This window comes from Ranitomeya imitator, chromosome 1 (assembly GCF_032444005.1).
Source record: "Ranitomeya imitator isolate aRanImi1 chromosome 1, aRanImi1.pri, whole genome shotgun sequence".
Classification (NCBI taxonomy): domain Eukaryota; kingdom Metazoa; phylum Chordata; class Amphibia; order Anura; family Dendrobatidae; genus Ranitomeya; species Ranitomeya imitator.
The window spans coordinates 246,921,392-247,162,671 of NC_091282.1; the positions used below are offsets into that span (position 1 = coordinate 246,921,392).

Here is a 241,280-nt window from a genome sequence, read left to right on the forward strand (position 1 = left end):
TTTTCATCCTCGTTTTTCTTCTGGGCAGGTTGAGCCTTCTGATTGTCCTGGTGTTGATTCTGTGGTGGACAGGCTGCTGCAGATTTGGACTCATGTGGTGGACAATTTGATGTTGTCTCAGGAAAGGGCTCAACGTTTTGCTAACAACCGTCGGTGTGTTGGTCCCCGGCTTCGTGTGGGGGATTTGGTTTGGTTGTCTTCTCGTCATGTTCCTATGAAGGTTTCTTCTCCTAAGTTTAAGCCTCGGTTTATTGGTCCTTATAAAATTTCTGAAATTATTAATCCGGTGTCTTTTCGTTTGGCTCTTCCAGCCTCTTTTGCCATTCATAATGTTTTCCATAGATCTTTGTTGCGGAGATATGTGGTGCCCGTTGTTCCCTCGGTTGACCCTCCTGCCCTGGTGTTGGTTGAGGGAGAGTTGGAATATGAGGTTGAGAAGATTTTGGATTCTCGTTTTTCGAGGCGGAGGCTTCAGTATCTTGTCAAGTGGAAGGGTTATGGCCAGGAGGATAATTCTTGGGTTGTTGCCTCCGATGTCCATGCCACCGATTTGGTTCGTGCTTTTGACTTGGCTCGTCCTGATCGGCCTGGGGGCTTGTTGTGAATTCTGTTGTCGGGCTCCCTCCTGTGGTCATGAATGGTACTTCGGCTGGTTTTGTCCATGGACTTCCTCTGGTGGGTGTTTCTGAGTTTCACAGGTGACGAGGTTAATTCGTTAGCTGCTGCTCTATTTAACTCCACTTAGATCTTTGCTCCATGCCACCTGTCAAAGTTCCAGTATTGGTCTGTTCACTCCTGGATCGTTCTTGTGACCTGTCTTCCCATCAAAAGCTAAGTTCCAGCTTGTATTTCTTTGTTTGCTATTTTTCTGTCCAGCTTGCTATTCAATGAGTCGATGCAGAGGGTCTTTTTGCGTCCTCTGCGTGGTCTTTCTGTATGTTTTTGTGCTGACCGCAAAGTAACCTTTCCTATCCTCGGTCTGTTCAGTAAGTCGGGCCTCACTTTGCTAAATCTATTTCATCTCTGTGTTTGTATTTTCATCTTTACTCACAGTCATTATATGTGGGGGGCTGCCTTTTCCTTTGGGGAATTTCTCTGAGGCAAGGTAGGCTTTATTTTTCTATCTTCAGGGCTAGCTAGTTTCTTAGGCTGTGCCGAGTTGCATAGGGAGCGTTAGGCGCAATCCACGGCTATTTCTAGTGTGTTTGATAGGTTTAGGGATTGCGGTCAGCAGAGTTCCCACGTCCCAGAGCTCGTCCTTATTATCAGTAACTATCAGGTCATTCCGTGTGCTCTTAACCACCAGGTCCATTATTGTCCTGACCACCAGGTCATAACAGTACAGGTGGCCCAAAGTACTAATGCATCTCAATAGAGGGATAAGAGAAGTTCTGAGACCATTTTTTTTTTCTTTGCAGTGTGTTTTGTCTCTATTTTCCCCTTTACCTCTGGGTGGTTCAGGACACTGGTGTAAGCATGGACATTCAAGGTCTGTCCTCTTGGATGGATAATCTCACTACAAGGATACAAAACATTCAAGATTTTGTGGTTCAGAATCCGATGTCAGAGCCTAGGATTCCAATTCCTGATTTGTTTTTTGGTGATAGACCTAAGTTCTTGAATTTCAATAATAATTGTAAATTGTTTCTTGCCTTGAAACCTCGCTCCTCAGGTGACCCTGTTCAACAAGTAAAGATCATTATTTCTTTGTTACGTGGTGACCCTCAAGACTGGGCATTTTCCCTTGCGCCAGGAGATCCGGCATTGCGTGATGTTGATGCGTTTTTCCTGGCGCTTGGATTGCTTTATGACGAACCTAATTCAGTGGATCAGGCAGAGAAAATCTTGCTGGCTCTGTGTCAGGGTCAGGATGAAGCGGAGATATATTGTCAGAAGTTTAGAAAGTGGTCTGTGCTCACTCAGTGGAATGAATGTGCCCTGGCAGCAATCTTCAGAAAGGGTCTCTCTGAAGCCCTTAAGGATGTCATGGTGGGGTTTCCCATGCCTGCTGGTCTGAATGAGTCTATGTCCTTGGCCATTCAGATTGATCGACGCTTGCGTGAGCGTAAAGCTGTGCACCATTTGGCGGTACTATCTGAGCATGGGCCTGAGCCTATGCAATGTGATAGGACTTTGACCAGAGCTGAACGGCAAGAACACAGATGTCGGAATGGGCTATGTTTTACTGTGGTGATTCCACTCATGCTATCTCCGACTGTCCTAAGCGCACTAAGCGGTTCGCTAGGTCTGCCACCATTGGTACGGTACAGTCTAAATTTCTATTGTCTGTTACTCTGATTTGCTCTTTGTCATCCTATTGTGTTATGGCATTTGTGGATTCAGGCGCTGCCCTGAATTTGATGGACTTGGAGTATGCTAGGCGCTGTGGTTTTTTCTTGGAGCCCTTGCAGTATCATATTCCATTGAGAGGAATTGATGCTACGCCTTTGGCCAAGAATAAGCCTCAGTATTGGACCCAATTGACCATGTGCATGGCTCCTGCACATCAGGAGGATATCCGCTTTCTGGTGTTGCATAATCTGCATGATGTGGTCGTTTTGGGGTTGCCATGGCTACAGGTTCATAATCCAGTATTGGACTGGAAATCTATGTCTGTGTCCAGCTGGGGTTGCCAGGGGGTACATGGTGATGTTCCATTTTTGTCTATTTCGTCTTCCAATCCTTCTGAAGTTCCAGAGTTTTTGTCGGATTATCGGGATGTATTTGATGAGCCCAAAACCAGTGCCCTACCTCCTCATAGGGATTGCGATTGTGCAATTAATTTGATTCCTGGTAGTAAGTTTCCTAAGGGCCGATTGTTCAATTTATCTGTGCCAGAACACGCCGCTATGCGGAGTTATATAAAGGAATCCTTGGAGAAAGGCCATATTCGGCCATCGTCATCACCGTTACGAGCAGGGTTCTTTTTTGTGGCCAAGAAGGATGGTTCTTTGAGACCTTGTATTGATTACCGCCTTCTTAATAAAATTAGGGTACCGTCACACTATAACATTTCGATCGCTACGACGGTACGATTCGTGACGTTCCAGCGATATCGTTACGATATCGCTGTGTCTGACACGCAGCAGCGATCAGGGATCCTGCTGAGAATCGTACGTCGTAGCAGATCGTTTAGAACTTTCTTTCATCGCTGGATCTCCCGCTGTCATCGCTAGATCGGTGTGTGTGACACCGATCTAGCGATGCGATCCAGCGATGCGTTCGCTTGTAACCAGGGTAAACATCGGGTAACTAAGCGCAGGACCGCGCTTAGTTACCCGATGTTTACCCTGGTTACAAGCGTTAAACTAAAAAAAAACAAACAGCACATACTTACATTCTGGTGTCCGTCAGGTCCCTTGCCGTTTGCTTCCCGCACTGTGACTGCCGGCCGTAAAGTGAAAGCAGAGCACAGCGGCTGTGCTTTCACTTTCACTTTACGGCCGGCAGTCAGTGAATGCGGGAAGCAGACTGCAAGGGACCTGACGGACACCAGAATGTAAGTATGTGCTGTTTTTTTTTTTTTAGTTTAACGCTTGTAACCAGGGTAAACATCGGGTAACTAAGCGCGGTCCTGCGCTTAGTTACCCGATGTTTACCCTGGTTACCCAGGGACCTCGGCATCGTTGGTCGCTGGAGAGCTGTCTGTGTGACAGCTCCCCAGCGACCACACTACGATTTACCTACGATCACGGCCAGGTCATATCGCTGGTCGTGATCGTAGGTAAATCGTATAGTGTGACGGTACCCTAACAGTCAAATTTCAGTATCCTTTGCCGTTTCTGTCTGATTTGTTTGCTCGTATTAAAGGGGCTAGTTGGTTCACCAAGATAGATCTTCGAGGGGCGTATAATCTTGTGCGTATTAAACAAGGCAATGAATGGAAAACAGCATTTAATACGCCCGAGGGCCATTTTAAGTACCTGGTTATGCCATTCGGGCTTTCCAATGCTCCATCAGTATTTCAGTCCTTTATGCATGACATCTTCCGAGAGTACCTGGATAAATTCCTGATTGTGTATTTGGATGATATTTTGGTCTTTTCGGATGATTGGGAGTCTCATGTGAAGCAGGTCAGAATGGAGTTCCAGGTCCTTCGTGCAAATTCCTTGTTTGTGAAGGAGTCAAAGTGTCTCTTTGGAGTTCAGAAGGTTTCATTTTTGGGGTTCATTTTTTCCCCTTCTACTATCGAGATGGACCCTGTTAAAGTCCAGGCCATTTACGATTGGACTCAGCCGACATCTGTGAAGAGCCTGCAAAAGTTCCTGGGCTTTGCTAATTTTTATCGGCGCTTCATCGCTAATTTTTCTACTGTTGCTAAACCGTTGACTGATTTGACCAAGAAGGGTGCTGATGTGGTCAATTGGTCTTCTGCGGCTGTAGAGGCTTTTCAGGAGTTGAAGCGTTGTTTTTCTTCTGCCCCTGTGTTGTGCCAGCCAGATGTTTCGCTTCCGTTTCAGGTTGAGGTTGATGCTTCTGAGATTGGAGCAGGGGCTATTTTGTCGCAAAGAAGTTCTGAGGGCTCAGTGATGAAGCCATGTGCTTTCTTTTCTAGAAAGTTTTTGCCTGCTGAGCGTAACTATGATGTTGGTAATCGTGAATTGTTGGCCATGAAGTGGGCATTCGAGGAGTGGCGTCATTGGCTGGAAGGAGCCAAGCATCGCGTGGTGGTCTTGACAGATCACAAGAATTTGACTTATCTTGAGTCTGCCAAACGGTTGAATCCGAGACAGGCTCGATGGTCATTATTTTTCTCCCGTTTTGATTTTGTGGTTTCGTACCTTCCGGGCTCTAAGAATGTGAAGGCTGATGACCTGTCAAGGAGTTTTGTGCCTGACTCTCCGGGTGTTCCTGAGCCGGCGGGTATTCTCAAAGAGGGGGTAATTTTGTCTGCCATCTCCCCTGATTTGCGGCGGGTGCTGCAAAAATTTCAGGCTGATAGACCTGACCGTTGCCCAGCGGAGAAACTGTTTGTCCCTGATAGATGGACTAGTAGAGTTATCTCTGAGATTCATTGTTCAGTGTTGGCTGGGCATCCTGGAATCTTTGGTACCAGAGATTTGGTGGCTAGATCTGTTGTGAATTCTGTGGCTGAATTCACTCCTGTGGTCACAAGTGGTACTGCAGCTTCTGAGCTTCCTCCCTCAGGTGTTCTGGTGAGCTCGTTAACTGCTTCATTACTTAACTCCGCCTGATGCTGCTATCCTTGCTCCTTGTCAATGTTTCAGTGTTGGATCTGAGCTTCTCCTGATTGTTCCTGTGACCTGCTGCTCTGTATAGCTAAGTGCTTTTTGCTTTTTTGTTGCTTTTTTTCTGTCCAGCTTGTCTTTTGTTTTGCTGGAAGCTCTGAGACGCAAAGGGTGTACCGCCGTGCCGTTAGTTCGGCACGGTGGGTTTTTTTTGCCCCCTTTGCGTGGTTTTGCTTTAGGGTTTTTTTGTAGACTGCAAAGTTCGCTTTACTGTCCTCGCTCTGTCCTAGAATATCGGGCCCCACTTTGCTGAATCTATTTCATCCCTACGTTTTGTCTTTTCATCTTACTCACAGTCATTATATGTGGGGGGCTGCCTTTTCCTTTGGGGAATTTCTCTGGGGCAAGTCAGGCCTATTTTTCTATCTTCAGGCTAGCTAGTTTCTTAGGCTGTGCCGAGTTGCCTAGGTAGTTGTTTGGCGCAATCCACAGCCGCTTTTAGTTGTGTTTAGGATAGGATCAGGTGTGCAGTCTACAGAGTTTCCACGTCTCAGAGCTCGTTCTTGTATTTTTGGGTATTTGTCAGATCACTGTGTGCGCTCTGATCGCTAAGCACACTGTGTTTCTGGATTGCCTTCATAACACCTGTCATTAGCAAACATAACATAGATCCTTCTGGTGGCCGTCTTTGTCGCGGGATGTGCGTTCTTTTGTGCAGTCCTGTGGGACTTGTGCTCGGGCTAAGCCCTGCTGTTCTCGTGCCAGTGGGTTGCTTTTGCCCTTGCCGGTCCCGAAGAGGCCCTGGACGCATATTTCTATGGATTTTATTTCGGATCTCCCCGTCTTTCAAAAGATGTCGGTCATTTGGGTGGTTTGTGATCGCTTTTCTAAGATGGTCCATTTGGTACCTTTGTCTAAATTGCCTTCCTCCTCTGATTTGGTGCCATTATTTTTCCAGCATGTGGTTCGTTTACATGGTATCCCGGAGAACATCGTTTCTGACAGAGGTTCCCAGTTTGTTTCAAGGTTTTGGCGATCCTTTTGTGCTAGGATGGGCATTGATTTGTCTTTTTCCTCGGCTTTCCATCCTCAGACAAATGGCCAAACCGAACGAACTAATCAAACTTTGGAAACATATCTGAGATGCTTTGTTTCTGCTGATCAGGATGATTGGGTGTCCTTTTTGCCGTTGGCTGAGTTCGCCCTTAATAATCGGGCCAGCTCGGCTACTTTGGTTTCGCCGTTTTTCTGCAATTCTGGTTTCCATCCTCGTTTCTCTTCAGGGCAGGTTGAGTCTTCAGACTGTCCTGGTGTAGATACTGGGGTGGATAGGTTGCAGCAGATTTGGACTCATGTGGTGGACAATTTGACATTGTCCCAGGAGAAGGCTCAACGTTTCGCTATCCGCCGGCGCTGTGTGGGTCCCCGACTTCGTGTTGGGGATTTGGTTTGGTTGTCGTCTCGTTATGTTCCTATGAAGGTTTCCTCTCCTAAGTTTAAGCCTCATTTCATTGGTCCGTATAAGATTTCTGAGGTTATCAATCCTGTGTCATTTCGTTTGGCCCTTCCTGCTTCTTTTGCCATCCATAATGTGTTCCATAGGTCGTTATTGCGGAGATACGTGGCGCCTGTGGTTCCATCCGTTGATCCTCCTGCCCTGGTGTTAGTTGAGGGGGAGTTGGAGTATGTGGTGGAGAAGATTTTGGATTCTCGTGTTTCGAGACGGAAACTCCAGTACCTGATCAAGTGGAAGGGTTATGGTCAGGAAGATAATTCCTGGGTTTTTGCCTCTGATGTTCATGCTGCCGATCTGGTTCGTGCCTTTCATTTGGCTCGTCCTGGTCGGCCTGGGGGCTCTGGTGAGGGTTCGGTGACCCCTCCTCAAGGGGGGGGGGGGTACTGTTGTGAATTCTGTTGTCGGGCTCCCTCCTGTGGTCATGAATGGTACTTCGGCTGGTTTTGTCCATGGACTTCCTCGGGTGGGTGTTTCTGAGTTTCACAGGTGACGAGGTTAATTCGTTAGCTGCTGCTCTATTTAACTCCTTAGATCTTTGCTCCATGCCACCTGTCAATGTTCCAGTATTGGTCTGTTCACTCCTGGATCGTTCTTGTGACCTGTCTTCCCATCAGAAGCTAAGTTCCAGCTTGTATTTCTTTGTTTGCTATTTTTCTGTCCAGCTTGCTATTTAATTTGTTGTCTTGCTTGCTGGAAGCTCTGGGACGCAGAGGGAGCGCCTCCGCACCGTGAGTCGGTGCGGAGGGTCTTTTTGCGCCCTCTGCGTGGTCTTTCTGTAGGTTTTTGTGCTGACAGCAAAGTAACCTTTCCTATCCTCGGTCTGTTCAGTAAGTCGGGCCTCACTTTGCTAAATCTATTTCATCTCTGTGTTTGTATTTTCATCTTTACTCACAGTCATTATATGTGGGGGGCTGCCTTTTCCTTTGGGGAATTTCTCTGAGGCAAGGTAGGCTTTATTTTTCTATCTTCAGGGCTAGCTAGTTTCTTAGGCTGTGCCGAGTTGCATAGGGAGCGTTAGGCGCAATCCACGGCTATTTCTAGTGTGCTTGATAGGTTTAGGGATTGCGGTCAGCAGAGTTCCCACGTCCCAGAGCTCGTCCTTATTATCAGTAACTATCAGGTCATTCCGTGTGCTCTTAACCACCAGGTCCATTATTGTCCTGACCACCAGGTCATAACAGGGGCTCTGGTGAGGGTTTGGTGACCCCTCCTCAAGGGGGAATACTGTTGTGAATTCCGCTCTTGGGCTCCCTCCGGTGGTTGTAAGTGGCACTTTTGTGAGTTCTGCTCTTGGGCTCCCTCTTGTGGTTTCTAGTGGTATGGCTGCTCCTTGGAGTTAGCTGTCATCAGCTGCCTCCACTTATCGTCTCTTCTGCTTGGCTATTTATGCCTGGTTCTTTCTTCAGCCAGTGCCACTTGTAAATGGTTCCTGGTTGGATTCATATCTCTTTGGAGTTCCCTGTTATCCTGACCAGTTCAGCTAAGCTAAGTTTTTGCTTGCTCTTTTCTGTCCATAGATTGTGGACTTATCCATTCTGTGCTTTCTATGTTTGTCCAGCTTATCAGTGTAAATTTATTCTGTCTTGCTAGAAGCTCTGGGAGGCAGATTTGCCCTCCACACCTTTAGTCAGGTGTGGAGATTTTTTGCAAACTCTGCGTGGATTTTTGTAGTGTTTTATACTGACCGCACAGTATTCCATCCTGTCCTATCTATTTAGCTAGACTGGCCTCCTGTGCTCATCCTGGTTTCATTCTGTGTATGTCTTTTCCCTCTCCACTCACAGTCATTATTTGTGGGGGGCTAATCTATCCTTTGGGGATTTTCTCTGAGGCAAGATAGCTTTCCTGCTTCTTTCTTTAGGGGTAGTTAGCTCTTAGGCTGTGACGAGATGCCTAGGGAGAGTTAGGAGCATTCCACGGCTACTTGTAGTGTTGTGTTGAGCTTAGGGACTGCAGTCAGTACAGTTACCACTTCCTTCAGAGCTCGTTCCATGTTGATCCTAGACCACCGTATCACAACAGGGTATATTATATTCAACTAGATGGTGGCCCGATTCTAACGCATCGGGTATTCTAGAATATGTATGTATGTATGTACGTCGCGCTTAGCACAGCCACGTAGTATATAGCACAGCCACGTCGTATATAACACAGCCACGTAGTATATAGCACAGCCACGTAGTATATCGCACAGCCACGTAGTATATAGCAGCCACATAGTATATAGCACAGCCCACGTAACACAGACAGCCACGTAGTATATAACACAGCCACGTAGTATATAGCAGCCACGTAGTATATAGCACAGCCCACACAGTATATAACACAGCCCACAGAGTATATAACACAGCCCACGTAGTATATAACAGTGCCCACGCAGTATATAACACAGCCCACGTAACACAGACAGCCACGTAGTATATAGTACAGCCACGTAGTATATAACAGCCCACGTAATATATAGCACAGCCCACGCAGTATATAGCACAGCCCACGTAACACAGACAGCCACGTAGTATATAGCAGCCACGTAGTATATAACACAGCCCACGTAATATATAGCACAGCCCACGCACTATATAACACAGGCCACGCAGTATATAACACAGCCCACGTAGTATATAGCAGCCACGTAGTATATAACACAGCCCACGTAATATATAGAACCACCCACGTAATATATAGCACAGCCCACGCAGTATATAACACTGCCCACGTAGTATACAGCAGCCAGGCAGTATATAATACAGGCCACGCAGTATATAGCACAGCCCATGCAGTATATAACACAGCCCATGCAGTATATAACACAGCCCATGCACTATATAACACAGCCCATGCAGTATATAACACAGCCCACGCAGTATATAGCACAGCCCACGTAGTATATAGCAGTGTGGGCACCATATCCCTGTTAAAAAAATTTTTTGTAGATTGGTAGATTCATTTGAAGCTTTTATTAGGAACATTTTACATAACGCTTAGGATCACATTTATCCTGCACTCTACACTGAGCACTTACATCGGGGTTTCCATCTAAATTTCCAAATGACGTAATTTAGATGACACGCCCGACCGGTCCATTCACTATAATTAGGCTCCCTGATGAAGGCTCTGCCGAAACACTTGTCAGGGTAGACGCATGTCCATTACAGCCCCGGTAGATGTAGTAACGCTTGACCATAGTTTTTACTACATGTAATTACATGCTATACTATTAGTATTTTGTTATCCTGGGGAATAAACTGATCAATGATAATATGATAAACTGAGGCTGTGCCATTGTGCACTGACACTCATATATACCCAACATTGGGATAATATTGTGACGCTTGACCAAAGGTTTTTAGTATCCATTAATTTTAATATGTGTTATTATTATTATACTGCTACCCTGGGGTCCTGGGGAATAGACTAATCAGTGATCATTTAATAAACAGAGGCTGTGCCATTGTGCACTGACATACTGTATGTATACACATTAGGATATTTTATATATAATTATTGGTATGTACCTGTATGTGATCTGCGCCCATTTTCTTATCATGTGTGTATATTTTCCCTCCTCTCCCCCCTCCCTGATCCTTAAATAAACTTTTGCACGTTTGTATATTACATATGGACATCATAATGTTCTTTTTTATTTGTCTGCTCTAATTTGCTATTTAGACGATTTGTCCTATGTTCAAATTAGTCAAATTACATGAAGTGCATGTTATACTTACTAATTTGTATTTCTAGATATAGATAAGACATGCTATATTTCCTTATGACTAATTTTTACTCTAATAAGGCTGCAGAGTAAGGCTATGTGCACACGTCAGGATTTTCTTGCAGAAATTTCCTGACAAAATCAGGACATTTCTGCCAGAAATCCGCATGCGTTTTTTTGCGCGGATTTTACGCGTTTTTGTGCGGATTTGTAGCGGATTTTTTGCGTTTTTTTCCGGACACTCCAATTTAATGGGAAAACCGCAAAAAATCCGCAAAAATAATGAACATGCTACTTCTTTTTGCGGAATGCGTTTTTTTTGCGGAAAAAAAACGCAAACATGTGCACAAAACATGCAGAATGAATTCTAAATGATAGGATGCATATTGTTTGCGTTTTTTTTAGCAATTTTATAGCGTTTTTATCGGGAAAATTCGCAAAAAAACCTCCCAAAATCCTCACGTGTGCACATAGCCTTACTCTGTTCTCTGGTGATCGATATAGATTGCAGCATTTAGGGTTTTGAACTGCCAGGAGTGTTGTGGGCATTGCTAGCAGAAAGAGCCGGGTATCAGCTGTAATGAACACCCTGCGTCTGAGCACAACTCCTGAAAGTCCTTCCCATCCAGGACGTATATATACTGCAAATGTTGTGAAGGGGTTAAAAATGCTGCTTCCAATCTGCACCAAAAATGCATCAAACAAGGCTACGCTCCACGATGAGATTTTGGAGCGTTTTTGAGTATTTTTGCTGCCTCAAACTCATGTTCTTACAGTTCCAGCAGGGCGGATGAAATTTTTAGGGTATGTTTCCACGGTCAGTATTCACTGCGGATTGGACGCTGCATACATCCGCAGCGTCCAAATGTTACAGCATAGTAGATGGGATTTTATGAAATCCCATCTCCACTATGCCTGTAGGGAGGCGTCCCTGTGTAACCGGACATGCGGCACGTCTTTCTAGACCGCAGCATGTCTATTTCTTGCGGAGACGCTCAGTCTCGGCAAGATCAATATCACTGTCCAATTATAGGATGCGGTGATTCCGCATGGTTCAATGAACACATGCGGAATCACTGCCCGTACAAAAGCCGGCAGCGCTTTGGACAGAGCTGCGTCCAAAGCACTGCCAATCTGGACTGTGGAAAGATCTCATGGCCACTGTGCTTTTTATTTTTTTTAATACTCGGCGTAAACTGACCTGTGGTGCATGTTTCAGATTTGCAGCATGTCCATTTCTCTTGCGGGTACAAATGTAAACCTAAGCGGAAACGTATCAAAAACGCATGTAATCTGCAATGTGTCAATAAAGTTTTGTTAAAGCCAAATACCAGGTATTAAAAACAAGCAGCTGTATTTATAACACGACACTGCAAAAAGAGACAAAAACGCAGAGTCAAAAACCCAATAAAAACGCATATTTAAAAAAACACAATGAAAAACCCGGAAGTAACCTAATCTAAATAATAGGAGCAGAAACGGCGCAGAAATTCTGCAGATCAAAAATCTTTAAGTGGAAAAGGCATCAAAACCGCAATAAATATTTTTGCAAAAATCAAAGATGATTGTTATTGCATATTTTGTCTTTTGACCTATGTTTCAAGCTGAAAAATCCACGCCTGCTTCTAAAATACACGTGATTTTTGCTGATGTTTTATGAGGCATTTTTTCTGGTGTGGGTTTGTTACTTATAATTTGGGGCGTACTGATAACGTGTGGTGTTTTCATGTTTCTTCTGAAAAAACCTCACAGAAAACACCATAAAAACTTATGTAAGCAGATTTGGGATATGTGCACATGTCGGATTAAGCCCCAAACCGCACCCATAAAATGAACATGCGGACTCTGCGCAAAAACCGTAAGAAGGACTAAACTGCTGTGTTTATCTGGATGGGGTAGCTTTCCAGTCAGCACGTGGATTTCTGAACCAGATGGCAGAAACGTCAATGAATATTCCCCAACAAAGTACTTCTGCTAAACGCACAGAAAACGCACCAGCTACACAGACTTGAGTGAGAACAGCAGCTTTTGTGCTGAGAACACCCTGTGATATAACTGCACTCAGCCTGTGCAGCAGGAAGCCAGAAAGCATCATGTGCTGAGGAAAATCCGCCGACTCAGGAATCAGGGAGGCTCTGAGGGAACTACTTGTTATCTGTACCAGGGCGTCACATTACAGCGGAGGAAGGAAATGACTGGGATCAATCCGCCGCGACTTAAATGGTTAGTGAAAACTAAAGTTTGTGAGTGAGAAGTCAGTCAGCGCGGACTGCGGGCACCTAGCGCCACCTCTGCTGTGCGGTGAGTAGGACCAGCTATGGCACCCGTGGTGTGACAGAAGCCAGAGCTCAGTGGCGGGTATTATCCAGCTGTGCACTTACTGCTGTCTCCATGGCAAGTCCTGGCATCCTGTGCTCTGTACACGGCATCTGTGCTCGCATGCATGCTGATACCAGGGTCATTTTCTTCTGCTTCATAGGCTATGTGCACAGGTTGCGGATTTTGCTGCGGATCCGCCGCTGCAGATTCGCAGCAGTTTTCCATGAGTTTACACTACCATGTAAACCTATGGAAAACAAAATCCGCAGTGCACATGCTGTGGAAAAAACGCGCGGAAACGTAGCATTGTTTATTCCGCAGCGATTTACACCTGCTCCATAATAGGAATCCGCAGGTGTAAAACCGCAGGTGGAATCCGCACAAAAAAAACAGTAATTCTGCGGATTACCTGTGGATTTACCAAAATCAGTCCGGAAAAATCTGCAGAGTAATCCGCAGCGTGTGCACATAGCCTTAGAGTTTTATACTTCAAAATCAGTCAGATAAATTAGCACTTATTAACAAGAGTCATGGTGACTGGAAAGCCCACTACAGGTGAGATGGCACCCAGTGGCCAAAAATGGACAAATGTGCAGCACAGAAAAATCTGCACTGTGCAATGTGCAGATGGAGGGTCTGTGTAGGCGTAAGGGCTTGTGCCCATTAGTCTTCTAGATGCTGGGCATGGATGCAGAGCTTTTGAAGCAGAAGACATTTCAGGGAACTTCTGGCTGTGTGTTCACTGAAAAAAAACAAAAAAAAACGCACGCATCTGCGAAATTGACAAGCAGGGTAGCACTGAGCTGCGCAGTACAGGACACATCTTTAATAAGCTCCATAGCAAGTGATCATCCCTATAATTGCCCTTTGGACCATTTGTGATCCATGATTAGAGTATGTGCACACAGAGGTTTTTTTTAAAGGGCACCTGTCACCCCGAAAATCGCGGGTGAGGTAAGCCCACCGGCATCAGGGGCTTATCTGCAGCATTCTGTAATGCTGTAGATAAGCCCCCGATGTTACCTGAAAAAGGAGAAAAAGACGTTATATTATACTTACCCAGGGGCGGTCCCGCTGCTGGTCAGGTCGGATGGGCGTCTCTGGTCCGCTGCGGCGCCTCCCATCTTCTTTCCATGACGTCCTCTTCTGATCTTCAGCCACGGCTCCGGCGCAGGCGTACTTTGCTGTGCCCTGTTGAGGGCAGACAAAGTACTGCAGTGCGCAGGCACCGGGCCTCTGACCTTTCCGGCGCCTGCGCACTGCAGTACTATCCTCTGCCCTCAAGAGGGCAGAGCAAAGTACGCCTGCGCCGAATGCTGCAGATAAGCCCCTGATGCCGGTGGGCTTACCTCACCCGCGATTTTCGGGGTGACAGGTTCCCTTTAAAGGCTTTTGGAGTGAGGCCACTCTGAAAAATTTTTGGAAACGCATTGTTGTTCAGGTTTTTGAAAATGCCTGGTGGGGGGGAAAAATGTATGTCACTCCTAGGAAACAAACTCCTTGAGAATCCCCCACCTCCTAAAGAAGAAGCGGTTTCCAATAGAAAACTTGTAATTTTTGATCTCCAAGAGTAGAAAAACTGTGTGTGTACATAGCCTTATTGTGACAAGCTGGGCTCCACCAAAGGATTCCTTGGCACTGTGACCAGACAAACCATGCTTGTGAGCTAGAGATAAAGTGATATCACACTGCAGACACAAAGAAGAGGGAGCCCCACATCAAACCTAGGTCTCACCAGCCTGGCGCAAGTGGGTTCTGGGCATCAGAACTGGCATCAAAGTGGGCAGACAGTCGATTTTTGGCAATTTGAATAAGTAACTGGTGTTTTTAAGGGGTGTATTCTTAGTGTGAGATCAGCAGCGCAAAGTAATTTAAAGGGAACCTGTCACCCCCAAAATCGAAGGTGAGCTAAGCCCCCCAGCATCAGGGGCTTATTTACAGCTTTCTGGAATGCTGTAGGTCAGAGGTCCCCAACTCCAGTCCTCAAGGCCCACCAACAGGTCATGTTTTCAGGATTTCCTTTGTATAGCACAGGTGATGCAATTATTACCTGGGCAAGACTAAGGAAATCCTGAAAACATGACCTGTTGGTGGGCCTTGAGGACTGGAGTTGGGGACCTCTGCTGTAGATAATCCCCCGATGTATCCTAAAAGATGAGAAAAAGAGGTTAGATTATACTCAGGTCCCGGTCCAGTCCGATGGGTGTCGAGGTCCAGTCCGGGGCCTCCCATCTTCTTACGATGACGTCCTCTTCTTGTCTTCACGCTCTGGCGCAGGCGTACTTTGTCTGTCCTGTTGAGGGCAGAGCAAAGCACTGCAGTGCGCAGGTGCTGGGCTTCTCTGACCTTTCCCGGTGCCTGCGCACTGCAGTACTTTGCTCTGTCCTCAACAGGGCAGACAAAGTACGCCTGAACCGGAGCCGCAGCGTGAAGACAAGAAGAGGACGTCATCCTATGAAGATAAGAGGCCCTGGACCGGACCGCGACACCCATCTGATCGGACCCCCTGCCCTGGTGAGTATAATCTAACCTCTCTTTCTTATCTTTCAGAATGCTGTAGATAAGCCCCTGATGCCGGTGTGCTTAGCTCACCATCGATTTTTGGGGTGACAGGTTCCCTTTAACTCCTAAAAAACATCAGTTACTTATTCAAATCTGTGAAAATTGTCTGTTTGCCCACTTTGATGCCAGTTCTGATGCCCATAACCCATTTGGGCCAGGCTGGAGAGACCTTTGATGCAGGGCATCACTATCTGTGTATTCTTAGTGTGAAATCAGTGGAACAAAGTCATTTAACCCCTTAAAAACACCAGTTACTTATTCAAATGGCCAAAATCGACTGCCCACTTTGATGCCAGTTCTGATGCCCAGAACCCATTTGGGCCAGGCTGGAGGGACCTGGGTTTAATATGTGGCTCCCTGTTCTACAGTATATGTCTGCAGTGTGATATCAGTGGCCCAAAGTCATTTAACCCTTTCATTAACACCCTTCGGTGCCCACTTTGATACCCATTTTTGTGTCAGTTTTATAATTTTTGTAGCTTTTTTTCGTTTTAAAGGGACACTGTCACCTGAATTTGGAGGGAACAATCTTCAGCCATGGAGGCGGGGTTTTGGGGTTTTTGATTCACCCTTTCCTTACCAGCTGGCTGCATGCTGGCTGCAATATTGGATTGAAGTTCATTCTCTGCCCTTCATAGTACATGCCTGGGCAAGGCAAGATTGCCTTGTGCAGGCGTGTACTACGGAGGAAAGAGAATGAACTTCAATCCAATATTGCAGCCAGCGGGTAAGGAAAGGGTGAATCAAAAACCCCGCCTCCGTGGCTGAAGATTGTTCCCTCCAAATTCAGGTGACAGTGTCCCTTTGTGTATTCATATCAGGGCCCCTCACTGCATCGTATGTTATTATTGTGATACTTATTTTTGGTTGTTAAACCTACAAAAATACAGAAAAGAAAAAATGCCGAATAAGAAGCCAACTTCAGCCTCGTATGCATATGCAATATTTTTTTTTTATTCTGCAGCAGCATGATGGCTCAGTGGTTAGTGTCGTTGCTTTGAAGCACTGGGGTGATAGGTTCAAATACTACCAAGGACAAATCTGCAAGGGGTTTGTATCTTCTCCCCATGTTTGTGTTGTTTCCGCCCAGTCTCCAAAGACATACTGATAGGGAATCTAGATTGTGAGCCTCAATGGGGACATTAATGATGTTTGTAAAGCGCAGTAGAATTACTGGTGCTGTATAAAGGTACCGTCACACATAACGATACCGTTCACGATATCGTTGCAACGTCACGTTTTTGGTGACGTAGCAACGATCCCGCTAACGATCTCGTTATGTGTGACAACGACCAACGATCAGGCCCCTGCTGGGAGATCGTTGGTTATTGGGGAATGATCAGGACCATTTTTTGGTCGCTGATCACCCACTGTCATCGCTGGATCGGCGTGTGTGACGCCGATCCAACGATGTGTTCACTTGTAACCAGGGTAAATATCGGGTTACTAAGCGCAGGGCCGCACTTAGTAACCTGATATTTACCATGGTTACCATTGTAAAAGTTTAAAAAAAACAAAAAAAAACTACATACTCACATTCTGATGTCGGTCACATCCCCCGGCGTCCACTGTGTCAGCGTCGGCCGTAAAGCAGAGCACAGCGGTGACGTCACCACTGTGCTCTGCTTTACGGCCGGCGCTGACACAGTCAGTGCAGGGAAACTCTCGGGAGCAGCGCGTGCATTAGCAGCGTTCTTGCCGAAAGCAGTTTTAACCCTGTGGATGCCTGCGGGGGACGTGACAGACATCAGAATGTGAGTATGTAGTGTGTGGTTTTTTTTTTACTTTTACAATGGTAACCAGGGTAAATATCGGGTTACTAAGCGCGGCCCTGCACTTAGTAATCCGATGGTTACCCGGGTGCTGCAGGGTGACTTCGGCATCGTTGAAGACAGTTTCAACGATGCCAAAGTCGTTCCCCTGATCGTTGGTCGCTGGAGAGAGCTGTCTGTGTGACAGCTCCCCAGCGACCACACAACGACTTACCAACGATCACAGCCAGGTCGTGATCGTTGGTAAGTCGTTTAGTGTAAAGGTAAGTAAAATAGTCATGTAGAGGACCATTTACAGTTTTCTACAGAATTGCAGTGTATCTGTTAAAATCGGACACTACACAGTGGCTCCACATGGCAGTCGTGGGTTTTTTTGTTTTTTTTTTCACTTTGCAAAAAACCCCACAAGGGGTCATGTCTTTTGAGTCTAAGGCCGGGGTCACACAGCCGTTGATTCTCTCATGCAAGAGAATGGGACCTCTTGTGCTAATGACACTCAGATCAAAGGCCCGCCTCACACTCAGCGTATAAAAATACGGTCCGTAATTTACGGCCGTAATACGCAGAAAAGTCCTCAAAATAGTGGTCCGTATCTCATCCGTAGGCAGGGTGTGTCAGCGTATGTTGCGCATGGCATCCTCCGTATGTAATCCGTATGGCATCCGTACTGCGCTATTTTCTCGCCGGCTTGCAAAACCGACATATGGACATACAATGCATCCATGTGCTCAAAAAATCGTAAAAACATATATACTGTGTATCTATATCTATATCTCTCATAAAGCGCTAGATAGCTTAAAAGCCGGTAATTCAATTGCCGGCTTTTGCTATCTCCTTCCCAAACCCGACATGGTTTACATACAGTAAACAATCTTATATCCTTTTTTTTTTTTTTGCATATTCCACACTACTAATGTTAGTAGTGTGGATGTGCAACATTTGGGCGCTCTAGCTATTAATTTAAAGGGTTAAATCACGGAAAAAATTGGCGTTGGATCCCGCGCAATTTTCTCTGCCAGGATGGTAAAGCCAGTGACTGAGGGCAGATATTAATAGCTTGGAGAGGGTCCATGGTTATTGGCTCCCCCCTGGCTAAAAACATCTGCCACCAGCCACCCCAGAAAAGGCACATCTGGAAGATGCGCCTATTCTGGCACTTGGCCACTCTCTTCCCATTCCCGTGTAGCGGTGGGATATGGGGTAATGAAGGGTTAATGTCACCTTGCTATTGTAAGGTGATATTAAGCCAGATTAATAGTGGCGCACTGGCTCCACTCCTTGTGTTGGGTATCGTTATAGCTGTGACGCTTTCACCTTATACCATTACTTCTTACCACATGGTATGCTACATATAGTTTAAGCTTCAGGCTGTGTGCACACGTTGCGTTTTTTTCACGGGTTTTCCCGATAAAAACGCTATAAAACCGCAAAAAAAACGCATACAATAAGCATCCCATCATTTAGAATGAATTCCGCATGTTTTGTGCACATGATGCGTTTTTTTTTCCGCGAAAAAAACGCATCGCGGTAAAAAACGCGGATTTCCCACTACAAAATGCATTGGGAAGTGTCCGGAAAAAACAACGGCAAAAACGCGTCAAAACCGTGGCAAAAACGCATGCGTTTTTTTTGCGGATTTCTTGCAGAAAATGTCCGGTTTTTCTCAGGAATTTTCTGCGAGAAATCCTGAACGTGTGCACATAGCCTCACCGTTGTCACAGGGAATATCCTGGCTGCCAGTGTGCACTTGTCTGTTATTCTTGGCTAGGTCCTGTGTACGGCATTGTCCTATTGGGGTTGGATGCCGCCGCTGTTACAGGGGTCACCCTAGCTGTCAGTGTGCACTTGCCATTTATTTTCCGCTAGGCCCTGTTACGGTTGTGACCCCCACCCTCCCCTCCCCTCCGTACTTTTTCTTCACCATATGTTGCTTACCGCTTACAGCCACACTATGACCATCTTCTATATTATAAAGGCACAGATGATTGGCCTCGGGGAGACCAAAACATCCAACGCCGCGGAGACACCATCACGTGTTTCTCAACGCAGTGATTCCAGAACACTGCCCCCATCCCTTATGGGAAATATGCAGATGCATGTAAAGAAGCTGCGGAGACACCATCACGTGTTTCTCGACGCCAGCAGTGAATAGCTAGGCCTTTCCCTGGGAAGGAACAACCACGGGAAGGGCAGCATCCTATGAAGAAAAGCCACCTATGCCAAGCATGGTATCCATCCACAGACAGCTGTGAATAGCAAGATTCCTACTCCACACTGATGAGGGGCAAAAACCCCGAAACTTTCCTTCATGCATCTGCATATTTCCCATAAGGGATGGGGGCAGTGTTCTGGAATCACTGCGTTGAGAAACACGTGATGGTGTCTCCGCGGTGTTGGATGTTTTGGTCTCCCCGAGGCCAATCATCTGTGCCTTTATTGCCCTACTGGTATGTCGGTGGGGAGGGAAGGGATAGCTAAACCAATGGCTCAGTAAACCTGCCATGCAATCAACTCTTCCAGACAATTTTCCATCATTGCAACAGCTGAAATTGTTTTTCCGCTTTGCCAGCTTGTTTTTGTGAGGGTGGAACCTAACTGTACATCCAGCCTAGTAGAAGCTGTAAGTGTTGCCTAGATCATAGTCATAAAAAATGGTGTTGTATCATGATGGTGTGGATTATTTTATTTATTTTTTTTTTTTGGGGGGGGGTGTGAATGTGCTAGCCTCAACTCTTGATCCGAATAGGCACTATTTCAAAGTGTTAGGGTGAGTTCACACAGGGCGTTTTTGCTTTTTTTTTTTTCCTGCAGCAAAACCTGATCTTCTTGGCAGGAAAAAAGCTGCGTCAAAAAGGCAGGTTTAGGTGCATTTTTGGTGCGTTTTTTTTTTGTTGGTGTTTTTGTTTTTCTCTTTCTCCATGCTGATGTCCTTGAATTTTCAGCAGCAAATAGATACCTGCGTTTTTACTGCGGTATTTTTCCAACACCGATTCAAGTCAATGGGTGAAAAAACACAGAGCATGTCACTTCTTTCAGTGTCCAAAAAACGCAGCAAAGCACAAAATACTGATCAAACAAAAAAGCATTGTGTGTGCATGAGATTTCTGAAATCTCATAGGCCTTGCTGGTATTGTAAAAAGCAGCTGAAAATTAGCATAAAAAAACAGCAAAAACGCCCTGTGTGAACTTACCCTTATCCTTATTGGCATAGTCCATGCTGTGAAACCTTTACAGACTGTCACCTGAAATTGCATTGAAAGGGAAGGGGGGAATTCTTCCAGATGTGTTCTCATAAGCCATGTTCATTTTCCATTTGACCCCTTAACCCCTTAATCCCATAAGACGTACTATCCCGTCCAGGTGACCTGGGACTTAATTCCCAGTGACGGGATAGTACGTCATATGCGATCGGCCGCGCTCACGGGGGGAGCGCGGCCGATCGCGGCCGGGTGTCAGCTGCCTAGTGCCGGATGTCAGCTGCGATATGTGCCAGGAGCGGTCACGGACCGCTCCCGGCACATTAACCCCCGGCACACCGCGATCAAAGATGATCGCGGTGTGCCGGCGGTGCAGGGAAGCATCGCGCAGGGAGGGGGCTCCCTGCGGGCTTCCCTGAGACGATCGGTACACGGTGATGTGCTCACCGTGTACCGAACGTCTTCTCCCTGCAGTCCCCGGATCCAAAATGGCCGCCGGGCTGCATCCGGGTCCTGCAGGGAGCACTTCCGGGTCAGGATCAGGCTGCAGCTGCAGCTCTAATCCTGCCGGCTGTATGTCAGATCACCGATCTAACAGAGTGCTGTGCACACTGTCAGATCGGTGATCTGTGATGTCCCCCCCTGGGACAAAGTGAAAAAGTAAAAAAAAAAAATTTCCACACGTGTAAAAAAAAATAATAAAAAAAAATTCCTAAATAAAGAAGAAAAAAAAAATATATTATTCCCATAAATACATTTCTTTATCTAAAAAAACAAAAAAACAATAAAAGTACACATATTTAGTATCGCCGTGTCCGTAACGACCCGACCTATAAAACTGGCCCACTAGTTAACCCCTTCAGTGAACACCGTAAGAAAAAAAAAAAAAAAAACGAGCCAAAAAACAACGCTTTATCATAACGCTGAACAAAAAGTGGAATAACACGCGATCAAAAAGACAGATATAAATAACCATAGTATCTCTGAAAACTTCATCTTGTCCCGCAAAAAACGAGCCGCCATATAGCATCATAACCAAAAAAATAAAAGTTATAGTCCTCAGAATAAAGCGATGCCAAAATAATTATTTTTTCTATAAAATAGCTTTTATCGTATAAAAGCGCCAAAACATAAAAAAAAAGATATAAATGAGGTATCGCTGTAATCGTACTGACCCGAAGAATAAAACTGCTTTATCAATTTTACCAAACGCGGAACGGTATAAACGCCTCCCCCAAAAGAAATTCATGAATAGCTGGTTTTTGGTCATTCTGCCTCACAAAAATTCGGAATAAAAAGCGATCAAAAACTGTCACGTGTCCGAAAATGTAACCGATAAAAACGTCAACTCGTCCCGCAAAAAAACAAGACCTCACATGACTCTGTGGACCAAAATATGGAAAAATTATAGGTCTCAAAATGTGGAGATGCAAAAACTTTTTTGCTATAAAAAGCGTCTTTTAGTGTGTGACGGCTGCCAATCATAAAAATCCAATATAAAAAACGCTATAAAAGTAAATCAAACAGACAGCGTTGCATGGCGAAAATGTCACAATTAACGCCGTGCAACGGGTCCGTTAGCACACCCATTGACAGCAATGTGATTTTCGGGTGTAGCGCATCGCTAGAGCGTGCCATTTTCGGCTCGCGCTAGCAAGGTGCCGTTCTTTTGTGGCGCGCCTCGGACGCTGCTTGCAGCATCCGTGGCGCGCCCGAGGTCCGATCCCCGATCTTCCAGAGCGGGGACGTTAACGCGACCACTAAACACGACACCTAAAAAGACATTGCGTTAGCGCAATCCGCTAGCGCTAAACGGATTTCCCTAACGCAATGTGAACCTAGCCTTAGGGAAAAATAATAAAATTAAAAAAATGTATTTATTTCCATTTTCCCATTAGGGTTAGGGCTATGGTTAGGGTTAGGCCGGGGACACACACAACGTATAAAAAAACGGTCCGTTTTTGACGGACGAGAATCGCACAATTGTTACCAAAACAATGATCCGTGTGCAGTGCGAGGATGCGATTTTCTCGCATTAAATGATCCGTGTGACATCCGTGTGACATCCGTATGGCATCCGTATGGTGAGATTTTCTCACACACTTGCAAAATGAGCAAATAATGGCTGAGCCTTTCCTGTCACCTGCCCAATGCCTGAGAATTTCTCGCAAGTCACACTGATGGTCCGTGTGCTGTGCTATTTTTTCTCACCCCCATAGACTTTCATTGGCGATTCTCGGCCGAGAAACGCTGACAATCGCAGCATGCTGCGATTTCACTCGGATCCTGAATACGGCCGAGAAAATATCGGATGATGGGAGCTGCCCCATTGATTAACATTGGGACGAGTGCTATGCGATTTTTTTTTTTTTTTTTTTTTTTTTTTTTTTTTTTTTTTTTAAATCGCCTTGCACTCATCCGTATTACGGTCTAGTGTGACCCCGGCCTTAGGGTTTGGATTATATTTACGGTTGGGATTAGAATTAGGGGTGTGTCAGGGTTAGGTGTGTGGTTAGGGTTACAGTTGGGATTAGGGTTAGGGGTGTGTCAGGGTTAGAGGTGTGACAGAAAAAAGAAAAAAGACTCGCACATCCAAACTAGTGTGAATAGGTGCATACCAGGAGCAGCTACCTCCATACATAAATATACAAAAAAGGTTGCACTCTATCGTGCAAAAGCATGTCTAATATGAAATATATGAAATATGAATAGCAAAATGGCTTTAGAACATTAGGAAAATATTTAAGAGACGCTTTGCACAGAATTTGATATAATCAAATAGTGTGAGCCCATCAACCAATCGTCAAGGTGGTCTCATAAAACTGATGGGTCCCTGATCTCCCTGTCCAAATGTGAACACTTACCGAAGGCCAATGTCTGTATGCCTGGGTGAATGTGGACACCTCTGTTCAGCAAAGCCTACATATGGGTTGACCGGGACCAAGTGTGATGAGATGCAATTAAAAACCACATGGTGATGGGAGGAGTGCGCAGTCAGTCAGCTAACACAGAAATGACAGAAAAAAGACTCGCACATCCAAACTAGTGTGAATAGGTGCATACCAGGAGCAGCTACCTCCATACATAAATATACAAAAAAGGTTGCACTCTATTGTGCAAAAGCATGTCTAATATGAAATATATGAAATATGAATAGCAAAATGGCTTTTGAACATTAGGGTTAGAGGTGTGGTTAGGGTTACAGTTGGGATTAGGGTTTCATTTATAATTGGGGGGTTTCCTCTGTTTAGGCACATCAGGGGCTCTCCAAACGTGACATGGCGTCCGATCTCAATTCCAGCCAATTCTGCATTGAAAAAGTAAAACAGTGCTCCTTCCCTTCCGAGCTCTGCCATGCGCCCAAACAGTGGTTCCCCCCCACATATTGGGTATCAGCGTACTCAGGACAAATTGGACAACAACTTTTGGGGTCCAATTTATTCTGTTACCCTTGTGAAAATACAAAACTGGGGGCTAAAAAATAATTTTTGCGAGGGGAGAAAAAAAAAAAAAAAAAAATTATTTTAACGGCTCTGCGTTATAAACTGTAGTGAAACACTTGGAGGTTCAAAGCTCTCAAAACACATCTAGATAAGTTCCTTAGGGGGTCTAGTTTCCAAAATGGTGTCACTTGTGGGGGGTTTTAATGTTTAGGCACATCAGGGGCTCTCCAAACCAACATGGCGTCCCATCTTAATTCCAGTCAATTTTGCATTGAAAAGTCAAATGGCGCTCCTTCCCTTCCGAGCTCTGCTATGCGCCCAAAAAGTGGTTTACCCCCACATATGGGGTATCGTTGCACTCAGGACAAATTGCACAACAACTTTTGTGGTCTAATTTCTTCTCTTACCCTTGGGAAAATAAAAAATTGGGGGCGAAAAGATCATTTTTGTGAAAAAATAAGATTTTTTTATTTTAACGGCTCTGCATTATAAACTTCTGTGAAGCACTTGTTGGGTCAAAGTGCTCACCACACATCTAGATAAGTTCCTTAAGGGGTCTACTTTTCAAAATGGTGTCACTTGTGAGGGGTTCCAATGTTTAGGCACATCAGGGGCTCTCCAAACGCAACATGGTGTCCCATCTCAATTCCTGTCAATTTTGCATTGAAAAGTCAAATGGCGCTCCTTTCCTTCCGAGCTCTGCCATGCGCCCAAACAGTGGTTTACCCCCACATATGGGGTATCAGCGTACTCAGTACAGATTGTACAACAACGTTTGGCATCCATTTTATCCTGTTACCCTTGGTAAAATAAAACAAATTGGAGCTGAAATAAATTTTGTGTGAAAAAAAGTTAAATATTCATTTTTATTTAAACATTCCAAAAATTCCTGTGAAACCCCTGAAGGGTTAATAAACTTCTTGAATGTGGTTTTGAGCACCTTGAGGGGTGCAGTTTTTAGAATGGTGTCACACTTGGGTATTTTCTATCATATAGACCCCTCAAAATGACTTCAAATGAGATGTGGTCCCTAAAAAAAAAAAAAAAAAATGGTGTTGTAAAAATGAGAAATTGCTGGTCAACTTTTAATCCTTATAACTCCCTAACAAAAAAAATTTTGGTTCCAAAATTGTGCTGATGTAAAGTAGACATGTGGGAAATGTTACTTATTAAGTATTTTGCGTGACATATCTCTGTGATTTAAGGGCATAAAAATTTAAAGTTGGAAAATTGCGAAATTTTCTAAATTTTCGCCAAATTTCCGTTTTTTTCACAAATAAACGCAAGTTATATCGAATAAATGTTACCACTAAAATGAAGTACAATATGTCACGAGAAAACAATGTCAGAATCGCCAAGATCCGTTGAAGCGTTCCAGAGTTATAACCTCATAAAGGGACAGTGGTCAGAATTGTAAAAATTGGCCCGGTCATTAACGTGCAAACCACCCTCGGGGCTTAAGGGGTTAAAGGGTTTTTTTTCCCAGATCTGCCTTTAATGGCTGGGACAGTAATGTCTCCTTATAGCATTAACACAGCTGACTGCAGCTGCCGTACGCTGTTTGTGTAACTCCCAAAGAAGGGAATAGGCGTTACGGAAATGGTGTAACAAAGCTATCTATGCTGTTGATGTAACTCGTGAGTCGCAGATGCAGTGTAGCTCTGTGTACTACATTTTATTTTGTAGCTCTTTTTTTTTCATTTTGTAGGGCGGCTCGGCATAGCTGTATCTGTAGCTTTACATCTGGTGACAAACATCAAGAAGTTATTCCCATCTCGCCCATAAAAGGCTGAAATGGGAATAACATTTTAAAGCTTTAAAGGGAACCTGTCATCCCCAAAATCGAAGGTGAGCTAAGCCCACCAGCATCAGGGGCTTATATACAGCATTCTGTAATGCTGTAGATGAGCCCCCGATGTATCCTGAAAGATGAGAAAGAGGTTAGATTATACTCACCCAGTGGCGGTCCCGGTCCAAAGAACGTCGGGGTCCGGGGCCTCCCATCTTCTTACGATGACGTCCTCTTCTTGTATTCACTCTGCGGCTCCGGGCCTCTGACCTTTCCCAGCGCCTGCGCACTGCAGTACTTTGCTCTGCCCTCAACAGGGCAGACAAAGTATGCCTGCGCCAGAGCCGCAGCGTGAAGACAAGAAGAGGACGTCATCGTAAGAAGATGGGAGGCCCCGACCGGACCGCGATGCCTATCGGACCAGAACCGATCCGGGACCGCCCCTGGGTGAGTATAATCTAACCTCTTTTTCTCATCTTTCAGGATACATCGGGGGCTTATCTACAGAATGCTGTAGACAATCCCCTGATGCTGGTGGGCTTAGCTCACCTTCGATTTTGGGGGTGACAGGTTCCCTTTAAATGCTTACAATTCTAATGTGCTTGAAACCACAATCAATTTTGCAATTATTAAAACTATCCTCCATTCTCAAAACTGGAGGGATTTTTAATTCTATTTACAGAAGATCTCAGAGTGGCTACTTACCTGGGCAATGCGATCTGTTTAAATTCTGCAAGTTTTGAGGATATATGCACACGTATTTTTTAGGATTTTTCCGCAGCGGATTTCAGAAATCCGCAGGTAAAAGGCTGCGTTTTACCTGCGGATTTACCACGTTTTTTATGCGGAATTTGTGCGGATTCCACCTGCGGTTTTACACCTGCGAATTCCTATTATGGAGCAGGTATAAACCGCTGCGGAATCCGCACAAAGAATTGACATGCTGCGGAATGTAACCCACAGCGTTTCCGCGCGTTTTTTTCCGCAGCATAGGCACTGCAGATTGCGTTTTCCATAGGTTTACAATGTACTGTAAACACATGGAAAGCTGCTGCGGATCCGCAGCAAAATCCGAAACGTGGGCACAGAGCCTGAAGCTGACTGGGTCCAGCCAACTTCAGTGTCCCTGTGATTCACCAAAGTTATTGCTTCTATCAGTATGGGAAAGGTGTCCATTTGGTGCAGCTGCGCTATGCCAGTCTGTCAATCTTAAGGCTGTGGAGAGGTGTTCTCATGAAGAAAAGATGAGAACATTCCTGTTTAAAGGCGAGGTCCGTCACCTAAAATGCATTTTCTAACTATCTTTACACCCTAAACACTTTGGAAATTTTCTTTATTATACAACACCCTACACTTTTTCCCTAACTAATCTCTAAATGTATATTTTTTATTTTTACCCTCACAATGACCGCATCGGAGGGAGGGGGTTGGCGGGATCTGCCCCCATTACTGGACGGGAAGCCTAGAGCATAAAATATAAAGGCAACTCCTACTTCTTCATTCAACGTGGTTTCCTGTCCTTTGGATGTAGAAGCCTTAAGCAGCTGTGAATCATAGAACACTATTGTGTGTTCTATAGCAACCTTTAGTAAGAATGGCAATAATAGTATCAAGGGTGTGAAGAAGACAGAAAATTTAATTTTTCTATCTTCTCCTTTGTCTGAGTCTGCGGATGTCAGACTGACATCTGAGTGCAGTCCAATGTTAAACACGCATACGTAGACTTGTATGGGTGCATGTGATTCAAATTTCTGGAGCCACTCGCAGCATGCTGTGTTTTTATTTATTTATTTTCCTCTTGCTAAATCTGCATGAAAAATAAACCGCAGATCTGCAGTGCCGCATAGAATAACATTGGTCTGAGTGCTATCTGATAACTTCAGATAGCACTTGGCCGTATTGTAAGCTGTGGTCAAGCCCTCCCACAGAAATTTATATTGCCTATCTACTATATAATTGTCTAAGGGTCACTTCCGTCTGTCTGTCTGTCTGTCCTTCTGTCACGGTTATTCATTTGCTGATTGGTCTCGGCAGCTGCCTGTAATGGCTGCCGCGACCAATCAGCGGCGGGCACAGTCCGATTAGTCCCTCCCCTACTCCCCTGCACTCACTGCCCGGCGCCCGCTCCATAATCCCCTCCGCTCACACAGGGTTAATGGCAGCGGTAACGGCCCGTGGTGTAACGCACTCCGTTACCGCTGCCATTAACCCTGTGTGTCCCCAACTATTTACTATTGATGCTGCCTATAAAAAAAAAAAAACAAAAAAAAAACCTGCTATACTCACCATCCGCCGCCTTTCCCGCTCCTCGCGACGCTCCCGGGACCGCTCCATTGCAAGCGGCAGCTTCCGGTGTGCGACAAGGACCTGCCGTGACATCACGGTCATGTGACTGCGACGTCATCACAGGTCCTGCTCATACCAGCCCTGGGACCGGAAGCTGATGCTTGCAATGGAGCGATCCCGCGAGTGTCGCGAGGAGCGGGAAAGGCGGCGGATGGTGAGTATAGCAGGACTTCGACGGGCCTTTGGAAGGTGAGTATATGTTTATTTATTTTTTTTAAGTCTCTATACTACGTGGCTCTGTGCTGTATACTCTGTGGCTGTGCAATATACCGTACAACGTGGCTGTGCAATATACCGTACTACGTGGCTGTGCAATATACCGTACTACGTGGCTGTGCAATATACCGTACTACGTGGCTGTGCAATATACCGTACTACGTGGCTGTGCAATATACCGTACTACGTGGCTGTGCAATATACTACGTGGACATGCATATTCTAGAATACCCGATGCGTTAGAATCGGGCCACCATCTAGTACCTGTATAAATGTACTGTATATACTTACTGCCTTCTTCTCCAGTTTCCAGCTCCAATCTGGTCCTCTTCTGGATCATTTGACTTCTATTTTGACTTGTCGGCTTACATTGGAGTCTAATGGTGAACTGAAGTTGCTTTTAAAAGTTTTCCAACTTGTTCTGATGCTCCATAGGCTTACATTGTAAGGGCTCCTTTCCACTTGCGAGGAAAACGGACGAGTGCAATCCGATAAAAAATCGGATTGCACTCGGACCAATGTTATTCAATAGGTAACATTCCATTTGCGATTTTTTTTCTTTTTTTTATTTTTTTATTTATTTATTTATTTTTTTTCTCTTCTCGCACCCCTTACAATGCAAGTCAATGGGTGCATTTTTTTTTTTTACGCACCGGTGTCCTTTGAAAAGCCGGCAATTCAGCGCAGTGTACAGTACAATCACACTGACTGGTTAGATTACAGTAGATATATACACATAGAATAGGCATATATATGCCTATTCTATGTGTATATATCTACTCTAATCTAACCTGTCAGTGTGATTTTACTGTACACTGCGCTGAATATAGCACCACCAGAAAAAATCAGTGTATAAACGTCCACAGACTATTATTGAGGTCACAATACATAAAGTTTATTGAATACATAAAACAGACCACAAGACAAGGCAACGAACAAAAGGGCAACAGATCTTCCCACATAGCAAGCAGGCGGAGAAAGGGCCATATGTGAAAACACCCGGGGGACAGTCATACAATCATACATATATAGGTAGGTATAGGCAGGACATCCTGCACCAAAGACATGTCCCACATCACATACCTGTAGATAATGACAGGGTCACATAGAGGCACTCCCGCCCTCCCCCGAGTATTGTGACCTCAATAATAGTCTGTGGACGTTTATACACTGATTTTTTCTGGTGGTGCTCGATTTATGGACGTCAGTGTGTCCGTATATGTCCAACAATATACTATGGGTTATTTCTGAGAGACATCTTACTAATATGTGTTCCCATAGTTTCTTGTGGTTTCCGGTTTATTACTGCGCTGAATATATATATATATATATATATATATATATATATATATATATATATATATATATATATATATATATATATATATATATATATATATATAATTTATTTTCAATTGCCGGCTTTTGCTATCTCCTTCACAAACCCGACATGATAGGAGACATGGTTTACATATCCCCTTTTTTTTTTTTTTTTTTTTTTTTTTTTTTGCATATTCCACACTACTAATGTTACTAGTGTGTATGTGCAAAATGTGGGCGCTCTAGCTATTTTATATTTAACCCTCCGTCAGGAACAATATTCGCACTAACTCGTAATGGAACAATGTGCCTGTCAAGCGCAGGCTAAAAAAATGCCTAGAATATCTAATTTTCTCAATTTTAGTGATCTAAAAGTGATCATAGACCTTCATTGGGATGTAATAAGAGACTACACATTATCAGGTGCAAAACAAACCCATTTACTCAACATACAAGTAAAAACTTTGATATACACAAATTTCAAAACTCCTGAGAAGCACACTTTCATTTGTAAGAAAATCTGCCTTATTTATATGAAATATCCACAAACCTTTCTCTATCCATTCATAAAACAAGCTAAATAAACAATAGTAATGACTAATGACTAAAAACATTACATACCAACCTTATAAAGTGTGATGTGTTCGGGACCAATGAGCCTGAGAAGCCAGCACAGCTATATCTTCCTTCCTAAAGCTCTGCAGACCAACTGTGGTATCAGGTTTCACACAGCAGCTAGAGCCAGGAGACTATCTAGAGGGAGGGGGTTTCCTGAAAATCTGGTGAGAAGGGAGAAAGTAGAAGAGCTGCGCCTGTCAGATCCATTGTTCCTGACGGAGGGTTAAAGGTTAAATCGCGGAAAAAATTGGCGTGGGCTCCCGCGCAATTTTCTCCGCCAGAGTGGTAAAGCCAGTGACTGAGGGCAGATATTAATAGCCTGGAGAGGGTCCATGGTTATTGGCCCCCTCCTGGCTAAAAACATCTGCCCCCAGCCACCCCAGAAAAGGCACATCTGGAAGATGCGCCTATTCTGGCACTTGGCCACTCTCTTCCCATTCCCGTGTAGCAGTGCGATATGCCATAAAAATGGAGAGGCGTCAATTATGACACCTATCCATTGTTAATCCAATTGTATGAAATGGTTAAAAAACACACACACACATTATTACAAAGTATTTTAATGAAATAAAGACACAGGTTTTTGTAATATTTTATTATCCTGGTAATCCACCTGAAGACCCTCGTTCTGTAATAAAGGTAAAATAAAAAAATAACAATATCCCATACCTTCCGATGATCAGTCTCGTCCCACGCTGTAAATCCTTCTGAAGGGGTTAACTAATTTTACAAGCAGAAGCTCTGCTAATGCAGCTGTGCTCCTGCCTGTAAAACCCCGGGGAATGAATGGAATGTAGGTCAATGACCTGTAGTTACCTTCAGTGGCGGTGATGCGCCCTCTGCTGGATGTCCTCATATGAACTCGAGCGTGGGAAAATATTCTAAAAAGTTCCCAGGCTCGAGTTCATATGGCTCCTTTCCACTTGAGAGATTTTTTTCTCACACTCATGGACCTCAGTTTGACTTGGTAAGTCAAAATAGAAGTCCCATGGCACAGCAGAGGAGCGTAGCGGCGCAGGAAACCGAGGAAGACCGCAAGTATTAAGTACTTGAACACACTACATGACATACACATTTACATAGATTTGGGCAATAAAGTTTTTAATTTATGCAGCTTTTATGTTTAAAGAAGCATGCCCACAAAACTTTTTTATTTTTTTTAAACAAAGTTTGCAAACCCTTTCTAACACCGTGCAATGAATGATGACATCTGTCCTTTATGTGCGATGGGTGACTTTTCAAATGCTGCTGGCCACCAGAAAATGTCAGAGAAAAGTAAAGTTAATCAGCACATCCAAAAAAAATTACATGAAATCTTCAAATTTATTCTACTTATTTCAAACAAATAAAGCCCACAGTTTTTTTTTTTTTTTTCTTCTTCTTCGGTAAAATACATGTATTGCACTAAAAGAGAAATTCTCCCAAAGATGATTGAACATGTCCTTTTAAAGGTATCTTACTATGAAAGATAGTATCTGTCCTTTAGTACAAAGTGCCCTGGACCACCACTGTTTACTAGCATTGGAATCCTACTACCCCTTTCTAAATCACTGCGCTTGAACGGCATGGCAGCATATAACTGCTGACACTAAATTTGTCTATAGGAATGAAGCAAATGGCCAAATGTTTGTTTCCTTTCCATAGACCATAAATGGAGCGCATTATTGATACAACAATAAGGGATGCCCTCCATTGGAACCTTTTGTTCTAGCGATTGTTGGGGTCCTAGCAAACTTCCAGTGATAAGACATTTGCCTGTGGATAAAAGGGATCCTGAAAGTCATATAGGTATGTCAGCTGTACCGAAGAGAAATGGGCTAATGTTTCTACGTTGTTACCTCAAATTTAGAAATCGTCCTCTGCCAGTCTGATAAATTTGATGCATTGTATTTTGTTAGCAAGTAGCTACAGATTAGTTACAAATAGGGAGAAGTTAGGTGTTGTAAAAGAACTTGATGAATGTGGAAAGGGAATCTTTACTTCCTAATTTACTTTAGGCAAGAGTGCTAATGAAATATGGTAACCACACTGTGTTGAAAGATATTTAGTAGAACACTCTTGGGAAAGAAGTCGTAACAAGTCTGTGAGTAAAATGGCAGTATTGGGGTATGTTCACATGAGCGTATTTTCAGTTCAAGTGCTGTCAATTTAAAAAAACAAAAAAAAAAACTTCATACCAATAGCTTTCAATTAAGTTGTTCTGATAAGTTTTCTCTTTCTCATTCCCACAGACTGTGTCATTGTGAAAAAAAAAATCTCATCATGTACTAGTCTCTATTAGAATGTCGATAAAACTTGCCTATTCAATTCTGTTGGGGCGCTAACTGTATTGCATCTTATGCATAGCATCTGATTTTTACAGACACATTGCAACTCCCAATTGATATACCGTATATACTCAAGTATAAGCCTCCCCTCGCCCCCCCAATTTTGCAACAAAAAACTGGGAAAACTTATTGACTCGAGTATAAGCCTAGGGTGGAAAATGCAGCAGCTGCCGGTAAATGTCAAAAATAAAAATAGATACCAATAAAAGTAAAATTAATTGAGACATCAGTAGGTTAAGTGTTTTTGAATATCCATATTGAATCAGGAGCCCCATATAATGCTCCATACAGTTCATTATGGACCGATAAGATGCTCCATATTAAAATATGCCCCATATAATGCTCCATGCAGTTCATTATGGCCCCATAGATGCCCCATATAATGCTCCATGCAGTTCATTATGGCCCCATAGATGCCCCATATAATGCTCCATGCAGTTCTTTATGGCCCCATATAATGCTCCATGCAGTTCATTATGGCCCCATAGATGCCCCATATAATGCTCCATGCAGTTCATTATGGCCCCATAGATGCCCCATATAATGCTCCATGCAGTTCTTTATGGCCCCATATAATGCTCCATGCAGTTCATTATGGCCCCATAGATGCCCCATATAATGCTCCATGCAGTTCATTATGGCCCCATAGATGCCCCATATAATGCTCCATGCAGTTCTTTATGGCCCCATATAATGCTCCATGCAGTTCATTATGGCCCCATAGATGCCCCATATAATGCTCCATGCAGTTCATTATGGCCCCATAGATGCCCCATATAATGCTCCATGCAGTTCATTATGGCCCCATATTATGACATCACCATGGCAACCTCTGACATCATCGTGTGTGTATGTATGTGTGTGTATATATATATATATATATATATAATTTCAGCTATATACTCGAGTATAAGCTGAGACTTTCAACCTAAAAATGGGCTGAAAGTGCCCCTCTCAGCTTATACTTGAGTCATGGTCGGCGGGTGAGGGGGAGCGACGACTGTCAAATACTCACCTGCTCCCAGTGCTCCTGACACGGTCCCTGCATGTCCCACGGTCTCCGGGCGCGGCAGCTTCTTCCTCTGTTCAGCGGTCACTGGTACCGCTCATTAAAGTTATGAATATGGACTCCACTCCCATAGGGGTGGAGCTGCATACTCATTACTGTAATGAGCGGTACCATGTGACCGCTCACTACAGGAAGAAGCTGCCGCGCCCGGAGACCGTGGAACATGCAGGGACCACGTCAGGAGCAGGTGAGTATTTCATATTCACCTTTCTGCGTTACACCGACGCTCCGTCTTCCGCGTCCTCGGCACTGACTGTTCAGGTCAGAGGGTGCGATGACGTGTTAGTGTGCGCGCTGCCCTCTGCCTGAACAGTCAGTGCGGAGGGATGGGACGCTGAGGGGCAGCGAGAGGTGAGTATGTCATTTTTTAAATTTTTTTTATTTATTTTTTTTTTTTAGTGCAGCAGCAGCATTACATGTGGGGCATCTATGGGGCCATAAAGAACTGCATGGAGCATTATATGGGGCATCTATGGGGCCATAAAGAACTGCATGGAGCATTATATGGGGCATCTATGGGGCCATAATGAACTGCATGGAGCATTATATGGGGCATCTATGGGGCCATAAAGAACTGCATGGAGCATTATATGGGGCATCTATGGGGCCATAATGAACTGCATGGAGCATTATATGGGGCCATAATGAACTGCATGGAGCATTATATGGGGCCATAATGAACTGCATGGAGCATTATATAGGGCAGCACGGTGGCGCAGTGGATAGCACAGCAGCCTTGCAGCGCTGGGGTCCTGGGTTCCAATCCCACCCAGGACAACATCTGTTCTCTCTGTGTTTGCGTGGGTTTCCTCCGGGCACTTCGGAGACTTTACAACCCCATGTGTGTATTTCGTTAAAATACTTTATTCATAGTGTGTTTATTATTAACCCTCTACTACTATTAGGTGGCTGGGGGCAGATATTTTTAGCGAGGGGGGGGGGGGCCATGGTCCCTGGCTTTCCCACTCTGGCAGAGAAAATTGTGCAGGAGCCCACACCAGTTTGTTCCGTGATTTAACCCTTTATTTTAACACCTAGAGCTCCCAAACTTTACACACAGACACTTCTAACATTATTAGTGAGGAATATGTGTTAAAAAAAAAAAAAAAAGGGATATGAAATGGTTTACTGTATGTGAACCGTTTACTGTATGTGAACCATGTCTCATATCCTGTCAGGTTTGATAAGGAGATAGCAAAAGCCGGTAATTGAAAAAAAAATAGTGTGTGTGTATATTTATTTGATCTATTCTAACCTGTCAGTGTGATTTTACTGTACACCGCACTGAATTGCCGGCTTTTCTATAGAACACCGGTGCGTATTTCTCGCAAGTCACACTGTTGGTCCGTGTGTAATGCGTATTTTTCTCGCCCCTTAGGGTATGTGTCCACGTTCAGGATTGCATCAGGATTTGGTCAGGATTTTATGTCAGTATTTGTAAGCCAAAACCAGGAGTGGGTGATAAATGCAGAAGTGGTGCATGTGTTTCTATTATACTTTTCCTCTAATTGTTCCACTCCTGGTTTTGGCTTACAAATACTGACGTAAAATCCTGACCAAATCCTGATGCAATCCTGAACGTGGACACATACCCTTAGACTTTCATTGGTGTATTTTTTTTGTGTAATACGCTGACAAACGCAGCATGCTGCGATTTTCTACAGCCGAGAAATATACGGCAGATAGGAGCTGCCCCATAGAGAAACATTGTTCCGTGTGCAATGCATAGTTTTTGCACCTCTCATACATCCGTAAAACTCTCTAGTGTGACCCCTGCCTAAGTCTTAATGAATCAAGCCCTATATATGATAACAGCCAAGTGCAGCTAAAGTGAACCTGACAACATTGTTTGTATAGTCTCTCAATACAGACACATGGGGAGAGACCTGTCAATCCAGCTTCTATAAAATCTGTTTCAGAGGTTGCTTTGGGGGCATGCGTGACCACTGCAGCATTTACATTTTGTCCGAACCAGTTGAAAGTGTTTAAAAAAGCTCAAAGTTTAATGGATAGGTGCTCATCTTGGATGATATGGACACTTTGTATGGTATCTATAAATATATTATACAAGTTTAAAAAAAAATTATATTTCTTCCATTCTTTTTTTAGGTGAACGTTACTCACATTGTTTGTATTCTGTCTGTTCTATTGTAGACAATAAAAAATGTGCTTCGTTTGTGACGCTGTGTGTTTTTATAGCAGTTCTTTATTCCCCTTTGTTTTGGGTTTGCTGAACATAAACATTCCTTTTGCAGTGTTTCATCATAATTTTTATAAATATTTTTCACTTTTACTAAAGGTTTGACCTGCAGTTAAGTGAGATTGTAAATGTGTTCTATTTAAACATCGCGACTTTACTGCCGAATTCCAATCCTGTTCCGCTCTTGGCCTATGTAAAGATGAACACATGAAAGGTCACTTGACATCCCTACATTGGCATTTTTGTGCCATATTATGTGTAGCACATTATGTGATGTTTTGCTTATTGTACAGTTTAACCATAATTGTCGATCATGGATTTAGAGTGTAAATGGGATAATTGAGTTGCAGGCTTTGTACACACCAGCCTTGTATCCACAACACCGCAATCTATTTTTACTAATATTGATTTGGAATATAAACAACATTAAAATGACTGTTTTACGGTTCTGATAAAGTATGACTTATTTTTTATTGCAAGGTGTTTACTGTTTGAAGTTGGTGTTCCCTCAGCTACACATAGAAAACATATATTCTTGAAAATCCACCATATTGCCTACTTTCTGGTAGGATACAATAAATATTAGTGCTGATTAGGAAATCATGGGCAACAACAACCGTTAACCCCTTACCGGCATCGGACGTACTATACCGTCCGATGCCGGCTCCCCTGCTTTGATGCAGGGCTCCGCGGTGAGCCCGCACCAAAGCCGGGACATGTCAGCTGTTTTGAACAGCTGACATGTGCCCGTAATAGGCGCGGGCAGAATCGCGATCTGCCCGCACCTATTAACTAGTTAAATGCCGCTGTCAAACGCAGACAGCGGCATTTAACTACCGCTTCCGGGCGGCCGGAAATGACGTCATCGCCGACCCCCGTCACATGTCCGGGGGTCGGCGATGCGTCTCCATTGTAGCCATAGAGGTCCTTGAGACCTCTATGGTTACTGATTGCCCGTCGCTGTGAGCGCCACCCTGTGGTCGGCGCTCACAGCACACGTGCAATTCTGCTACATAGCAGCGATCAGCAGATCGCTGCTATGTAGCAGAGCCGATCGTGCTGTCCCTGCTTCTAGCCTCCCATGGAGGCTATTGAAGCATGGCAAAAGTTAAAAAAAAAAGTTTAAAAAAATGTGAAAAAAATAAAAAAAACATAAAAGTTTAAATCACCCCCCTTTCGCCCCAATCAAAATAAATCAATAAAAAAAATATCAAATCTACGCATATTTGGTATCGCCGCGCTCAGAATTGCCCGATCTATCAAATAAAAAAAAGTATTAACCTGATCGCTAAACAGCGTAGCGGGAAAAAAACTCGAAACGCCAGAATTACGTTTTTTTGGTCGCCGCGACATTGCATTAAAATGCAATAACGGGCGATCAAAAGAACGTATCTGCACCGAAATGCTATCATTAAAAACGTCATCTCGGCACGCAAAAAATAAGCCCTCAACCGACCCCAGATCACGAAAAATGGAGACGCTACGAGTATCGGAAAATGGCGCAATTTTTTTTTTTTTTTTTTTAGCAAAGTTTGGAATTTTTTTTCACCACTTAGATAAAAAATAACCTAGTCATGTTTGGTGTCTATGAACTCGTAATGACCTGGAGAATCATAATGGCAGGTCATTTTTAGCATTTAGTGAACCTAGCAAAAAAGCCAAACAAAAAACCAATGTGGGATTGCACTTTTTTTGCAATTTCACCGCACTTGGAATTTTTTTCCCGTTTTCTAGTACACGACATGCTAAAACCAATGATGTCGTTCAAAAGTACAACTCGTCCCGCAAAAAATAAGCCCTCACATGGCCAAATTGACGGAAAAATAAAAAAGTTATGGCTCTGGGAAGGAGGGGAGCGAAAAACGAACACGGAAAAACGAAAAATCCCCTGGTCATGAAGGGGTTAAAGAACTTTTTTTTTTCTTTTTTTTTTTTCTTTTTTTTTTATAAAACATGTTCTAATACTATATTATCTTTTTGTTATTAACCCTCTCCCTGCACAATGGCAAATCTGTAGCCAAGAATGTATGGTACACAGTACTTGTAAAAGTTTGGAGACACCTGTTTATGCAGTGTTGTGTTTTTTTGTATGTTATTGTAATGTGCACATTGTAGATTCAGAATGAAGGCAGCAAAAGCACTTGGCAATACATATGTAAACGAAGAGCAAAGCAAAACGTGTGAAGAAAACTAGAAAATGTGTTTAAGGCTAAGTGCACACGTTCAGGATTTCTTGCAGAAATTTCCTGAGGAAAAACCTGAAATTTTCTGCAAGAAATCTGCATGCGTTTTTGGTGTGTGTTTTTTTTTTTTTTTTTTTGCGGATCTTTACGGACATTTCCCAATGCATTATATAGTGGGAAATCCGCAAAAAATCAGCAAAATTAATGAACATGCTGCGTTTTTTACCGCAATGCGTTTTTTTCATGGAAGAAAACGCATCATGTGCACAAAAATTGCGGAATTCATTCTAAATGATGGTATGCATAATGTATGCTTTTTTTTTTCCCCGTTTTTATAGTGAAAAAACACGATAAACTCGAAAAATCAGCAACGTATGCACACAGCCTAAATGTTAGGTTCTTCACTTTTACACTAACAGCTTTACACAATTTTGGAATTATTTCAGGCAGTGCACTGAAATAGCTTCCAATGAACAGATATGCCCCATCACAGTTAATTTGTGGAAGCGCCCACCTTCATAATGTGTTCACAACCATCAGGTTTGTGTTTTGCAGCTGGGTAGTGTTGGTACACAGTTCCATACATTGCTGAACTTTATTCCACAATTATTTTGAGGCATAGTATGGCAAGAACCACTCATCTAAGTAAAGAAGAAAAGTTCATCACTTTAAGGCCGGGGTCACACTAGCGAGTTTTACGGACGTATGAGCGCAGAAAATACGTCCAGAAAATACGCATTGCACACGGCCCAATGATTCTCTATGGGGCAGCTCCTATCTGCAGTATATTACGGATGCGTATGTTACGAGCGTAGGAAATCGCAGCATGCTGCGTTTGTCAGCATATTGCGCAAAAAATACGCCAATGAAAGTCTATGGGGGGGAGAAAATTACGGATAACACACGGACCATGCGTGAAACTTGCGAGAAATACGCAGCGGTGTTCTATAGAAAAGCCGGCAATTCAGTGCGGTGTACAGTAAAATCACACTGGTAGAATAAATGTGTGTGTGTGTGTGTATATATCCTGAGGTAGGTGCTCTCTCTACCCCCCCATAGACTTTTGCAGTGACTCATGAGCTGTGCAGAGAAAACTGAAGAGCAAAATGAACACTTTGGGTAGCATAGGAAAAGCACACTGACCAATGCATGTCAATGTGGTGTCCTGCGTGCAAAAACATGTATGTCAACTATTTGGCTATGCGCACACGTTGCAAAGCTGCAGAGGTTTTTCACCGCTGAATTACACCAAATCCGCAAAGGAGTGCTCAAGCAATGTTAATCAATAGGAATCCAGAATTGGTGTGCACATGCGGAAAATTCGGCACTGATTTGCAGCATTTTATTTTCCACAGAATGTCAATTCTTTTTGCGTTTCTGCACCCATTGACTTACATTGTCAGTTAAATCCGCAGCCAAACCGCAGGTGTGAAAAGGTGTGCGGATTTGCATGCCAAAAACGCTGCTGAAAAGGAGAAAGTGTGCGGGCGGAGAATATGTGCATGCGTGTCAGTCTGTGGGTGTTTGTGTGTGTGTGTGTGTGTAGCCAGGCATCGTCTGATGGGACTACTACTCATATCTGGCTATGTCTTCTGTCACATAAAACAATGACAGCATGAGCTTAAAATGAGAGAGTAGTCCCATCATCTGGCGACTGTGTTCAATTGTAAAACAAAAACCATTCATGCTCACCAAACGCCTAATCCCGCGTCTCCTGCAACAAAAAAATAAAATAATAAACCAACGTATACTCCCTGTCCGCCGTAATCCATTTAATAACGAGTGTCTCAAGACGGTCTCACATGTAGAACAGTCACATCGGGAGATGTGACCACTCTACCCGGCCTCCGGCGATACACTGAAAGGAGGTAATCCCTCCCGCACTGAGAGTTCACTGGAGTGCGTGAGAACCGGAGCTGATCAGCTGATGAACTCCGGTGAACTTTCACGGCGGCGCAGTGACACACTGACAGAACGTAATCCTCCCACAGTGTATAACTGCGCCGCCGTGAGAGTTCACCGGAGTTCATCAGCTAATCAGCTCTGGTTCTCACTTGCGACACCGCAGCGTGAGAAAAATCTCACGCAGTGGTGCCGTAAGTGAGCGCACGAACTCCGGTGAATTGTCAGTGGTGCACTGCGGGAAGGGATTACCTCCTGTCAGTGTATCGCCGTGTTGGTTTATTATTTTATTTTTGTTGCAGGAAATGAGGGCATCAGGGATTAGGCGATGCAGTAAGTATGGTAAATTAAGATTCAATAAAGGTGTGATTATTTCAATTAAAGGGAACCGGTCACCCCCTCCCCCACCCCCCCAGGCGCTTGTAACTTTACCACCTTGTCAGTGACCACCGCGGTGCGTCCCTTGCTTCCCAGATGGCCTTCCGTGGTCGGAGCAGCAGCCACAACAACGACCACTTTGAGGAAGTCAACACGCAGCAGTTGCCGTGTGTTCTGCTGCAGCCCCGGCGCCTGCGATGTAAGTTCGAAGGGCAACGCAAACCGCGGTGGTCACTGACAAGGCGGTAAATCCGGGAGCCCCAATGGGATGTCAATGAAGGCAGAGGAGGTGGAGCCCTGCGCACAGTATATTGAATGACGGCTGGGAGGCGTTTGTGTCCGGGTGAAAAAGACATCCCCCCCCCCTTCCTGGGCAAATTTGAGATATCAGGAACAAATTATAAAAACTATTTTAGCGTTGAAAGGGACCACAACTAAAAGAGCCACCTTGACAATGCAGCATTAGTGCTGCACAAGGTGGCTCTTTTAGTTTAAAAACGCCTGGGTGACAGGTTTCATTTAAAGGACTTTATTCTGGCCGTGTCTATATTGACTATGTAACTATAGGATTAGTAATTGATAGGTTTCTTGGAGAGGCGTCTATATTACTAAAACGTGGGTTTGATGTCACCGGACAATACAAAGGTGAAATAAACCCCACAAATATTGCCACCGCTACAGGGCAAGTGGGAAGAGTGAGGCTAAGTGCCGGAATTGGCACATCTATAAGATTCGTCATTTCTGGGGCGGCTGAGAGCTGATGTTTTTAGCCTGGGGGGTGCCAATATACATGGCCCCTTCCAGGCTATTAATATCAGTCCTCAGTTGTCTGCCTAGCCTTTGCAGGTTACATTTTTTATATTTTGTTTTTATATAGGGGGACCCCATGTCAACTTATTTTTTATGGGGTTCCCCAGTAAACTAAAGGTACCGTCACATTAAGCGACGCTACAGCGATATAGACAACGATGCCGATCGCTGCAGCGTCGCCGTTTCGTCGTTGTGTGGTCGCTGGAGAGCTGTCACACAGACAGCTCTCCAGCGACCAACGATGCCGAAGTCCCCTGGTAACCAGGGTAAACATCGGGTTACTAAGCGCAGGGCCGCGCTTAGTAACCCGATGTTTACCCTGGTTACCATTGTAAATGTAAAAAAAAAAAAAAACACTACATACTTACATTCCGGTGTCTGTCGCGTCCCCCGGCGTCAGCTTCCCTGCACTGTGTAAGCGCCGGCCGTAAAGCACAGCGGTGACGTCACCGCTGTGCTCTGCTTTACGGCCGGCCGGCGCTGACACAGTGCAGGGAAGCTGAAGGCGGGGGACGCGACAGACACCAGAATGTAAGTATGTAGTGTTTTTTTTTTTTTTTTTTTTTTACATTTACAATGGTAACCAGGGTAAATATCGGGTTACTAAGTGCGGCCCTGCACTTAGTAACCCGATGTTTACCCTGGTTACAAGTGAAGACATCGCTGAATCGGCGTCACACACGCCGATTCAGCGGCTGATCCAGCGACTAAATAAAGTCCTGGCCTTCTAGCTCCGACCAGCGATCTCACAGCAGGATCCTGATCGCTGCTGCGTGTCAAACATAACGATATCGCTATCCAGGACGTTGCAACGTCACGGATCGCTATCGTTATCGTTCTAAAGTTGCTCAATGTGAAGGTACCTTGAGCCAGCAAAGGCTAGGCAAACATCTGTGAGCTGATTATTAATAGCTTGGGAACCTTTATTGCTATTGGCTCCTTCTCAGAATATTATCATCAGCCATCGGCTTTCCCTCTGCTGGCTATGAAAATTACACGGGAGCCCACACAATTTAAATTTTTTTTTTTTTTTTTTAAATAACAGATGTTGTGTTTCACGCAAATTTCATGTTTTTTTTTTTTTTAACCTTATGTACCATTTTATTAATGAGGGTATCTGGCTGATATATATTCACCTATATTTGTTTTTTGTGTGTAAACATTGTATTTGAGCATAGTATGTAATGATATTATGGTCTTCAAAGAAGAATGAAAAAGAGGTTGCAAAATCCGCGCAGAATTTTACAAAAGCAAATCCGCAACATGTGCACATAGCCTAACACCGCTGCATTGAGAATCAACTACTACAAAGGCATTATTTTGTAGTCTTAATGCTGAAACTTCTGTGTACACATCCTGCAGATCCTATATAGAGGAAGTCCTTTTCATGGAGCGCAAAAGTATAATTCCACACATTTGTGGTGTTGTATGTAATGTGCAGATTCTGCAACAGGTTTTTTTTTTTTTTCTTGTTTTTTTTTTTTCAACTGTGTGCATACAAAAGCGGTTCAATCACATGGTTTTACATTGTGTTGATGATAACAAATGTCTATCTTGCAAGGTTGGGAAAGCCTTTCCAAACACTTTGCCCCTAAAAATATGTACTGCAACAAAGCCTTGTGTGCATTGATGCCACAGCTTTTAGAGTGATTACAGAAAGGTATTAAACAGGAACTGACTCTGGCACAATATTCATCATTGTGGGAACGTATTTATTTTACTGGCTTCTATAGCGACATTATAATCACTGTCCCCATTGGGGCTTGCAATCAAAATTCCCTTAACTTTGGTGTGTGGGAGGAAACCCATGCAAAAACGTATACACAGATCATACAAATGCTTTACAGAGGTCATTGGTGGGATATAAACCCTGGACCCCAGCGCTGCAAGACTACAGTGCTAACTCCTGAACTACTGTGCTGCCGACACAAGAGCTACGGTATATTATAATAATCACAAAATACACAACATTAATCAGTAGATAATAACCATAAAATCTCGAGATCCCGTTCATGTCAGAATTGTTTATGGATATTGTCATTTCTAGGGCTTGTTAAAATTGCCTTTTTAATACATAGTATGTTTCTGCATGCCTCAGTGGTTTACAGATGAATCTGTTAGGGGGGATAAATGAATGGCATGTTCATTCCCATGGTATATCTCATTAGTCCTAGGATACTATAAATGCTGCACGGGCACCATATGGCAGTGCAAGGTGCGCCAATGTGAAACTATAGGGGCGCACACCCACCATGCACTGGTCTAACGTGTCCATATGGTTCTATGCCCAATATGAGAAGTGTGACAAAGTGACGTGGAAGTATCATGGATTATGACTAGAGAATTTTTTTAATGGAAACCGTGCCAGGTGTTTTCCGAGTCCACAGTAATTTTGCAAAAAGCAGTCATTATGATGAATAGTAAGTGGAGGGCTTTTTTTTTTTTTTTTAAATTATTTTAAAATCACACAATTTGATGGGTGCATATATAAAGCTTATTGATACAGAAAAGTTTGCGATTGGTCAGTTCTTCAGATGTTCTTTATAACCTCCCCACTTTTTTCACTGGTCCGTGTGTTTTGTAAACGCGAAGCTGCTTCTCTCCCAGATCTCCTAGATAGGTGTAGCATTACACCACTTCAGTCCTTCTGCTCAGTGATGAACAATTAGCTGCAGTCATGTCCAAGTACTTGAAGCATTTCACTTCTGTTGGTGACAATCATAATGAAAGTCAGTGGAAAGAAGATGACGAGAAGCAGCCAGTAGAAGAAGAGCCTCAAAAGACTCCCCATCCATTTATCTCTTCATATACCTTCAGAGACGCTCTAAAATGGCTCTTCGGTTGCCACAAGTTCCATGTAAGTTATATACTGTATAGTATAGAATATTTTCTATCTGCGCGAAAACAAAAAAAAAAAAAAAAAAAAAATATATATATATATATATATATATAATTACATTTTTTTTTTTTTCTTTTACAACTTTGAAAGTCATGAGACTTTTTTATTTATTTTATTTTTTTAAATTTTCTTTTTTTAACCAGCATTTTCCTTTTGCATCCATGACCTTAAAAAGTGACAACAGTTTTAAGAAATTTTCAAGTAATGTAACTATGGTATACATTTTAATTTAAAGGGGTTGTCCACTACTTGGACAACTCATTCTCAATCAGTATGTTTCACCCTTTAAAATAACAGATATACTGCTCTGGTGCCAGCGCCATTTGAGCTGTGTCTGCACACATGGACATCTGGCGGTAGTGAGCTCTGGAGGAGAGTGAAATGGCCACTGACTTGCCACAGGGGTCGCGTGACTTAATGTCACGTAAGCCCTGGGATAGCCAGTGCCAATACTGCTGGAAAGGCACCAAAGTGAGTATAGCTGTTATTATTTCACGTGGGGAAAACTTACTGATTTGAGAAGGGGGATTTTTGTGTTAGTACACTTGTTGTGTTTTATCTTGACAAATGCTGAGATGTGAACAGTCCCTTGTCTCTAACTGATAGTTCACTGTTTTTACAGATTCTTATTGTATGTCTGGTTATCTTGGATGCTTTGTTTGTTCTTATTGAGGTCCTTTTGGACTTGGAACTATTAGAAGAGAAGGTTAACAAAGTTGTACCAGAGGTAAGGACCTTCTTTATTCGACAGCAGCATTGAAACCCCTTTACATTTTATACTTGTAACTGCAAAAGCTGAGAGCCCAGTTATCCAGTGACTAGCATGTTGGGCATTGCATCAACACAAGAGTCAGTATTGGAATAACTCTGCTGATTTCATTGAATAGAAATAATATTGAATAGGACGATGTCCACTGCGCTGGTGCTTTATACAATCATGCTGGACTCCTGAATTAAGTTTTATGTTTTGTAACACATTTGGTTAACCAATAAGGATGCTAGATCTGAATTGTCTGGATAGTTTAGGTGCCCACCACATATCTCTGTCATTTGTTAATGGCATGTCCTAAAAAAAACATTCTGGAAAGTCTCGTTTTAAACAAGGTTGTTAAATATGCATCCGACTGTGAAGATTGAGGTTTCCCTGTGACGTGCGTGATTCATGGTTAATGTCCCTCACGCGTGCATATGATGCATTGATACAGATGACTGTTTAAGTCTCAGTAGTGGAACCTCAGTTTTGGGGTCTGAAGCTTCAAAAAATTATATTTTATAAAAAATGTGCAAATTTTTTTTTTTTTTTTTTTTTTTTTTAAGCCTATCCATTTTCTTGGCAGGCTTATCTTTTATTCTTACATAGAGATTATCTACACATGAGTGAGTTGTGAGTCCCTCATTCTCCATGTACATGATTTGTGTGCATTACACAAAATCTGTGTAAAATACATAACTGTTGAAGGCGTAGTTCAGCCATAACATTGTCAAGTGAAATGGGCAACAGTGATCATCTTGCAACAGTGACCTCGGTCAAGGGCTGGGTCTATATGTGAGCAAGTAAATTGTCTGTTCTCCAAGTTTGTGTTGAAGCAAAAATCTATTCGCAAACGTAAGGAGGTGAGCAACTTTGATAAAGGTCTTAATTGTAATACATGGATTATTGGGCAAGAGCATCTCCAAAACGTCAGGTACTCCTGTCACACAGTAGTTAATATCTACGATAATTGGATCAAGGGATAGATCCTGGTGTGTAAGGCTCACTGATGCATCTGATCCCACAGACGAGCCATTGTAGGATAAGCTGTTCATCCTTGTGCTATGAAGAAGGTAACCTGCCAGTTTGTGAAGCAAAACTGCCATTGCCTCTAGCCTTCCGGTCCCACTCCTACTATTCTGCTTTTCTACTGTTTTTATTGCAATTTAGTAAAGTTTTGTTTTTTTTTTAAAATATTTTCTGTCAGCATGATTGAGCATATATGGTATATGCTAGAAAAACAAAACTGATCCATTGAGGCACCACTTTGCAACCTTATAGGATCTGGTGCATTGACAGATACCACAGGACATATACAACGGTCTTGTGGGCTCCATGCTATTCTGCTGGCGTGGGACGGGCCTACACAATGCTAAGCAGGGAGTTTGTATCTGGTGTGTGTATATGTCGTATTTGGGATTTTTGTCTATGCATAAACTAATGAGTGTGTTTTTGTTTTTCTTCTTCTTCTTTCTCTCCAGATTTTCCATTATTTGAGCGTTTCTGTATTGTCCTTTTTTCTGCTGGAAATTGCTGGTAAACTATATGCCTTTCGACTGGAATTCTTCCACCACAAGTTTGAGGTTTTTGATGCAGTTATTGTTATAATATCATTTATCATCGATGTGGTCTATTTAACTCGGGAAGACTTTTTCAGTGCAGTGGGCCTATTAATCTTACTCAGACTTTGGAGAGTCGCCAGAATTGTGAATGGTAAATATGTAATTTTCATTATGCAGTTTTTATTTAGTGTACAGTACTTTATGTGGTGCACTGATTAGGTATTCATAATGCAGCCTGCTGACAGGTCACTGATCCCCCACTGACCTGCCACCTAGTTTACATAAATATAATATTCATTATCTTTGGGGGGAAAAAAAACCTTTCTGCAGGCACTAGCGTCGGAGCCTGCGCTGCAGCATGATATGTACTTTGTATATAATTAATTTGTTTGCTGTTCTCTTGATGAGCATTAAAAAAAAAAAATCAACTTAAAAATGGCACCAGCTATCAGTGATGTGATCGCTGCTGCTGCGCAGGTGCCATCTTCCTTGAGAAAAAAAATTTCCTTCACCAAGATGGTGCATGCGCTGTAGCAACTGCGCCGATAGCTACTACTGCACAGGCGCCAGCGGCACCATCTTGGAGGAGGACCTCTTCTTCTTTATTTTTTTTCTCTTCCAAAAGAGAATGAATATTATATTTATGTAAACTAGGGGGCAGGTCTGTGAGAGATCAGTGACCTGTCAGTAGTCTGCATTATGAATAGCTAATCAGAGCACCACATGAAGAAAACACACACACACACACACACACACACACACACACACACACACACACACACACACACACACACATACACACACATATCATTAACTAAACACTGAAAATAATGATATCGGTCTTGTTTGTGGTTGTTTTTAAGCAAACAAGGTATCATTGTCAATAAAATGGTCCGTATAGTTTTTGTGAAACGATAGCTGATATTTATAGTTGATTCAGAATAAAAATTCTTCACTACCTCATGTGGGTCATTATGACTTCCTCTTAATACTGAAGGACAAGAAATTTAACTAGGTAGGCAAATAGACTGTGGCAATTTTACTTTACTCCTTCCTATTGGTCCACATCCATCTTTCTTTAGTTTTTAATAGCCTTCCAGTCCGAGAAGTCCCCTCCCATTGATCTCCAGCTTCAATGCTATGTAAGCTGTAAATGCATAGTTCTTCTTTATTGAAATCTATGGGAATAAGGCAAATGTTGCACTTGTAAGCTTTCTTAATTTTCATACATTTTGATGGCATGGCATCCTCATGGAATTCAGGAATCCTTTATTTGTAGCAAAATTGCATGAGTATTAAGAATATTCCCCTCTTCTATTATCTTCATGCAGCCAAGTGCAGATTTAATTATTTTTTTGCAAACTTTAAAAGATGAGCATCACTCACCATCTGTATAACATAGTTTGTCCGATTTTTCTCTCTATAGGTATATTTCTTAGTAAAATGTAAATTATTTTATGCTATAAACTACTGACAACATGTCTCCAAAGTTCCAAGTACTAAATTTTGTATTTATTTTCAGAACATGAGAAATGGTCAAAATAAGAAAAAAAAGCATTGCTTGCAGACCTCAAATAATGCAAAAAAACAGGCTCATAATCCTTTAGCAACAACAATACTAATGTTTTAACTCGGGAAGAGTTCAGAAATCAATATTTTGTGGAACAACCATGATTTCTAATCACAGCTTTCATGCGTCTTGGCATGCTTTCCACCAGTCTTTCACACTGCTTTTGGGTGACCTTATTCCATTCCTGGTACAAATATTTAAGCAGTTCTTCTTTGTTTGATGGCTTGGGACTATCCATCTTCCTCTTGATTACATTCCAGAGGTTTTCAATTGGGTTCAGGTCTGGAGATTGGGCTGGCCATAACAGGGATTTGATGTGGTGGTCCTTCATCCACACATTGATTGATCTAGCTGTGTGGCGTGGCGCATTGTCCTGCTGGAAAACCCAGTCCAAAGAGTTGGGGAACATTGCCTGAGCAGAAGGAATCAACTGTTTTTCCAGGATAACCTTTTATGCGGTTTGATTCATACGTCCTTCACAAAGATTAACCTGCCCAATTCCAGCTTTGCTGAAGCATACCCAAATCGACACCGATCCTCCACCAAATTTCACAGTGGGTGCAAGACACTGTGACTTGTACGCCTCTCCATGCCTCAGTCTAACCATTAGACAACCAGGTGTTGGGCAAAGCTGAAAATTAGACTCATCAGCTAAGATTACCTTACTCCAGTCCTCTATGGTCCAATCCTTATGGTCTTTGGAAAACTTCAGCCTGGCTCTCCTTTGCTTCTCATTGATGAAAGGCTTTTTTCTAGCTTTACATGACTTGAGCCCTGCCTCTAGGAGCCTGAACTTCACCCCCACCTGCCATTTGCCATTCCTTTTGTAGGTCACTTGATGTCATCCTGCGGTTGCTGAGTGACATTTGAATAAGATGACATCATCCCGGTCAGTGGAGAGTCGTTTTCACACTCTGCGGGACTGTAGCTTTGTTGTCCCCAATGTCTGCTGCTTGACCTTTTTGTAATGGACTGCCGTCTTATAAATTTTAAGGATGGAGGCAACATGATGCTCACGGTGTCCCTCTGCTAGTAAAGGCAGAATTGAGCCCTTCTTTTCCTCACTTCAGACATTTCTTTTCAACTCCTTTGGCATGGTTGTTATTTTTTCATTCCTATTACTTTTGGGATATTACTAGCACTTGTTTTGCCATCCAGCTTGTCCTATTGCAAGAGGACTGTGAACACCACAGGAGGTTTTTTTTTTTTTTAGACTTTCCCTCCCTTAAATAAGATTTGGTTCAGGTGATCACCTGATCAGAAGCACATTAAGTAGAATGAGGTGTACTCTGGTTGGAAATCAACTGACACTGGAATGGTATGGCTGTCAGACATGTAGAGAAGCTGTGATTTTTATAAAACTGTGCAGTGGTCTCCTAAATTTTGCCAAAGCTGTATGTATATATGTATGTGTGTATGTATATGTGTATGTATATGTGTATATATATATATATATATATATATATATATATATATAGTACATGAATCTAGGTCGTGTGAAAACAGACAAATATTCAATATGAATTATACTTCTCAAATATTTTTCATTAAAAAAAAATTCAATTTTTTTTTTCTTTTCATAAAACTTAGTTATAGATGAAATGAAGATTCTTAGTGCATAAATTGGCCAATTCATGTGTGCCCATCAACCACGGCAAGGTGATCTCCCTCTGATGGGTCCTACACTACCATACATGCAGGGCTATAGCCTGTTCAGAAATGACCTTACAGATAAGCGAGGGGGAGGGGTGCGTCTGTATGTAAAATCGTCCTTAAAACCCATCCTGCGTGATAATATAGGTGAATTTAATGAAAATGTAGAATCCCTATGGGTGGAGATAAGGGGAGGGGGAAAAAATAATAAATTACTGATAGGGGTTTGTTATAAATCTCCAAAAATAATGGAAGCAATGGAGAATATCCTCGTAAAGCAAATAGATGAAGCTGCGACTCACTCAAGGAGAAGTCATTATTATGGGGGACTTCAACTACCCTGAAATAGATTGGGGAACAGAAACCTGCAGTTCCAGCAAAGGTAATCGGTTTTTGACAACTATGAGAGACAATTACCTTTCACAACTGGTTCAGGACCCAACAAGAAGGGGGGCACTGCTAGACCTAATATTAACCAACAGGCCAGACCGCATATCAAATATAAGGGTTGGAGGTCACTTCGGGAATAGTGATCACACAATAATAAGTTTTCATGTATCCTTTAATAAGGTGTGTAATAGAGGGGTTACAAGGACACTAAACTTCAGGAGGGCAAATTTCCAACGGATGAGAGAGGATCTTGGTGCAATTAACTGGGACGATATCCTGAGACACAAAAATACACCAAGAAAATGGGAGACATTTATTAGCATCCTGGATAGGACCTGTGCACAGTATATACCGTATGGGAATAAACATACCAGAAATAGGAGGAAACCAATATGGCTAAATAGAGCTGTAAGGAGCGCAATAAGTGACAAAAAGAAAGCATTTAGAGAATTAAAGGATGTAGGTAGTGAGGAGGCATTAAATAAATATAAAAAATTAAATAAATTATGTAAAAGGCAAATCAAGGCAGCAAAGATTGAGACAGAGAGACTCATTGCCAGAGAGAGTAAAAATAATCCCAAAATATTCTTTAACTGCATAAATAATAAGAAACTAAAAAATGATAGTGTTGGCCCCCTTAAAAATAGTCTGGGTGAAATGGTGGAGGAGGATGAGGAAAAAGCCAATATGCTAAATGACTTTTTTTCATCAGTATTTACACAAGAAAATCCCATGGCAGACAAAATGACTACTGATAAAAATTCCCAATTAAATGTCACCTGCTTAACCCAGCAGGAAGTGCGGCGGCGGCGTCTAAAAATCACTAAAATTGACATCTCCGGGCCCGGATGGGGTACACCCCCAAGTACTGCAGGAATTAAGTACAGTCATTGATAGACCATTATTTTTAATCTTTAAAGACTCCATAATAACAGGGTCTGTACCACAGGACTGGCGTATAGCAAATGTGGTGCCAATATTCAAAAAGGGGACAAAAACTGAACTCGGAAATTATAGGCCAGTAAGCTTAACCTCTACTGTGGGTAAAATCCTGGAGGGCATTCTAAGGGATGCTATACTGGAGTATCTGAAGAGGAATAACCTCATGACCCAGTATCAGCATAGGTTTGCTAGGGACTGTTCATGTCAGACTTATTTGATTAGTTTCTATGAAGAGGTAAGTTCCGGATTGGACCAAGGGAACCCAGTGGATGTAGTGTATATGGACTTTTCAAAAGCTTTTGATACGGTGCCACACAAAAGGTTGATACATAAAATGAGAATAATGGGGATAGGGGAAAATATGCGCAAGTGGGTTGAGAGCTGGCTCAGGGATAGGAAACAAAGGGTGGTTATTAATGGAGCACACTCGGACTGGGTAGCGGTTAGCAGTGGGGTACCACAGGGGTCAGTATTGGGCCCTCTTCTTTTTAACATATTTATTAATGACCTTGTAGGGGGCATTCAGAGTAGAATTTCAATATTTGCAGATGACACTAAACTCTGCAGGGTAATCAATACAGAGGAGGACAATGTTATATTACAGGATGATTTATGTAAACTAGAAGCTTGGGCTGATAAATGGCAAATGAGCTTTAATGGGGATAAATGTAAGGTCATGCACTTGGGTAGGAGTAATAAGATGTATAACTATGTGCTTAATTCTAAAACTCTGGGCAAAACAGTCAATGAAAAAGACCTGGGTGGATGACAAACTCATATTCAGTGGCCAGTGTCAGGCAGCTGCTACAAAGGCAAATAAAATAATGGGATGCATTAAAAGAGGCATAGATGCTCATGAGGAGAACATAATTTTACCTCTATACAAGTCACTAGTTCGACCACACTTAGAATACTGTGCACAGTTCTGGTCTCCGGTGTATAAGAAAGACATAGCTGAACTAGAGCGGGTGCAGAGAAGAGCGACCAAGGTTATTAGAGGACTGGGGGGTCTGCAATACCAAGATAGGTTATTACACTTGGGGCTATTTAGTTTGGAAAAACGAAGACTAAGGGGTGATCTTATTTTAATGTATAAATATATGAGGGGACAGTACAAAGACCTTTCTGATGATCTTTTTAATCATAGACCTGAAACGGGGACAAGGGTGCATCCTCTGCGTTTGGAGGAAAAAAGGTTTAAGCATAATAACAGACGTGGATTCTTTACTGTAAGAGCAGTGAGACTATGGAACTCTCTGCCATATGATGTTGTAATGAGTGATTCATTACTTAAATTTAAGAGGGGACTGGATACATTTCTGGAAAAGTATAATGTTACAGGGTATATACACTAGATTCCTTGATAGGGCGTTGATCCGGGGAACTAGTCTGATTGCCGTATGTGGAGTCGGGAAGGAATTTTTTTCCCCAATGTGGAGCTTACTCTTTGCCACATGGGTTTTTTTTGCCTTCCTCTGGATCAACATGTTAGGGCATGTTAGGTTAGGCTATGGGTTGAACTAGATAGACTTATAATCTTCCTTCAACCTTAATAATAACTATAACTAATACATGCCACTTTTGGGCCACCAGCCTACAACTCTGTAGGTTTAGCCCGAAGTGACATGTTTTGTCCAATTTATGGGCAGGTAGAATAGATTACCACCACCTGCAAGGTCAATGGGAGGAGTGCAGGATCAGTGGGGATGCAGCCGCATCCATACATCAAATATAGAAAAAAAAACAACCAGCACTCCTAATGTGAACACGTGCAAGCTGCATCATATAGATAAAGAACAACACAGCAGCACATGTACATGAATCTAGGCCATGTGAAAAGACAAATATTCAATATGAATTGTACTTCTCAAAAATATTTTATATAATATTATTATTATATTTTTTTTTTTCTTCAAAGAAGCTTTATTGGCAGGACCAAATAAACATCAGTTTTGCCAAAGCACAAGTACAGTAGGGAGTAGGGACCGTGGGAACGATGGATCGGGTGAGGGTGGGGGAAGTCCATGGCATATCATGGCTGTCTTTCTCGCAGTCTATGGCACGCGCTCACATTCTGCGCTGCTATCTCCACCGCGCTGTCTTCTTCCCCCAGCAGGATATGTTTTCTCTTCCTCCTTCATGGAGCTGAAATCCGGGAAGAGATCGGAGAGTCTCCTGAAGTGAGTGTCCCTCACTGCTGAGTATTTGGGGCAGTGTAGCAGGAAGTGGTTCTCATCCTCCAGGGCCTCGAGGTCATAGTGTCCACACAGTCTGTCCTCCCTGGGCCTGTAGCTCTGTCTGTGCAGGCCGACCTCGATGGCTAGATTGTGGGCACTGAGTCTATACCGGCTCAGGATCTGGCAGTCTCTGGGGTCCGAGAGTGTCTCCAGATATGGAGCCAGTCTGTAGTCTCTGTAGACTCTGGTACATGGACAGTTTCTCTGAGCTGCTGATCTCGTTCCTCCAGATATTGACGTACCTCTCCTGCCCCTCCTCTACCATCTTCCTGATTGTGGCTTTTGTCAAGTTGTTTTGGTTGACGGTTGGGTTTGGGTGAGCTGTTCCGGGGGTCCTGGTTTGTGGGGACCACCTATATGTAGCATGGCTTTATGGTGATGGGAGCTTGGGTTGCTACTCTGTAGGTGAGCCTGAAGGACAGCACCCTCTTCAGGACTGCTAGGTGCAGTGGGAATCTGCCCAGATCAGCTCGACAGGCATTGTCGGTGGTGCTCCGATGGACCTGGAGAAGGTGTTTACAGAATTCCAGGTGGAATATTTCTGTTGGACTGAAATCCCACTTTGACCAGTCTGGGTATGTGTGAGGGCCCCAGACTTCACTGCCGTATAAGAGGATTGGGGTGATTATGGCATCGAAGATTTTTAGCCAGACCCTCACTGGTGGCTTCAGATGGTAGAGCTTCCTTCAGATGGCATAGAAGGTTTTGCAGGCCTTGTCCTTCAGTGTCTCTATGGCTTGTTTGAAGCTCCCTGACTGGTGAATTTCCAGGCCCAGGTATATTTGTCCATTTCTGTAGATGTGGTCGGTAGTGCGATGGTTTGGCATGAACCCCGCTTGGCTTTTGCTGATGACGTTATGCTCGGTGAGGAAATTAATAGCATCCTGAACAAAAGTATCCTTAAACAGTTTCCCCAGGTTGCTGCTGACACATATTCCTCTGTAGTTGGCAGAATCGTACCTGTCCCCACTCTTGTGAATGGGTGAGATGAGCCCTTGATTCCAGGTACGAGGAAAGTAGCCAGCACTCAGCACAATATTGAACAATTTGACCATTGCTGCCTGTATTTCTGGTGGGCTGTATTTCAGCATTTCTGGTGGAATTCCATCTGGGCCTCTGGCTTTTCTACACCTTATGGAAGATGTTTTCTCTGTTATTTCCTGAAGTATGATTGGTGTATCCAGTGGGTTTTGGAAATGTTTGACTTTTTCCTCCATAGCTTTTAGTTTTTCCGTTATGTTTTTGTTTTTTTTGGTTTAGTTCTTCCTTCGGGATGTCTTTGTAGAGGTCTCTGAAGTACTGACGCCAGATATTGCCATTTTGGATATGGATGTTGTTTTTTGTGCCCATGTGGTTCCATAGTTCCCAGAAGAAGTTGTTTTGGAGGGCGTCTTCCAGTTGGTGGACATGTAATTCTGCTTCATCCTCTGAGCTGTGCGCACAGGAGCCGTTCTGTCCAGCGTGTCCACATGGACATTCCTTTTCTCAATCCTGCTCATACAGGTATTGTACATATGACCAGGTTTTAAATATATCAGATAGGGATTACATACATTAGTTAGGACTGCTCTGATATGGGTATACCTTAACGTTTGGTAGAGCGGCTTAATATACATTTTTTTTTTGCAAAAAACGTATCAACCAAATACCGTTTTTTTCCATCTTTTTACTAGCACTTGCTGTCCACTGTGATTTTTTTTTTTTTTGCAACAGTGTGTTTTTTGGTTTTACTGTTTTTTTTTTTTTTGTGTTTTCAAGTCTCTTGGTGGTGTGAACATGTCTCTAGGGGCTTGTTCACTGTGCACGCAGCTCATGTGTTCTGGTTTCACATTCTTCCCCTGAGGGTGGTTTTGTATTGCCTTTTGTATGGAGTCATAGGCAACCCTCAGACCCAGATGGTTGGGATCTCTGTGTTTCTTGTTTGAGGCTGTTCTCAGGATCTTCCGTATGGCTTTACATTCTCTGTCAAACCAACCATTGGTCTGTTTTTCTTTTGGCCTTTTATAGTTGACTTTTTTTAAATTCGGACAGTTCGGCCATGGTGTAGAATATATCATTGAGGTCTTTTGTAGCTTGGTTCACTCCTTCTGGGTTAGGCTTGCACTCGTAGTTGTAGAAGTGGTGGCGCATCTCAGGTATTCTGGGTCTGCTGGGAGCCTCTTAATATTTATTGCTGACGTCTTGGACCATTTATAGGATGGAGGCAGGTTGAAGAGGCCGCTCTGCTGAGGCTTTTGTGCCGATGGTTTCTCTGTAGATTTTATGTACAAAAGAAGTTAGCTGTGATCTGACAGGTGTGTTTCTGGGGTGACTATGAAGCCGCCGATATTTTCCATGTCCATATCTGTAATGGCGTAATCTACTACACTCCTTCCTACATGGGAGTCTAATGTATATGTTCCTAGGGAGTAGGACTTGGTACGGCCATTAAGAATATGAAGTCCTAAACTTCTACATAGGTTCAGGATCTTTTTGCCACTTTTGTTGACTGTACTGCCGTAGCTGTTTCTCTCCATGTGTACTGAGTCATGGCTGTCAGCCTCTGCTCCAAGAATGTAGATGTTTCCATCCATGGTCAGAAAGTCTTTTTCTCTTCCAGTTCTTGCGTTGAGTTCTCCGATGATGAGAACTTTGCCCAGGGCCTGAAAATGGGCGGCTTCTCCTTGTAAGATCTCAAAGCTCTCTGGATTGAAGTAGGGTGACTCTGGTGGTGGTATATAGATGGCGCAGACATAGAAATCAGACTGAGAGGTGAGGATGGAGCTACTGATTCTAAACCATATGTGGCGGTCTCCTCTTTTCACCGGTTTGATGTACTGGTGGAGCTCTTCTTTATGCCAGATCAATATTCCTCCTGAGCAGCGGCCCTGTTTAATGTTCTTATTTCTTAGGGCAGGGACACTATTTCCCCCCCCCCCCCCCCCGTGCTCCGATCCAACCCCCCTGCACTCCGATCCACCCCTCCATGCTCCGATTTTCCCCCCAACCCCCCCCCCCCCCCCCCGTGCTCCCCACCCCACCCCATCATACTTACTTACCGATCCCCCGCCGAATCTGCCAGACGGCAGATTCGTTCCAAAGTGCATTTTGATCACTGTGATAGGTTATATCACAGTGGTCAAAATAAAAAAAAAAAATTTAGTAAATGACCCCCCCCCCCCCCCCCCTTTGTCACCTTCATAGGTAGGGACAATAGTAAAACAAAGAATTTTTTTTTCTTCCCACTAATGTTAGAATAGGGTTAGGGTTTCGGTATGTGCACACGTATTTTGGTCCTCTGCGGATTTTTCCGCTGCGGATTTGATAAATCCGCAGTGCTAAACCGCTGCGGATTTATGGCGGATTTACCGCGGTTTTTCTGCGCATTTCACTGCAGTTTTACAACTGCGATTTTCTATAGGAGCAGCTGTAAAACCGCAGCGGAATCCGCAGAAAGAAGCGACATGCTGCGGAATGTAAACCGCTGCGTTTCCGTGCAGTTTTTCTGCAGCATGTGTACAGCGATTTTTGTTTCCCATAGGTTTACATTGAACTGTTAACTCATGGGAAACTGCTGCGGATCCGCAGCGTTTTCCGCAGCGTGTGCACAATCCTTTAGAATTAGGCCATGCGCACACGGTGCGGATTTGGCTGCGGATCCGCAGCGGATTGGCCGGTGCGGATTCGCTGCAGTGTTCCATCAGGTTTACAGTACCATGTAAACCTATGGAAAACCAAATCCGCTGTGCCCATGGTACGGAAAATACAGCGCGGGAACGCTGCGTTGTATTTTCCGTAGCATGTCAATTCTTTGTGCGGATTCCGCAGCCTTTTACACCTGTTCCTCAATAGGAATCTGCAGGTGAAATCCGCACAAAAAACACTGGAAATCCACGGTAAATCCGCAGGTAAAACGCAGTGCCTTTTACCCGCGGATTTTTCAAAAATGATGCTGAAAAATCTCACGCGAATCTGCAACGTGGGCACATAGCCTTAGGATTAGGGTTGCAATTAGGGTTGTGGTTAGGGGTGTGTTGGGGTTAGGGTTGTGATTAGGGTTATGGCTACAGTTGGGGTTAGGGGTGTGTTGGGGTTAGTGTTGGAGGTAGAATTGAGGGGTTTCCACTGTTTAGGCACATCAGGGGTCTACAAACGCAACATGGCGCCACCATTGATTCCAGCCAATCTTGTATTCAAAAAGTCAAATTGTGCTCCCTCACTTCCGAGCCCCGACGTGTGCCCAAACAGTGGTTTACCCCCACATATGGGGTATCGGTGTACTCAAGACAAACTGTGCAACAATTACTGGGGTCCGATTTCTCCTGTTACCCTTGTGAAAATAAAAAAAATGCTTGCTAAAACATCATTTTTGAGGAAAGAAAAATGATTTTTTATTTTCACGGCTCTGCGTTGTAAACGTCTGTGAAGCACTTGGGGGTTCAAAGTGCTCACCACATATCTAGATAAGTTCCTTGGGGGGTCTAGTTTCTAAAATGGGGTCACTTGGGGGTTTCTACTGTTTAGGCACACCAGGGGCTCTGCAAACGCAACGTGCCACCCGCAGACCATTCCATCAAAGTCTGCATTTCAAAAGTCACTACTTCCCTTCTGAGCCCCGACGTGTGCCCAAACAGTGGTTTACCCCCACACATGGGGTATCAGCGTACTCAGGAGAAACTGGACAACAACTTTTGGGGTCCAATTTTTCCTATTACCCTTGGCAAAATAGGAAATTCCAGGCTAAAAAATCATTTTTGAGGAAAGCAAATTTTTTTTAATTTTCATTGCGTTATAAACTTCTGTGAAGCACCTGGGGGTTTAAAGTGCTCAATATGCATCTAGATAAGTTCCTTGGGGGGTCTAGTTTCCAAAATTGGGTCACTTGTGGGGGAGCTCCAATGTTTAGGCACACAGGGGCTCTCCAAACGCGACATGGTGTCCGCTAAAGAGTGGAGCCAATTTTTCATTCAAAAAGTCAAATGGCGCTCCTTCCCTTCCAAGCCCTGCCGTGCGCCCAAACAGTGGTTTACCCCTACATATGAGGTATCAGCGTACTCAGGACAAATTGGACAACAACTTTCGTGGTTCAGTTTCTCCTTTTACCATTGTGAAAATAAAAAAATTGTTGCTAAAAGATAATTTTTGTGACTAAAAAGTTAAATGTTCATTTTTTCCTTCCATGTTGCTTCTGCTGCTGTGAAGCACCTGAAGGGTTAATAAACTTCTTGAATGTGGTTTTGTGCACCTTGAGGGGTGCAGTTTTTAGAATGGTGTCACTTTTGGGTATTTTCAGCCATATAGACCCCGTAAACTGACTTCAAATATGAGGTGGTCCCTAAAAAAAAAAAAAAAAAAAAAAAAAAAAAATGGTTTTGTAAATTTCGTTGTAAAAATGAGAAATCGCTGGTCAAATTTTAACCCTTAACTTCCTAGCAAAAAAAAAATTTGTTTCCAAAATTGTGCTGATGTAAAGTATACATGTGGGAAATGTTATTTATTAACTATTTTGTGTCACATAACTCTCTGGTTTAACAGAATAAAAATTCAAAATGTGAAAATTTTCGCCAAATTTCCGTTTTTATCACAAACGCAGAATTTATTGACCTAAATTTACCACTAACATGAAGCCCAATATGCCACGAAAAAACAGTCTTAGAACCGCTAGGATCCGTTGAAGTGTTCCTGAGTTATTACCTCATAAAGGGACACTGGTCAGAATTGCAAAAAACGGCCAGGTCATTAAGGTCAAAATAGGCTGGGTCATGAAGGGGTTAATTGTGTTACTTTACCCTGTGGACGCATGTTCTGTGTGGAGGACTCCATTATCTATCTTCGGCGTCTCATTGCGCCTACTGCGCATGTCTCAATACGTCACCACTGTAGAATGGATGGCCGGCACTTGTTGTGTGGCACTCTCAGAACGCGCATGCACATGTCATCTCCTCGGCGCCATATTTTGTAGAGGCTTGTTATCTCCTCCCATATTTCTTTTTACTTCGCTTTCGCAATTTCAAATGGAGTGGATGCCCGTTTCCTCTTATATATTATATTACGCCCAGGGCCGTATTTAGAGTTTCTGCTGCCCTAGGCACTCTTAGTGCTGCCTCCCCCATTGGTGAGTATGACACTATCCGCAGTGACTTTGGCAAGAATCGCTGTTGTGAAAGTCGCCTTTTGCAGCAGATCGGGCAGTTTTTCTGCATCTGCCGCATAACGGATCACTTATGGCAACACTGCGTTCGGCCTCATTCATTCCCTATGGGATTTGCGGTACTTGCTGTGATCTGGCAGATGTGGTACCATACCTCCCAACTTTTGAAGAAGGGAAAAAGGTGCAAAGGTTGCGGCAAATTGTAGGCCACGCCTCTGACCACACCCATTTCACAACTAATCACGCCCATATCCACGTCCCAACCACACCCATTTAGCACTGCTGATCACACTGTTTCATATACAATAATTAAAACCAAAAAAATATGGCCACGCAGTGCTCCACATACTGTATAATGGCCACACATGATGCTCCATACTGTATAATGGCCCCACATGAATGCTCAATACTGTATAATGACCTCACATGATGCTCAATACTGTATAATGGCCGCACATGATGCTCAATACTGTATAATGGCCGCACATGATGCTCAATACTGTATAATGGCCGCACATGATGCTCAATACTGTATAATGGCCGCACATGATGCTCAATACTGTATAATGGCCCCACATGATGCTCCATACTTTATAATGGCCCCACATGATGCTCCATACTGTATAATGACTGCACATGATGCTCCATCTATATATATATAATTGTCTAAGGGTTTTTCCGTCTGTCTGTCTGTCCTGGAAATCCCGCCTCTCTGATTGGTCGAGGCCACCAGGCCTCGATCAATCAGCGACGGACACAGCATCGACGTAGAAATCCCACGTCTCTGATTGGTCGAGGCCTGGCGGCCTCGACCAATCAGCGACGGGCACAGCGATGATGTCATAAAGGACGTAGACATCCCGCGTCTGATTGGTCGAGGCCGCCATCTAGTATATATATCTATCTACTAGATTGTGGCCCGATTCTAACGCATCGGGTATTCTAGAATATGCATATCCCCGTAGTATATGGACAATGATGATTCCAGAATTTGCGGCAGACTGTGCCCGTCGCTGATTGTTCGAGGCAACCTTTATGATATCATCGTCGCCATGGCAACCATTATGACATCTACGTCGATACTGTGCCCGTTGCTGAATCAGAAACGTGGGGTTTCTACGTCCTTTATGACATCATCGTCGCTGTGCCCGTTGCTGATTGGTCGAGGCCGCCAGGCCTCGACCAATCAGAGACGCGAGATTTCTACGTCGATGCTGTGCCCGTCGCTGATTGGTCGAGGCCGCCAGGCGATATATATATATATATATATATATATATATATATATATATATATATATATATATATATATATATATATATATATATATATATATATATATATATATATATATATATATATATATATATATATATATATATATATATATAAATATATAAATATATAAACCAAAATTGGAACAGCACAATTGCTCACCAGTCGGGTGCCAAGCCTCCTAAGTAGAGTAGTCCAATCCTCTACCCAAAATTACACAAAAAGAAGCAAAAGGAGGCAGCACTCCAAGTCCTTGTCAGGGTGAAAACAGTGAGGTTTATTCAGTCCACATCTCTGTGCGACGTTTCGGCTCACACTGAGCCTTTTTCAAGCAGTGAGTGGTACCAATAGCAGTGTTTTTATACACCTAATCTACAACCATTTACATAATTATAATTAGAAACAGATTATTACAAATACATATATTCAAATGTGCATATAAATATATACTTTGTGTCATCATTAAAGTGCATAGTGCAAGTGTACAGTACTCTTCTATATATCTTCACTCAGAATTATATCTCCCTTATTTTATACCTCTTTCTATACATTACTTCGTGTACTCCTCATATTATCTTAATGCTTCATATCTGTACAGTTACCTTTCCCTGCCGCCCACAGTGCACACCACATGGAGGACATAAAACGCCATTATCGGCGTTCCTTACTTCCTATTGCGCATGTCTCAGCGTCACAGCACTCGGCCACGCCTATCAGCCAATACAAAGTCTCCCATAGTGACCTTCCACTTGCGCACGCGCACTCGGCTCTCATCCGCGCCGCGGCGCCATCTTGGTTGTGGCTAACTTATAACTATTATTAATCTTTGGTGATAAGTCTGTTTTTGACCAGCGGTACATATAACCGCAATCGCCTCCTTCTGTATTTCATTATGTTCCGGGATCATAGGTATTATATGGCTTAATAATTTTGCACTTTGGTAAAGAGGACATAACCTTATTCAGGCCATCCCCGCCCACCAATGTCCCTTCAGTTAGACACCTGGCCTGTTACAGCCAGACATCATCACCAAACGGTACATCTAGGTGCTACTGACTTGCCAATTACCCACGTATATTCCATAGGTCATCAGACTCCACTCTTTTTATTATATTCCATTTCTTTTATTAAGGCTTTGTACTGGCCGACAAAAATAACAAAATACAAAAAAATACAGAAAAATAGCAAACATAATAATAATGTTGCGCAGAAAGAAAAATTCTTTGCGCTGAAAAAATTTTTTTTTAACTCAACCTCCATGTGGTCATGCCCATGTATCAGCAGGGTATATCGATAATCTTGATAGGTGTGAAGATATATCTACAAAGAAACAATAATGAAATCACATTTACAATTAAAATTGGAATAACGTTATCATAACACTATCCAAATATATAACTAGTAGTCCATATACACCTAATCCCCCAGGCATACTATATACGGGGCTAATACATATTCGGTTGAATTTTGAAATCCACATTGAGTCCCTTTGGTTTTAACGTATTTAACTCATAAATCCATTTAAGTTCTTGCTTTTTCAGGAGAGAGACTCTGTCCCCTCCTCTTCTCTGCACGGGGATTTTATCAATTATTCTGAATTTTAAATCCTTTTCTGTGTGTCCCAATTCCGTAAAATGTTTCGAGACCGGCAGGTCAAGTCGTTTTTTTCTAATTGAATGTCGGTGATTGTTGATACGCACTTTTAATTCGCACGTCGTCTCCCCTACGTACCACAATTTACATGGACACTCTAACAGATAAATTACATAATCGGAGTTACATGTTAAAAATTGCTTGATTGTGTATATTTTGTTTGAATCTGGATGTTTGAATTCAAAACCTTTCAACATATGGACACAATTTACACATGACAGACATGGGAAACAACCTTTCCTACCTGTCCCAGTGATTGTTGTCTGACAACTATTTTTTAAAGAACCAATGTCAGATTTAACTATATGGTCTTTTATACTTTTGCCTTTACGATATGAAAACAGTGGGGGATTCCTAAATTCTTTTATACTTGGAAGACAATTACCCAGCATACCCCAATGTTTTCTGATTATTTCTGCTATTTTACCACTTTCTTCTGTGTACGTCATTACGCATGGTAATCTGCTTAGAGTTTCTTTTATTTTTATTTTTTGTTCACTCCCCAATAATAATCCTTTTCTATCCTTTTCTCGGACTATGTTTCTTGCTCTGTTCATTATTCCCCGTGGGTAACCCCTCTTCATAAATTTCTTTACCAAAGTGTCCATAACTCCATCTATATCCTCATCTCTTTTAACAATCCTACGTACCCTCAGTAGCTGACTTAGCGGGATAGATCTGATCATACTCCGAGGGTGCTGGCTGTCATATACCAACAGATTATTTCTATCTGTTTCTTTTACAAACAGAGTGGTTACCAGTTCCCCATTAGTCTGTTTGACCAAGACATCTAGGAACTGTAAATCCTTCTTAGAAGAGATCAATGTGAACTTGATGGTCTCATCAATTATATTCAAATATTGGTGGAAGTCCTGAAGTTCTTTTTCTGTGCCATTCCATAGGAGGAAGACATCGTCTATGTATCTCCACCACACCAGTACATGCCGGAAGTGGTGGGACACATAGACGAGGTCTTCCTCCAGGACACTCATCACCAGATTAGCGTACGCGGGGGCCATATTGGCCCCCATTGCTGTACCCCGTCTTTGTGTATAATATGTATCTCCAAATAAGAAATAGCTCTGATTCAAAATTAACTCCAATAGTTTTTTTATGAATATCTTGCCCTCATTTGACATTTCGACACCACCCAACTTTTTCTCGACAGCTTTAATCCCAGATGTATGTTCGATCGAGGTGTAGAGTGAGGTGACATCAAATGATGCCATGATCACCTCCCCCCTCAACTCTACCGACTCCAACTTGTTTAAAAAATCGGTGGTATCTTTAATATATGAGCTTGCTTTTTTGGCAATGGGGTTAAGAATTCTATCCAGAAATGTGCCTATTCGACTAAAAACTGAGTCCACCCCTGACACTATTGGTCGCCCAGGTGGATCGACCAAAGATTTGTGTATCTTTGGGGTTATGTATAATACTGGAGTCCTGGGGAATTCCAAATATAGATAATCCATCAATTCCTGATCAATTATTTCTTTTTCCCAAGCATCTTTCAGGTAATTTTTTAACTCCTCCATTATGCTAAATTTAGGGTCACTTGTTAATTTTTGATATACATTTTCATCCCTCAGTTGTCTATTAATTTCTGTAATATATTTGGACTTGTCCATGATGACGACAGCACCCCCCTTATCTGCGGGTTTAATTATGATGTCGTCATCATGGACAAGCTCCTGCAATGCCTTATATTCCTCTTTCGTTACATTTGGTCTTTTGAATTTATCAGTAACTCCGTCTCTCACTTCCTCAATTTCTTTTTTTACTATTTTTTCGAAGGCATCTATAATGGTAGAATTCACAGGTGGCACAAAGTCGCCACTCTTTCTTAATCCCAGGTTTTTGGAGCTAAACTCACTATTCCTTATTGTACTTATTGCATTCTTATCTTGGAACCATTCTCTAAGTTTGATTGTCCTGAAAAACCTCTCCATATCAACACGTAGATCAAACCACTTTGTATGTGAACAAGGAGTGAACGATAGTCCTCTACTAAGTATGGGTATCTGTGGGGGTGTCAGTACCTTATCTGATATATTGATCACAAGTTCTAGTCCTTCTTCCTTGACGTTGCTTGTCGCTGTGGCTGTGACCTGTTCTTCTCTGGTTTTCTTTTGATACCGGCGGTGGTGTTTACCTCCTCTCCTCTTGCGCTTGACTGTCCTTCCATAGCACTGTCCTGGTCTATAGGGAACAATGTTATTATTGATCATTAGTACATTATTACCCCTTTCATATTTGTCCATACAACCACCTTTCTTTATATAGAAGAGTACTGTACACTTGCACTATGCACTTTAATGATGACACAAAGTATATATTTATATGCACATTTGAATATATGTATTTGTAATAATCTGTTTCTAATTATAATTATGTAAATGGTTGTAGATTAGGTGTATAAAAACACTGCTATTGGTACCACTCACTGCTTGAAAAAGGCTCAGTGTGAGCCGAAACGTCGCACAGAGATGTGGACTGAATAAACCTCACTGTTTTCACCCTGACAAGGACTTGGAGTGCTGTCTGTCTGTCTAGGAAATCCCGCGTCTCTGATTGGTCGAAGCCTGGTGGCCTCGACCAATCAGCGACGGGCACAGCGACGATGATGTCATAATGGTTGCCATGGCAACGATGTCATAAAGGTTGCCTCGATCAATCAGCGACGGAAACAGTCTGACGCGAATTCTGGAATCATCATTGTCCATATACTACAGGGACATGCATATTCTAGAATACCCGATGCGTTAGAATCGGGCCACAATCTAGTATATTATATACCTGTATGTCATCTCCTCCTGTATATATTATATACCTGTATGTCATCTCTTATATATAGTATATACCTGTATGTCATCTCCCCTGTATATAGTATATACCAGGATGTCATCTCCTCCTGTATATAGTATATACCTGTGTGTCATCTCTCCTGTATATAGTACTAAATTGGCAGCCTGATAAATCCCCAGCCAACAGGAAGCCCTCCCCCCTGGCAGTATATGTTGGCTCACACATACACATAATAGACAGGTCATGTGACCGACAGCTTCCGTATTTCCTATATGATACATTTGTTGCTCTTGTAGTTTGTCTGCTTATTAATCAGATTTTTATTTTTGAAGGCTAATACCAGACTTGTGTGTGTTTTAGGGCGAGTTTCATATGTCAAGTTGTGTGTGTTGAGTTGCATGTGGTGACATGCGTGTAGCAACTTTGTGTGTCGAGTTGCATGTGACAGGTTAGTGTAGCAAGTTGTGTGCAGCAAGTTTTGCGCACGGCGAGTTTTGCGTGTGGCGAGTTTTGTGTGGTGCGTTTTGAGTATGTGCAAGTTTTGAGTGAGGCAACTTTTGCATGTGTTGCAACTTTTGTGCAGGTAGCAATTTTTCCGCAGGTGCAAGTTTTGCGTGTGGCGAGTTTTCCATGATGTGAGTTTTGCACGTGTGGCGAGTTTTGCGTGAGCCTAGTTTTGCATGTGGCGAGTTTTGAGCGGCGACTTTTGTGTTTCGACTTTTATGTGGCGAGGTTGGTGTATGTGTGTTGAAATGTGTGCTAAGGGTGGTATATGCGTTCAAGCACGTGGTAGTTTGTGGCGCCTTTTGTGTGTGTGTTCATATCCCCGTGTGTGGTGAGTATCATTCCCTTCTTTTGAGGTCCACACCATCAGGCTCTTCCGTCCCCTCTCCCTCAGAGTAGCGGTCATATACCGGTCCCTAGGCTCACCCACCCACTTCCTGGACCACTTCTCAGCCTGGCTGCCGCACTTCATGTCCTCAGAACTACCAACCCTTATCCTGGGAGACTTCAACATTCCCATTAACAGCCCCACTTCCACATCTGCATCCCAGCTTCTATCACTAACCACTTCCCTAGGCCTCTCACAGCTCTCAACCTCTGAAACACACAAAGACGGTAACACCCTGGACCTGGTCTTTGCCTGGCTCTGTTCAATCTCTTACCTAGATAACTCACCACTTCCCCTCTCTGACCACAACATTCTCTCCTTCACACTCTCACAACTCCTCGCCACACACACACACACACACACACACACACACACACACACACACACACACACACACACACACACACATATAGTAGCGTTTCACCCACTACGTGTCTTGGGGGACACTCGCTTGGCAGCAGAATAACCATAGACAGGGACAAACACATGTGAATGTGTAATATGAATATATTAGGCTTAAATGTCAAAAATAATTTTGCTTTTATTTTTTTGTAATAATATATTCGTCATCTTGTTTTTAATCATGTTACTGGCGATGATAACCTGTGAATAAGGTCAGTCTCTGAGAGCTCAAGAATGCCGACATCATGCCATACTCAAACTTGTGGTCAAATTGTTACTCGAAATGACAGTCGTCTGGTCGCAACCCGCGAGTTTCCTTGCTGCCTGTTCTATTTTAATGGACTCTCAATACAGGTTAAATTTTTACAGATGAGTGACCATTTTCATCCACAGTTTGCATTGTCTTCTGTCTTTGCTTGAAGTCCAAGTGGTCAACAATAGTGATGAGCGAGTATACTCGTTGCTCGGGTTTTCCTGATCACGCTCTGGTGGTCTCCGAGTATCTGTGACTGCTCGGAGATTGTTTTCCTTGCCGCAGCTGCATGATTTGCAGCTACTAGACAGCTTGATTACATGTGGGGATTCCCTAGCAACCAGGCAACCCCCACATGTACTCAGGCTGGGTAACTGCTGTAAATCATGCAGCTGAGGTAAGGAAAACAAAATCTCCGAGCAGTCACAAATGCTTGGAGACCACCTGAGCAATGAGTATACTCTCTCATCATTAGTCAAGAACCATGATATTCGGAGACTTCTGTTCTAAGGCGGGTTAGATCTCCCATTTTCCTGATTGTGATAGGCTGTTCTTTCTGTCTTGTGTGCAATTATTTTTTTTAATTTTGTTTTACAGGTGTCATTTTGTCTGTGAAAAGCGGAGCAGAAGAAAAGATTAACAAGTTAAAAGAAAAACAGGAGACCCTGCTTGCCAGAGTGTCACAACTGGAGCAGCAGTGCACTCAGCAGGTACTGTTAATCTCCAAAATAGGCTCAGATTTATTTAACACAAATTGGCAGCACTAGAATACCAGTTGTATTGCAAACTGCTTTTAAGTGGCAATCACTTCCACAGGTTGAGTCCTCCAAAGATGCCGGCATTGAGGGAAGCCTGTCCCTGATTCATGCTCCTCGTGGTTCGGTCAGCATGAATCATCTGACACTGCCTTTAGCCTTAGAGGTGAATTTGTCGGCAGGAAACGCTGTCTCTTGTCTTTTGGTTGTAGTGAAAATTGCACTATTCAGTACTATTGGAGTCTGAAGCCTCTGTGACTCTGCTTACACTTTTTTTTTTTTTTCCTTCATTTTTCCATAAAATGAAGGCAGTGTGAGTCTACCCAATAGTAAGGCTTTAGGCCATGTTCACACGATCCTTTTTTTTATGCGGAATTGCCGCGATTTTCCCGCTGCGGGTCCGCAGCTGTTTTCCATGCAGGGTACATTACATTGTACCCTATGGAAAACAGGAACTGCTGTGCCCACAATGCGGAAAATAAAAAAAAAAAGCCGCGCTGAATAGCTGCGGGAAAAAAGAAGTACCATGTCACTTCTTTTTTCGGAGCCGCAGCGGTTCTGCACCCATTGACCTCCATTGTGAGGTCAAACCCGCAGATGAAAAAAATATCTGCGGGTTTTACTGCGGTTTGTGGTGCAGAACCGCTGCAGCAGGAAGTGCGGGGAAGCGGGCGGAAGTGCGTGGGCGGAGTGTGGCTGCCCCACCGTGCTCCGATCCCGCCCCCCCGTGCTCCAATCCCACCGCCCCGTGCTCCAATCCCACCGCCCCGTGCTCCGATGCCCCCCCCCAGTGCTCCGATGCCCCCCCCGTGCCCTAATCTCCCCCCCCTTATACTTACCCGGCGTCCCGGTGTCCGTCCGGCCGTCTTCTCCCTGGGCGCCGCCATCTTGCAAAATGGCGGGCGCATGCGCAGTGCGCGCGCCGAATCTGCCGGCCGGCAGATTCGTTCCAAAGTGCATTTTGATCACTGAGATAGATTATATCTCAGTGATCAAAATAAAAAAAAATAGTAAATGACACCCCCCCCCCTTTGTCACCCCCATAGGTAGGGACAATAAAAAAAAATTAAGAATTTTTTTTTTTTTTTTCCACTAAGGTTAGAGTAGGGGTAGGGTATTTTCAGCCATTTTAACCCTAAAAAACTTCCTAGAAAACACACACTCTGCATAGAAAACTGCATAAAAAAAAGGATCAAAAAAAGGATCAAAAAACGCATCAAAAAACGCATCAAAAAAGGACCAAAAAAAGGACCTGCATTTTCTGCCAAGAGCTGCAGTTTTTTAAAAAACAGTCCTGAAAAAAAAAAAGGATGGAAATCAGGAATGTGTGAACATACCCTTAGACTACATTCTAACTAAACTATGTGCAGCAGTCACATGACCTATGACTGGGCAATTCTTTATTCAAGACCTGAATATTCTACAAACGTGATATAATAAAGCAGGTCAAACCTTTTCCCCCACGCACAAAATACATGTTTGTATAACATTTTTGTATAATGTTCGGTCCATAGAGAGAAAATCTTGCAGCAACAAACAGGTGACCCTTTTAACTCCTTTCTTACATTTAAGTCATAATAGGAAATGTCTTCCCGAATTATGATGAACAAATATGTCATAGTGACTATACAGGCATTGTCCCCGCATGATCATTACTGAGAGCTCAGCTTAGCTGATGGCCGATCGCCTGCAACAACAGCAAGGGCCACCGCTGACGCTGTCCTTTTCTGTATAACCCTTTCAATGCCACAGTTAATAACAACCGCAGCATTTAGAAGGTTGTGAGATGGAAGGGGCTCCCTATTAGGCTGGGTTCACATTGCGTTTACAGCAGCCCGTTCAACACATATGGTAACGGGCTGCTGTAAACGCAAGTGCCGGTATGGCAGCACGCTAGCGCAGATAGAGCATCTGCTAGCTCTACTTGCGCTAGCAGTGACAGACCCGGAAACACTGCCGCCCGCGTCTCGGGGTCCGTCACTCAATGACAGCACATCCCTAGCGCACGCCCATTGTGGGCGTGCGCTAGCGATGCGTCCGACATAGGAATTAATGGCGGCCTTAACGGACAACATTACACCGCGTTTATGTCGTGGTGTAACGTAGTCCATCTAACGTGCCATATAAACGCAGTGTGAACCCAGCCTTGGAGATGAGCGAATTTGATTGGGTCCCTGCTTATTCGGCAAACTATAGCGCTTACAGAATAAGCTGCAGAGGGAACCTGGATACATGGAGCGCACCGGCTGATGAGCTGTCCGGCGCCGCAGCTGCATGCATCGCGGCTGTTTCACTATTACAACACATGCATGGAGAGCCCAACACACAGGCTCTGCATGCATGTATTGTGACAAATCACTCAGAAATAAAACAGCTCGAGACACTTACTAGGAGCTGAAGGCACATGTAGGGAAATTGTCACGCAGAGCCGGAAGTGATGTAAAATAGGAACCTTAGCAACCATAATGCTGGAAGTTATGCCCAGGCATAAGGAGAGAAAACTCTGAGCGTTGACAGCCCATGTCAGAGGCATGTATGCGCTATATCGGAAGTATCATGATGTCAGGTGGAAGCCTAGCAACCAATATGCTGACCGTTAAGCGCAAACGCACAGTAGAGAGGATGTAAGCTCCGATCGTGCCTGTCCGAGGCGCTGTATCTGGAGTAAGGAAACAAGTTGTTACGGATGCATACAGTTGTGGCCAAAAGTATTGACACCCCTGCAATTCTGTCAGATAATACTCAGTTTCTTCCTGAAAATGATTGCAAACACAAATTCTTTGTTATTATTATCCTCATTTAATTTGTCTTAAATGCAAAAACACGAAATGAATTGTCCTAAAGCCAAATTGGATATAATTCCACACCAAATATAAAAAACGGGGTGGACAAAAGTATTGGCACTGTTCGAAAAATCATGTGATGCTTCTCTAATTTGTGTAATTAACAGCACCTGTAACTTACCTGTGGCACCTAACAGGTGTTGGCAATAACTAAATCACACTTGCAGCCAGTTGACATGGCTTAAAGTTGACTCAACCTCTGTCCTGTGTCCTTGTGTGTACCACATTGAGCATGGAGAAAAGAAAGAAGACCAAAGAACTGTCTGAGGACTTGAGAAACCAAATTGTGTGGAAGCATGAACAATCTCAAGGCTATAAGTCCATCTCCAAAGACCTGAATGTTCCTGTGTATACCGTGCGCAGTGTCATCAAGAAGTTTAAATCCCATGGCACTGTGGCTAACCTCCCTAGATGTGGACGGAAAAGAAAAATTGACAGATTTCAATGCAAGATTGTGCGGATGTTGGATAAAGAACCTCGACTAACATCCAAACAAGTTCAAGCTGCCCTGCAGTACGAGGGTACTACAGTGTCAACCCTTTTCATTCAGATGCCGACAGATAGTACGGGACTGTATGGTAGGAGTGAATCAGGTGAAGGTGTTAATATAGCATGTTGCCAGCCACAATGCCTTTGATCATTTAACCACCCCCTGGTGTGCTGGCCCCAGCTGCCAAATTATCCCCACCCTGGTCCCATAATCCATCTCTTCTGACCCATCACTGGACTATAAAGGTAGAACCATCCTTAGGGGGGCACGCAAACATCACAGAAGCAAAGCGTCACGGAAGATAAGCGTCCTGATACAGCAGTTATTTCATGGCAGTTAGTCAGGGCAGGAGTCAGGTAACCCACACTCTGTTCTCCCTTTTATCCATGTGCTTTATTCCTATCCTCCTATGCTCCCTTGCAATGCACATTCACTGCCCAATCCCCCCTCCACCACGACTCATACACATCAGCTCCTCACTGCTTCCATCTCCTATGTACAGCTCCCATGCACTTCTCACCTTCCTGAAAAACCTCAGCCCATCTTACCCAAACACACTGCACAAAAAAACGTCAAACATTTCAAAAAACTACTTGCTTTTTATCTTGTTACTCCTACTGATTTCGGGGGACATATCCCCCAACCCCGGTCCCCCATCCCCCAACCTCAACTGCTACCCTACCTCATATCAAAACCATACTAACCTTATTAATATTACTCGCACTCCCTTATCTCTCTCTTTCAATTGTGCCCTTTGGAATCCACGGTCTGTATGTAACAAGCTTCCTTTCCTGCACAACTACTTTCTGAACAACTCTCTGAATCTGTTGGCCCTCACTGAAACCTGGATCCAAGACTCTGACACCGTCTCCCCTGCTGCCATTTCCCATTACAATTCTCCCATTCCCCAAGACCCACAAACAGACCTGGTGGTGGAGTCCCCCCAATGCACGTTCCAGGTTATACCCCCAGTTCCTTCACTTTCATTCCCTTCTTTTGAGGTCCACACCATCAGGCTCTTCCGTCCCCTCTCCCTCAGAGTAGCGGTCATATACCGGTCCCTAGGCTCACCCACCCACTTCCTGGACCACTTCTCAGCCTGGCTACCGCACTTCATGTCCTCAGAACTACCAACCCTTATCCTGGGAGACTTCAACATTCCCATTAACAGCCCCACTTCCACATCTGCATCCCAGCTTCTATCACTAACCACTTCCCTAGGCCTCTCACAGCTCTCAACCTCTGAAACACACAAAGACGGTAACACCCTGGACCTGGTCTTTGCCTGGCTCTGTTCAATATCTTACCTAGATAACTCACCACTTCCCCTCTCTGACCACAACATTCTCTCCTTCACACTCACAACTCCTCGCCCACCCCAGCACCCTCCTACCTACCACACATTCAGAGATCTATATGCCATTAACCCTCATACACTTTCAGACTCCTTACACTCATCATTGTCCCCAATCTCTTCTTTTTCATGTCCTGATCTGGCTGTACATTACTACAATGACACTCTTAGAAGCACCCTAGACCAAGTAGCTCCCCTCACCCTCAGAACCTCCAAACAAAGAGTGAAACAGCCCTGGCTCACATCGCAAACCCGATTTCTCCTACGATGCTCCAGGTGTGCTGAACGCTTATGGAGGAAAACTCGCACCCCAGAAGACTTCATACACTTCAAATTTATGTTAAGGACCTATAACTCTGCCCTTCACCTTGCCAAACAGACCTACTTAACCACTCTGATCTCCTCACTATCCAACAACCCCAAGAAACTTTTTAACACCTTTCACTCCCTCCTCAGGCCAAAAGCACAAGACCCTATCACAGACATTTTGTGCTGATGACCTGGCCTCCCACTTTATAGAGAAAATAGACAATATCCGTCAGGAAATCCGCTCCCAGACACGAAGTGCAATGACTCCCATTCCTCCCTGCATCTCCCCTGGCTCACTCTCCGCATTTGATCCCATCACAGAAGAAGAAGTCTCCAAGCTCCTCTCCTCTTCTCATCCGACTACATGCACCACCGACCCCATTCCCTCACACCTCCTCCAGTCTCTCTCTCCAGTCGTCACATCTCACCTAACAACAATTTTTAATCTCTCCCTCTCCTCTGGCATTTTCCCCTCCTCCTTCAAACACTCTGTCATTACACCATTACTAAAAAACCCACCCTTGACCCATCATGCGCAAACAACTACAGACCGGTCTCCAATCTCCCCTTCATCTCAAAACTCCTGGAGCGCCTAGTCTACTCCCGCCTTACCTGTCACCTCTCCACTCATTCCCTCCTAGACCCTTCACAGTCCGGGTTCCGCCCCCTACATTCAGCAGAAACTGCACTTATCAAGGTGACCAATGACCTTCTGACAGCAAAATGTAACGGTGACCACTCTCTGCTCATTCTCCTCGATCTTTCTGCAGCTTTCGACACTATTGACCACCCTCTCCTACTCTCTAGGCTCCAGTCACTAGGCATTAAGGACACTGCTCTCTCCTGGTTCTCTTCCTATCTTTCTGAACGCTCCTTCAGTGTTCTGTTCTCCGGCTCCACTTCATCTCCTCTTCCTCTCACTGTCGGGGTACCTCAGGGCTCAGTCCTTGGCCCCCTTCTCTTCTCCCTCTACACAGCCCCAATTGGACAGACCATCAGCAGATTTGGCTTTCAGTACCATCTTTATGCTGATGACACACAACTATACACGTCAGCCCCTGACCTTACCACCGCTGTACTACAGAACGCCACTGACTGTCTGCAGTCTCTAACATCATGTCCACTCTCTATCTGAAACTCAACCTCTCCAAAACTGAACTTCTTCTGCTCCCGCCTTCTACTAGCCTCCCTAAATCTGACATTTCCCTCTCCGTGGGTGGCACCATAATAACGCCTAGGCAGCAGGCACGCTGTCTGCGTGTTATGTTTGACTCCGATCTCTCCTTCACCTCCCACATACAATCTCTTGCCCGCTCGTGCCGCTTACATCTAAAGAACATCTCTAGAATCCGCCCTTTTCTCACCATGGAGACAACAAAAACTCTCACTGTCGCCCTAAAACACTCCCGCCTGGACTACTGCAACTCTATTAATTGGCCTCCCCCTCACGCGACTTTCCCCTCTCCAGTCTATCCTTAATGCAGCAGCCAGGGTTCTCCATCTGGCTAATCGCTACTCGGACGTGTCCGCTCTTCGCCAGTCGTTACACTGGCTGCCCATTCATTACAGGATACAATTCAAAGTACTTGTTCTCACCCACAAAGCTCTCCACAGTGCGGCACCCCCTTACATCTCCTCCCTCATTTCTGTCTATCGGCCTAGCCGACCGCTGCGATCTGCAAACGACTTTCGACTAACCTCTGCACTAATCCGTACCTCCCGACTCCAAGACTTCTCCCGTGCTGCGCCAATCCTCTGGAATGCTCTACCCCAAGATATTAGGACCATCCACAACTTGCATAGTTTTAGGCGCTCGCTCAAAACTCATTTGTTCAGAGCAGCCTATCACGTTCCCTAATCAGTCATTTTATGTTTGTGTGTGTGTGGCCCATTCACCATCTCCATCTACCCCCCACCCCCTGAAGATGGCTGGACCATCATTGTAAATACATCATTGTAAATACACACCTGTACTTTGTATCTCCCCCACCTCATTGTAGATTGTAAGCTCTCACGAGCAGGGTCATCTTATTTTGCTTTATTACTGTATTGTTAACATTGTTACCTATGACCAGGCTCGGACTGGCCCACCGGGGAACCGGAGGATCCTCCGGTGGGCCCTGGCACTGACACCTGCTGGCAGGGCCTCCCCCCGCTCCAGGCCCCCCCGCCTTGAATACTCACCCTGCTCCAGCGATGGTCTCGGCGTCTGCACTGCAGCTCGTCCTGAACGCGCAGTCACGTGACACCGCTCATTAAGATCATGAATATGCGCATATTCATGATCTTAATGAACGGTGTCACATGACCGCTCAAGCAGGAAGAAGGTGCTGCGCCGGCGCTGCCGCCTGGAGTCGGGAGAGAGGGCGAGGGATGTCAGCATGGCCGTGCAGTGGGACAGGTGAGTATGAGGGACGGGGGGGATGAAGGAGGACATAAGCCGGCGCACCGAGCAGGAGCGGGTGCGGAGAGATAAGCCTGCATACAGGGGGGAATATAAGCCATGCAGAGGGGAATATAAGCCATGCATACAGATACAGGGGGGAATATGAGCCATGCAGGGGGGAATATAAGCCATGCATACAGATACAGGGGGGAATATGAGCCATGCAGGGGGGAATATAAGCCATGCAAGGGGAATGTAAGCCATGCATACAGATACAGGGGGGAATATAAGCCGTGCATACAGGGGGGAATATAAGCCGTGCATACAGGGGGGGAATATAAGCCGTGCATACAGGGGGGAATATAAGCCGTGCATACAGGGGGGAATATAAGCCGTGCATACAGGGGGAATATAAGCCGTGCATACAGGGGGGAATATGAGCCATGCATACGGGGGGGGGGGGGGGGGATATGAGCCATGCATACATGGGGAGATATGAGTCATGCATACAGGAGGGGGTAATATGAGCTATGTATATGGGATAGGAGGGAGATGAGCCATGCATACAGGAGGGGGGTCATTATACAGTATTGAGCATCATGTGTGGCCAATGGACATTATACAGTATGGAGCATCATTTGTGGTCATTATACAGTATTGAGCATTATGTGGGATCATTATACAGTATGGAGAACTGTGTGGCCGTTATACACTGTGGAGCACTGTGTGGGTGGTCATTATACAGTATGGAGCACTGTCTGGCCATTATACAGTATGGAGCATCATGTGTGGCCATTATACACTATGGAGCATCATGTGTGGCCATTATACAGTATGAAGAACTGTGTGTGGCCATTATACAGTATGCAGCATCATGTGTGTCCATTATACAGTATGGAGCACTGTGTGGCCATATTTTTGTTTGCTTATAATTGTATATAAAACAGTGTGATCAGCAGTGCTAAATGGCTGCGGTTGGGACGTGGATATGGGTGTGACTAGTTGTGAAATGGGTCTGGTCAGAGGCGTGGCATAAAATTTGCCGCGGCGCACTACGCGCGCCGCAAACTTTATACCTCCTTCCCATCTTCAAAAGTTGGGAGGTATGGTACCACATATGCCAGATCACGGCAAGTGCCGCAAATCCCATAGGGAATGAATGAGGCCGAACGCAGTGTTGCCGTAAGTGATCCGTTACGCGGCAGATGCAGAAAAACTGCCCGATCTGCTGCAAAAGGCGACTTTCACATCAGCGATTCTTGCCAAAGTCACTGCCGATAGTGTCATACTCACCAAAAGGGGAGGCAGCGCTAAAAGTGCCTAGGGCAGCAGAAACTCTAAATACGGCCCTGGGGGGGCTACATTATATTCTGTGGGGGGACTGCATTATTCTCTCAGGGGACTACATAATATTATGGGGGCTACATCATACTATATGAGGGGGCTACAGTATACTCTATGGGGGGCTGCATTATATTCTGTGGTGGGGCTGCATTATTCTCTCAGGGGACTACATAATATTATGGGGGCTACATCATACTATATGAGGGGGCTACAGTATACTCTATGGGGGGCTGCATTATATTCTGTGGTGGGGCTGCATTATTCTCTCAGGGGACTACATAATATTATGGGGGCTACATCATACTATATGAGGGGGCTACAGTATACTCTATGGGGGGGGCTGCATTATATTCTGTGGTGGAACTGCATTCTCTCAGGGGACTACATTATATTCTGTGGTGGGTGGCATTATACTATATGGGGGGGCTGCATTATACCCTATGGGGTGCTACATTATAGTCTATGGTGGGGACTGCGTCATACCTGAGAGTGTTGCATTATATTTTGTGGGGTGCTGCATTATATTCTATGAGAGGGGACTGTATTATATTTTGAGGGGGCTACATTATATTCTGTGAGGGGGCTACCTCAACCCTTGCTACATTATTAAGACGTGAACTACCTTATATTATACCCGGATATTAGCGCTTTTTACCGCACAATTGGTGGTCTTGTATCTATTTCTATGTAGCTACATAGTGGGCCCCAAGAATGATTTTCTCTGGTGGGCCCAAAGTGCTCCAGTCCGACGCTGCCTATGACTGTTGTGTTTGAAACTGTTAAACTGTAAAGTGCTGCGGAATATGTTGGCGCTATATAAATAAAGATTATTATTATTATTATTATTATTATTCTGAGACCCAGGAAGACCCCACTTCTTAACCCGAGACATAAAAAAGCCAGGCTGGAGTTTGCCAAAACTTACCTGAAAAAGCCTTAAACGTTTTGGAAGAATGTTCTCTGGTCAGATAAGACAAAAGTAGAGCTTTTTGGGCAAAGGCATCAACATAGAGTTTACAGGAGGAAAAAAAGAGGCATTCAAAGAAAAGAACACGGTCCCTACAGTCAAACATGGCGGAGGTTCCCTGATGTTTGGGGGTTGCTTTGCTGCCTCTGGCACTGGACTGCTTGACCGTGTGTATGGCATTATGAAGTCTGAAAACTACCAACAATTTTTGCAGCATAATGTAGGGCCCAGTGTGAGAAAGCTGGGTCTCCCTCAGTGGTCATGTGTCTTCCAGCAGGACAATGACCCAAAACACACTTCAAAAAGCACTAGAAAATGGTTTGAGAGAAAGCACTGGAGACTTCTAAGGTGGCCAGGAATGAGTCCAGACCTGAATCCCATAGAACATCTGTGGAGAGATCTAAAAATGGCAGTTTGGAGAAGGCACCCTTCAAATATCAGGGACCTGGAGCAGTTTGCCAAAGAAGAATGATCTAAAATTCCAGCAGAACATTGTAAGAAACTCATTGATAGTTACCGGAAGCGGTTGGTCGCAGTTATTTTGGCTAAAGGTTGTGCAACCAAGTATTAGGCTGAGGGAGTTTTGTGTGAAATGATCAATGTTTTGCTTTTTGCTTCATTCTCTTTTGTGTTTTTTCATTTAAGACAAATTAAATGAAGATAATACCAAAGAATTTGTGATTGCAATCATTTTCAGGAAGAAACTGGGTATTATCTGACTGAATTGCAGGGGTGTCAATACTTTTAGCCACAACTGTACATGGTCGTGCTTGCGTTTAGGTGGCGGAGACCTCTGTCACTATCTATGTTCAGTAGGTTAAGTTGACAAAAGATAGCCCTAATGGGGAAACTGCAATAAAACCGTATACATCGTGACTCACAAGTGTCATTTGTTCTTGATTGAACAAGTAATTATTGGCATACCTAAAAATAGCAGACACTGTTGGATCAATGTGATCTGTGCCAAAGATAAACAAAGTTGTTAGAAATATTATTCTTTGTCAGAATGTGGATACACGCGCACAATGCATATATTTTAACAGTTGTATCGAGCCACAATAAATGGAGGTCTATAAAAGTTATATTAACTGAACAATCAATAGTCTTGTATTTTTATATGCACAACTTATTATAGTAAAAGAACACATTAAGGCTATGTGCACACGTTCAGAATTTCTCACAGAAAATTCCTGAGAAAAACCGGACATTTTCTGCAAGAAATCTGCATGCGGTTTTGCTGCGCTTTTGCCGCGTTTTTTTCCGGACACTTCCCAATGCATTTTGTAGTGGGAAATCTGCAAAATTAATGAACATGCTGCGGTTTTTACCGCGATGCGTTTTTTTTTTCGCGGAAAAAAAACGCATCATGTGCACAAAACATGCGGAATTCATTCTAAATGACGGGATGCTTATTGTATGCGTTTTTTTTGCGGTTTTATAGTGTCATCGGGAAAAAACGCGAAAAAAAACGCAACGTGTGCACACAGCCTAAAGATCAGAATCGAATATTGTCATGTCTGATCCAGATGGCTAGAGTAAGGAAAAACATATCACTAATACACCACACCTAGTGGATTCTAGTGCGTCCAATAGCATCAACATCTGTTCTTTTATTTCTGGGTAATTTGGCTCTATCTTCCGTCCCTGAAGAACAAGCTTCAGGCACATTCCTCCTCTTCCTATGTGATTCTGACGCTTAGTGCCTCCGGATCTTTGTGCTCTCCTTCCTTCTACTGGCTATGCAGCCTCATTTATTGAAGAAAAATCAAAATAGCATTCCAGCTATTAGGCATCTTTGTAGAGTTTGTCTCTCACTTGGGTATTTTATTTGTATTCATTTTTGTTATCTTATTGTGTTTCTCTACAGCTAGGCTTTTTTTTTTTGCACTCGCAGTACATCTAGAGGTCTTTGATATACACTTTCCATGGGCGGTCATTATTATCTATTGTATGGTTGCCATTTATTGCATAGGTGCACTTTAGCAGGTCATATTATATGCTTGCATCCCTTGACTTGGCTGCTATTATTTTTGTATTAGTCATATCCATTGCGGTAGAGAGGGGAGGACAGGAAGGACCTAGCCCTTATATGTTCATTGATGTTGCGCTAGTATTTTAGATGTTTTTAATGTATTGTATCTTATGCTTTTGACATGATGCACAAAAAAACGTTTGCTCGTCTCCAGCAGTGTACACCCCACCATCTGGCACTTGGTTAATCAGTTTTAGCTTCGTGTCAGTAGAAGGTGGATGCAGGCCTTTCACTAGACCCATATCTACCTCAGTTCTTGAGTCATTTTTTCCCTTTTTCTTTTTCAAAAGGTTTTCCGCTTCATATTCCTTGAAGGGAAACCGTGTAAACAATCACATTGTTTTCCCACGTATAGACAGTGAGTAAGGCGTGGAATGACTCCTCGTATCCTCATCTGTCTATCCAGCAGGACCCCAGCCCCTAACAGTGTTCCCCAACTCCGGTCCTCAAGAGCCACCAACAGGTCATGTTTTCAGGATTTCCTTAGTATTGCACAGGTGATAATTGCATCACCTGTGCAATACAAAAGAAATCCTGAAAACATGACCTGTTGGTGTCTCTTGAGGACCGGAGCTGGGGAACAATGCCCTAACACATCAAGAGTGTTCAAGTGATCCGAAGATTGGTCTTGTCCTCTTTCCCACCAGAGGCTGACTGTTTCAGGAGGTACAGATGTCCCATAATAGGAGTTCCTCTCGCCTCCTCCCCCCACCCACCCTTTTTTATGGTGAGGTCTAGACACCTGATCATATTTCTGGATATCTTCAGGGATGAAGAGGTACCCCCTTTATTTTTTTTCTACAGGTTCCCCCTCCTGTCATGCATGATATCAGGACTCTTTATTATCGTACTATACAGGGTTGTGTGTGTGTTTCTGTGTGTATGGGTCGGCCCCAAGGCCTGCCCTTCACCTTTCTTTCAGACATCTCTCTTGCTCCCTCCATCTGCGCCAGGCCTCTCCTAATACTCTAGGCCCCAGTTTCTATGTGTCCTAGCAGCGTCATTCGGCTCAGCCCAACTTCTTTCCTTATTGCGCGGGCTTTTCTTTGCCCGGAACAGACACGCCCCCCTCTCCTCCCTCAGTGGTGTGGGAAAGCTGCACACCTTTCTCTCTCAGGGGACCCGCCTCTTCCTTTCCGTGGCTTCTATTTTCCTTCATCCGATCATTTAGCACCACAGGAGCCTCTCCAGCCAAACCTTCAGCACCGCTAAGCCCTGGTTCAGTTCTACGGGTCCTCAGCACTCCTTTGGGTAACCTCTGCTCTGCAAATGGACACTCTCTCCTCAGCAACTTTTCTTTTTTTTCCCTCTGTCCCCTAACCTTTGGCATTAGTGAGTCTGCCTTTCTTCTGTCATGTCTAATTCAAAAGGAGAGCATTCCCATCCTCCGGTCAAACACTTTTTGTTCCTGTAAATGCAGACTCCCTTCAGGTCAGTCTTCTTCCCTCTGTCAGGATTGCAGCAATCCCTAGACGCGCAAGTGGAACCGGATTCTGCTTCCAAAACAGATTCGGACCTGGACTCTGACTGGGCCTCTAACATGAGGGATTTGGTTGAGAGTCTGTGTGGCAGTTAACCAGACTCTTTAATATGAAGGATACTCATACGTCACCTGCTGAACAGTCTGAGTCCTTCAGATGGACAAGACTAACTCCTAAAGTGTTTGCTCCCTATAAGGAATTTGAGGGGGTTCACGCCAGAGAAAACCCAACCTGACTCTTCCAGAGAAGGAAGTGGCTCGATCTCCTGTATGTGTTCGCTTCAGATCTTCATGAATACTGGGCTGTTTCTTCCACTGTGGATTCTCCAGACTATGCACCAACACGGTCCTTCCCCTTACAGACGGGACATCACTCAAGGACCTCAATGGCATACTTACTGAATCCTTTGCCAAGTCAGCCTTTGAAATGGCAGGTTCCACCCTATGCCCTGCCATTGCCACCACATGGGTGGCAAAGTCTATATCTGCATGGGCTAAGCAACTCCCAAGTGGGAAAGTATGTTGTGGCCGCCTCTCTGGACGTCGCCTCTTGTGCAGCTCAAGCGTCCTGTAATATTGTAGCCATTTGCAGGACCATATGGCTTAAGGCTTCGCAGATTCTTCTCCATCAAGAAGTTTCTGACTAGTGTTCCTTTTCCAGGGATCACGACTGGAACCAGATTGGACCAGATTATAATGGAGGCCACCAGAGGGAAAATCTCTCCTCTTCCTCAGGCCAAACCTCTGCGTCCTCCCCCTAAGTGGAAATAACGGCCCTTTTTAGTGTTTCTCATCTGTGGAAGATTCTTCCCGCCATGAGAGGCCACAGGCACAGCAGGAAAGGAGAAGACCCTCTTTCAAATTGACACCCCCGTCCCCTTGCGTCCTCGCAATGCAGATCCTCCAGGAACAGGCCTAGCAGATTCTCCTCTGCATGACTCTTCTCTGCCTCCAAGGGAATTTCCCAGGGTGGGTGGGTGGTCCTTCAGGTATGCTTGGCTCGCCTCTGTCGACGCCTGGGTCAGAGAGGTGGTAATTTCAGGATACAAAATAGAATTCATTTCGTGCCCCTGAGACCGTTTCTTCTAATCCCGTCCCCAAGGGACCCCTCCCTGATTCCAGGTTTGTTCGCGGCCATTGCCTCCCTTCTCTAAACAGGCATCATCATTCCTGTTCCACCTCATGAGAATTTTAAAGGTTTTTATTCAAACCTCTTTGTACTTTCAAAGAAGGACAGGTTTGTTAGTCATCCAGAATCTAAAGTCGCTGAACAGAAGAGTCTGACTATGACATTTCAGGATGGAATCCCTTCAGTCAGTAATGGCTTCCATGGAGTCGCAAGAGTTCCTATGTTCGGTGAATATCAAATACTCTTATCTCTATGTCCCAATTTTTCAGGGTCAGAGACTCCTCCGGTTTGCGGTATGGGAGTACCATTTTCAGTTCGCCGCTCTTCCTTTTGGTCTGGCAACTACGTCCAGGGTCTTTACAAAGATAATGGCAGTGGTGATGGCCATCTAACTAACAAACCAGAGGCCTAGTAGTCATACCCTATCTGGACAACATCCTCCCCCCTCAGCCCAGGAAAGCCTGTCAATCGCTTTTGACACTCGCTTGGCTGGATTGTCAACAGGTCAAAGTGTTCGTTCTTGTTAAAGGAAAATGTATTGACTTGCATTGAATTTTTTGTACCAGTCTGGTGTTTGTGTCAGACTGTTACATTCTGAATATGTTTTAATAAAAATTACTTGATTGAAAAAAAAAAAAAGTACCAATACCTGGTTTTAAAACAGGATCACTGTGCTTGATTGGCCAGCAAACTCATCTGACCTTAACCCTACAGAGAATCTATGGGGTATTGTCAAGAGGAAGATAAGACACCAGACCCAACAAGGCAGACAAGCTGAAGGCTGCTATCAAATCAACCTGGTCTTCCATAACACCTCACCAGTGCCACAGGCAGATCGCCTCCATGCCACGCCGCATTGATGCAGTAACTGAAGCAAAAGGAGCCCCAACCAAGTATTGAGTGCATTTACTGAATATACAATTCAATAGGTCAACATTTCAGATTTTAAAATCCTTTTCAAGCTGGTATGATAAAGTATTCTAATTTACTGAGATAACGACTTTCGGGTTTTCATTGGCTGTAAGCCATAATCCTCAACTTTAACAGGAAAAAAAAACACTTGAAATGGTCCTTACAGAGTGATCTATCCAATATGAGTTTCACTTTTTGTATTTAAGAACTTAAATTAACTTATTGATATTCTAATTTTGTGAGATGCACCTGTACCATTCCATCAAAACCTGCACTCCAAAATGACGATCCTTTGTGTGTTCTTAAGCAGTAGTTTCTGACCACATATTGGATATTCAGGAGAAATTGCCTTACAAATGGTTTAGTGCTTTATCTTCTGCTGCTCTGTACACAAATGAAAATTTGGGGCATAAGCAATATTTTATTGAAAAATTAAATTGTAATTTTTCACAGCCCAATGATATAAAATTCTATGAATCGCCCATGTTTAAAATGCTTACAACCCCCCTCAATGACTGTGTCTAAGGCCGGTTTCACACGTCAGTGGCTCCGGTACGTGAGGTGACAGTTTCCTCACGTACCGGAGACACTGACTCACGTAGACACATTAAAATCAATGTGTCTCTGCACATGTCAGCGTGTTTTCACGGACCGTGTGTCCATTTGAAAAACACGGAGACATGTCAGTGTTCGTGGGAGCGCACGGATCACACGGACCCCTTTAAAGTCAATGGGTCCGTGTAAAACACGTACCGCACACGGATGTTGTCCGTGTGCTGTGCAGGAGACAGCGGTACTGTAAGCGCTGTCTCCCCCACGTGTGGTGCTGAAGCCCCATTCATTTCTTCTCTCCAGCAGCGTTTGCTGGAAAGAAGGAATGAATAATTTTTTTTATTTATGTTTTTAAAATAAAGTTGCCGGTAATCTGCCCCCTCCCACCCCCTGTGCACCCCCCTGGCATTAAAATACTTACCCAGCTCCCTCAGCGCTTACATCCTTTCAGCGTCGCTGCTTGTCCTGTATGAGCGGTCACGTGGTGCCGCACATTACAGTGATGAATATGCAGCTCCACCTCCCATAGGTGGGAGCCCTCTGCTGGTTGTCCTCATATGAACTCGAGCCAGGGAGCTTTCTAGGAAAGTTCCCACGATCTAGGAACAGCCAGCAGAGGGCGCCTCACCGCAAATGCAGGTAAATATAGGTCAATGACCTACTTTACCTACATTCTCCGGGGTTTTGCAGACATGAGCAATGTTGCATTAGCAAAGCTCGTGGCTGCAAAATATTTTAACCCCTTCAGATGGATTTACATCGTTGGACTTTACAGATCTGCGGAAGGTAAGGATATTGTTGGTTTATTATGTTTTTTTTGTTACAGAACGAGGGTCTTCAGTGATTGGATTGGGCGTTCAATAAAATATTACAACAACCTTTGTTTTTACGTCATTAAAATAATGTTTAATATTGTGTTTGTATTTTTTTAACCCTTTACTAGTATTGGATTAATAATGGATAGGTGTCATAATTGACGCCTCTCCATTATTAATCTGGCTTAATGTCACCTTACAATAGCAAGGTGGCATTAACCCTTCATTACCCCATATCTCACCGCTACACGGGAATGGGAAGAGAGTGGCCAAGTGCCAGAATAGGCGCATCTTCCAGATCTGCCTTTTCTGGGGTGGCTGGGGGCAGATGTTTTTAGCGGGGGGTGGGGGAGGGGCAATAACCATGGACCCTCTCCAGGCTATTAATATCTGCCCTCAGTCACTGGCTTTACTACTCTGGCGGAGAAAATTGTGCGGGAGCCCACGCCAATTTTTTCCGCCATGTAACCCCTTAATTTACTAGCTATAACGGCCACATTTTGCATAGACACACTACTGACATTAGTAGTGTGGAATAAGCAAAAAAAAAATGGTGATATGAGATGGTTTACTGTATGTAAACCAGGTCTCATATCATGTCGGGTTTAGGAAGGAGAAAGCAAAAGCCAGTAATTGAATTGCCGGCTTTAAAGCTATCTAGCGCTGGAAGAAATATATATATATATATATATTATATATGTGTACACATTTATTCTACCTATTCTACTGTAAGCTGTCCATGTGACTTTACTGTACACCGCAATGAATTGCCGACTTTTCTCTCTAACAGCGCTGCGTATTTCTCGCAAGTCACACTGCTGGTCCGTGTGTGATCCATATTTTTGGGGCTTCCATAGACTTTCATTGACGTTTAATTTGCGCAATACGGTGACAAACGCAGCATGCTGCAATTTTCTACGGCCGTAGAAAGCCGTATAATACTGATCAGTTTAATACGGCAGATAGGAGCAGGGGCATAGAGAATAATTGTGCCGTATGTTTTGCGAGTTTTACGGACGTAGTTTCTGCGCTTTTACGTCCGTAAAACTCGCAAGTGTGAAGCCGGCCTTACTCTATATAAATGTAATGAATGTGGCCAAAATATGCAAATCACACACTCAGTCACACGCCTGGCAGATCTCGTTGCTGGAACCTGAGAATCCTGACAGTGTGCGCTATAAGGATTCATATGGCTGAGGTCACATGGTGATTGCAGACTAGTAACCCAAGGCCAGACAATCCCTTTTAACACCATTACTCCTCCCCCAGACCCTCCCCTTCCCCCCAGCCTGTTTTCACCTTCATGGCCTGGCCAAATTTTACAATTCTGACCAGTGGCACTTTGAGGTAATGACTCTGGAAAGCTTCAACTGATCCCACTGATTCTGAGACTGTTTTCTCGTGACATATTGTACTTCATGATAGTGGTAAAATTTATTCAATATGACCTGCGTTTGTTGGTGGAAAAAAATTTAAATTTGTAAAATTCTGCAATTTTTTACTTGTATGCCCTTAAATCAGTTATGTCACACAAAATGGTTAATAAATAACACTTCCCACATGTCTACTTTACATCAGCACAATTTTTTTGTTAAGGGTTAAAACTGGATCAGCAACTTCTAATTTTTCCATTTTGTTTTTTTTCGGACTGCATCACATTTTCAAGTGACTTTGGGGGGCCTATATGGCAAATACCCAAAAGATACACCAGTCTAAACACCACCCTTCAAGGTGCTCAAAACAACATTCAAGAAGCTTATTAACCTTCAGGTGCTTCACATGAATTAATGGAATATGGAAGGAAAATGAACACTTTTTTTTCATAAAAATTTATACTTTAGACCCAAATTGTTTTTACAAGGCTAATGGGAGAAAATGGACCCCAAAATCTGTTGTGCAATTTTTCCTGAACATGCTGATACCCTGTATGTGGGGGGAAAACTACTGTTTGGATGCTTAAAAGGGAAGGAGCACTGTTTGACTTTTTGAATGCAAAATTGTCTGGAATCGAGAGCGAACACTGTCGCATCTGGAGAGCTCCTGATGTGCCTAAACAGTGTAAACACCCACAAGTGATGTCCTTTTGGAAACTAGACCCCTCAAGTACTGTATCTAGTTGTGTGGTGAGCACCTTGAATCCACACGTGCTTCACAGAAGTTCAGAATGTAGAGCCGTGAAAAAACAAAACCAAATTCTGACGTTCTTTAAGTCCCACATTTTTTAGGAGAAATTGCACAACAAATTTTGGGTTCAATTTTCTTCTGAGCACTCAGATACCCAATATGTGGGGGGAAACTACTATGTGGGCACACGGCAGGGCTTAGGAGGGAATTTGATGGAATGATGTGCGCGTATCATTGTCATGTTTGGAATTTATCTAGATGTGGGGCAAGCACCTTGAACCCACAGGTGCTTCACAGAATTTTAGAACGTTGATCTGTGAAAAGGAAGAAAATTTCTTCCCACAAAAATGTTTTTAGCCCCAAAGTTTCTCATTTTCACAAGGATAGCAGGAGACAATGGAGCCCCGAATTTGTTGTGCAATTTCTCATGGTACACAGTATCCCCCCCATATGTCGTCAAACTACTTTTGAGGCACAACGCAAAACTCAGAAGGGAAGAAGCGCCATACTGGAGTTCAGAGTTTGCTGGACTGGGTTTGAGGTTGCCATGTTACATTGGCAGAGCCCCTGGGGTACAAGAACAGCAGGCACCCCCACCACACACCCACCTTCCCCTATAAGGGACCTTCTTTTAGAAACTACCCCCTCCCCAATGAATTCATCTAGGGGTGTAGTGATCACATTGACACCACGTGTGCTTCACAGAATTTTATACCATTGGGCAGTTAAGAAAAATTACATTTTTAACGCTAAAATGTTGTTTTAGCCCCAAGTTTAATTTTCCAGGGGATAGTAGGAAAAAATGGACCTCAGTTTCTCGTAAAAATTTCTCCTGAGTGCACCAATACCCTACATGTAATCGGGAAATACTTATGCTACAGTGCAAAGCTGAGAAGGGAAGGTGCGCAATATTATAGTGCAGAGTTTACTGTTAAGGTTTGCTGGTGCCATGACTCACTGGTAGAACCCCTCGTAAATGACCCCATTTTACGAACTACACCTCTCAATGAATTTATCTAGGGATGCAGTGATCATATTGGACACCACAGGTTTATCACAATGTTATACCATTGGGCTGTAAAGAAAAAATTGACACAAATTTAGTTTTAGCTCCAGACTTAAATTTTGTTGCAATTTTTACCCATTTCCCCGAGTAAAAATATTGTTTCACAATTTCTGCTGAATGCAGAAATTCCCAGTATGTGGCTGTGCAGCACTGCTTAGCCATATGGCAAGACCCATCAGGTGACTCCAAAAAGAGTAGTTTTAAGTACTGTATATGCTGCAAGTTTGGTTTGTTTGATCATGTCTGAAAGTTTCATCTAAATTTTGTTCTTACACTTTCTAGGAGCAAGAAATTTCAAGACTCCAGACATTATTACAACAAAATAACATATTTCCGGAAGCTTTCAACACAAACATTGCTTGAAGATATGAAGGATCTTGGAAAATGTGTTTTAGCTGTTTATATAGATGTTGAGTAATGAGCCAATGCAAAGAAACTTTGATTTATTAATGTTTAATCTCCCTGTATAAATCATGTACATTTTAATAAATATGTGATTTTTGTACACTCCAAATGAAGTACTAAAAATATACCGTATGTATAAAATGTTTTATTGGACCAAAATAAAGTTTGATGGACCAGCCACCAGATGCAGATTGTTTCAAGTATTTTTCTTTCTTCTATCTGCTACAGTCTTGTACTTCCCCGTCAGATACAGATGCCAACTTTAAAGTGCCTCTTGATGAAATCAAGTGGAGGTGTCTATAGGGACCATTCAGATGACAGCTGTGCTTCTAGCATCCGATAAATGAAAGAGTCAATCTACAACCACTATCTTCGTGAATGCAAGTTGTATTGTTTACCGTTGCTAGGTAAAGGGCGCTGGAGTAAGATTGACAGATAGAAAAGTACCTCTCTAAATTACAATAGGCACATTTGCCAGTAAGTCATATCTACACCTAATCTGGGCTGGCATAGATTTGCACTTAAATTCAGTGTAGATTGACAATGTGGCATAAATTGGTGTCTATGCACCTTCTCCTAAGCCCCGCTCTCAAAATCAGCCACAGACTAGACTTAAGTCCATATGCTAGCCACTTATATTTTCGTGATGGGTGTGTTTTGTTTTTTTTGTAGCATCCATGTTCAAATCGCCATCACTGAAACCGCAGATCTAAAAGAGATGAGCTTAAATGAGGGCTTGATAAAAAAAAAAAAGCACAAAATGCCATACGATAAGTTTTCTAATGTAAGCAGGATTTCTACAAGACTTTTGCAGGATTGTCTGTACATTTCTAAAACAGTGGTGGCATATTTACACCATTTACATTTTTAATAAGATGGAGTGTTCTTATAGATTCCATTTTTGTTGTATTACAAAAAAGTTAAAGCTTTAGACTGCAGAAATGTTAAACCGAATCTGTCATGTCCCCCATGACCTCCAACCCAGCAGCATTCGTATATGTATTACTGAATTCTTTACCTAACCAGCCCTTAATGTTTGTCACTTAAATCAAAGTTAAAGGGAACCTGTCACCCCCAAAATGGAAGTTGAGCTAAGCCCACCAGCATCAGGGGCTTATCTACAGCATTCTGGAATGCTGTAGATAAGCCCCCGGTGTATCCTGAAAGATGTGAAAAAGAGGTTAGATTATACTCACCCAGGGGTGGTCCCGGTCCGGTCCGATGGGCGTCACACGGTCCGGTACCTCCCATCTTCATAGGATGACGTCCTCTTGTCTTCGCGCTGTGGCTCCGGTGTCTGCCCTGTTGACAAAGGTGTGGACAGACGACCAGCTAGCGGCTCTGGTTATCTGTTCGATGGAGGCGCTGGCTTTTTAATGACTCTCTCTGAGAGACCCTTGGCCTTTAGAGTTGAGAACTCAGAAGCCAGGCTGCTAGATGCAAGTTCTTCATGTCTGGATGGCAGAATTGCCCCTGGTGTAGGAGATCCCTGACTAGTGGAAGGATTAGAGGACCGTCTACACACAGGCTGGTTATGGTGCCGTACCAGCTTCTTTTCCGCAAGAGGGGTGCCACCAGAATAACTCTGGTCTTCTCGAACCCCATCTTCTGTAGAGTCTTCGGTAAGACCGGGATTGGAGGAAAGGCATAAGCCAGATTGAACCGCCACTGGTGAGCGAAGGCGTCTATGCCTAGACACATGTCGTCTGGGTTTAGTGAGAAATAGCCCCGGCAGACCCCACGCACAGCCCGCAGACCCCAGCACTGCCCACAGCCCAGTCAGTCACTCTTTGAGTGACCACTGTCTGGAGGCTGGGTCACGCCTGCTGATGTCATGTCAATTTCCAGAGTCAGGAAATTGACGTGGCGACGGCGGATATTAGCATCGGCTGCAGCCTGGGGGTCACGTGACCCGGACTCAGCAACCGGCATAGCACCGCTTACAGACATTATCGGAAACAGAAGGTATTTACAAAATTCATTAGGAGCTCGGGGGGATACATTGAGGGGGTTAATTGAAAGTAGTGGACAACCCCTTTAAGTCGGAGGTACAGAAAACTGTTAGTTTACTGGCCCATTCAGAGGATAGAGGCGGTAAGGGAAATAAAAACTCAAGACTGTCCCCTTCAACACCCGAGGGTTCTACGGTGTCAGAAGAGGGCCTGTGGGGATATAACTAGGGATGACCGAATATACTCATTACTTGAGACTTCCCAAGCACGCTCGGGTGTCCTCCGAGTATTTTTTAGTGCTCGGAGATTGTTTTCATCACCTCAGCTGAATGATTTATAGCTTTTAGCCAGCATAAGTACATGTGGGGGTTACCTGGTTGCTAGGGAATCCCCACATGTAATCAAGCTGGCTAGTAGCTGTAAATCATCCAGCTGTGGCAAAAAAAACTAAATCTCCGAGCACTAAAAAATACTCGGTGAACACCAGAGTGTGCTCGGGAAATCTCGAGTAACGAGTATATTCGCTCATCACTAGATATAACCAGACTGCCATCTCGTCAGATAGCACAGAAGATTGTCACTGTTTTCCAATAGAAGGAACTGATAAACTGGTGAAAGTCATAAGGTCCATAAAGGGTCTGATAGACCAAAAAGGACAGATTAGGGCTTCATGTTCAGAGGCCTTGAGCAGAGGAAACGTAGAACCTTCCTAGTAAATGAGCAGATACAAAACCTCATAAAGAGGGAATGGGAAAAGCCGGATTGGAAGGGACAAGGTTTGGCTTACTATAACAGAAAGTACCCTTTTGAAGAGAAAGCATCCTCTTCTTGGGATAAGGCCCCTAAATTGGATGTAGCAATGTCCAAGATCTCAAGAAGATTCTCCCTGCCCTTTGAGGACTTTGGGTCGATAAAAGAACCATTGGACAGGAAAACTGACAGCTTCCTTAAGATACCCTGGAAGTCCTCAGCGGGGGTCCCAAGACCGGCCACTGCGGCTACATGCACAGCCAGGTATCTGAAGGTCTGGCTGGACAACTTGGAGGACCAGTTGGAGCAGCAAGTCCCAAGGAATACCATCCTGGCTTTGATTCCAACCATTAAAGGGTCAGACACCTCCTGTCCAATGCAGGTCGTAGGGCAGTCTCGCTAAAATGTTGGCCAGGAGACATGCAGGCAAAAATTAAACTTTGTTCTCTCACCTGTCAAGGAAAATTCCTGTTTGGACCAGCCCTCGACGAGATTCTCAAAGGCAGGGAATAGGAAGGAAGGATTCCCTAGAGCACCCTTTGGGCAGTCCTTTCGGAAGGGTCGCTATTCCCACAAGAAACCACTCAGGGAGGAGAACAAACCGGAGCGACTGCCTAGGGGGAGGCACAGGTTTCTTTGGAAAATCCTCCCGGGAAAACAAAAAACCCCCTCAATGACTTGATTTCCCAGGTGAGAGGGAGACTCACTCTTCCTCCCGTCCTGGGAAAAAAATTCCTCCAGTGCCTGGATCCTTCAGATCATAGGATCAGGCCTAAAATTTAAATTCCAGACCCAGTTTCGAGAGAGATATATGTAAACCCCTGTGCAGCCATCTTCGCACAAACAACTGGTGCTGAAAAATGAGGTCCTGTCTCAAACAAAAACATGTATTGGAAGAAGTTCCCACAGGGAAGATAGAGAAGGGGTTCTACTCCCCTCTATTTCTGATTTTTTTTTTTAAAAAACAGACGCATCCCTGAGGACCATTAAAAATCTAAAGGCTTTAAACAAGTTCTTAGTCATCCCTTCATTCAAGATAGTCGCTGAGGACAGCAGTGAAGGTTCTCTTCCTGGGCTATTATATGGCGGTCCTTGACCTCAAGGATGCCTATCATGTACCAATTCACAACCAATATTGAAGGTTCCTCAGAGTAGCATTGCAGCTATGGTTGGAAATCAAACACTTCCAGTACAGGGCTCTCCCCTTTGGGCTAGCAGTAGCTCCCAGGATATTTACGAAAGAAATTTCGGAAGTGATAGCTCATCTCCGGGAAAAGGACATACTGGTGATACCGTATCTGGACGATTTCCTGATCATGGGGAATTAGTTTCTTCAGTGTCAAGAACAGGTCAGCATGGTCAGATATGACTTAGAGTCACTGGGATGGCATCTAAACTTAAAAACAAATCCAGGCTACAACCAGTAAATATCACAGGTCTTTCTGGGTCTAGTGATTCAGTAAGACAGGAATGCCGTCTACCGGAGGAAAAGGAGAGATATCAAAAGCCTCATCTCATCGATGGTAGCAAGTCCAAAGATGTCCCTCAGGAAAGTAATGTCCTTATTGGGCTCTCTGACCGCCTGTATACCAGCAGTCAAATGGGCAGAGTTGAAGAACGAAGCAATCTTGCAGGGGTGGTTGGAAGGCAAGCTGATCCTTCCAGAGACAGTCATCCATTGTCTCAAATGGTGGCTAGGTATCGACTAAGCACCGAGGGGAGTTCCCTGGGTAAGCAAAGTATCGAGTAGTCATGGCAGATGCCAATCCCTGGGGGTGGGGAGCCCACCAGGACTAACACTGGCTACAAGGGACCTGGTCGCAAGAGAGGTTAGCCTCCTCAAACATCTGGGAGCTCCTTGCGGTAAAGAGAGCATTGGATGGGCTGCTGCCTTTTCTACGGGGCCACCATGTGATTGCTCTCTGACAGCCAGTCTACTGTAGCCTATATAAACCACCAGGGAGGTACTCGTTCCCATCCACTAATGTCGGTTGGAGAACGGATATTTGTACTTGCAGAAATGCAGGTTAGCCTCCTCATTATAGGCCCTGCGTATCAAAGGGGCAGAAAATATCACGACAGACTTCCTAAGCCGCAATCCGCTACGTCAGGGAGAATGGTCCCTGAAGAGGACAGTGTTCAATCAGATTGTGGACATATGGGGTCTTCCTCACATAGATCTTTTCGCCTCCAAGGACAACAGGAAGGTCCAAAAATTCTGCTCTATGCTTTTTCCCCGGTCTGCCTCATCCCATCAGTCTTGAAGAAGATCAGAGAAGAGAGGGCAAGAGTTATCCTGATAGCCCCCTTTTGGTCAAAAAGACCTTGGTTTTACTGGCTGAGGACAATGCCAATATTGGATCCGTGGCTTCTCCTGGAAGATCAGGATCTTCTATCCCAAGGGTCTTTTCTTCATCCTCAGGTGTCCGGGCTGCATTTAACAGCCTGGAATTTGAGAGGTCGATTTTAGAGGTAAAGGGTTTCTCGGCTGAATTAATTTCTACCCTTCTTAGTAGCAGGAAGCTGGTAACCACTAGGATATATTGGAGGACCTGGAGGAAGTTCCTATCCTTTTCAGGGGTGAGGCTGGGAGAAGTCCCTTAAACATCTATACTGGAGTTCCTTCAGAGGGGGCTAGAATTCGGCCTGTTAGCACCTTTAAAGTGCACGTCTCAGCCCTAGGGGCACTATACAATTGTGACCTAGCGAGTAACAGATTGCCAGGTTCATCAAAGCCTGTCATAGAGACAGATCGGTCCCTACCTTTAGAACCCCTCAATGAGATCTAAATTTAGTGTTGACTGCGATGACAGAGCCCCTTTTAGCCTTCACTTTCCGCCTCGAAAAAATTATCTCACTAAAAACATCCCTGCTGGTGGCCCTTACATCAGCCCCCAGGATGAGCAACATACAGGCTTGATCAGCAGACCCTTCTTACACTCAGGTCCTGGAAGATAGGGCGGTTTTAAGATTAGACTTGGCATATCTCCCTAAGGTGTTTACAAAATTTCACAGGGCACAGGAAATAGTATTACCATCTTTTTGTTCCAACCCCAGCAACCATAAAGGAGAAATTACACACCCTAGATGTTAGAAGGTGCTTGCTGCGGTATTTAGAGGTGACAGAGCCTTGGAGGAAACAGAGGGCCCTGTTTTTATCCTTCCAGGGGTCTAGGAAAGGCCTTAAGGTATTTAAACAAACCTTAGCGATGGGTCAGGGAGGCTATCAAGTTAGCTTATGTTAGTGCAGGCAGGGCCATTCCTGAAGGTTTGAAGGCCCATTCTACTAGAGCCATGGCGGCATCCTGGTTAGAGAAAGCAGAGGTCTCCATCGACCAAATTTGTAAGGCGGCCATATGGTCCTCTCCATCTACCTTCTATAGACTGGATTTGTCTGCTTCCTCTGACCTCACATTCGGGAGAACGGTTCTACAATATGTGGTCCCTCCCTAAGATAAGTCTCTGAAATTCTCTCGTGTTATCGTCATGGGTGACTGAAAAACACTGATATTACTTACCGGTAATGTTTTTTCGTATCCCATGACGGCACCCTTATATTCCCTCCCTGTTTAATCACTCTTTTGATCGGTGGATCTTGGTTTTGTTCATACACTCTTTGTGGTGTTGTGGTTGAGGATGAGTAAGAATATAGGTATATGATTTGCATACAATAACCTGGGAGTTTCCTCCCATGCTCTGTAAACCATTTGATGTGGAGAGAGGAGCCGCCCTTTTTATCTTTAAAGGTTTCCTGTCCTTGAAGGGGGCAGATCCCCTCTCTCGTGGTGCCGTCATGGGTTACGAAAAAACCCATCACCGGTAAGTAATATCCATGTATCACTCCCACAGAGGCATGATAACATGCAAAGAGGGCAGACTAGTCTGGGAAAACAAGTGCCCCATCGACCAGTCAAAGGACTAATTAACATAAGAAACTGAGCTTAAATACTTTTTTTAAACACTGATTTAAGTGACCAACATTATAAAGGGCTGGTTCGTAATACATATACAAATGATGCTGGGTTGGAGGGCATGGGAGACCTGACAGGCTCCCTTTAAGTTATTAAATGCACACACCAAACAGAAGGCATCGAGCTGCCCAATCATTTACAGAACTTCATAAATATTTGACTCCATAAGCCAGATAACCAAGTAATGTTTTACCTGTGCTTTTATAGAAATGGGTGGAAGAAATCAAAGGGCAATTTAGCATCAATGGTAGGTCGAGCTTTGTAGCCAGGACTTGCCGGCTGTGACAAATCAAAGAACGTCACCGAGGAAGCAATTTGTACAAATCTTGTACCTTCCAGATTATTCTGTAAACAAAATGCATTGTATGGTTACATGGTCCTAAAAATATTTTTTTACTATACCTACACATTAAATATTTTAGTGGTTATGCTCAAATCTAATATGTATACATAAAAATAGTACCAATAAATTTCTACTATAAAACTAACTACTTACTGGGAAAGAAGAATAGGCAATGTTCTTCTCCACACTCACAATCTGAGCCTGTGGGTTTTCCAAAGAGCCAAACTTTGTCCATCCAACTTCCAACTTTAAAGAAACTGGGATTGTGCATAAACCCTTGAAATTAAGAACAAAATGATTTTAAAAAGTTGGCTACGAATCTAAATATGCACAGCCTTGAGTTGTCTGAAGTGTATAATACACTGTCTCCTACGACTGCACTGAAACCCCTTTTTAAGCTCTTTAATGCAAGCCCAACTTTAGCAAAGTACAAATGACCTCAGATATCTGGCTAGCCGATAATGGATGGTAACTGCTGGTAATAAACAGCCAATTTCACAATACTGAGGTAATGCCCTTTAACCCCTTCATGACCGGGGGATTTTTCGTTTTTCCGTGTTCGTTTATCGCTCCCCTCCTTCCCAGAGCCATAACTTTTTTATTTTTCCGTCAATTTGGCCATGTCAGGGCTTATTTTTTGCGGGACGAGTTGTACTTTTGAACGACATCATTGGTTTTAGCATGTCGTGTACTAGAAAACGGGAAAAAAATTCCAAGTGCGGTGAAATTGCAAAAAAAGTGCAATCCCACATTGGTTTTTTGTTTGGCTTTTTTGCTAGGTTCACTAAATGCTAAAAATGACCTGCCATTATGATTCTCCAGGTCAGTACGAGTTCATAGACACCAAACATGACTAGGTTATTTTTTATCTAAGTGGTGAAAAAAAATTCCAAACTTTGCTAAAAAAAAAAAAAAAAAAAAAAAAATTGCGCCATTTTCCGATACTCGTAGCGTCTCCATTTTTCGTGATCTGGCATCGGTTGAGGGCTTATTTTTTGCGTGCCGAGATGACGTTTTTAATGATAGCATTTCGGTGCAGATACGTTCTTTTGATCGCCCGTTATTGCATTTTAATGCAATGTCGCGGCGACCAAAAAAACGTAATTCTGGCGTTTCGAATTTTTTTCCCGCTACGCTGTTTAGCGATCAGGTTAATACTTTTTTTTAATTGATAGATCGGGCGATTCTGAGCGCGGCGATACCAAATATGCGTAGATTTGATTTTTTTTTTTTATTTGATTTATTTTGATTGGGGCGAAAGGGGGGTGATTTAAACTTATTTTTTTTTTATTTTTTTCACATTTTTTTAAACTTTTTTTTTTTAAGTTTTGCCATGCTTCAATAGCCTCCATGAGAGGCTAGAAGCAGGCATAGCACGATCGGCTCTGCTACATAGCAGCGATCTGCTGATCGCTGCTATGTAGCAGAATTGCACGTGTGCTGTGAGCGCCGACCACAGGGTGGCGCTCACAGCGACGGGCAATCAGTAACCATTGAGGTCTCAAGGACCTCTATGGTTACCATTCACAAGCATCGCCGACCCCCGATCATGTGACGGGGGTCGGCGATGACGTCATTTCCGACCGCCCGGCCGGAAGCGGTAGTTAAATGCCGCTGTATGCGTTTGACAGCGGCATTTAACTAGTTAATAGGTGCGGGCAGATCGCGATTCTGCCCGCGCCTATTACGGGCATCAAACGGTATAGTACGTCCGATGCCGGTAAGGGGTTAAGCAGCCTAAAATGTTTAACTGTCAATATAGAAAAGTTTTTATATATGACATGTGCTGCACAGTCCGGCTGAGCAGTGGGGGTTACAGGACCCGAACCAGTCAAAATACTGCTCTAACGTCTGCATTTGCTGCACGTACAGAGCGGTCTATGGGTCTGTAAACTGCTCGGAGACAGTAAATGTGTGGACCCAAAGACTTACTATTGAGCCGCTCACACAGGAACAGCGGATGTCAGAGCGTTATTTTGACTGGTGGGTTTCTGGGTCCTATGACTCCCACCATATGAGAAGCACTGTGCAACGACTATCATTTATAAAAATCATTTATACAGTTAGGGCCAGAAATATTTGGACAGTGACACAATTTTCGCGAGTTGGGCTCTGCATGCCACCACATTGGATTTGAAATGAAACCTCTACAACAGAATTCAAGTGCAGATTGTAACGTTTAATTTGAAGGGTTGAACAAAAATATCTGATAGAAAATGTAGGAATTGTACACATTTCTTTACAAACACTCCACATTTTAGGAGGTCAAAAGTAATTGGACAAATAAACATAACCCAAACAAAATATTTTTATTTTCAATATTTTGTTGCAAATCCTTTGGAGGCAATCACTGCCTTAAGTCTGGAACCCATGGACATCACCAAACGCTGGGTTTCCTCCTCCTTAATGCTTTGCCAGGCCTTTACAGCCGCAGCCTTCAGGTCTTGCTTGTTTGTGGGTCTTTCCGTCTTAAGTCTGGATTTGAGCAAGTGAAATGCATGCTCAATTGGGTTTAGATCTGGAGATTGACTTGGCCATTGCAGAATGTTCCACTTTTTGGCACTCATGAACTCCTGGGTAGCTTTGGCTGTATGCTTGGGGTCATTGTCCATCTGTACTATGAAGCGCCGTCCAATCAACTTTGCAGCATTTGGCTGAATCTGGGCTGAAAGTATATCCCGGTACACTTCAGAATTCATCCGGCTACTCTTGTCTGCTCTTATGTCATCAATAAACACAAGTGACCCAGTGCCATTGAAAGCCATGCATGCCCATGCCATCACGTTGCCTCCACCATGTTTTACAGAGGATGTGGTGTGCCTTGGATCATGTGCCGTTCTCTTTCTTCTCCAAACTTTTTTCTTCCCATCATTCTGGTACAGGTTGATCTTTGTCTCATCTGTCCATAGAATACTTTTCCAGAACTGAGCTGGCTTCTTGAGGTGTTTTTCTGCAAATTTAACTCTGGCCTGTCTATTTTTGGTATTGATGAATGGTTTGCATCTAGATGTGAACCCTTTGTATTTACTGTCATGGAGTCTTCTCTTTACTGTTGACTTAGAGACAGATACACCTACTTCACTGAGAGTGTTCTGGACTTCAGTTGATGTTGTGAACGGGTTCTTCTTCACCAAATTAAGTATGCGGCGATCATCCACCACTGTTTTCATCCGTGGACGCCCAGGCCTTTTTGAGTTCCCAAGCTCACCAGTCAATTCCTTTTTTCTCAGAATGTACCCAACTGTTGATTTTGCTACTCCAAGCATGTCTGCTATCTCTCTGATGGATTTTTTCTTTTTTTTCAGCCTCAGGATGTTCTGCTTCACCTCAATTGAGAGTTCCTTTGACCGCATGTTGTCTGCTCACAGCAACAGCTTCCAAATGCAAAACCACACACCTGGAATCCAGGTTAACGAGGGAGACGCCTTCAGAGTTAATTGCAGCCCTTAGAGTCCATTGTCCAATTACTTTTGGTCCCTTGAAAAAGAGGACGCTATGCATTACAGAGCTATGATTCCTAAACCCTTTCTCCGATTTGGATGTGGAAACTATCATATTGCAGCTGGGAGTGTGCACTTTCAGCCCATATTATATATATATAATTGTATTTCTGAACATGTTTTTGTAAACAGCTAAAATAACAAAACTTGTGTCACTGTCCAAATATTTCTGGCCCTAACTGTATAGTGAATGGCAACTACACTTTACAGTTTTTTTTTTTTGTTTTTTTTTAACCATCATGCTTTTTGGGGGCAGATGTCTGCCTTACTGGTATTTTTATACAGATGCAGTGCATCTAGAAGGTTGTTTTTTTTGGTTGGGCGAGCATCAAGAGCTTTGTGGTGCTAAATGAAGAAGCGATACTTTTTTTGATGGCTTGTGAAAAATCTATCGCTTTGGAGAGCAGAAACAGGTGTGTTGCTTAGAAATTTACAAAGCAAAGGCTTCTCAACTAGGATTGAAAAAAAAATCCAATTTCTTGGATCTGCAACTAGCCTCAAAATGACTAAAAACAATTGCAATGTTTTTTTTCAAAAGCTGTCTAAAAATTATCCCTTTATATTTATTGAATAGGTTAGGTATTTTGAAAGTTGAGATGCAATGGCTTGTCAACAACCCTGTAAAGAAAAAAAAAAAGATTGCTATTTTGGGAGCAGTTTCATACTTTTTAGCCTTGAAGAAAGTATGCTTACCAGCAATACAGTTTAGCTCTACAGACCAGGAAAAGAGATGTAGGGCAGTGAAGTGCCAGCAATAGCAGAAACAGTACAGTATAGATGACATGATGGATAAGGTGTAGATGTCTGCCTAGGCATAGCCCATCAGCACTGGTGGCAGAACGGTGTAGAAGACCACACTCAGGCAAGCAGAAAGTATGGCTGATCTAATCACTGGCATCAGGCAGCAGTGATTCAGGCCTGATTCATTTTCACAAATGTAAAGTTTTCCACATTTGCAGAGGTTAACTTGGTCCACTCTTGAATACCCTTCCTAGCATTACATTGGACATAACAGCATGGGCCAGTTCTTGCTGCGGGTGTAATCTCCCGAGACAGAAGTCCATAGTATCAGGGCATTTGCCAGAGCAAGGACACAGTCAAGGTATGGCTTAGCATCGCTGTTCAGCTGATGCGATGGTTTGCTGAAGTTCATCAGATTAGCACAACGTCAGAACATCTGGTTCATAACATCAAATATGCTATAGCTGTTGTCACTGACTCTGCTACTAGTTGTAGGCCTAATGTTGGCAGGGGAGAGAAATCTCCTGGTCAGTTGTGCGGTCGGACGGTGACAGCTTTAAGCAAACATTGCCATGCAGGGAACACAGCTTATCCTAATGATAGGCTAACTTGAACTCCCTTTTAGAAGATGGAAAAAAAATTCCCCATTTTGCCTTTATAGCGGGTATGTAAAAGCATAGCTATCCAATAGTCATACCTTTGCTTGATGGTAACAAAATGCCTGTCATTCCAGCATATAGCTTGAAAGCAGAACAGAGGGCCCCATTCATTTACTTTAATCCCCCTGCTGCGAAGGTTGATTGTCATAGCCAGCGTTGTCATTTTGACACTGTTAGCCTCGTCACCTGCCAACTCAACATCCACATTCGTCTCTTCATCCACTTCCTGCTGCATGTAACATTGTCATTGAGGTTCCCCAACAGCCACAGGATGGGAATGAACATGTACAATCCTGTTTTTCCTCCATTCTGGTGATTTATTTATATTTTATGATAAATATGAGCGGAATAACCTAGTTGAATCCACAGTTGTCCCTACTGACAAATTTTACCTTTTGGAAGTGCTTGAGTGGGCAATACATGACCCTCATTAGCAACTAATGGCAGATCTCAAAGTAACCCACGCTCAAGTTTCACTACTACATGACTTATTCGGTCACCAAATTTCAATGTCGCAAATGATGCTGCAAAAGGACAAAACATTCTGCTCTTGCAAAGCCAGGAGGGTGCGTATGACTGTTCTCAACTGCTTTCAAGTTGTAAAACTGCTTTGCAGCAGTTTACCTAGAATGAAAAGAATTAGGGTAGATTGTGGATTCAATGCTGTGCCCTGTTGCGGTTGTGGATGGTGCCATGTCTGTTGAGAAGATGAGACAGATAAATGCTGGTGGAAACGAGCATAGTTCTCAGTCACTGAGGCTTAACCACATGTCCTACTTGCTTTGTTGCATCGCATTCACCCAGTGGGCCTTGAAAAATCATGTATTGTCCCTGCCCAGGGTTGCTGTTAAAAGTGTCTATAGTGAAGTGCACTTTGGAGCGAAAAGACAATTAACAAGGCCTACATTCTCCTGTATGTGAGAGCAGAGTGGGCACCACCAAAATAATGGCAGCTTGAGGTAAAGTGCATGAAATATCTCGAAACACAGCCAAATCTATAAGATGGTATGGCAGAGACTGCACCACCAGCAACATGATCAGGAGAGTGTTTACTTGGTGCACAATCAGGTGCACCTGTGTGTTTGCCATCATTTATCGGGTCCGCTGCGCCCTGCTGGTGCATTTGGTTGGAGGCTTCAGCAGGTAAACATCTCTGCTTTTTTCTCTGTGACAGTCAGATGACTGGGAGCATTCACCTGTTTCCTAGGCACACAATCAGGGATAAAGATCTGCTGATGCAATAGAGAAGGCTAAGGTTGTGTGCTCTGAAGACTACAAGCAGTAGTGCTGGATGATGGTGATGATGACACTGACTAGGGGAAAGAGCGACAACTTGAGGCTTGCTCGGTTTGTTGGCCGGCTCGATTTGCCCAAATGAGCAGGTCATGTGCTGATGGGAGTAACGTAGTTCATTTTCTATATGAGCCCGGGGCATCCGCGGTTTATATTACTTTTGCAGAGCTTGAAGGCTGCTGAAGAGGCATTTAGTGGCAAAGTGAAAAAGAACTCCCACACAAGATGCCCGCACGTATGAATTGTTACCACAACAACCCAAGCTTTCACTCACTGTTGAGCCTCCACCACTGACACCACATGCGGCATCCTCTCCTCCGCAAAACCCTACTCCTGAGGGCTTATTCACACTTGCCAATGAAAATATGCATGCATAATACTTTTATTTTCCAGTGTTGTGTTCTAAATAGAGTTGACTGAATCTTAAGAAATCTGAATTCTATTTGTCGGATTTGTATTGTATTCTAAGGAGTGACACGCTCATTCTTCACAGTACAGAGCAAGAGCAGCTGCAAGAAAGATGGCAAAGCTACTTCAGGAAAATGAACAGCTGGGACAACTTGGTGGTCCTGGCAGTGTCTAAAAGATGCAGTGTATACATAGCCTTAGCTTTATATAATAGAAATGGTTTTAAAAATAGTAATGGTAGTAATAAAACTTTCATATTTTCATCATGTGCTTTTCACTACCATTTGATAAACGGGGAGATTACCTGAACTTCAACTTGATCCGTAGTAATGACATTAATTGGTACCCAGTCTAATATATTTTCTGGCTGAGAATTCCCAAACTGGGCCACATAGCTTGGAAACTGCTGTCCTTGTAGCACATTTAGAATAGCGGCCCCAGCAAACTTACAAAATCCATCACTAGTATAATTGACTCTATGGAGGAAACAAACATTTCAGTCAAATTTGGGACCATTTTTTTTTTTCAAGCAACTGATGTGCAAGTTTTTTCCACATGAAAAATCAAAGCACCCTGTGCTCTATAGTAATTTTTTCCTATTGAAATCAATGAATATTTAACCACTTATTTGTTTAATCAAAGGATATTTAACCCTTTCCTGCTGATGCCAGTTTTTAGCTTCCTGACCAGCTCAAATTCTCAAATCTGGCCTTTGTCACTTTATATGGTGATAACGCTGGAAAGCTTCTACATATCTCAGCGATTCTGAGATTTCTTTGACACATTGTACTTTATGTACTATATTGTGGTACATTTTAGATTGATGATTTGCATTGTTTTATATTATATAATATTCAGAATTTAGAAAAATACACAATTTTAATATCCTTTAACCCCCGGCCTCCACAGTCAATGTTCATTTTTATATTTGCATTTTTCCCACCTCTTCTTCCAAGAGCCATAGCTTTTTCATTTTTTCCATTGACATAGCTATATGAGGTCTTGTTTTTTTGTGGGGCGAGTTGTAGTTTTGAATGACGTCATTCATTTTAACATTCAATGCACTCGATAACAGGGGAAAAATTTAAAGTAGGATGAAACGGTGAAAAAAAATGCAATTCCAACCTTGCTTTTGGGGTTTTGGCTTCACAGTATTCATTGAATGGTAAAAGATTACCTAGAAACATGATTCTCCAAATCATTATGATTACAACAATACCAAACTTAAATTAAAAAATAAAATCAATTTAAGTGATAAAAGATTACCGTAATTTGTGCTGCCATTTTTAACTCCTTCACGACATATGCTGTACATGTACAGCGCATGTCGTGTCCCTACCTTTGATGTGGGCTCCGGCCCTGAGTCCACTTCTTTCCAGGGACATGTCAGCTATTTTGAATAGCTGACATGTGCCCCTAACAGCCACAGGTGGAATCACGATCCACCAGCGGCTGTTAACCTGTTAAATGCCGCTGTCAATCTCAGCATTTAATGTGATTGAGCGGGAAGCGCGTCACTATTTCCACTCATTGGTGCCCATGTCACATGACCATGGGTCGCCGATGGGTTGGCATGACAACTCGGGGTCTGCAAGAGACTCCTGTGGTTGTCATTGCCGGATTGCTATGAGCATTTCTGCTACACACAGGCGATCTGATAATCGCCTGTATGTAGCAGAAGTGATCGGATTATTGCATTTTCTAGTCTCCCATGGAAACTATTGAAGCAAGTGAAAAGTTTAAAAAAAATATTTAAAAAAAAATATATAAAAAGTTCAAATCACCCCCCATTCAAATTAAAATAAAAAAATACACATTTGGTATCGCCGCATTCAGAATCTACCAAGATACAAGAATTATTCCAATTGGTAAACAACGTAGCAAAAACAAAAAGTGAAAACTCCAGAATTACATTTTATTGGTCGCCGCAACATTGCATTGAAATGCAATAACGAGCGATCAAAAGATCGTATCCACACCAAAATGGGATCATTAAAAATGTCAGCTTGGCATGCAAAAATTAAGCAGTCACCCAGTCCCAGATCACAAAAAAATGGAGATGCTAAGGGTCTCGGAAAATGACGCAAATTTTTTTTTTCACCATTTAGATCAGTGATTTTCAACCTTTTTTGAGCCGCGGCACACTTTTTATACTTAAAAAATCCCGAGGCACACCACCAACCAAAATGGCACAAAATGGTGTGTCCAGGTTTGAGATGAAAGTCTGCAGTCATTCTATGTGACTGCAGGCTTCTGAATTCTCACAGCGCAAGCACTGCACACTTTCAGGATTCTCCCTTGCCGGTGGCCAGAGTGGACGGTCATGACAGCACAAGTATGTGATTTGGATACTTCTGGCCACATTCTAACTAGACGTGTCCGGCCTCAGTCAATTCATTTTCATTGAATGAGGCCACACATGTCTAGTCAGCACGTGACCGCATGTATGTAAATCACCAACATCAGAGAATTATGATAGCAGTGTGCACTGTGAGAATTCAGAAGTCTGCAGTCACATAGTATGACTGCAGACTCATCACAACCTTGGACATCCCCTTTAATGTTCCTAACAAATAAAAATGAGAATTAGTATCACAAAAAAACACATTTACATCCAGGTACCTGATAGATGACGTTGTTTCTTTTCATCTTCACCTTGCCATGATGACTCTTCTCATCCACCGGCAGAGCTCGTTTCTGCAGACTTCCATCTTCTCCTGTCTTCTGCAGCACATCCCGACACAACACCCTTAAAGATAGCAGTGTTATTATAATGCTCCGGAATAACAATATCTGCCCTAGGCTGAGCCCCTGAGTAAATAATTGCCCCTCACTTTATTCCCAGCACATAATATGACCCTCACTGTCCCTCTTATGGTACATGCCATCCACACTGCCCTCTCTCTCTTTTCCATACTTCACGCTGCCTTCTCATACTGTGTCCCTCATAGAGAGCCCAGTCTCTCTACTGTGCCCCTTCATTACACTCCTCCTACTTGGCATACTGTCTCCTCCTGGCTGTTACCCTCACACTACTCAGTATCTATTATGTGTCCACTCACACTTTCATCCCCCCATACTGTCTGCACACATTTCTAATAGCCTACTCCTGTACATCCCCCCCTGCTAACATACCCCTTTGCTCTCTCCATATTTCCTCCTCACACATTCCCCCGACTCCCCATACTGTTCTCACACATCCCATCACCGTTGCTCCCAGTACTGTCAGCACACATTTTTCCCCTCGCTACTGTGTCCACCCCCATCTCCCCACTCACCCCCACAGAATATATCCATTGCCCTTCCGATAGAATAAATCCATCCCCTTCCACAGAATAAATGCACCCTGCCCCACACAGGCTAAATAAATTCCAGCCCCCCCCCCCCCACACACACTGAATAAATCCCCCCCACACACTGAATAAATCCCCCCCACACACTGAATAAATCCCCCCCACACACTGAATAAATCCCCCCCACACACTGAATAAATCCCCCCCCACACTGAATAAATCCCCCCACACACTTAATAAATCCCCCCACACACTTAATAAATCCCCCCACACACACTTAATAAATCCCCCCACACACTGAATAAATCCCCCCCCACACACTGAATAAATCCCCCCACACACTGAATAAATCCCCCCCACACACTGAATAAATCCCCCCACTCACTGAATAAATCCCCCCCACACACTGAATAAATCCCCCCACTCACTGAATAAATCCCCCCCACACACTGAATAAATCCCCCCCACAGAATAAATCCCCCCCACACACTGAATAAATCCCCCCCACACACTGAATAAATCCCCCCAAACACACTGAATAAATCCCCCCCAAACACACTGAATAAATCCCCCCACACTTAATAAATCCCCCCACACACTTAATAAATCCCCCCCAAACACACTGAATAAATCCCCCCCACACACTGAATAAATCCCCCCACACTTAATAAATCCCCCCACACACTTAATAAATCCCCCCACACACTTAATAAATCCTCCCACACACTTAATAAATCCCCCCCACACACTTAATAAATCCCCCCACACACTTAATAAATCCCCCCACATACTCCCCATAAACCCACCCCAGGCTGAATCTTTGGTGTCTTCAGCTCCACAGCACAGGAGCACTTACCACCAAGTGTCTTCTGTCTCCTGCGCGCCGGATAGTGACGTCAGCAGCGTGATCACATGACTTGATCACGCTGCTGGCGTCGCTCTGGCCCAGCGGTCAGAGCCTCAATTGTACTCGCAGCTGGTAGATGTCTGCGAGTACAATTGATCTCCGGGAGCCGGCGCGCTGCAGCTTCTCTGTGCCGGCTGTCAGCTTGACAGTCGGCACAGAGAACAGCTGACTCCCGTTCCCCGCGGCACACCCGACCATGTGTCGCGGCACACTGGTTGAAAAACACTGATTTATATAAACAACCTATACATGTTTGGTATCTACAAACTCGTAATGACCTGGAGAATCACATTTCCTAATGCCACCCCCCCCCTCTTTCTCCTATTTTGACTCTTCAAGATGTAACTGGCCCCATTCCCCCTAAATTGCCTAAAGTCTCCGATGCTGCTTTGTCTGACTCGGAAGACCTCCCAATCTCAATAGATCAAGTATTCTTAGATGGCTCTTTGATGACTATTTCAGAGCTCCAAGCTTTTAAACCTTATCTCATATCCTTTCTCCATATTAATAGGATTAGAGATTATTGTACCAAATATAAGATTTTTTGCTCTACCCCGCCCGACCTCTCATTTTGAACAACTCTGCGCCCAACACAAACCTCCAAAAAAAGTCTTATCCAAATTATATAATTCTCTGGTCACAGAAAAGGCTGACATTAAGAGAGCTTTTGTTGGACTTTGGGAAAAAGACCTGAATGTTCACTTTACACCAGATCAAATAGCCTCTATATACATGAGGTCTCACGGCCTTTCCCAATGTGTGAAAATTCAAGAAAATTCTTATAAAATAGTAACTCGGTGGTATTGTACACCAGCTCAACTGCATCAATGGTATCCCTCCGTTTCAGATGAATGTTGGAGATGCAAGGCAGACTTAGGCACCTATTTTCACATATGGTGGACATGTCCAGTGATTATGACCTTTTGGCAACTGATTGGTGAAATAATTACGGAAGTTTTGGGCTGAGCCCCTCTGATGAAACCTCAATCTGCTCTTCTTAATCTACCTTTATGGCCAGAGAATCGCTCAGCTTCCAAGATGGCTAATATTATTATAGCAGCATTGGGTAATACCCAATTCCTACTAGATGGAAGTCAACCCAAACCCCCTCCAGAAAGCAAGTCCTGGAAAAAAATCGATCTATTGTTTCACACGGCTGAATTAGTAGCCAACACACAAGAATCCTCATTCTCTTTCCGCAAGACATGGGAACCCTGGATTCAATTTAGATCCAACCCTAACTTTATACTAGAAATATCTGATAGTTGACCTGATAATTAAAACCTCTCACCCTATTTTTATCCTGTTCATTCTCCATCGGGACACCCCCCACCCCCCTCCTATAATCTCCCACCTTCCCACCACCCCTCTTACCCCCCTTTTTTTCTTCTGTCTACTCCCTGTTCGATATTACCACCTCTTGAATGTTTCGTTTACTTTGTCATTAATATCACTAGTTGTTCCAGGAAAACTAATAACATTTTTTGATTCCACTGATTCTCTTAACACCTGGACTTATAATTAATGTTTTAGCTTCCTAAAGAGGACTCTGCTTCGAGACTCTCTTCACAAATGTTTAAAGTCCTTTGTTCTCATGATCAAGATTACTGTATTTTTTCTGTTCTTTGTCATCTTTTACTTAATAATAAAAAGAACGTTGAAATACCTGGAGAATCACAATGGCCAGTCAGTTTTAGCATTTTGCGAACATGGTAAAAAAAAAAAATTCAAAAAACAGTTGTGGAATTACACTTTTTGCAATTTCACCGCACTTAGAATTTTTTTCCCATTTTCGAGTACATGACATGGTAAAACCAATGGTGTTGTTCAAAAGTACAACTCGTCCCGCAAAAAACAATCCCTCACATGGCCATATTGACGGAAAAATAAAAAAGTTATGGCTCTGGGAAGAAGGGGAGCGAAAAACAAACACAAAAAGGGCTGTGTGGGGAAGGGGTTAAAGATCTGTGATGGGTGAATGGAGGTGAGAGGGAAAGGCGATTTGAATGTTAACTTTACATTTTTCATTATTTAAAAAAAAATTTTTTTTTTGCTTTATTCTTTAGTCCCCTTAGGCCGAGTGCACACGATCTGGAAGTAGCAGCACGTTGGACGCAGCGTATGTTCGCTGTGTCTAAAGCGCTGCCATCTATTGAACACCGCTAAATCCGCATGTGTTCACTGAACCTTGCGGATTCACAGCGTCCAAAACATTCCATTGGTGAAATGGCATGTCGGTCTCCGCAGGTAAGCCGCAGGCGTCTCTGGATGCATAGTGGACATGGGATTTCTAGAAATCTCATCCACTATGCTGTAACATACGGCCGCTGCGGGTTTGACGCTGCACAAGTACCCAGCGTCCAACCCGCAGCAATTACCGATCGTGGACACTTACCCTTAGGGGACTTGAATCTGCGATTATCTTATCACAATACTGTAGTCTATAGTAAAAATTGCAGTCTTTTATGGCACTACCAATGGCTGAGCTTCACAAGAGTAACAAGATGGCACCAACAGGGCCTTCAGCAGGTTCCTGGCTGGAATGGTAAACTATCGGTGCCTTGCGATCTCGTCATAAGGGGCTAATGGAAGCTGATGCCCCATTTTACAAACTACTCCTCTCAATATATTCAAAACCACATTAAAGGGAATCTGTCGGGTCATTTTTGCGTACCCTACTAATAGTATCCTGACAGAGTTTGGGTAGCCCTTTCAGGATATGCAACTTTTATTTTTGTACGTTGCTATAAGCCCTGGCAAAATTTATTGTTGTGTGCAGGCTGGTCAAAAGTATGTTAATGCCAAATGCATATCCACCCCTGCCCACCCTTCTGCCAGTGTCAGTGACTCAGTCAAGTTGCCATATGCCGGAGGTTTGCATGGCAATCCTCAGACTGGCCGTCTGCGCTCCTGTTAGCAATAGTCTGTTGCTAACAGACTATTCCAGAGGAAACAACCAGAGGACACCATATGGAGAAATCCCTTACCTTCTTGTGAAGGTTAAGGGTGAAGAATGCACAATAATTTAGACTATTTTCCATGGTTTAAACCCAAGTTATATTTCCTAATAAGGATTGCAGTCTTGTCTGAACTGGCATTCAGAAAAAAAACATAAATTAAATCTGCTTACCGGAGTTTGCACCCAGACATCATGTTGTAACCAAATAACACCGGAGTCCTGCTTCCTTCTTCTGCTAAACAGTTTTGGTCATTTGAGCTCTTAAGCAAAGTCAGTTGCCCAAACCTATTGGTGCTCTGAATAATCCCCGATTTATATAAAGCTGTTAAGGACACATTTGACAGGAGAGAAAGTAATACAATAAACTTACATAAAGATTGAAAGGGTCCCCCTCCAAAACGTGTATAAATGTCCGGAAGAAGCATCAGCGAAACAACATTGGGGTCGGGAGGCATGGCTGTTGCTTCGGTCTCTATCTGGTTACGTTCACCATCATTAGGTAATGCATTGTTTACTTAACTCTTAGGGTAAGTTCACACAGGGCCTTATTGCTGCGTTTTTTATGCTAATTTTCAGCTGCTTTTTACAATACCAGCAAAGCCTATGAGATTTCAGTAATCTCATGCACACACATTGGTTTTTTGTTTGATCAGTATTTTGTGCTTTGCTGCATTTTTTGGACATAGAGCATGTCACTTCTTTCAGCGTTTTTGCTGCGTTTTTTCACCCATTGACTTGAATGGGTTTGGAAAAAAACGCAGGTTTCATTATTTGCTGCCTTTTTTCTGCTGAAAATCCAAGGACATTAGCATGGACAAAGAGAAAAAAAAACGCACCAAAAATGCACCTAAACCTGCGCTTTTGACACAGCTTCTTTCCTGCCAAGAAGATCAGGTTTTGTTGCAGAAAAAAAAGGCAGCAAAACGCCCTGTGTGAACTTACCCTTACATCATGATTATTATATTGCACATCTCATTACACAAATTCTTGTCAGTAATATTTGAAGACTTTGTGGATTTACCCTGATCACATTGTAATGAGGGATTACTATTGGTTTAATAGTTTTGCACTTTACTAATACCCCTCATTGATAATAACCGGATTATGTCCAGCTATCTTTCTATCATTTCTTCATAGAATTGAGCTTTATTCTATTTTGTGCATCTATCTTCCCTTTTTTGCACTAGCATTATGTGATTTGTTATTTCCCAGAGGAGCATTGGGCTTTAAGTCTCCTCATCTTGGCATGCTTAGCATGTCAATCTCCGCAAGGTGAAACGATACTTCTTGGATATTGTGTCCAGATTGCGCTTTACTAAGTGTCTCCCTCTTTTTGGAGGTCTATATCTCTGTTTTTTATTCTAACTGTTGTTTCTATATATGGTTTTATTGATTATGAATTAATAAATATTTTTAATATTTAGCTAGAATCTCTTTATTCCCTTAGCAATAAGGTTTATTGCGGGGATTTATGTATTGATGTATAGATTATCGTAATATAAAATCAATTGATCAGATAAATGACCATCTTAAAGAATGTAATACAAAAACTGGTGAATGTGCCCTCAGGAACCAATACATTTCTAGAAAACTTTTTTTTCCTAATGCAGGCTATATAACAAACACTGTTATATCTACACTGCAATAATAATAATTACTGAAAACAGCATTGTGTGAATGGAGAATGTTGACCCAACAGATATTTAAACTGGCTGGAAATTCTGGATGTGTTGCTAATTACGGATATTTTTTTTTTAAATTTTATTTATATTTTTGGACTTTAGAATAGATTTTTTTATTTAGTGAATGGAGGCTCAATGCATACCCCTGTCTGCAGGCACTTTTCCCTCACTCAGGATTGAGTGCACTCCAAAATAATCTCAAAGGTAAATGGACCCTTTCACTGTCAGGGCCTTTTCAACAATTTGTGCCAAAATTGTTTCTGCACTTTTGATGTCTACAAATAAAACCTAAATTACAAAATACATATTTTTATTATTAACCCCCTCCCCTCCCCCATATAGTTAAATATTCTCTGAAGCTAGACTCCTGGCACAATGTAAAAGTGCTACTCAGCCCTTTGCATCAAAGTTGTATGAAGGTGCCTGAGCATGTAAACGGAATTTTTTTTTCACCTAAAAAATGCATATAAATTGAGATTAGCAACTAAATCTTTATAAAAATCTGGTTGCATGCTGAAAATGTCAAATCTGGTTGCATGCTGAAAATGTCAAATCTGGCATGTGTCACTTTTAAATAATAACTTTGAAATTCCTAAACACATATCCCCGTAGTTCTGATAGTCGTTTTTTCATGACATGGTGGTGTACATTAGTTATCATTTTAGATCAATAGGTTTTGAATTTATAAAAAAACAAAACCCTGGAATTAATTAGATTCACAGAATGAGCCCACTAATTCTAATTTCTTCTTCTGAATCCGTATACCTATAAAAGGATAAATAATTATAATTACACAATAAATTTGTCTGTATTATGTCATTCCAAACCGATACCCATCATGTGCTGTACCATGTGGCAGTCTTATTAATTTTGATATTATACAACATGTGACTTTCCTTGGCGCCAGATTTTGAATGTGGAATCTATATAAACAGCATGTAATGGTAGTGTACATTTGTATCATCCCCTGAAGAAGAAGTCCTAGTGACTTTGAAACGCGTTGGGAATAAAACCACCATTTATATCTCCAATAGGTCTAGACATTCCGTTTTTGCAGCAGCGCGGGTAATATCCACGAATCTCGCCATTTAAAAATTCTGAAGTGGTCATTGTCTGACCAGTGGATCTGCGGCAGCTGCAAAACTTTGAAGAGTTTCCTTTATGCCATAACTCCGAGAAATATCAGGGGAGTGCAAACTCATTTATACTCTGTGATTTCTATCGGATAAGTCCCTATTGGCGCTTTTCTCCCCTATATTTCAATTTGTTTGTGGTGACCTGAAACATTTCAGTGAAACAAACATGCAAAATAAGAGGAAATCAGGAAGGGGGCAAACATTTTCACATCACTGTATTTAGTTAACACTAGCTGAAGAGCCCGGCGTTGCCTGGGCATAGTAAATATCTGTGGTTAGTTATAGCTCCTCACTTCTCTTATTTTCCCATCACGCCTCTCATTTTCCCAATCACATCTTTCATTTTCCCCCTCACATCTCTCATTTTCTCCCTCACATCTCTCATTTTCTCCCTCACTCCTCTCATTCCCCCCTAACACTTGTCATTTCAACCTCACATCTGTCATTTTCTGATCACTCCATTATTTTTCCTCACTCCTCTCATTTTGCACTCACACCTTTTCATTCTCACCTCACACCTCTCATTTTCACCTCATCACCTCAGTATATACATGTTTGTCATCTCCCTTATATATAGTATACATCTGTATGTCATCTCCTGTATATAGTATATACCTGTATGTCATCTCCCCTGTATATATTATATACCTGCTGTGTGTCATCTCCCCTATATATAGTATATACCTGAATGTCATCTCCTTCTATATATAGTATATACTTGTATGTCATCTCCTCCTGTATATAGTATATACCTGTGTGTCATCTCCCCTGTATATAGTATATATCTGTGTGTCATCTCCTCCTGTATATAGTATATACCTGCATGTCATCTTCTATATATAGCATATACCTGTATGTCATCTCCTCCTGTATATAGTATATACCTGTAGGTCATCTGCTCCTGTATATAGTATATACCTGTGTGTCATCTCCTCCTGTATATAGTATATACCTGTATGTCATCTCCTCCTGTATATATATGTACCTGTATGTCATCTCCTCCTCTATATAGTATATACCTGTGTGTCATCTCTCCTGTATATAGTATATATCTGTGTGTCATCTCCCCTGTATATAGTATATACCTGTGTGTCATCTCCTTCTGTATTAGACCTCGTTCACACGTTATTTGCTCAGTATTTTTACCTCAGTATTTGTAAGCTAAATTGGCAGCCTGATAAATCCCCAGCCAACAGGAAGCCCTCCCCCTGGCAGTATATATTAGCTCACACATACACATAATAGACAGGTCATGTGACTGACAGCTGCCGTATTTCCTATATGGTACATTTGTTGTAGTTTGTCTGCTTATTAATCAGATTTTTATTTTTGAAGGATAAGACCAGACTTGTGTGTGTTTTAGGGCGAGTTTCGTTTGTCAAGTTGTGTGTGTTGAGTTGCGTGTGGCGACATGCATGTAGCGACTTTTGTGAGATGAGTTTTGTGTGGCAACATGAGTGTAGCAACTTTTTGTGTGTCGAGTTGCATGTGACAGGTTAGTGTAGCAACTTGTGTGCAGCAAGTTTTGCGCATGGCGAGTTTTGCGCGTGGCGAGTTTTGTGTGGTGCCTTATGAGTATGTGCAAGTTTTGTGTGAGGCAAATTTTGCATGTGTTGCAACTTTTGTGCATGTGGCAATTTTTCCGCGTGTGCAAGTTTTGCGTGTGGCGAGTTTTCCATGAGGTGAGTTTTGCACTTGTGGCGAGTTTTGCAAGAGCCTAGTTTTTGCATGTGGCGAGTTCTGCGCGTGGCGAGTTTTGAGCGGCGACTTTTGTGTTTCGACTTTTATGTGGCGAGGTTGGAGAATGTGTGGTGAATTGTGTGCTGAGGGTGATATGTGTTCAAGCACGTGGTAGTGTGTGGCGCATTTTGTGTGTGTGTTCATATCCCCGTGTGTGGTGAGTATCCCATGTCGGGGCCCCACCTTAGCAACTGTACGGTATATACTCTTTGGCGCCATCGCTCTCACTCTTTATGTCCCCCTTGTTCACATCTGGCAGCTGTCAATTTGCCTCCAACACTTTTCCTTTCATTTTTCCCCATTATGTAGATAGGGGCAAAATTGTTTGGTGAATTGGAACGCGCGGGGTTAAAATTTCGCCTCACAACATAGCCTATGACGCTCTCAGGGTCCAGACGTGTGACTGTGCAAAATTTTGTGGCTGTAGCTTCGACGCCTCCAACACTTTTCCTTTCACTTTTTTCCCCATTATGTAGATAGGGGCAAAATTGTTTGGTGAATTGGAATGCGCGGGGTTAAAATTTCACCTCACAATATAGCCTATGACGCTCTCGGGGTCCAGACGTGTGACTGTGCAAAATTTTGTGGCTGTAGCTGCGACGGTGCAGATGCCAATCCCGGACATACATACACACATACACACATTCAGCTTTATATATTAGATGTAGGTTTTAATCCACTGTACTCTGTGAACGTCTATCCAACAGTAAACTGACACCAAGTGCATAGTATTACCTCCTACAGATAATGGATTCATGTCAAGCTCCACTGTAGACTATTGCAGTGTCTCTCCATTAGACTACTTCACCCCTACTGGATTCTAGATATTAGGTGTATTGTCTAAACTCCTAATGTCATTTCAAATGGAGCAACTGAAACGCGTTGAGGGTTAAGATACTTTAATCACATATCAGTTATGAATCAGTTCAGTTGCTCCATACTGCATAAGACCTCATTCACACGTCAGCATATTGCATCCATGCTTATATTCTAAATCCAGGAGTGTAACTTCTAAAGAAAATCTATAATTGTAGGACTGACAGCTGTTCTGTGTTTTGGAGACACTCCTGGTTTTTGCATACAATACGGATGAAATACTGAGTTTAGATCAGGAGACCCACAGTCAGTCCAAGTATTTTGGTCCGTGAAATACACCAGTCTGAACCTGGCCTAAAACTGAAATTGACAATCGCACAAATAGTTAACATTTCTAATACACTGTGTGCAGAATTATTAGGCAAAGTTGTATTATTTTGATCACATGATACTTTTTGTACATGTTGTCCTACTCCAAGCTGTTCAGGCTTGAGAGCCAACTACCAATTAAGTAAATCAGGTGATGTGCATCTCTGTAATGAGGAGGGGTGTTGTCTAATGACATCAAAACCTTAAATAAAGGTGTGCTTAATTATTATGCAACTTCCTTTCCTTTGACAAAATGGGTCAGAAGAGAGATTTGACGGGCTCTGAAAAGTCCAAAATTGTGAGATGTCTTGCAGAGGGATGCAGCAGTCTTGAAATTGCCAAACTTTTGAAGCGTGATCACCGAACAATCAAGCGTTTAATGTCAAATAGCCAACTGGGTCGCAAGAAGTGTGTTGGGCAAAAAAGGCGCAAAATAGCTGCCCATGAATTGAGGAAAATCAAGCATGAAGCTGCCAAGATGCCATTTGCCACCAGTTTTGCCATATTTCAGAGCTGCAAAGTTAAGGTACCTTCACACTAAACAACTTCACAACGATATCGCTAGCGATCCGTGACGTTGCAGCGTCCTGGCTAGCGATATCGTTGTGTTTGACACGCAGCAGCGATCAGGCCCCTGCTGTGATGTCGTTGGTCGCTACAGAAAGTCCAGAACTTTATTTCGTCGCTGGACTCCCTGCAGACATCGCTGAATCGGCGTGTGTGACGCCGATTCAGCGATGTCTTCACTGGTAACCAGGGTAAACATCGGGTTACTAAGCGCAGGGCCGCGCTTAGTAACCCGATGTTTACCCTGGTTACCATCGTAAAAGTTAAAAAAACAAACACTACATACTTACCTTCTGCTGTCTGTCCCCGGCGCTCTGCTTCCTGCACTGGCTGTGAGCGCCGGTCAGCCGGAAAGCAGAGCGGTGACGTCACCGCTGTGCTTTCCGGCCGCTGTGCTCACAGTCAGTGCAGGAGGAATGCAGAGAAGCAGAGCGCCGGGGACAGACAGCAGAAGGTAAGTATGTAGTGTTTGTTTTTTTTACTTTTACGATGGTAACCATGGTAAACATCAAGTTACTAAGCGCGGCCCTGCGCTTAGTAACCCGATGTTTACCCTGGTTACCCGGGGACCTCAGGATCGTTGGCCGCTGGAGAGCTGTCAGTGTGACAGCTCTCCAGCGACCAAACAGCGACGCTGCAGCTATCGACATCGTTGTCGGTATCGCTGCAGCGTCGCTTAGCGTGAAGGTACCTTTAGTGGAGTAACAAAAAGCACAAGGTGTGTGATAGTCAGGGACATGGCCAAGGTAAGGAAGGCTGAAAAACAACCACGTTTGTACAAGAAACTTAAGATAAAACGTCAAGACTGGGCCAAGAAATATCGTAAGACTGACTTTTAAAAGGTTTTATGGACTGATGAAATGAGAGTGACTCTTGATGGGCCAGATGGATGGGCCAGAGGCTGGATTAGTAAGGGGCAGAGAGCTCCACTCCGACTCAGACGCCAGCAAGGAGGAGGTGGGGTACTGGTATGGGCTGGTATCATCAAAGATGAACTTGTGGGACCTTTACGGGTTGAGGATGGAGTGAAGCTCAACTCCCAGACCTACTGCCAGTTTCTGAAAGACAACTTCTTCAAGCAGTGGTACAGGAAGAAGTCAGTATCGTTCAAGAAAAACATGATTTTCATGCAGGACAATGTTCCATCACATGCCTCCAACTACTCCACAGCGTGGCTGGCCAGTAAAGGTCTCAAAGAAGAACAAATAATGACATGGCCCCCTTGTTCACCTGATCTGAACCCCATAGAGAACCTGTGGTCCCTCATAAAATGTGAGATCTACAGGGAGGGAAAACATAGAACAAGAATCAAAACAAATATAACAAAATACCCAGGCTGAGAGAGGCTATGGCCCTGTTCCCTACGTAAATGCATATGTGCAGCCAAATACGGTAATGAGTGTACTACTCCCAGAACATATAAAAACACTAGAGAACATGGAGTACAATAAACACCGACAGATTGAAAAGATAAAACAATCATTATATTAATGCACTTAAAATGTACAATACCAGCCCAATCAAAGGGCAAAATACAGAAAAGAGGAAAAATACAAGGAACCTGCTAGCACAGCAGGCTATCTGGACCAGTAGTGCAACATATACATGGGTAAGTACAGCAAAACCTGAAACAGGGGAGGGGGGAGAAAGATTATAATCCAAATGGATCAAACATCAAGGTTCTAACCATAGACTCCTGTAGATGCTACCATAAAGCATGGAATCCCCAAACTCCCTACAAGTCCCAATAGGATGCCATCACTCACCCATAGTCGACAGTGTCCTAGGTCCTCCTGCTGTGACCCCTTAAGGTCATTTACAGGAGTTGTTTGTTTGTGTTTTTATTCTACTTTCTTGTTGTACTTTGTTGGTGTTATACACTCAGTACACAGGGACAGAAAACACTCAGCTCCCCTATTGACCCCTCTCCTCAGTCACAGTGGTTAAAATCAAGGGGGACGGGTGGGGAATTTACCATGCTGTATCGCAACCTAGACTGCAGCTACAGAAACGACCCAAGGCTTGGGTCTGTGGTGTTATACTGATTAAAATGATACCTTGGTTGATGAAATATGTCTTGTGCTTCTTTTTTAATCCTTATTTTCAGTTTGCAGTTAATGTTATGCTCGTGCCTTAAGGAGGGCCTGGAGTGAGGGTCTGCATGTGGTGCTCTGATTAGGTATTCATAATGCAGACTGCTGACAGGTCACTGATCACTTACTGACCTGCCCCCTAGTTTGCATAATTAATATATTGTGAGGCAGTGACCCGTGTCACAGGTAGGGGTCGCTGTTTGTTCTCCCCAGGATTCGCACAGAGGCATAGTGAGGGCATGAGGGGGCATTGCAGTCGCAGGTGTAGCGGTGATTGCAATGGTGAAGCCGTGACCGATGTCACAGGTAGGGGTCACTGTGTGTTCTCTCCAGGTTGTGGATGGAGGCGTATGAAGGCCATAGGAGTGCATGGCAGTCACGGGTGTAGCGGGGGCTGCAATGCACGCATTAAAGAATAAAAATAAGTGTAGTCTTGGACATGCAAGTGTCCAAGGCAGATGTAGGGAAAACTTGCTCTGTGATGTTGTGTTGTGATACAGACTGCAGGATGGTAGTCGTGCTGTCCGTTTCATTCCAGGCCCGGGTTTTCCATGTTGCTGAAGGCCACAGGTCTCTTTGTTAAAATCCCTGTAGTACGGGGTATGGGTGTGTTAGTGTCAGGTGTAATGTCAGTGTAAGTCTGGTGTTCGGCGGGAGTGCAGACCCGGAGGCCCTGCAGAGCGTTGGCTGTTTTAAAGGCAGGGCCGGTGTCAGCACCCGGCGCACCCGGGCAAGTACCGGGGCCCTGGCGAGACAGGGGGCCCACTCACGCTGTCAGAGATCCATCTGGCCGTTCAATTTGCGCTGGCACAAGCATCTTCTCAGTCAGTGCAGGGCCAGGCACATAGGGGTTAAGAACGCAGCCAGTGTGACATTGTTTGTGGGCGGAGAGAGCACGTTCTCCTGCTCTGCTCTCCCGCCCCTCGCTGGCTGCACTCACTGACTGCTGAACTTACCAGATTCAGGCAGATTCCGGAGGAGCTCCTACCCGCCCTGAGTGAGTGCGATGTATCGCTGTATTCTGACAGTCTGGGTGACCTGGGGCAGCCACAGCTGATATACTGTATATTATATACTTAAGCAGCCGCCCAGGCCCCCAGCACCTGTCCTGTATATGTATATACTGTATCTATACAGCCTGTATGACAGTATATATAATATATATACAGGACAGGTGCTGGGGGCCTGGGCTGGGCTGGGCGGCTGTTGAAATATATACACTGCACAGTACCACTGCCCTGTATATATACACTGCACAGTACCACTGCCCTGTATATATACACTGCACAGTACCACTGCCCTGTATATACACACTGCACAGTACCACTCCCCTGTATACAGGTCCTTCTCAAAAAATTAGCATATAGTGTTAAATTTCATTATTTACCATAATGTAATGATTACAATTAAACTTTCATATATTATAGATTCATTATCCACCAACTGAAATTTGTCAGGTCTTTTATTGTTTTAATACTGATGATTTTGGCATACAACTCCTGATAACCCAAAAAACCTGTCTCAATAAATTAGCATATCAAGAAAAGGTTCTCTAAACGACCTATTACCCTAATCTTCTGAATCAACTAATTAACTCTAAACACATGCAAAAGATACCTGAGGCTTTTATAAACTCCCTGCCTGGTTCATTACTCAAAACCCCCATCATGGGTAAGACTAGCGACCTGACAGATGTCAAGAAGGCCATCATTGACACCCTCAAGCAAGAGGGTAAGACCCAGAAAGAAATTTCTCAACAAATAGGCTGTTCCCAGAGTGCTGTATCAAGGCACCTCAATGGTAAGTCTGTTGGAAGGAAACAATGTGGCAGAAAACGCTGTACAACGAGAAGAGGAGACCGGACCCTGAGGAAGATTGTGGAGAAGGACCGATTCCAGACCTTGGGGAACCTGAGGAAGCAGTGGACTGAGTCTGGTGTGGAAACATCCAGAGCCACCGTGCACAGGCGTGTGCAGGAAATGGGCTACAGGTGCCGCATTCCCCAGGTAAAGCCACTTTTGAGCTACAGAGAAGCAGCACTGGACTGTTGCTAAGTGGTCCCAAGTACTTTTTTCTGATGAAAGCAAATTTTGCATGTCATTCGGAAATCAAGGTGCCAGAGTCTGGAGGAAGACTGGGGAGAAGGAAATGCCAAAATGCCTGAAGTCCAGTGTCAAGTACCCACAGTCAGTGATGGTGTGGGGTGCCATGTCAGCTGCTGGTGTTGGTCCACTGTGTTTCATCAAGGGCAGGGTCAATGCAGCTAGCTATCAGGAGATTTTGGAGCACTTCATGCTTCCATCGGCTGAAATGCTTTATGGAGATGAAGATTTCATTTTTCAGCACGACCTGGCACCTGCTCACAGTGCCAAAACCACTGGTAAATGGTTTACTGACCATGGTATTACTGTGCTCAATTGGCCTGCCAACTCTCCTGACCTGAACCCCATAGAGAATCTGTGGGATATTATGAAGAGAAAGTTGAGAGACGCAAGACCCAACACTCTGGATGAGCTTAAGGCCGCTATTGAAGCATCCTGGGCCTCCATAACATCTCAGCAGTGTCACAGGCTGATTGCCTCCATGCCACGCCGCATTGAAGCAGTCATTTCTGCCAAAGGATTCCCGACCAAGTATTGAGTGCATAACTGAACATTATTATTTGATGGTTTTTTTGTTTGTTATTAAAAAACACTTTTATTTGATTGGATGGGTGAAATATGCTAATTTATTGAGACAGGTTTTTTGGGTTATCAGGAGTTGTATGCCAAAATCATCAGTATTAAAACAATAAAAGACCTGACAAATTTCAGTTGGTGGATAATGAATCTATAATATATGAAAGTTTAATTGTAATCATTACATTATGGTAAATAATGAAATTTAACACTATATGCTAATTTTTTGAGAAGGACCTGTATACACACTGCACAGTACCACTCACCTGTATATACACACTGCACAGTACCACTCCTCCTGTCCTGTATATATACACTGCACAGTACCACTCCTCCTGTCCTGTATATATACACTGCACACTACCACTTCTCCTGTCCTGTATATATACACTGCACAGTACCACTTCTCCTGTATATATACACTGCACAGTACCACTCCCCTGTATATATACACTGCACAGTACCACTCCTCCTGTCCTGTATATATACACTGCACACTACCACTTCTCCTGTCTTGTATATATACACTTCACAGTACCACTTCTCCTGTCCTATATATATATATACACTGCACACTACCGGTCCTCCTGTCCTGTATATATACACTGCACAGTACCACTCCTCGTGTCCTGTATATATACACTGCAGAATTTTCCATAGCTATCACTCATGTAAGAAGTGAAATCTGGCATTGTGCTATAGCTATATTTCTCTGCTGTATCTGGGCATCATGAATCATGGTATGTGTTAAAGGGGGGGCCCACTGAGACTATCGCCCGGGGCCCTCAAAAACCTGGAGCCGGCCCTGTGTGAAGGGACAAAAGCAAACGGTGCCGAACAGCCAAGGCAGCTAAAAGGTCTAGTATCCACAACGTACACAGCGGTGCAGATGCCCACGGAAACAGGTCAAAGGAGGACTGGTGTGTGTAGTGCTTGTAAACAGGATGATATGGTTCCCAGCTGCTATCCGGAGGATATCATGGACTGTGTTATGCTGTGAGTAAAAGAGACATTGACACGGCGGTACAGTCGCCCACGGTAACAAGCCAAAGGGAGGTCCAGCGTGTTTAGGGACTGTAGTCTAAAGGAGGCCGTGTACTATGTAGTGCTATGAACTGGACATCAATGCTATGCACTTGTGTGAACTGAACATTATTGCTAAGCAGTTGTGCCAATTGGACCTTAATGCTGTGAAGTAACTGCATTAAAAGATTTTCAGTTTGAACTTTGTGGGTCACTGCGTAAGTGTGCTACCGCGGCACTACAATATGTACATACAAAAAAAAAAAAAAACAACCCTTCTGCAGGCAGGTGCCAGCCGTGCCGCCTGCGCAGTAGCAGCCATCGGTGATGGTAACCTGTTTGGTACCCCCTCCATGAGTCAGTATGGTGACCTGCCACATATGATGTGCATTTACTCCAGTGGATACAGCACGTTCTTGGTTTACACAGTTTGCCATACATTTTGATAAACCAAATTATGTCTAATTTCCTTGTCACAGTTTTCAGGAGAATGTATGGCTATATGTGGGGCTAAAACAAGCAGTACACCAGATTCTACTAAAAAGTGGGTTTTCTTTACAAGACAAACCCTACATACTAAATATGTATAAATAACAGTACAATAGTGTTAGATGCAAAACCCCAGATATGTGACCTATAAAACCATAGTCAAACACCAAATTAAAAAGGATATTGTGGCAATCTAAAGCCAGCAACCACAGGTAGCCCAAATACGTAGCCTGGATTTCCACTGATAGGGATGGGTGTCGTGCCATTCTGTAACAGAACAGAGGGTTAGTGCTGTATTTGATTAATACAAACGAAAACTTAGGTCAATAAGATAATGTTGACCGTGTTGCATTCATGTTCCATTCCTTTCATCGCAAAAAAACAGTATTTACATCAGACACAATCTGTACCGACGACTATGAGCAATCAGCAACTGTTTCTATGTCGGGTTAATGATTTCAAAGGACAAATTATATAAATAATAATCCTTTCTATTAATCACTGGTTATCTCAGGTAAGCGAACAAGCACTGGATCAGCCATTCTCCTGTACACTATATTCCCTAGATCTCTTGCATATTTAGCTGTACAGCATCCAGACAGAAGCTCAAAGTTGCAACTATTAAGCCATAAACGCTACATTTACTGATATAAAAGACATTAGGATTCTAATATTTCAGGTCTATCGCATCATATCTATTAACTATTTGTAATCCACCTCAATGTCTACAATATACCAAATTAATATCGTATTGTGAGACCATCCCCATTATGGTATACATGGCCGCCTCCTCCGCCCTATCATGGTATTCATACCCCTCTCATCCCCATCCTGGTATGCATGGCTTCATTCAGAAAAACATAAAAAAAAAACATTTAACTTACCCTTCCTGCGCTCCCTTGCAGCGTCATATTGCCGTATTGTGGTGCTCTGCTGCTGGAATACTCACTGCTCCCCAGCAGCAGATGAAAAAAGTGTGTGCTATAGTCCGAAAAATACGGTATGTGTAATAATAATAAATGATACAGGGAAAAGTAATGAACACATGAGGTGCAAAAAGCCTAGGAAAGTCATGACACCAGAAAGCAATCCTGCCACTTAGTAAAAAATATCAACTGGTTCAACTGATGGCCTATAAAAAGGAGTCTCATTACCAAGGTGCCACACAAGACACATCTCATTATGGGTAAAACCAGAAAAATAAGAAGAAGAATATTGCACGCCACACTTTTCAGTTTTTGAATTTCCACAAAAATGTAAAATAACCAATAAATTTCGTTCAACTTCAGAATCGTGATCCATTTGTTGTTGATTCTTCACCAAAATTTACATTTGGTATCTTTATGTTGGAAGCCTGATATGTGGGAAAAGGTTGAAAAGTTCCGGGGGCTGAATACTTTCGCAAGGCACTGTAGATAGTTGTGTCCCTTGTCCTTGATTCCATGAAGAAAGTATGCCTTTTTGAATGCAAACTAAACATGTTCGTGATTTGCTGCTCTAAGTTTACTTGGCTGACGACTGTATCTATGGTCCTCAGTAGGGTTGAGCGACTTTTCATTTTTTGAGATCGACTTTCTCAAAAGTCGAGTCGAGTGAAATCGGCCGATCTTATTGAGGGGGTCGGGGATCGGCCAAAACACAAAACCCAATTCAAAGTCAATGGGAAATTTTCTTTTTTATATTTGCTTCAGCGTGATATGTCAGAAAAGCCGGTAATTCAATTGCCGGCTTTTCATTTCTCCTGCCCAAACTCGACATGATATGAGACATGGTTTACATACAGTAAACCATGTCATATCCCCCTTTTTTTTGCATATTACACACTACTAATGTTATTAGTGTGTATGTGCAAAATTTCGGCACTGTAGTTATTAAATTTAAGGGTTAAATCGCGGAAAAAATTGGCGTGGGCTCCCGCACAATTTTCTCCGCCAGAGTAGTAAAGCCAGTGACTGAGGGCAGTTATTAATAGCCTGGAGAGGGTCCATGGTTATTGGCCCCCCCCTGGCTAAAAACATCTGCCCCCAGCCACCCCAGAAAAGGCAAATCTGTAAGATGCACCTATTCTGGCACTTGGCCACTCTCTTCCCACTCCCGTGTAGCGGTGGGATATGGGGTAATGAAGGGTTAATGTCACCTTGCTATTGTAAGGTGACATTAAGCCAGATTAATAATGGAGAGGCGTCAATTCTGACACCTATCCATTATTAATCCAATTGTATGAAAGGGTTACACACACATTATTAAAAAGTATTTTAATGAAATAAACACACAGGTTGTTTTAATATTTTATTGCTCAATCAATCCACCTGAAGACCCTCGTTCTGTAACAAATTAAAAATAATAAACCAACAATATACATACCTTCCGTTGATCTGTAACGTCCCACGCTGTAAATCCAGCTGAAGGGGTTAAAATATTTTACAGGCAGGAGCTCTGCTAATGCAGCTGTGCTCGTGGCTGTAAAACCCCGGGGAATGAAGGTAATGTAGGTCAATGACCTATAGTTACCTTCATTCGCGGTGATGCGCCCTCTGCTGGATTAATTGGATTAATAATGGATAGGTGTCAGAATTGACGCCTCTCCATTATTAATCTGGCTTAATGTCACCTTACAATAGCAACATTCAACATTATCTCACTGAAGTAAAATATATATATATATATATATATATATATATATATCGGAACCTGACTTTGGAGTACAGATCGCCGACCGCCGACCCGATCCCAGAGTGGGATCGGGTCGGGTTTCACGAATCCCGACTTTGCTAAAAGTCGGCGACTTTTGAAAAGTGCCGATCTGTTTCGCTCAACCCTAGTCCTCAGTATTGTCCATTTCATAGTGCTTCTTCCAAAGAGCTTGAACAGCACATCTTGAAACACTAGTCTGCTTTGAAATCTTTGCCTGGGAGAAACCTTGCTGGTGAAGTATAACTTCCTTGTTTCTTGCTGTTGCGCTCAGTCTTGAAATATTGTATGACCTTGAAATAAAACAGTATTCCACAACCTCACCTTTGTAACAGAGTTTGGCAATTTTAAGCCTCCTAGAGTGCGATTTCTGATTCAATTACGGTAATTACTATGTTTCGACCAATATGCATAATAATGCTTCTTCATTATCACCTCTTTGGTTACACGTACATCTGACTGACTATAAGCCTACAAATTTTGCATTCAAAACAGCATCAATTTTTCTATTTACACTTGAAGAAAGGGTGGTCACAACAAATATGGATTTGATTTAGAATTCTGTTTAGTTCATTCACTTTGCTTTGTTAATGGATAACAGTAAACTAGTGACACTTCTATTTTTGAAAGAATTCTTACTTTGCAGAAACCTGTTTGCCCACACTTGCCGAAAACGTTTGCTCTGAACCATATTAAAATACCCAAGTGTTCATCATATGTGACACATACACATAAAATAACGTGCACTTCCACAATAAAACTTTTATGGAGAGGACAAGGTGATCCACTGGAATGTGGAAGTAACAGGCAGAATGTTCACAAATTATTCTTGTCTACAATGTCGTGAACGTGTCCTTCTCTCTGGGTGGTAAAGCAACAGTCAGATAGCCGCGTTCAACCAGTCAGATTATTCAATGCATGCAGTGTGCAGGAATCCTACAACCAACTGCCCCTCTACCTCAAAAGCAATTGTCACGACACAGCTGTCGGGTGACCCAGAACCAGGGGCTCCTTCCCCGTCCCTAATACTAGGGGGTGCCCCAGCTCGCCCTATTACCCGGGATACTTCTGAAGGTGAAGATGCTGGGGCCTCCATCCTTGCCTTATCTCCTGATACAGCCTCTGTCTGTTCTCTTCCCCCACCCAGGGAAGAGGGGCGCTACTGTGCACTGTAGTACACCAAACCGATAAACAAGGCAACACAAACAAGAAAACTCCAGGCATACAACATATTTACTCACATGTAACAGAGGAATACACCAGGGAGTGGAGGTAGGGGAATAAACCAAAATAGAGAAGGATAAGAAATTACCACATATACAAACCAAACAACAGTCACAGATAACTCCTCCAACTCTCCTTCTCATAATTACTCCTCTCCCACTGTTAGCTATGCAGCAAATGCTAGCTCTGACAAGGATTTGCATCAGAGCCCAGATGATAAAGGGGAAAGGAGTGGCTAACCGAGCCCAGCTGAGAGCATAGGGATTTCCAACAAGGCCGATTAACCCCTGTTCTGCCAGAAGGAATAAATACCATTAAAATGAAGGAGAAGTGCTTCTGCTCAGCGCCAGAGTAGGAGAAATTAGATGCTACAGTTTTCTGGCACCACATTGTCATGGTATCCCAGTGACAGCAATGGTTCAGCAAAAAACACAGAGAAGCTTTAAAAACATAAATAAAGGGGGGGGGGGGATTGTATGTTTCGCCAGAAGATAATTACTCCATCACAGACAAGCCAACTCTGCAGTGAAATGTTTCAAGGAGCCAAATATAAACATGGCATTAAATATCTACAAAACAATACTAAAAATGATGTTGACAGAGATAACATACAGACAGCAAAATAATATGTGAATTGTTATAGTAAGGGAATGCATCACTGAAGTACAACACAAAATAAGAGTGCAAAATGCATTATGTCCTAACCAATAATGTACCAAGATGATCCACTCAGTTCATATTTTCTTGTACAATAAAATCTCTTCTATAGCTGGCTGGGAATCTCCAATGTAGAACATATGAGGTTTCGTGTATAAAAATCTGTCCAAAACCAAGTACGGTATAGCACAATTCTGCCAAATTTTGCACATTCTCGACACTTTTGAAAAGAGCAGAGTAACCGGTTTTGTAAAATGAAATGTGACATACCAGAATTTATCAGAGTTAATATACGGTACATTTTATACTAAAATACTTCCTGATCACTATCTTCTCCCTTTCCCAGTGCCATTATGATCCTCTTCTACATAATGTGACTGCAGTTCTGACTATCCAGGTCACATTGCATCGTATGTATAGATAGAAAGTTGCTTTCTCAATGTTAGTGATTGACAGCCATGATGTGAGTCTCATAGATTTAGATTGAGAAAATGACTTCAGGTCCACACAGAACACGTTGTGTGAGACGGCCGGACACAACTGCAGGCATGTGAAAGGAACAAAATGGTGAACAAGTATTTTAGTACATACACTGTGCACATGATACAGTAACTATGGCTAAGGGGATAAAATAGAAAAAAAAAAACACCACCAACAGATGCTACAGTGCTAGTTTTATCAATTCACGATTAATGCATTCCCCCCCCCCCCCCCCTAACCAGGCAGATTTTCAGGTTTTATCTCATGCACTTTTAACGTCTCCCAAAAAATTCTCTCATTCGGATATGCAAATAATTTACCCTTTTTTGCAATATATGGGACTTAATTTTTATATTCCTTATTTTAATTTTTTTTTTTTTGCTGATATTTGGATAACATGTAAAGAAAATCTTAAATTTTATTTAGATTTTCTTTTTTACCACAAAGTACAGCTAAAACATTTTAAATTGCATTCACAACAGCAATTCAGACTGGTAGTGTATTTTTTTTAGTTATGCTTTTTTTCTGTTTTATTTTTTCATCTACCGTATGTATTTTTTTTTTTTTTCCACAAACTGTGTCCTCCATAAAGTCTTAAAAGATCTTTTGGAGGCATTTTAACATATCATAACATTCTTTTTGTTGCCACTTTCTTCTGCAACTGGACATGGTGTGTCAGGGGAATGTCAGCCTTCTGCCTGCAATGTAGAACCAACTGGGTCTAAGATCCAGTAGCTCTAGCTCCCTCCTTACAGCAAGTGATCAGTACTTCCTAATCTGCATACACAAGCTCTGGTTCACTTCTTTGTAAATAGTTCTATGTAATAAACCATGTTTATCTTCTCTGTGGGGGGAGGTTTGGAGTCTGGCTGTGTCTGTTAGGTTACTTCACACTAGCGTTTTTTTCAATACGTCGCAATGCGTCGTTTATGGGAAAAAACGCATCCTGCAAAGTTGTCTGCAGGATGCGTTTTTGCCCCATGGACTAACATTAGCGACGCATTGCGACGCATTGACACACGTCACACACACACACACACACACACACAGTATAGACCAAACGTTTGGACACACCTTCTCATTTAAAGATTTTTCTGTATTTTCAGGACTATGAAAATTGTACGTTCACACTGAAGGCATCAAAACTATGAATTAACACATGTGGAATTATATACTTAACAAAAAAATGTGAAACAACTGAAATTATGTTTTATATGCTAGGTTCTTCAAAGTAGCCACCTTTTGCTTTGATGACTGCTTTGCACACTCTTGGCATTCTCTTGATGAGCTTCAAGAGTTAGTCACCGGAAATGGTCTTCCAACAATCTTGAAGGAGTTCAAAGAGATGCTTAGCACTTGTTGGCCCTTTTGCCTTCACTCTGCGGTCCAGCTCACCCCAAACTATCTCGATTGGGTTCAGGTCTGGTGACTGTGGAGGCCAGGTCATCTGGCGTAGCACCCCATCACTCTCCTTCTTGGCTAAATAGCCCTTACACAGCCTGGAGGTGTGTTTGGGGTCATTGTCCTGTTGAAAAATAAATGATGGTCCAACTAATCGCAAACTGGATGGAATAGCATGCCGCTGCAAGATGCTGTGGTAGCCATGCTGGTTCAGTATGCCTTCAATTTTGAGTAAATTCCCAACAGTGTCACCAGCAAAGCACCCCCACACCATCACACCTCCTCCTCCATGGTTCACGGTGGGAACCAGGCATGTAGAGTCCATCCGTTCACCTTTTCTGCATCACACAAAGACACGGTGGTTGGAACCAAAGATCTCAAATTTGGATTCATCAGACCAAATCACAGATTTCCACTGGTCTAATGTCCATTCCTTGTGTTCTTTAGCCCAAACAAGTCTCTTCTGCTTGTTGCCTGTCCTTAGTAGTGGTTTCCTAGCAGCTATGTTACCATGAAAGCCTGCTGCACAAAGTCTCCTCTTAACAGTTGTTGTAGAGATGTGTCTGCTGCTAGAACTCTGTGTGGCATTGACCTGGTCTCTAATCTGAGCTGATGTTAACCTGCGATTTCTGAGGCTGGTGACTCGGATAAACTTATCCTCAGAAGCAGCGGTGACTCTTGGTCTTCCTTTCCTGGGGCGGTCCTCATGTGAGCAAGTTTCTTTGTAGCGCTTGATGATTTTTGCCACTGCACTTGGGGACACTTTCAAAGTTTTCCCAATTTTTCGGACTGACTGACCTTTATTTCTTAAAGTAATGATGGCCACTCCTTTTTCTTTACTTAGAATTTGTATTATGGCAAGAAAAAAGCGGCTAACAGACTATTCAGTAGGACTCTCAGCTGTGTATCCACCAGACTTCTGCACAACACAACTGATGGTCCCAACCCCTATATAAGGCAAGAAATCCCACTTATTAAACCTGACAGGGCACACCTGTGAAGTGAAAACCATTCCTGGTGACTACCTCTTGAAGCTCATCAAGAGAATGCCAAGAGTGTGCAAAGCAGTCATCAAAGCAAAAGGTGGCTACTTTGAAGAACCTAGAATATAAGACCTAATTCCAGTTGTTTCACACTTTTTTGTTAAGTATATAATACCACATGTGTTAATTCATAGTTCTGATACCTTCAGTGCGAATGTACAATTTTCATAGTCATGAAAATATCGAAAAGTTTGGACACACACACACACTAGATGGTGGCCCGATTCTAACACATCGGGTATTCTAGAATATGCATGCCCACGTAGTATATTGCACAGCCCACGTAGTATATTGCACAGCCCACGTAGTATATTGCCCAGCAACGTAGTATATTGCCCAGCCACGTAGTATATTGCCCAGCCACGTAGTATATTGCCCAGCCACGTAGTATACGCACAGAGCCACGTAGTATACTGCCCAGTCACGTACTATATTGCCCAGCCACGTATGTAACAGGTTAAAAAAAAACAAAAAAAAAACATATACTCACCCTCCGAGGGGCCCGTTGAAGTCGTGTCGCCTGTGTGCGGTGCACGCGGCAGCTTCCGGTCTCAGGATTGGTATGAGCGCAAGACCTGTGATGACGTCGCGGTCACATGACCGTGACGTCGAGGTCACATGACCGTGATGTCATGGAAGGTCCTTCTCGCATAGCATCTTTGGAACCGAAACCTGACACTTCTACTGCCGAGGACAGGACGCACGTCGGAGGGCGAGAATAACCTTTTTTTTTTATTATTGTTATTTTTAACATTAGATCGTTTTACTATTGATGCTGCATACGCAACATGAATAGTAAAAAGTTGGTCACACAGGGTTAATAGCTGCGTAACCGGAGTGCGTTACACTGCGCTCCGGTAACGCTGGCATTAACCCTGTGTGAGGGCTGACTGGATGACAGGAGGGGAGTATGGAGCGGGCACTGACTGCGGGGAGGAAAGAGCGGCCATATTGCTGCCGGACTGTGGCTGTCGCTGATTGGTCGTGGCAATGGTCGTGGGCGTTTTGCCACGACCAATCAGCGACTTGGATTCCATGACAAAGGCCGCGACCAATGAATATCCGTGACAGAAAGAAAGACAGACAGACAGAAGGACATTCAGACGGAAGTGACCCTTAGACAATTATATAGTAGATAAATATATTTAATTTATTTAATGGTTTAACGGTAGATTTCTTTATTCTGTTAGGAGGGCTGCCATTTTGTCTGAGCTGATGTTAACAGCATTTTGTTCAGCCACAAGGAGCTGATACTGCAGAATCTGACTTACGGTCTCAAATGGGGGACTACTCTAGGCGTGCTCGGCGGCCTGTGCATCAGACATTATCCATGGAAAAGGAAATAAGCTGTGACCATCACATATTGTGAATAGTATGATCCTGTGTTAAGGTACCTTCACACTCAGCGACGCTGCAGCGATACCGACAACGATGTCGATCGCTGCAGCATCGCTGTTTGGTCGCTGGAGAGCTGTCACACAGACCGCTCTCCAGCGACCAACGATGCCGGTAACCAGGGTAAACATCGGGTTACTAAGCGCAGGGCCGCTGCAACGTCACGGATCGCTAGCGATATCGTTCAGTGTGACGGTACCTTTAGCTTGTGAACATAGAGGCTGTGTGTCACTGTAACCCAACCTATTATTACTACTGGACATATTCATTTAATATGAGGCTTTTCAAGAGGCGAGTTGCTTTTAGTGATAGTGACATGGAAAATGTAAAAATTACTCCCAAAAATCTGTAAAAAAAAAAAAAAAAAAAACCTAAAAACTTGATTTAAACAATAGGCCATTTGCTGACGACACGCTCCTATTAAAAATGCAGCATTTTGTACCTCAGTGAAACGTATCTGGAAGTTCTGTTGGACAGTGTTCTTATCGATCGCTCCAAGAAGAAAAGATGCGGCAATGCTTGTGATCTCGCCTTTATCTGTATATGTGAATGTATAGCTTCCCTAAGGAGAAAAATGCAGGAAATCAACCACTAAGAAGTATTCATACCTACGGTACCTAGAAAGAAAAAAGGTCACCTTGTAAATGTACAATTACTTAGACATGTACTAGATGAACTACTCCTCCCAACAAGCCGCAAAGCACAGGATGTTTGTGTAACTTCTTTATCATACTAGATTGTACAACTGCCTTGGAAAAGTTGCCGTATGTTGCAATATCCATGAAGCAAAAACTTTTTCAGCTCTATGATCTTTCCTAAGGTTTTAGTCCCGGCCTCAACTTTTGTAAAAAAAATAAATAAATAGTGCACTTGGTATAGAAAGTGACTTATAACCAATAAAATGTCTATGATGAGCAGAACAAATAGGATGTGGTGCTCGAAAGAGTGCTGTAGTCCCTTTATTGATAATGTAGGCAAAATGCCATACAGGTGTAGCTGTACCAGGTAATGCAGATTAGCCCATTTTAGATGAATAGAATATCATATAGGGGAGAGGTGTGAATGACCAAGGCACACGAAAAATGCAATAAAAAGTACATTTTTATTAATAATAATTAAAAACAGTGAAGTTACCACAGTTAGCCATAAGATGACGACACCAATGGTTTGCAGGTAAGTATAAAGATAACTAGATGGTGGCCCGATTCTAACGCATCGGGTATTCTAGAATATGTATGCGTAGTGTATAGCACAGCCCACGCAGTACATTGCGCAGCCCACGTAGTACATTGCACAGCCCACGTAGTACATTGCGCAGCCCACGCAGTACATTGCGCAGCCCACGTAGTACATTGCACAGCCCACGTAGTACATTGCGCAGCCCACGCAGTACATTGCGCAGCCCACGTAGTACATTGCGCAGCCCACGTAGTACATTGCACAGCCCACGCAGTACATTGCGCAGCCCACGCAGTACATTGCGCAGCCCACGTAGTACATTGCGCAGCCCACGTAGTACATTGCGCAGCCCACGCAGTACATTGCGCAGCCCACGTAGTACATTGCGCAGCCCACGTAGTACATTGCGCAGCCCACGTAGTACATTGCGCAGCCCACGTAGTACATTGCGCAGCCCACGTAGTACATTGCGCAGCCCACGTAGTACATTGCGCAGCCCACGTAGTACATTGCGCAGCCCACGTAGTACATTGCGCAGCCCACGTAGTACATTGCGCTGCCCACGTAGTACATTGCGCTGCCCACATAGTACATTGCGCAGCCCACGTAGTACATTGCGCAGCCCACGTAGTACATTGCGCAGCCCACTTAGTATATTGCGCAGCCCACGTAGTATATTGCGCAGCCCACGTAGTATATTGCGCAGCCCACGTAGTATATTGCGCAGCCCACGTAGTATATTGCGCAGCCCACGTAGTATATTGCGCAGCCCACGTAGTATATTCCGCAGCCCACGAAGTATATAGCAATGTGGGCACCATATCCCTGTTAAAAAAAAAAAGAATTAAAATAAAAAATAGTTATATGCTCACCCTCCGGTGGCCCCCGGATCGAAGCGGTTTCCGATGCTCCTCGTGCGCTCCGGTCTGAAGAGTGCATTGCGGTCTCGCGAGATAATGACGTAGTGGTCTCGCGAGACCGCACGTCATCATCTCGCGAGACCGCAATGCATGGAGCGGTCACCGGGGCGTCGCGAGGAGCGGGAAAGGCCGGTTCTTGATCCAGGGGGCCACCGGTGGGTGAGTATAAAACTTTTTTTTTTTTTTTTTTTTAATTATGTTTAACATTAGATCTTTTTACTATTCATGCTGCGTAGGCAGCATGAATAGTAAAAAGTTGGTCACACAGGGTTAATAGCAGCGTTAACCGAGTGCGTTACACTGCAGTCAACGTTGCCATTAACCCTGTGTGAGCGCTGACCAGAGGGGAGTATGCGGGCGCCGGGCACTGACTGCGGGGAGGAAGGAGCGGCCATTTTCTTCCGGACTGTGCCCGTCGCTGATTGGTCGCGGCAAAACAGCCTCGACCAATCAGCGACTTGGATTTCCATGACAGACAGAGGCCGCGACCAATGAATATCTGTGACAGAAGGACAGACAGACAGACAGACGGAAGTGACCCTTAGACAATTATATAGTAGATAAAGGTAAAACAAGCATCAAACAAGGTAAATTATGACTGATGACCACAAGTGAGATGCGACAAAAAAAAATGGCATGTAGCAGACAATGCTATAGGGTTAAAATGAAGGTGTCTCAAAACAAAAGTGGGCAAAGTAGAAGAATAGAATGTAGTAAATGGTTACCAGAAATGCAGTGTGGCGCTTGGAGTCCCTACGTATGTTTCGGTGTACAAGCCTTCTTCAGGGAGAACTGGATGGAACGCTATTTGCCTACTGGTGCGCAGATTTACCTAAAATACTTTGCAGTGTCCATATACAGAGCCCTTTAGTGCTAGAAGCACAGAATCCCCCTTTCAGTGACCCTTGTGCACATAGCCTTAGCTGACTAAATGTGATTGCCACACGTCTGTTGCTGGTTATCTTTGGACCTGATCTGTTTACAGGACATCTCTCGTCAGGTTGATGCTAGTCTGTGGTACATTATTACACAATAAGACACGTTGGTAAAAGGTGGAATTTTATTTTATTTATTTTTTTAGACCCCAATATCAACCCCTTTCCCAACATGACAATTTTCTGCTTTTGTTTTTTTTTATTACGAGAGCCATAACTTTTTTTTTGTCATCAACATAGCTGTAGGAGGGCTTGTTCTTTTAAACTCGTTCATTTTACCATTCAATGTACGGGAAAAGCGCAAGGAAATTGCACAAAAAAAATAATTTTTTTTTCTTTTGTTTTTATGGCATTTATTATGCAAAAAAAGTGACCTCAACACCAATAATGTATCCTATTGTGGTTTAGCCAAATATGAAATAAACACCTACAGAGAAAGGCACCACCGGTCCGTGAGCAATATCAGAGCCACCATTGTCTAACAGATAACAGCTAAAAAGCCTAAACAACAAGTGTTGCCCAAATGATATTGCTCACGGACCGGTCTATATGGCCTATTTAGCCTTATTTAAGTACTGTACATGCTGGTTTTGTGTGCAATATTTGTGTCATTCTCTATGTTAAACTATGTGCGTTTCCTTTTTTATATATTGAGTATTAACCATAGCACTGACTATTAATCATTATTGATAAACGCCTTGAGCCTTGTCACTTTATTCAGTATGCCTATGTCCTAAATGTGATTTATACCGTCACACTAAGTGCATTTGTATGTTTTATAGCTACCTCCAGATTCTTTCTGTCCACCATTGTTCTGTGTTTGTTGTGTCTCACCTTTGCCTGTTTAGGCAATTTTATGACCATGTTGTGGTCTTTTTGTTATCAATAAAGTATTTTTTATATACTAGTCTGTGAGTGGTGCCTTTCTCTGTAGGTGTTTATTTACTAAAAAAAGTGACCTGGCAACAAGATTCTCCAGATCACTACAATTACCAGCAATACAAAACTTATAGTTTTGTTTATTTTTATTTTTTTTTTATTTAAGTTGTAAACTAACATTTGTATGTTTGTAAAAAAAAAAAAAAATCATTTACATCACAAGTTTCTGAAACCCGTAATGTTTTCATGTTTTGTTCGATGGAGCCGTGTAGGGCAGGGGTGTCAAACTGCATTCCTCAAGGGCCGCAAACAGGTCATGTTTTCAGAATTTCCTTAGCATTGAACAAGGTGCTGGAATCATTCTGTGCAAGTGATTAAATTATCACCTGTGCAATACAAGGAAATCCTGAAAACATGACCTGTTTGCGGCCCTTGAGGAATACAGTTTGACACACCAGGTGTAGGGGCTTTTCTCTGTGTGGTGAGCTGACGTTTATTGATTTTGGAGTAGATACGCTTAAATTACATTTTTTTCACGGTTTTGAGGTGGGTGAATTGGATTTTCATTCACGTATTTATTTCTGAACTAGATGGTGGCCCGATTCTAACGCATCGGGTATTCTAGAATATGTATGTATGTATGTATGTATGTATGTACTAGCTGTTTCCAGCCAGCTAACGCTCGGCACGCTCATTGATATCTAATTAACGCTGCTGGTGATTATGCAATTAAATGTACGTTTACCTTGGCTGAAGTGGTTGAATTGCTGCGTGTGGTAATGTGGGGAGGCAGAGCCTTGTGTGGTAATGTGGGGGACGGAGCCTCGTGTGGTAATGTGTGTGGACGGAGCCTTGCGTGGTAATGTGGGGGACGGAGCCTCATGTGGTAATGTGTGTGGACGGAGCATCGTGTGGTAATGTGCAGGGATGGAGCATCGTGTGGTAATGTGCGGGGACGGAGCCTCGTGTGGTAATGTGTGAGGATGGAGCATCATGTGGTAATGTGTGGGGACGGAGCCTCGTGTGGTAATGTGTGAGGACGGAGCATCGTGTGGTAATGTGTGTGGACGGGATTATGTGAGGTAATGGGGTGGGGGGCGGGATTATGTGTGGTGATGTGGTGGGGCGGAGCTACTGTGCAGGGGGCGGGATTAGCGAGTAATCACGATGCCTCTTATATATAGATGTATGTGTATGTATGTATGTATGTGTATGTATGTATGTATGTATATGTATATGTATGTATGTATGTATGTATTGTAGCATAGCGCCTACTATGTGTCTTGGGGGACACTCGATTGGCACGGGATTAACGCACTCACGCACAGATTTCTATCAAAACACAGTCTCTTAGGTTTATTTCACATCCACATAAACAACATCTTCAGGAACTTGACAACAGCATGAACATCGTCTGTACATATTCAGCTTTATCACAGTATCTCACTGATCCCGATCAGCATAACGCACGGTTTTCAGACCGTTACACGTTGGCAACCTACACGGGTTCCTGGACACCTCTTGGCCTCAGAGATGCCCCAGACACAATGTCTCTCTTTGTCTTTCACTCTGACCCCGGTGAGCACAACACGGATCTCCATCCGTTATCTGTTGGTGCCGCACAGGTTCTAGGATACCTCTCTTCCTTAGAGGCATCCCACAGACATTTTCACTCTTCCTTTCATTCTGACCCCGGTCAGTACAAAACGGATCTCCATCCGTTACCTGTCGTCGCTTCACAGCTGCACAGGTTCTCGGATACCTCTCTTCCTTAGAGGCATCCTTCCGACATTCTCACTCTGACCCCAGTCAGTGCAACACGGATCTCCATCCGTTCCACAGTCTGGTCTGTGCGAGGTCCAGAGCCCCCAGCCATGTGGTCTTCAGGGAGATGACACTCCCTACATATGGGACTCTCCAGGACCTTCCAGCACAGACCATTCAGGACCACACTCAGAGCCCATGTGACCAAACCTCAGTCCCATTATATGGTTGTAACCACTCCCATAGGTGGGAGTGTGTGTGGCTAGTCTGACCCTCCCATCTCTCAGAACTAGCCTGCCAGCCTCCCTAGTTAAACAACACACTTCACTTGTAGGACTACAGGTCCCAGAACATCCTTACTTCAGGCTGACAGTGCAGAGTGGCTTCCTCTGCGACACACACACCGGCCATTCACAACAATGCCGGACTTTGACTCATCACCACAGTTACACCTGCGATTGCCATCCATTCCTATGGCCTCAATACGCCTCTATGCGCACTCTGGGAAGCTCAAACAGCGCCCCCTACCTATAACATAGGTCACTATACTACATATTTCCCCCCTCTGTTGAAACCCGTAGGGTTGAACACTTATCACACCCCCTTGCTAGGTTTCTCAACATGTAAGTCTTGAATTCCAGTCTTCAAGTCACCATCTGTCTGTGTCAACAGACCTTAAGTCACCACATTTCGGGTCAAATGTGGCAGCCATCTTCCATCACTTGGAGGGCTCCTTCTTTACTGTACTCCTTTACTTCCCCAGAGTCACAGTCACCCACATAGTCTGTGCCATACCCCACAGTATGGTGAACCCCCAAGTAACACTCTTTCTGGGTGTCAGCTCCACACGTTTTATCTACCACATCACAAACAGTCATATTGTGGAACACATCAGGTGACATCATGTCCGTAAGTTGGCACCGTCCACCATTTTCCTTCGTCACGCCTAACTTAGGACTGTCAACTATAGGGGGTGCATTCTCTGCATTAATTTTCATACACATTAATTCCACAGACACTTTATCCACCAGTCCCACAGGGTTTCCAAATCTCACCCTATTACCAAAGTGTACAGTAAGTCCGGGACTACCCTTACATCGTGGCACGTAGACTTCTCTGTCATGTCCTTTAACGTCCCCCACCTGTGTCATTCACTCTTGTCCCTAACCCAGGTGACACAGTGCATTCAGAAGGGGTTCTCAGCAAAGTCGCTTTACTCCCTGAGTCTATCAGTCCCATCACACATTCTCCATCCAACAAAAAGGAGCACTGTCGTGATACATCATTAGCTGAGCAATTCACAGTATAGGCATGGACCTGCATAGCACAATTGCACCTGGGGCCCACCGGTATGCGCCACCCCTTTAACTTCAGGAGGCTCCGCCCCTATTTTGGAAACTGGCATTCCCCGGGTCTCCACACCTTTTTGGGCCACCATCATTGTTCGGGTAACCGCCCTCTTTCGGGATTCCATCCCCTTTAGGGTCACAACCCCTTTTTGGGCAACTACTACCTTTAGGGAAACCGCCCCTTTTTTGGACTCCGCCCCTTTTTTGGCAAGCATCCCTGTTTGGGTTTTCCGCACCATTTTTTGGGACACTACCCTTTCAAGGACACCACCTCTTCCCTGGTGTACACCTCGTGGACTCCCCACAGTACTATCCAGCACCAGTTCACACAGTACAGAAAAAAAAAAAAACATGTCTCTTTGGGTCGCACTGGCCCTTTAAGAATCTGCGCGGGAAAAAAAAAATTTCTTTTTTTTTTCTCAACACTTCACCAGCTCCTGCTGGCAATCACAAGCCGCTGCTGATGAACCTCTTGCTGCAACTGCAGCCGCACTCTCCACAATGCTCTGTATGGCTCCACCGCAGACTTCGTGGACCCGCCGATCCTCAGCAAGACACTTGTCACCTTCGTAACCCCGCCGAGTTACAGGCATTACAGCACAAACACACTTTCTTACTGATCCCGATCAGCATTACACACGGTTGTCAGACCGTCGACTCCTCTAGCACTGCACATGTGCTTCTCGGGGCGTTGCCCGCATTCTCCACCAATTCTAGCATAGCGCCTACTACGTGTCTTGGGGGACACTCGCTTGGCACGGGATTAACGCACTCAGGCACGGATTTCTATCAAAACACAGTCTCTTAGGTTTATTTCACATCCACATAAACAACATCTTCAGGAACTTGACAACAGCATGAACACCGTCTGTATATATTCAGCTTTATCACAGTATCTCACTGATCCCGATCAGCATGACACACGGTTTTCAGGCCGTTACACGTTGGCAACCTACACGGATTCCTGGACACCTCTTGGCCTCAGAGATGCCCCAGACACAATGTCTCTCTTTCACTTTGACCGCGGTGAGTACAACACGGATCTACATCCGTTACCTGTTGGTGCCGCACAGGTTCTAGGATACCTCTCTTCCTTAGAGGCATCCCACAGACATTTTCACTCTTCCTTTCATTCTGACCCCGGTCAGTACAACACGGATCTCCATCCGTTACCTGTCGTCGCTTTACAGCTGCACAGGTTCTCGGATACCTCTCTTCCTTAGAGGCATCCTTCCGACATTCTCACTCTGACCCCAGTCAGTGCAACACGGATCTCCATCCGTTCCACAGACTGGTCTGTGCGAGGTCCAGAGTCCCCAGCCATGTGCTCTTCAGGAAGATTACACTCCCTACACATGGGGCTCTCCAGGACCTTCCAGCACAGACCATTCAGGACCACACTCAGAGCCCATGTGACCAAACCTCAGTCACATTATATGGTTGTAACCTCTCCCATAGATGGGAGTGTGTGTGGCTAGTCTGACCCTCCCATCTCTCAGAACTAGCCTGCCAGCCTCCCTAGTTAAACAACACACTTCACTTGTAGGACTAGAGGTCCCAGAACATCTTTACTTGAGGCTGACAGTGCAGAGTGGCTTCCTCTGCGACACACACACCGGCCATTCACAACAATGCCGGACTTTGACTCATCACCACAGTTACATCTGCGATTGCCATCCATTCCTATGGCCTCAATACGCCTCAATGCGCACTCTGGGAAGCTCATACAGCGCCCCCTACCTATAACATAGGTCACTATACTACAGTATGTACAGTTAGGTCCATATATATTTGGACAGAGACAACATTTTTCTAATTTTGGTTATAGACATTACCACAATGAATTTTAAACAAAACAATTTAGATGCAGTTTAAGTTGAGACTTTTAGCTTTCATTTAAGGGTATCCACATTAAAATTGGATGAAGGGTTTAGGAGTTTCAGCTCCTTAACATGTGCCACCCTGTTTTTAAAGGGACCAAAAGTAATTAGACAATTGACTCCAAGGCTATTTCATGGACAGGTGTGGGCAATCCCTTCGTTATGTCATTCTCAATTAAGCAGATAAAAGGCCTGGAGTTGATTTGAGGTGTGGTGCTTGCATTTGGAAGGTTTTGCTGTGAAGTAAACATGAGGTCAAAGGAGCTCTCCATGCAGGTGAAACAAGCCATCCTTAAGCTGCGAAAACAGAAAAAACCCATCCGAGAAATTGCTACAATATTAGGAGTGGCAAAATCTACAATTTGGTACATCCTGAGAAAGAAAGAATGCACTGGTGAACTCATCAATGCAAAAAGACCTGGGTGCCCACAGAAGACAACAGTGGTGGATGATCGCAGAATAATCTCCATGGTGAAGAGAAATCCCTTCACAACAGCCAACCAAGTGATCAACACTCTCCAGGAGGTTGGCGTATCAATATCCAAATCTACCATAAAGAGAAGACTGCATGAAAGTAAATACAGAGGGTTCACTGCACGGTGCAAGCCACTCATAAGCATCGAGAATAAAAACGCTAGACTGGACTTTGCTAAAAAACATCTAAAAAAAGCCAGCACAGTTCTGGAAGAACATTCTTTGGACAGATGAAACCAAGATAAACCTGTACCAGAATGGTGGAAAGAGAAAAGTATGGCGAAGGCGTGGTACAGCTCATGATCCAAAGCATACCACATCATCTGTAAAACACGGCGGAGGCAGTGTGATGGCTTGGGCATGCATGGCTGCCAGTGGCACTGGGTCACTAGTGTTTATTGATGATGTGACACAGGACAGAAGTAGCTGAATTAATTCTGAGGTATTCAGAAACATACTGTGTGCTCAGATCCAGCCAAATGCAGCAAAACTGATTGGTCATCGTTTCATAATACAGATGGACAATGACCCAAAACATAAAGCCAAAGCAGCCCAGGAGTTTATTAAAGCAAATACCGTATATACTCGAGTATAAGCCGAGATTTTCAGCCCAAATTTTTGGGCTGAAAGTGCCCCCCTCGGCTTATACTCGAGTCACGGTAGCGGTGGGGTCGGCGGGTGAGGGGGTGAGGGCGCTGAGGTATACTTACCTAGTCCCAGCGATCCTCGCGCTGTCCCTGCCGTCCCACGGGCTTCGGCGCTGCAGTTTCTTCCTCTCTTCAGCGGTCACGTGGGACCGCTCATTACAGAAATGAATAAGCGGCTCCACCTCCCATAGGGGCGGAGCCGCTTATTCATTTCTCTAATCAGCGGTGCCGGTGACCGCTGATAGAGAAAGAAGCTGCGGCTTCGAAGACAGGAGGGGACAGCGCGAGGATCGCCAGGACTAGGTGAGTATAGCATATTCACCTGTCCTCGTTCCAGCCGCCGGGCGCCGATCCATCTTCCCGGCCGGCGCCTCCATCTTCCCGGCGTCTGCGCTCTGATTGTTCAGGCAGAGGGCGCGATGACGCATACAGTGTGCGCGGCGCCCTCTGCCTGAACAGTCAGAGCAGAGACGCCGGGAAGATGGAGGCGCCGGAACGAGACGCCGGGAGCTGCAATCAAGGGAGGTGAGTATGTGTTTTTTTTTTCTTTATTGCGGCAGCGGCGGCGGCAGAGATTAATGTGGAACATCTATGGGGCACAGTGAACGGTGCAGAGCACCGTATATGGCACAGCACAGCTATGGGGCACAGTGAACGGTGCAGAGCACCGTATATGGCACAGCACAGCTATGGGGCACAGTGAACGGTGCAGAGCACCGTATATGGCACAGCACAGCTATGGGGCACAGTGAACGGTGCAGAGCACCGTATATGGCACAGCACAGCTATGGGGCACAGTGAACGGTGCAGAGCACCGTATATGGCACAGCACAGCTATGGGGCACAGTGAACGGTGCAGAGCACCGTATATGGCACAGCACAGCTATGGGGCACAGTGAACGGTGCAGAGCACCGTATATGGCACAGCACAGCTATGTATGGGGCACAGTGAACGGTGCAGAGCACCGTATATGGCACAGCACAGCTATGGGGCACAGTGAACGGTGCAGAGCACCGTATATGGCACAGCACAGCTATGTATGGGGCACAGTGAACGGTGCAGAGCACCGTATATGGCACAGCACAGCTATGTATGGGGCACAGTGAACGGTGCAGAGCACCGTATATGGCACAGCTATGGGGCACAGTGAACGGTGCAGAGCACCGTATATGGCACAGCACAGCTATGGGGCACAGTGAACGGTGCAGAGCACCGTATATGGCACAGCTATGGGGCACAGTGAACGGTGCAGAGCACCGTATATGGCACAGCACAGCTATGGGGCACAGTGAACGGTGCAGAGCACCGTATATGGCACAGCTATGGGGCACAGTGAACGGTGCAGAGCACCGTATATGGCACATCTATGGGGCACAATGAACGGTGCAGAGCACCGTATATGGCACAGCTAGGGGGCACAATGAACGGTGCAGAGCACTATATGGTTCACACCTATGGGGAAATATGAACGGTGCAGAGCACTATATGGCACAGCTATGGGGAAATAATGATCTATTTTTATTTTTGAAATTCACCGGTAAATGCTGCATTTCCACCCTAGGCTTATACTCGAGTCAATAAGTTTTCCCAGTTTTTTGTGGCAAAATTAGGGGGGTCGGCTTATACTCGGGTCGGCTTATACTCGAGTATATACGGTAAGTGGAATATTATTGAATGGCCAAGTCAGTCATCTGATCTCAACCCAATTGAGCAGCATTTCACTTGTTAAAGACTAAACTTCAGACAGAAAGGCCCACAAACAAACAGCAACTGAAAACCACTGTAGTGTAGGCCTGGCAGAGCATCAAAAAGGAGGAAACACAGCGTCTGGTGATGTCCATGAGTTCAAGACTTCAGGCAGTCATTGCCAACAAAGGGTTTTCAACCAAGTACTAAAAATGAACATTTTATTTAAAATTATTGAATCTGTCCAATTACTTTTGGTCCCTTTAAAAACAGGGATGCCACATGTTAAGGAGCTGAAACTCCTAAACCCTTTATCCAATTTTAATGTGGATACCCTCAAATGAAAGCTGAAAGTCTGTACTTCAACTGCATCTGAATTGTTTTGTTTAAAATTCATTGGGGTAATGTCTATAACCAAATATATATGGACCTAACTGTATATAGCAGCCACATAGTATATAGCACAGGCCACATAGTATATAGCACAGGCCACGTAGTATATAGCAGACAAATACTACATGGCCTGTGCTATATACACTATGTGGCTGCTATATACATACATATTGTAGAATACCCGATGCGTTAATACAGGCCATGCAATATATAACAGTGGCCACGCAGTATATAACACAGCCCAAATAGTATATAACACAGCCCACGCAGTATATAGCAGCCACGCAGTATATAACACAGGCGACGTAGTATATAACACAGGCCATGCAGTACATAACACAGCCCACATAGTATCTAACACTGGCCACGTAGTATATAGCAGCCACGTGGTATATAACGCAGCCCACGCAGTATATAACACTGCCCTCATAGTATGTAACACTGGCCACGTAGAATGTAGCAGCCACGCGGTATATAACGCAGCCCACGCGGTATATAACACTGCCCACGCGGTATATAACACTGCCCACGCGGTATATGGCAGCCACGCGGTATATAACGCAGCCCACGCGGTATATAACGCAGCCCACGTGGTATATAACACTGGCCACGTAGTATATAGCAGCCATGCTGTATATAACACAGCCCACGCAGTATATAACACAGCCCACGCAGTATATAACACAGCTCACGCAGTATTTAGCAGTGTGGGCACATATCCGTGTTGAAAAAAGATAATTAAAATAAAAAATAGTTATATACTCACCCGCCGGGATCCACCGAAGCAGTCCCTATGCGCGCGGCTGCCGCCATCTTCCGTTCCCAGGATGCATTGCGAAATTACCCAGATGACTTAGTGGTCTAGCGAGACCGCTAAGTCTTCCAGGTAATTTCGCAAAGCATCTCTAAGAACGGAAGATGGTGGCAGCCGCGAGCGCATTGTCGGACTACGGAAGGTGAGCATAGCAGGTTTTTTGGTTTTTTTATTATTTTTAACATTACATCTTTTTACTATTGATGCTGCATAGGCAGCATCAATAGTAAAAAGTTGGGGACACACAGGGTTAATAGCAGCGTTAACGGAGTGCGGTACCCGCGGCCCGTTACCGCTGGCATAAACCCTGTGCGAGCGGTGAGTGGAGGGGAGTATGCGGGCGCCGGGCACTGACTGCAAGGGAGTAGGGAGGGACTAATCGGACTGTGCCCGTCGCTGATTGGTTGCGGCAGCCATGACAGGCAGCTGGCGAGACCAATCAGCGACGTGGGATTTCCGTTACGGAAGTTGCAGACAGACAGACAGACGGAAGTACCCCTTAGACAATTATATATATAGATTTTTATAAACTTTTTTTTTTTAACTTTGTTAGTCCTCTTAGGGGACTTGAACCTGCAATCATCTGATTGTTATTACAGCATATAGTATAAACATAGTATTGCAGTATATAGTGAAAATAATGGTGGTCTTCACAGAAGTACAGTCATGGCAGACACTGTGGTCTTTAGCAGACCCCCAGCTGCTGTAAAATCCCATTGGCATCCCACAAATGTGTCAGTGTAAATGAGATTGACAGAAATCTGATGAGGCTGGTGTTCTAAGGCCGGGGTCACACTTGTGAGTTCAATGCAAGAAACTAGCTCGAGTCTTGCACCTCAATACCCGGCACTGCCGCCAGCACTCGGGACCGGAGCGTGCGGCTACACGTATTTCTATGCAGCTGAATGCTCCGGTTCTGAGTGCTGGCGGCAGTGCCGGGTATTGATGCGCAAGTTTCTCGCACTGAACTCGCAAGTGGGACCCCGACCTAACTTTAAAAATCCCTGTTCGAATGGCTGTATAATCATTTTTGAACATTTTCTTGCCCAACATTAAAATAAGGATTTTCTGAATCTAGCGTTGCAATTTTCATATTAATTTAGGTTTAGGGACTCTAAGAAGGATTATACAGCCATTATGACAATGATTTTTCAAAGTAAGTACACTAGCCTCATCAGATCTAAGAATTCTATTTAACAATGTCTGCAGTTTGTACTTTGAAATAATAAACTTTGTCTAAAATTTATACAACATAGCATAAGTGTCAAAGAACTTACCCCAAGAACAACATGATTGCATACTCCTGTAGTGTTGTCATAGGAAGGTATATAGTCACTAACATTTCCACGAAAGACAGCACCATCTATTGATTTTAATATAATAGCCTGAAGACTCACATTAATCTGCAATACATCAGAAAAGACATTTGCCCCAATATATACGTTGCAATATGACGCTTGCTGAAATGTAAAGATATTTAAAGAACCACTCCGACATTTTTGATTTTATTTCACTATCAGTGGTATCACTAATGTAAGTTCCCTGCGTGTATAGCTTTTCCACTGCCATCTTCTGCTGTTCTCGGCACCGCTCTGGTCCTGCTGGATCGCTCCAGTGTTTGCTGGGCGGACCAGAAGTTGCTTCTCAATGTAAGGGCTCCTTTTCACTTGCGAGAAATACGTGCAAGTCTCGCATTTTAAAACCAAGCTCTGGCGCCGGCACTCCAGAGCGGAGCGTGTGGCTGCATAGTAACACATGGAGCTGCACGCTTCGCTCTGGAGTGGCGGCGCCAGAGCTTGGTTTTAAAATGCGAGACGCACACGTATTTCTTGCAAGTGAAAAAGGAGCCCTAAGTCGGAGACCCAGAACGAGACTCTCGGACTTACAGAGAGCTTGTGACCGTTACCTCTGACTTTCGGACATTCAGGAGCTGCAGTCACAAGATGGCGGAATGGGGAATGTGACCAGAGCAGCATTGAGATGAGCAGAAGACATTACTGACACCACTCCGGCTGTGAAATAACCCCCCCAAAAAAAAAAACCGCTGAAGTGGTGCTTTAAAAATTATGAATATGTAAGACTATTGTACAAACAGAAGTAATGTGCTTTGTGCATAAATACTATGCATTAATTACAATCTCTAAAAAAAAAAGCGTAAAGCTATGTGCGCACAATGTCATTTTCAGAAGGATTCTGCCTGAAAAAGTGCTCAGAAGACACTCAGAAGAATCAATATATACATTTTCATGTAGAAACGACTTGCAGGCCATATGTTCAGGCTTCTGAGCGTCTTTTAACCATTTCAGTTTTTAAAAAAAACGCCAAGCGGCTAATAGAGAGGACTTGACCACTCGTCAGGTGTTGTCTGCTCAGAAGATCTCCTAGACTTTACAATGCGAGTCAATGGGAAGGCTCAAAAGACGTCTGGAAGGCTCCAGAGTGTCATTTTGAGTGTTGTTGCAGAGTTTTCACTTGAGAACCCACTTGTTGTAAGTTTCTTCATTGTTGAATAGAGAGGGGGAAAAAATCCCGGAAAAATAAGTAAAAAAAATCCCCCAAAAATGAAGGAAAAAAATGCTCAAAAAATGACCACAAAATGATAAAAAAAAAAAAAAAAAGACACTTTAGGACAAAAAAAGGCCAACATGAAGTGACTTCCTCTGGGAAAACCTGGCAGGTTCACTCAAGTTTTAAAGATGCGTTATGCACACACCCCAAGTGATACAAGAAACTAACACGGACAAACAAAAAACATTCTTACCGTATTCTGGAGGTTGGGCACCTGTAAATAAAAAAATTAAAAAAAAGTAATGAGTAAGTAAAAGTAATGAGATTTAAAAAAAAAAAAAAAAAAAAAAACACAACTAAATTCACTCCAAACAAAACCACGGATAATAATTTCAACAACACGTAAACTATTATGTACGACTTTCATAGTGTACCAGTCCCTTCACACAGAAACTGAAGAATAGTGGGGTCTGCGGTGTTCACCCCCATACAAGTGACTGCTGTTTCTGGTGCACTTGGTATCAGTGGCATAACTAGAAGCTCATGGGCCCCAATGCAAAATCCCCATCCGAGACTCCAAATATGACAGGTCTTTGATAGTACTGTGATTTTCTGCTACAGGCCAAAAAGGGACCTGTTGGGTCTGACTCCAACAACCGAACCTACTATAGTTACCCCCTGCACATACCAGTCTAATATGCTCTAATATCTCATGTTCTATAACTTTTCACCATTCATTCTTTTTGGGCAGTCCCTTTTCATCCACATAATGCCAGCATTATAGATGCAAGAACTCCCTTTCCATCACTTTCCAGGAGGCTTTACCCCTGCCATTGTCCACGACTTGCCTGTGCTGTACAATTTCCAGCTTTTATTTTTCTCTCTTCCCTAAACCAATCATATAACAGACATAACTCCCACTGTCTACGGAACCCACTGATTCCATGGTCTCTTCTCCATGTATATTGTAAGGGCATTTACGCAGAACTATTATACATTTCTTGTGTACTGGGCTTTGTGATAAGTTGGATCTTTAGAAATAACGCGTGATGATAATCTTTAATTACTTACAGTCAAGACTTCGAAGTTTGTGTAAGTTCCAAGAGTCAGGACAGGGATGGAGCAATTCTCTATCTCTATATTCCGACTACATGTAAAATCCTGGCTCTCCAAAAATCCTATTGAAAAAAACAAGTTTATTAGTACAGTGTTCTAATGCCGACCACATCCACTTGGTGCACATGGTGAGTGGTCTTCATTTTCATTGCAGGTTATATGGCAGAACACATCCCAAAAATCTGAAATATTAATGAAACACTACAAAGGGTTTGTGAAAACATGAAAAAAAAAAAAAAAAAAGGAACAATAAAAAAAACAAAAACACAAACAAAGATAAATTAACCAGCTAAAAGCTTTCTTACCAACTGGGTTACTGTCTGTGCATTCACTTGTTCCTAGAGGAGCAGGGAGTTTTAGGTACGAGTCCGGAGTCAGGAGGGGGGAACCGTACTTTAAAAAAAAAAAAAAACAACAACAAAAATAAAATGCATACATGCAGTTTCGGACATTAACTTCATAGTGTGTGTGTTTATACATACACTCATGCATATATAGGGTTAAACGTGATACAATTAACTGTAACCCATCAATTATAGGGGACCTATGACCTAGACAAAGTGGTCACTGTATGATCTCATTCACACTGCTCTCCTGAGTGTTCTGTTCTTTATGTTTAATTCCACCGTATGGCTCCAGAGATAATTACCTTTTTATTTAGTGTTTTTTTGGGGGGTCTTTCCCAAAGGTTTATTGCTCCCGGGTTTCTTTGGGGGCATATCTTTTGGCCGCCCTGCATCGACATGCCTGATGCCCTCTGTCTTTTATCAGAAAATAGGACCTACTCCATGCCCTCTGATAGGATCAGCACCAACATTAGTGAAGGTCCATCCTTTCATGTCTACACCTCCTAGAAAATGCTCTCAGCAGAGAAATCAGACACTTCAATGACCATTTTGTGATATTGAAAAAGGTGCAGAGGGGAAAAGCAAGAGGAGAGTTCAAAAAGAGGACACCATGTTTGTTGGCTGTACGTTTTCCATGTATTGTCAAACCTTCCATTTTGACTGGAGGGGTGCTTTAAATGTTTCCAAAAGCAAACAGCCATACACTAGATGTGACAGAGATCAATGTGTATAGCAGAGCGATGCAAAAGGCTCCGGCAGGTTGTACAGGTGGACTGTTTTGAATGCTACAATTGGGTGGATTGTCTCCCTGCCATTGGGTCTTTTTAATAAACCTTAGTCTATTTGCTCAATAACAAAATAATTCTTCTAGCTATTAAAATAAGCAGCATGGATTATTTATCCTATAAGAATATATCCAAGATTAAAGATTTTCTTCATTTGATGTGGGAAAGATATAAAGGATTTTGGTAGAGCTTATCTTCTGCCTATCAGAAACTTACAAAATATCCCCGCGCTCCTCTTGCCATCCCATTCAAGTTCCTTTCCTGTTTAAGTTTCTAATCTAAATTACATAACCAGGTTGTCTATGTTACATCATCTAAGGAACCAATTCTATGATACAATACTACTACATAGAATGCTTGTCAAGCGGGGATTCCGTGTCTGGACACAAGCACAGCACCTATCAGCGTTAATAAGTCCAGTCTGTGTGCCTAAACCTATCTGCGCAAATACCAGACGCAGACCATGCTGTGCCTTATATGACACTACAGTCATTCACTTTTTCATCATAGTACGTAACTGATGAAGGTCCAGATATAGGACCGAAACGTTTTTTTGGCTACTACCATTAAAATCTCACGAGCATTAAGTTGAGTGCCAGGTTATTTCTTTTAGTTCAATACTGTACAGTCCTTGCCAAAAGTGTTGGCACCTTTGAAATTGTTCCAGAAAATGAAGTATTTCTCTCAGAAAATTACTGCAGACACACAATGCAAAGACTAAGTCAACTCCTCCCCTTTTTACCTGATTTCAGGTATGATTTTCATATGGCCCACACCTCTTCCTTGCCACAGGTGAGTTTGAACAAGCTTCCTATGCTTTAAACAAAGTTGTTTACCCTCAATTTTGAGAAATTATGTACTATTGCCTTTTTTTCTGTTCCAATACACACAAAAGGAAATAAACATATGTAATTGCAATAATTTTCTCGGACAAATACTTAATTTTCTGGAATAAAGTTTAGGTGGTTAATCACCAGGCATCGGTTCTATAACTCTGTAAAGCAGCCACGTGGTCATCTCGGTAAACCTTTGCTAAGCTTTACAGGGTCCACACTTTCGCTTTGGCAGACACAAGTCTAAGCAGGAAGATGCTACAGGCAGCGATTGCTCAAGCTGCAGATTGAGCTACAGTGGAAAAAATGTTTAAGATAAACAGAAAAATTAATTTTTTTTCCCCTCCCAGGAACAGCTTTAGAACATCCCTAATTAGGCGACCGAGAAATAAAGACTGTTTTTTACTCACCGTAAAATCCCCTTCTCGTCGCCTCAATTGGGGGTCACAGCACCCACCCTTAAATACTCGCCCGGCAGGGTAATCATGTTGTTCTTTGTTTGGGGTGTAACTGAATGAAGATGTGGCAACGGCAATCAACAGAAGTAAAGGGTGTGCGAGTAGTCCGCTGTAACTTTATTTTACTAAATGAGTCAGGACATGATTTTTCTCGCTTCCTAATATATAGGTATTACAAGGTTCTCCTTCTTTATGAAGTGCTGCTCACTTGTAAGTAAAACCAGCCACACAAACTGAACAGCTCATGTTTTCAAAATGGCAGCCGATGCAGAGACGTGTAACCACATCTGACCGACAAAACACCTTGTATGGGAGAAATAGGGATTTTTGTGTACACACCGTAAAATCCTTTTCTCCGAGCCACTCATTGGGGGACACAGGACCATGGGTGTTATGCTGCTGTCACTAGGAGGCTGACACTAAGTTGAGACAAAAAGAGTTAGCTCCTCCCCTGCAGTATACACCCTCATGCTGGCTTCCAGAACCCCAGTTCAGTGCAAAAGCAGTAGGAGATTAATAACAATATATTACATAACATTAGAGTATAACATGTCAGAGAAAGTCAAGAACCAAAAAGGTAACGAGCCGTCAGGCTAACAGGGTGGGTGCTGTGTCCCCCAATGAGTGGCTCGGAGAAAAGGATTTTACGGTGCGTACACAAAAATCCCTATTTCTCCCTCGCCACATTGAGGGACACAGGACCATGGGACGTCCCAAAGCAGTCCCTGGGTGGGAAACAATACAACCAAATAACTTTGTGTACCATCTGACTATAAGTGCACAATGGCCGCCTGCAGAATATTGAGTGTGGACATTGTAGTGCTTTGTGAAAGTATGCAGGCTAGACCATGTTGCGGCCTTGCAAACCTACTCCGCCGTAGCCTGGTGCCGAATGGCCCAGGAAGCACCCACCGACCGAGTAGAGTGTGCTTTAACCCCCGCCGGGATAGGTCTACCCCTGACCCGATAAGATTCTTGGATAGTCAATCAGATCCACCAGGCTATCATGGCCTTAGACGCGGCTGAACCCTTTCTGTGACCCTCCGGGAGGACAAAGAGGGAGTCCGATTTGCGGAAGGGAGCAGTCCTAGAAACGTACCTCCTGAGGGCCCGTACCACGTCCAAGGTGTGAAGGGCCTTATCAACCCTATGTTTCGGCTGTGGGCAGAAGGAGGGAAGAATGATATCTTCATTAATGTGGAAGGATGAAACCCCCTTAGGGAGAAAAGCCGGAGATGGGCGTAAGACTACTTTGTCCTGGTGGAAAGAAAGGAAAGGCGCCCGGCAAGATAGTGTGGCCAACTCCGAGACGCGCCTGATAGATGTTACTGCCACAAGGAAGGCAACCTTCCAGGAGAGGATGGTCAGCAGGACGTCCTGCAGAGGTTCAAATGGAGAAGCCTGAAGGACGCTCAGGACCAAATTGAGTTCCCAGGTCTCTAACGGCATTCTGTAGGGAGGTACCACGTGGGAGACCCCTTGAATAAAGGTCCTGACTTGCAAGTTAGCAGCAATCTTACGCTGGAACAACACCGATAACGCTGAGCTCTGACCCTTGAGGGAACTGAGCGCCAGGCTGGAATCCAAGCCGGACTGGAGAAATTCCAGAATGGAGGGAATGGAGAAAACGAGAGGGGGGCGACCGCGGAGCCTGCACCATGAAAAGAAGGCTTTCCAGGTGCGGTGATAGATGCGGGCGGAACACGTCTTGCGAGCGGTGATCATGGTAGCGATGACCTGCTGAGAGAAACCTGCTTGAGTTAGGATCCAGGTTTCAACAGCCAAGCCGTTAAACATAGGGCTCCTGAGCTCTGGTGGTAGATCGGTCCTTGGCGCAGCAGATCTGGGCGGTCTGGTAACCGCCAACGGACGTCGATACGAGATGAACGAGTTCCGCATACCATGCGCGACGTGGCCAATCCGGGGCGATAAGGATCACCGGAACCCCCTCCATCTTGAGTTTTCTGATCACTTTTGGCAGCAGAGGAAGTGGAGGGAACACATACAGGAATTGGAAAAGGTGCCACGGGGAAATCAGTGCATCCACCCCGACGGCCCGGGGATCCCGAGAACGTGCTATGAAGTTGGGCACCTTGGTGTTCAGTCTGAACGCCATCAGGTCCACGTCCGGAGTTCCCCAGCGAAGGCAGATTTGTTGAAAAACCTCTTGATGGAGTTCCCACTCTCCCGAGGCGAGACCCTGATGGCTGAGAAAGTCCGCCGCCCAGTTCTCGACTCCTGGAATGTGCACTGCCGAAATGGTGGAGTGGTTGGTCTCGTCCCAACAGAGAATGTGTGAGAGACTTCCTGCATAGCCGCCCTGCTGTGGGTACTCCCCTGATGGTTTATGTACGCCACCGCTGTGACGTTGTCCGACTGAATTCGGATTGGGTGACCCGCGAGCAGGAAGTGAAAACGACTCAGGGCAAATTGGATAGCTCGGATATCCAGAATATTTATGGGAAGTTTTGACTTCCGACTCGTCCAATGCCCCTGGGCAGTGTTGCGGCGAACCACTGCTCCCCAGCCGAGGAGGCTGGCGTCTGTAGTCACCACCAGCCAATGGATCGGGAGAAAAGACCTCCCCTGGTTGAGAGATGCTTCCAAGGTCCACCATCTGAGCGCGTGCCTGATCCGCGGGGACAGAGGACATGGCCGGTCGAGGGTTAAGGGACTCCTGTCCCAATTGTCCAGTAACATAGTAACATAGTTAGTAAGGCCGAAAAAAGACATTTGTCCATCCAGTTCAGCCTATATTCCATCATAATAAATCCCCAGATCTACGTCCTTCTACAGAACCTAATAATTGTATGATACAATATTGTTCTGCTCCAGGAAGACATCCAGGCCTCTCTTGAACCCCTCGACTGAGTTCGCCATCACCACCTCCTCAGGCAAGCAATTCCAGATTCTCACTGCCCTAACAGTAAAGAATCCTCTTCTATGTTGGTGGAAAAACCTTCTCTCCTCCAGACGCAAAGAATGCCCCCTTGTGCCGTCACCTTCCTTGGTATAAACAGATCCTCAGCGAGATATTTGTATTGTCCCCTTATATACTTATACATGGTTATTAGATCGCCCCTCAGTCGTCTTTTTTCTAGACTAAATAATCCTAATTTCGCTAATCTATCTGGGTATTGTAGTTCTCCCATCCCCTTTATTAATTTTGTTGCCCTCCTTTGTACTCTCTCTAGTTCCATTATATTCTTCCTGAGCACCGGTGCCCAAAACTGGACACAGTACTCCATGTGCGGTCTAACTAGGGATTTGTACAGAGGCAGTATAATGCTCTCATCATGTGTATCCAGACCTCTTTCAATGCACCCCATGATCCTGTTTGCCTTGGCAGCTGCTGCCTGGCACTGGCTGCTCCAGGTAAGTTTATCATTAACTAGGATCCCCAAGTCCTTCTCCCTGTCAGATTTACCCAGTGGTTTCCCGTTCAGTGTGTAATGGTGATATTGATTCCTTCTTCCCATGTGTATAACCTTACATTTATCATTGTTAAACCTCATCTGCCACCTTTCAGCCCAAGTTTCCAACTTATCCAGATCCATCTGTAGCAGAATACTATCTTCTCTTGTATTAACTGCTTTACATAGTTTTGTATCATCTGCAAATATCGATATTTTACTGTGTAAACCTTCTACCAGATCATTAATGAATATGTTGAAGAGAACAGGTCCCAATACCGACCCCTGCGGTACCCCACTGGTCACAGCGACCCAGTTAAGAGACTATACCATTTATAATCACCCTCTGCTTTCTATCACTAAGCCAGTTACTAACCCATTTACACACATTTTCCCCCAGACCAAGCATTCTCATTTTGTGTACCAACCTCTTTTGCAGCACGGTATCAAACGCTTTGGAAAAATCGAGATATACCACGTCCAATGACTCACCGTGGTCCAGCCTATAGCTTCCCTCTTCATAAAAACTGATTAGATTGGTTTGACAGGAGCGATTTCTCATAAACCCATGCTGATATGGAGTTAAACAGTTATTCTCATTGAGATAATCCAGAATAACATCCCTCAGAAACCCTTCAAATATTTTACCAACAATAGAGGTTAGACTTACTGGCCTATAATTTCCAGGTTCACTTTTAGAGCCCTTTTTGAATATTGGCACCACATTTGCTATGCGCCAGTCCTGCAGAACAGACCTGTCGCTATAGAGTCCCTAAAAATAAGAAATAATGGTTTATCTATTACATTACTTAATTATCTTAGTACTCGTGGGTGTATGCAATCCGGACCCGGAGATTTATCTATTTTAATCTTGTTTAGCCGGTTTCGCACCTCTTCTTGGGTTAGATTGGTGACCCTTAATATAGGGTTTTCATTGTTTCTTGGGATTTCACCTAGCATTTCATTTTCCACCGTGAATACCGTGGAGAAGAAGGTGTTTAATATGTTAGCTTTTTCCTCGTCATCTACAACCATTCTTTCCTCACTATTTTTTAAGGGGCATACATTTTCACTTTTTATTCTTTTACTATTGATATAGTTGAAGAACAGTTTGAGATTAGTTTTACTCTCCTTAGCAATGTGCTTCTCTGTATCCTTTTTGGCAGCTTTAATTAGTTTTTTAGATAAAGTATTTTTCTCCCTATAGTTTTTTAGAGCTTCAATGGTGCCATCCTGCTTTAGTAGTGCAAATGCTTTCTTTTTACTGTTAATTGCCTGTCTTACTTCTTTGTTTAGCCACATTGGGTTTTTCCTATTTCTAGTCCTTTTATTCTCACAAGGTATAAACCGCTTACAGTGCCTATTTAGGATGTTCTTAAACATTTTCCATTTATTATCTGTATTCTTATTTCTGAGGATATTGTCCCAGTCTACCAGATTAAGGGCATCTATAAAGCTGGTAAAAACTTTGCCTTCCTAAAGTTCAGTGTTTTTGTGACTCCCTGACAAGTCCCCCTAGTGAAAGACAGGTGAAACTGTACAATATTGTGGTCGCTATTTCCTAGATGCCCGACCACCTGCAGATTTGTTATTCTGTCAGGTCTATTAGATAGTATTAGGTCTAAAAGTGCTGCTCCTCTGATTGGATTCTGCACCAATTGTGAAAGATAATTTTTCTTGGTTATTAGCAGAAACCTGTTTCCTTTATGGGTTTCACAGGTTTCCGTTTCCCAGTTAATATCCGGGTAGTTAAAGTCCCCCATAACCAGGACCTCATTATGGGTTGCAGCTTCATCTATCTGCTTTAGAAGTAGACTTTCCATGGTTTCTGTTATATTTGGGGGTTTGTAACAGACCCCAATGAGAATTTTGTTACCATTTTTCCCTCCATGAATTTCGACCCATATGGACTCGACATCCTCATTCCCTTCGCTAATATCCTCCCTTAAAGAGGACTTTAGACAAGACTTTACATAGAGACAAACCTCTCCTCCTCTCCGATTTTTACGATCCTTTCTAAACAGACTGTAACCCTGTAAGTTAACTGCCCAGTCATAGCTTTCATCTAACCATGTCTCGGTTATTCCCACTATGTCAAAGTTACCTGTAGATATTTCTGCTTCTAGTTCTTCCATCTTGTTTGTCAGGCTTCTGGCGTTTGCGAGCATGCAGTTTAGAGGATTTTGTTTTGTTCCAATCTCCTCGCTGTGGATTGTTTTAGAAATGTTCTTACCTCCCTTCTGAGTATGTTTTCCTGGATCTTCTTTGTTCAAGTCTAATGTTTTTCTTCCCGTCCCCTCTTCTTCTAGTTTAACGCCCTCCTGATGAGTGTAGCGAGTCTTCTGGCGAATGTGTGTTTCCCAGGTTTGTTGAGGTGTAGTCCGTCTCTGGCGAGGAGTCCATCGTACAAGTAATTCACACCGTGGTCCAGGAATCCGAATCCTTGTTGTCTGCACCATCGTCTTAGCCAGTTGTTCGCATCAAGGATCCTGTTCCATCTCCTGGTGCCATGCCCGTCTACTGGAAGGATAGAAGAAAAAACTACCTGTGCATCCAGTTCCTTTACTTTCTTTCCCAACTCTTCAAAGTCCTTGCAGATTGTCAGTAGGTCCTTCCTTGCCGTGTCATTGGTGCCAACATGTATCAGAAGAAATGGGTGGACGTCCTTGGAGCTGAAGAGCTTTGGTATCCTATCGGTCACATCCTTGATCATCGCACCTGGAAGGCAGCATACTTCTCTTGCGGTTATGTCCGGTCTGCAGATGGCTGCTTCTGTGCCTCTCAGTAGTGAGTCTCCCACCACCACCACTCTTCGTTGCTTCTTGGCTGTACTTTTTGCTGTCACTTGTTGCTGTGTGCCCTTTTCTTTTTTGCATGCTGGTATTGCTTCATCCTTAGGTGTGCCATCTTCATCCTCTACAAAGATTTGATATCGGTTCTTCAGTTGTGTGGTTGGTGTTTTCTCTATGGTCTTCTTGCTTCTTTTGGTCACATGCTTCCACTCATCTGCTTTTGGAGGTTCTCTGACACTTTCTTCACCTTCTGTGACCAGTAGAGATGCTTCTGTTCTGTCTAGGAAGTCTTCATTCTCTTTGATGAGTTTCAAAGTTGCTATTCTTTCTTCCAGACCCCGCACCTTTTCTTCTAAAAGGGCCACTAGTCTACACTTCTGACAGGTGAAATTGGATTCTTCTTCTGGTCGATCTGTGAACATGTAGCACATGCTGCAGCTCACCATGTAGGTTGTCACATTTGCCATGTTGCTCCTAGATCCTGCTGACTTGCTGTGTGTTTTCCTTCTTGTGTAATCTACTCAGCCAAGCTTTCTTGCAATAATGTCCTACAGGCAAAAATTTGCGCGCCGTAAGGCGTGCGGTTTGATGATGCTTTCCAAGCAGCTGGTCCCGGCTGTACCCAACGATCTTCTTGCTGAGGGAGACTTCGCTTTTCCCAGAAGGCACCTGGAATATGCAAATTATCCTCCTCAAGCTTGAATCCCTGGTTTGGTGATGCTTTCCAAGCAGCTGGTTCCGGCTGTACCCAACGATCTCCTTGCTGAGGGAGACTCCGCTTTTCCCAGAAGGCACCTGGAATATGCAAATTATGCATTGCTGTAAGGGACGGAGATGCAGTTGGGCGAAAGGAATCGCTTCCATTGCGGCCACCATCTTCCCCAGGATCTTCATGGCAAACCAAATGGACTGCGGACAAGGGCGACAGAGCGTCCGGGTTCCCTGCTGAAGCGCTTGGGCCTTGGACCGAGGAAGTAAAACCAGCCCCCTGGACGTGTCCAGGATCATGCCTAGGAAGGAGATCCGCCGAGCTGGAACAGGGGAGGACTTGCCCAAGTTGATTAACCAGCCCAGGCGCGAAAGGGAATCCAACGTAATGCGGACGCTTGTTTCACAGGCGTGATAAGACGGACCTTTGATCAGGAGGTCGTCTAAGTATGGCAACACTACCACTCCCCGGGAGTGTAGAATGGCCATGACAGCCGCCATGACCTTCGTGAATACCCTGGGCGCCGTGGCAAGACCGAAGGGTAAGGCCGTGAATGGAAAATGGTCCTCTAGAATGGCGAATCGGAGGAACCTTTGATGTGGCGGAAAGACTGGGATATGAAGGTAAGCATCTTTGATGTCTATTGATGCTAGGAACTCACCTCTTTCCATCGAGGAGATGACCGACCGGAGGGATTCCATCCTGAAGTGCCGTACCTTTACGCACTTGTTTAGGAGCTTCAGGTCCAAAAGGGGGCGCACCGACCCATCCTTTTTTGGCACGACGAAGAGGTTTGAGTAAAAACCTCTGAATTTCTCGCGTTCCGGAACCGGAACGATGACCCTGTTTTGGCGGAGGGATTTGATGACGCAGTGAAGAGGGCGAGACTGAGCTCCCGAACTTGGTAGACGAAAGGGGAAAAACCGAGCTGGAGGGGAGGCGGAGAATTCTATTTTGTAGCCAGAAGACACCAGGTCTCTGACCCATTCGTCGTGGGTGACGGAAAGCCAGACGTGTCGAAAAAGAAGCAGGCGACCGCCTACCTCGGTGGTGTCGACTGGGATTCTCGAGTCACTGTGATGGAAATCTGGAAGGCCTAGAACCTCTGGTTCTGGGTTGTCTAGGTTTTCCTCGCCAGGACGGATTCAGTCTGTAAGAAGGCCGAGAGTCTCTGTCTGTGCGTGTAGATCGTTCCGATCTGGATGATGCTGTGGAGTTGGACCAGAAAGGGCTACTGCGAAAGGGGTGAAAACGAAAATGCTGTTGGCGCTGAAAAGGAGCTTTTGGCCTGTGTTGAGGGAGGAACTTATTTTTCCCTCCTGTAGCATCGGAAATAAGTTGGTCCAATTTTTCCCCACACAGGCGTCCACTCTGAAAGGGAAGGGAAATCAGAGACTTTTTTGAGGAGGAATCCGCACACCACTCTCTAAGCCAAATAGCTCTCCTGATAGTGATGGCGTTTGAAGCCGCAGTTGCCGCACAGTCTGCTGCTTCTAATGATGCGTACATCACAATCTGCAGCCTTAGCGATTTGTTTGGCGAGGTCCGCCGCCTCAGACGGGAGAGCCTGGTCCTGAATGGACTATGCAAGGGTATCTGCCCAGAAAACCATTGCATTGGCGACCCATGCCGCAGCAAAGGCGGGAGATAGGGAGGAACCTGAGGCTTCATACACTGAGCTTGCCAGAGAATCTAATTGTCGTTCCGTGGGATTCCTGATCGAAGCTCCGTCAAGTACTGATAACAGCGTTTTGGTAGCCAAACGCGATATCGGAGGATCTACCAGCGGTGGTTCCGTCCAGTCCTTGACCAGATCTGCGGAAAAGGGATACTTTGATTCCAGAGCCTTTTTCCCGTAAAGCGTTTATCTGGTCGCTCCCTGTGTCGCCGAACTATCTCTAGGAAATCTGGATAGGAGGCAAACACCTTATGGGATCGCTTGGTTTTCGTAAACGAAACTGCGTGATCCGGAGCTGAATTAGGGTCATCATTAACTTTTAACGCGTGATTGACAGCCTCAATGAGGGAGTCAACAGTTGATCGGAACTCCGGAGAATCCAGGTCCATGGACGCCTCAGACTCATACTCAGAGTCGTGATTGCTTTGAACCCCTGGAGAGGATGAGCGAGAAGTGGAGCTACCAGAGGCTGAATGGCGTGGTGAATGCTCAGGAGAGGTAGTGCGGATCCGTTTTTTGGATGTCCGAACCTCCTTCGGGTGAGAGCGGCCCCTGCTGGCCGATGATTCCCCTGTTATAGAGGGGTCTCTTAACCCAGAAAAAAACGAACGCCCCGCTCCCCAGAGGGGTCATGAAGGGATTCAATCGCTTTGGCTAGCGAAGCCATGGATTTTGACAGTGACACAGCCCACTCAGGGGGGCTAGATACACTGGGGTCAGTAGCGGCGGAGGGCTCCTGGGCACATTGGGCATCACAGGCTGCGCAGAGCGGGGAGCTTTGGGGCCGGGGGACAGGAACCTGGCAGGTGGTACATGCAGAGAAAAAGGTGGTATGTACCTTAGTGGCCTTTTTAACCCTTGACTGCGACATGTTGTACCCCTATGTGATGAAAAAAGAGGCTAGTGGAAGCTGAGGGGTAACGCTGCAGGGAAGCACTTAGTGCCGTCTCCTTACCTGGTCCTGTGCCCCGCAATGGATAGGTGGCGCTGAGTGGGAAAGACCTCCGTGGAGGAAAGGAAGCCGGCCGGCGCTGTGTGCTGCAGAGGGAAGATGGCGGCCGAGAGTCTGTGGGTAGTCTCGCAGGGAGCGAGAAGTGCCAGAAGTGTGGGCGGAGCCACAGCGATGATGCATGGGGTGGGCGGAGCCTGCCGGAGTGCGGCCCAAGCAAGGCTTAAGCCGGGGGCTAAATTTCTGGCCTCGGCGCTCAGGGGGGAATCATGCCGCTATGGAGCCCTCCAAAAACGTGATCGCCGGAAGAAAACTGACCCCTGGTGAACTTACCCCAAATGAAGGTGCCCGGGGTAGATAGGACGGTGCAGGGTTGGGGGACCCTCCATCCACCATCCCCAGAAAAAGGGGGGTGGAGAGGAACCGTCCGCCTCCTTCCATCATCCGCTCGTATTCAGTGGTGATGCAGTGGGGCTGCACGGACGCCACAGTGGAAGCGTGCCTCTGAACAGCCGAGGGTAAGACCTGGTGGGCAGGGCAGATGTCCGGCAAAAAAGGGCCTGGCTGCAGAAGAGGATACTGGAGGTGACACACCAGTGCTCGTCTGTAAAGTGGGGGGAGATCGGTGCCCTTGAAGGGGCCCGTCGCCCAAAAAGGTCAACTCAGGCAGTGGCATCCCATGTCGCAGGAGAGGATACGGAGAGGTAAACTCCCGTGCTCGCCTGTTGCTGGTTCGGGGAGATCGGAACATGAAAGAATCCATCGCCCCTTCGTCCAGAAAGACGAAAAAGATCCAGTGTGCCTCCTACGAACACTAAGGCTACTTTCACACTAGCGTTTTTTGCAATACGTCGCAATGCGTCGTTTATGGGGAAAAACGCATCCTGCAAAGTTGTTTGCAGGATGTGTTTTTGCCCCATAGATTAACATTAGCGACGCATTGCGACGCATTGACACACGTCGCAACCGTCGTGCGACGGTTGCGCCGTGTTGTGGCGGACCGCCGGGAGCAAAAAACGTTACATGTAACGTTTTTTGCTGCCGACGGACCGCTTTTTCCGACCGCGCATGCGCAGCCGGAACTCCGCCCCCACCTCCGCGCACCTTGCAATGGGGCAGCGGATGCGCAGGAAAAATGCATCCGCTGCCTCCGTTGTGCGGCGCATTCACTGCTAGCGTCGGAACCTCGGCCCGACGCACTGCAACGGGCCGAGTCCGACGCTAGTGTGAAAGTAGCCTAAGCTTGAACTGGTTCTCTGGAAGCCAGCATGAGGGTGTATACTGCATGGGAGGAGCTAACTCTTTTTGTCTCAACTTAGTGTCAGCCTCCTAGTGACAGCAGCATAACACCCATGGTCCTGTGTCCCCCAATGTGGCGAAGGAGAAAACTGTTATTTTTAATTAGGAAAGAATAATGGACAGTTCTGAAGTTTCTCCATTTACGGTAATTCTGAGGACAGGAGAGCTCCGCAGTCTGTGAGGATGGCCCTTTATATGAGACCAGAACAATATTTACCTCATACTTTGATGACTTGCGGGCTTCAGCGGAGCCAATCGTACTTTGCACAGCACTTCCAATGTTAAAGTCTATTCCATCAAATTCCTGGAGAAGACTGTCAAAGTTTGCCTCTGTTGGATCATCTGGGGTTATGAACGATAATGCTGGCTGGTCTATAACAATTATTAAAATATACAGAAGTCATTAAAAGAGTAAGCTGTTATTAGAATGATCACTTAAGTAACTAGTTTCATAGTCATGTGAATGGGAAATTACAGTCGTTCCCAATATTGGAAATTATCACCTATGCAAGACAGGTGATATAAGTTGCTGATCGGTGGCGGTCCAACCACCGGAAATACCCCACCATAAGATAGCGGTGGTCATGTATGAACTCCATCCATGTGGAATTCTTACAGCTGTCCTATTCCAGAGCAGCTGAGAAACACAAAGCAATGACTCAATGGGTACAACCTTACACTTCTGTTACCGCTCAACCAGAGTGGCGGGACCAAATAATTCCGATCTGCTCCCTGGTTTTGAGCTGTCAGATGCTACTTGCTCTCTGAATGGATACAGTTTTATAACCTTTATATTTGCAATCTTTTAGATTTCAGTAATACTCACAGTTTGTGGCTTGGATGCAGAAAAAATTTGGGTTAAGGACTTCCACTATTTCTGTTACTCTTTGAGGAACTTTTGAAGAACTGATTGAATACAGGACGGCTTCGCGTTTGCACAACTCGCTGTCTCCACTGTAAAAATAAAAATGCATAAAACATATTACAAACAGGAAAAAAAAACTATATGGACACTTAGGTGTCTTCTATATTTTAATACAGAGATTGTGTCAAAGACAAAACATGTCCGTAAGCCTTTATAAAATATATGCATGACATAGAAAAGGCTCTGCACTAGAGATTTATACATATATTGGATGGAGGGTGGTGACGTCCCTATGGGGGCAGGCTTTGCAGCACTGAGAATCTCTCGTCCCCAAGCGCTCACCCACCTATCAACTCTCTCTTTCCACCATGTGCTGAGTTCTCCTGTCTTGTCAAGGCCATAAAGCATGGGGAAAGTAGTTGAGTCTAAACTTCCACCAATTCAGAGGCTGCTGGCACGCGCGTCACAGCATCTGTCAAACAATGACATGCTGTGATGCAGTTCATAAATAAACAGATAGATCAACTGCGCATGCGCTCCCTGGGTTCGCGCATGCGAAGTTATTGTGCCCAGCCACCGTCATCTGCCTCTACAAAGATGGTGGTCTGATTTACTGCACCTGCTCAGTGAATCATTTTCCTATGGCTACCTGGCGGGGAGGGTGCCACGGTGGTCTGGATCCGAGCGGCGGCAAGATCCCAGCGGCGTGGGGGTTCTTGCGGCGGGGGAGTCCCAGCAGTGGGGGGGTTCAGCGATGACCCACTTGTGGTACTGCACAAGGGCCGGGTACCACCAGCGGGTGCCATATTGGAAAACCCATCACTTGGGTATTCCAATATGGTGGTTGGGGGACTTCCGATGCGGCGCGGTGGATTGTGGGATTAGAGGACGTCAAGACGGAAGTGGATGACATACAATTTAAGGTAATTATATAAATAGATTTTTTTATATCTCCTCTCCATTAAGGAGACAGTATCTTGTAACATTTAGGTTACAATTTGTGATAATGCCCAATGTGGCGTCACCAGAGAGTCTTGTCTAGTGGTGGTTATTTTTTCTCCCCTGCATGGCGTTGACCAATCATAAGAGGCGGCATCAGTAAGGGCAGAAAAATGAAACATACCCCCAGAAGGTCAGAGGAACACGCTTTCTCTTGTGAGACTTTAATGACACTGAACCCAGAGCTAGTTTTTAGTGTACAGCTGAGCTGCATGTGATTACAAACACCTCCAGCTTTCATCTCAGGGCAGTCAGTGTAGATTAATGGTCATACATCTTGTGGGATAAAGGACATACAGCAGAGCTGAGTGTGATGAGAACACCTCCAACTTTTGTCTCATGGCAGTCGGTGTGGTGTGATGGGGATATAGCTGAGCCAAGTGTGGCTACAAACAACTCTAGCTTTCAACTCGGGGCAGTGAGGGGGGAGGAGTAGAGATTAGATATGCTCATTACAAACATCAAGGGTCTTCTGTTGTCATAGACAACTGGGAAACAGGCAGGTATTACTTTAAGTAAAGTAAGCATGACTTACCTTATGAATCCATTGCCACATCAATGCCACCTCCCCACTGGTCACTGCCAGTCTTTGAGAACATGGCTTAAATGCTGATGCCATGAGTGGTCGGTACAAGATACCTGAGCACAGTGATTGGCTGTAGCGGTCACATGATGTAGATAAACCTTGGCAGCACATAAAACAAAACAACAGAGAGGCGGTGCTGGAGAGGCAGGGACTTCACCAGATAAGAAAGCTTATGTTATAGCATTACTTGCCAGTGACCCAATTTAATAAGATAATGGACAACCACTTTATGTAAAAAATGTAATCTGCCCATCATGTGTAATTTGACAAGAAAAATAAGCAGACGTCATAGTGTTGGTATTCCATTTTGTTTTTGCCTTTCCTCCTAAATTTTCTTAAATCATACAAGTGAAGTTAAAGGGATTCTGTCACCCCGAAAATTCGCCTATAAGCTAAGGCCACCGCCATCAGGGGCTTATCTATAGCATTCTGTAATGCTGTAGGTAAGCCCCCGATGTAACCTGAAAGATAAGAAAAAGAGGTTAGATTATATTCACCCAGGGGCGGTCCCGCTGCGGTCCGGTCCAGTGCCTCCCATCTCCATGCGATGATGTCCTCTTCTTTGCTTCCTGTCGCGGCTCCAGCGCAGACGTACTTTGTCTGCGCTGTTGAGGGCAGAGCAAAGTACTGCAGTGCGCAGGTGCCGGGAAAGGTCAGCGAGGCCCAGCGCCTGCGCACTGCAGTACTTTACGCTGCCCCGAACAGAGCAGACAAAGTACGCCTGCGCCGGAGCCGCGACAGGAAGCAAAGAAGAGGACGTCATCACATGAAGATAGGAGGCACCGGACCCGGACCGTGACACCCATCGGACCCGGACTGCACCAGGACCACCCCTGGTGAGTATAATCTTGTTTTTCTTATCTTTCAGGTTACACAGGGAACTTATCTACAGCATTACAGAATTCTGTAGATAAGCCCCTGATGGCGGTGGCCTTAGCTTATAAGCGAAAAATGGGGTGACAGATTCCAATTAATACACGTTTCTATGAATTTTCAATAATCCAACATATATGATGATCCAGAACCTGTGGCTTTTCATTTCTGATGGATTTAATCTACTTTATTGGAGGTGGATATATTATGTTCAGCAGACGCCTACACAAAAAAATAATAATCAATGATTTGACTGCCACCTTGTGGCCTAGAAGAAGAGTTCAATCAAAATCCCTGATTACATGTTAAACATACTGTATGTCATAGAGACATTAATTACTGGGGGAGCTGGGCTTAATGCGCTGTAGTGACCGGTGTTCCTGCTGTGTCCGACAACATTTATTTAACCACTGGATGCCTGTTTGGATTGACCATTGAACTGCCCGATTGCTCTGCCAATAGTTGATTCGACCCAGTTTTGTTTTATTGCATAATTGGTTCCTATTTTGTCTTTATCCCTGTCTCTCCGGTTCTGACCCGGCTCGTTTAGATTTTTCTTCCACTTGCTCCACTCTTTGGGCGCAGTTCAAGACCCTCATGAAGGACAGATTTCTGTATAATGGTGAAAAGGTGAAAACTAGGTTGCCTGCACAAAGTCTATTCATGGAAGCCCATTACTCAGCTGACAGATTGTTTACACAGCTTGTTTTTCATTAATAACACAATGGCCGGTTGTATAGAGCTCACTTTCCATCCACCAGTAGATGATTGTTTGCATGTAGGATTTAAGGGAACATTATAGTCATTTTTTTATTGGTAAACAATACATAGGTGCGAATTAAAATTATTAGAGGGGTTGTCCACTACTAGCCTCCTCTATTTAACCAGTTCAGGGCAAGGCCATTTTCTATGTTCCTGACTGGGCACATTTTCAAGGGGTTTTTTTTGTACATCCGCTTTTAAAGGCACTAACATTTCTTGTTTGGGAAATTCAAATAATTTTAGGCTTTATTAATTTTTAGGAATATTTTATTTTCCTTTTTTTCTGTATATAAATCGGGGGGAAATGTAAAGAAGAATAGGAAATACAAGTCTATTATTCACATTTTTTATGGCTAAAGGACAGTTGAAAAAAAAAAAAAGTACTAGCATTACCCATTCTGTAGAAATTATTCTTATATATTGGACATACATTTTTTCATAGGGTTGTGGTTAGAAACATTGATTCAGAAAAGTGGTGTTTTTTTTATTGCTTTTTTTTTTTTTCTTTTATTTCCCACACTTTGCTCCCCATAAGATCTTAAAAGACCAGCAAGAGGGTTGGGGAGGGCAAATTAAAATATTAATACATTTTTATTGCTACTATACCAGCCCCAGTTGCAGGGGAAATCAAGCCTCTTGTCTGGATAGCACAGCCGTTTCTACTCCCTCCCTACACCCAGCGATCATATAATCATCGGGTCTGAAGGATAAAGAGCTGTCAGTAGTTCCTTTCTATGTACCCAGTGCTTGTTCAGTGCTCTGTGTATACTGTGATCTAGAAGGCAGAGAAGGTAATAAACCATCTCTGCCTGCTCTATGGAGCAGTACGGCTGTATGTCTGACAGCTTGCCTCTGCAAGCATGGGTGGTCTGGAACTGGTGGTCCATGGGTGGTTTGGAACTGGTTAATCAATTCAGGACCTCATACCAAATAAAAACAAGGTATACTCCCCTCAAGCAGCAGCACCGTTCCAGCAATGACGGCACAATGGTTTCCAATGGATGATGTGACATTGTTGTATCGCGTGACCGTTGCAGACGCTGATCAACTGCAGCTCATCAACATTCAGTCAGAGGGGAGGATAGTAAAGGCTGCAGCTAGTCAGCAGCTACTGATTGTCTGCAGCAAACCCTTGAGACAAAAACGTCATGTCACCCACTAGGAACAGCAGTGATAATATCTCAAACTGCATAAGCAACAGGGGTAGGCGGGCACCGCACAAAATATAACGGCGATCAGCCACGTGCATATGGACAATGTACAAGAAAAAACACCAGAAAAAGATATGCACAAACTGGGATCAACCATATACACTAAATTTTATTTTAACAAGTCTTTACTACAAAAGGCAATAAGCAAAACACACAATTAAAAGCATTTAAAACCAGAACAGACCAACCCTCCTCCTCCAGGATTAAGGTAATGTAGATAAGTATACAGATGTTACATAGGGCATGAGATCAAAAAAACAGATACATATAATCCAAAATTTGGTCACATAAGAGATCAACAATGCCCCATAAGAGAGTCCATCCAGACCCCTACTTATAGCAATTATTTAGATAAACTCTCTAGCCCCTAATAAAGCAGCAGTAATGCGAAAACAGAGCACCAAATATACACCCAACCAATATGGTGCTGCACCCTATGCCCGCACACCTGCTACACACCCAAACCTGGACAGCCAATCTCATACATCACCTAGTCTGGAAAAGATCCAGATCAATGCAGGAATAGTCCCTAGGTGGCCAAGGTACTGGACAAACAAGGAAAGGGTAATCAGAAACCCCGGTACGCGGAATAAATGTATCCCTAAGAAGGGCTGAATGTAGCGAGGGGGTAGCTGACAGGGAGAGAAAGTCCAGGAGGAGGATGACGGCCCCACGCGTTCCGACGCTACTAAGGCGTCTTCGTCAGGGGAAGGTGGTAAAGAATATGTCCCACATACGCCTTTTAAATGTACAACATTGTAAAAGATAGGTTTCACCTGTGAGGCTGCGGCGGCGTGTATCCTCAAATGCCGGCGTGTAAAGGGCGAACACTTCCGGTCATGCGTACATAGTCCCAGAGTTTTAGCATTGCTAAGCGGTCCGAAGAACTACGCAGGCGCTACGGTCTCCAAGGAGACACTCAACAACAGGGAGGGATAGATGCGCAGGCGCCGAAATAGTAGAACACAAAGGCAACTCAGACACGCGCACTGCCCGTTCCACTTTCCATTCCTTAATAAGAATAAATCACAATTAAGTGAGACCCCGTACGGGTCTTGTACAGATCTGGGAACAAGCCAGATATTAGGCGGCGCAGACTATCTAAGTGCTATCCAATGAGGTACACATTGGTTTAAATAATTAGCCAATTACCTCCCCATACACATAGTACTGTTGGACAGATGGACATGACAGAGTCCACGATGTAAGATATAGTTGCCAGCGCAGGCATATTTAAATACCAAGGAGATAATAACCACACAGTGTGCACACTGTATCAGTCGGTCAAGTGCCAAAATCTGGACAAAGCCATGTCCAAACACCGGCACATAACCTCCTGAACATTAAAGTGACGCTACGCGCCATTCCTGAGGGATACACTATTATGAAATATCAGTCATGTAGCACCCCACATACACATGAAGACTGAAAATTTACAGAATCCATGTTATAATGCAGCAAATCCTGCGCAAATGTTGTTATGTCAGAAAAGGATGAAATTTAGGCACTGTACAATAGATGTTGGAATTATCCATGGTGATACCGATAATATCGAGGCAAAAAATATAGAACACATCCGTAGTGAATGAAAAAGCGCATGACTAAAAAGGATAACAAAAAAAAAAAAAAAAATGTATATGTGTCCGAGCACCACAGTATGTGTGCTGCAATGCAGAGTTTATGCGTCTGCGTGTACAAGCCAGATATGGTGACACATACATTATTAAGCGACAAATTAATCACTATCAGTGAAATACAGGCCGGTGTAGAGTTTAACCCTTATAGCACCCCACGTACACTCTATTAATCCAAATGGCAAAACAATCGTCCAGGATCCACGATCTGAGGTAAAAAAGGTTAATACGCTCACACCATGATAATATATAAAAAAAAAAAAAAAAAGCTAAAGAAAGGTAATTACCTAAATCTGCTTATAGAAGCCAGTAAATAACAGTTCCTCATTCATCCCCCCTGGGGCCCGACTATTCAAGTTATAAATCCACTTGGACTCCCTCCTCAGGAGGTCTAATGTAATGTTGCCACCTCTTACATCAGGCCTAACTCCTTCCAAGCCCATAACCCTAAGGCTACTTGCGGATCCACCATGTTCCTGTAAAAAGTGGCCTGCTACTGACGATAGTTTTTTCCCCTTTCCTAGATCTTTCTTGGCCGTATTGATGTTAGAGAGGTGCTGTTGCACCCGACGCCTCAGCTCCTGTGTAGTGTAACCCACATACAATTTGGGACAACCACATACCAAGGCATACACCAAATATCTGGTGCGACAATTAAAATATGCTGAAGGCTCAATTCTCTTGGGAATATGTGGTAGGGTTATGCCCGTATCAGAGATCATCAGACCACAGATGCTACACCCTCCACATGGGTAGGACCCAAATATCTGGCCGCATGTACCACTCTTAATAGTGGCCCGTTTAAAATGACTCGATACTAAATCATCCTTTAGATTACGTGACCTCCTGGCCACCATCCTCGGAGTGGGGGCAAGCCAGGGGTGAAGTTTGGGTTCTGTCAATAAAATGTTCCAGTTTTTCTTCAAGATCTCATGAACATCCCTCCACTGATTGTGGTATACTGTAATCAAGTTGATAGTCTGTACAGTCTTTTTCTCCCTCGGTTTAAGGATGTCCTCACGTACACAGCGTTGGGAATGCTGGAATGCCTGTGCAACCACTCTGTGTGGGTACCCCCTGTCCCGAAATCTTTCTGTGAGTTTTCTGGATTCTGCCAAAAAGTCCTCCTTGGCAGAGCAATTCCTCTTAACCCTTAGGAATTGCCCCTTGGGTATGCTGTTCCGAAGGTGGACCGGATGCGCACTCTTATAATGAAGTAGGCTATTAGTCGCCGTTTCCTTCCTATGAAGACTCGTGACAATATGGTTGTCTCTCAAGATTATATTGAGATCCAGGAAATCAACCCTCGTGGAAGAGACTTTTGATGTCAGTCTAATATTCCAGGGATTCCTGTTGAGAGAATCAATGAAGTTGTTACACTCATCCAAGGTTCCTGTCCACAACAATAGAACATCATCGATAAACCTATGCCACTCCAGCACACATCTTTGGAACATATGTAACTGATATACATGGGTCTCCTCCCACCACCCCATGTACAAGTTAGCATACGAGGGTGCGCATCTGGCACCCATAGCAGTGCCAGATGCCTGTCTATAGAAAGAGCGATCAAATATGAAATAATTCTTTTCTAGAACCATTTTTAACAAATCAAGGATAAAGCAATCATGGTCCCTATCCCTACTTGATTTTTTGTCCAAAAAGTAGGTGATTGCATCAAGTCCCAATTTGTGGTCAATACTCGTGTAGAGAGACTCCACATCGAGTGTAATAATCAAGGTATCCCTTGGCACCTCAAGTTTGCCAATTCTCTCAATCAGGTGCATAGAGTCCCGTATATAGGACCCTAAAGAGAATACTAGGGGCTGTAAAAAATAGTCCAGATACACACACGGCCTCTCAAATAATCCCCCAATCCCCGATATTATTGGCCTACCTGGGGGGTTATCCAAGCTCTTATGCACCTTTGGTAGCATATAAAACGTAGGGATCCTAGGTGTTTCAATGGTCAAGAAGTCTCTTTCCCTTTTGTTAATAATCCCCAGGCCAAGGGCAGTCCGGATCAATCCATCAAGGTGTTTCTTATAGACATCCGTAGGGTCCGAAGGCAAAACCTGGTAATGAGAGGTATTGAGCAGCTGTCTCTTAGCTTCAACCACATATAGATCCTTAGGCCAGAGGACGATGTTGCCCCCTTTGTCGGCCTCTTTGATCACAAGAGAGTCCTGTTTTTTGAGATGCTTCAAACAGCGGGCCTCCTCCCTGGTCAGGTTACCCAAACCCTTATTGTTAATTTTTAAATTGGCAATGTCTCTACTCACGGTCTCAAAAAATATCTGTACGACCGGAAAGAGTGAAAAAGATGGAGAGGCTTGGGACGGAATACGTCCTGTAAATCTACCCGACTTACCGCTATTTCCTTCGTTCTCATCTAGGAGCTCTAAAAGATCCCGGAACACCCGTCTGTCCTCCTCTGGCATGGTATCAATTACAGATGGTTTATGGTACAATAATTTAAACGTGAGCTGCCTACAAAAAAGGTACAGATCTTTAGTCAATTCAAATTTGTTGAGCTGATTGGTAGGGGAAAAAGACAGCCCTTTGGAGAGCAAAGAAACCTCACCCGCCGACAGGGAGTATGATGATAAGTTCACAATCTGTAACTTACCAGGTCCATCCCCCCCTGGGTCATTATGCGTTAGATTTTCCTGTGGTTCCTCCTCGTGGTCCTCTTGCGACCCAACGTCCAGTCCTGGAGGGGTCCGCCCCTGGATCTTAGATTGATGGCGTTTGCGCCTCCCCCTCCTGCACCGCCTTCTTGGTCGCTCGTATCCGTTGATAAAAAATCACTGGAGACAGGTTCAATTTGTTCAACTTGTGTTTTATCTCCTTGTGACGTTGGCATGCTTCTCCTACCGTTACCACGGTGTGACCATCTATAGGCCCTTAAGCTGTCAAAGTCCAGTTTGTCCCGCTGGAACTTATGTTTCTTGCCCCTAATGACCTCTTTTTCAAAGGTATCAATAGATGTCTTTAGTCGCTGTCTGAAGGGAGTAACCTGTCCCTGTAGATCAAAAGCTACTTCACCCCTGGCTTGCCCCCACTCCGAGGATGGTGGCCAGGAGGTCACGTAATCTAAAGGATGATTTAGTATCGAGTCATTTTAAACGGGCCACTATTAAGAGTGGTACATACGGCCAGATATTTGGGTCCTACCCATGTGGAGGGTGTAGCATCTGTGGTCTGATGATCTCTGATACGGGCATAACCCTACCACATATTCCCAAGAGAATTGAGCCTTCAGCATATTTTAATTGTCGCACCAGATATTTGGTGTATGCCTTGGTATGTGGTTGTCCCAAATTGTATGTGGGTTACACTACACAGGAGCTGAGGCGTCGGGTGCAACAGCACCTCTCTAACATCAATACGGCCAAGAAAGATCTAGGAAAGGGGAAAAAACTATCGTCAGTAGCAGGCCACTTTTTACAGGAACATGGTGGATCCGCAAGTAGCCTTAGGGTTATGGGCTTGGAAGGAGTTAGGCCTGATGTAAGAGGTGGCAACATTACATTAGACCTCCTGAGGAGGGAGTCCAAGTGGATTTATAACTTGAATAGTCGGGCCCCAGGGGGGATGAATGAGGAACTGTTATTTACTGGCTTCTATAAGCAGATTTAGGTAATTACCTTTCTTTAGCTTTTTTTTTTTTTTTTTATATATTATCATGGTGTGAGCGTATTAACCTTTTTTACCTCAGATCGTGGATCCTGGACGATTGTTTTGCCATTTGGATTAATAGAGTGTACGTGGGGTGCTATAAGGGTTAAACTCTACACCGGCCTGTATTTCACTGATAGTGATTAATTTGTCGCTTAATAATGTATGTGTCACCATATCTGGCTTGTACACGCAGACGCATAAACTCTGCATTGCAGCACACATACTGTGGTGCTCGGACACATATACATTTTTTTTTTTTTTTTTGTTATCCTTTTTAGTCATGCGCTTTTTCATTCACTACGGATGTGTTCTATATTTTTTGCCTCGATATTATCGGTATCACCATGGATAATTCCAACATCTATTGTACAGTGCCTAAATTTCATCCTTTTCTGACATAACAACATTTGCGCAGGATTTGCTGCATTATAACATGGATTCTGTAAATTTTCAGTCTTCATGTGTATGTGGGGTGCTACATGACTGATATTTCATAATAGTGTATCCCTCAGGAATGGCGCGTAGCGTCACTTTAATGTTCAGGAGGTTATGTGCCGGTGTTTGGACATGGCTTTGTCCAGATTTTGGCACTTGACCGACTGATACAGTGTGCACACTGTGTGGTTATTATCTCCTTGGTATTTAAATATGCCTGCGCTGGCAACTATATCTTACATCGTGGACTCTGTCATGTCCATCTGTCCAACAGTACTATGTGTATGGGGAGGTAATTGGCTAATTATTTAAACCAATGTGTACCTCATTGGATAGCACTTAGATAGTCTGCGCCGCCTAATATCTGGCTTGTTCCCAGATCTGTACAAGACCCGTACGGGGTCTCACTTAATTGTGATTTATTCTTATTAAGGAATGGAAAGTGGAACGGGCAGTGCGCGTGTCTGAGTTGCCTTTGTGTTCTACTATTTCGGCGCCTGCGCATCTATCCCTCCCTGTTGTTGAGTGTCTCCTTGGAGACCGTAGCGCCTGCGTAGTTCTTCGGACCGCTTAGCAATGCTAAAACTCTGGGACTATGTACGCATGACCGGAAGTGTTCGCCCTTTACACGCCGGCATTTGAGGATACACGCCGCCGCAGCCTCACAGGTGAAACCTATCTTTTACAATGTTGTACATTTAAAAGGCGTATGTGGGACATATTCTTTACCACCTTCCCCTGACGAAGACGCCTTAGTAGCGTCGGAACGCGTGGGGCCGTCATCCTCCTCCTGGACTTTCTCTCCCTGTCAGCTACCCCCTCGCTACATTCAGCCCTTCTTAGGGATACATTTATTCCGCGTACCGGGGTTTCTGATTACCCTTTCCTTGTTTGTCCAGTACCTTGGCCACCTAGGGACTATTCCTGCATTGATCTGGATCTTTTCCAGACTAGGTGATGTATGAGATTGGCTGTCCAGGTTTGGGTGTGTAGCAGGTGTGCGGGCATAGGGTGCAGCACCATATTGGTTGGGTGTATATTTGGTGCTCTGTTTTCGCATTACTGCTGCTTTATTAGGGGCTAGAGAGTTTATCTAAATAATTGCTATAAGTAGGGGTCTGGATGGACTCTCTTATGGGGCATTGTTGATCTCTTATGTGACCAAATTTTGGATTATATGTATCTGTTTTTTTGATCTCATGCCCTATGTAACATCTGTATACTTATCTACATTACCTTAATCCTGGAGGAGGAGGGTTGGTCTGTTCTGGTTTTAAATGCTTTTAATTGTGTGTTTTGCTTATTGCCTTTTGTAGTAAAGACTTGTTAAAATAAAATTTAGTGTATATGGTTGATCCCAGTTTGTGCATATCTTTTTCTGGTGTTTTTTCTAATATCTCAAACTGCGCAGCTGCAGGTGGCGAGCATGCATTGATAGATGCTACCACGTCATTTTGTTGGAGGGAAAATAATTTTTTTCATCAAGCAATAGATACTACTGCCCATGAGCCGGAGCTATTTTGCTGTAGTCACCGTATTTTTCGGACTATAAGACACACCGGACTATAAGGCGCACCCAGGTTTTAGAGGTGGAAAATAGGGAAAAAAATATTTGAAGCAAAAAAATGTGGTAAAATATTTAATAACATACTATTATATATAATAACACCACATATAATAGTATGTTATTATGTTGGAAGCTGCGGGACCAGTGTGGTGTCTGTACAGTACTATATGAAGATGCTGGAGGGTGAGTATAATAATGGGGGCACAGGGCTTATATTTAAAGCACCACTCCAGCACTGCAAAATAACACTGGAGTGCTGCTTTAAAATCCAATGGGAGAACTATAACTCCCAGCATGTCCTGCAGATCCTATGACATGCTGGGAGTTATAGTTCACTAAAGAAGTGGCAGAGTGCTTTATTGTGGTTTGGAAAGACTAACCTCTTAATTGTAGCAGCCAGCCACTGTGGTGAGGTAAAAGCATCCCATGACTGCACACACAGAGCCCTCCCTCTTGTTGTCTTTCCACAGCACAGGTAATGGAAGCCAGCAGATTCTAGTGTTGGAGTCTGAAGGACCTGTGATGATGTCAAGAAGAGGGAGGGCTCTGTGCTGCCATGTGATGCTCCAGCCCGCCCACTTCTGACATCATCACAGGTCCTCCTTGTGCACACTGCACAGCACTCAGCTCCAGCCCAGGAAGGTACAGCTATCTCCTCTCCCCCAGACCCTGCTGCTGCTGCCTCCTCCTGCCCTGGACACACGGATCTCCCCAGCTGCTGCAGGAATCAGCGCTGGGGAAGCCATGTGTGTCCCTGCTTAAGCGCAGTATTCATTTGCCTCTCCTGGCTCACAGCTCAGCTGATAGGTGGGCGGGGAGTAGCTAATGAATATTCACTGCACTTAATCATCCGGACCACATGGTTTCCCCAGCACTGATTCAGGCAGCAGGGACATCCTGAAGTGGGATAACAGTGGGATCCAACTCACTGCTGCCCCCCTCCCAACATGCTACATCCCTACCATAAGACGCACCCACACTTTCCTCCCAAATTTGGAGGGAAAAAGGTGCGTCTAATGGTCAGAAAAATACAGTACTTTTTTTCCCCTTTACCGACCACAATATGAACTGCGCAAGTGCAGAATTTAAGATAGGAGGCAGCTCACTGATGGTTCAGAGACCTGTCACAAGTGACAATGATGAAGATGAGACCAGAGCACCACATAAAGGCCCCCCAAAAGGCCGCCCGGAGCACAAGAATAATTAAAAACTGAAAAAGATTAAAAAAACAACCACAAGACGGATTTCATCAACCCAGGTATCATTGTAATCAGTATAACAGCGCCAACCTGACAGTGTATGTAGTTTATTAAGCAAAATCCTGATGACAGGTTCCCTTTAACCCCTTCCCGACCTTTGACGCCACGTAGGCGACATGAAAGTCGGTGCCAATCCGACCCATGACGCCTATGCGGCGTCATGGAAAGATCGCGTCCCTGCAGATCGGGTGAAAGGGTTAACTCCCATTTCACCCGATCTGCAGGGACAGGGGGAGTGGTAGTGTAGCCCAGGGGGGGTGGCTTCACTCCCTCGTGGCTACGATCGCTCTGATTGGCTGTTGAAAGTGAAACTGCCAATCAGAGCGATTTGTAATATTTCACCCATTATAACGGGTGAAATATTACAATCCAGCCATGGCCGATGCTGAAATATCATCGGCCATGGCTGGAAATACTAGTGTGCCCCCACCCCACCCCTCCGATCGCCCCCCCACCCCCCCGATCTGGCCGGTACACTGCTCCGGCTCCCCTCCGCCCTGTGCTCCGCTCCCCCCCGTGCTCGTGTCCGCTCCCCCCGTGCTCCAATCACCCCCCCTGCGCTCCGATCCACCCCCCCGTGCTCCGTTCCACCCCCCCGTGCTCCATTCCAGCCCCCCCGTGCTCCGTTCCACGCCCCCCGCGCTCCGTTCCACCCCTCCCGCGCTCCGATTCCCCCCCCGTGCTCCGATCCCCCCCCCCGTGGTCCCCCCCACCCTATCATACTTACCGATCCAGCCGTGGTCCCGTCCGTCTTCTCCCGGGCGCCGCCATCTTCCAAAATGGCGGGCGCATGCGCAGTGCGCCCGCCGAATCTGCCGGCCGGCAGATTCGTTCCAAAGTGCATTTTGATCACTGAGATATAATCTATCTCAGTGATCAAAATAAAAAAAATAATAAATGACCCCCCCCCCTTTGTCACCCCCCTAATGTTAGAATAGGGTTAGGGTTAGGGGTAGGGTTAGGGTTAGGGGTAGGGTTAGGGGTAGGGCTAGGGTTAGGGTTAGGGGTAGGGTTAGGGGTAGGGTTAGGGCTAGGGTTAGGGTTAGGAATGTGCACACGTATTCTGGTCCTCTGCGGATTTTTCCGCTGCGGATTTGATAAATCCGCAGTGCTAAACCGCTGCGGATTTATGGCGGATTTACCGCGTTTTTTTCTGCGCATTTCACTGCGGTTTTACAATTGCGATTTTCTATTGGAGCAGTTGTAAAACCGCTGCGGAATCCGCACAAAGAAGTGACATGCTGCGGAATGTAAACCGCTGCGTTTCCGTGCAGTTTTTCCGCAGCATGTGTACAGCGATTTTTGTTTCCCATAGGTTTACATTGAACTGTACACTCATGGGAAACTGCTGCGGATCCGCAGCGTTTTCCGCAGCGTGTGCACATACCTTTAGAATTAGGCTATGTGCACACGGTGCGGATTTGGCTGCGGATTCGCAGCAGTGTTCAATCAGGTTTACAGTACCATGTAAACATATGAAAAACCAAATCCGCTGTGCCCATGGTGCGGAAAATACCGCGCGGAAACGCTGCGTTGTATTTTCCGCAGCATGTCAATTCTTTGTGCGGATTCCGCAGCGTTTTACACCTGTTCCTCAATAGGAATCCGCAGGTGAAATCCGCACAAAAAACACTGGAAATCCGCGGAAAATCCGCAGGTAAAACACAGTGCCTTTTACCCGCAGATTTTTCAAAAATGGTGCGGAAATATCTCACACGAATCCGCAACGTGGGCACATAGCCTTAGGGTTAGGGTTGGAATTAGGGTTGTGGTTAGGGTTAGGGGTGTGTTGGGGTTAGTGTTGTGGTTAGGGGTGTGTTGGGGTTAGGGTTGTGATTAGGATTATGGCTACAGTTGGGATTAGGGTTAGGGGTGTGTTGGGGTTAGTGTTGGAGTTAGAATTGAGGGGTTACCACTGTTTAGGCACATCAGGGGTCTCCAAACGCAACATGGCGCCACCATTGATTCCAGCCAATCTCGTATTCAAAAAGTCAAATGGTGCTCCCTCACTTCCGAGCCCTGACGTGTGCCCAAACAGTGGTTTACCCCCACATATGGGGTACCAGCATACTCAGGACAAACTGCGCAACAATTACTCGGGTCCAATTTCTCCTGTTACCCTTGTGAATCTAAAAAAATGCTTGCTAAAACATAATTTTTGAGGAAAGAAAAATGATTTTTTATTTTCACGGCTCTGCGTTGTAAACGTCTGTGAAGCACTTGGGGGTTCAAAGTGCTCACCACATATCTAGATAAGTTCCTTGGGGGGTCTAGTTTCTAAAATGGGGTCACTTGTGGGGGGTTTCTACTGTTTAGGCACACCAGGGGCTCTGCAAACGCAACGTGACACCCGCAGACCATTCCATCAAAGTCTGCATTTCAAAAGTCACTACTTCCCTTCTGAGCCCCGACGTGTGCCCAAACAGTGGTTTACCCCCACATATGGGGTATCAGCGTACTCAGGAGAAACTGGACAACAACTTTTGGGGTCCAATTTCTCCTGTAACCCTTGGGAAAATAAAAAATTCTGGGCTAAATAATTATTTTTGAGGAAAGAAAACGTATTTATTATTTTCACGGCTCTGCATTATAAACTTCTATGAAGCACTTGGGGGTTCAAAGTGCTCACCACACATCTAGATAAGTTCCTTTCAGGGTCTAGTTTCCAAAATGGGGTCACTTGTGGGGGGTTTCTACTGTTTAGGCACATCAGGGGCTCTGCAAACGCAACGTGACGCCCGCAGAGCATTCCATCAAAGTCTGCATTTCAAAACGTCACTACTTCAATTCCAAGCCCCGGCATGTGCCCAAACAGTAGTTTACCCCCACATATGGGGTATCACCGTACTCAGGAGAAACTGGACAACAAATATTGGGGTCAAATTTCTCCTGTTACCCTTGGGAAAATTAAAAAATTCTGGGCTAAATAATTATTTTTGAGGAAAGAAAACGTATTTATTATTTTCACGGCTCTGCATTATAAACTTCTATGAAGCACTTGGGGGTTCAAAGTGCTCACCACACATCTAGATAAGTTCCTTTGGGGGTCTAGTTTCCAAAATGGGGTCACTTGTGGGGGGTTTCTACTGTTAAGCCACATCAGGGGCTCTGCAAACGCAACGTGACGCCCACAGAGCATTCCATCAAAGTCTGCATTTCAAAACGTCACTACTTCACTTCCGAGCCCCGGCATGTGCCCAAACAGTGATTTACCCCCACATATGGGGTATCAGCGTACTCAGGAGAAACTGGACAACAACTTTTGGGGTCAAATTTCTCCTGTTACCCTTGGGAAAATAAAAAATTGCAGGCTAAAAGATCATTTTTGAGAAAATAATTTTTTTTTTATTTTCATGGCTCTGCGTTATAAACTTCTGTGAAGCACTTGGGGGTTCAAAGTCCTCACCACACATCTAGATTAGTTCCTTTGGGGGTCTAGTTTCTAAAATGGTGTCATTTCTGGGGGATCTCCAATGTTTAGGCACACAGGGGCTCTCCAAACGTGACATGGTGTCCGCTAATGATTGGAGCTAATTTTCCATTTAAAAAGCCAAATGGCGTGCCATCCCTTCCGAGCCCTGCCGTGCGCCCAAACAGTGGTTTACCCCCACATATGGGGTATCAGCGTACTCAGGACAAACTGGACAACAATATTTGGGGTCCAATTTCTCCTATTATCCTTGGCAAAATAGGAAATTCCAGGCTAAAAAATCATTTTTGAGGAAAGAAAAATTATTTTTTATTTTCATGGCTCTGCGTTATAAACTTCTGTGAAGCACCTGGGGGTTTAAAGTGCTCAATATGCATCTAGATAAGTTCCTTGGCGGGTCTAGTTTCCAAAATGGGGTCACTTGTGCGGGAGCTCCAATGTTTAGGCACACAGGGGCTCTCCAAACGCGACATGGTGTCCGCTAACAATTGGAGCTAATTTTCCATTCAAAAAGTCAAATGGCGCGCCTTCTCTTCCGAGCCCTGCCGAGTGCCCAAACAGTGGTTTACCCCCACATATGAGGTATCGGCGTACTCGAGAGAAATTGCCCAACAAATTTTATGATCCATTTTATCCTACTGCCCATGTGAAAATGAAAAAATTGAGGCGAAAAGAATTTTTTTGTGAAAAAAAAGTACTTTTTCATTTTTACGGATCAATTTGTGAAGCACCTGGGGGTTCAAAGTGCTCACTATGCATCTAGATAAGTTCCTTGGGGCGTCTAGTTTCCAAAATGGGGTCACTTGTGGGGGAGCTCCAATTTTTAGGCACACGGGGGCTCTCCAAACGTGACATGGTGTCCGCTAAAGAGTGGAGCCAATTTTTGATTCAAAAAGTCAAATGGCGCTCCTTCCCTTCCAAGCCCTGCCGTGCGCCAAAACAGTGGTTTACCCCCACATATGAGGTATCAGCGTACTCAGGACAAATTGGACAACAACTTTCGTGGTTCAGTTTCTCCTTTTACCATTGGGAAAATAAAAAAATTGTTGCTAAAAGATAATTTTTGTGACTAAAAAGTTAAATGTTCATTTTTTCCTTCCATGTTGCTTCTGCTGCTGTGAAGCACCTGAAGGGTTAATAAACTTCTTGAATGTGGTTTTGAGTACCTTGAGGGGTGCAGTTTTTAGAATGGTGTCACTTTTGGGTATTTTCAGCCATATAGACCCCTCAAACTGACTTCAAATGTGAGGTGGTCCCTAAAAAAAATGGTTTTGTAAATTTCGTTGTAAAAATGACAAATCGCTGGTCGAATTTTAACCCTTATAACTTCCTAACAAAAAAAAATTTTGTTTCCAAAATTGTGCTGATGTAAAGTAAACATGTGGGAAATGTTATTTATTAACTATTTTGTGTCACATATCTCTCTGGTTTAACAGAATAAAAATTCAAAATGTGAAAATTGCGAAATTTTCAAAATTTTTGCTAAATTTCCGTGTTTATCACAAATAAATGCAGAATTTATTGACCTAAATTTACCACTAACATGAAGCCCAATATGTCACGAAAAAACAATCTCAGAACCGCTAGGATCCGTTGAAGCGTTCCTGAGTTATTACCTCATAAAGGGACACTGGTCAGAATTGCAAAAAACGGCAAGGTCTTTAAGGTCAAAATAGGCTGGGTCTTGAAGGGGTTAAAACTGGAAATCCTGAAAACATGACCTGTTTGCGGCCCTCGAGGAATGCAGTTTGACACCCCTGCAGTAAAGTGAGCCTTAATAAAAGTTTGTTCCTCCTCTCCCGAAAACTGTGGAATGAATGTGTTGGGAGGGACGTCTCTGCCGTGATGTTCTCCAGCAGCCCTGTCATGCTGGATTCCACCAGTGCCCATGGTGCAGCGCTGCCCGTGGAGACACAGTGCTGGCCTTCGCTGTGGAGCAGGGGCATTGTGAGGGGCTTCGCTAAATATTATATCTGCTCATCCTGGACTGATAGAACAGAGCAATACACATCCACTGCAGTCCTATGACGTGCCAACACCTTCTGATGGTTTGTGCTAATTTCTCTTGTATAGTGATCCGTTCAGCACCACACCATTAGCCTAATTTGACCATCCATCCATGCCTCTGTGCACTTCTTGCTGTCTCTCCAATTCATTGTTGTTCTCCCAACTACTGAGCCAACAACAAGGATCAGCGCTGACATCTCACCATACACGGGGCCGCGATCTGCCGGAGTGATATACCAAGGTCGCTCTGTTTATGACAAGTGGTGACAACTGCTACGCATCATACAATCATCCCTCAACACTTATCCAATTATTGAGGTTTCATGTGTCTAAACAAAATGTGCTGTCAATCTGAATTTTCTGCCCCTCGTTTATGTCACAGATCTGGGTGCTTGAAAATCTGATCATTTCCAGATCTCGGTGACACCCGACACTTCCTCCATTTACATAACCTTACGGCTCGTCCCTTACTATCCAGGGTGAATAATAATGATATATACATAATACTACCATTCACCATGGCAGGCGGCCAAGAGGACGATATTTATCCTACTAAAATAACAATCCAGAGCAATGTCAGCGCTGCTCCACACAGCTCAGCAGTCAGGACAGGAACAGATCATTTAACCCATCGGTGTCTCTTACTTACGTTACGACCGGGACGGAGCATCCGGAGAAGACACTGAAGTCAGCGGCGCTGCAGTCAGGATCGCAGCAGCAGTTCACATCGCAGGCACCCACCAGCAGGTCACAAACACACAGGCTGGAGACTGAGGGGGACACAATCAGTGGTCAGAAATGGGCGTTATAAGGGTGACAAAGGAGGCAAGTTGTTAGTGCAGTTTGTGGAGCAAGGTCACAAGACGTCCGCTTGCTGTCAGTAAATGGATTTACGTTCCATGCATTCAGCAGCGTGGCTCCTCTGGAGTTTTGCCCTATTATCATGACAGATCCCTTTTACTTTCACATGGTTATGGGCTCGTTCACACTGCTGTATAACACGACTGAGTGCTATATGAGGTTTCATAGTGTTATACTATGGGGCAGCGCAGATCTGCCATTATTTTCTCATGCCGATCCAGCATGCAGCGAGTGGCTGTGAGAATCGGCTCACTCACACCCATACAAGTCTATGGGTAAGCGTGAAACATCAGACTGCACTCGGATGTCCTCAGAGTGCAGTCCAATTTCCGCGGTCACCGGCAAGAGAGGAGAAATTACTTGTGCCGTCCCCTCCGCACCCGTGCGGCGATTCTCGCTGGCAGAGTTTGAGCCAAGTGTCATGTGCACAATCGTCCCGATCCTCCCGCACGAGAACATTCGCTAGTGTGATCCTGGCCTTAAACGGATGCCATGGACTGCTAGAGGGTGTCTGGTGACGGCAGTGACGTATCCAGGGAAGGGGGGGGCAGCCGAGGCATGTGCCCCGGGCGCAGCCGACAGGGGGGCGCCAGTGGGCCGCCTGATGTGGCGGTCCAAGGAGGAGGCTCTCCGTCAGCGGGATTCTGCCGCTCCCACACTGAGATTCTTCCGTTCTCTGAGCCGGCTGTCAAATTGCCCTCCATGTCTGGTGCAGGGGTCTGTCACTCCCTACCTGCCCTCCATGTGTAATGCAGGGGTCTGTCACTATAAACCTGCCCTCCGTGTCTGGTGCAGGGGTCTGTCACTCCCTACCTGCCCTCCATGTGTAGAACGGGGGGTCTGTCACTCACTGTCTACCTTTCCTCCATGCATAGTGCTTGGTCTGTCACTCTATACATGCTTTTCATGGATTGATTATCATCTTCATTTCTTAGGGATACGGGGGATCTATTGCGCAGGGTCGATGGGTTGTGTTTGGAGGGTGATACTCTTCTGGTTCGGCGGATGTTGAATCCCCTCTATACTAACATCAAACATAGGGATGGTTTATCAGCTGTACGTTACTTCCTTGGTACTTCCTCCTTATCTATGGGTATGAGGGACCTTCTGCTGGAGCTATTAGAGTTCACTCTCACCCACTTTATTGTTTTTAAGGGGTCCTTCTACCTACAGCTCCATGGGACTGCCATGGGGGCGGCCTTTGCGCCCGCCTATACTGGTCTCTTCGTGGGGTTGTGGGAGAGGGACATCTTCCTGTCTGATGAACAGGGGTTAATGGACCGCATACCCTTCTGGACGCGGTACATTGACTATATCTTCTTCATCTGGCAGGACACCCCCACTGACCCTGAGCAACTGATTCGTACCCTGAATAACAATGACCTTAATATACATTTGACCTTTGGTGATTCTTTGGATTTCTTGGATGTCACTATTAAGAGACCCGATGGGTTTCCTGCAAACCGATATTTTCAGAAAAGAAACAGCTACTAACACTTTGTTATATGCTTCTTCTGGGCATCCAAGACACATGATTCGATCTGTTCGGGTAGGACAATTCCTCCGTCTCTGTCGGATCTGTTCTTCGAATAGTGACTTCGAGTTTAGAGCGGAGGAACTTAGACAGCATTTCCTATCACGTGGGTACAGCCATAGGATGATTAAGACAGCTTACCATCGAGCCAAACATGCCTCCCGACATGAATTATTATATAACACTGAGTCTAAATGTAGATCTAGGGTTGATCAAACAGTGAGGTTCTATTTTACACGGGGCTTGGCCAATTCTTAGGGTTGATCCCATTATTAGTACATTTATTCCATCAAAACCCTCTGTCATTTAGACATTCCAAAAATTTGAGGGACCATCTTGTCTTCAGCCATTATGCTGGACAGAAAATACCTACCTTTATGGACAATTTCAGAATGAGGGGTGGCTGTGTTCCGAGTGGTAGATGCGATAGTTTTGTTAATTTGGATGGTACAAGGCTATTTAAGATCAAACAACATATTACTTGCACTACAAGATATGTTGTATACTATGCCATGTGCCCATGCGGCCTTATTTATGTTGGATTAACAACGCGCCAACTTAAGGTACGCACCAGGGAACACGTTTTGGGGATCCAGGCGGCGATCTGCCATATGGACGCTTCCGCCCCGAAATCAATACCACGACACTTTAAAAACTTCCATAATTGTGATAGTACCCTATTAAGGGTACGTGGTATTGATGCCCTCAAAATTAATATTAGTGGGGATGGTTTGTCCAAACGCCTGGCTACGCTGGAGACGAGATGGATTTGGTCATTAAATACAATTCAACCCTTTGGCCTTAATGAATGCCTGTCTTTTGTCCCTTTCCTGTAGTCCATCGGCTGATGTGTACCAATTAGTGCGGCTTTTTCCGCATTTCTTTTTTATTGCTATGTTTTTAATTATTGTATATTTATATTTTTAGTGACATTTGATGATTACCACACTGCAATGATGAGTGATTGGAATCTGGAAGAAGGCGATCCATATCTCCGGCTATTCATATTGTATTTTCTATCTCATTTATGCATATTATTTATATAAGGTAGGGAATGACAGACCCCACATTACACATGGAGGACAGGTAGAGGGTGACAGACCCTGCACTACACTTCCAATATATATATATATATATATATATATATTGATTTGGACTTATTACACTCTAGTTCTCCTGTGGTGGTTTTTATGTTTTCCATGTGTAGTGTGGAGTCTGTCACTCTCTACCTCTCCTCCATGTGTAGTGCGTGGTCTGTCACTCCCTACCTGTCCTCCATGTGTAATGCGTGGTCTGTCACTCCCTACCTGCTCTCCATGTGTAGTGCGGAGTCTGTCACTCCCTGACTGCCCTCCATGTGTAGTGCGGAGTCTGTCACTGTCTACCTGTCCTCCATGTGTAGTGTGGAGTCTGTCACTCTCTGCCTGTCCTCCATGTGTAGTGTGGAGTCTGTCACTCCCTGCCTGCCCTCCATGTGTAGTGTGCAGTCTGTCACTCCCTGCCTGCTCTCCATGTGTAGTGCGGAGTCTGTCACTCTCTACCTGTCCTCCATGTGTAGTGCAGAGTCTGTCACTACCTGCCTGCCCTCCATGTGTAGTGCGGAGTCTGTCACTCCCTGCCTGCCCTCCATGTGTAGTGTGCGGTCTGTCACTCCCTGCCTGCCCTCCATGTGTAGTGCGGAGTCTGTCACTCCCTGCCTGCCCTCCATGTGTAGTGCGGAGTCTGTCACTCCCTGCCTGCCCTCCATGTGTAGTGCGGAGTCTGTCACTCTCTACCTGTCCTGCATGTGTAGTGAGGAGTCTGTCACTCCCTGCCTGCCCTCCATGTGTAGTGCGGAGTCTGTCACTCTCTACCTGTCCTCCATGTGTAGTGCGGAGTCTGTCACTCCCTGCCTGCTCTCCATGTGTAGTGCGGAGTCTGTCACTCCCTGCCTGCCCTCCATGTGTGGTACGGAGTCTGTCACTCCCTGCCTGCCCTCCATGTGTAATGCGTGGTCTGTCACTCTCTACCTGTCCTGCATGTGTAGTGTGGGGTCTGTCACTCCCTGCCTGCTCTCCATGTGTAGTGCGGAGTCTGTCACTCCCTGCCTGCCCTCCATGTGTAATGCGTGGTCTGTCACTCCCTGCCTGCCCTCCATGTGTAGTGTGGGGTCTGTCACTCCCTGCCTGCCCTCCATGTGTAGTGTGGGGTCTGTCACTCCCTGCCTGCCCACCATGTGTAGTGTGGGGTCTGTCACTCCCTGCCTGCCCTCCATGTGTAGTGTGGGGTCTGTCACTCCCTGCCTGTCCTCCATGTGTAGTGTGGGGTCTGTCACTCCCTGCCTGTCCTCCATGTGTAGTGTGGGGTCTGTCACTCCCTGCCTGTCCTCCATGTGTAGTGTGGGGTCTGTCACTCCCTACCTGTCCTCCATGTGTAGTGCGGTGTCTGTCACTCCCTACCTGTCCTCCATGTGTAGTGCGGAGTCTGTCACTCCCTGCCTGTCCTCCATGTGTAGTGTGGGGTCTGTCACTCCCTGCCTGTCCTCCATGTGTAGTGTGGGGTCTGTCACTCCCTGCCTGTCCTCCATGTGTAGTGTGGGGTCTGTCACTCCCTACCTGTCCTCCATGTGTAGTGTGGGGTCTGTCACTCTCTGCCTGCTCTCCATGTGTAGTGCGGAGTCTGTCACTCCCTGCCTGCCCTCCATGTGTGGTACGGAGTTTGTCACTCCCTGCCTGCCCTCCATGTGTAATGCGTGGTCTGTCACTCTCTACCTGTCCTGCATGTGTAGTGTGGGGTCTGTCACTCCCTGCCTGCTCTCCATGTGTAGTGCGGAGTCTGTCACTCCCTGCCTGCCCTCCATGTGTAATGCGTGGTCTGTCACTCCCTGCCTGCCCTCCATGTGTAGTGTGGGGTCTGTCACTCCCTGCCTGCCCTCCATGTGTAGTGTGGGGTCTGTCACTCCCTGCCTGCCCTCCATGTGTAGTGTGGGGTCTGTCACTCCCTGCCTGTCCTCCATGTGTAGTGTGGGGTCTGTCACTCCCTGCCTGTCCTCCATGTGTAGTGTGGGGTCTGTCACTCCCTGCCTGTCCTCCATGTGTAGTGTGGGGTCTGTCACTCCCTACCTGTCCTCCATGTGTAGTGTGGGGTCTGTCACTCCCTACCTGTCCTCCATGTGTAGTGCGGAGTCTGTCACTCCCTGCCTGTCCTCCATGTGTAGTGTGGGGTCTGTCACTCCCTGCCTGTCCTCCATGTGTAGTGTGGGGTCTGTCACTCCCTACCTGTCCTCCATGTGTAGTGCGGAGTCTGTCACTCCCTGCCTGTCCTCCATGTGTAGTGTGGGGTCTGTCACTCCCTGCCTGCCCTCCGTGTGTAGTGTGGGGTCTGTCACTCCCTGCCTGCCCTCCATGTGTAGTGTGGGGTCTGTCACTCCCTGCCTGCCCTCCATGTGTAGTGTGGGGTCTGTCACTCCCTGCCTGCCCTCCATGTGTAGTGTGGGGTCTGTCACTCCCTGCCTGCCCTCCATGTGTAGTGTGGGGTCTGTCACTCCCTGCCTGCCCTCCATGTGTAGTGTGGGGTCTGTCACTCCCTGCCTGTCCTCCATGTGTAGTGTGGGGTCTGTCACTCCCTGCCTGTCCTCCATGTGTAGTGTGGGGTCTGTCACTCCCTGCCTGCCCTCCATGTGTAGTGTGGGGTCTGTCACTCCCTGCCTGTCCTCCGTGTGTAGTGTGGGGTCTGTCACTCCCTGCCTGTCCTCCGTGTGTAGTGCGGGTCTGTCATTCCCCTACACATGGAGGACAAATTGACAGCCGGCTCAGAGAAAGTGCTGCGTGTCGGTTCCCAAGGACGCTAGTACCCTTGATCTAAGCCCTGACCACCGCCGGCACTTCCGCATCAGTGAAACGCCAGCAGCGTGTCAGGTCACATGATCACGCTGCTGATGTCACTCGCCGGCTCTTCACAGGCAGCCTTGTAGTTTGTGGTAAGTGCTCCAGCTCCAGACGGCTGGGTAATGGAGGCTGGAGCTCAAGACACCGAAGGGAAATTTAAGGGGGCTGCTAAGTACCCAGCTAGGAAGGGATGGTTTTGGTCGGAGGGGACGCTATTTGGCAGCAGACGTCACACAAGGTAGCAAGGATAGGGAGGAAGCAGGGCAAGGGGAGAAAACTGTGTGAGGACTGAAGCAAGGCCAGGGGGCTGGATGGGTGCAATGTCCTGATTTCTGCCCCCATAATGTGCTCAGATTTCTTCTGCCTCCCCGCCCCCCATATTTTCCTCAGATTTCTCCACCACATGCAACTGCACCCGGGAAGGGGGGATGGGGGCAGAAACCAGGACATTATGGGGGCAGAAATCTGAGGATATTATAGGGGGCAGAAATCTGAGGGGGGGATGGGGGCAGAAAGGAAATGGGAGTATCCACATGTACTGGCGACATTCACAACAACAAACAGAAAAGATGTGACGGATCCACTCACTGGGGGTCTCCAGGGGCCGGATGGAGCGGGGCTGCGGGAGCTCAGGGACAGTCACCGGGGGGGACGACATGGAGGTCAGATCTCCTGGTGCCTCCGAGCGCGGGTCCCAGGGCACAGGCTCACTGTGCTCTCCGGTGCCGGGCGCAGGACTGGTATAGGCTGCGGTGCCAGGCTGAAGACTGTACTCTCCGGTGCCGGGCTCAGCGTCGGTATAATCTCCGGTACCGGACTCAGGATCGTACTCTCCGGTGCCCGGCACAGAGGTGGGAGCCCCCGCCGGTCCCTCCATAGTGTCACTGCCCAGCAGGTCGCCCAGCTCCGTCCCGTTGTCAGCAGCCGGACGCTCAGTAGCAGAGGCCGCCGCCCCGCACACCGCTGCCACCAGCAGCCCCACCACATAGCGCTGACATACGGCCATGGCGGCGACCTGTCCTGCGTTGCTATAAACAACAACGATCCAGGAAGTGACGGTTAAATCCTTCCTGCTCCTCAGGATAATGGATAATCTGTAGGAACAAGATAGAAAACCCCAGGCCTCCTACAGCAACGTGCAGCGCCATCCGGCGGCAGCCTTCACTTCCCCGAGTAACAGAATGATCAATAACTCCCTTCTATAAGATATTTTACTCTTTACAAATATCCTCATCTCTTATAGTGTCAGATGTAGGTACCATCACCCATTATGTGCCCGCAGAAATGCACAGCTTCTTGGACAGAGAGTGACAGACCCCATACTACACATGGAGGAGAGGTAGAGAGTGACAGACCCCACACTACACATGGAGGAGAGGTAGAGAGTGACAGACCGCACACTACACATGGAGGAGAGGTAGAGAGTGACAGACCGCACACGACACATGGCGGAGAGGTAGAGAGTGACAGACCCCACACTACACATGGAGGAGAGGTAGAGAGTGACAGACCCCACACTACACATGGAGGAGAGGTAGAGAGTGACAGACCGCACACTACACATGGAGGAGAGGTAGAGAGTGACAGACCGCACACGACACATGGCGGAGAGGTAGAGAGTGACAGACCCCACACTACACATGGAGGAGAGGTAGAGAGTGACAGACCCCACACTACACATGGAGGAGAGGTAGAGAGTGACAGACCCCACACTACACATGGAGGAGAGGTAGAGAGTGACAGACCCCACACTACACATGGAGGAGAGGTAGAGAGTGACAGACCCCACACGACACATGGAGGAGAGGTGGAGAGTGACAGACCCCACACGACACATGGAGGAGAGGTAGAGAGTGACAGACCGCACACTACACATGGAGGAGAGGTAGAGAGTGACAGACCGCACACGACACATGGCGGAGAGGTAGAGAGTGACAGACCGCACACTACACATGGAGGAGAGGTAGAGAGTGACAGACCCCACATTACACATGGAGGAGAGGTAGAGAGTGACAGACCCCACACGACACATGGCGGAGAGGTAGAGAGTGACAGATCCCACACTACACATGGAGGAGAGGTAGAGAGTGACAGACGACACATGGCGGAGAGGTAGAGAGTGACAGACCGCACACTACACATGGAGGACAGGTAGAGAGTGACAGAGCCCACACTACACATGGAGGACAGGTAGAGAGTGACAGATCCCACACTACACATGGAGGAGAGGTAGAGAGTGACAGACCGCACACTACACATGGAGGAGAGGTAGAGAGTGACAGAGCCCACACTACACATGGAGGAGAGGTAGAGAGTGACAGAGCCCACACTACACATGGAGGAGAGGTAGAGAGTGACAGAGCCCACACTACACATGGAGGACAGGGAGGGAGTGACAGTCCCCACACTACACATGGCGGAGAGGTAGAGAGGGACAGATCCCACACTACACATGGCGGAGAGGTAGAGAGGGACAGAGCCCACACTACACATGGAGGGCAGGTAGAGAGTGACAGACCCCACACTATAGATGGAGGGCAGGCAGGGAGTGACAGACCCCACACTACACATGGAGGAGAGGTAGAGAGGGACAGATCCCACACTACACATGGTGGAGAGGTAGAGAGGGACAGATCCCACACTACACATGGAGGAGAGGTAGAGAGGGACAGATCCCACACTATACATGGAGGAGAGGTAGAGAGTGACAGAGCCCACACTACACATGGATGAGAGGTAGAGAGTGACAGAGCCCACACTACACATGGAGGACAGGGAGGGAGTGACAGTCCCCACACTACACATGGAGGACAGGTAGAGAGTGACAGATCCCACACTACACATGGAGGAGAGGTAGAGAGTGACAGACCGCACACTACACATGGAGGAGAGGTAGAGAGTGACAGAGCCCACACTACACATGGAGGAGAGGTAGAGAGTGACAGAGCCCACACTACACATGGAGGAGAGGTAGAGAGTGACAGAGCCCACACTACACATGGAGGACAGGGAGGGAGTGACAGTCCCCACACTACACATGGCGGAGAGGTAGAGAGGGACAGATCCCACACTACACATGGCGGAGAGGTAGAGAGGGACAGAGCCCACACTACACATGGAGGGCAGGTAGAGAGTGACAGACCCCACACTATAGATGGAGGGCAGGCAGGGAGTGACAGACCCCACACTACACATGGAGGAGAGGTAGAGAGGGACAGACCCCACACTACACATGGAGGAGAGGTAGAGAGGGACAGATCCCACACTACACATGGTGGAGAGGTAGAGAGGGACAGATCCCACACTACACATGGAGGAGAAGTAGAGAGGGACAGATCCCACACTATACATGGAGGAGAGGTAGAGAGTGACAGAGCCCACACTACACATGGATGAGAGGTAGAGAGTGACAGAGCCCACACTACACATGGAGGACAGGGAGGGAGTGACAGTCCCCACACTACACATGGAGGACAGGTAGAGAGTGACAGATCCCACACTACACATGGAGGAGAGGTAGAGAGTGACAGAGCCCACACTACACATGGAGGAGAGGTAGAGAGTGACAGAGCCCACACTACACATGGAGGACAGGGAGGGAGTGACAGACCCCACACTACACATGGAGGAGAGGTAGGGAGTGACAGACCCCACACTCAGGGCCGCCATCAGGGCATGACAGCCATGACTGGCGTATGGGGCCCGGTGAGTTAAGGGTATCTGGTAACGGATTGGAAAACTTATGGAAACTAAGGTCAATCTTTAATTAATTTGTCAGCCAGGTTGCATACACTGCCATGAGCTTCTGACAGCTACCGGAGATGTATGATGAGATAAAGAGGACACATCGCCTGTTTTACCATGTTTTAGAAAATATTTGCATTTCTAATCATCAAACTTCTAGATCATATTTACAAAAGACCACAGTACCAACCCATGCAAAAATAAATGATTGGCACAAGGAATGTAAAATTAACAAATTTTATTAATGAATCATCAGTTAAACATACATCATAGTTACCTAGGCACCTCAAACAACAACTAGACGCCACTAGGTGTAGGGCACAAATAACCACAACTGCTATATTGTAACTAGTAAGAGATAGACTCATACAGTATAACATATAACCTACACATGGTACCTCCCTATGCCATACCTAGTTTAAGCCACTGGCGCACGCCTAAGTGGCAAAACAAACCGAGGGAAACTGTCCATGTGCTTAGTAGGATGCCTACATAGTATAGAAGTACTCCAATAGCAAGTGAAGGTATGTTACCTGTATAGTGCCCACGTCCTAATGCGCGGCCCACCCCTAGGGGTATAGAGTACTTCTATACTATGTAAGGCATCCTACTAAGCACATGGACAGTTTTCCTCGGTTTGTTTTGCCACTTAGGCGTGCGCCAGTGGCTTAAACTAGGTATGGCATAGGGAGGTACCATGTGTAGGTTATATGTTATACTGTATGAGTCTATCTCTTACTAGTTACAATATAGCAGTTGTGGTTATTTGTGCCCTACACCTAGTGGCGTCTAGTTGTTGTTTGAGGTGCCTAGGTAACTATGATGTATGTTTAACTGATGATTCATTAATAAAATTTGTTAATTTTACATTCCTTGTGCCAATCATTTATTTTTGCATGGGTTGGTACTGTGGTCTTTTGTACTAGTACGGAATGTGACCAAGCCTTGTGCTTAGGTCATTTGGATTTAAATGTATGCTAGATCATATTTACGCATAGTGTGATTACAGACTTGTAGCCAACCGCTTTAAGGCGACTACTATTTAACTGGACAACCTGTTTAAACGGGAAACTTCTACACCATTGTGATGTTAAGGGGTTGAACCCCCCCATCACGTTCTGGCTCCAGTACCTGCTGTGAAGCCTCTTGTTCATTTTCTTTTTTTGCAGTTGCAAATATATACTGCATTTGAATGATTTGTTTTTTTTTCTGTTCACAAAATGCATAAATGAAATTATATACTGTATTATTATGACACTTACCACTTTATGTCCAGAGGTAATATCTGAATTTTTCTGAATATAAGATCCTCTGTTCACATAATTTGTCCCAGGACATTTATTAGATCTTTCCTTACAATACTTAGTAGCAATTAAATATATGATCATTGCACCGGTCATGTGGGATAATTAATTCATTGTAATAAAAGAATATTATATAAGTTCTTAATAAGGCCACACTCACACGTTGCGTCCTGTCCTGCGGGTTCTCCCGCAGCGGATTTGATAAATCTGCAGGGCAAACCCGCTGCGGTTATCCCTGCTGATTTATCGCGGTTTGTCCTGCGGGTTCCGCTGCGGGATTTTACCCCTACTATTGATGCTGCATATGCAGCAATATGCAGCATCAATGGTAATGTTAAAAATAATAAAATAATTATATACTCACCCTCTGACGTCCCGATCTCCTCGGCGCTGCAGGCGGCGGTCCGGTTCCAAAGATGCTGTGCGACCAGGACCTTCGTGACGTCACGGTCATGTGACCGCGACGTCACCGCAGGTCCTGGTCGCATAGCAAACCTGAGACCGGACGGCCGCGTGCAGCGCTGAGACTTCAGAGGTGAGTATAGCATTATTTTTTATTTTAATTCTTTTTTTTTTTACTCAAATATGGTTCCCGGGGCCTGGAGGAGAGTCTCCTCTCCTCCACCCCGGGTATAACCCGCACATTATCCGCTTACTTCCCGCATGGTGTGCACAGCCCCATGCGGGAAGTAAGCGGATCAATGCATTTCTATGGGTGCAGAATCGCTGCGATTCTGCACAAAGAAGTGACATGCTCCTTTTTTTCCGCAGCAATTCCGCGCGTTTTTTTCCGTGATTTTCCGCAATGTGGGGACAGCGGTTTTTGTTTTCCATAGGGTAACATTGTACTGTACTCTGCATGGATAACTGCTGCGGACCCGCAGCGGCAAAATCGCGGCGGTTCCGCGGTAAAAACCACATAGTGTGAACATAGCCTAAATCTGCTTGAGCTCAGAGGTATCAGGTTTTTTACCGATCTCTAAACATTTTTATTTTATTCTCATTTCTACTAGCTCAACAAGTATAAAAATATATGCCCGGTGATGAAACACTACACCGCTTGGCTTTCTATTTTTGTAGCAGAATCATGGACCTCTCTGTGAGTCTGGATGTCTCTTCTTTTCTAAATTACATTTTTGAATTTCTGCCTCAAGAATCCTAAAATGCATCAGATAAATCTAAAATTACATTATCTTGCTTTCAATGACTAATTAAGGTATTTTAAGATGTTTGCCATTGACTAAAATATGCAAATAACCTTCAAGACTGTCCAACCTTCACCAGTGGGAAGGATATTATTATAAGACTAGATGGCAGCCCGATTCTAAAGAATCGGGAGTCTAGAATCCATATATACTTTATTTATTCAAATGTAAGAATAATACAATTAATAAATAATAGTAAGAAAGAACAAAAATAATAGGCAGTATATGGAGAAAACACCAAACAAAAGTTCAAAATTGGTGTGAAAATGTCACTGAACCACTTCACAACTAAATATATATAGTTTTGGTAAATGGTATTATCATTTTTTTGACGAAATTCGGCAGGAGCTTGAAGAGCAACGTCACTGGGCCCGCCTCCACGCAGTAGAAACTTGCTGTGAGGTAAAAATTCAAAAATCACACCAAAATGGCGGGCGGAGTGTGTCACAGTACGGCACGTTTCTGATTGGTCGCTCGCAGCAGGCGGCAACCAATCAGACACTGGACACTGTTGACGTCACTTATCTCCGGACATTAGCTCCGGACAGGAAGTTGGCACAAATTGCAGGAAGTAGTATTCTAGGCAATTATATATTAGATAATGAGCAGTAAATGTACCAAGTGACATAAGAACCCATAGTAGTGGTGCAAGCTGCCATAATCTCACTTGGAAACACTTTTATGTGAAGGGAAGCAGAGGATTTGAAGTTCTGTAGCAGAAAAATGGCGCCCTAAACTACACCACGTTCCAAATTATGCAAATTGGATTTAAGTGACATAAAGATGTAATTCTTGGCTTTGCAAATAAAATCATGGCTGTATTGTGTCTCAGGACTTTTTGGATCACTGAAATAACTCTCAAACACATGTGGTAATTAGTTTAAAAGGATGTTTCACATTATTAAGCAGGCCACGGGTTTCAAGCAGTATGGGAAAGAAAAGGGATCTCTCTGCTGCCGAAAGGCATCAATTAATGTAAAGCCTTGGACAAGTTATGAAAACATTAGATATTTCACAAAAACTTAAGCATGATCAATCATCGTACTGTGAACAGATTTGAGATTAAGAGGCTTGTATAGAGCACAGACTGGTTCGTGCAGATAAAGGCATAATGAGGAAGGTGTCTACTAGACAAATCATATTAACAGAACCGCTGATAATTACATAGCAGCAAACAGGTATTTGAAGCTGCTGGTACCTCAGGTATAAATGTCCCCATCCTGGGCCCCTTACAGTTATATATGTCTCCCATCCTGTCCACGTTTCTGGCATATATGTCCCCTAATGTGGTATTTATATCCCCTATTGTGGTATATATAACCCCTCATCCTGGGCCTCTTCCTGGTGTATATGTCCCCCATTCTCGTATATATATGTTCCCTACCATAGGCCCCTTCCTGGTATGTATGCCCCACATCTTGGGTTCCTTTCTGATATATATGTACCCTGTTCTTTAAAGCGTAATTAAAAAAATAAACATTATACTCATCTTCCTCTTCTGTAATCGACACAGAGGCCGGAAGCTGACATTGGCGTGCCTTCTATTGGCGATGTTTAACGTCACTGCCATGTGCCACCTGCCCACCACAGCTGCTAGCTTCTGATTGGTTGGCGGCGTGTTGTGCAGTGCAGGGACATGCAGTGTCCTCTTCTGTTGCCGGGTCATAGGTGACAGCTAACATTGGCATGCCAGCTATGGGTGACGTATGACTTGCTGTTACGCCCACAGGGCATGGGGAAATATAGTGGACTCACTAGACCACTGATGGAGCAGTGGCAGCTGTATACCCGGTACACAAGAGACAGGAGAATGGCTTCAAAATGCAAAGGTATTTAATTAAATGAAGTTTTAAACAAACAGAAAGAGGTGCCTGAGAGAAGAACCCTCTGGACCACAACACTGAACCACGTAGTGGAGCACCGGGCAAGGTGTACCCCTATACAGGGATTCCCCCGTCACAACACCAGATGGCCTAAATGCCGCAGTACCCGGACCAGAGGGACGACCCGTACAGACCATATAAACAAGACGGTGGAATTCAAGCTCTATCAGTGAAGAGGATCCTGGAAGCTCTGTGTAGTTTCGGAAAGGCTGATCCAGCCGGCAGCAATATCAGGATAGTTCTGCGAGGAGCAGCTCAGTCAGCCTGGAGTGGAAACCGGGGAGTCCAGAAGGATCCAGAATAGGGAACTGCCAGCGGAGGATACTGAGGAGACAGAGGGATTAGAAAACCAAAAGTAAACTACACTTTGCAGAGCAGAGCACAGCAGCCTGTGGACTGAGCAGAGGGCCATAAACAATAGAATGAACACATTGTCCAGGCACCTCACATAATGGGAGGATGCCTTTTATGCACAGAGCATCATAGCACAGAGAGCCTTAATAGAGAACAGGTGTTCTGCTGTTTTAAGTATGTGCAGGAAGCGGGGCGCGCCTCCTAAGAGCATTTCCAGGAGACCTGCCAAGAGGATGCAGGTTCTTAGCAGAGAAAGGAGCCGCTGATCGTCTGGAGCCACGGACAGGGTGAGTAGTACCAGTGGAGCTGTGTGAAAGGTGCCGGTCTCCCTTCACAGCAGAGACCGAACCTGCAGCTGAGGGCATGATACTTGCCATGCGTTGCCTACCAACATCAGGCATATATTGCAGTGCAGGGACCTAGTGGCTCTATGTGCTGCAATACATTAAGCTGAATGTGAGTCCACAGATGAACATCCAGTTGAAATAGTTGCTGGCATTGGTTGGCCCGGGCCCGGATTTAGGGGTTGGCCCAAGGGGCCCGGGCCCTGGGCCACCCACCAAGCAGGGCCTCCAAACCAATATAGGGATAAATATTTCCAAACATGTAAAATACACATCTCTTTGCTGTGAACCGTTTCTAATGATAAGGAACATTTAACAAAGGAGAAACTATTGAAAGTGTAGAGACCTGGCTACGGTCCTACATCTCATTGGCTGGCGCAGAGCGGCAGAGTCATGGCACCTGACCTGCGCCAGCATCCACTGACCTGGCTAACCCAGCCAGACTTTCTTAGTACCCTCCCTGTACCTAATGCTTAGCTTATGGCATGCGACAGCCTTCTGCGATCCCAACAGAAGCTTCTAGGCGCTACCTATTCACCAAGATCAGATGAGAGTTTATTCAAATACCTTCGAGAAGGGAGGTGGAGCCACGATGTTGGCGCAAGAAGAGGATTCTCCACCGCGGAGCGCGGCAGGACTTCACTCTGGAATGGATCTTCAGTCACTGAAGATCCAGAGGTGAAGTGGTTCAGTTTTCACAGTGTCGCTGTGGGTGAGAATGATCTCTGCCTATCTGTCTGTCTATCTTTCTAGCAGCTCCTGTTCTACACAGTACCATACTGTATATACAGGTCCACACTATATCCTGCAGTACAGTGTGTCTGTGTATACTGTATGTATATAGTGTGGACCTGTTTACAGTATAGTGCTGTGTATACACTTTATACAGCTCCTCAGCCTCTATTCTATATACAGCCAGCACAGCAACAGCCTCTGATATATACAGGTAAACAGCCTCTGATATATACAGGTAAACAGCCTCTGATATATACAGCCCTCCTGAAAAATACAGAACAGAAACTTTCTTGCCTATCATTGATTAGTTTATCGCTTGACCAACGTCTTCAAGCATATAAAGGTATATCAAAAAAATGTAGCTTTTTTAGCCATCTGAAAGAACTGTCTTTAGACGAGCTTAAGGCCGCAGAAGAGCAACTCGTCAGGTCTTATTCAGATGACTTGGACATTACATTTATCGAAGAACTATGTCAGTTTGTAACATTTGCCAATTTATTCACAGACGAGGAGCCAAAAGATATCAGCACTGAACTTTACTTGTACAAGCTTATCATGGAAAAGGGTATGCAGGACACTTTCCCAAATATTGAGATAGCTCTAAGGATATATCTAATTTTGATGGTAACAAACTGCAGTGGTAAGCGTTCATTCTCAAAACTCAAATTAGTTAAAAACTGATTAAGGACATCCATGAAGTAGGAACAACTTGTAACTTTGGCTATGATGAGCATCGAGTCAGATATACTGCGTGAATTGGCCTTTAGTGACATCATTAGTGATTTTGCAGCACGAAAATCAAGGAAAGTGCCTGGATTGTAAAAAATGAATGATTTTACCTGAATTACTCTGCGTAAATGATTTTTGTAAATAAACTTGCGTTTGTTAGGAGTCTGCGTTTGCATATTCCAGGTGCCTTCTGGGAGAAGCGAAGTCTCCCTAAGCTAGAAGATCGTTGGGTACAGCCGGGACCAGCTGCTTCGAAAGCATCACCAAACCAGGGATTCAAGCTTCAGGAGGCTAATTTGCATATTCCAGGTGCCTTCTGGGAGAAGCGAAGTCTCCCTAAGCTAGAAGATCGTTGGGTACAGCCGGGACCAGCTGCTTCGAAAGCATCACCGAATTTTTGCCTGTAGGACATTATTGCAAGAGAGCTTGGCTGAGTAGATTACACAAGGAGGAAAACACACAGCAAGTCAGCAGGATCTAGGAGCAACATGGCAGATGTGACAACCTACATGGTGAGCTGCAGCATGTGCTACATGTTCACAGATCGACCAGAAGAAGAATCCAATTTCACCTGTCAGAAGTGTAGACTAGTGGCCCTTTTAGAAGAAAAGGTGCGGGGTCTGGAAGAAAGAATAGCAACTTTGAAACTCATCAAAGAGAATGAAGACTTTCTAGACAGAACAGAAGCATCTCTACTGGTCACAGAAGGTGCAAAAAGTGTCAGAGAACCTCCAAAAGCAGATGAGTGGAAGCATGTGACCAAAAGAAGCAAGAAGACCATGGAGAAATCACCAACCACACAACTGAAGAACCGATATCAAATCTTTGTAGAGGATGAAGATGGCACACCTAAGAATGAAGCAATACCAGCAAGCAAAAAAGAAAAGGGCACACAGCAACAAGTGACAGCAAAAAGTACAGCCAAGAAGCAACGAAGAGTGGTGGTGGTGGGAGACTCATTACTGAGAGGCACAGAAGCAGCCATCTGCAGACCGGACATAACTGCAAGAGAAGTATGCTGCCTTCCAGGTGCGATGATCAAGGATGTGACCGATAGGATACCAAAGCTCTTCAGCTCCAAGGACGTCCACCCATTTCTTCTGATACATGTTGGCACCAATGACACGGCAAGGAAGGACCTACCGACAATCTGCAAGGACTTTGAAGAGTTGGGGAAGAAAGTAAAGGAACTGGATGCACAGGTAGTTTTTTCTTCTATCCTTCCAGTAGACGGGCATGGCACCAGGAGATGGAACAGGATCCTTGATGCAAACAACTGGCTAAGACGATGGTGCAGACAACAAGGATTCGGATTCCTGGACCACGGTGTGAATTACTGGTATGATGGACTCCTCGCCAGAGACGGACTACACCTCAACAAACCTGGGAAACACACATTCGCCAGAAGACTCGCTACACTCATCAGGAGGGCGTTAAACTAGAAGAAGAGGGGACGGGAAGAAAAACATTAGACTCAAACAAAGACGACCCAGGAAAACATACTCAGAAGGGAGGTAAGAACATTTCTAAAACAATCCACAGTGAGGAGATTGGAACAAAACAAAATCCTCTAAACTGCATGCTCGCAAACGCCAGAAGCCTGACAAACAAGATGGAAGAACTAGAAGCAGAAATATCTACAGGTAACTTTGACATAGTGGGAATAACAGAGACATGGTTAGATGAAAGCTATGACTGGGCAGTTAACTTACAGGGTTACAGTCTGTTTAGAAAGGATCGTAAAAATCGGAGAGGAGGAGGGGTTTGTCTCTATGTAAAGTCTTGTCTAAAGTCCACTTTAAGGGAGGATATTAGCGAAGGGAATGAGGATGTCGAGTCCATATGGGTTGAAATTCATGGAGGGAAAAATGGTAACAAAATTCTCATTGGGGTCTGTTACAAACCCCCAAATATAACAGAAAGCATGGAAAGTCTACTTCTAAAGCAGATAGATGAAGCTGCAACCCATAATGAGGTCCTGGTTATGGGGGACTTTAACTACCCGGATATTAACTGGGAAACAGAAACCTGTGAAACCCATAAAGGCAACAGGTTTCTGCTAATAACCAAGAAAAATTATCTTTCACAATTGGTGCAGAATCCAACCAGAGGAGCAGCACTTTTAGACCTAATACTATCTAATAGACCTGACAGAATAACAAATCTGCAGGTGGTTGGGCATTTAGGAAATAGCGACCACAATATTGTGCAGTTTCACCTGTCTTTCACTAGGGGGACTTGTCAGGGAGTCACAAAAACATTGAACTTTAGGAAGGCAAAGTTTGAACAGCTTAGAGATGCCCTTAATCTGGTAGACTGGGACAATATCCTCAGAAATGAGAATACAGATAATAAATGGGAAATGTTTAAGAACATCCTAAATAGGCAGTGTAAGCGGTTTATACCTTGTGGGAATAAAAGGACTAGAAATAGGAAAAACCCAATGTGGCTAAACAAAGAAGTAAGACAGGCAATTAACAGTAAAAAGAAAGCATTTGCACTACTAAAGCAGGATGGCACCATTGAAGCTCTAAAAAACTATAGGGAGAAAAATACTTTATCTAAAAAACTAATTAAAGCTGCCAAAAAGGAAACAGAGAAGCACATTGCTAAGGAGAGTAAAACTAATCCCAAACTGTTCTTCAACTATATCAATAGTAAAAGAATAAAAACTGAAAATGTAGGCCCCTTAAAAAATAGTGAGGAAAGAATGGTTGTAGATGACGAGGAAAAAGCTAACATATTAAACACCTTCTTCTCCACGGTATTCACGGTGGAAAATGAAATGCTAGGTGAAATCCCAAGAAACAATGAAAACCCTATATTAAGGGTCACCAATCTAACCCAAGAAGAGGTGCGAAACCGGCTAAATAAGATTAAAATAGATAAATCTCCGGGTCCGGATGGCATACACCCACGAGTACTAAGAGAACTAAGTAATGTAATAGATAAACCATTATTTCTTATTTTTAGTGACTCTATAGCGACAGGGTCTGTTCCGCAGGACTGGCGCATAGCAAATGTGGTGCCAATATTCAAAAAGGGCTCTAAAAGTGAACCTGGAAATTATAGGCCAGTAAGTCTAACCTCTATTGTTGGTAAAATATTTGAAGGGTTTCTGAGGGATGTTATTCTGGATTATCTCAATGAGAATAACTGTTTAACTCCATATCAGCATGGGTTTATGAGAAATCGCTCCTGTCAAACCAATCTAATCAGTTTTTATGAAGAGGTAAGCTATAGGCTGGACCACGGTGAGTCATTGGACGTGGTATATCTCGATTTTTCCAAAGCGTTTGATACCGTGCCGCACAAGAGGTTGGTACACAAAATGAGAATGCTTGGTCTGGGGGAAAATGTGTGTAAATGGGTTAGTAACTGGCTTAGTGATAGAAAGCAGAGGGTGGTTATAAATGGTATAGTCTCTAACTGGGTCGCTGTGACCAGTGGGGTACCGCAGGGGTCAGTATTGGGACCTGTTCTCTTCAACATATTCATTAATGATCTGGTAGAAGGTTTACACAGTAAAATATCGATATTTGCAGATGATACAAAACTATGTAAAGCAGTTAATACAAGAGAAGATAGTATTCTGCTACAGATGGATCTGGATAAGTTGGAAACTTGGGCTGAAAGGTGGCAGATGAGGTTTAACAATGATAAATGTAAGGTTATACACATGGGAAGAGGGAATCAATATCACCATTACACACTGAACGGGAAACCACTGGGTAAATCTGACAGGGAGAAGGACTTGGGGATCCTAGTTAATGATAAACTTACCTGGAGCAGCCAGTGCCAGGCAGCAGCTGCCAAGGCAAACAGGATCATGGGGTGCATTAAAAGAGGTCTGGATACACATGATGAGAGCATTATACTGCCTCTGTACAAATCCCTAGTTAGACCGCACATGGAGTACTGTGTCCAGTTTTGGGCACCGGTGCTCAGGAAGGATATAATGGAACTAGAGAGAGTACAAAGGAGGGCAACAAAATTAATAAAGGGGATGGGAGAACTACAATACCCAGATAGATTAGCGAAATTAGGATTATTTAGTCTAGAAAAAAGACGACTGAGGGGCGATCTAATAACCATGTATAAGTATATAAGGGGACAATACAAATATCTCGCTGAGGATCTGTTTATACCAAGGAAGGTGACGGGCACAAGGGGGCATTCTTTGCGTCTGGAGGAGAGAAGGTTTTTCCACCAACATAGAAGAGGATTCTTTACTGTTAGGGCAGTGAGAATCTGGAATTGCTTGCCTGAGGAGGTGGTGATGGCGAACTCAGTCGAGGGGTTCAAGAGAGGCCTGGATGTCTTCCTGGAGCAGAACAATATTGTATCATACAATTATTAGGTTCTGTAGAAGGACGTAGATCTGGGTATTTATTTATTATGATGGAATATAGGCTGAACTGGATGGACAAATGTCTTTTTTCGGCCTTACTAACTATGTTACTATGTTACTATGTTACTATGAGTTTCCTCTGCTGCACAGGGGGAATCTCGATCCCTGTCTGCTGTGGTCTCCCATTCTGTACCGGCCGCAGTGGGGCCTGCTCAGCGGAGGCGTCGCTCCCAGCGTCTTGCTGGGACTGATTCTGTGCAAAGGGTTACTGTTGCCTTTTCTGGCTCTCCTGTTGTACCCTGCACCGATCTGCGGCAAGCGGGCTTCTCTGGGACTAAGTCCTTATTTGCACACACTGAACATGCCCAGGGCAAGATCTCCCGTTGGAGATCGAGGGTCACATGCTCAGGTACTGCAGCACATTCCATTGGTCCTCCAGGAAGGTTCTGAAAGGGCAAAACTTCAGTAGCAGCTTCCTGTGCTGCAACTATATAAACTGCGCATGACCGCACGGCCATGCGCTAGTATTGTCTTGATAATATGTGTGTGTGTTGTGTGTGAAAGTCGCTCTTTAAAATACCCTCCCTATTGGATGACTGTTCGCGGAAGGTGTATGTTTGCTATCTAGCGCCCGACTTATCCAACAGCACGTTACACACATAACAGCGTCTAGTTGCTGTGACCGCCTGTACGGCGCCGTGCGCTTCCTCTGCGCTTTCCTTACCCAAGCCTGGGTGGTTAGTGGCGTTCGTCAGTGCGGCACTGCATGCACTCTCGTGCCTTTATATACTATTTTAATAGTTTCCTTACACACCCAGTTGCGGTGTTGTGCCAGCAAGTGGTCTAATCGGACTTCAATCCTGTGTTGGGGTTGTGTTCGCTGACTTCTTGCTCGCGCTCTATGTGCGGTACCGCGGTCCTGTGACTCAACAGGATCGCTTCCTTCACGCAGGGTGAAGTTAACCCGTGCGTGTATACTTTTAGTACCGCCATATAGTCCGTCTTACTACCAGCAGGGTTTTTACCTGCACGGTGGACCTCGGACTGCGAACGCACCTAGTTTCATATCATCTATACTTGGTGCGTTCCGCCAGTCCTTAACATAATACTAGCGCCAAGGTCTGGCTAGTAATGACGGACAATCAGCGTTTACAGCGGTACATCCAGCAGCTGGAGGGAAGGTTGGCGGCTCTTGAGCGTTCAACCTCAGCTGTGGATGTTACTGCTGTCGCTGTTCAGGCTGCAAGTGTGGCTGCAGCTACCTTGTCCACTGCCGCCCCTGTACCGACGCTATCTCGCCTCCCGCTACCAGAGAAATTTTCTGGTGACAGTAAGTCCTGTAGGGGTTTCGTGAGTCAGTGCTCAATACATCTCGAGCTTCTGGCCTCTCGTTTCCCTACAGAGCGGGCTAAGGTGGGCTTTATCATATCTTTATTGTCGGACAGGGCGTTGCAGTGGGCTACGCCGCTGTGGGAGCGTGGCGATCATGTGGTGCAGAGTGCTCTGTTATTCCTGAGCACTCTGAAACAGGTCTTTTTAGGACCTCGTGTCACCCATGATACGGCGCTCCAACTGTTGGCATTGACTCAGGGCTCGTCCTTGGTCAGCCATTTTGCCGTCCACTTCCGCACTCTAGCATCTGAGCTGGAGTGGTCGGATAAAGCCCTTATTCCCATATTTTGGAGGGGGCTGGCTGACCACGTTAAGGACGCCCTGGCCACTAGGGAGATTCCCGCCACACTGGAAGAATTAATAACAGTATCTACTCGTATTGACCTCCGTTTTCACGAGCAGAGGTTAGAGCGAGCCCAGTGTAGGCAGAGGTTTCGGCTGGCTCCCACCTTCGCCAAACCTTTGGAATCTCCAGCCCAGGCTCCTGAGTCTCATGAACCTAAGGTAGTGTCACGAGCGGGATCTAAGTCCCGGACCGCTCGTGCACTCCAGGTTTGCCATATTTGCCAACAGTCAGGACATCTAGCCACCAGATGTCACCAGCGGTCGAGGAAACGTCAGCGTCTAGTGGTAGTAGGTGGAGGTGCACTAGACACGGCGACGTTTGCCTCCAAATTGTCCTTTAAGGGGACAATAACTTTTGGCTCATCCTCCCACTCGGTGGAGCTCTGCGTGGATTCTGGAGCGGAGGGCAATTTTATGTCTTCTGCCTTCGCCCAACGTCACGCAATACCCCTGGTTATGCTATCTCAACCAGTAACGGTACGAGTGGTGAATGGGTCGACACTCCCCGCACAGATAACACATCAGACCATCCCTTTTACTCTGTCCATGTCACCATCCCATCAGGAGATTATATCTCTGCTCATCATTCCTGAGGGGATTGATGAGGTCCTGTTGGGGATACCTTGGTTACGGTACCACTCTCCTCACATCGAGTGGTCCTCAGGCAGAATTCTGGGATGGGGTGAATCATGTGGGGGTAGGTGTCACCGAGAGTGCGTTCAGGTTGCTACTACAGAGGTACCCGCAGATCTTTCCTCTCTTCCCAAGCAATATTGGTCTTATGCAGACGTGTTCTCCAAAAAGGCGGCGGAGACCCTTCCGCCCCATCGCCCCTATGACTGTCCTATCGATCTCTTGCCAGGTGCGGAGCCTCCCCGGGGTCGAGTTTATCCATTATCTCTCCCGGAGACGGAGGCCATGTCTCAGTACATTCAAGAGAATCTGGCAAGAGGGTTCATCAGGAAGTCAGTGTCACCTGCTGGGGCAGGGTTCTTCTTCGTGCAGAAGAAGAATAGGGAATTACGTCCATGCATAGACTACAGGGGTCTTAACGCTATCACCGTTAAGAACAAGTATCCTTTGCCCTTGATATCCGAGCTCTTCGATAGGCTTCGGGGAGCTAGAGTGTTTACTAAATTAGATCTGCGGGGTGCTTATAACCTGATTCGCATCCGTGAGGGGGCCGAATGGAAAACGGCGTTTAACACCAGAGATGGGCACTATGAGTATCTGGTGATGCCCTTCGGGCTCTGTAATGCCCCAGCTGTTTTCCAAGACTTTGTCAACGACATCTTCCGGGATATGCTTTCCACCTCAGTTGTAGTCTATCTGGATGATATTCTCATCTTTTCTCCAGATATTGACTCCCACCGGAGAGATATTGGCAGAGTCTTCGACCTCCTACGGGCAAACTCTCTTTATGCTAAGTTGGAGAAGTGTATGTTTGAGCAGGAGTCCTTACCTTTCCTGGGCTATATAATTTCCGCCCAGGGATTGGCTATGGATCCTGCCAAACTACAGGCTGTGATGGACTGGCAAGAGCCCCATTCTCTTAAAGTGGTGCAGCGCTTTATGGGGTTCATTAACTATTACCGCCAGTTCATTCCCCACTTCTCAACTCTGGTAGCTCCCTTGGTAGCCCTCACCAAGAAGGGAGCGAACCCCAAATTGTGGTCGGAATAGGTCTCCAAGGCCTTCACTTCTATTAAGTCCCACTTTGCTAGCGCTCCCATCTTACATCGTCCCGATGTGGATAAGCCATTCCTAATGGAGGTGGATGCCTCATCTGTTGGTGCTGGAGCAGTCCTCTATCAAAAGGATGCTCAAGGTCGGAAGCATCCATGCTTCTTCTTCTCTAAGACCTTCATGCCAGCGGAGAGAAACTACTCCATCGGGGATAGGGAGCTGCTAGCAATGAAATTGGCCTTCTCTGAGTGGAGACATCTTCTGGAAGGTGCACGCTTTCCCTTCCAAGTTTACACGGACCACAAAAATTTGGTCTATTTGCAAACAGCCCAGCGGCTAAATTCTCGTCAGGCCAGATGGTCCTTGTTCTTTTCCCGGTTCCACTTTTCCCTTCATTTTCTCGCCGGGGAGAAGAATATTCGTGCTGACGCTCTCTCTCACTCCCTTATGTCAACTGAAGAGGAGGAAGAGGAGCCTCGGCTTATTGTCCCTTCCGAGAGCCTGAGAACCGTAGCGCCGGTTTCGCTGGAGTCTGTGCCTCCGGGCAAGACTTTTGTGCCCATTAATTTGCGACCGGAGGTTCTCTCTTGGGCTCATTCGTCCAGGGTGGGTGGACACTTTGGGACAAAGAGGACATCTGAGCTACTGGCGAGGACGTACTGGTGGCCGCATATGGCCCGGGATGTCAGGGATTATATTCTGGCGTGTGTCTCCTGCGCCAAAAATAAATCTCCGCGTCAAAGGCCAGCTGGGTTGCTCTATCCCTTGCCGGTGGCAGATAGGCCCTGGGAGATGGTCGGGATGGACTTTGTCGTGGGTTTACCCAAATCTCGCGGCTGTACCATCATTTGGGTCATCACCGATCATTTCTCAAAAATGGTGCATTTGGTGCCGCTACCACGGTTACCTTCTGCACGGGCCTTGGCAGCGTTGTTCATTAAACAAATCTTCCGCCTACATGGTATGCCTGACAAAATTGTCAGTGACCGGAGTCCCCAGTTTGCGTCTCGGTTCTGGAGAGAGCTTTGTCGTCTTCTCAGTATTGAGTTGAATCTCTCTTCCGCTTATCATCCCGAGACGAATGAGTTGGTAGAGAGGGCCAACCAGACCTTGGTCACATACCTGCGACATTTTGTTTCAGCCAGGCAGGATGACTGGGCATCCTTGCTATCATGGGCAGAGTTTGCGCTGAACAACGCCGTAGCCGACTCCACTGGACAAACCCCATTCCTCCTCAACTATGGTCAGCATCCACGGGTACCTGTGCCTATGCCCGTGTCTTCCGCAGACTCCAGGGTGGCAGACTGGGCTGTGGAGGCACGGGATATTTGGGACCGCACTCAGGATGCCATTCGGGCCTCTAAGGAGAGAATGAGGTCCTCCGCCGATGCTCATCGGCGCCCCGCTCTGACCTTTGCTCCTGGCGACTTGGTGTGGCTCTCCGCCCTTAACATCAGGCTGCGAGTTGAGTCCACTAAGTTTGCTCCTCGCTACTTGGGTCCCTTCAAAGTGCTCGAACAGGTTAATCCTGTGGTTTATCGCTTGGCTCTTCCGCCACGCCTGGGTATCACCGACACCTTTCATGTGTCCCTCTTGAAACCCGTGTACATGTCCTGGTTTTCCGAGTCATCTGCTGGGACATCGGGTTCGTCTTCGGACGATTATGAGGTGAATGCTATTTTGGGGTGCAAGGTGGTATGTGGCAAAAAAATTTTTTGGGTGGACTGGAAGGGTTATGGTCCTGAGGACAGGTCCTGGGAGCCTGCTGAGCACATTCGGGCTCCGCAGCTCATTGCTGCCTTCGAGCGTGGCGGCGCCCAGGGAGGGGGGGGCCCTAGGGGGGGGTAATGTTAGGAGTCGAGTTTCCTCTGCTGCACAGGGGGAATCTCGATCCCTGTCTGCTGCGGTCTCCCATTCTGTACCGGCCGCAGTGGGGCCTGCTCAGCGGAGGCGTCGCTCCCAGCGTCTTGCTGGGACTGATTCTGTGCAAAGGGTTACTGTTGCCTTTTCTGGCTCTCCTGTTGTACCCTGCACTGATGTGCGGCGAGCGGGCTTCTCTGGGACGAAGTCCTTATTTGCACACACTGAGCATGCCCAGGGCAAGATCTCCCGTTGGAGATCGAGGGTCACATGCTCAGGTACTGCAGCACATTCCATTGGTCCTCCAGGAAGGTCCTGAAAGGGCAAAACTTCAGTAGCAGCTTCCTGTGCTGCAACTATATAAACTGCGCATGACCGCACAGCCATGCGCTAGTATTGTCTTGATAATATGTGTGTGTGTTGTGTGTGAAAGTCGCTCTTTAAAATACCCTCCCTATTGGATGACTGTTCGCAGAAGGTGTATGTTTGCTATCTAGCGCCCGACTTATCCAACAGCACGTTACACACATAACAGCGTCTAGTTGCTGTGACCGCCTGTACGGCGCCGTGCGCTTCCTCTGTGCTTTCCTTACCCAAGCCTGGGTGGTTAGTGGCGTTCGTCAGTGCGGCACTGCATGCACTCTCGTGCCTTTATATACTATTTTAATAGTTTCCTTACACACCCAGTTGCGGTGTTGTGCCAGCAAGTGGTCTAATCGGACTTCAATCCTGTGTTGGGGTTGCGTTCGCTGACTTCTTGCTCGCGCTCTATGTGCGGTACCGCGGTCCTGTGACTCAACAGGATCGCTTCCTTCACGCAGGGTGAAGTTAACCCGTGCGTGTATACTTTTAGTACCGCCATATAGTCCGTCTTACTAGCAGCAGGGTTTTTACCTGCACGGTGGACCTCGGACTGCGAACGCACCTAGTTTCATATCATCTATACTTGGTGCGTTCCGCCAGTCCTTAACAGCGTTCATTTCATTTTTGTGTTTTTGCATTTCATATTGCAACACCTTGAAAAATGGGATATAACACATGACTTGAAGCATAAAAATCACAAAAAAAGGTACTAAACAAAAATGTATATTTTATTTACCATAGAAAATTACCATAAAATACAATTAAATGACAATCAAAATCCAAGTATCACGAACAGAGCTATTTGAATATGCGGTACAGGTGCACCCATAAAAAAATGTGCTGCACCACAGAAACAGGGTATGGGCACAGAGTTAATAAAACAGAGGAAGATTTTTTCAATATTACCAGAAATATTAGGATAATAAAGTGCCAGTGCATAATATCCAGAGTGGCTACAGTCCCCTACTAACACATGGGTATGGGGAAACACATATCACTCAATTCAAAATCAGTCTTGGACCGCAGAGTAAGAAACCCATCATGTAAAAGAACAAGTGTTCCAATTATATATTCTTACCCATATCCTTTTCATTAGGTGCACACACGCGCCCTGACACACATTTTGTTTTCGGCTTCCTCAGGGGGCCAGTTAATTCTTATTCTTTTACATGATGGGTTTCTTACTATGCGGTCCGAGACCGATTTTAAATTGAGGGATATGTGTTTCCCCATACCCATGTGTTACTAGGGGACTGTAGCCACTCTGGATATTATGCCCTGGCACTTTATTATTCTAATATTGCTGGTTATATTGAAAAAATCTTGCTCTGCTTTATTACCTCTGTACCCATATCATGTTTCTGTGGTGCAACACATTTTTTCATGGGTGCACCTGTACCGTATATTCAAATAGCTCTGTTCGTGATACTTGGATTTTGATTGTCATTTAATTGTATTTTATGGTAATTTTCTATGGTAAATAAAATATACCTTTTTGCTTAGTACCTTTTTTGTGATTTTTATGCTTCAAGTCATGTGTTCTATGCTATTGGGAAGCTTCACAGGGTATTATCCCAAGTAGTTTATGGATGGTTTCCAAGGACTATTATTATGGTATCTGTATCTGAGATTTTGTATTTAATTACCTTGAAAAATGGGCCTCCCTCCAAAATGGGGCCTGGGCCACCCACCTCTTAAATCCGGCCCTGGGTTGGCCCCCCTCTAGCATAGACTCGGTTGTGATCGCACCCTCTGTGACCACTAATCATTATGTCCCTGATAGTCACCAGCCTTCCTGATCTCAACCCTATTGAGAACCTTTGGAGTATCCTCAAGCAAAAGATCTATGATGTTGGAAGGCAGAGCACATCAAAACAGCAGCTCTGGGAGGCGATTCTGTCATCCTGCAAAGATATTCAAGCAGAAACAATCCAAAAACTCACAAGTTCATTGGGTGCAAGAAATGTGAATGAGAGATCAAAGAAGCAGTCCTATGTTAACATGTAACTGTCACGATAATGTAAAAATGTCATAATGTGAGATTAGTTCTAGAAAGTACCATGTCACAGACACACACACTGCAATCCCGTAAAGCCACTCGTTCCCCCCTCTCCTATCCCAAGGAATATCTTGGTCTGGGGACTCAAAAAACATAAATAGTAGGAAAAAGAGTGCATGTCATTACTCAGCCCACTAAGTGATGTCACGACAAGAGGGCATATCTTTACTCCTGCTGAGTGAGAGAGTTGGTCCAGGAAGCGAGCTAACAACAGCTCGGCAAAGCTGTGCTCATGCATCTGGATATATGGAAGCCCTTTCTCCTCCATAGCACACGGCCAGTCACAAGCTGAAATGATCTGAACGCTATGTAAGGGTTTTTCAATTTGAATCCCTTTTTATTTGTAATCTGTAATGTACACATGATTTTGTCTTCTTTATAATATCTTTTATACTTTGTAAACACTGCCTTTTCATGGAGTAAAATATATAATTTACTAGCTTGTCTCTCTTTGCTCTATAAACGAACTGTCGCTTCCTCTGAAGTGAATTACGCTACTGATTGGGGTTGGCTCTGGACTTGTTAACCCTTGTGAAATCAGAGCTGGTGGCAGCATACTTTGTCCTGGGCGTTTGGGAATCTTTGTAGCGACAGTGGCGTTGATAATTATTGTTCCTGCCTGTGTGGGAGTAGTTATATCGCCCTCGCTGCAGCGTACCCAATAGCCAGTACTTAGTAGGCAGCCTTTCTGGTGATGAATTACCCTAGCTGCAGTACCTAATCTGACCTGAGGGTAAAAGGGGCGCCAGAGAGCTGCAAGTTCCAAACTGGAACTGGGGAGTGGGATAAAGATAAATACCCTTCTGAAGGAACGAGGGGCAGCCAAACAACCCCGGTTTGTGACAAATTGGTGTGAGTAGTGGGGATGATAAAGATATCCTCCACGGGATCCCTGACATATTGTTGGGATACGTGACACATTATTGTCAGCACAGTGTGAACCGTGACATATTGGTGGCAGAGCGGTGGGATAATAGAGCATTAGTGATCTGGTTTGAGCAATCATTCCTCTCACTAAAAACTTGCACAGTTCTTGAGAGGACTCTGAACAAAAAAGTTTGGGAGAACAAGCTCAGTATTTACTAGTCCTGAGACGATACCGTGTGTACTTGCGATTACCCCCTTCCTTTTGTCTTTGTTTTTCTATCCTATTTTTTATTTGGCAACCATGGTTGTGCTGAGAGAAACCTTTTATAAGAAGCAGACCACAGACACCATTATTGCCTTGTGCAGGTCACAGCACATTGACTTTGCAGGCAAAAACAAAGACCAACTGGTCACAGATCTGGTGCAATGGGAAGCCGCACTAGACCGCTCTCAGAGCCCAGTAGCCGCAGAAGCCAGCACAAGCAAAAATGGTGCTGCAACAGAGGTCCAACCACTGAATGCCGGCCGTACTAGCAACCAGGATGGATTGGACCCCAATCTACTCCCCGCTGACGACTGTGATGGACACCTGCAGCTGATCCAGCAATACCGAGCTGAGCGGGAAACCCAAGCTTGGAGGGCCAATGAACTGCAGATGGCCCAACTTGGGGCAGTACCACTGTCACGGCGCCGCTCAGAGCCGCTCCGCCCCCTGTTCGCCGACATACTTACCCGACCCGGCGTGGTCCTGCGGTGTGCTCACGCCTTCCGGTCTCTTCTCCTCCAGTCTCGCCGCCGGTCCCTGGCTCCCATCGGGTGCGCGTGCACACTCCTCTCTCCAACTCCTTCTGCGCACGTGCACTTCCTTTCTCTGCTCTGCAGACGCTCCGTTCCTTCTCTCTTTGTCCCTGGAGGACCCTGACCCGGAAGTCCTTCTGCGTCTCTCCTATTTAAGGTAACTCCTTCCTCTGCTTCATGCCTGATTGTCATTTGTCCTCATTTGACCCAGGTCCCTCTGTACCTTGCTCTGTCCTGTGCGTTACCTTGCCTGTCCTGTGCTCCCGCCATATCCAGTCTGCCCTGGGCATCCGCCATATCCTGCCTATTCTTAGTCTCAGTCATGGCCAGTCAGTCCTGTGTCTCTGTTATAGCCAGTTCTGCATCTTTTCCGCTCCTACTTCCTGTCCCGGGTATCAGCTTCTGCGGCAATAGTCTCCCTCGGGCCTGCCCCTTACACTCCCTGTATTAGGGGTGGTCCACCTGGCCAGCTCACCCTTGGGAGGTTAATTATCGTGGTTCCGCGGGTTCACTTTAGGAGTTCCAAAAGAGCGGACAACCATCCACAACGCAGGGCAGTGAGTCCAGCAACGCTTAGACCCCGAAAAACCCCGGCCAGAGCACATTCCTGTGATGGAAAAGGACGGGGACTTGGACAATTTCCTGCGGGCCTTTGAGAAAGCCTGCAAATAATACAGGCTGCCTGGGAATCAATGAGCCAGATACCTGACCCCAGGGCTAAAAGGCAAAGCTCTGGAGGCATTTGCTTCTCTCCCGCTAGACCAAGATGATGACTATGAGGCCATCAAGCAGGCCCCGATAACCAAGCGCCACCTCACTCCTGAGGTTTAACGTAGAAAGTTCCGGAGCCTCCAATGTGGCCCACACGACAGCTACGGCAATGTGGTGCATGGAGTCAGGACCCACTTTAACCACTGGATCCAAGGACTGTCAGTGACCACCTTTGAGCAGCTGGGAGACCTGATGATGAAAGACCAGTTCTTACATCTTTTCCCAGCTGAGGTGCGACAGTTCGTGATGGATAGAGTGCCCAAAGACGTGACTAAAGCAGCGCAGATTGACGATGCCTATGAGGCCAACCGTAAATCGGAAGTCTGGAAGCCAGTCACCACCAGCTGGAGAGGGGGTAAGCCTGCAACCAACGCCAGTCCCCTTTGCCAACAGCATCAGACCTACCACCGACCCTCGCCAGTGTTTTTCCTGCAAGCGGACTTGTCACATCAGCGTCCTGTGTCCAGAGAAGCAGAGGAACCCCCAGCCAAGGCCCCAGGGCCTAATGCAGCAGTTCTTTTGGTGGGTGGGGCAGTTGGGAGGGTGTGTGACAACGTGCAGCACATAACCGTGGGGGGCCATGTCGCTACAGGCCTCAAGGACACCGGGGCTGAATGAACCCTCATCCGACCTGAACTGGTGGCCCCTAAAGAGATCATTCCGTTGAAAACCCTGACTGTCACCGGGATTGGGGGCATTAGCTGTCCCTTGCCAATTGCCCGGGTGTCTATAGATTGGGGTGCTGGGAGCGGGGTGAAGGAAGTGGGGCTGTCTGATAGCTTGCCCACTGATGTTTTATTGGGGACTGATTTGGGGAGGATGGTTGCATACTATGTCCCTGACTCCCATCCCCAATTGAATACTGATGATAGTATTGGGAAATTGCATGTGTTACCTGACAATGCTTTACCGGTTAATGATGTAATTGATAATAATTTTTATAAAAATGCTGAGGGTAATACTGATGATGCGGATGATGAAAATATGCATGCTTTACCTGATAACCATTTGTTTCCTAGGAATGTGTTCACAGGTGCAGGAGTGCTCAGCCACGTCACTCTGCAGGGTGAGATGGCTGAGGAACCCTTAACAGGAGCAAGCGATGGTGCTCAGGAAAATGGGGAGATGCATGGGAACCGGGAGGAAGGTGATGCCGTGCAACTGATCAGTGCCACAGAGGAAGGTAACTGCCCCATAAGTAGCACTGCTCCTGGAATGCTGGGGGTGGATGGGGAGGTAGTACCCATAGCAGCGCTGGCTGATGGGTCTGTCAAAATCCCTGGGGAGACAGCCTACATAGCTGCTGTCACCCACAGTCAGAGTGCCCAGAATGCAGATAACGTTCTGCTTTCTGGACCCTCCTCAGTCACAGGTGTGACCAAACAGGGATGGTCCCAGAGGGTTTTCATGGGGGAGGAACCCTGACGACACTTCTGGCTGCCCCTAGCCAGGAGTTCCAGGTCGCTCTGCACTCAGATGCGAGCCTGGAGAATTTGAGACACCTTGCGAGACGCCCACCTCCGTGACTGATAAGGAGAGAGTGTTCTGGGACTGAAAGAGGTTGTACCGGTAGAAAGTACCCGGAAAATCGTAAAAGGAGTGGTTGAGGGAAAGTCAGCTGGTCGTCCCGTACCAATTCAGGGGTGAGTTGCTGAGGATTGCCCATGAGATCCCGCTCGCTGGACACTTGAGGAAAAGCAAAACTAAGGCCCGGCTGTCTCAACACTTCTATTGGCCCAAGATAGGGACAGATGTGACTAACTATTGCTGCTCTTGCATCACATGTCAAAGAGTGGGGAAGGCGGGGCCTGCTCTTAAGGCTCCCCTGGTCCCCCTGCCAGTGATAGAGGAGCCTTTCCAGAGGAACGCGGTGGACATTGTGGGCCCTCTGGCCGACCCCAGCAGCTCTGGAAAGCAATACATCCTCACTATGGTAGACTACGATACCCAGTACCCAGAGGCAGTGGCTCTGTCCACAACTAGGGAAGATAAGGTGGCGGATGCACTGTTGGCTATCTTTTCACGGGTAGGATTTCCCAGGGAGATGCTTACCGATCAAGGGACCCAATTCATGTCTCGCCTAATGGAGGCTGTCTGTAAGAAAATGCAGGTGAAGTGCAGCGCCCCAGAGTATGACGCTCTGCCTCTAAGGGGAGTGATGGTACGTCTGATGGCACTAAAGGAGTTCTCCTGACCAGGTATCACCAGAACACTTTACACTTCACACTCCGGCCACTAGGGGGAGAAAAAGGCTTTATTTATTGGGCCACTCCTCACACTGGTAAAACTAGGGGTTGGGGAGGAAGTTGTTGGGGAGGAAGTTAGTCAGAAGCTGACTGGGTTGGATTCAGGCAACATCCTGTGGCAGGGGGTGTTGCAGGGAGAAGACACAGGGGGGTCCCTGTCAGGCATGGGAACCTGGCAGGTGCCTAGCGAACAGAACATAACGGAACTGCGCCTGCACTACCTTGCGGCGGTATCCTAAGAAAGAGACAAGAAGGGAAGGATATTGTGGAACAGTGTAAACGAGATCAAGCACAAAGGAGTACCAGTAGGAGTCGTGCCGTGAGACCGAGGCAACATCCTACTGAGGCGCGTAGCCGGTGGCCGGAACACCGCGGGAGTAACTGACTCTAGGCCTTACTTCGAACTCCGCAGGACAGTTTATTATAGGTTGGCTGTCTACCTTAAATTTCCTAAGAAGACATAGGGGGCAACAGTGGGAGAGGGGCGTCTCTAGGGTCCCGGAAGACCTCCAGGCCTTCCCGTCATACGGGTGCGTCCTAGCCAAAATATACTGGGGGACGAGAAACTAGCAACATCTGGAACTAAAGAGAGAGAGAGAGAGCTGTAGAGAACGACGAACAAGAACAGCAGTTGTGAGGACTATTACGAATGCTCAGCAGGGTAGGACTACAACACACAGGCGTTAGTGGTAGGCAACGATTTCCATCTGCGAAGGAAATTCTGGAAGTGCCCATCGGACCGGCCGGTCTCAGATAACCCTGTTAGGCTACGTTCACATTAGCGTTGTGCGCCGCTGCGTCGGCGACGCAACGCAAAACGCACCAAAACGCACGCAAAAACGCTGCGTTTTGCGACACATGCGTCGTTTTTTGCCGAAATTTGGATGCAAGAAAAATGCAACTTGTTGCGTTTTCTTGGTCCGACGCTTGCGGCAAATAAGACGCATGCGTCGCACAACGCAACAAACAAAAACGCATGCGTCCCCCATGTTAAATATAGGGGCGCATGACGCATGCATCGCCGCTGCGTCGCCCGACGCAAACTAGCATAACGCTAGTGTGAACGTAGCCTTAAATGTGCTCTGGATTGAGGATCCTGAACCTGCAGTAAAGAGGTAAAGAGACTGCAACCCTGTGTCCTCGTTATTGACTGCACCTCACACCATCACCATCCACCTTACTGGGAAGCCCTGGGGACATACTTCACCTGTGGGAAGGTATACCATCCAGCTGCCATTCCATCACCCCAGCGGACCCCACAGCACACCCCTGACCGAACACCACAGGTGGCGTCACGAACCCCTGACCTACTGCAACACCTTTATTGGAAGCCCCTTAGCAGGGTCGCGGACCGGGTCTAGCCACCGTGACAGCCTCAGAACCGAACCAGAGAGGCCCGGTACCGAGAACTCGTGGCCCTGTGTCTGGGGGCGCTCTAACTTGGCGTCACGAACAGGATCCTACTTAAGCCTGAGAAGCAGGTCATGTGTGCCTTGGAACTGTGATTGAAACGTGTTTGAACTGTGATTTATTGCAAAGACTGTGTATTGCTATCTGCCGCAAGATTCCCGCCAAAACCGCCGCCATTGCCGCGCCACGAGGAGCGCTGGAGAAGAAGAAGGGCGTGGAAGTGGGCATGAGCAAGCTGAAGAGCGAGAAAAGTAATGGCCGCCCAGTCTAAATATTTCTGCACTTTGAGGACGTGTCCGTCAGCAGCCGAGATCCGCCTCCTGATCCTCAGTGGAGGGCGGAGACAAAGAAAACGAAACCGCCCACGAAGGAGAGAGCGGGAAAAGGAGGGAGAAGAATTGACCGACGTGGAGGACGCCATGACAAGCCGCCCGGGACCGAAGCGTGGGGTCGGAGCCGAGGACTCCCCCAGCTACCCAGAGAGATACCGCGGCCAGGCGTCACCTGTTGGCCCCGACTTCCTGCAGGCTGGAGTGGACGAGCTCAACGTTCGACTCCGGCGGACGCAGCTGAGCACTGAGGCCGGGTGGAAGGAGATCGTCACCGGGGGCCTCACCAGACGTCTGTCGGCAGCCTCGTCTGGTCCGGAGCAAGGAAGAAGTTCCAGCGCTCCGATGCCAGAAAGCAAGGCCGTGCCGAAAAGCGAGATACTGCAAACAGAGATGACGACGCCACAGCGCAAGGCCCCGCAGTCAGCGTTCCAGATCCCAGCGGAGACGGAGCAGGCCGGCACCGGAGGGATCGCATCTGAAGCAGGTATGAAGGACGACCCTGCCCCAGAGACAGAAAACCTACTGATAAGCTCCATAGCAGCGCCACCTGCTGCCATGACTAAGACTAACTCTGAACTGACAAATCCTAATACTGCTACCACAGTGGGCATTATTGCCGCTACTGAACCTACTACCAAAATTGACACTCGAACCCAGATTATACCTGAAGAACCGATTAGTGACATTGATACCGCATCGGATGAGAAAAGAGATATGCAAAGCCATAAGACCCCCATCTGGAGTGAGGGAGCCCCTTATGTGGCACCTGGTAGCCGCCAGTATCCAGCTGGGCTACTCCTATCGGTGTTACCCCCTGGGTTACAGTAACAAACCTCGAAATCCCGACATATGTAAATAGTTAACTGTTTCCTGCTTTTGCTGCTTTAAACCCGTCTAGGGTTATTTCTTAAAGGCATCCCTTTGTTTACCCGGGATCCCTCTTCTTTTTGTTTTTTTCATCATTGCTTAAAGACTGCTGGATCATGAACAGTGAATGATTCCAAAACTGTGTTGTATATAGTTTGCACCTTCTTAAAGGTGCTCCCTACTGGTTTTACAAGCAAAAGAAAACTTTGCGAAGATAATGCTTCTGGACATGGCGCAGAAGGTCTTGCTTTCAGTGGACTTGCAGACAGAGAGAGAATCTGCACTATCTCCTAGAGACTTGGGTCCCTCTTAAAGGGAATGGTTACATGATTGCTCTAATAAAAGTTGAAACATTAATGATGTTGAAATTTAGAAAGGTTGATAATGTTAATAAAGATTGAGGACAGGAAAGCTTGAAGTGAACCCGTAGGGGTTAGAGAGAGAGTCCTCCTGAGAACCGTAGAATGATGGTCGGCACAATGACAGTAGGCCCAGCCAAGGAGCTAGGCGGTCCTGCATTGGGGAAGCTAGAACGGAAAGAAAGGTTGAGTTATTTATATAGTATTTTATAGTAGGCCTTTAGTGGATTCAGCTTATACGCCCTTAAAGGAAAAGTTAAGTTATTGTTCAGAGTTTGCACTTGGTAGAATACCCGGCTGGGTACTGAGAGTTATTTATAGTCAACGTGTTATTTAAAAATATTTAATTTTGTTTGTAATGTTCAAGTGTCCTCACCTCCAATAAAGGGAAGCATTGTTCTATTTACTTGCTTTAGCATTTCAAAATTTTGTATGTCTTTTGCTGCAATGTATTGTTGTTCTTCTTCCCAGTCCAGGAGTACTGGATTTAACCGGGGGGGGGGGGGGGGGAGTGCAGTGCCCCAGAGATCTGGTCGTTGCAGTATTACGCTCTGCCTCTAAGGGGAGTGATGGTACGTCTGATGGCACTAAAGGAGTTCTCCTGACCAGGTATCACCAGAACACTTTACACTTCACACTCCGGCCACTAGGGGGAGAAAAAGGCTTTATTTATTGGGCCACTCCTCACACTGGTAAAACTAGGGGTTGGGGAGGAAGTTAGTCAGAAGCTGACTGGGTTGGATTCAGGCAACATCCTGTGGCAGGGGGTGTTGCAGGGAGAAGACACAGGGGGGTCCCTGTCAGGCGTGGGAACCTGGCAGGTGCCTAGCGAACAGAACAGAACGTAACGGAACCGCGCCTGCACTACCTTGTGGCGGTATCCTAAGAAAGAGACAAGAAGGGAAGGATATTGTGGAACAGTGTAAACGAGATCAAGCACAAAGGAGTACCAGTAGGAGTCGTGCCGTGAGACCGAGGCAACATCCTACTGAGGCGCGTAGCCGGTGGCCGGAACACCGCGGGAGTAACTGACTCTAGGCCTTACTTCGAACTCCGCAGGACAGTTTATTATAGGTTGGCTGTCTACCTTAAATTTCCTAAGAAGACATAGGGGGCAACAGTGGGAGAGGGGCGTCTCTAGGGTCCCGGAAGACCTCCAGGCCTTCCCGTCATACGGGTGCGTCCTAGCCAAAACATACTGGGGGACGAGAAACTAGCAACATCTGGAACTATAGAGAGAAAGAGCTGTAGAGAACGACGAACGAGAACAGCAGTTGTGAGGACTATTCCGAATGCTCAGCAGGGTAGGACTACAACACACAGGCGCTAGTGGTAGGCAACGATTTCCAACTGCGAAGGAAACTCTGGAAGTGCCCATCGGACCAGCCGGTCTCAGATAGCCCTGTTAAACAGGCTCTGGATTGAGGATCCTGAAGTCTGCAGTAAAGAGGTAAAGAGACTGCAACCCTGTGTCCTCGTTATTGACTGCACCTCACACCATCACCATCCACCTTACTGGGAAGTCCTGGGGACATACTTCACCTGTGGGAAGGTATACCATCCAGCTGCTATTCCATCACCCCAGTGGACCCCACAGCAGCGTCGGTCACCCTGACCGAACACCACAGGTGGCGTCACGAACCCCTGACAGACTGCACCACCTTTATTGGACGCCACTTAGCAGGGTCGCGGACTGGGTCTAGCCACCGTGACAGCCTCAGAACCGAACCAGAGAGGCCCGGTACCGAGAACTCGTGGCCCTGTGTCAGGGGGCGCTCTAGAAGCATCTGGTATCGAGTGCGTATCACCCACAGACCAATGGCTTGTGTGAGCGCTTCAATGGTACCCTCAAACAGGTGCTACGCATGCTGGTTGAGACCCAAGGAGGCGACTGGGAGCAGTACCTTCCACACTTGATATTCGCTTACCGAGAGGTTCCGCAGGCTTCAACAGGTTTCTCCCCCTTCGAGCTCCTGTACAGCAGGCGAGTCCGGGGACCCCTTGAGTTGGTAAGGGAATCCTGGGAAGAGGAGCCAAACCCTTCTGAAGTGTCCATAGTAAAGTATGTCATGCGCTTTCGTGAGAAAATGCAGACCTTGACACAGTTGGTGCATGACAACATGACGCAGGCTCAGGCTGATCAGAAGCACTGGTATGACCAAAACGCCCAGGAGCGGACCTATCACGTGGGTCAAAAAGTGTGAGTGCTGGTTCCCGTACCAAAGGCTAAGCTTCAGGCAGCCTGGGAAGGCCCGTACATCGTCCACCAACAGCTCAACCCGGTCACCTACGTGGTCTTGCTTGACCACGCTCGGGGTAGGCGACAGTCCTTTCATATCAACATGATGAAGGCTCATCACGAACGTGAACCTTATGTCCTACCGGTCTGCAGCCTGCCCAAAGACAGGGAAGAGGACCCCCTCATGGACATGCTGGCCCAAGCCAATGCCCGTGAGTCCATCGAGGATGTGGAGGTAAGCGCCTTGTTAACCGAACCCCAGCGGTCGCAGTTGCGGACCACGCTGGAACCCTTCCGGGTCGTGTTCTCCAACCGACCTGGAAGGACTGTGTTAGCGGTCCACGAGGTGGACACCGGGAATCATACCCCATTACAGCAAACACCCTATCGGATCTCTGATGAGCTGCAGCAGGTTATGCGCCGGGAGATCGATGAGATGTTACAGCTGGGGGTGATTCATCGGTCCAAAAGCACGTGGGCCTCACCTGTAGTTTTCGTGCCAAACAAGGATTGATCGCCTGGTCCTGCGTGGACTACAGGGGGCTCAATGCCAACACAGCCACTGACGCGTACCCGATGCCATGCATCGAGGAGCTACTTCAGCGGTTAGCTGGTGCAAAATGTCTAACCATAATGAATCTGAGTCGAGGATACTGGCAGATTCCTCTGAGCCTCGAGGCGCAGAAGTCCGCCTTTATCACACCCTTCGGACTGTACGAGTCCACGGTCATGCCCTTCAGCATGAAGAATGCCCCTGCCACTTTCCAGCAGATGGTCAACTACCTGCTTCAGGGACTGGAGAAGTATGCCGTGGCGTACCTGGATGACATTGCCATCTTCAGTTCTTCCTGTGGTGAACATGTGCAGCATCTTCAGGAGGTGCTCAGGCGAACTCACCGAGCCGGTCTGACCATCAAGCCGGGAAAGTGCCACATGAGCATGAGTGAGGTCCACTACCTGGGGTACCGGGTAGGCGGGGACTCCATAAAGCGAGAGCCTGGGAAAGTGGAGATGATCGTGTCCTGGCCCACCCAAGGACCAAGAAACAGGTGATGTCCTTACTGGGCACTTCAGGGTACTATAGGCACTTTGTGTTGAAACCAGCACTGTGCAATGCCCCTGTGTTGAAAGCAGTTGACAGTTCTTGGTGCAGACCAATGCCAGAGAGTTTGGCCTCGGTGCTGTGCTCTGCCAGGTCGACTCGGGGAACCAAGAGCACCCCGTGTTGTACCTGAGCGGAAGCTTCTGCCCAGGGAAGTGGCCTATTCCACCATTGAGAAAGAGCACCTGGCCATAGGCTGGGCCCTGCAACGGTTGCAGCCCTACCTGTATGGGCGCACCTTCACCGTGGTGACGGACCACAACCCTCTGCACTGGCTACAAGCTATGTGTGGAACCAACGGAAGGTTGCTACGCTGGAGCCTTGCCCTTCAGCAGTACGATTTTACCATCGAACACAAAACAGGAAGGGAGCATGGCAATGCAGATGGGTTGTCCCACCAGGGTGAACCTGCTGAGGTGCGCATGGAGGAGTACCGAGAGATTCTGCCTCCATAGTGCAGTCCAGAAGGGGGAGGTGTCACGATAAAGTAAAAATGTCATAATGTGAGATTAGATCTAGAAAGTACCATGTCACAGACACACACACTGCAGTTTCGACCCCCCTTTCGCCCCCTCTGCATTCGCTCATATAACAAACAAAGCCCTATGGCAGAGACACTGTGCAACTTGATACCAATATGTGAGCAGTATATGGTTTTTAAACTGCAGACAACCAATCCCGTAAAGCCACCCATTCCCTCCTCCCCTTTCCCAAGGAATGTCTTTGGGGTCTCAAAAAACGTAAATAGTAGGAAAAAGAGTGCATGTCATTACTCAGCCCACTCAGTGATGAAACGACAAGAGGGCATATCTTTACCCCTGCTGAGTTGTGAGTTAGAGTTGGTCCAGGAAGTGAGCTAACAACAGCTCGGAAAACTGTGCTCATGAATCTGGATATATGGAAGCCCTTTCTCCTCCATAGCACACGGCCAGTCACAAGCTCAAATGATCTGAATACTATGTGTTTTTCAATTTCAATCCCTTTTTATTTGTAATCTGTAATGTACACATGATTTTGTCTTCTTTATAATATCTTTTATACTTTGTTAACACTGCCTACCTGTTTATGGAGTAAAACATATAATTTACTAGCTTGTCTCGCTTTGCTCTATAAACGAACTGTCGCTTCCTCTGAAGTGAATTATGCTACTGATTTGGTGGCAGCATACTTTGTTCTGTGCATTTGGGAATCTTTGTAGCGACAGCGGCGTTGATAATTATTGTTCCCGCCTGTGTAGGAGTAGTGCCCAATTGCCAGTACATAGCAGGCAGCCTTTCTGGCAACAAATTACCCTAGGTGCAGTACCTAATCTGACCTGAGGGTAAAGGGGCACCAGAGAGCTGCAAGTTCCAAACCGGAACTGGGAAGTGGGATACAGATAATTCCCCTTCAGAAGGAACCAGGTGTTAGGTGTCGAGTTCCCGCCGCTGCGCAGGGGGAATCTTGAACCACCTCCGCTGCTGTCTCTCATTCTCCTCCAGCCACAGTGGAGCCTGCTCAGCAGAGACGGCAGTCCCAGCGCCTGGCTCAGACAGATACTGCACGTTTGATTACTGCTGGCCTTCCAGGTTCAGCCATTATAACCAGTACTGTTCAGCAGCAAGCAGGCATCCCTGGGACTAAGTCCTGCTTTTCTCCTTCTGAGCATGCCCAAGGGAAGACCTCTCATTGGAGGTCGGGGGCCACACGCTCAGGTCCAGTAGCAGCTCCTATTGGTCCACTAGGAAGGTCCTGGAGAGCTACAGCTATAAAAGGTTCGTATGGCCGCATGGCCATGTGCTAGTATAAACTTGATAACGTGTGTGTGTAGATGAATGTCAATGGATGAAAGCTCCTTAATCATTCCCATTCCTAGTGATGATGACTGCTTGCGAATGGTGGAAGCTACCTAGCGCCCAACAGTGCTACCTGCACACTTAAGCACACATTTCTGCATCTATTCGCAGTGCCCGCCTGTACGGCACCGTGCGCAATCTGTGTACTTTCCTGACAGCCGGTCAGTGTAGGGTGGGAACTCCCACTTGGACTCAGCATCTGACTCACGGCATCCTCAGGTGTGGGCTTAAAAGCCACCTAGGGTCAGAGCGAGTCCAATCACCCGTTTAGTGGGGGTGATTCATAGGGATCCCACTAGTGTCTTTCAGCTGCACCCTGTGACTGCTAACAGGGTGCAGCATATTTACTGCAACTCTGTGAAGCAACAGAGTTCGCTTCCATTCACACTGGGTGAGGTCTAACCCACGTGTGTGTAAGCGTCCATCCACCATTACTCAGCTGCAGGTGTCATCTCTGCACGGTGGACCTCGGACTGCCAACACACCTCATATTCTCTAATATTATTATTTGGTGCGTTCCGCCAGTCCTAACACCAGGGGCAACCAAACAACCCCGGTTCGTGACAAATTGGTGTGAGTAGTGGGGACGATAAAGATATCCTCTCCGGCATCCCTGACATATTGTTGGAATCCGTGACATATTGTTGGCAGCACGGTGTGGACCGTGACAGTAACTTGGCCTACTAAGACGTTTTTGATTGAAAAAGCATTAGATTTCCATAAAGGTGACCTACTGATGCTGCATATTTTACAAATGAGCATTTTCAGTTCTTTACAGCCTATAAAATGTTTGGAAACTTTCTTATGCATAATAATTTTGAACAGATGTAGAAGGGGAGTGCCCCAAAATGTATATCTTTATATTGAGATATAAACATAAGGATGTATGACCTCGGGGAGATCAAAACATCCAACACCGCGGAGACACCATCACGTGTTTCTCAATGCAGTGCATATTGAAATATGTTTAATGCATGTTTTGTGTATATATACCCCCACATGGAGGAGCGAAGCCCATCCTCCAGCCTGTATGAAGGTGTCCATGCATTTACAGCCGGTAGAGCTTAAGTCTCTATTTGCATTATGGAATTGTAATATGTGTTTTGTGTGAATGGTTAAAAAGAGTAAGGTTCTCTAGGGACAGGTCCCCTTAACTAAGGTATTTGCCACTTTAACCCTATCAATGGTGAAGTTTGTAAGGGATGGATTGAATGTTGGTTAGAATTAGATGGTCTTTTTCCCGCAGTCAACTTAGGTACTGTGACATCACTCCCTACTCCAGAAATTCTGACCTGCCTAGTAAAGATCTGCATATCTATCTATGGAGGAACCTCATCAACGATCTTCAATCAAGATTACAGGAGAAGTGCCTGATGGAAGTCATGTCTGATGCATATTTGCTGAAAGTCATTTGAAGTGCCTGGGTAAGCAAGGCCCAAAAAAAAAACCTGTGACATCCACATCCAGCAGTCTCATCTTCCAGACATACTCAAAATCCTGCTGAATTAAGCTATAGGAGAGTAACGTGAAGTCTGGCAGGGTGACGGGTGCACACAGAATGATGGTGTCTGACCTATGGTCTGTAAGGGTGAAGCCATTCCAGAGTCTGACCAGTAATATGACATTGGGATAGGCCGACACTTGAATACCGGTAACGACACGACCGCAGAGAAAAGACATAGCAAAGAGACTTTGATAACAAAAGACTTTGATTTGACAACAAAAAGACTTTGATTAAGATCTAAGAAAGAAGAAGGTGTACTCTGTGGATAGAGATGTGGGTTACGGTGAACAGCAGGAAAGAGCTGATGGTCGTGTGGATGATGTCTAGGTACCTCATTCCATCCTGAACTGTCACTAGCTATAATTGGGGTTGAGTAGGCAAATAAATCCCAGCACAACACTTCCCTCAAATGTCATTGTCGTGTTCTCGACAACAGGGGAAATGTAGAAGGGGAGTGCCCCAAAATGTATATCTTTATATTGAGATGTGTTTAACGCATGTTTTGTGTGTATGCACCTCCACATGTAGGAGCGAAGCCCATCCTCCAGCCTGCAGTTTTACAAAGTAGGTCTGCCGTGAGCTGGTAAGACAGGTTATTGAGGTGAAGCACCTTTGCCAGTGGATAATAGACTTGAGACCTCATTTCCCACACCTGGGGCAGGACACACCTCTTTTAGCTGGTCACATAAAAGGAACAATACATGCACTTGGAGGCGCTCTTTTGCTTTGCCTGGAATGATTATGGACCCACATGGCTTAAGTATACTCTGTATCTCCTTTTCTTAATAGGTCCAGTACTACTCAGTAGGGATAGCAAGTTATAGATGGGAGGGCTGATATTGTATGTGTGATCTGGGTAATTTGGGCAGTTAAATGTGGGTTATTACTGTGTGATATTGTTGTGATATTACTGTATACTTTAGTGATATTTCTGTATTAGAGTTGTAGTATCCGTATATATATATATATATATATATATATACATATATATATATTTAGAATCGCCAGCTTGGGCATAAATATATATGTATGTTATAGACTGCAGACTTGTGTGTGTGTGTGTAATAAATAACCTTTAATTTTACACTGTTTTGTCTCAGTTAGTATATAGTATAAGGAAAAGATAACGTTGAGGCATATTTAGTGGATATTAATTATTAATAGTCAAGTTCGACGATAATAGTTAATATCGGACCTCAATAGAGGTGTATGGAGAGTTCCCCTTTGATAACTATAAGTTTTAGTGATTTTAGGGAGGAAATCCCATCCTTTTACAACAGAGTATTTTGATTTTTTTTTTTGAATTTTGAAAATAATTCTGTTATCATTGGGAGGTTTGTCCAATAAAATGTGATTTATACTCAAGTGATGGTGATTTGAATCACATCGACAATTTAGGAAAATCAGAGAAAAATAGAGTTTGTATAATAATTTGGAACGCAGTAATTTGTTACAGTTTCTATAACCACACAACTCTTCCAGTGCGTAAATATCAGGAGAAAATGTGTGTAAAATAACTGGCCCCGAAATTTTGGAGTGATTCTTGGTGCTCCAGTATAATGATTGGTGACAGTGGCCTTTTGTCTATAGTGTCATCATGCAAGGACCAGTATTGAAGTTCCTGCAAAGAGTTTAGATGGTAAAATAATACAATAAAACCCTCCATTATTGATGGTAGAGGGCAAATGACCATTATCGCTTGCAGGCACACAGGATTTTCAGTCTCCCCATTATCTGTGCCTTTTTACTCTTTAAATATTTTTTTTTCATCATCAGCGATCCAGCAGAGACAATCAGAACAGTAGCATTAGAGCAGGTATCAAATTCATGGGGTGAGCATATATTCTTATAATCTCATCGCTTGCTGCTGTCAGTTTTCTAAATAAGGCACAAAACCCATTTAAAATCTTTTACAGGCCAATTACTGATTAACATTGCAATGAAAAGGAGAAGATTTGTTACTTCTTTATTTTTTTCATATGTGAAAAACACTGACAAAAACTGATGATAAAAGCTGACACTGCCCAAACATTGATGAAAATATGACCAAAAGCACTGATGACAGTCTTACCATTTGTTTCATATGTGAGAACTCACTGACGTCTAAATAAGGTCTACACTGCAGATGAGACAGTCGACTGATGAACACAACTTCAGTGCAGCTTTACTAGACATAACACATCTCACCTTACATCCAGATCTAGGTCAAAGTGCCTGGCAAGAGCAGAATCATTAGAAGTGTTTCCTATTTTAGACTGAACTGTAGGTCATGGGTAAACAAGATACTTGTGTGACTTCGGAACATAGGACATGCACGCCAATCTAGGAACACTCGACCCTCAATCTTTCCATTTCTTTTTAGGTCTCAAAACAGATCTGCCAGTGAGATGGAAATACATAATTTATTACCCTTATTTTCTTCATACATTGGATTGTACTAATCAATAGTGTCTAGTTCTTAAAGAGATTGTCTCATATAGGAAAAACGGAAAAATCCTTGTTAAAACAAGAAGGCAGAAATGTTTAATTCTATAGTCTACAATGCATTGCTTAGGTTACTGGCCACCCTCTATTTTCAGAATGGCTGGTTACCTAGATAAGAAGCATGCCCTGCTAGCAAGCTCTGTGGATCACTGGATCTGGCCAGCTTCAGTCCTGCTATGCTTCTGCCTCTGGTAGCTGCTTGGGAAAGTGCTCAGTTTGGACGAGAGGTGCAATCTGCAGTGATCTGAACTGTAAATATTTAAAGGGAACCGGTCACCAGGAATAATGTTGTTAACCTGCAGATATGGGGTTAGTCTGCAGGTTAACAGCGTTATGATGCTGTCTGGCACCTGCACGCAGCTGAATGCTGCAGGGAGAAAATTAACTTTATTCTCTCGTGCCAGCATTTGGTTTCAGTCACTGTGGTGACACCCGTTCAGTCACCACTTTGATTATACAGAACGGTCTTGGTAACCACGCCCCCGGCCCTGACTGACATTGGCTCTACATTGGAGCTCAGCTGTCAGTCAGGGCCGGGTGCACGGTGACAGCGGCCACTCTAGAGCTGTGACTGAACCAGTACCTGCGCCGCCCCCCATGATAAACTGAATGCTGGCAGAGAGAATAAAGTTCACTTTCTCCCCGCTGAATTTGGCTGCCGTGCAGGCACTGGGCAGCATCATAACGCTATTAACCTTTTCCCCTCAAATTTTAAACATGCCTCAATCACACCTATCCTCAAAAAGCCCTCACTTGACCCATCCTCTGTATCTAGCTATCGCCCTATATCACTTCTCCCCTATGCCTCAAAAGTACTGGAACAACACGTCCATCTTGAACTGTCCTCCCATTTATCTTCCTGCTCCCTTTTTGACCGCTTACAATCAGGCTTCCAGTCACACCACTCCACAGAAACTGCCTTAACTAAGGTCACCAATGACCTATTAACCGCCAAGAGCAAGTGACACTACTCTATCCTTCTCCTCCTGGACCTGTCCTCTGCCTTTGACACAGTGGACCATTCCCTATTACTACAGACCCTCTCATCCCTTGGCATCACTGTTACCTTGGCTCCCGTTGCTCCGCCTCCTGCCGCCGGCTCACTCGCTCTCCCCGCTGCGTCCTCTTCTCCCCGGGGCTCGGTCCTGGCATCCCGGCATGCATCCTCTCTTCACCTGGGTGCGCGCTCCTGTGGGTTGCGCAGGCGCAGTCGGGTCTGACCGCACGTGCTCCCTCTGCCTCTTCTCTTCCTGCATGACCTGACCCGGTAGTATTCCATGGCCTATCGAAGTCCGGCATCAGGTACTTCAGGCCCTCCTTCCTAATTGGAGGCGCCTGATTATTGAGTTGCTTTTCCATAGTTAGGTCGCATTATTTGTCCTGTGCTCCTCTGGTCGTTTGCGCTTTAACCCCTGGTTCCTCTCTTGTCTTCCCTCAGCTCCTGTGTTCCTCCGTTCCAGTGTCTCCCCTCAGTTCCTGCTCCCGTGTTCCTCCGCTCCAGTGTCTCTCCTCAGTTCCTGTTCCGTGTTCCTCTGTTCCAGTGTCTCTCCTCAGTTCCTGCTCCCGGGTTCCTCTGTTCCTGATTCGTCCATTCCCCAGTCCGGTTTTCAACTCTACTCCTGTGTCTTTCCTCAGGTTTCAGACTCTTCTGGTCCTCAGCTCCCATTCCTCTCTCCCTGGATTTTCCTCTGTTCCTTCCTCCTGTTATTTCCCCTCGGTTCTCCCCTTTGTCTCTCTCATTGAGCCGATCCCTGGTCCTGGCCTCCGTGGTTCTTGAGGTCCCTGCGCTTGCCTCCTAACAGTCCCTGTATAGGGGTTGGTCCCACTCTGGAGTGCTCGCTCGGGGGAGGTTTGGTTCCACGGTCCAGTGGGTCCACTCCTTGTACCCTTTACCTTCGGCGTAACAGAATAATCAGGCCATGGACCCCGCCGGGGCCACTGCCTTAAAACAGTTGGTGTTCTTACGAGAAAACCAGACCCGAATCATGTCTTTTATGAAGACAATGGATTCCCGGTTGTTTGCTTTACAAACCGCGGATCCCGGGAATGCTGCTCAGTTGGCCAGTCTCCAGCAAGAGCTGGTTCAGCAGCGTGATACGCAGGCGCACATCTTGTCCTATATGGCTTACGTGGATGGTCGCTTGCTTTCTTTGCAGACAGCTTCTTCACAAGCTTCCTCTCGGTCTCCAGATAGTTCCTCTGCGCCTCCTCCTCATTTGGGTAAGCTGCCTCGCTATAGCGGCGATCCTAAACTGTGTCAGGGTTTCCTCAACCAGTGTCGTTTACACTTTGAGTTGTTGCCCCAGCAGTATCCTACCGACCGGGCTAAAGTTACTTTTATTGTGTCCCATTTAGAGGGAGAGGCTCTTTCCTGGGTAAATCCTCTCTGGGAGCGGGACGACCCTATAGTGACCAGTATTGCCTTTTTGGACACTTTTAGGAGGGTGTTTGATGAGCCCGGAAGGCTCGCTTCCATGACTGAGGCTCTTTTTAACCTCAATCAGGGTTCCCTCTCTGTGGGGCAATATGCCATACGCTTTTGTACCCTGTCATCGGAACTTGGGTGGAATAACGAGGCGTTGGTAGGTACTTTTTGGCGAGGCTTGTCAGGAAAGATTAAAGATGAGCTTGCAGGAAGGGATACTCCCACTACCTTGGAGGAGCTCATTTCTCTTGCTACACGCATTGATTTGCGCTTCCAGGAGCGTTCTAGAGAGGCTGCTAGGGAGAGGAGGCCTATGCGTCCTTCATCTTCTTCGGTGCAGTGTCTTCCTACTCTTCGGTCTTCTGTTTCCGCTACTGCAGCTCCCGAACCCATGCAGGTAGATCGGGTCAAGATGGCAGACCAGCACAGAAGGGAAAGGCTGGCACAGGGTCTCTGCTTGTACTGCGGTGGTGCGTCTCATTTCCTGCGCTCATGTCCAGAGAGGCCGGGAAACGCCTCCACTTAGGACAGGTAAGAGAGGCCTCCCTAAGTGTGTGTGAACCCTCTCCCCCTCTTATTCTTTCTGTCCTTATAGTTCATGGGTCGAGACGTGGCTCGGAACTAGCTTATTTGGATTCGGGTGCGGCAGGTAACTTTATTCGGCTTAAGGAGGTGAAGAAATACCAGATTCCTGTGGTCGCCCTGAGTTGTCCACGAATGATTGCTTCCGTGGATGGCAAGCTTCTGCAGGAGTCCGTCTCTATGGTTACCGAGGAGGTAACTCTTCAAGTAGGAGCTCTGCACCAGGAGAGGATTGCTCTCTACGTTTTACTCAACTTGTCTCATCCTCTTCTGCTCGGCCTTCCTTGGCTTCGGACTCACGAACCAGTCTTGGATTGGCATTCTGGAGAGATTCTTCGGTGGGGACATCCATGCCAAGAGATGTGCTTAGTTTCTGTCCGCCCGGTTATGGTTTCTCAACCCTCCTTGGGTCCTGAAGGCTTGCCTCCTGCCTATTGATCTTACGCTGACGTTTTCGACAAGAAAGAAGCTGAGATTCTTCCTCCGCATCAGCCCTATGACTGCCCTGTCGAATTACGTCCTGGGACCACGCCACCCAGAGGTCGGATCTATCCCTTGTCTCCTGCTGAGATGTCTGCCATGTCTGAGTACATTCAAGAGAACCTCGCTAAGGGTTTTATAAGAAAATCTTCCTCGCCTGCTGGTGCCGCTTTTTTCTTTGTAAAAAAGAAAGACGGTTCTTTACGTCCTTGCATCGACTACCGGGGTCTGAACGACATCACTATAAAAAATAAGTACCCGTTGCCTTTAATCCCGGAGCTCTTTGATCGCTTGAGAGGGGCGCGGATTTTCTCGAAGTTGGATCTACGTGGAGCCTACAATCTTGTGCATATTCGCTCAGGAGATGAGTGGAAGACGGCTTTTAACACTCGGGATGGTCATTACGAATATCTTGTCATGCCCTTTAGGCTGTGTAACGCTCCCGCAGTTTTTCAGGAATTCGTCAATGACATCTTTCGGGATATGGTTTACTCCTGCGTTGTGGTATACCTAGACGATATCCTCATTTTCTATCCGGATCTGTCTTCTCACCGAAGGAGCGTCCGCCTTGTCCTGCAGCGTCTCCAGGAGAATCGCCTCTATGCTAAGATGGAGAAGTGTCTCTTCGAGCGATCTTCTTTGCCCTTTTTAGGATATATTGTCTCTGAGAATGGACTGGAGATGGACCCAGAGAAGTTATCTGCTATCCTTCAATGGCCACGTCCGGCCGGGGTGAAAGCTATCCAATGCTTCCTCGGTTTTGCTAATTACTACTGACAGTTTATTTCACACTTTTCGTCCATCATCAAGCCTATTTCCAATCTTACTCGGAAGGGATCCAGGTCTATCGTGTGGTCTCCTGAGGCCGAATAAGCTTTTCCAAGTCTAAAACGGGCATTTTCTTCCGCACCTGTATTGAATCGGCCTGAGGCTAACAAGCCGTTCATCCTGGAAGTGGACGCTTCTTCCACCGGAGCTGGCGCAGTGTTATCTCAAGGGTCTTCCTCTGGCCGTTTGGTTCCCTGCGGGTTCTTTTGTAAGGCCTTCTCTCCTGCGGAGTGCAACTATTCTATTGAGGATAGAGAGCTGCTAGCCATCATGATGGCTCTAGAGGAGTGGCGCCATTTGCTGGAGGGAGCTGTTTATCCGTTTACTATTTTCACTGACCACAAGAATCTGGCCTACATCCAGTCAGCCCGGAGGCTCAATCCTCGACAGGGCAGGTGGTCCCTATTCTTCGCTCGCTTTGATTCGAGTTACATTTCCGTCCTGGTCTGAAGAACTTCAAAGCAGACACTTTATCCCGATCCCTTCAACCCCAAGATTTTGAAGAGGATCTCTCTCACATCATAGAGCCGGCCAAGGTCATCTCCGTGGCTCCCATGAGGTTGATTTCTCCACCGCCTGTCAAGACCTTTGTTCCTGAGTCCAAAAGGACTCAAGTGTTGCGCTGGGGTCATTCCTCCAAAATCTCTGGTCATGTCGGGGTTAAGAAGACTTTTGAACTCCTCTCTCGGTTTTACCGGTGGCCCACTCTCTCCGCCAAGATGTGGTTGACTTCTCTGCTTCCTGTCCTTCCTGCGCCAAGGTCAAGGTTCCCAGACGATTGCCTTCTGGACTTCTGCTTCCTTTACCTGTTCCTTCTGCTCCCTGGCAACACATTGCCTTGGATTTCATCACGGATTTGCCTTATTCTTCCAGTTTCACTACCATCCTGGTAGTGGTAGACCGCTTCTCCAAGATGGCACACTTTGTTCCGTTGCAGCAACTACCTCCTGCTCAAGAATTGGCTAAGGTCTTTGTCCAGCATGCTTTCCGACTTCATGGATTTCCCTCTCACATGGTGTCGGATCGAGGCGTGCAGTTTACTTCTCGATTCTGGAGGGCTCTGTGTGGACTTCTGGAGGTCAACTTGGATTTTTCCTCCGCTTATCACCCTCAAACCAACGGTCAAGTGGAACGGGTCAATCAGGTGTTGGCATCCTATCTTCGCCATTTTTCTAATGCACATCATGATAATTGGTCAAGTCTTCGTCCTTGGGCTGAGTTCGCCTATAATAACCATCCTAGCGAGTCCTCTGGCAAGTCTCCGTTCTTTGTGGTCTATGGTATGCATCCCAGGGTTCCTTTGCCCATCTCTGCCACCACCAGTGTTCCTGCAGCTGACGCTGAGACTACGGAGTTCTCCAAGATCTGGCTGGAAACCAAAGAAGACTTGGTGAGGACGGGCAAACGCATGAAGAGACATGCTGACAAGAAGCGATTGGATGCTCCTTTTCTGCCGGGCGAGAGGGTTTGGCTGTCTTCAAAATACATTAGATTGAAGATTCCTTCTTACAAACTTGGACTTCGTTATATTGGTCCTTTTGAAGTCTTCCGGCGCATCAACAATGTCGCCTACAAGCGCAGGTTGCCTGTCTCTCTCCGTATTCCTAATGTTTTCCACGTTTCTCTCCTGAAGCCAGTCATTCTTAATCGGTTTCATTCTATTCCCTGTTCTTCTCCTCCTCCTGTTTCTGCAGATAATGTTTTTGAGGTGGAGGATATTTTAGCATCCAAAAGAGTCAGGGGCAAGACATTCTTTTTGGTTGATTGGAAAGGCTTTGGCCCTGAGGAGAGGTCTTGGGAACTCAGGGAGAACATTAACGCGTCTCGCATTCTTAAGAAGTTTTTATCTAAAAACAAAGGGAGGGTGTGTAAGAGAGGGGGTACTGTTACCTCAGCTTCCGTTGCTCTGCCTCCTGCCGCCAGCTCACTCGCTCTCCCCGCTGCGTCCTCTTCTCCCCGGGGCTCAGTCCTGGCATCCCGGCGTGCGTCCTCTCTTCACCTGGGTGCGCACTCCTGTGGGTTGCGCAGGCGCAGTAGGGTCTGACCGCGTGCGCTCCCTCTGGCTCTTCTCTTCCTGCATGACCTGACCCGGTAGTATTCCCTGGCCTATCGGCGTCCGGCGTCAGGTACTTCAGGCCCTCCTTCCTTATTGGAGGTGCCTGATTATTGAGTTGCTTTTCCATAGTTAGGTCGCATTATTTGTCCTGTGCTCCTCTGGTCGTTTGCGCTTTAACCCCTGGTTCCTCTCTTGTTTTCCCTCAGCTCCCATGTTCCTCCGTTCCAGTGTCTCTCCTCAGTTCCTGCTCCCGTGTTCCTCCGCTCCAGTGTCTCTCCTCAGTTCCTGTTCCGTGTTCCTCCGTTCCAGTGTCTCTCCTCAGTTCCTGCTCCCGGGTTCCTCTGTTCCTGATTCGTCCATTCCCCAGTCCGGTTTTCAACTCTACTCCTGTGTCTTTCCTCAGGTTTCAGACTCTTCTGGTCCTCAGCTCCCATTCCTCTCTCCCTGGTTTTTCCTCTGTTCCTTCCTCCTGTTATTTCCCCTCGGTTCTCCCCTTTGTCTCTCTCATTGAGCCGATCCCTGGTCCTGGCCTCCGTGGTTCTCGAGGTCCCTGCGCTTGCTTCCTAACAGTCCCTGTATAGGGGTTGGTCCCACTATGGAGTGCTTGCTCGGGGGAGGTTCGGTTCCACGGTCCAGTGGGTCCACTCCTTGTACCCTTTACCTTCGGCGTAACAATCACAGACTTGGTCCTATCCTGGATCTCGTCATACATAACTGACCGAACATTCAGTGTTTCCCATTCACACACCACCTCCTCACCTCGCCCCCTATCTGTCGGAGTCCCACAAGGTTCAGTTCTAGGACCCGTGCTCTTCTCCATTTACACTTTTGGCCTGGGACAGCTCATAGAACCTCACAGTTTTCAGTATCATCTCTATGCTGACGACACACAGATCTACATCTCTGGACCAGATATCACCACACTACTAACCAGAATCCCTCAATGTCTATCCGCTATTTCATCCTTCTTCTCCACTAGATTTCTAAAACTTAACATGGACAAAACAGAATTAATTGTCTTTCCCCCATCTCACGCGACCACCCCAACGAACCTATCCATTACAGTAAACGGCTGCCCACTCTCCCAAGTCCCACAAGCTCGCTGTCTCGGGGTAATCCTTGACACTGATCTCTCCTTCAAACTGCATATCCAAGCCCTTTCCACTTCCTGCCGCCTTCAACTCAAAAATATTTCACGGATCCGTACATTCCTAAACCAAGAATCTGCAAAAACCCTAGTCCATGCCCTCATCATCTCCTGCCTCGGCTACTGTAACCTCCTGCTCTCTGGTCTCCCCTCGAACACTCTCGCACCCCTCCAATCTATTCTAAACTCAGCTGCCCGACTAATCCACCTGTCCCCCCGTTATTCCCCAGCCTCTCCCCTCTGTCAATCCCTTCACTGGCTCCCCATTACCCAGAGACTTCAGTACAAAAGCCTAACCATGACATACAAAGCCATCCACAACCTGTCTCCTCCATACATCTGTGACCTCGTCTCCCGGTACTTTCCTGCATGCAACCTCGGATCCTCACAAGATCTTCTTCTCTACTCCCCTCTTATCTCCTCTTCCCACAATCGCATACAAGATTTCTCTCGCACAACACCCCTACTCTGGAACTCTCTACCACAACATATCAGACTCTCACCTACCATCGAAACCTTAAAAAAGAACCTGAAGACTCACCTATTCCGACAAGCCTACAACCTGCAGTGACCACCGATCGACCAAACCACTGCACGACCAGCTCTACCCTCACCTATTGTATCCTCACCCATCCCTTGTAGATTGTGAGCCCTCGCGGGCAGAGTCCTCTCTCCTCCTGTACCAGTTGTGTCTTCTATTGTTCAAGATTACTGTACCTGTTTTTATGTATACCGTCCTCACATGTAAAGCGCCATGGAATAAATGGCGCTATAATAATAAATAATAATAATAACCTGCAGATTAATGACATATCTGCACGTTAACAGTGTTATTTCTGGTGACAGGTTCCCTTTAAGAGCATTCCTTCCCAAGCAAGCAGGAAGGAAGTCAGGAGGCAAACCAGTAGTGCATATTTGAAGATACAACAGGAGAAAGCCCCTTTCAGCTGGCCATGCAAATTAGAAAGCTATTACAGTTTTGGTATCTGATGCCACCATTCACAGGAATGCTTGGTTGAGCACTCCTCTGTTCTCTGCAAGAGAGCAGCTGCTGTACTCTTCTGGTAGACACTTATTTTCTTGCAGAACAAAAGTATTGGCCATTGAATTTCTAACAGTAGGATCTTACTCTCCCCCAACATCATGAGTTTTGTGAAGCTCACTCAAAAATTAGATGGTCTGCCAATCCCGCTATAAACTGCGATGACTTTTATCTAATGTGTATGAAGGCCTTTAGACCAGACCTGGGCAAACTGCCCAGTGGACTGAGACAACTGAGGCTGAAACAGTGGCCCACCCTGCCCTTCCCTGCCGCTGCTCTCTGCTGTCACTGCTATCTGCATCCTCGTGATGCAGACAGCGATTAATACATTAGTGGAAGACAGGGCCTGCTGGCTCCATCTTCTATCAATCAATGTGTGAGACAGCAAATCCTTTTACGTCATTTCATCGCACTGCAACTAAGGCTTGGTTCACAGGCGACAAGAGCAAAGTTGCGGGGGAATGGGCGCAAGGTGAGTGTGAGGAACTGGACACGCATTAAATATTGGACCCATGGACATAGAGTGGAGTCCATGTCTCTAAAGGATGCAGACATTCTAGCACGGAGCGCTGGATACGTTGATCTTATTGGTGTATTTTTCGTGGCGTCCGATTAGCGGGTGACGCCCCTGGATATGTTACTTTTGTTGCAGCCACATTGCAGAATCTAAGGACTCCTTTATATGTTTAGTGCTATATTCTCCCTGTAGCAGAGTGTCACCCCCAGCCTGCCTCCGTATCTTTATTCCTTTCTGTAGGGGGCTTCACAGATGCACAACTATTCAGAGTAGGCTTCTGGAACTTTCTGCATTCTTTGAGCTACATGTAAAAAATGTTTACAGGGGAGGGTGTTCACACTTCTGACCATCCATGGGTCTGATCCCGGGAGAGCTAGAACAATAATTCACATGTTTAGTGAGTTAGCTGATGCGGTAACGTCGAGGATCTGTTGCTTAGGCTAGGTTCTGATGCCCAGGTATGGATGGCCTATGGAGATTGGAGATCATTTGCCAGCCGGAGCTGAATACATGTGCTACAGTTGTATCTGTCGTCTGGATTTGAGGAACTATCCTAAGGACTGTTGTTGCTGGCTGGAGCTGGATACATGTGCTACAGCCGTGGTATCTGGTATCCATCATCTGGAGGAGCTGTGAATGCAGACTATACCGGTGGGAGATGTAAAAGCTGTGGGCTAACCAAAAGTTGGTAGACAGTTTGTATTGCCTGGTACGGAGGCAGTGGAACTACTGCTCCTGGGTTGCTGTAAGACCATGGCAGGAGGAAATAAAATGAATTGCATTGTTAACCTGCTTAGGCCTCTTTCACACTTCAGTTGTTTGGCGTCAGTCTAAAACCGCCTTTTTCCTCAAATAACGGATCCGTCTTTTTTTTTTGACGGATCCATTATTTTCCCATAGACTTGCATTAGCGACGGATTGTGACGGATGGTCGTCCGTTCCATCCGCCATGCGACGGATCCGTCGAAATTTGGCGGACGTCATCTAGACATAGACGGACATTATAACGTTTTTTGTCAACGCGGAAATGGCGGATCGCGACGGATCCGTCACGTCCGCCATTCCATAGAATGGCCGCCTATGGGCGACGGATCCGTCGCGACCGTCATTTCGGCGGATCCGTCGCCCCAATCCGCTTTTTCAATTGTGCATGCTCAAAGTAGATACTTTTCCCAGACAACCCCCAAGTAATGGATCCGTCAAAAAAACGGATCCGTTAGAACTGTTTTCTCAACAATTGTGACGGATCCGTCGATCCGTCACTATGTCGGAGGTGACTGACGCCAAACAACTGAAGTGTGAAAGAAGCCTTAGGTGATTAATACAACCCATAACCTCAGATCTTCACAAGGAGTATGTGGCATTGTTTTTTTTTTTCATGTGTATAGGATATCTGTAAGTTTCCTCCCTGACAAAGACGAACAGTCTATAATTTTAAGAGTAGGATCATTTTAACATTGATAGAATATAAAAAATAAAATCCAGAATATCACATTGTATAAATTATATAAATTTGCATTTTGCAGTGAGAAATAAGTATTAGATCCCCTCTATTCACTGCTCCCCACACCCACAGTCCCGTGGTGGGGAGCAGTGACTATTCCAGCAGCTGTCTTCTGCTTGTAAGCAGCACATAACGTCACTGCCATGCGCTGCTTACAAGCATAAATCAGCTCCTCGCATCAGAACAGGACGTTGCAAGGGAGCGCAGGGAAGATAAGTAGAATTGTTTAGGTCCTTTTTTAATGATTTTCTGATGGGGGCCATGCATACCAGGACGGAGATGGAAGTCATTCATACCAGGATAGGGATGGGCGCCATGCATACAAGGCTAGGGATGAGGGGGCCAAGCATACCATATGAGGGGGCAATGCATACCAGGATAGGGAAGAGGGGGCCATGCTTACCATATGAGGGGGCAATGCATACCAGAATAGGGATGAGGGGGCCATGCATACCAGGATAGGAATGAGGGGGGCATGCATACCATATGAGGGGGCAATGCATAGCAGTATAGGGATGAGGGGGCCATACATACCATATGAGGGGGCAATGCATACCAGGATAGGGATGAGGGGGCCATGCATACCAGGATAGGGATGAAGGGGCCATGCATACCAGGATAGAGATGAGGGGGTCATGCATACCACGATGGAAATGAGAGGACCATGTATACCTGGATTGGGGACATGTATATATACCAGGATGGGGAATATTAGTACAGAATTGACCACATTTTTTGCTTCAATTTTTTTTCTATTTTCCTCCTCGAAAACCTTGGTGCTTCTTATGGTCTGGTGCGTCTTATAGTTCCAAAAATACGGTAATATGTTACTATTAATATTGAGCAGAATTAATTTCAGAACTATTGGTTTGGCCCTCCACATAAGTCACGGTCTCTCATGTGGCCCGAGGGATAATTATTTGCCCATCCCTGCTTTAGACAGTCCAAACAGTCCTAGGGCCATGTATATCATAGCCGCTCATTCTGCTTGATGATTCTTGCACATCATTAGACTATCTAATGTATGTTTACACAACCCCATTCAGGCCCCATTATGGAAGATATGTTCTTCATCCTGGTATAATATATATATATATATATATATATATATATATATATATACAGTGGGGCAAAAAAGTATTTAGTCAGTCAGCAATAGTGCAAGTTCCACCACTTAAAAAGATGAGAGGCGTCTGTAATTTACATCATAGGTAGACCTCAACTATGGGAGACAAACTGAGAAAAAAAATCCAGAAAATCACATTGTCTGTTTTTTTATCATTTTTTTTGCATATTATGGTGGAAAATAAGTATTTGGTCAGAAACAAACAATCAAGATTTCTGGCTTTCACAGACCTGTAACTTCTTCTTTAAGAGTCTCCTCTTTCCTCCACTCATTACCTGTAGTAATGGCACCTGTTTAAACTTGTTATCAGTATAAAAAGACACCTGTGCACACCCTCAAACAGTCTGACTCCAACTCCACTATGGTGAAGACCAAAGAGCTGTCAAAAGACACCAGAAACAAAATTGTAGCCCTGCACCAGGCTGGGAAGACTGAATCTGCAATAGCCAACCAGCTTGGAGTGAAGAAATCAACAGTGGGAGCAATAATTAGAAAATGGAAGACATACAAGACCACTGATAATCTCCCTCGATCTGGGGCTCCACGCAAAATCCCACCCCGTGGGGTCAGAATGATCACAAGAACGGTGAGCAAAAATCCCAGAACCACGCAGGGGGACCTAGTGAATGAACTGCAGAGAGCTGGGACCAATGTAACAAGGCCTTTCATAAGTAACACACTACGCCACCATGGACTCAGATCCTGCAGTGCCAGACGTGTCCCACTGCTTAAGCCAGTACATGTCCGGGCCCGTCTGAAGTTTGCTAGAGAGCATTTGGATGATCCAGAGGAGTTTTGGGAGAATGTCCTATGGTCTGATGAAACCAAACTGGAACTGTTTGGTAGAAACACAACTTGTCGTGTTTGGAGGAAAAAGAATGAATTGCATCCATCAAACACCATACCTACTGTAAAGCATGGTGGTGAAAACATCATGCTTTTGGGCTGTTTATCTGCAAAGGGGCCAGGACGACTGATCCGGGTACATGAAAGAATGAATGGGGCCATGTATCGTGAGATTTTGAGTGCAAACCTCCTTCCATCAGCAAGGGCATTGAAGATGAAACGTGGCTGGGTCTTTCAACATGACAATAATCCAAAGCACACCGCCAGGGCAACGAAGGAGTGGCTTCGTAAGAAGCATTTCAAGGTCCTGGAGTGGCCTAGCCAGTCTCCAGATCTCAACCCTATAGAAAACCTTTGGAGGGAGTTGAAAGTCCGTGTTGCCAAGCGAAAAGCCAAAAACATCACTGCTCTAGAGGAGATCTGCATGGAGGAATGGGCCAACATACCAACAACAGTGTGTGGCAACCTTGTGAAGACTTACAGAAAACGTTTGACCTCTGTCATTGCCAACAAAGGATATATTACAAAGTATTGAGATGAAATTTTGTTTCTGACCAAATACTTATTTTCCACCATAATATGCAAATAAAATGTTAAAAAAACAGACAATGTGATTTTCTGGATTTTTTTTTTCTCAGTTTGTCTCCCATAGTTGAGGTCTACCTATGATGTAAATTACAGACGCCTCTCATCTTTTTAAGTGGTGGAACTTGCACTATTGCTGACTGACTAAATACTTTTTTGCCCCACTGTATATACTGTATATACACACATCCAGGTATATATGTCCCCCGTTCTGCCGTTGTTACTTAATGCATAAGAAAAAACCCCAAACAATTATAGTTACCTGTCCTCCGCTCCCATGCTGCACAACGTCCTCTTCTGAATCTGGCAGCTAACTTCAGCGTATAAGCAAAGGGAGGGCATGGCGTCACTTCCATGCCCCCTCGGTCACAAGCACCCCAACTGCTGGCCTCTGATTGTCCGGCAGCATGTATTGCTGTGCACAGACCCGAAGGGTCTCTGTGTCACAAATCATTTCATCTGATTGTGCATCAGAGAACGCACATCCAGTTGAAGTTTGTGCTGGTGTCGGCGGGCCCCCAAATGCACAAGCCTGGTCACAATCGCTACTATCATCTTCCTTACTTTTTGCCAGAAACTTGTTCAAAATTTCGGTGTACTGTTTTGCATGTTGGTCCACACATTTTTTGTTGTAAATAGCACTCCTTTTATCTCCATTTTGTTAAGGCACAGGAAGTGTCTACAACACAAATATGGTGCAAATCATGAAATACATGTTTTTTGTTGCAAGTTGTAACATACAGTGGGTACGGAGAGTATTCAAACCCCTTTAAATTTTTAACTCTTTGTTTCACTGCAGCCATTTGGTAAATTCAAAAAAGTTTAATTTTTTCACATTAATGTACTCTCTTCACCCCATCTTGACTGAAAAAAAAATCTAAATAGAAATGTAGAAATTTTTGCAAATTTAATAAAAAAGAAAAACTGAAATATCACATTGTCTTAAGTATTCAGACCCTTTGCTCAGACACTCATATGCAAGTCACATGCTGTCAATTTCCTTGTGATCCTCCTTGAGATCGTTCTACACCTTCATTGATATCCAACTGTGTTTAATTAAACTGACAGGACTTGATTTGGAAAGGCACACACCTGTCTATATAAGACCTCATAGTTCACAGTGTATGACAGACCAAATGAGAATCATGAAGTCAAAGGAACTGGCCAAGGAGCTCAGAGACAGAATTGTGGCAAGGCACAGATCTGGCCAAGGTTACAACAGAAATTTTGTAGTAGTAGTACTCAAGGGTCCTAAAAGCACAGTAGCCTCCATAATCCTTAAATGGAAGAAGTTTCGGACCACCAGAAGTCTTCCTAGACCTAGCCATCCAGCCAAACTGAGCAACCGTGGAAGAAGAGCCTTGGTGAGAGAGGTAAAGAAGAACCCCAAGATCACTGTGGCTGAGCTCCAGAGATGTAGTAGGAAGATGGGAGAAAGTTCCACAAAGTCAACTATCACTGCAGCCCTCCACCAGTTGGGCCTTTATGGCAGAGTGGCCTGACAAAAGCCTCTCCTCAGTGCAAGACATATGAAAGCCCGCATACAGTTTGCTAAAAAACACATGAAGGACTGCCAGACTATGAGAAATAAGATTCTCTGGTCTGATGACACAAAGAAAGACCTTTTTGGTGATAATTCTAAGCGTTATACGTGGAGAAAACCAGACACTGCCCAATACAATCCCAACAGTGAAACATGGTGGTGACAGCATCATGCTACGGGGGTGTTTTTCAGCTGCAGGGACAGGACGACTAGTTGTCATTGAAGGAAACATGAATGTGGCCAAGTACAGAGATATCCTGGATGAAAACCTCTTCCAGAGTGCTCTGGACCTCAGACTTGGCCGAAGGTTCACCTTTGAACAAGACAATTACCCTAAGCACACTGCTAAAATAACAAAGGAGTGGCTTCAGAACAACTCTGTGACCATTCTTGACTGGCCCAGCCAGAGCCCTGACCTAAACCCAATTGAGCATCTCAGGAGAGACCTGAAAATGGCTGTCCACCAACGTTCACCATCCAGCCTGACGGAACTGGAGAGGATCTGCAAGGAAGAATGGCAGAGGTTCCCCAAATCCAGGTGTGAAAAACTTGTTGCATCATTCCCAAGAAGACTCATGGTTGTACTAGCTCAAAAGGGTCTACTCACTACTGAGCAAGGGGTCTGAATACTTATGACCATGTGATTTGTCAGTTTTTCTGTATAAAATAAATTTGCAAAAATTACATTTGTTTTTTCTCAGTCAAAATGTGGTGCAGAGTGTATATTAATGAGAAAAAAATGAACTTTTTGGAATTTACCAAATGGCTGCAATGAAACAAAGAGTGAAAAATTTAAAGGGGTCTGAATACTTTCTGCACCCACTGTAATTGTAATTCTCGCAGGTTTTAGTATATATATATATATATATATATATATATATACAGTACAGACCAAAAGTTTGGACACACCTTCTCATTTAAAGATTTTTCCGTATTTTCATGACTATGAGAATTGTAAATTCACCCTGAAGGCATCAAAACTATGAATTAACACATGTGGAATTATATACTTAACAAAAAAGTGTGGAACAACTGAAATTATGTCTTATTTTCTAGGTTCTTCAAAGTGGCCCTTTTTGCTTTGATGACTGCTTTGCACACTCTTGGCATTCTCTTGATGAGCTTCAAGAGGTAGTCACCGGAAATGGTTTTCACTTCACAGGTGTGCCCTGTCAGGTTTAATAAGTGGGATTTCTTGCCTTATAAATGGGGTTGGGACGATCAGTTGTGTTGTGCAGAAGTCTGGTGGATACACAGCTGATAGCCCTACTGAATAGACTGTGTAAGGCAGTGACCGGTGTCATATGCGAGGGTCGCTATGTATCCCCAGGATGTGCTTAGAAGCATATTAGATCCGCTGGAGTGCCCTGTGCTCACAGCAGGTTTGCCTGTGAGACACAGGGAAGAATAAAAGTGAGTGTGAACTGGTTCAAGTTATTTGACCCAGAAATTATTCAGGAAAACCTGGTATGGGCTTTTATTTTTGAAACGGACTGCAGGAAGGTAGTGGGGCCGGTCCGTTTCCTCCAGCCCAGATCTTATAGTGGCCCATGGCCATAGAATCTGGAGGATAGAAAAAAAAACCCTGCAAGAGAGTTTGGGTGTGTCAGTGTTGGTCTGGGAGTCAGACCTAGTAGGAGGCTTATGAGGAGCTCTTTCCCTGTGGAGCAACACGGGCCTGGCAGAGCCTGAAAAGCCTGACACCCCAGCGTACACGGTGGTGTAATACGCTCACAGCAGCGGATTGTGGACTGTTGTTATTTTTCCCGGCTGCATACTGAAGGACTTGTTGCTTATGTTTTCGGTTTGTGAGTATGCTGTGAAATAAACAAGACTTTATTTGAACTTTACATGGGTCACTGCCTATTCACTGCACAGCAAGGACATCGCTACATCACATTTGGTTGGAGAATGCGGAGCAGTGTGAATTAAGGCATACCCCAACACCATTTGCATGTCTGTTATTAAGCCTGCTACATTACAATTCAGGCCTACAGACAAAATGGAGGAGATCCTGAGGCAGCTGGTCCTCACACAGCAACAACAGCAACAAACGAATAACCTGTTGCTGCAGCAAATTACAGCCCTGCGTGAGGCACCTCCAGCACCGACCCCGGAACGTCGCGATGCCCGAGACAATGTCCGCTCCGCTTTGAGGAAATTGAGTCCGGAAGATGACGTGGAAGCTTTCCTCACCATCTATGAGCGCACAGCAGAGCGGGAGAATCTGCCAGCAGCACAGTGGGCTGAAGTTGTGGCTCCGTTCTTGAGGGGTGATGCGCTAAAGGCCTACTTTGACCTCAGTCGGGAGGATGCCCAGGACTAAAAGGCGAGATCCTTGCCCGACTGGGGGTTAATACTTATGTGAGAGCTCAACGGGTGTTTTCTTGGACTTTTGTGGAAGCCCAGCCTGCCCGGTCTCAGATTTTTGACTTACTGCAGCTTGTGAAACGGTGGCTCCAACCTGAGACTTTAACCCCAAGTCAGATAGTGGAGAGGGTGGTGGTCGACCGACTGGTGAGGGCTCTTCCAGCAGCCATACAG

At 45.2% G+C, this 241,280-nt stretch overlaps 2 protein-coding genes and 1 long non-coding RNA gene across 5 annotated transcripts; 1 reads left to right on the plus strand and 2 right to left on the minus strand.

Moving 5' to 3' along the window:
* The first annotated feature begins 12,513 nt into the window (after window positions 1–12,513).
* On the plus strand, window positions 12,514–87,435 carry HVCN1 (hydrogen voltage gated channel 1). Of its 2 annotated transcripts, none has more exons than XM_069755152.1 (6): window positions 12,514–12,640; window positions 43,476–43,725; window positions 44,390–44,494; window positions 46,000–46,231; window positions 66,881–66,993; window positions 87,124–87,435. In XM_069755152.1, the coding sequence occupies exons 2-6, from the start codon at window positions 43,546–43,548 to the stop codon at window positions 87,202–87,204; spliced, it is 711 nt and encodes a 236-aa protein (XP_069611253.1). In that variant the 5' UTR covers window positions 12,514–12,640; window positions 43,476–43,545; the 3' UTR covers window positions 87,205–87,435. The 2 variants fall into 2 exon arrangements, with proteins under 2 accessions (XP_069611253.1, XP_069611244.1); XM_069755143.1 differs by having other exon boundaries at window positions 12,588–12,718.
* On the minus strand, window positions 60,529–64,125 carry LOC138657709 (uncharacterized). Its single transcript, XR_011317149.1, has 2 exons — window positions 63,971–64,125; window positions 60,529–61,595 (listed from the first exon to the last, which is right to left on the minus strand). It is a non-coding gene; the product is annotated as an uncharacterized lncRNA (long non-coding RNA).
* On the minus strand, window positions 87,279–185,922 carry TCTN1 (tectonic family member 1). Of its 2 annotated transcripts, none has more exons than XM_069755130.1 (15): window positions 185,476–185,922; window positions 179,276–179,396; window positions 160,141–160,268; window positions 159,532–159,686; window positions 146,357–146,444; window positions 146,007–146,113; window positions 145,189–145,209; window positions 143,705–143,830; window positions 129,949–130,068; window positions 120,798–120,882; window positions 108,194–108,332; window positions 101,168–101,339; window positions 94,416–94,538; window positions 94,113–94,264; window positions 87,279–87,575 (listed from the first exon to the last, which is right to left on the minus strand). In XM_069755130.1, exons 1-14 carry the CDS (start codon window positions 185,891–185,893, stop codon window positions 94,121–94,123), a joined length of 1,947 nt encoding a protein of 648 aa, XP_069611231.1. In that variant the 5' UTR covers window positions 185,894–185,922; the 3' UTR covers window positions 87,279–87,575; window positions 94,113–94,120. The 2 variants fall into 2 exon arrangements, with proteins under 2 accessions (XP_069611231.1, XP_069611224.1); XM_069755123.1 differs by having other exon boundaries at window positions 87,279–87,955.
* Window positions 185,923–241,280: the final 55,358 nt, after the last annotated feature.

Bases quoted from the DNA above. Each gene is read 5' to 3' on its own strand.
- HVCN1 (XM_069755152.1), top strand. From the start codon at position 43,546: ATGTCCAAGTACTTGAAGCATTTCACTTCTGTTGGTGACAATCATAAT. The intron at 43,726-44,389 runs GTAAGTTATATA...CTGTTTTTACAG, and splicing joins TCGGTTGCCACAAGTTCCAT to ATTCTTATTGTATGTCTGGT. The intron at 46,232-66,880 runs GTAAATATGTAA...TTTGTTTTACAG, and splicing joins AGTCGCCAGAATTGTGAATG to GTGTCATTTTGTCTGTGAAA.
- TCTN1 (XM_069755130.1), bottom strand. From the start codon at position 185,893: ATGGCCGTATGTCAGCGCTATGTGGTGGGGCTGCTGGTGGCAGCGGTG. The intron at 179,397-185,475 runs GTGAGTGGATCC...TGTCCCCCTCAG, and splicing joins CCGGCCCCTGGAGACCCCCA to TCTCCAGCCTGTGTGTTTGT. The intron at 108,333-120,797 runs ATCCTTTTTAAT...CTTTATATAAAT, and splicing joins TGGCTTTAGATTGCCACAAT to CGGGGATTATTCAGAGCACC.